At 32.1% G+C, this 257,027-nt stretch overlaps 9 protein-coding genes across 19 annotated transcripts; 4 read left to right on the plus strand and 5 right to left on the minus strand.

Moving 5' to 3' along the window:
* Nucleotides 1-3,518: 3,518 nt before the first annotated feature.
* Nucleotides 3,519-11,601, minus strand: Gpa2 (Glycoprotein hormone alpha 2). Its single transcript, XM_088235022.1, has 3 exons — nucleotides 11,423-11,601; nucleotides 7,222-7,385; nucleotides 3,519-5,480 (listed from the first exon to the last, which is right to left on the minus strand). The coding sequence occupies exons 1-3, from the start codon at nucleotides 11,574-11,576 to the stop codon at nucleotides 5,388-5,390; spliced, it is 411 nt and encodes a 136-aa protein (XP_088091148.1). The 5' UTR covers nucleotides 11,577-11,601; the 3' UTR covers nucleotides 3,519-5,387.
* Nucleotides 11,602-16,852: 5,251 nt separating this feature from the next.
* Nucleotides 16,853-21,331, minus strand: LOC148275926 (cytoplasmic dynein 2 light intermediate chain 1). The gene is made up of 3 exons (XM_088235029.1): nucleotides 21,071-21,331; nucleotides 18,828-19,263; nucleotides 16,853-17,515 (listed from the first exon to the last, which is right to left on the minus strand). Exons 1-3 carry the CDS (start codon nucleotides 21,194-21,196, stop codon nucleotides 17,118-17,120), a joined length of 960 nt encoding a protein of 319 aa, XP_088091155.1. The 5' UTR covers nucleotides 21,197-21,331; the 3' UTR covers nucleotides 16,853-17,117.
* Nucleotides 21,332-21,394: 63 nt separating this feature from the next.
* Nucleotides 21,395-24,552, plus strand: LOC148275927 (E3 SUMO-protein ligase RanBP2-like). Its single transcript, XM_088235028.1, has one exon. It carries the CDS (start codon nucleotides 21,530-21,532, stop codon nucleotides 22,652-22,654), a length of 1,125 nt encoding a protein of 374 aa, XP_088091154.1. The 5' UTR covers nucleotides 21,395-21,529; the 3' UTR covers nucleotides 22,655-24,552.
* On the minus strand, nucleotides 22,898-25,985 carry scat (VPS54 subunit of GARP complex scat). Its single transcript, XM_088235027.1, has 2 exons — nucleotides 25,620-25,985; nucleotides 22,898-25,544 (listed from the first exon to the last, which is right to left on the minus strand). Exons 1-2 carry the CDS (start codon nucleotides 25,715-25,717, stop codon nucleotides 22,994-22,996), a joined length of 2,649 nt encoding a protein of 882 aa, XP_088091153.1. The 5' UTR covers nucleotides 25,718-25,985; the 3' UTR covers nucleotides 22,898-22,993.
* A 3,757-nt stretch (nucleotides 25,986-29,742) lies between these two features.
* Nucleotides 29,743-94,870, plus strand: numb (NUMB endocytic adaptor protein). 4 transcript variants are annotated; one of them, XM_088234996.1, is made up of 7 exons: nucleotides 46,087-46,292; nucleotides 73,319-73,460; nucleotides 82,408-82,614; nucleotides 84,765-84,896; nucleotides 86,690-86,963; nucleotides 89,803-90,007; nucleotides 91,001-94,870. In XM_088234996.1, exons 2-7 carry the CDS (start codon nucleotides 73,392-73,394, stop codon nucleotides 91,428-91,430), a joined length of 1,317 nt encoding a protein of 438 aa, XP_088091122.1. In that variant the 5' UTR covers nucleotides 46,087-46,292; nucleotides 73,319-73,391; the 3' UTR covers nucleotides 91,431-94,870. The 4 variants fall into 4 exon arrangements, with proteins under 4 accessions (XP_088091125.1, XP_088091122.1, XP_088091123.1 ...); XM_088234997.1 differs by lacking the exon at nucleotides 46,087-46,292 and adding an exon at nucleotides 46,303-46,561; XM_088234999.1 differs by lacking the exons at nucleotides 46,087-46,292; nucleotides 73,319-73,460 and adding an exon at nucleotides 29,743-29,895.
* Nucleotides 94,871-95,773: 903 nt separating this feature from the next.
* On the minus strand, nucleotides 95,774-115,550 carry LOC148275930 (uncharacterized). Of its 4 annotated transcripts, none has more exons than XM_088235002.1 (24): nucleotides 115,347-115,550; nucleotides 115,125-115,263; nucleotides 114,298-114,479; nucleotides 112,919-113,097; nucleotides 111,679-111,893; nucleotides 111,089-111,209; nucleotides 110,559-110,646; nucleotides 108,984-109,086; nucleotides 108,408-108,679; nucleotides 107,268-107,478; nucleotides 107,080-107,156; nucleotides 106,760-106,951; nucleotides 106,496-106,665; nucleotides 105,943-106,101; nucleotides 105,230-105,433; nucleotides 104,521-105,065; nucleotides 104,294-104,431; nucleotides 102,764-104,206; nucleotides 101,688-101,879; nucleotides 100,889-100,949; nucleotides 100,358-100,473; nucleotides 99,213-99,329; nucleotides 97,367-97,484; nucleotides 95,774-96,019 (listed from the first exon to the last, which is right to left on the minus strand). In XM_088235002.1, exons 1-24 carry the CDS (start codon nucleotides 115,383-115,385, stop codon nucleotides 95,992-95,994), a joined length of 5,109 nt encoding a protein of 1,702 aa, XP_088091128.1. In that variant the 5' UTR covers nucleotides 115,386-115,550; the 3' UTR covers nucleotides 95,774-95,991. The 4 variants fall into 4 exon arrangements, with proteins under 4 accessions (XP_088091128.1, XP_088091127.1, XP_088091129.1 ...); XM_088235001.1 differs by having other exon boundaries at nucleotides 106,760-106,954; nucleotides 115,347-115,543; XM_088235003.1 differs by lacking the exon at nucleotides 99,213-99,329 and having other exon boundaries at nucleotides 106,760-106,954; nucleotides 115,347-115,543.
* A 122-nt stretch (nucleotides 115,551-115,672) lies between these two features.
* Nucleotides 115,673-119,945, plus strand: SWIP (strumpellin and WASH-interacting protein). The gene is made up of 5 exons (XM_088235005.1): nucleotides 115,673-116,106; nucleotides 116,405-116,592; nucleotides 116,794-117,281; nucleotides 117,373-119,514; nucleotides 119,605-119,945. Exons 1-5 carry the CDS (start codon nucleotides 115,778-115,780, stop codon nucleotides 119,809-119,811), a joined length of 3,354 nt encoding a protein of 1,117 aa, XP_088091131.1. The 5' UTR covers nucleotides 115,673-115,777; the 3' UTR covers nucleotides 119,812-119,945.
* Nucleotides 119,946-123,295: 3,350 nt separating this feature from the next.
* Nucleotides 123,296-168,575, minus strand: LOC148275932 (ethanolaminephosphotransferase 1). 5 transcript variants are annotated; one of them, XM_088235008.1, is made up of 9 exons: nucleotides 168,544-168,575; nucleotides 138,292-138,375; nucleotides 135,241-135,309; nucleotides 132,832-133,024; nucleotides 130,919-131,175; nucleotides 129,251-129,408; nucleotides 127,547-127,727; nucleotides 125,895-126,080; nucleotides 123,296-124,574 (listed from the first exon to the last, which is right to left on the minus strand). In XM_088235008.1, exons 2-9 carry the CDS (start codon nucleotides 138,343-138,345, stop codon nucleotides 124,506-124,508), a joined length of 1,167 nt encoding a protein of 388 aa, XP_088091134.1. In that variant the 5' UTR covers nucleotides 138,346-138,375; nucleotides 168,544-168,575; the 3' UTR covers nucleotides 123,296-124,505. The 5 variants fall into 5 exon arrangements, with proteins under 5 accessions (XP_088091134.1, XP_088091135.1, XP_088091133.1 ...); XM_088235009.1 differs by lacking the exon at nucleotides 168,544-168,575 and adding an exon at nucleotides 159,808-159,905; XM_088235007.1 differs by lacking the exon at nucleotides 168,544-168,575 and adding an exon at nucleotides 159,612-159,717.
* LOC148275933 (alpha-aminoadipic semialdehyde synthase, mitochondrial-like) lies at nucleotides 164,041-213,539 on the plus strand. Its single transcript, XM_088235011.1, has 8 exons — nucleotides 164,041-164,308; nucleotides 186,957-187,103; nucleotides 189,075-189,251; nucleotides 194,506-194,658; nucleotides 194,975-195,056; nucleotides 200,127-200,191; nucleotides 211,996-212,074; nucleotides 212,961-213,539. Exons 1-8 carry the CDS (start codon nucleotides 164,237-164,239, stop codon nucleotides 213,101-213,103), a joined length of 918 nt encoding a protein of 305 aa, XP_088091137.1. The 5' UTR covers nucleotides 164,041-164,236; the 3' UTR covers nucleotides 213,104-213,539.
* The last annotated feature ends 43,488 nt before the right edge of the window (nucleotides 213,540-257,027 follow it).

Consider the following 257,027-nt stretch of genomic DNA (forward strand, 5'->3'; position numbering starts at 1 on the left):
TATTGAAATAAAATGTACATAGAATATGAGCATATCTATGGGGAGGGAACAATCAGATAAATCAAAATGCCTTACTTTTCAGGAGACAGTTTTTTGTGTCTCTAACATTGCGGCAATCAAATCTAACATGAGAAAATGTCATTTTTCTCTCCGTAAGTACGGAGAGAAAAAATGACATTTAATTTATTTAATTAATTTAATTATTGTTAATACTTGGGAATAATGGGAATACATAGTTAGGTGACAACTCGTCAATGTTACGTTGTTTAAGACATAAAGTTAGAAAAGGTACTTTTTTTGTAGCCGATAACTAATACATTTATTTTGTGTACATTGATAATATTATCCTTAATAAGGATAACTTTGATTACGCACGTAGTTGCATACTAAAAGATGAGCAAATAACAAAAAATTAAAAAAGTTGACAGATGAGATTGTTCTTCCGCCCATAGATATTACAACAGATATAAACAACATTTTAGAGAAGGCAATACAGGGTGTTCTTTAAACCCTGTCACATCCGAAACCACGATGATCAGTATGGGCAAGAAGACAAATTAGCATATTTAAAACAATATTTAGAAGGCAGAAATTAAAATAAAATAAAAAATATTTTAAAAAACATATGGTTGCTTACTTCTGCAGGGAAGACGCGAAGGAGGCGTGGCCATGTGGTTAACGGTGTATCAGACTCCCCCCTCCCCTCTCTTCGCTTCGCCTTTGCAGAAGTAAGCAACCATTTGTTTTTTTTTTCTATATTTTATTTTTGTAAATTTTATTCGTTCTAAAAATTTATTTTAATGTGCCAATATGTCTTCTTGGTCATACTGATCATCGTGGTTTCGGATGTGACAGGGTTTAAAGAACACCCTGTATAACAGTATAGACATTTAAAAGGCGTATGACCTTTCATTGGTTGGTTTGAGCGGCCACATTACTAACTGTGAAACATTCCTTGTTTCGCCTATGTTTGAACTTCTATATTTCTTAAATTCCAAACTGATAGTTTTTCTAAAGTTTAAGAGCTGAAACCATTATTGACTTAGGTGAGTTTCATCTAAATATTTTATAACTTTTATACTTATTAGACCATATGGTTTATCCACAATGTTTTATGTTTGTAGACTTTTTATATTTATTTAATTATTTTAACATTAGGACTCGCAGCAAACTCCTGAGAATTACACCCACGTACATAACGAATAATACTTGATCGCATGAAATTTGTTTGATACTGAATTTAAATTTTGAAAATATTACCAATAAACATTTCTTATACTGCAACGTAATCAAATGCATTTTTATTTAATCACGTACAATAGATACAATTATAAATACGTAATACGTAATTATGTTGTTTGTATAAACAAAACTTTACATTCTTCGAAAAAAAAAATGTAATTACCACTTAAATCCTTTACCGTCCACCATCCATATCAAATTGTCTTGTTATATTGATAAACCTATTTGGTACCAACAATGATACCGTTTGGGACATTATATTTATCGAATCAATCTTTGATATTTTACAATACCACCTGAAGTATTTAAACTAAAGATTGTTTATTGTCAAAATCACGTATTTGTCTCAGTCAGTTGTCATTTCACATACAAAAGAAGTGAATTTGTTTCATGTTTCTTGGCTTTTGATCCAAGACATATTTAAAATAATATTCAACTGTTTTTACAGAAAATTCCATTTAAATTTATTGACAATCGAAGATAAACTTTCCGTTGTAATAAGGGCCCTAAAGATGGATTATACATAACAATATTTCGGAGTCCCTACGGTGCTATTTTTAACCACTCTCGCGGTCCCAGAAGACACTTTAATCTCGCGTATTTACTTCTACGGCCGCGAGAGCCTTTGGAATATCAAATGAAATATGAAATCTTTGTCTCTAAACGAGCTAAACCATGTTAGACGAAACGAACGTTCAAATGCTGTAGTATCATAAAGATTCCCAGGAAATTCATACAGGTGTGAGTATAAAATAAATTAATAAATAAATATAATAAATATAAAGTTTATATTTGAAGCACTAACTTTGTGGTTATTCATTATAATAAAATAAATAAAACAACTTATAGAAAATAATCATAACTTCAATAAAGACACTGAATTAAAAGTACTTCATGTTGAAAATAAAATATTAAAATTAGACAACTTAGAAATCTTAGAAATTAAAAAATCGATTCATAATAAGAAAACAATAATTAAAAACCAAATAAACAATATTTCTTTTAGTCCTCTCCTGGCTTACTTCGAAAATAAAGATATCAGATTACCACCCGTGTAAGAAAAAAACACTTGATTTATTGGGTCCACGTGTAGTATTTAGTGAACATGATAGAAATAAAATAAAAAGGAATCAATTCATTAGTTACGTAAACCCTGACAAAGAAGCTTGTTTGCTTTGAAACCGGTCGGTGCAAAATAAAAATTAGTGGTTAAAAACAAAGTTGTTTTATTTATTTTATTAAATATAATAAATTTTACCTTTTGTATAACGAATGATAATTTACGCCGCGTGTTATACCGACTCGGTGTTCAATGGATTAGGTGCGGGCTTTGCGTCTAATGCGTCTTTTTTTTGCTTATGTTGGTAGTCGGCTCTTGGTGGTTTGTTTTTGTTTTTGGAGCGAAATGCTGTCGTCATCCCAAATAATATTTAAGGCAAGTTTTAAATGCATTAACTAAAATTACAATGATTTGATTGAATAAACATAATATATGTATTGAATTTGATTGAATAAACATGTTTCATGAATGTTGTCGATTTATTATCCGTTTAAAACCCAGTATTGATTAAAAACGAACGTTGAATATTTTTTACCTTAAGTAGATACTGGATTAAAAAATATGTCAATAGGAATGAATTACGGTCTGAACTAGTTGATATATCACAAATTATATTGTATTACATAAGTACAGGAATGGCTTGCACGTCAGGACCTCGGGACGCCAGGATAAAATTGAAAAAATAAAAATAATCATGTCAATGTAAGTAGGTAAGCAATCAAAAATAAAACTGATATTTTTTATTTATTTCTAGTATAATTATTAAATGCCAATATCCTTAATTAATTTGTATGTCAAAGTACAATCTTTTGTTGACAAAACACATTATTTTTTACTGTAGAGTATTATTTTAAAAAATACATAATTTATTTTATTTATATTTATTTTCTTTTCTTTTATTTGGTATTTTTACAGCTATTACATAAACAAAATAAGTAGAAAAATCTTAACAATGCTAAAGCCAATTAAAAAAATCCACCGTAAATATAATGACACATAATATATAAAAAAAGAAGTTTAGTAATTGTATTTGTGTGACGTTTGCATTCATGTGTATGTGAATGTGTGTATGCGTGAATGAATGAGGGAGAGGATACATGTTCTTGTGGGAATGAATGAGGGAGAGGGTGCGTGTGTGTGGGTGCGTAAGTATAAAAAAAATTTGTTTAAAACTTGTAATTGCATTAAAAATGGTACAATAAAGAGCTTAGTAAAAAGTTAGAAACCTTTTTGTTAAAATTCAAATGAAGAAATGATATAAATTGTATTTTTTTAAAGTATGTTAGATTTCAAAACCGGATTCTGAAAAAAAAGCATTTTATTTTAAAATTTAACTGATACACATCGAATGAATAATGTGCGACTAGTCCTATACAATACGGTAGGTAACCATAAAATGCAGTAAATACGAAATAATGACAACAATAAAATAAGGTTTGACAATACGCGAACGTTGATTCAAAACGAACACACAAATGCATATTATATGCACCTACATAATATATAAATAAGAATAACATATAAGTTTGATAGATGGCTAGATGGCTAAATAATATGATGGTTCTACGTTGTATACAAAAAAGTAAGGTACCCGTTTAAGTAAATCAAATGAAAATGGGATTTTGAAAGCACATAATATATAATTAAACTATTAAATAAACTGAATGTGTAATGTATTTGAATACTTTAATTTGCACCTTTTATTAATTTTATTCAAGTGTCACACCTGCAATGTTCAAGTATAACCATTAATAAATCCTTTTTTAGAAGGAAATTATTTCAAATTTGAATAATAAAATAATCGACTTAAAGTTGGGAGTGACTCAATAAAAATCTATTTACATAATACAAATATTTATACCATAGAAATGTTATTGAGAAATGTCAAGAAAAAGATTATTTACACATTTTAGTAAGATGCTTAGGTATATCTCAAAGTTTAAAACAATTGATAAACTAGAAGCTTCAAAAGTGAAATAGCCTCAAAAAGTCGAAATTAAGTAAATTCTTTATAAATTAATATCAAAGGATTCAAAATGGGCGACATCTTAATAGCGTTTAATTACATTAATTTAGTTCTTATAAAGGTCCACAGGCAAAATTCCCTTTCCCAACACTACACAAATAAAGACATCCAGGAAATAAAATGATCTTGTGAAATATAAACTTTGTTCATTATGAGTAATTTTAATAATACTGTAACTTTCATGTAATAAAAATTAATCCTGTAATTTTACAATGAACTATTTATTATTTACAGTACTGTAGAGCATTTTACTTAAAGCTTCTAGTTTTTTATTAAATAGTGCTAGAAGTGCTTAATTATGTCAAAAAAGCTCATTGTTCGGGAGAAGGATATTGTTTGTTTCTGAAGCGATTTTCATATAAAATTTAAAATTATCAAATTCAACAAGGGCATTTCTTTTACTGCAGTAATATGACTTTTTGTGTTACAATTACCAATGCAATCTTGCACTTTTTGCATAAAAAATCTCATTCCTTTTATTGCTTATGTCAAAACAAACAGCATTTCTTGCTATAAAATGTACCAAAACACTATTTTGACATACTCGTGACAAGCATATTATTTTATGTCGAATTTCTTAAAGTGACGGTTATTGAGGAGTACTTTCTGTTGCCAGTGCTTTCTGTTGGAGTGCTTTCTCTACACCACGCGGCTGACTAATCTCCACCTTTTGCAGATTTTTTTACTCGAGATTAGCCACTAAATAAATTAAAAAAATAATACAATAAAAAACAATCAACGCTCATTTTAGGGTGTATTGTAAATGTGTATAACCAGACCGCGACCGGCTTAAAATCGGCCGTTTTGTCCGAAATCTGACAAAGGCACTTTTAGCACTAACCCCCAGATAATACCCTTAATATAATACTGTAAGGTATTCGCATATCGATCGAAGACAATAATATTATTTTAAATTTAACATATAATATTAAGTTTTCATTTATTCGTCTCAAGACAGAAGTCACTGAAGTTGGATCCCGAGGCCGTGGAACGATGCACCGTCGATTATAAGGTAGAAGTTGGCTGTGGAGGGTCAAACGAGGGTGCTGGAGCCATGTGTCAGTCTTTCCTGCAGTGGTAGCAGGAGCAGGAAGTAGCTGACCTGAATGTGATGTTTCTCTCACCTTCCAGGCACAAGATTTGCACCGTCACCTGAAGAAATTCGTTCAAGATAAGAAGATGGCCGAATGTTTATCATGGAGTATTCTTGTATGTGCAAAATCGTCAAATCACTTGACAACAGGTATAGCCAAGTACGAGTACCAGACATTATAACATAAATACGTATGTACAATTATTGTAAATGAACAATCAACAGATTGAAAAAAATATATTTAGGAGTTTGAAGAATAAAATAATCGAATGGATATACTAATCGAATGGCCACTTTACACACTGTGTGATATTCACATAATCAGCCAATGACATGTCATAAGTTCTATAAATGCCCAGATTTCCATATTCCCTTCTTAATTTTTTTTTCCTTCTGTTGCAACAAATTTAGATCTAAATAACTCTCTAGGGAGAAAATCCAGCCTGTCTACAAACATTTAGACACCCATAAAACATCGATCAAACAAATATGTAGTTACAAAAGAAAGAAGTTGAACATAGATAAGTATTTTATTAAAAAATGAATACCAACACATTAATATTTTTTTTGCCTAAAACTTTTATAATTTTTCAAAAACATTTAATTATGTACCTCCCTACTTTTGTGTGGTATTTTATATTTATTTATATATTATATAAATATATATAATACGTTACTTAAAAAAACTGTTTATTAGATACATTACATATTTATAAGACCTACATATTATTGTCTTGTCGAACCATGAAACGCTCGAATTTATATTTTGTACTTGTCATGTAAAAACTCCCTGGGCGTATATAATTTTAAAAAATAAAAAATAATAATGAATGTCGAAAAATGTGTTAATTTTTAAATACCCATCTGGAGTAATTAGATACCAACACGTACATATTTTTTTCTTATTTTCTTGTAAAAACCAATATAAATAAATTTGTTTAGAATATATATACAGTAACTGCATTTATCATGTTGATGTATTTGAGTCCTATAGAATCAAAAACAGCAATCTGACGATTTTATGCAAATCGTGTTTATAGGTGGGGCAACATTGTTCTATTTAAATAGTTGTTTCTTATTTAGTAACATCCTATTAAAAACATAAATTTGCAATGGAAAATCAGATTTTAAAAACCTTATTATTATCAAACGCAACAATCTGCGAACGTGCTTCGCGATCAATTTTTTGTTTTTTATTTAAAAGTAAAAATATGAGTCTTCTATTTTTTAAAACTGTAATAATAACTAAATAAAAGTAGCACAAAAATAAGTCATAAATATTTCGGAAGAATGTAACAAAAAAATTGATGTTTAAATTTATACAACCCTATTAAATTCGAACTTAGTAATAATAAAAAACAGCAATCTTTGAACATATTCAGCAAAGTTGGAAATTCAGTATCAATAATAGCAATCTGAAAAATTCATAATTAATTATTGTTTTAATTGAAACTGAATAAATTCGAGGATGAATATAATATATTTAGAAATCTCTAACTAATGTAATTCAATACAATTGCAAGAAATTTACTAACTGATTAAAGCGTAAAATATTTTTTCTTGTTTACCGCAAGTTAGTAAAAAGTCAGATTGCTGGTTTTGATTTTAAACAATTCATTTATGATCTGTGCGTTTATATTTCTTGAAATAATAAAATAAAACTACTATGTGTATTATCAAATTAATACCTATAGAGAATTCGAAATACTGTTAGCTGCACAATGAGGAAATCCACAGGAAACAATAAATTGAATGATCCATCAGAAGGGGATGATCCTTGGATTCTCCAATTAAACTCACCTGCTCAGCTTCCATGATGCTGCAGCACTGCGCGAGTGACGTCACGGGGCGGGGGGCCGAGGGGCGCAGTTCGGGGAAGGCCACAGAGGGGCAGAACCCCCGACAAGCGTTGGTGGTCACAGAAAACTGGGCGCAGTCGGGAATACTCACGCTGCGGCTGTGCCCTAGACACCAGTGTACAGGCATATCTCAACTGAGACTAATAAATTATTATTCGAGGGTAACGTATTATTTATTTATTATTATACTAAGTCCTGAGTTTGTATTCCTTGGGAATATTTATAATAACTTTCCTCTATGCGCAGCTGACAGAGAGTCCCCCAGGACTCTATAACAGCTGCGGGTGGATGGTGGGCTCAAGGGTCTCCCCTCAATATACTATACCTCAAAGTCCTAACTAGGATAACCTGTTCTAAGGAGAACTGTAGTGTTTTTTTTCACACATCTCTCCTAACAGTTTTTTTTGCTTCAGCTAGATTAGGATTTATTTTCTGAACGCTTCTTTGTTATCTGTGTAATTGCATAATTCTTTGGACAAGCTTTTTAAACAATTTGGCAGAGATATAATCCTTGTGACCAAGTACCTTTTACAAGAATTGACACTTATATTCAGTCAATTTGGTAGACCGGTTTTATTGCTTCCGCGACATCGTCTGTAAAGTAAACCTGGGGAAATACGCCGCGTTTGACAATATGCCGCACAGCCATAAATCTCACAAAAAATCCTTAGTTTATGCACTAATGGCGTTGCAAAAGCGCCCCACAAAAACAGTAGGGTCCAACAAATATATTGTTTTCAATGTTTAAAATATATATTTAAGAACCATATTTTTTTTACAAGTAATTCAAATAGATCAAGTCAAAGAAGGAATCGTGTGTTAGAAATAACACATTGTAAAAAGAGGCTCGCACAGAGACATGTATGGGCCCAAAAATGTTTAATTATTTTTTTACCGACAATATTTCATTGATTCCAAACTTTCAAAATTTTCCTACTTTTAAAAAACACGCACTATCCTGGATACAAACTAAAGATTTGAACTCTTTTTTTCCATGATAATTTTGTTGCCCTTTAATAATAGGGAATATTTTTGTGTTTTTAAAAATATATTTTTATTCCTTTTTTAATTACTATAAAAAAATACCATATAACCTTTTACAGAACTTTTTATTTTATCTTTCTTATGTTACACAAAAATATTATAACTGTCTATTTATTATAAAAACAAAAATTCATTGACATTTTCTTGCATACCCACGAACAGGCCATGCTTTTGTAGGATTTTTTGTTTACTATTGTTACTATTACTATGTATTTCATTGCTATGTAATTATCCTTTATTTTTTGAATACTCTGTTTTACCTGTTATGTTAATTGTAAAAAAAAACACCAAAAAAAAAAAAAAAATATAAAAAAAACGTGAAAATTTTGCCCAGTTTTACCAAACTTTTACAATATCAATTTTTTGTATAAGACTACTCATATCCATTTTGTTGAATAGTGATACTAATTATTCTGAGCATTTTTACAAGTACACAACGTTTGCTTTTCTTTTATTTATGCTATTTTCGAAGACAAAAGATACTGGGCAAAATTGTCTGCACTTGTTTACAATTTTGCCCACTTGCTCATTAACTGTTATTTTAGGTTTTATCATCCTTATCATGCGGTTTATTATTACTTTTTGGGCGAAAAATGCTGTTTATCAATAGCATCATCGAGGCATCACCATTATAAAATCAATGCAAAAAATAGGTGGCCAATATTGTCAACTATTTCCTCAATTTTTCTATACAATGCGGATTTGTGTGCCAGGGTTGGCACATAATTGGATTTTCAACAAAACCAAAGGAGTTTATCTCTAATCCTTTTAATTTGTTCGTGTTTGACTATGCATAAGCCAATAAATTATAAATCGCTTTTGAAATGTTTTTACAAACCATTTCAGTTCTGATGCGATTTTCGTAATTAAGAGAGCAAGCTCTCAAAACATTTTTCTTTAAATGTATGTAGAAAACAAAAAAAACTTTTTTTTTAATTTAGTACAGCAGTGCAATTATTTGCTAGATTACATATCTTTTGAAATCGTATTTTGTGTCAATATTTTCTGTTTTATTCTCTGTTTTTTGAAATCTGATTTTTGTCATGGATAATGTTTTTTCAAAGTAGTATGTAGCGACAACCTGAGACGTGGGCAAAATTGTCAAAACACTTGCTAAGAAATCTAAGGGAATTTCGCCCACTTAAATATCTATTGTGTTTGTTCAAATAGATATACAGAAATACTTTCTATAGCGTTGTTATTGTGTATGCAATGAAATATATAAAACTTCCTCGCCTTGTTTCAACACAAACTCCGCAACAACAAAAGTTTTGACACTTTTTATAGATATACAAAAACAGACTTTCAAGTTAGTTAAACTTATCAAATTTAAAGTTAAAGTTATCAAATTTCAAGTGAACGTAGTTATACAGAAAGCAGCCAGCCATATAAAAGAAACTGAGATAATAGCCATTTTGTGAAAAGAGTGAATTATAAAATCTACACAATAGTTGGAATGTTTTTGACTTTAACAAACGATAAACAATGAATGCATAAGTTTTTTTTAAATATGACAAACAAGAATTTTATTATGTATTTGAGCAGTTTAAAAGATTTTTAAAATACCATAAGATTTTTGTAGTTTTGTGGATGTTTTCTGCAAATTGAGAAATATCGTTTTTGTGATCGACACCTTTTTCCGAATGTGATTAATACAGTTTTTTGTATCAAAGCGGTCTGACTGTTTTTAGCAGAACATTGAATCGACCTTACTGCACCCGATAACATCAATATCTCATTTTTCCAAAATTGTGGACTGGCTGCTTTCTGCATAACTACGTTCAAGTGATCAAATGAAACTGGCGGTAAACTGAATATTTAGTTTTGCCACGGAACTATCAACATGTACTTACCAAATGTAATTCTAATGATACCCGTAGTTTTTCTTACTTTAATACATGATTTTGTTAAGGATTTCGGCAGTGGGCAAAATTGTCAGGTTTGACGGTAGTCTATTTGAACTCGGAATTATTGTTACATGTCTGCTATTTATATTTTATTTATTTATTTATATGCATCAACGGTTCAAAAAACCTTTTACAAAAAAATGATTTACAGAAATAATCACAGCAGTGTACAGTAATTATGTAGTACATAGTATGAAATAAAAGAATAATTAAAACTAAACAATTTAGTGAACATATAATTTAAAACAAAAAAGTAAAAAAGAAACATAACATCTCTAAATAAAAGATAACAAGAACCATGAGAAAATCTTATGCTCAAAATATAAATATAACACAGTAAAGTTGAGAATAACTAGATAATAATAATATAAAAAATAATAACGTAAACAATACAACATTACTACTTTATAAATTAAAGGTTTTTTAGAGCAATAAAACAAACAAAAAAAACTTAATTTTACTAAATAATACCTTTATTTGGTAAAATCATCATCATCAGTTGGTTGGAAAAAGTTGCCATTTGGCAATAAATCCACCAATGTACGATTTAAAGTATGTCGAACACGTTAAAATAAAGAAATAAAAAATCACGTATTCCAGGAAACAAAGTTAAATTTAATAATATATTTTTTTTTAAATCCATTACTTTTCCAAAAAATAATGAGTGAGAATACGTTTTAATTCATGGACAGAATTCGTATTAAAAATATAGAATATTTATTCATATTGATTTCCATACCTATGTATCCATTTTATTTTACCAAGTGAATGCCGATTCATTCCACAAATATGTACACTGAGTATGGGTACATTATTTGACGAACCAAAATGGTACATAGGGCACTGCATTGGTACACCAATTGAAGCGTATCTTGATATTTTTTGGTTACATTAAGGTAAGATGATTAGTCTTACGCTTCAGGTACCAGTAAAAGGGCTATTTTAGTTCAATTTTTTTTGCACTACAAAAGGCCAGGGGGCCCATTTACAGAGTGAATTACAACACAAAACACCCAGGCTTGGGATAAATCAAATTATTTTTTGTTTTCTCACCGGGAATCGAACCTGGAACCTTCCGTGCTTAAGTCAAGTGTCTTAACCATTACACCACATAGGCCTCCAGATCAAACTATAATTTTAAATTTAAAAAATATTATCCTACTAACAGTTAATGGCTCGCAGTGTTCTCACCTAGAAGGTGGCAGCCCGGCTTCTCCCACGCCCCCCGGGGGCCCGCGCCCCCCGGCTGCTCGGGCGCCCCCAGAGGCGTGTCCTCCTCGTCCTCCTCCCCCTCCAACTGCGCCCCCACCGCTCCCAGCAGCAGCACCAGCACGGCCAGCCTCATCTTCCGAGAGCCTCCCCTCTTCTGGCGGGTTGACACAAACATTTTAGCTGGGTTCACACGAGGACTATACAATAGACATGACAATATTGTTATGTCTCAGCTTTGGGACCAGCCGCACCGCGCAGGACAAGCAATGAGGAAATTTAGTGTTTTAGTTTTTTGTGTTGTTAAAAGATTATTAACTAAACCAATTTTTTTTTATGTAATACATTATCACCGCTATGATTTATTGAAGTTTTGTGTTTCTGAAATTACTCCGCGTGTGACGTTCGGCCAATGATGAAATTCAGTGTCTTTTTTTATTTGTTAAAAGACTATTAAACTAAGCCAAATCAATACTTTTTTACATATCGTTATATCAGCGCTACGATTCTTTAAAGTTTTGTATTTCTGAAATAACTCCGCGTGTGACGTCAGAGGTTGTTCACTGTTAGTTCTTCCCATTAGTCCGTTTACGGTAAGCTAACCGGATATCCTTTACAGCTGTCACATCATTGGTTGGTTTATATGGACCAGTGACGTCAATCAAAATAGTGCTTTGTATGAAAATGGTTATTATCTTTTTCGTCCATTTTCAATAAACTTTGCCGTACGATTTAATGCTTTTTTTTACCGTGCGCATGAAAACATTTTTTGTATCCCATTTCCCGTAGGGCTGAAGTTCCTCATTGGTCCGTTGACGGTAAGTAAACCAGAAATCTTCCACGACTCTCTTATCATTGGTTGATTCATATAAACTATAGTTGATCCATATAGCGATAAATATTATTTCTTTTATGGCAAGATATTTTGAAATTGTTAAAGGACGAATTAAATATTATGATTATGATAAAAAAACACATTTAAAACCCGGCATTTCCATAACAGCTACTATAGCGTTTTCTCTGCACGACAATTATTGAAAAATGTTTATTTTTAAACGACATTATTTATTTAAAAATGGGTTTCTACACAAAAATATTTCATAGTCCCGGGGCTGGCACCTGAAGCGTAAGACGCGCTGCGATTGGTGTACCAATACAGTGCCCTATGCACCATTAGGTGTGGAAAGGAAATTAGAAATCAAACACTGATTTGAGTCTACTGAACACTTTATTTTATTTTACAAATATAAAAACAATAATTTTGTGACATTTGTTTCGCCTTGTAAGGGTATTTTCAAACGAATGTGAAGATTAAATGGATTGAATGTCCTTAACTATTGGTTTTTCCCTCAATTATGATTAAAGCACAAGAGAAAAACATTATTATCACTAAGAGCTAGAACATTATTGCCAGGCTATTTCGACATAATAAATACATATTTTGTGAGACCCTTTTTTTTTATTCAACTTGAAATATCTCGTCAAAGCAATTTTCATTATAATGCGCGGCAGTATAAACTCATTTCCGTTTTTTTTATGAGCTTAAATTGTCCAAAATAATAATATAATAAATGATATGAAATCGATAATAGAATATTTTTGTCGTCGTCGTAAAAAAACGTAAAAAATACATTATAATAATCATGGTTAGGCCGTTTGATAATGTGTCACTGCGTAAAAAAAAACCTATCTTGCGTATGTCAATAAATACTTACTTTGTTATATTTTTTCCGAATTTCAACCATAAATACCTAAATTCCCCATAACATATTAAACACTTATGCCCGTATGCAGAGACAAACCTTAAGGTGAGGAAAGTACATTCTATTGTCTTCACCTTCGGGTTATTCTCTCCATTTGAAATTAGAATGTACTTTCCTCACCTTAAGTTTAGTCTCTGCATACGGGTATTAGCCTTGCCCTTAACTATTGGTTTTTCCCTCAATTATAATTAATGTACATGCTATAGGTCATAATATTATTTTTATTTTCTACTAAAGTACATTAACTACTTTGAATTATATAACTATATAAGGACATTCAATCCATCTAATCTTTACATTCGTTTGAAAACGCCCTAACAAGGCGAAACGAAATTTTTGTTTTAATATTTTTTTTATATGTGTAAAAATAAAATAAAGTGTTCAGTAGACTCAAATCAGTGTTTGACTTCTAATATTATAAGTTTGAATATGGAGTTCTACAAAATAAACACCAAATCAACCAATCAAAAAACCTGTCTTCTCTATACAATCGAAACCCTGCTCCCCGTTTACTAAATGAATTAAACCAAAAATGAAAATATGTAGATGAGTATCCACCCTCGCGAATTTTACGGGCCGGGTGTATTGAGAATTGGGACTATACGTGTAAATTGGGTATATGGCCAAACTCAAAATAAACCCACTTACCACTCAGGTTTTATTGATGAACTTAGCAAATAATACAATTATCTTCCAAATTTATACAATTGAATTGTTTTATGCTTCCATTGTTTCTAGTGACACGACAGGTATGAAGATCTAGAATCTCAAACTCAGACTACGCAGTAAGGGTCACTGAAAGCCCTTTTATCTGGAGAATTTAAATTTTACCCCCCTAGGGGTTTATTAGAATAAAATGGTAATATTATAGGGTCTTCAATGCTACTAACATTAGTTTAATCGACCGTTGCAAAGGTATGTAGTTGTGTACCTGCCTGACGATTCGCGTCATCCATTAATGAATTGAGAATTGCGCCGAGAATAGCTTATGTGATTATTATGCTTAGTAAAATAAAGGGTGGAAAACGGGTGTACGTCTAAAGGTAAAAAAATATTGAAAATAAACTCTACAACCAGAAAAAATGCTCTCCCAGCCGTCGAATCTTTTGTTTAATTTTTTATTTACGTTAAACCGGGGAATAATAAAGAACGCAATGTAAAGCTCATAACGAAAATATTAGCATATATTTATTTATAACTAAATAGGTACTTACATTGCTTTAATATTTTTTTCCATCTGATGTTTGTGAAGTTGCGTAGTAGTTAAGACTCTTAACTAACGCACGGAAGGTCCGATTTCGGTTTTTTTCTAGCCTGGGTGTTCTGTGCTGTAATTGGGCTTCCTGGCCAGTTGTGGTACAAAAAAGAAGTAAAAGGTTTATTGAAAACCTCTATGTAGCGGAAACTTTTGAACCTATTAGTTGTATCTTGGTCCTATTAATATTGTGAGCAATCTAGTGGCTTTAAAAAATGGTGATGGTGGTTTAGTTAGCCTTATAAAACGTAATTTGACCGTTGTTACCAGAGAAAATCAAAAGTATATCACCTCTAGGACCAAGGTACATTCTTTGTGTTTTACCTCGATCTTTAATGCACTTTTAAAAAAACAAACGTAAATCATTAAAACATCACATTTTTATGTTAAAGTGAAATCTCACAACTGAAAAGATAAAATACATTTGAAAATATGTGTTAGAAATGGCGAAGGAAAAACGTCAAATAGGACCAAGGTACTGCACCTTCGCCGACCTATTGATGTGGTGAATTCTACTGAATTATTTCACCTAGTTAAGTTTATTAAAATATGAATAATATTACATTTGCTTTATGTTTTTACCAAATGCCTCGCAACAGGAATTTTAGATAAGTATTCAAATAAAGTGCCAATTCACTATAGGTAGGTACACAGGCTCCTCAAGTACCTACCTAAAACTGACAGTTTATTACAGAACAATAATTACTTTTTTTAGAAAATCACGATTTAAAAATCAAATTATGCATTTTCTAGAGTCCTACGCTTTTTCATTGCTTAACCAGTTTGGTTCTCGATCTAATCTATTTGAATGATAGTGTATATAGTTCCAACTTAACACGGGTATATATTTAGCAAGTCGGGTCATGAAAATAATTATTAATTGTGTCTTGAACTTTTGTTTGTACATACATATAATTATTCATAAATCAATTATGGCACAGGAAATGCAATATTTAATTGAAATATTAATTCATTATTTAAATTTGTTTAGATTTTTTTTAATCATTCGTGAAAGCTTTCAATGGCTTCTTTATTTTTAATGTACAGCACATATATTTTTATCATTTTTAATAGATGAAAATGATTATGTTTTAATATTACCACCACTTGAAATTATTTAAATCTATTGTATTCTTCCAGTGGCCTTAAAAGTTTTTTTTTAAATGGTTCACACAGGCCATGCCTTTTGGAGATGTTTTTTTTTTGTTTGTTTAGCAATGTATTTTGTACATGTAACATTTATTGTAAAAAGCAAAAAAATATATATTAAATACCATAGAATTAAGAATAGTCCAGAAACCGCATACGCACATCAAACAAAAGGAGACTCAACTACTCATAAATGAGTAGGTTTACGTTTTGACATATTAGTTTCTTTGTAGACGTCGCTCAGAACGCAACTCCTGATTCGAATTTAACCACGCCATGCCGTGCTGTGTCCTTTTAAAGTGTAGAAATACTGCTAGGATCTTAAAGAAACAGGATGCAATCACATTTCATGTGTAATTATCAAATGAATGTGTTTGTCACAAATGCATTACTTAAAAATTGAATTATTTTTCCATCCGTCAGATTGTCAAAGAAACAAAATGGAAATTTCGTTAGTGTTGCCAGGGTACTAACATTTTTTACCGTACTTTGCTCATATAATAAGAGAAATAATGAAAATTGAACCTCATTCACATGATTAAACAACGCCGTGGTGGACATTTGGCCGAAATTATCTTTAAAACATAAAACATTATATAACATGATATAATGATATAAATGAGTTTGTTGTAACTCCTAGGAGTACAAAAAAAAAATTCGTATGATTTAATAAATAAATAAAAATATCCGTTTTATGTAAAATAAAATTTGTTTTATATTTTAAGTTCAAAGTTCATTAATTCAATTACTCTTATTAAATTATCATTTACTTATCTACTCTGTTGTGTCAATCAATGTTTCCCAGTGCACATCTGGCAATATTACTCGATGACTTCAAGTATGCGCGCGGCAAAAGTGTGTCTAAGTGGGGGAATTATTGGACACATGTATTCAAATATGATGTATTCAAATATGATTCTACGCTCTTTCTGGACTATTCTTAATTCTATGTTAAATACATATAAAACCCATACAATGACCTAAAATATAAAGAAAATAAAAGCAAAAGGTAGGTATATAAAAAATTATCTAAATCAGCAATAATAGCAAAACTCTCCTCTTGAAGACGTATATCAAGACTTCGAAAATATTAATGTTTCTCGCAGTATATCCCGTATTGGAGGAGATACGATTAACTCTGAATTTATCTGGATTCTGAATTATTGTTCAATATTTCGGCTCAACACAAGCAATTAAAAATGTTCTTAACTGGATATACAGAAAAATTAATAAATAAATAAAGAATTATAACTAATTTGTTTATTGAGCACCAAAGAACAAACATATCGGCGGTGGAAAGGCAAAAATTCCTAAGCGACATGTAGCCAACTTGACAGAAGAGCCAATTAAAGGTTTTTTTTAAAATTAATAATTAACCCCATATTTAAATTTTTTATTTAGATTATGTAGGAATCATGCCAAAATAATATATATGAGATTTAAAAAAAAAAAAACTTAAATTGGCGCTTCTGTAAAGTTGCTACATACATGGCACATTTCTTGTGTAATATTAAAAGTAGCTTTTCCCAGTTGATTCCAAAATAAACTGCAACTGTTGGTCTTTGTGCGTGCGCAAAGCATCGATAGATGGTTCTTTATATGCAGCCTCAAGTGACGGATCGCGAGGTAATGCCACCACATTATTAATGGAACTCCCCCCCTCCCAACGTATTGGTTGTTGACCTATTTTGACCCAAGATCTGTCCCATGGTTTTATGAACATCGGTTTGTCTGTATCCTGAACCAAAGTTTTCATGACATTTCTAAATCCTAGACCAACTGTGTTCAGAATTTCCTTAGACTTTTTTATTAAAGAGTGATCTTTGTTGGAGAAGAAAAATATCCCCGCTCCAAAATAAAAGGCAGCACTTTGTAAGGTTTTAAATGTCATTGCTTTATATGTAGGATCTGAAAATCAAACACATTATTGAATGATAAGATATTTGTGGGATTTTCAATCATATGCATACTTTTTAATGAGCTTTTATGCTAATCTTAAATAAGTATAGATTACACAGAGAACATCATCATCAGAATCTTAGCTTAAATTGGGTGTAAAATTCATACCTGCCCTATTTTAGCAATTATTCTGAAATTTCCAGCGAAAAAAGGTAAGCTACATTGTGAGTACTAATAAATAATCATAAGTAATAGAAATTAATAAGCAGATTAGAACTATTTTATTTTCACTGTAACAAAGTTTTTAAGGATGGGTCCAATGTCTTGAAAGCAAATTGCTTGCAAATTGCAGTTTTGACTGTGCAACACAGTAATCTATAAATGAGTCACCCATTTCCAAAGTTCACCTTGTTCATCTAGCTTTGTTTTGATAAATTCACGTGTATAGACCTCGGAATTATATATTGTTTAATCTAACTAGATTAAATTAAATATAACCTTAATGAGAAGCATAATATTTGATAAATAGTTTTAAAACAATTCATTTATTTATTTAAGATACATCATGGAAAAGGTTGGTTTTGTAAGTGTTTTATGGACATAATGACTTTTGTAAATGTTTTATGGCATTTTGTAAATGTTTTGAAGGGACAAGATGAATTATAGTAATAAGTTTTTAAGCAGTTTTAAGAGGAGAAAATATAACTTCATTTATTTTATTATAACAAAGAATAAGTACAAAAGTAATCAAAACACATAACGTCAAAATGGACAATATGATATTATTTGGAAGACGGAAAATATGTGTTTTGGAATTGGATGATCTTTATTAGATATTATACTGACTGTAAAACACTAGTTTTGGAAATTTTCTTTGAAAACTTATGTACTTCCTTTAATAATAATAACAATAATAATCATGGTTTATTAACAAAAAATTACAATTTCTTTATCTACTACATACATACTTAGGTAATAAGCCATAAAATGAGATACTCAATTCATTTTTGATTAAAAGTGGAGAAGATGAATTTTGGATGAATTGGCGACTCAAATATAAAAGTGCTACAAGTTCATGATATGATTCAGAACATAATATTAATTAACACTTATAAATAATTAAAAAACCTGCAAATAAGATTACTTAATCTGTTGACTGAGTTCAAAAAGCATTACCTACCAAAAGTTATCTAACAAGAAGTTTTGTAGTGTGTATTATTATGCACATTATATCATTCTAATTAAAATTTACGATCAATTGTTTATGTTTAGTTTTGCAATATAATGTACATAGGTATTTCTGTCACTCATAATATCTTACCTAGTTCCAAAAATTGGTCATATTTGCCCCCCACTATGTAAGTCGGTATTGTAAATATTTGATCGCTATCACTACTCATCATCAAGTCACTATTCTGTGAATTGAATTTTGCTTTTAAGAGTTGAGCATCTTTATGAATCTCGATGGCAGATTTCAGACATGTAACAGATTGGTTGATCAATGAACTGAGTAGATTTGGCTGAGACAAATCAACCATAATGATTATTGTCAGGTGCATAATACTGTAAGCTGTTAGAGGTATGCTCATTATATTAGGTGTGTTCAATATGTCACCACCCAATTCCCATATGTGGCATATGTTTTTGTCACCAAATTGTCCAACTAAATTTTTTCTTCCGAAGGTGTATTCCAATCCGAGTGTTTCCTTTGGCTTTTCGTTTTTATCCAGAAATACATTCATTAAACTGGTTTTACCCTGGAAAACATATCATTATTTTTTCAAAACCAATTGTATCATAATACATAAAAACTTATTAAAAGCAGACGTAAAAAACAATAACAGTGTTTGGTTTATTGATAAAATTTTTGGATTTTAAAGCTTTTGATGTACATTTTAAAGCGTTATGCGGTATAATAGTACACTGATGACATGTATTATTTTTTAAGAAATAAAGAAATCTCATCATGATAGTTGAGTCCAATTAAAGTTTTTCACCTAGCACTTTTTGTAAACATACTAAGGAACAAAAAATATATTTATGAACAAGTTACAAAATAATAATTACGTTCCCAAGCCATTAGAAAGGATGTAAAAGATTAGGATTAGGTTAAGATAGGAAGAAGAAGGAATTCTGTTGAGTAGTTAACCCATATAAATGCCTATACACTAAATTTTTTGTGACCTAAACTGGTACTTAGAGTAAATATTATTATGTTATAATAAAAGTTATACTGAGACAAATTTAATGTATATATTTCTACCGACATATTGTAACCATTATGTAAATTCCATAATGTGTTTTGTTTTTATGAGAAAAATAAAATAAATAAGAAAAGAGAATAATGTGACCGTGATACTGATTTTATTAGAGTAGTTCTAATATTTTATTTTTAAAATTAGAAAGTTTAGAAATATATCAAAGAAGGAACAAATCTTGTTATATTCTGTGCAGCTATGATTAAATTATAATTATCTAGATCATCCATGTTACATGGAAGATAAGGTGTTCGGTCTTACGCCTTAGGCACCAGTTCAGGCACAGTAAAATATTGCAGTGCAAAACCACCTTAATTACAAATATTTTAAGATCACTAATGAGGAAGTTCAGTGTTATAAGAAATTGGCGAAAGTATAACAAAGTTTCTCAAATACGTATGAATAAATTAACTTCTTTGAACCATGTCAAAAGTTCTTCCGAATCAACCAATGATATCAATATTATGTATCTTTTTTGGGTGATACCGTGTATGTTGGATTTGATCCGACGTTTCGGCTACCATTGCAGGAGCCATCTTCAGGGAAAAACTGTGCAATGGTAGCCGAAACGTCGGATCAAATCCAACATACACGGTATCACCCAAAAAAGATACATAATATTGATAACAGTGACCGTGAAAACCTTCGCACCTATTCAACCAATGATAGATTGTTGTATTAGATTTCCAATTTCCAGGAAGCATAATCACCGGTCAGGATAAATCACCAGTCAGGATAACTCACTAACGACAAGTAGTGACATCACGGGCGGAGTAATTTTAAAATTACAAAACTTAAGAAATAATACAATACATAAAAATGTTGATTTTAAATTTTGATAGTCTATTATAAAATTGAGAAAACCACTGCACTGAACTATTAACAAAGCAAATTTGTATTTTTATGTAAAAAATAAATATTTGCATAATATATCGACGCTGGAAAAGAAAGTTACCGAGTGACATGTAGCAACTTTACAGAAGAGCAAATTTAGTTTTTTTTTTAAATTTATGCAGAACCTCATATTTTAGATTTTTATTTAAATTATGTAGGAATCATGCCAAAATAATTTGAGATATTTTTATTAATAATAAAAATAAAAAAACAATTTTTATTGGCTCTTCCATAAAGTTGCTACATGTCGCCTGGTAACTTTATCCTTTCCATATGCAAAGTGTGGTGGTGATCTCATTCAAACCATTATTTTCCCTATCTTAGATAATATTGTCTAATTATAATAAAGTCAGATTAATCATTAATTAATTTAAATTAAGTAGAATCTAAGATATATGCATAAGAAACTCACACAACTTTTTTGTCCAAGTATGAAGATAGTCCGTGACGTACTTTCATTTGAGGATTCATTAGTCTTCATTTTATTTTCAAGCAATTTGATAGCAATATCACGAATCGTTTCAATATTTTCCTCCATGTAGATTTATTAAGTGAATGATGCCATTTAAAAAAAATCTTATTGAATGCGAAACTTTACTCTCCAATTATTATGTCTGACGCAGATTATGCCATTTTGGAACAAGTTGTTTGATGTTGTCAGATATGCGTATGAATTTGCAAATGTGATTGTTTTCATGTGGTTGCTGTGGTAACAACATGACAACAATACAAAAATGTTTGTTGATTTTTTAGTTTTTTTCAATGGTGGCATATTTCTTTTTTTTATTTGTAATAATCTTATAAATTTTAAATATTCTTAATAGTCGCAGAGCAAAATTAAGCTAAACAAAACATAAAAATTACTAGTATAATGGATTCTGAATCAGAGAAACGAAATCCCAGTGAAAAAGAAGATGACAAAAAACTTGCCGAAATAAAGAAACTGGTCCAATCTTCCGTTTTAAATAAAGCGCAACTAGCGGCATGGAAAGCCCACAGGGAACTTGTGAAAACTGCCACAGCTAGAGTTGATATAAAAGCTCCTAAATTAATTCCCGAACTATATATGAAATCACGTATTCTGGAAAAACAAAATAGAACCTCACAAAAAAACCTATTGGAATATCTTAAATTGTTGTTAAAGATTAATAGAATCAATAGATTTGGAGGATATACAGATTGTTGGCTATTGCCGAGGAATCATCGCACGCGCCAAAAACTCAGGAAAAAAAGAATCGAGGCAGCGGATAAACTCATATTGGATAATCGCGCATTTTATCATCGCCTCACTGCACAACAAGCAGTGGCATGTCGGGCTGAAGAACTGCGAGTAGAATGGAAACATACCTTGGATAAAATTAAATTAATGGGGAAATTTCCATTTTGCCTGGAAGCCACAAGGCCGATTGATAAAGGCATGGTTGACCCAGATTTTATAGACATATCGAGTCGCACAAAATACTGGATGGAGTTTGATGCCGATGGTGGGATTCATTTGGGAAGAATAGTTGTAGAATTATTTGACAAAGTCTGTCCTTTGACTTGTCAGCTCTTTCGAAAGCTGGTAAAGGGGATCCCTTCGGGAGAAGCTTACTCAGGAACTGGAGTATTCATGATAGTACCAGATATGTTTTGTTCCTCGGGTGATGTTACCAAGAATAATGGCTTTGGTGGGACCAATATCGATGACGATCAGTTAAGCCCGGAAAATTTTACACTTAACCATTCAGTTCCAGGAGTGTTATCCATGGATATTCACAAAAACAAAATAAATGGAATTTTCAATATAATATTCAGGCCTATGCCTTTCTTAAATGGAAGAGCTGTTGTATTTGGAAGAATTGTGTCTGGTAATTCTACAATATTAGAATGTCTTAGTGGAATGGGTACACCTTTAGGAATGACCCGTGGTAACCCCATTATTAGCAGTTGTGGATGGATTAATAGTCGACATAAATATCGCCAAGGAGCATTAAACACTGGTTTAGTTTCATAGTGTTATCGATAGTATATTTATAAACATTTAATGATGCATTACTTTTAATACGAAGAGAATTTATGAGTAACCTACTGTCACAGATGGTACTAGTTTGATTCAAACACTTACAGTAAGAATGTTACTGCATATACCAATTGTATAGAATATTTGATACAGTGATACAGTGCCCGTACACTACATCTCAAATATAAAACAAAATAAAATTGTGCTTATCATAATAAAGGATACCCATAGAAACACTTTTTCTTTCATTTAGTGGATTTAATAAATTTATAAGCCAACCACAGTTTTTGTCTATTAAATATACAAAATTTTATACAATAAAATAATAAAGGCTCACTTCAGCCAGATTTCATCCATATGGCGTAAAGAGAGTTGCTCTTCTGGTAGTACACGTAGTGTAATAAGAGTTTGCAGATAGAAAGTCAACTCTGATGTTACTACTCCATGTTGGGGGCCTCCGTCCCCAGCAACCTGCAGGCGTATCAGCTGTTCCCGTAGTTTATCTTTGAAGTTCCGGTGCACTGCTGCATACACGGCACTCAACTGTGCGGGAGGAAGGGCACCAGCGAGAGCTTCATGTAGCTTAAGAAGTTGGCGACTGATGAGACGAAACTGCTGCGAAGGTACGGGAGGTCGAGCTTCCCAAGCTGCCAATTGTGTTGCTAGTATTCCAGTAGCCAAAGAAGCTAACTTAGTCTCAATCTCCGTAATATGACCGCGTAAATCACGCTCCAGTGTAGACCAAGATGCAGTCATGGTTGGGAAGTGACCACGGATAGGTACTAATAATCGTAACAGAAGTTGAAGAGCTCGTGAAGCTAATCCCAAGTTAGTGGCCGTGATAGTTTTGAGTCCAGCGTTGCGCAGTGCACCTGCACCCAAAACTAATTGACAACTACGAGAGTTAAACAGTCGGAGTAATTCAACGAGCGCATTTCCAGCGGTACCTGCTGCTGATCCTGCCTCATCCCCTGCCCGGCAGTATTCTGCCACCATTCTCATGGCCATTAAAGCAACACCCACCACACTGTAGGGTTCCTTATCCACGACAAGGAACGAAGCAGGAGGTTTTTCACCATCTGTCTCAATACTTGCGATCCTTTCAAAAGATCCGTGTTCACAAAACTGATCAGCTAATGCTTGAAATTCAGCAGGTACTTCGGCCTTTTTCCATCGTTCGTTATCAAGAAGAAGCGTTAGTTTATTTCTTCTATCATTATGAAAACGTTGAATAAATCGTATTATTCTATTTTTATAAGCATTTCTTAAAATAGAACAGGTTTTACCAGATATTTTTTCACATTCAGATGTAAATTCTTCCACTATCGATGAAAGATTAGCAAATTTCTCACCTTCTGAATTATCTTTATCTCCATTTGACAGCAAACCAGCGCATCTTTCTAAGCAATAGTCACAAACTGAGTCTACTAAGTCTTGAAGTTTACTCTCTATAGCCTTCTGGTCTTCCACTGTAAAGAAGTCTTCCCCGTCATTAAGTGCCACATCTGGAGCTAACGAGGCCCGCAAAACAAGGCTACGCAGAACTAACACTCTCTGAAGTAATGGTAGAAGACGACGTGTAGTTCCTGCCAAAAGCCCTGCACCACCCCGCCAACCTCCACTCTCTCCCTGCCCGCGTACCCATACTTCCCCTTCTTGTCCGGAAGCTTCCTCGATCATCACTCGCTTGACAGTGGCTTGAATCGTAGCTACCGCTTCCTCTTTATATATTTCTAGAAATTCAAAACGCTTCCTACGCAAAAGACCAGAAATAACTGCGGTAAATTTGTCTTCATCTAAAGGACGGGACTCCTCATCTGGAGGTCTGTTTAGGTCTGCGGCTACAAAACGGCGAAACTCGGTAGTTAACATCTTATCTATAAGTCGCTCCATTTCGCTTAATTGGGAAGACAAGTGACGGAATGCATGGACTCCGGATAATTCCGTGGAGAGAATAGATTGCGTAGTGCCGATCAAATCCAACGCTGTTACGTAATCTGCTGTACCGAGCAGTAACTGAAGAGTAGGTTGAGTCTGATGTACAGTTGACATTAGTTTAAGTTTTTCGTGAACTTTGGAGGAATTGTTTTTAAAGGTTGCTAGCTTTACGAGTTTGAGAGGATTTTCTGTTAAACCAGATTTAGCCCGTCCAATATTACCTCGTAGGGACTTAACCACACTGATTGCTGAACTCATTTGTTCCATAATTGTATCGTGGGAAAGCATCGCGTGAAAAAATGCATCAGATTTCTGGGACACTTGACGGGCTATCTGAATTTCTACAATATCTAAAAAGTGCGAGAGGCGCTCCTGAAGGGCCCGGCATGGAGTTCGGCTGTCACGAGACCAGTCACCGAGACCTTTGAATACTGTATCAAATACGGTCGGGTTATTGAGAGGCAAATCAGGCTCGAAAAACTGAGTAGGAATCTCGGTTAGGTCATATTCGGCAGACAGAGTTCGACCAGCTTTTTGAGCTTCCCCATCAGCCTTGTACTGAGAAACTATGCGACTGTGTCTGCGATACTTCTTGCCGAGCTTTCTCATATAGTGGTCGAAATGGGCTAAAGTAACTTCCGGTAAGTGTGGACTGCTCCGAATATCAGCCTTCTCCACAAAACTATCGCCCCACTGTTCAGTGAAGAAAGTGAGACGTTTCGTACGTCCGGGATCGTTCAGCACGGCGGGCAAGTTTTGAGCTGCGGAGTACACACTCCACGCTTCTACAGGGGCCGCCGGTCGCAGAGCATGATGGCGCCGCACGTGATTCTCGTAATCTCCGTCGCTCACGCCGTCTAACGGTAGAGAGACACATACTCCATTGTATCCGTAACGGCAGACGAAAGAACCTCCTTCTTGGGAGCAATGTCTCTCACGAAGATGCCTAAAACAAAATATTTTAAATGAAGACATTTATTTTTTAACGCTGGCTAATAAATAAAACTGAAAAAAACTTTACTTTTCAAAATCTTGGGCCGATTTGAAGTTTTGAACTGGGCAGTAGTGGCAAGACTCCCAGGCCCTAATATCGCTCTGGGGTTTAATCGCGTTCGCCATGACATTGTAAGGAGAAAACGTTTATAATCGCGATATGTGCACCGCGATACGGAGCGTATCGTCGTAAAACATAGGCGAAAAATAGGTTAATTAATTAAGTCAAAAACATTATTTTAATGTAAATAAAACAACACTTCAATTTTGAAATGCAATTAACATCATCTGCTATACTAAATACGCATGTGCATATATTTGTAAAGATCACAAATGATATATTTTTTATTAACTAGTCAATTTGTGACAAATTGACAAATAGACGAATTGCAATGACGTTTAACGTTCTAAGTGCTGCCATAACTAAAAAAAAATTAAAACTTGGTTCTTACTTCATGTAGGTACCACCCAAAAACCAAAACAATATTATGGGGGTTCATCGATTTATTTTATGAAAGATTTTTGGACAACAAGTAATTTATGTTGGTAAATGGTGCAATAAAGTATACAGATAGAAATGAAAAAGAATAAAAAAATACAAACGAAGCAGGTTTCTAAAAAAAATTCAGATCGTGTTTAACATAGCCGGACCGAAGGAGGAGATTCGAATTCCACATTGACAGATTTTAATTTGACAATTCGAGTATTATTAAAGATATTTGCGCTATATTGTACATTAGGATTTAGCAAACTAACAAAAATGAATTAAATACACAAAATAATAAAATATGTGTAGGTGAAAACAAAAATAAATAATTGCACGATTATAAACATTTCCAACTTTTTATTCTCATGACGCTATATACAAGTAGGCACTGAGTCGTTCGGTCCCCCCGTTCAGATAAAGTGTTATTTTTGGATGCTTCGTGAGGAAAAGGTTAAAAAATGTAAAAAACTTAAATTGACAGAATTTTTTTTTTCATAAACAAACATTTTTAAAAAACACGTTACGCATTGCATATTGTTATTTAACATATATCTAATTTATTACAATTTTAAACAAAAAAGAAAAAAAATATGTAAACGCCTACAACATTAAGTTTGAATTATTGTTATCAAATTTACTGAAAAAAAAATAATGTGACGGAATATTAACGCAAAAAGATTTTTTAATGAAACGAAATTATTCAACCACGAAGTGCTGCTGCCAGTGGTGATTATGGGAAACTCTGAAAATGATCATTTAAACACGATCATGCACTGATTCGTTTTTGGGTGTAATCATAAAATATTGTTGTTCAAATGTGCAAAAAAAAACTAGTGACACCTAAAAAAATAACAATAAAAACATTTAATGTAATAAATTACCTGCAAGAGAAAAAGAATAAAGCAATATTGGCGTTTTAATGAACAATTCATAAAAGTTGTGCAATTGAGTAATTATTTCTCAATACAATAAATTGCGTAACTATCGAATCGAAATTGTAAATACCTCAATATTGAAAAACGACATTGAAAGTTGTCGAAGTAATATAACAAAAACCTTTATTGATGTATAATTTGCAGGTAAATGAGATTCATTCAAACAATTGTACCTCTTAGGTCTTATGATTTCACCTTTCTTGAATAGGTTTGAAATTGGTTTATTCTTTGAACCAGTTGGAAAAATCAGTCATATAATTTTGTCCAAACGTTTATATATAAAGATTTGGATTTAACCTACTGGATTTTGGTTTTAATATTTAAAAACTCAATTAGATAAATGTTTTCACATAAATTTGTTTCATATTTGAAAAAAAAAAATTCTACAATACGTAAAGTAACAAATTAATACACTGAATTTGTTTTAGAGGGAAAATTGCATGTAGCTAACTATTTGTATGCATTATAGAGATATTATTAAACATGTAGTATAAGCTTATATTATTTTCGAAGTATTATTGTGATTAGTAAAATCAGCTTACGCTATAAATAAAAAAGAGCCTGAAAGCTTTCAAATGAATTAAATTAATACGCCAATATTACATTATCCTTCGTAAACACATTTTTTGTACAAAAAGTCTTCTCCTTCTTCTTTGTTTAGTAGATCTGACGTTCTGTTCTACTCAGACTCAAGTTTCCCATGATAAGGTTCAACTATCCCTTTATCGCTTAGGGCTCCACCCGAGAGGCAATTATTTGGCGGCTGTGGACACCAGTCCACCGCTGCTCATTCTGCTTATGAAGTCTCTAAAAAATCTTCTACGGAATCTGCTACAGTAGATTATATCTTCGGATTCACTCGTTTTCCGTATAGTGTCATTTTTGACCTGGTCACGCAGAACGTTTCCGGTAATCGATCTGAGAATCCTTCTTTAAAGACTAGGAAAGGAATGTGTATTTGATCATACATTTTTATTGATTGTTGCGCGATGTGGTCGATAATTCTGTGACTATGATGAGCATTTGTTTGTATGTTCCTGATAATTGCCAAAGACAGCGTCAGCATGGATTGTTTCATATTCCAACATACAGGACCAACCTGCCGATGGTTATGCTCGTTCAAAGGGCTACCACTATGCCAAACAACATTGCTCTGGATGTTGATCTGTTCCGTATGTATCCGAAGGGGTTTTCCAGATCAGGATTCTCATACTATTTTAACAAGAGTGTTGTAGCTGACGCGCTACCGACGAGTTGGCGGGTCCACCATTCTTCAATAGGTCGTCCCTTCCGCTGTTTGTAAGGCAGCGGAAACCGAAGAACGAAGCACACACTTAATTTCACTGGCGGCGGGAACCAAAAGGCGAAGCACTGGCACCGGTTCACTGCAGCGAAAAGCCGATTTGACTAGTAGTCCTGAAAAGGACTTTTATTTTCAAGAGAGCGCCGCGGTCGGGATCCGTAAAGTGAGAAGTCCAGAAGTCGAATCCAAGGGCAGGCGAAGGTCTTGTAGCGTAGTCGGTATCGGCGGAGAGTAGAGCGGGAGATGATTCAAACACGAGTAAAAGGTTGACACTGATTTATTTTTTGCGCTGCTGCGTTTTATACATAACTAATCCGCGCGGCTGACATTGGCCGACCAATGGCAGGCGGGAGTAGGCCAACCAATCCTGTCGCGAGAGAGATGGCGCGCTGTCGCCCGCCCTGTCTATCTCTCTCTCGCCACGTGTAAGGCTACCTCCCCCCGCCACCCGCCCGCACTCGAGTGCCGACCACGCGGTAAGAAACATGTACAAAGAAAATATTATTATTAACTAAATAAGGGCAATGCAAAATATTTATAAATTTAATAATAAATCCTAATTCTATAGGCCTCGGTATAACGAAAGCCACCCCGAAGGTACCAAATTAAAGTCTTTATTGGTGAGGCAGCATTTCATATTTACATATACCGAGGCTTCTACACTAGCTATTCAAGAGGCCCCAGGAAGGGCTGCTGAGTCTACACGACGTCCGTAACAAGTGTTTTTATGTATTTTTTGTCTTTTTATAATTATGTTTTGAATTTTAGTTTTTAACGTATACGTTATTTTTGATAAATGAATTGAATTGAATCTCGTGTATTTTTGGCGGTTCTTTGTTTTTGTGGAGTCCGCTCATCTTTCTACAAAATATGTCAAGATATGGGTTTCACCTTAGAGTAGTAATTCGGTCGGCTTAAAAAAAACCCTTTTGCTCTGTTATATAGAACAAAAGCGTTACATATTTTTAGTTTGATTTTTAGTGTTACTTCAAACACGCAACGGACAGATTTGCTTTGCGTTTTCAATTCTCAATCTTAGTACCAACGGCCCGTTGTGTTGCTGTTAAATGTAGCTAACATCGTAGTTGATAATCAAAGAATGTTTTTGTCAATATGGGCGACTCTATTAGCCGATGGCGGTATTATTACTCTCACTCTAAAGGACTCACACGTATTATATATCTTACAATTACATATATATATTCTAACTTTGCTGTCATCTCGCATGTTTTTATTTTTCCATGTTATCTCTTTTAGGCATCCTGACACCTGAGATGATTTGTTGACTTGATATCGGACTTCGTTGTACAAATCATTATGAAAACAAAAACGGATATTATGGACATAAAGTTTCTACTTTTATAGTGGAAGTAAAATAATTTATTATTTTTTATTGCTGTTCAGGCAGTATGGCAACTCTGTTTTTATACGTCATATTTTCTTGTCGGGCGGTTCTGTTTCGCGTAATGTCAATTTGTTATCACTGATAAATCTAAATATTGAGTGCTTTTGTGAATTGTGTATCATGGGTGCAATTCTTCTGTGACTCATGTCATTCGCTTAATTTATCGGCACAAAGGTAAGTTAATTCATCCTATAAATATATTCCGCCAAAAATATCAAATGACCTCGCGTGTCTTCCTTCCTTAAGAATATTTTCCCGCAGTACGGAAATATTTCTTATTTACTGTGTCAATTGTCTTAAGTTTTTTATCAAATAAGGTTTAACTTTTGCGGACGTTGCTCGAAATGTTATGCAGTGTATTTTGTTTGGTGTTTCAGTAATTGGTTATGAAATTGGCGGCCGGAATACTTGGGTAATTTGTGAAAGTAAATTATTTCTTAAGCTGCATTGATTGCAATCGGTGGATCAAGTAAACAGTAAACCTATATTATTACGTACATCCTGTTAAACTTGTACACTTCTAGTATTTAATGATTATTCTCATGTGATTCAATAATTCACCGAGGTACGTACCGAAGGTAAATCAGATAGCAAGTAATCTGAAGATTGTGTGGTTTCAGTCCAAAGTACCCGCCCCCTCGGTGTTTCTGTGTTGCTTAACTTTAAATGAATAAAGTTTCAATTATTGTGTTTCTAAAACTTGTCAGTTTGAGAAATCAATATTTTTTCCCGCATTTTACGCAGTGTGTCTTGTCATCTGAAGACGACCTAACGAGAGAGTTCAATGCTGCGGAAAATTCGATACAAAAATGTTTTCAAACGCAGTAAAAAGAGGAAGTTCAGTTGTTTATTTGATTTTCTATTATTTGTTAATAGACTTCATAGAACTAAGAATATTCCAGAAACCGCATACGAGCACCAAACAGAAGGCGACTAAACTACTCATAAATGAGTAGTTTACGTTTTGACCCATTAGTTTCTTTGTAGACGTCGCTTAGCACGCAACTACTATTTGAATTCAACTATAAGTTATAATTAACTAAAGTGTAGAAATACTGCTAGGATCTTAAAGAAACAGGATGGGATTACATTTCAGTAATTAGCAAATGAATGTGTACGTAGCAAATACATTACCTAAAAATTGTCAGATTGTCAAAGAAATCAAAATGGACATTTAGCTAGTGTTGCCAGGGTAGTAATTTTTTTTACCCTACTTTGCTCATCTGATGAGAGAACTAATGAAAATTGGACTTCAGATTTAACAACTCTGTGGTGGACATTTGACCGACATTATCTTTCAAACATCAAATATTATTTTACATGATATAAAATTATCCGTTTTATGTAAAATAAAATTTGTTTTAAATTTACGTTCAAAGTTCATTAATTCAATTACTCTTATTAAATGACCCTTTATTTATCTACTCTGTTGTGTTAATCAATATTTTCGCGTGCACAGTAAAATTTTCGAAAAATTAACAGATTGCTTTTTTTAAACTTTACATTTGTGTTATGATTATATTTTTTCCCATCGTGCAACATTACGCGGCGACATCACGAATGCGCGCGGTGAAAGTGGGGCATAGTTGGGGGTTTTTTTTAAACAGTCCGATGTATTCAAATATGATTCTACGCTCCTTCTGGACTATTCTTAATTCTATGATGTACTATTTAGCTGAGCCAATTTTTATTATATTTTTATAGATTATATTATCACCGCTATAATTTTTTTAAGTTTTGTATTTCTGAAATTACTCAGCGTGTCACGTCTTTCGTTTCTTCTCGGTCATTTCTGCCGATTGGTCCGTTGACTGTAAGTAAACCGAAAATATTCTGTAACTCTTATCGTTGGTTGATTCATATGAACCAGTGACGTCGTTCAAAGTAGTTCGTTTTTATTGAAATATTTATTTTGTACATTTTCAAGAAACTTTGCTGTACAATTTAATGCTCTAATTTTTACCGCGCGAAGAAAAACATTTTGTATGTAATTTCCGGTAGGGCTGAAGTTCCTCATTGTACGGTGAAGTTTCTCGAAAATGTATGTAAAAAAAAGTTTTTTTTTTTTTTTTTTAAAAACATAACAACTTCACAAGTTCTTTCGAATCAACCAATGATAGAGTGTTGTGATAGATGTCGGTTTTCCGGGAAGCCATTCACCAATCAGCAGAACTTACCGACGAGAACTTGTGATGTCACGGGGGGAGTAATTTTCAAAATTTACTAATCTTATACTTATTAAAATCATAGAGATAATATGATACATAAAAATACATATATTTTGAAATTTGGCATAGTTTGATAGTCTATTAACAAATATATTATATAATTTTTAAAACCACCGAACTTCCTCATTACGTTAGGTAAGTACATTTGCCTAACCATGTTCTTATCAAATAATTATTTTGAATCACGAATGATAACTGAATTGGTTGGTTGGAAGAAATTGCCATTTTGCAATAAGCCCGCCAATGTACAAATAACATAATGTACAAAAAGTTAAATAAATAACTTAATATTATTATCTTCGTTTTGAAATCGAATATGTATAAAAAAAGTTTTTTTGTGCGTTCTTACGATTGTTTCATCATTATCAAACCCTTATCCGCACATAATAGTGCATATGGCACTACACTGTTGAATAAAATGCATCATATCTCGATCATCGGTGCTAGTTAGTGCAAGGACAATAAAATATTGATTACAGACGCTGTCAACATCTGTACATATTGAGAAGGTATAAATTAAAATCGTAATTTATTTACGAAAATTTGTATATTTGTATGAGAATTAAAAATATCTTCGTCGGTAACCTGTAATTGAACATGGTTAGAATGAAAAATGTATGCGTATTCTATTTTTCATGCAGGAAACTTGATTTTACTTTGTAGATTTGTTAGTAAAATTGAAGGTCTTACGGACTCTGTCAGCATAAAATAAAGTTAACTAAATTATTCCTAAGAATTATGCTGATTAATGAGGGGAGAGGATGATGCATGAAATGCCGTTTAAAATTAACCTTAAAAACAAACAAAAATATTTCGACCTTCCCGGGAATCGAACCCGGGACTTCAAGCACGGTAGGCGAAGGCGCCAACCGCTACACTACGAGGCGGACATTTTTCTCGATTTCGATTTTCAGGATTTTCACCTGATACCAGACATCAGAAAACAATCGTCAATGATTCTGGTTCTATTTAACATAAACTAAATTTGTTGCAACAGAGGGAAAACATTTTTGAGAAGGAATATGGAAGTCAAGGCATTTACAGGGCTCACGATCCGTCATTGGCTGCTTTAAGTTTATTTGTTCAAATTAATGTCTCTAAATTAATTCCAACATTGATCAATCTATAGGCGATGCTTAGATTTTTCCCCTTTACTGAAGCTTTTTACCAAAACATGACAATATTGGCTGAAAACAAGTGAGATAATTTACAAATTGCAATGAGCTTAGATACAACAAAACCAGAAAAGACAAAGGATAACAATACGTACACAAACATAAAAATAACATATGTACGAGTACAAGAATAATGTAGAATGTTAGTTGAGGTCGACACGAAATATTGATTAGAAATGTGGTATATTTTATGTTCCTGAACTGGCGCGTGAAGCGAAAGGCTGATCCGCTGATCACCATACCTTCTTGTTACGGACGATATGCGCTGAATTTGGTGTACTAATGCAGTGCCCTATGCATCATTGGGTGCGGACAGGCGTAAGACGAATAATAAACACATAACTAAACTGCGAGTATATACACGGCCTTAGACCGCGAAACTTCAGCAGCTCAATCACAAATAACTATCGACGTGATTACAATTTCTCACCATGCTTGTTTATTGTATTCGCGATTACAATGCAACATCCATAAACACCTAATATTAAATGTCAAAATATTTACGTTTCGCAACGTATAATCCTGCTGCGCAATCACATATTTGAATTTCACCGGTGTAAATATGGAAAATAATCCGTAACTGCTATTTTTATTAATTAATCAATTATTTATCATGCTATTTATTGCATTTAGCCGGCGCGGCGGTTGGCAAGCCAAATGTCAAGAAAGCAGTCGCCATAGTAATTGTAATTTAATTTTTACTTTTTTGTTTTAGATACTCCTTACTATTTTGCAAATGCAATATATTGTATTATTTTTTTATAGTAAACGTCGATTTTTCGTCAATTAACTGTATTTATTTACGAGGAAAACAGAAAACAAACCGACACGAGCGTTGACTTAGAGATTACACACGCGTTGACTTATGACTGCGATAACTTAAGCATGTTCATTATTGTTCATTGTGATCGCTCAAATGCTTAGTATTTTTTTAAGCACGTCGATAGTTATTTTTGATTAGGCCACAGAGGAACACTCCTCATGGTAAACTTAAAATAATTAAAAAATTTAATTCAAAATTTTTTTCAATTTTTTTTTAATGATTTTTTTTATTGTAAAAGGAGACAATCCATAATGTTACGGACTAAAATTATTTACACAAACCCCTACTCCTCCCCTACCCAGCCCTTCTCTAGTCCACAATCAGAACGTATTGCTTCGTTGGTCAAATACGTTTACTTTTAATTTCAATGAAAAAAGCGATTAAAAAAAATATATATCGAAATATTTTTCGAAGTAAATATTTTACTGTTCATTAATGGGCTGTCACCTGGAGTTTGATGTGTCCAGGTCTGGTATTCTGAACGGAATTGCGAGCGAAGAGATCACCCTGTTAGCGTGTATTTAGTATGTAAATACGCGTTAAAAATTAATACCACCCCAGTGTTGCCCATATACTTATTCTCCATACCTTTGTTTGAATTTATTGTCTTACTTTATTTATTGTATTACTTCTGTCTTTAGCTTAAGTATTATTTTCTATATTTATAAATTATTTTTTGTTAAAATAACATGTATGTAAACTGTGCAAATGAGCTTAGGCCGTTAGTAAATACAAAATAAAAAAAAGTACACCATGAAAAAAGTCCCCTGAAATTTCGCGGTATGGCCCTGAAAAACGTAAAAAATATTTGATCATATTTTTCTAAATTTATTCAACTATTATGTAACTACTAACTTAAATATTGATTTGAGAAGAGCTGGGAACAATTCAACCACCCGCGTTATACCCAAGTAAGTTAGTGGTGATTGCGTGATTATTACGTAAGTCATTTTAATCAATGGTGAATTTGGAAGATGTTGAGTAAAATCAGAAACGAGTACGTGAGTAGGTGAATTATTATAGGATTGATTTAAAGTCTCAATCTTGATGTAGACCGCACTTTAAAATTTTACTTTTCTTATTTTTTGCTTGTCGTAAGCTCCAAAATGAGTATTTATGCTATTCAATTCAATTAATTTATTTCTAAATAACATATACATAACTAACAAAAATTCAAGACGTACATATTATAAAAAGAAAGAAAAAAATACATGAAAGAAACTCTAATCAAAGTAGTAGGAGAATCCTGCTTCGGAAAACCACTTCGGATACCTGGAACAGATCAACATCCAGAGCGATGTTCTTCAGCATAGCGGTAGCCCTTCCAACAGGCATAACTATCGAAAGGTTGGTCCTGTACATCGGTATATGAAACAATCTGTGCTGACGCTGTTACGGCAATTATCAGGAACATACAAACCAATTCTCATCATAATCTCAGAATTTTCGATGAAAATGTGTAGTCAAACACACATTCCTTCTAGTCTCTAAACTGTTGTAGCTAAGCATACCCCGGAGAAACTCGGTCGGGTAGAGCCAAGGATAATACCCTGTTTATCTCAAAAATTTAAATACATAAATAATTTATGTGTATATCAAACTAATGCTATATTAACAATTTTAATTTCGTTTTTACCTAAAGTACACTTCAATCGCCAGCCATCAAATATGCATCAAATCTAAAATATGGATAGATGTAACACGGATTTTGTGGGAAATGAGGAAGTTCAGTGATACGGGAAATTGGATAGTAAAAATCGTCGGGATCGCAGAACAACGACGGATGTGCGAAAAATGCGACATTGACTTTCTTTTATATTTGATATTGAAAAAGTTATGAAGGCTTTTTTTCCAGTTTTGAAAAAAAACATATATATAACTAATTCAAGTATCAAATGGTTTACTTTTTTATTTATCAAGTTGTGACATAAAGTGTCAAAAACAATTTTAAACCGCTCTCACGTAAAGTTGATGAAAATTACATTCGTCGTTCTTCTACGATTACGACGAAATGTTTTCTTACACGCAGTAAAAAATAGAACATTCAATTGTACGGCGAAGTTTCTCGAAAATGTATAAAAAAATAACTATTTTGAACTAAGTTCTTCCTAATCGTTGTGTCGTATTGTAAACTCGAGACAAGATCTGGACTTTTTTGGTGTAAGTCTTTATAGATTAAAAAAATCACTAAGATAGACCGGATCTTGTCTTGAGGTAGTAATATTTTTTTTTGTCCTAGCATTAATTTTATTTAGTTGTATTTTATTTTATTAGTGCCTGTATTTATTATAAGAAATTGCATTTACCATCGTTAGAATGGACTGCATAAGTCAGTCAAATAAATAAATAAAAAAATGAATTTAAAAAAATATTTTTGAGGTTTTGATAGATTTCCTGTTTCCGGGTAGCCAACTCACCAGTCAGGGGCGTATTCTGTAACTGATTCGTTTCGTAAATTCATTCGTATTTTATGAGCGTAAACGAAATACGATTTTGCTTGCGTTATTTATTTATTATTTAAAACTTTATATACATATAAGGGTGGACATATTGCCTTAAGGCAATTTCTTCATACCCACCCAAACCGTTCCGTTTGAGAAAATTACAAGTACATGGACATATTGAATTTTACGATTTTATACAAAATTAAAAACAAAGATCAACAAAATAAAAAATATAAAAAAATAACACGATACTATGAAGAGAGGAGAGGGGATGGGAAAGAAAAAAGAAGGATAAAGGAGCGGTTTAAATATTTAGATAGTGACATTTCAATCTTGACTTAAATGTAAATAAAGAAGGGGGGTCTCTAACATAAGTGTGTAGATTATTCCACAACCGAGCAGCTACTAGTGTGAAAGAGGAGGCAAGAAAATAAGAATGATGAAAGGGTATTAAAAGGGTTCTCTCGTTACTAGAACGAAGAGATAGTCCGTGTTGTGACAGAGGTTGAAAGAGCTCTCTCAGATAAACATGCAAAGTGGGATTATTTAAAATATTGTGAAGTGATAGAATGTGAATGTTTCTTCTATGCCTGATACTGCGTTAGAGAGTGTGATCGATATATGAGAAACGAAATAGTGACCGAATACGGGCTCAGAACAACCCACCAACGATAACTACTGACGTCACAGGCGAAATAATATTTATTTATTTATTTACATACAATACATACAGTCGTTGGAACAATAGGCATAATCCCCCAGTCTACACACGTGCGTTTCCAGAAATTCTCCAGCAGCCTAGTGGACCACATGGTGACGATATCTACCTACTGTCTACAAAAGATTCTCTTCGGACATCTATCTTCCTTTGTTAACCATGGAGTTGATACAGTGCTTTATTTATTTAGTTTTTTATTGCTTAGTTCTTGGCATGAACACTTGACAAACTTACTACTATGCTCTATTTTTTATAAATTTATTGATATCATTCTAACTTTGCTAGAATTCCACTCGCCCATGCGCTTTGTAGCTGCACGATGATTGGTTATCTAGCTTTCATATACCAACCTAAATTTTATAAATGGGGTCTAGAATTCTAATCGTCTATGCGCTTAGTAGCTGCAAGACGTGTTGTAATCTTACTCCTTTTTATTATTCATATTATTTTTTTATTTTTTTAGTATCATTAATACACTAAATTTATTTGTCAATTTTAAAAATGTGTAAATGGGGGCTAAATTTCTAACTGTCTATGCGCTCTGTAGCTGCAAGACGTCCTGTAATCTAGCTCCTATCTGTTATAATTTTTTATTGATCTTAATTGAAAACGAGGAACTAGAATCCCAACCGTCCATGCGCTCTGTAGCTGCAAGACGTACTGGGATATTTATTAATTGTACAGCGCCCTTGAGGTGATTTTCACAAAAATGGCGCTATATAAATTATCCAACTATATATATATATATATAAGTTTATTGTACATTATTTGAGACAATAAGTCCCAACTCCATGGGACTAAAAGTCCTGTGTTGAGATGGGACGAGCAATTATATGACACAGACACATGAGTATATCACCACATATATAGGATTAGAAACATAAAAAATAATTATAAAAAATATTTAAAAATACATATATATGGCACATCAATATGGTAAACAGTACACTCAAGCATTCGGAAGAAAAATATCAAAATTTAAAAAAAATCATAGCGATTACAATTTACAATACGATATATAAATAAAAATAATATATTTTACTGAGTTTGATAGTCTATTACAAATAAAAAAAAATAAAAACCACTGAACTTTTCCCATTGGTCATTTGCTATTTTTTTTATTATTATTTGACTATTTCTTTGTGGTACAAAGGTATGTCTTAGACATCAAAAATAAATATTATTAATTGATTTATATATTTTTTTTCATTAAATTTTTCGTCAAACAATCTCGCGTTTTTTCCACTCGTGGTGTAATGGTCAGCGCGTATGCCTACCATGCGAGAGGTCTCGGGTTAAATTCCCGACATGGTTGATATGAAATATTTATTTAAAAGGTGTTTTCACACTAGAATATTTCATAGTCCCTGGACTGGCACCTGACGCATAAGACTGATCATCTTACCTTCATGTAACATATACATGCATAAGGTACATTTTTGGTCTTAGGAAATATGACCACATTTGAAATATGATTATCGTAGGTAACTGAAATGGCTCAAAATAGACAGCGGAGAGACTATCACTCCCTCTCACTTCTGTTCAATGTACTTTATAGTCCTAACGCTCCTATATACCTGCGTGAAAAATTTCAATGCTTACCAGTTCATGGTTTACCTCTTCGTTCTAATTCTTAAGGCACTCTCTTAATACCCATCCACAATTCTTCTTTCTTCTCTAACTCATATAGTGTCCATGCGGCTCGACTGTGGAATCATCTCCCATCCACCATCAAAGATGTTACTACATTATCTCTGTTTAAATCACGTCTGAAGAAACATCTCCCTCGTCTTCCTTAATCTCTCCTTTCCTTGTTCGTCTTTTTTCGTTTTTCCCATTGAGTAATAGTTTTGATTTAAGATAATTTATAAACAAATACGTTTATTTATATTTTTATATATTTTTAGCTTTTTTATCTTTATTTTCTATTGATTGGTTGGAAGAAATTGCCATTTGGCAATAAGCCCACCAATGTACATATAACATTATGTACAAAAAGTTAAATAAATAAAAAAAATAAATAAATAACAAAATGATCAAGATACGCTGCGATTGGTGTACCAATGCAGTGCCCTATGCACCATTAGGTGCGGAAAAGGAACAATGATGATGTATGTATGCTTAATGTACCTAAACGGTTACGATATGAAATTTCTATTTTTAATTACGATTTAATTTCAGATCTATGTACCTATTTGTTTGTTTGTCGAACACTCGCGCATACTAATAGATACTGGTTGTCTTTTGGGTAGTGTCGCAGACTCGGGATTAGTAAATTTATGACATTGTAGAATACCACGCGATATGTAGTAAAATTAAAACATAATTAGTTTTAAGGGGGTTCTCTGGTTTGACTGTTGGATTTTTAAGCATTTTTTGTGAGAACCAATGAAGAGATAGAACTTTGGAGTTTTAATAATTTATTTATAAGTGTTTTAAGAGTACCGTAAAACGGGGTTAAATTGCACCATCAAGGGTAACATTGCATCAAAAAAAAAAAGTTTTTAGAGACACCTGTTGTCATTGCTACTAACAATAACTCATTGTTTCTCCAAATATTCAATGGATGTCACTTTTCACTCTTACCTAAGGTTATTTTCCATTCAATATGGTACTTTAGTACTGAGCGATTAGCGGTTTGGGTTGGTTGTGCAGTTTTTATGAATAATTTCTATAGGTAATTCTTATCACATCTTCAACAGTGTGTATCATTCTAAGGTGAGTAAAGTGGTTTCGTATGTTGAATTTTGTCATGTATTTGATAATACCAGTATTTCTTACTAAATTTACCAAAACATATTAATATTAATATTTCCGTGTCCATGTGGAATCTATTAAGATACTGAAGGAGCCCTAGGGCTTACTTTGCATCATTTTTCAAAAAATTATAGCTTGTATATGAAACTACAAAATATACTTATAACCACAAAAAAGTAAAGGAAATATATTATATAACCATGACATTTATTGCCAAAAACACTACTCATCTCCTCGATGAAAAAAATCATTATAGCTGAAAAGTTATTAAAAAGTGATGCAATTTAACCCCGTTTTACGGTATACATAAAAACTTTTAGCTAAAAATATTCATAAGAATCAAAGTTATAGCGCTCTGAAGCCACCTCCCTTAAAAAAATGGACCTTCACTCCCTCAACAAAATCAGCTGATTGGCTTATTTGAAACAAAAAAATTGGTGGTGTTTTAATTTGTAAGCTTATATCCACGGAATGGACTATTATGAAAAGAAAATTTTGAAAATTGAATTTTTGACAAACTTCGGAACAAAAATATCGAATTTCATGTACTTTTTGTCAACTTTTTGTTAAAAAAAAATGAAATATTTTAAATTTTGGGGTGATAATAAATCATTCCGTGCGTCTATGTATGCTGAGTCTACCCTCTAAATTTTAAGTGAATCGGCCAAGTCGTTTTCAAGATATGATGGAGGAAAATTTGAAAAACATAGTATTGAGAAAAACACGTTTGGAGTTTCAAGTACAGTTACAACTTATACCAGCGATCCGAATACCTGCCTCTTCTAACTACTGTATCTTTATAATGGCTTCGAATTAAAAAAAATAACTCAACCAACATATTCTAGAAATATTAAGGAAACAATTTATGCATAAAACAAAAAACCGATTTTTTGAACCCATCAAACCAGAGAATTATTCTATTAAAAAATAGTGAACTGGGTTTTGTGTTGACATTATATGGTCGTTGACCGCCGACCGCCGCGAAAAAACTCCTATTTTTGTGTTGAAATAGAGCCAAGTTCGGCTCCGCAAATCACGTCGATTTTGAATTTGACTATTGTTCATTATGCATGCTCCAGAGCCAGACAACGCAGACTTTTGTTCTTCCTAATTGCAAAAACGATTTACCGTCGATGAAACCCCTGGAAATAATGATTGAACTACTTAAAGGTCTTCTATTCATTTGAAGTTAACCCTTTAAATGCTAGTTTTTCACTCAACAATTAACCAACTACCGTGCACACTCGCCAAAAAGACGAATTGGTGCGTTTGCAAATGAATACGCAAATGTAATATATATATTTTCACTTTAGAATTTTAAAAGCCAGTGTATCAATTCATTATCTTTAAATTTATACACCTAAATACTACTTAAGTTGGGCACCTATTATTATATATATATATATTTATCCAATACACAAATTGAGAAAAACTAACAAAGAACAAATCAACAAATTAATTTATTGAAGAAACTAAATAAATATGTAGAGAGATATAAGTAGGTACATAAAGATTTTTTGTATGTTTTTTAGAATTTTGATTATTTTTTAGAGATACAAATCAAAACTAATGAGAGAATAATTAATTAATGAAATTTAAAAAATAAATCATTTTAAACAAGCATTTCTTTTCAAATTTTAAAACCGTGATTTAAAAACGTGCTAAATAATGTTATTCATTATCATTCTATGTCCGCTCCCCGGTTTTGAATTTAGTTCCCTTAACATTTATTGGCAGATAGTGTGATACTTTAAATCCAATAAATATGAAAGATGACTTTTTGTAGGTTTAAGTGGTTTGACGAAATTGTGTCTTAAAAAGTTTATTGTGTGTTTTTAAAAGCCGAGCGGTGACATGAATGATTTATTTGTTACTCCGATGTTTTTATAATAAATTTACAATAATAACCATATTTTTAACCAATTTTATCAGATCCTGCCGTAGGCAACAAAAATAACTTTCTATATTGTGTTTTATGTCACCTTGTTCGCAACTCACCCCAGTATGCGTATGGTAAGATTGAGAAGGGTTGTTTGTTGGGTCGATAAAGAAACTCATCTCTATTAAGGCCAAAAGGAAGCCGCTGGGATCCAATCAACCCTTATAAGTTTAAATTAGATCTAGTATATATTATAATATCTCCAAAGACTTCAATGACAATGTCGCTGACAAGAATTGATAATATATAATATAAAATAAGCAATACTACTGGCGATGTTCATAAATTATAATTTTATATCCCCAGGGGTCTATTCGGTACGAGAAAACAGTTTTATTCGTGTATTTTGTATGTAAATACACGAGATAATACGGCCGCGAGAGCGTTTGGAATACCAGCCCAGGGGTGATATTCCAAACGCTCTCGCGGCCGTAGAAAACATTTTTATCTCTCGTATTTTATATGTAAATACACGAAGTGTTTTCTACGGCCGCGGGAGCGGTTCAGAATAGCACCGCAGGAATATACTGATTTTTATTCAATTTTTAAGTAGAATCGTTGAATGTTTTCTAAATTAACTTTGGGACTTCTAACCAAACACGAGAGCCCGACTTTTTTGGCAAGTCCAACATGAAAAAAGTTTGAAAAAATTGAAATAAAAACGATCTGTTTGTAAAATAATTTTTGTACTCTAAAAAGTATCTAAGATTTTAGTCAGGATACCAAAACCATGTTTTTTCTTCCAAATAGTATTTTGATTTTCTAACGCTAACGTCTAGTTTTTTCTTATTGTGGTACATATATTTTACTGTTGCATATTTGTGATATCGTATCAATCTGAATATAAAAAGCTTTCAATGTAAATAACTACATGTAATAAAATCCAAAAAAATATTACAACGAATTATGTTTAAGACAGAACTTTTCCAAATATATATTTATTTTGAATCGTGTAACAAACTATCCCGTTTTTTTTATCCCGAATTGTGAACATTATTTGAATTTATGTTAAATCTGGTGTACTTGAATTCTGGAGAGGTAAAATGAGGTAACTGGAAAAAAATATATAAGTGAAATCTGGGACCCGATTACAAAGGGAAGTTAATATAGTTATCTTTAATTCTCTAAAATGATTATGATAAAATTATAAATAAACTTATCAATGAAACTTCTCGGTTTAGTTTTACTTTTTATTATTTTTTGACCAACGAGCGCTTTCGCCTAAGTAGGCATCTTCAAGACTGGTGAATTGTTTACAACGTTTACAGCTTTTATACTATTTTTGACATATTTTGGTGATAAGATCAAATAAGTATTTTAACAGGGGACAGAAAACATTTACAGAACATATTGAATATGTTCTGTAACTTGAATTATAAAAATAAAACTTTTATTTTATTGGTTGGTTGGAAGAAATTGCCATTTGGCAATAAGCCCGCCAATGTACAAATAACATTATGTACAAAAAGTTAAATAAATAAATAAAAAACATACATATTTACAACTAGTTTGCTAAACAGTTCATTTTTGGGAGTTTTTGGACCGAAATTGGGATCAAGCTTTTATTATTTAAAAGGTGGGAAAAGAACACATGGCGAAATACAACAGAGTGGAAAATACACATTTTAACATATAAAGTTAGCACAATACTTTGAATTTTTGACAGGGAAGTTTACATACCTATGGACTAATGACGAAATATTTTAAGACACAAACATAGATAATGATATATTTAGTGTAGGGTATTGTTCCTATAGAACAAACCTTTTGAACTTTTTCAAAGATGGTGAATGGTAATTATATTTATTTATTCACGCATTTCATAATATATACAGTTTTGTGTTCACTTTGCCCAGCTGTATGAAACAGTACTTATGTTTTTATTGTTGTATTACTGTAGAATGTTTTATTATTTTTAATTTCTACTGAATATGCTGTTTAATTTTCAGGTTAATTTTTTTAATGTAAATCTTGTATAATTTTTAGGTTTATTTTTTTTTTATAAATCTTGGGTATAAGGAAATTTATGTTTAAAAAAAAAAAAATACTAAGCCAAATATGTTAGTATTATAAATGTTTGTAAAAGGCAGATTTGCCGTTTATGTTAGTCAAATAAAATACAACAAATACATCAAATACACAAATGCAACAATTTTCCTAGTTTTCCAAACTAGTTGTAAATATTTATGTTTTCTGTCCCCTGTTAAAATACTTATTTGATCTTATCTCCAAAATATGTTAAAAATAGTATAAAAGCTGTAAACGTTGTAAACAATTCACCAATCTTGAAGATGCCTACTTAGGCGAAAGCGCTCGTTAGTAAAAAAATAATAAAAAATAAAACTAAACCGAGAAGTTTCATTGATAAGTTTATTTATAATTTTATCATAATCATTAACTATGGAGTTTTATCAAAAAATATCAACAACAAAAAAATTAATATTAATTGTCTATAAAGCAAAATCGAAATTTCTGTACGAAAATGTGGGTATTTATACACATTCAAAATATCTTCGTCAATAACATATCGATGGTATTGGGTCAAAACATCTTATCTGCAAATCGGTTTTTTTCAGGGGAGCAAAATAAAGAATCTACTTTTTTTCATAAATCAGGGCTTCATAAGACTGTGATCATTTAGATCATCTTATTTACTTAATGGATGAGACACGTATTTATTTGTATTTTCCATTTTACACATAATTTGAAAAAAAACGTCGGTTAACAGGTATGTATATTATATATTTTTATCGGGACATAATCCAAAATTTAGTGTGCGAAAAAATTCATTCTTATTTCAAAAAAATATTCTTATTATTGACTTTTTAAAATTATTATCTATGCCTTAACGCTAAACATAAAATGAGATTTTTAAAAACGACCATAGTGTTTTACTCTCTGTACTAGTAAAACACGTTTAAATGTTCCACGTGACTTTGTTGTACTAGTGGCAGGTGTAAGGTACCATTGGTTTTTTGAAACATTAAAATTTTTAAGTTAATAAAAATAAATATTTTACAAAATATTATGTCAACATATTGTCCTGGTCATGCAGATCAATGTTGTTTTTTAATACAAAACGCGTACTAATAAGATTATATTTCTTTTGTGTATCAAATTTGAAAAGTTGCATATTCTGTTTATTAAAATGTAGTATAGTATATTGATACCACTGAAAGATAAATGATTTTTTTTTGGTTTTCAAGGACTTTTGGATAAACATTTAGTTTCTCGGGGTTATTTTGCCGTATGTTCGAGTTCACTGTCGACGATTGCATTTTAACTTTCATAATAAGGGGTTGATCGTTGGATTCTGCCATGCAATTCGAAACGTCGCGTCGGTAAAGAGTGCGAACGACACTCGTCACAATAATCTCGAAAAACTGAATTTTGGACAGAAAATTGTTTTCAAAATAAATGGTGCATGTATAGGATTTTATGCTTGTTGATTCAGGGAGTTTCTACCTCAGTTGGAGATGACGGAAGAAAACTAGGTTGATGCTATGATGTGTATTTTTAATATGTTGAATAATACAAAATAATGCAGAATCAGTAATCTAGGACTCTCTCTGGACTCTTCACACGCTGTTCGAACATTTGTGGGACTCATCCGGAAACCAATGACCACTGTCATGACCGTATCACAAATGTTGAACTGCGTGTGAAGTGATCACTTAATCCAGCCAATGATAGTAAGTATGTCAAATAAAATATTTGTACAATATAAACATAATGTATCATATATAACTACAACTACACAAATAACATCTCTGATTATGGGCGCTGTAATGCGATCCTTAGAAAATAAACCAAAATAGGACACAAAATGCCGAACGCTCTTTTTTTAGAACGGAAGACCTGTTGATGACTGTCAGCAGGCCGGCTTCTTTTGAAGAGTTTTAGCTGGTTTCGTCTTCACAAGAGCAAATGCTGAGAATTTCTTGGTTAGCCCGCAGTAGAATATCCCTTCTGCCCCAACACTGAAAGAGAAAATAGAAGTTTCTTAAAAGCGGAAAAAAATCAACTTTAAGAAATGTAAACCTCATACAAAATAAGTAAGGTAATATAAATGCAACTCCCAACCAAAAAAATGCGATCCAAAACGTCGGAAGAGTGCGAACAACCCGCGGCATAATAACCTAGAAATACTTATTGGCCCTTATTTGATCGTTCACCAGCAGTTCATGTCCCCTGGCGTGAAGTTGGAGTACGGTATCCCTTCGCCAGATGGCGCTGGCGTCCTCCTCCAGTAGTCCAGTGACGGTTGGCCGAGGCTCCTAGCGCAGAACAACTTTTAATTCCAGTTGTAGTTTTGCGTACGCGCGGAGCGCTCGTTCGCGTCCCGTCCCCACGCGTTCGACAGGAGCCGCCTCCTCGCCTGTTATCGGTTAAAAGTTCGTCCGACGCGTCTGTCAATATTCGGAAAAAAACTCCTAATATTTAAAATTCTAAAAAATAGTTGTGTGTTTGTGGCGATCGTAGAAAAAGTAATTAGTTTTTACTGTGGTGTTTTTTGTGTTTCGCCAAATTCCTCAAGTGCAGCGACCGTTGTTGTCTCCCCTCTCGCTCTCAGTACCTGCCTCCTCCTCACACCCTTTCCGCTCGTTTCGTTTCTGTGGGAAAAAATAACGTACATACCCCCTTCTTTCCCCGTCCCCTCGTCCCCATCCTGACCAGGTGCTCCGCCACATGTCCTCTTTGTCCCCTGTAAATCTGTCTTCCGACTACTCGAGGAAAAAATGATCCGCTGTAATTGGTATTTAACTAAATATTTAGCAGTAATGTTGATCTTATTTCTAATGTTTATTCGATAATTTACTCTTCAGCTAAAGAAGTCGCGATAAATGCGAATATTATTTTTAAATAAATTTTATACGCCGTAATAATAGGCTAGCTGCAAGATCAGAGATGTCTACAAAACATGTATTCGAAGCTAAAGGAGTGAATAATAAGGAAATATGCTAAAATTTTAACTTATCAACTTATACATATTTTCAAATATCTTCATCATTAGTTCTGAGAAAAATACGGTAAATGTATGCATAAGTTATTGGCAAAAATGAGTCATTGCATTTTGTCATTATTCAAATTTCGCATTCTATCATGATATAATTTTCCTTTAAAATAGCCTCAAATAAGATGAATCATAATATTCTAACATGCTTAAATGATAAATCATTTCCTGCCTCCCAAACCTATTTGTTATGGACGAGTGAAATTTATACCCACACATTTGGAATGACCAGTGGCCGGTTTCGCGACCGGTATCTTTACGAAAACTCTGATGATAAAGAATCATATTTTATCATTTTTGTTTGAATGACCCTTTTTTACATTGTTATTTTGTGGATAAGCATCACTTGTCTTTTATTTCTATGATAAATTACGAAGAACTTCCACCAATGTTTTTCACCAACAAACTTAAAACATAAATGGGTTATTCTTAAAATTCGAATAATGTATCTAATTTATCTGGTTCACACTTTTTCTCATTTCTAGCAATCAAGATAGCAATTCTAATTATGGCTATCAAATAGTACACACTTTAAATGCTATTTGGTAGCAATGATAAATAGAATTGATATCCCAATGAGGAACTTTAGCCCTACGGGAAATTGGAAAATAGAGTATTGATTTATATTGCTTTTTTTTTTATATGTACAAAAAAATATTTTCAAATATTTTGATAAAACATAATTACTTCGAACCCCTTTACTAGTTCATATGAATCAACCAATGTTAAGAGAGTTGTGAAAGATTTCCGGTTTATTTTTCGTCAACATAGCATGGATTGATGAATTTTTTAAATGAAAATATTCGGTGGTTTTAAAAAAAAAAATATATTTGTTAATAAACCATCAAACTATGCCAATTTTTAAAAATATATGTATATTTATGTATCGCATTATCGCTATGATTGTTAAAAGTATAAGATTAGTAATTTTGAAATTTACTCCGCCCGTGACATCACAAGTTCTCGTCAGTGAATTCTGCTGATTGGTGAGGTGGCTTCACGGAAACCCGAAATCTATTACAAAACTCTGTCATTGGTTGATTCGAAAGAACTTGTGACGTAATTTATGTTTTTAATTTTAAAAAAAATTACGTTTTCGAGAAACTTCACCGTGAAATGAGGAACTTGAGCCTTACGGGAAATTACCTACAAAAAATGATTTCCTGCGCGCGGTACAAATTAAAGCATTAAATTGTAAAGCAAAGTTTCTTGAAAATGTACAAAGAATATATTTTTATAACAACGAACGCTTTGAACGACGTCACTAGTTCATACAAATCAACCAATAATAAGAGTTGCAGAAGATTTCTGGTTTACTCACCGCTAACGGACCAATCGGCAGAAATGACCGAGAAGAAGCGGAAGAGAACTTGAGACGTCACACGCGGAGTAATTTCAGAATTACAAAATTTAAAAAAATCATAGCGCTGATAATACGATACATTAAAATTTAAAAAAAAACATTTTTTTGGCTTACTTTAATAGTCTATTAACATTTTTTTTAAATCGCCAAACTTCCTCATTACTAAAAATATGAGAAAAAAATATGAAACAGCTAAAATAAATTAAATTAAATATAAATTTTGAGACCGAAATAATAGTATGAATTTTGAAATAAAGGCGCCGTGGCGCAGTTGGTTAGACGGCCAACTGTGAAACTGGCGTCGCGGGTTCGATTCCTGCCAGTTGCAAGAAAAAGATCCAAGAAAGATTTTTTTCTCAATTTGTCTGGGTGTTGTGGTGTATTTTTCATTACCTCCTTCCATATCCCCTCTATCCCACCTGCTGACAAGCCTCAAAATAGAGGCTTAGCGAGTTTTTCCTTTTGAAAAAAAAACCGTCAGTCGTAGAATATATGAATAAATAAATAATTAAAATTGAAATTTATAGACTCAGAATTGCAAGGTATGTGTTTTTAACAACATTGTAAATATAATGTAATGTGCTGTCGTTTGAAATAATATTTAATTGAGGGATAATAATTGCGAGGTTAGTCAGCATATTAATAACGTTAATCTGATTAATAATAAGACACGAAGGTTGAAATAAATGTTCCCATGGGGTTTGTTTAATGCTTTAATTATATAATTATAAACACTACTATTTGTTATATTTTGATGTTTGTCTGAACTCTGCGCTCTTAAGGCGTAATATAATTACATATTTATTTATTTCTGGAGATAGACCTCCTGTGACTTCTCCAATATAGACTTCGTGTGAGTGCAATTATTGTAGATGCTACAAAATTAATTTTAGAGTATACATACATTATACGTGCATTATTTTGCAAGTGAGTGTAATTATACTATTAATCTGTATTTTTGTACCGTCCAACACGTTTAAGTGCTCTTGTCTTATCGTTTAATAATGTATAATATATATATTTCATTATTGCATATTATGCTATTGATATGCATATTATAACTCAAAAACTGAAATCTGTATTTTTTTAAAAGAAAACTTTGCTTTAAAAATCAATAAAATTAAAACCTTGTCTGAATTATGAAGGTGGTTTGCTGAAGTGAGAGCATTAATTGGTCAAAATAAATGATTAGAAACATGAAACAGCATTTTTCATCAATATTATTTTGAGTACATCCAAATAAATAAGTACTCATATTTATAATAAAATAAATTTTAAATCAACTTTGTTTTCTACCACTTATTTTTGTTTTTTCTACCGACCGGTTTCAAAGCTACACAAGCTTCTTTATCAAGGTATACTTAACTTCTTCTTCTCTTAGTGCCCTGTCAGGTATTCCCAACGTTGGCAATCACTCTAGCAAAAGTCTCTCTGTCCTGTGCGGCCCGGAAAATCTGCTCCAGAGTCCTGAAGCCAGTCCAGTCTCGTATATTTCGCAGCCAGGACATCTGTCTTCTTCCAGCCCCTCTGTGACCCTCAATCTTGCCTTTCAAAATTGAATGAAGCAATTCGTATTTTTCTCCACGCATTATATGCCGCAGATATGAAATTTTACGAACTTTTATGGTGGTTAAGAGTTCTCTGTTCGTTCTAGCTCGACTTAAGACTCTGAGTTCGTTATCAGGTCTGTCCAAGATATCTTCAGCATTCTGCGATGCAACCACATCTCAAAAGCCTCTAGCCTATTCATAGTGTTCACTTTCAGAGTCCAAGTCTTACAGCCATACAACAAAACAGACCACACATAACATTTACATACATACTAATGAATCTTTTATTTTATTTTAACAGTGATTATTTAATATTATCGAATAAATGTACATCGAAACATATTGAGCTAATAAGTCAAGTCTTTTTGTCATGTTGCTCTTGTAAAGATGGGAATCGTAAAATGAGATGGGCACGATCTTTTTCGTATTAATGTTTGTAAAAGTTTTTGTTTAAATTGTGTTTATCTGCTTCATTGCAACCACAGATTAAGAAATTGCAACCATTATAGGTTTTGGTTAAAATGCTTGAATTCAGTATATTTTGACAAAATCGTAGTAACAAAAGACTGGCAGCAATGTTTCTTCGGTCATTTCGCTCGATGCTGGGAGCTGAGACTCTGCAAGTCTTACAAAATGCGTGAGCTGTGAGAGGTTTTTATCCGCCTCGCGGTGGAATGCTCGAGGATCGAAGACTGGATTATCGATGTTGAAGATGGTACTTTATCATCTGCCTGCAATACTGCCGTGCACGTGCGCGATAGAGAGAGGAATGCCCCCCGGGGTGCGCTGTTCAGGTTGTGCGACAGGGACGAGTATCCTGCAGTACGAAGTCATAGCGCATTCCTGCACACATCGACGTCATCACAAATATATTCCGAACAGCTTACATCGATACCGAGAATTATCATAACTATGGATCCTCCGGTGTAACGGCGCATCAGCCATTTTGTTGATTACCTGTCACCTCCATTCACGGATTGCATAAGCCGTTAGAAATGTCACTGACGTTAGCTGTAAGATGTAATCAAGGCCATTCACTAAAGCGTTGATTTAATTTTTGGTTTTGCATTTTAATCGCGTCATTTTTAGTATTTACTATTCAAAACTATTTTAAGTATTTACTATACGAGAGCCATTTGATTTATTTCGCGCAGCAATTGCGCTTTATGAATTATCAACATATGTATTTTTTTAACTCCTTTTTAATAATATGTATGCACTGTCGGTTAAGAAACAATAAAGGTGTGCTAAAAATAATCGAATTACTTTATTGGTGTAACCGTGTCCTTCAATTTCTAATCGTCATGGTTGATAAATGACCTTTTACGAATTGATGTGAATAAAATTTAATTACGTAAAACGCAAGAGTTATGTCACCTTCCAACTCATTATTGAAAAAGTCTCAGTCAGCCGTGTTATCATTTCGTAACAAGTGACCATAAAAAACAAAGTTTCTCTGCTGAACCAAATCCTTTATGATTTATCGCTCTAGTTAATTCTGTATTCCTAAATAAATTAATATAATGTCCATAATATTCATGATTTAAAAAAGGTATAATGTCGACCATTTTGACGATGCAATTAGTTTATTTTAATGGTAGTAATTGTATAAATGTATGATAGATTCAATTATAGAAAAAAACTAGCATAAATCATAAATTTAGGATGGAAAATAAATATATATATAAATATCTTTCCGCACCTTATCTTGATCATTTTTCGTTACAAGAAGGTGAGATGATCAGTCTTACGCTTCTGGTGCCAGTCCAGGGACTATAAAATATTATATTGTAAAAACACAATTTTTTAAATCAATATTTCATGTCACCCATGTCGAGAATCGAATCCGAGACCTTTTGCATGGTCGGCAATCGCGCTGGCCACTACACCACGACGTCGAAAAAAACTACACTGGTTGAAAATATAACTTCAATAGAAAGCTCAAACATTCATTTTTTTAATTATTTGAAATGTCGTGTGCCGAACGAAAGAAATGGTTCGCTACCGCTGTTATTGAGTACACAGGGTGTTCTTTAAACCCTGTCACATACCAAACCACGATGATCAGTATGAGCAAGAAGACATATTGGCACATAAAAATAAATTTTTAGGACAACTTAAATCTTAAAAAATAAAAAATAGAAAAAAAACTAATGGTTGCTTACTTCTGCGGGGGAGAAACGAGGAGGAGGGAGTCTGATACACTGTCAACCGCACGGCCGCGCCCTCCCACTTCTCCCCCGCAGAAGTAAGCAACCATTTGTTTTTTTAAATATTTTATTTAAAAGTAAAATAAATTCGTTCTAAATATTTTTTAAAATATGCTTATATGTCTTCTTGCTCATACTGATCATCGTGGTTTTGTATGTGACAGGGTTTAAAGAACACCCTGTATATAAAATAGCCGAATTGTTTTTCTTCATTGGACGTTGTTGTTTATGCATATCAATTAATTTGAATTAAAATCGCACGTGATACCCCAAATTTTAAAAAGTAATAAAACGTTTTAAACTTCAAAGCATTGTTCTATACTGTGGGAGTTATGGCTGACAGGTCAGCCAGATACGTGACGTCCCGTGCAAAGGAATGTGATTGGTCCCCCTTCAGCCAGTGGTGGCCGCTCGTTACGATCCTACGTATAATGATATTATTATTGCCATCCATTTGCCTCTGTTCTCCTCACCTACCACCTCTCCACGCACCTCCACCTCTGGTAGTCACCGGACTGGGGGACTGGTGAGGTCACCCGAGACGAGATGTGGAGATGACCGCCGGATTTGACGGAACGTGACGTCATTGTCCAACGTATATCCTTATGGGAAAAGGATTATTTTTCACGAAAAAAGGTGTCATTAATTTTTGGATTAATCTATGTGTAGGTGTCGTAATTGCGTTTTTTTACGCATGCCGAACGAACATCTTGAATTTAAAAAAGCTGAGTGGAAGACTTGTCCATCAGCGTACGCATACTGTTACGATACTTTTCTGACATAATACTTTTCACGAATATGAAATATTATTTATTTATTTATTAGAAAAAAACAACAGCCATTATAACAAAAAAATATATTTACAAATAAACCAAAATTATCGGCCAATTATAGTTTTGTATACATTACTAAATACAATGTCAAAAAAAAGAAAAAAAAGCGTACCTTTAAAAAGCCACTCCGCATCATTCCACACGTAAAAAAAATAAATATATATTACAATAATAATGAAATAATAAAAAAAAAAGATTTTTTTTGTTTACTCGGACTTAAAAATCTTTTCGCCGGCGGATCCATACGGAGTAAACCCAGATCAGCCTTCTCCCTCCTTTCTTCTTTCACACAAGAGAAAATAATTAAAATATTAAAGTGTACGAAAAAATAAAATATCAGGTAGGTAAAAATTAAAGCCACAAAAATACGGCCAAAGGTTCAAGGTTCAAATCCCACTCTATCACAACTCGATTTCCATTGTTCCAGCAGTTTTTTACGACCATTATAATAAGAACTCTAGTATTTATCTTTTTCTAAAGAAATATTTTAAAAATACCTCAATTCTGGTGGTACATTTATGTACCACTTTGTTCTATGTAGGTGTCCTATAAAGGTTTTATGAGATTACGGGAATTAAAAAAAATATTATTAGGTGTCAATCTCTATAATTATTTATTAAGTTCAATTATAAAAAATGCACATAAATAAAAATGAACAAATTGGTACGTTTACAGGAAATCTTTTTTCATCTAACCATTATTTATTCTTCTCATATTTATTTACACTTAATGGCGCATAGGGCAAAGCATTGGTACGAAATACAGCATTTTAAATGAAGGCAAGATGCATTAAAAAGTATTATTTATTTATTTATACTTTTACATTGTTTGTATTCTTTTTTTAATACAGAATAATGTTCCCTCACTGGGGTGTTCCGTGCCGAGGGAAACATTTTACAAAATGTGAAACATGACTTAAATTAGCTATTTAACAAAGTTAACATAATAATTACAATAAAAAAATGTAATTATCCAATTAACCTAATTATCATTAACATAATAAACGATATAAACTAAAACAATCATAAAAAACATAACCAATTTATACAGACCAATAGAACAAATTTCATAAACAGTACACACATTTTACCTATTTGGCTTGATCCACTCATCGATCCGTGTGCAACCTACCTCCACTATCCATTTCTTAATAGCAATTTTTTATTGTGAGAACTTACTAATTGTCCTTATAGATAATGAAAGTAGATTGTACTTTTTAACCGAGTAGTAAGCCAATCCTCTTTGATCGAAGGTTGTATTTTTTTTTATGTAACAGTGATGTCAAAATAAACTGCAGTTCTTTTCAACGTCCTCTTTTTTCCCTTCAACATGGCAAAAACGCCCCTATTTCGCAATGTAGCTACAATATGTTATGTCTCCACTCGAGTCGGCTCTCGGGTCGTGGGTCGTGGCTCGAAACCTTACAAGATCCGTAGTCTGGTCTTATGAGTACAATAAAAGGCAAAAGACTTACCGATATTTATCGATACAGTCAATTAGAATTTCCTGTTCCAGTATCGAACTTTTTAAATAGTTACATTAGTTTCCTTCCTTTTTACACGTTGAAGACAAAGTAAAGCCAAATTGAGGAACACGAATTAAGTAAAAATAACAGTTTGTATTCCCTCTTCAAAATAGGTTGTCCTAGTCAGGAAGACTTAAATCAAATATAATGTTAACGGTATTAAAAGATTTATTTTATAAAAACTTCGATTAGCCATCAAAATAAAAACTCTCGTCCAGAATTCTAGTCTTATTTTACAAACGATGTTAATTTGCAAACAAAGTTTTTATATAATATTTTTTACATTTTATCATTTTTTTTACTCGAATTAAGTATTTGTGTCTATATTTTCCACTTAGTGTTCAGCATCTTCTTTCCCTGAACTGTCATATGGTCGATAGTGCGATAGTTAAACATTTGAAAAAATATAGAAAAAATGTTTAAGACCCAAAGTATATATTCTTAAAACTAAATTAATTACGAAATTATAATTGATTTATTTCACATAAAACTTTATGTTTTTTCATTTCTATATGAACACCTCACTGGGCATAACCCGTGTCGATGCATTCATTTGCATTATTTTTATATTATGTTCTAGTAAAATGTACAATAAATGTGTGTTAACATTAAATATAAATAACTTTTTTTTGTTAAAAATAACTATTGCAACAATAACTTTGGTAAACTAAGACATTTGTATCACTCAAATTTGGGTTCTTTGCTGAGAAAAAAAAAATATCCAACAGTTAAATTTAATATATTTTATCTTCTTATTGTAATACAAAGTGGAACAATTTAAAAGGATTTTGACTGGTTTGATATTCTTGCACAAATTAATATCTAACTGTATAGATGCCCATGATATTCTTGCTCAGATAAACCTTAATGTACCTCGCCGTAACTTGCGTACCAATCCTGTCTTTGCTGTGGGAAATTATAAAACTAACATCGGATTATTTTCCCTTCTGCCAAGGACCTTAGAATAGTGAACGAAATCTCACTAAACGGTACTGTCGATGTGTTCCTACAGCAGAGGCATGCATTTAAGAAGCAAGCTGTGTTATATCTCCTGACTCGCGATGTCACACTTGCCATTTCCGCCTAGATTATTCCATATTTATACCCTTTGTTAATTATACGTTTTGTAAATTTAAGTAGATTTTAAGAATGTTTAAATTAAGTATTACTCATTAATGCCAATATATTAGGGCTGACTTAAGCCTGTTGATTGGATTTTTAAAAAAAGCGAATTTTATGGATGAAAAATTAAAAATTCATGTACCTAATTTTTTTTGGAGCATCTTTAATCACAAGTCACTAATTTTATTTTATTTTATTAGGTAATTCAACAAAGATACTTACTAGAAATCATACAATTTGAAAGCATTCGTCGATAGAATTTTACATGCATATATCTTCAATTATAGAATTACACAAAACAGATTTATATATTAAAATGTAATACATATTTTTTTTATATATACAGGATACAATGCAATAAAAAATAAGTTGTACGTGTGTACTTATTGAATAATACTTATTCTTAAGAGATTATTCGCAAAAGCTAAGAGAGTATCGTGAAAAATTACAATTTTATTGTTTCGGCAGTTTATATTATATTCTCGACACATTCGGGCCATAGGTGTGTGGTATGTAGCATTACTTGAAAACAAAGGCAGTTTAAATATTTCCCGCTGTCTGAGTGATCCCAATCCCGCATTTATTTGTATTTTGTTTAGGGGGTTAGTATCTACTTTATAGTTTAATATTTTATACAGAAATTTTATATCGAAAACAACGTGGCGTTTTATCAGATAATCAAAATGAAAAAGAGTTAGATGATAAAAATGCTTTAAAATTTTATACGAATAAGTAAATTTTCGTACGTAAAATTCGATTTTATTTTATACACAGTTAAATATAACTCCTAACTTTCCATTGTAATCGGGGCCCTGGTCCCGAAGTCTACCATTATTGGCATTCTGCTTCTACCTACCTCTGCGCTCTCTGTCTAGCGCTCAGCTTCCGTTCTACTCTAGCGCACGGCGAGCTTCCTCTCCGCTTGCACATTGCGCATAATGTGCACATCTGCCCCATGTGCTGTGTTACGTCGGAAAAAAAACGTATTTTCATAATAAATACATATTTCATAAATTTACAAAAAATGGGCCACAGAACTAAAATCTTGATTAAAAACTGATGACTTGTTTTTCAAAACGTAATTTACCACTGTAATTGGGCCTCAAGGTCTGTTGTGGTGAAAAAAAAAGTAAAAACTAACGTTGATATTTTGATTGATACTTTGTAACGAAATTATTAACTATGGAGAAAAAATATAGTAAAACTCTAATTATCCGGATTGTCAAACATTAAACCTGCATTCTACCCTACTAATAACATAGGAACATTGTTGAATAATTACAAATACAAAGTCCCTAATTATTATAAATCTGGCAGATACCAATTAAATTGTAATGATTGAGATTCAATCTAAATTAGAAAAACTACAAGAAACTTTAATATTAGAGTAAAAAACACTTACGGTGCCTAAATAATAATATTTTTTCTGAATTCGAAAACCGTCTTATAGAAAATAATAATAATTTCAATGAAGACACTGGATCAAAAGTTCTTAAATAAAAAAATACAATTAGACAACTTGGAAATCTTAGAAATTAAAAAAGCGATTCATAATAAGAAAAAAATAATAATTAATCAAATAAACATCATTTCCTTTCGTCCATTCCTGTGTAGTTTTGAACGTATCCATCTCAAATTACGCTTCCCATCCTTACAAGACAAAGAGACTTGATTTATTAGTTCCACACGAAGCAGACTATCGATAGAATAAAATATAATATAATTCATCACATAAGTATTTCTTGATAAAGAAGCTTGTATAGATTTAAAACCAGTCAGTAGAAAGAAAAAAAGTGGTTAAAAAACAAAGTTGTTTTATTTATTTTACTATAATGAATAACCACAAAGTTAGTGCTTTAAATATAACATATTTATAAATATAATTCCTCTGTACGCGTGATATCACTAAACTCCTCCTAAACGACTTAACCGATTTACGTGCGGTTTTCAGAGAAATATAGATCTTAGCGTTGTGCGTGTTCGTAGATATTAAAATCTTCAATTTAATTTGTAAAAAAGAAGTAAGGAGAATTTATGTTTTATTCATCGATCTGCCAGGGTTGCATTTGAGGAGAATGGAAAGAACAAAAAAATGGGAAGATGTTGTTTTTTGTGTATAAAAAAAGTTTGTTTTTGAATGATTACAAACAGTATTTTTTTGTAGATGTCAATAAGATTCTTTCCTTAAATTCCTTACAATTTCCACCCATTTATTTCTTTTTACTAGATTTTTGGTAATACTAAAATAATATTAAATTCAACACATTTTTATAAATCGTTTTCCTACATAAGTACACCCTTCTGTTGGTGAGAAGACCGGAGTTTGACGTTTGCAAAAATAACGCCATATTTGAAATAAATATTTATTTTATGTTATGGAATTCAACCACAAACAAGTACCTTCTTAAATTCAATATTTTAATACGAACAATTTTACGTTTTGGAATTTAATCACAAACAAGTACTTAGGTACCTACTTATCAATAAAAAGTCTTTTTCCAAGGCAAGCCGACGTTCGGGCAGGACAACGTCTGTCGTGTCAGCTTGTTTATAATATATTTGTACTGATTTGTATTGCGAGACAAATTTATTATTATACTACTAGCATCATGAGTTTTCTTCACCGTCTTCCTCAATGCAGAGCGTCTTGGCCTGGTGGGATGCCAGACACTCGGTGTATGATACGCCCCCATTCCTCCCGGCCTTGGGCCAAGTTAAATGCAGTTTTTATTGAGGACTGGATGAGTTCCTTCCTTTGTAGGAGACCGCATTTTGTTCTCGCACCCTCAACTGTCTCTGTTACACCAGTTTTTCGAGACTTTCGTCATTTTTTACAATGTGTCCGAAATAGGATAAAATATTTTTTATGCATGTCGTTGCGAGTCTTTCGGTTATTGATAGTTCCTAGAGGATGGAGTTGTTTGTGTTTTGCAGTCCAAGTAATGCGTAGCATCCGTCTCCAGCACCACACTATAAATACCTTTTTAAAACATCGATGTATTTATTTATTTATTTTACAGAAACAAACATTCGACAATGATATAATAACATAAAAAAAGACACGGTTTAAAGACAAATCAGCGAAGTTTTTAAATAAAAATCATACATATTAAATTGTGGTACAACATGAGGGTGTGTTTGTGTGTATTTGTATGAGAGTAAGCGTAGAGGTGTGCTTGTGTGTATTTGTGTGGGAGTAAGTGTTCAGGTGTGTGTAAGCGTGAGCATCATTAAATAGCAAGCGGGAGCGTATCGCACCCAGAAAGAATGAATCTTAATTTATTTTTAAGTAAATTAAGGGGCATGTTAAATATATCAATAGATGAAAATAAGCATTATAGTTTGAGCAAGAACGATAGAGGAAAGAGTGTTGTGCATAGTTAGTGCTACAGACTGGCAGATGGAATAAATAGTTATTTTATGTCACGCGAAAGGGAACATAATAATAATAATTTTGGAAAGTAGGTTAAAAGAGTCTACTTTATTATTTTATAATTTATATAAATAGCATAATTAAGATTTAGTGCGTCTATTTCCAAGGGTAAAAAATTAATTTTGTTTAGCAGATTGGCTGTTAGTGCAAAGCGTTTTATTGTTTTAATCTAGGTATAAAATTTTTTTTTTTTTTTCGTAAAAAATTGTTTATGCATTCCTAATATTTCTGCGTGTATTCCATTTTTCATGGACAATGCTCTCTTAAACGCCTAATGGATTTATCCGAATAAATTATAGTAGTAGTTAATTATATCAGTTTAATGTAAATCTAGTGTTACTCTCGAATATAATATACACTACTTTCTCAGCAAGCCATGATATTTTAATTTTGTAATTTATTTAATTTAGTTGTTACTTTCTACCATCTACCAGTTGCGTGCAGTATTTGACCAGTGTAGGCAGTAGGAAAAATATCGCACTATATTTTATATGTAAATGATAAATCTTGTGTATTATACGACAAAATATTCATTGGGTCAAATCTTGCGCAATGTCTTTTTTTTAAATTTTTTATTAAAATTAAAAACAAAATTTTCTAACTCGCGTAATACGAGATTTAAGGAAAATGTTAGAAACAATATATAATTTGTACATTTGTCTTTTTCAATGCAGGCTTGGCTGGCGAATCACACCACGTCTGGCTAACTTGCAAAACTCTCTGTATATGTAAAAGCCCTTTAGAAAAAAAGCCTAAATAAATGAATAAATTTGAAAAACAGTGAAATATACTCGTAACAAGTTTTTTTATTTCAAAATAAAATTCAACAACAACAACAAACCATCACGCCGTTTCTCCGTAGGGGTAGGCAGAGAGGATAGAACGCCATAACACTCTATTATGGCATACAGACCTCGCTTCCTCTACATTCATACATCTTCTCATGCACGCACGCCGATTATTCCTACTTTTGACATGTCCATCTTCAAGTATTTGATGGATTTGATCGTGCCATGTCTTTCTCGGTCTTCCCTGTTTTCTGCATCCATCAACATTTGCATCGTAGATCCTTTTAGCCGTTCTTTCGCTGTCCATTCGCTCTACATGTCCAAACCAACGCAGCACCCCTTTCTTGATTCTGTCAATAATGCATGTCTCAGCCTTACACACTTCACGGATCTCGACATTTGTGTACCTATCATACATCGTTTTACCACACATTCGCCCGAGGGATCGCATTTCGACAGCATTCAGCCTACTTTCATCATTATAAATTTTAAAAATAATTATTAGCAACCTTTTACCGAATTTTTTGGGTCGACATATTTTCAAACGTTCCTTGTATTCAATCCTTTATAATTCGACTGGCGTTTTTTACGTATCGGAGAATTCCTTTACTAGATTTATGTAATCTAATACCTATTTATTATATTTAACTTACTTAATAATATTTATAATTACACACGTGTACGTAAATCCTAACCCTATTAAAATGTTAGGAGTTCAAATCCATATTCAGTAGCGTAGATAAAACATATTTATATTGCGCCATGAAATATTTAATGTACATACGCTTTAACATTTGTATCCGATCGAGTAATAATTACTAGCTGTACTTAAAAAAAAAACAATGAAATGTTTTGTGTATGAAACATTTTATTATACGCGTTTTCAATTAAAGCTGACTGCAAAATAATAATTTAAATAAATAGTTTCTGTTTACTGGTTCGTAAGAGAAAAAGGTTCACGAATCTCGTTCACGTCTGATAGATTAAACGCAGTGAGTAATTTCGTGTGTGGATAAATTTATTTATTTATATATACGCCCAATGGGCATTTTTAAGGACATATGTATACATAGAAAATGATTACAAAAGAAAATAGAAAGACACAATGGTATATAGTAGACTTGGTGGGAGTGGAAACGGGAGAGAGGTGTTTATAAATGAATTTGATTCAGTGATTGTATGAAAGAAGACGACTTGTTATCAATAATATCAATACAACTTGAAATCGAGACTGGTTTGTTTATTGGCAGACCTAAGAGTTCTGATGATGTGAAATAATGAAATCATTATCATATGACATGGACACTTTATTTATTTGTTTGTGTAAGAAACATGCAATGTTGGACGCTGTACACCTAAAATACCTACCCTCTGGTTATCGGCCACCGCTTTCGTCATCTAGTTAACTATGTTAATACCCGTATGCAGAGACAAAACTTAAGGTGAGGAAAGTACATTCTAATCTCAAATGCGGAGAATAACCCGAAGGTGAAAACAATAGAATGTACTTTCCTCACTTTAAGTGTTGTCTCTGCATACGGGTATAAGAAACATATTTGTTTAGTTTTTACCGTTTACTTTTTGTGCCGTTTCATAGTGTACACTTGTCAAACTTACTAGTACTTTGCTCAATGTATTATTATTGTATTTCTTTCTTGTAAACTTTTAAAAATAATTTTGTAGTTGGTTAGTTAGAATTCCACCCGTCGATGCGCTTTGTAGCTGCAAGACTTTAGGTGATATTAGCTTCCATATTATGTCTAAATTAAACATCAACTGTCAATAGAGTCAAGATTTTTAATCGCCTATGGACTCTGTAGCTGCAGGACATATAATCTAGATTCTATCTGTAAACGGTTATTTATAAATTAAAAACATTTACTATTTTTTCTGTGCAGTGGGGTAAATGGGGCTAAATTTCTAAACGTCCGTGCACTATGTATCTGCAAGACGTGTTGTAATCAAGCTCTTATATAATGATTCAAATGTGACCTTATTGAAAATGGGGACTGAGGAACTTCAGCCCTACGGGAAATTGGATACAAAAAATGTTTTCTTGCGCGCGGTAAAAATTAGAACATTAAATTGTACTGCATAGTTTCTTGAAAATGTACAAAAAAATAATAAAAAATATTTTTATAAAAACGCACTACTTTGATTGACGTCACTGGTTCATATGAACCAACCAATGATGCGAGAGTTCGGAAGGATATCCGGTTGGTTTACCGTAAACGAACCAATGGGAAGAACTAACAGGGAACAACCTCTGACGTCTCACGCGGAGTTGTTTCAGAAATACAAAACTTTAAAAAATCATAGCGCTGATAATACGATAAGTAAAAAAATTTTTTTTTTTTGGTTTAGTTTAATAGTCTAACAAATACAAAAATAAAAAAAAGATACTGAACTTCCTCATTAGAATCCTAACCGCCAATGCCCTCATGTGATTTTCACAAAAATGGCGCTATATATAATATCATATATTATCATAATTAAAAATAAATAAACGTATTCCATCTGAATAAACCAGTTGAATTCGCACACATCAAACTTTAAAAAAAAAAGTTGATTTCTGAAAATTCAATAATATAAACACTATTACATAATTTGTTTTTAATATGTATTTTTATGAAAGCCAATCGATAGGTTTACATAAGCCCTTATGGGTCGGAATTAATGATTTGCAATACGTTGTCTGAACTTAACAATGCCGTAGCGCAGTTGGTTAAACGGCTTACGCCGCCAGTTGCAAGAACAATTCCAACAAAAAAAAATTCTCAATTGGTCATGGTGTTGTGGTGTATAATTTATAACTTCCTTCCATATCCTTTCTTTCCCAATGCTGACAAGCCTCTAAAATAGAGGCTTAGCGGGTTATTCTTTCTATTAAAATAAAAACAAATCTCAGCATTTAAAAAAAAAAATGGTAATAGCATAATCTAGGCATGGCAATAACATGACAAGTGTGTCATATTTTAGCCAGGAGTGATACCATCGCTCGTTTATATTAATGCTCGCATTTGCTGTAGGGGACACATCTGCTGCTTCGAAAGATTTGTTATAAATGTTCCGAGGACCTCGGCAGAGATTTCGATTTGATTCTAAAATTTCCTTCAGCTAAGACACATTGTTACGCAAACTATGGTTGGGTGTATCAAATAAACCTGAGCGAGGATATCGTGTATTGATGGAAATTCATCGTGATCGTTCGATTAAATATTTCATATCACCTACAATCTAGAGTGGTTTTTTTAAAACATGGTTCTCAACCTCAATTTTAAGTTCATTATTTTTTACGTTCGCCACTGGAACTGGCGTCCTCGAAGTTATGTACGAACTAAAAGTTAATCCCATTTTACATACAGCTACTCTATATTATACATTTCAGGTCGGAATACGGCGAGAAATTGAAAGGGTTTCTCCAGACATTTCTCTGTAGAATATTTAAGTAAATCTTTTCCAATATCTTATATCGTTTTAAAGCAACTAAATACAGTAGACCCGTTGGATCTCTATCTGTGTGTCTCTCTCGCCAAATTGAGTAAACATTATTTTTGGTAAAACATTCAAAATAATTTATGAAATTTCTTTGTGCGAGAATTAAAAAAAATAAAAAACCATTTGAATAAATGCCAGGTTCACACATGATATTATTAACAATTAAAATGAATTCCTTAAAATTCACACGGAAAAACCTTTTAACCACTTACACAAATAATCCCTAACACACATATATGAATTTCACAACCTACTTGTATATACATGTTTTAGTGTAAACTTCTTGAAAACTAACCAGTTTCGCAATGTCGCTATAGCGGTGAAATCGGTTATTAATCCATCAGACTAAATGGATTAAAATGTCAACATGTCATTATTATATATCCCCAGAATCCTTAACTCTTCGAGTTTCTACTGCTTTTTATTTTTTCTTAAATAAATATTTTTATCCCTTTTTCTTTCCTCGGTTCCTCTTTCTCTTTCCGAACTCATTATCTGATCCCACATTCCTCATAATTTAATATCTATAACATAACGTACTTTTTATTAATTTATTAATTTTAATATGTGCAAGCCCTATCTCCCAATTAAAAAAACAGCTGTTATTTTTAATTAATTAGGTTTTTTCTTATTTTAACATACATTTTTATGGTTTTGATCTTTTGATATACATATATGGTTTTTAAGTACGAAATTTTGAAAGTCTGTTTTTTGGTTGGCTGGAAGATATTGCTTTTAGCAATAAGTCCGCTAAAATACTTTTTCTTTTTACTTGAAGTTTTAAATAAATAAAAATAATACTATTTTAACAAATCGGGAATAGCATTATATTGGAAAATTCGGGTATCAATAAAGATTTTAACAATATTTTCCTTTCTTAACACTTTCCGGGAAATCCGGCAACATAGAAGGAAAAAGTAATATAAATACTATTAATTTTTTTATTATAACTTAAGTTTATACAAATTTTATTTAAAAAATATCATATACAACCTTTTAAAACGAGAAAAGGACAATCGAGACTAATAAACCATGGACTGAAATTATACAATAAACTACCAGACCAAACTAAACAAAAGACTCAGACAACCTTTACAAAAGATGTTAAAAATATTATCATTAACAGTAGAATGTGAATTTTAAAAGTAAAAATATTTTGTTAAATGTATGTAACCCGTAAGGGTTTATCAATGAAATTTAAATTATTATTTTTTTTTTTAAAAAGACTGACAAAAAATATTAAACTGTAGGTCTGAGCTTTAGAATATTCCGTCTTTTGCTTGTGGTAACACGATGTTACATCACCGCGCGCAAAGGAATTATTTACCACAGTCTTTTTAGCAGTTAAATTTATAAAATATAAGTGCCGCGAAAAAAACGCACAGCGAAATTAGATTTAGAATCGCTGACCCCATTTTTTTTAGTAAATCACGGGGTAGACAGACACTAGGCAATTGCGGTAGCAAAAGGCACGACGCACGACATACGACATACTTTCTTCGCTTCTTTAAAAGCCACGCTGGTTGCCTAGGTACATAAATACTACTCATAAAGTGTAGAAAACGTGTTATTATTTATCTCTGTACATATTGTATGTATTGTTTTAAACCGGTAATAATTTTTAATTTCAATAAATTTCGCACTTAACCGCGTTAAGGCGGGGTGAACGGTCTGCGATTTCTCTTTGGGAAAATTCACAATGGCTAATGTCGTTTTTGTTTGTCTATTATTTTAATATTGTAATCAGCAAACTGGCTCTGTTTCGCATTAACATATTCCAATAACTGTCCATTCCAAATGCCAATCCAAGGACAAGCCGAGACGCCCGAGACTAAACGTATAATACGAGTAAAAATATTGCTGGCCAGTTTTATTCAACATGAAAAATCGTATGGGCTTGGCGTGCGTTTTGTTGTTTAAACGAGGTATAAATTTACGAATATTGAGCTCGTTATTAGCACGTGTATTTGGAACCGTGATGAATACTTAGTTCAGTTTACAAACATAAAACGTACTTTCACTAGTCCAAGTTTATGTACGTTAGGTGTTCTTTCACGTAACTTTGGGTTTCGGAACGATGGTTATTAGTTCTACAGGACTCATATTGACCATATCGAGTCTGTCCAACACCGTTTTCTAAGAAAAGTGTCACGGTTGTATGGAATTATTTGGTCGGCCTCGTGGTGTAAAAGATGTTTTTACAATATAATATTTCATAGTCCCTGGACTGGCACCTGAGGCGGAAGACTGATCATCTTACCTTCATGTAAAAAAATGATCAAGATACGCTGTGATTTCGGCACCAATGCAGTGCCCTATGCACCATTAGGTGCGGCAAGGGAATGATGATGATGAATTTTTCCTATGTTGAAATAGAGCAATCTCTTTATCTGTCTTCATTGGAGAAACGTAGAACTGAGATGGACCTTATATGCATTTTCAAAATACCTAATGCTATCGGAGATGTCCCATCTATGTTGCAATCAATTTCTTTTCATGTTTCATTTTTCATTTTTTTAATTTTTTAATTTTCATTTTATTTTTGCACCACAACAGGCCCGGAGGCCCAATTACAGTGGTGAATTGCATCACAGAACACCCAGGCTTGAGAAAAATCACATTTATTTTTTTTTGTGTTCTCACCGGGAATCGAACCCGGAACCTTCCGTCTGTGAGTCAAGCGTCTTGACCACTACACTACGGAGGCCCCCAACCATGTCACAAGAAGTCAACATCTGATATTTATTCAATCTTCCAAGAGCAACTTTTGTTTTTATGCCCCAATGTCCGGGAATGTGTAGATTAGTCAATTCGGCACATAACTTGGAATTCTTTGGGATAGATCTTCCGGCTTTTCGTAGATCTCTTCGCCACTAAAACAGTGTGAGATGAAGATGGATTGGCATGGTTTAGCTTGAAGTCTTATATGTTTATCGTGTTTATGAATATATTGTATATAGTGGGAGGGTCCGATGTCTTGCAGGGTACCCGCTGGCACAGGGCGGGTTTAAACTGTGCAACTCGGTTATAAGCTTAGACTATAATCTAACGTCTGTCTGCGTAACTAAAAGTGTGAAAGCACTACAATTAATGATATAAATCAAACACGTATACCATTATTTTTTTTACATTTGTTTGTCTTTGCTATATAGTTTTATGTTATTTTTGTTCAATTTCTTCTACACAGGATGTTCATTAAACCCTGTCACATCCGAAACCACGATGATCAGTATAAGCGAAAAGACATATTGGCATATTAAAATATTTTTTTAGAACGAATAACATTTAAAAAAATAAAATATCAAAAAAAGCAAATGGTTGTTTACTTCTGCAGGGGAGAAACGAGGAGGGGGGGAGTCTGATACCGCGCCGCGCTCCCCTCACTTCTCCCCTGCAGAAGTAAGCAACCATTTGTTTTTTCAAATGTTTTATCATTGAAAATTTTCTTTCTTCTAAATTTTTTTAAATATGCTAATTTGTCTTCTTGCCCATACTGATCATTGTGGTTTCGGATGTGACAGGGTTTAAATAACACCCTGTATATGTTTCTTCATGTATCCCTTGTTATTGGCTTAAGACATATATAATAATAAATCAATGAACTATGGCGAAAAATCTTCTGCATTTAATGTGTTCTGGGGAAATATTATATGATTATTATAAATATATACAGCGCTATTTACGTAGTATAATATGTGAAGGACGCTTTACGAAAGTGATTCTTAGCAGTATTGAATTTAATTTTAATTAATATTCAAGTTAAGTAATTGTGTCATTACTTGCAAAGGAATAAAACGAAATATTGATCTCGTATTTATTGAATGTTTAAAGAAGGAGAATATTTTAATGTGCTTAATTTCCGTTTTTTATTTATTTATCGGATGTAACAAAAGGTGTTGAGCACTGGCCAAAAAAATGGCTACTCGTTAGGGGATCACAATAGTCAATTACGTCATTTTCTCAAGCCTCATGGGCCATAATCATTATATTGATAAATTACTTTTTTTAAAAGTAATCGGGTCTCTTGACCTGTAGTGCGAAAAATAAACTGGCGATATTTTGTAATTAATTAGGTGATCGTTTGTAATATCGAAATTATTTACGGAATCAAGTAATTTAACGGTAAAATGTTGAATCGGTGAAAAATTTTGCACGAATATTTTTTACTACTATTACCATCACGCCATTTCACCATAGAGGTAGGCAGATAGGATGGAACGTCACACGTTTATCCTGACTTATTCCTAGCTTTTTTCACGTTCATGCATCCTGCCCTTCTATTGTGCCAGCTTTCTACATGACCAGACAGATATTTTGGTTTATCTGATCATGCCACGTCTTTCTTGGCCACCCTCATCCTATATAACTATTGATTCCCATAATATATCTGTTTTACTATTATTTTATTCGTCGGTTCAACGTGGTCACACCATCTTACTGCGCGCCAATCTGATCATCGTTTTACCGTAATTCGGCTCATAATATTTTACTCTCGGAGATCTATCATAGGTATTTAAGATTATTTTTTATAACGTTTCCTAGACAATGAGGAACTTCAGCCCTACGGAAAATTGGATACAAAAAATGTTTTCTTACGCGGGGTAAAAATAAGAGCATTAAATTGTACCGCAAAGTTTCTTGAAAATGTACAGAAAAAATAATAAAAAATATTTTGATAAAAACGCGCTACTTTAAATGACGTCACTGGTTCATGTGAATCAACCTATGATCTGAGAGCTATGGAAGATTTCCGGTCTGCTTGTCGCTTCTGGACCAATAGGAAGAACCGAATTAGAATAAGCGGAAATGAACCTCTGACGTCACACGCGGAGTTGTTTCAGAAATACAAAACTTAAAAAAATCGTAGCGCTGATAATACTATATGTAAAAATTAAAAAAAAAAAAATTGATTTAGTTTAACAGTCTATTAACAAATAAAAAAATTGAAAAAAACCACTGAACTTCCTCATTGGCAACGTAACAATAGAAAAGTTCTGATTCAAATGCCGTAAAACATTTTAAAGGCGATTATCTCAATTCGAGCTTTTTTGGGATGCATCGTTTTGCCATAAGACAGGCGTGTAAATCTTATCAATTTTACTTATCTGTTTCCGATTTACGTTTTAGCCAGATTTCATCATTCGTGACCCTGTCATACGATTTTCCACGGATTCGTCTAAGAGATTGCATTTCAACCGCGTTCATTCATTTCATCCTTCTTTCAGGACCTAACAAAAACTTAATTTTATTTATTAGTTTTCCTTAAGTTGGTAGGTGCTAACAAGGTTTTTAAAATATGACCTAGACATAAGTATATACTGACCACACCGAATTAAAATATTTAATATGTATATTTATTTTAAAGTCGTTTTTATGATTTACACAAATATTAAAATTTTGGAGCCATTTTCATTTAGTCGTAAGAAATCGTGCTAAAAAAAATAGGAAACAGGTTGTAGTAGAGCGGGGTTTGAACTTATGAACTCCCGATCCGTAGTCTGCAACATTTTCCCTTTTTTGTTTAACACTATTTTTGTTTAATTTATTTCAAATCATTTATACAATGTAAACCATGATACACATATATCACAAAGAGAAAAATATACAACGGGCTATTGAAATATGATATGAAGATACGAAGGGACGACTCATGCCTGTGTACTTGCTCCGACTCGCTAGAAAATCCGGGTCGAGTCAGCGAATGGGTTCTGTACAATATTTGTCGATGGTTTTTGAATCGCATCATGAGAATATAATATTTTCTGGTGTTGATACAAAGTTTCTCACTGCCTCTTGGTGAGATGACCGAGGAACCGGTTCTCAAGGACGGGTCCGCAAGTTTCTCCTCCCCCGCTCTACCCCCCTTAACTGCACGACCACCGCTAGCGAGGCGCTTAACCGATTTATTAAATAATCGGTCATGAGAATAACATATCGATCTGTTGATAATCGGTTATGGACAAAATAGCTGTCAAAATACTATTGTTTACGATAGAAATTATCGAATAATTCGTATAATTTTCAGGTTATGAATAATATAAAATAGTCGGTTATCAAGGGACGGTGGTTAAGTAATTTTTCGGGTTTTAAGTAATATCTTCCAAAGACGAATTAAGTGCTGTTTCATTTCGGCAAGTATTTTTAAAGTCCCGATTTTTCTAATTATCTGTCTTTTTAAGGATCATTCAAACTATTTTATGTCCAGTATTGTTTTGAGTTTGTCCAAATATTTGTAGAAAAGAACTGGATTCAATCCCCCAGGGAGCTGTTCATAGAAGTTTAGGCATCTACAGGGCGGTTACGACCTATATAAAAATGTTTTTAAGCGTAGCCCAGTATGCGGGTGAAATAATTCAATCAGATGAATCTCACCCCCATCAATAAAGGTTTCAGCTCTTCAGCTTCACAGACATCAACATATGGAAGAATTGAAGGAATATGGGTGTTTAAATATAGGCAGAATGGTGAATGTTACCTAGTGTGTAAAGATGACTAATAAATGACAAGTCATAAGCCCTGCGGATGCCTAGCCTTCTATATTCTCTTCTCTAAAATGTTTTCCGTCTCTGTTGTAATATGTTATTTTATGTCACTAGGCCGATTGCATACCGGTCGCACAAATCCACAAGCCATGTGAAAATATGGGTGGATTGTTTTTTATTATATTATTTTTATTTATTTAGGGCTACTCTCGGATATGAATCTCGCAAAAAGAAATCGAGTGAAGACACGTCTTCCTCGTGGTGTACTAGCCTGTTACTAAACAAATAAGTAAAATAAAAAAACAAACCACCGATCCACCCTATGTCATTTTTATTGTGCCTTGTCCACAAGGTATAAAATCCATTTTAGCAGCGTCTTTGAATTATAATCGCTTATTTTTCATTCGTTTTTTGTTGACAGACTGTTTCTTATTTACGTTTAAAATTATTCAATCTTTGAATGATGATTTCTTAATCGGCCATACGATTACTGATGTAGTTAAGATTCGGTTATTATAACTGGTTATGCTACTCACTACCCACCACCCACCCTCCGGTCGGCTGCGGTCTCGTAGACCGCCGCGTTGTTTTTATTTATTTTCCTGTATTATTTCTAGTTTTATAACGAGGTTCTTTGTCTGCTCGAATCTATTGGCAATTGTATTCAACAGTCGGTTTTTGTATTTCAGTTTTTGTAAAGAAGGTTTATTTTCTGGCTTTATCCAACATTTATATAATTAGTAAGATTTTAATAATGGATTTTGAATTACGTGAAGCAACTGGTTTCCATTAAACGATATAAACATATTTGCTACTTTAAATATAAGAATATATCATGCAATATAATATATTCACGAAACAAAAATAAGTCAGGTTCATTTTATCAATGATGATTATGTAAAATTTGTATTCATTTATAAAGTAAAAATAATAATGATTGTAGGTAATGCGTTAACTAGTTTTACAACACTGTACTTAATGGATCTTTGATTCCTCGAATAAAGAACACTGCTTTGCGTTTTTTTATTTGAAATTTATTTATTTATGATCCTCTATAGATTACATTGATTTAACAAAATATTTTTCTTTTTTAAATTCATATTCTAGTGTTACTGATAGCATTTTTAACATCTTTTGTAAAGGTTGTCCGAGTCTTTTGTTTAGTTTTGTCTGGTAGTTTATTGTATAATTTCAGTACCTCGTTTATTCGTCTCGACTGTCCTTGTCTCGTTTTAGAATGTTGTGTATGATATTGTTCTGATATTCTCGTGTTGTGTCCATGTTTACTATATTTTTTAAAGTTTTGGTTCTTCGTCTACAATTACATCAGTGGCTAATTTATGAATACATTTTAAGGATTCTAGTTAAAATCGTTCAGTTATATTTAATTGTTTAGTTTGTTTAAATAGTTTATTTTGCTGTCTTTGTAGTCAATATATGTCATTTTGATTTCTTGTTTCCCATAGTAGTTTCATATAGCTTATTTTAGTTTTTACATAGGCTTCATACATTAGAATTTTTTCCGTTTTTGGAACAAAGATTTTGATTTTGAAAAAAAAATATTCGATAATGTTGTGATTTACTAATTAAATTATCGATATGTATTGTCTATGCCAATTTTTTGTCTATTGTTAGTCCTATCTATTTATCATGTTGGCTTTCAATTCGCCGTTCACCATTTATGTAAGCATCTATTTTATGATATTTTTTTCTAGATTCAAAATTGATATTATTTTTTTTTTATCAAGTGCAAGTAAGTTTGTGTTTGTCCATTTAGTCAATATAGTTACGTCTTTGTTTATGTCATTGTCTGTTAGTACGTCAGTTTCATTTTTATAGAATAGTCCAATGTCGTCAGCATACATAATAATTTTTCCTTTAATATTATAGTTATAAGTCATAAATAAATAAAGTACGAGTATATAATAGTGAACCTAAAATAGATCCTTGTGGTACTCCAAAATGAACCGTTTGTATTTAACTTTGTTTTTCATTTATGTAAGTATATAGCTTCCGATTTGTTAGGTATGATTTCAGTAGTTTATATTCTTGAAATTTTGCTCCGATCTTTTATTTTTTAAATTTTATATTATGTTTCTGATACGAGCATTTAACATGACTTACTTTGCGTTTCGGTTTGACTTATAGTTACCTTCAAATCGTTGCTGAATGATAAATCTATTTTTTTCTTCGTGTGCAATACTTAATTTATATAACAAAAAACTCTTCCGAACAAGTTGTGTTTATTTTTAATCTCTTGAAAGTGCATAATTTAAATGCTATCTGTCAACTGCAATACGAAGTAGGTGTGCACCGTTTGTCGATGTACGCCTATAAAAGCCACTTGGGCGTGTATAAAAAAGATATGATTACAAACAAGGAAAAAAGCAGAGTCTTGAGACTCAGTGTACAAGGGTTTAAAAGTGTACAATGAGTTACCCGAAGATAAAAAAAAAATTTAAAACTTCGAAATATTTCAAATCAATTTAAAAAAATACGTTCTTCGTATTTTTTTGTATAAAATTAAATGTTATTATAAGTTCGTATTATGGATGTAACGAATTATTATTATTATTATGGATAACTTGTATAGCGCTTTACAAAGTGATTGTATAAATCTGCGGTTTGAATATTAAAGGGCCAATGCCGTAAATCGTAACGGGAGTATTTATTCAACCTCGTAGCGCAATGTTCGGCGTGTTTGCCTACCATGTAAGAGGTCTCAGGTTTGGTTCCCGGCATGGTTGATTAGAAATATTTATTGAAAATGGTGTTTTTACACTAGAATATTTAATAATACCTTGACTGGTACCTGAAGCGTAAGTCTGATCATCCTACAATAAAGCTCAAGATACGCTGCGATTGGTGTACCAATGCAGTGCCCTATGCACCATTAGGTGCGGATAGGGAATGATGATGATTTATTTAACGATTTTTTTATAGCTTATTTTAATAGAAAACTTTACCACATATGTATGTATAGGTAATTATATACTATGTATATATTTATTAAAAAATAAATAAATATATATTTTATTCAGAAAACATAGTCATACATGAAAAGTATTAAAAACAACGATTTTCTAATATAAAAAGACCAATTAAGTATTCATACATTTTGCAAAAAAAATAAACATTAAATGTGACAAAAAAATAAATACATAAGAAACTCAAGTGAGAAAAGAATAATTTATAACATTTGCTTTTTCCACGGAGGTTATCGTTGGTAATAAATAATAAATAAATAAAAATATTTATGTTTTAATTGATATCGACCCCTCTACATAATGTATGTAAGAAAAATATCAAGTCTGACATTGGCACAAGCCACAGAGATATTAATTATTAACTTTACAAAGTTTAATTTTTTTTGAACAAATCATCAAGTACCTACATTTAAAAATTAAAAATACACAATATTATGCTTAATAATATTGTGAACAATTTCATACAACGTAATTATATTTTTTAATTTTATTTTATTGTTCAATTTACTAATTGAACACCTACTACGACGTAATTAAAACCAATTCGACACCGTTTCTTTTTCCTATTTTTCTTTAATGTGGCACCACCTCGATTTCGCGAAGCCTTCCTCTTTCCGAAAGCACATTCTCCCAACTCCCTTTCCCCTGTGACTTGCGAAAGCGCCTCCCCAGCTTTCGCGGTCGCTAAATAAATCGCTTCCATTTCAGTCGCGAGTGATTGTGTTAAGTGCAATAATAGTTATGGCTAGCTGACGAGGGGCAGATCAGGAGAAGAAGAAGAATGGGGAATCATCCCTCGGCTCCGCATGAGCCCCTCCAGGGGCGCGTGGGGCCTGCCGCCTTCCAGAGGGTACTTACTACTTATACTAGAATGTTTGGAGGGTAGTTCGCAGTTCCGTTTAGTTCTCACGGATGCGGTGTTAGCCGTGGGAACTGAGGCCATTGTCCTTTATCCCAGTGGGGGACTCGGAACTCGGAAGCCCTTTCCGAAGCGGAGAACTTTGTGCTAACCCCGAGTGTTAATTTGATCAAGATTCAAATAAATTAATCAGTAATCAAAGTATACAAGGATGACTGTTTATTTTACATTTTTTCGATTTTATTATCTCGTAAACTCAATTATTTTGAAAACGGTATTTCTACACAAAATGCAAACGCTATTTGTACAATTCTACAATAATTATATTATTTATATTACGCAGTACAATAAATAATATATGGATTGTTTTTGGAACTATAACTATGTATTTATTTTATTGGGTGAACAAACAGTATGTACATAAATATTGATGTACATAAATATTCAGAAAAGTTTACAATGTTAAACAGTATTTATATATAAAAAAAGAAATACTACATCTGTAACAAATATAAATATTTACATATATAAAAGAAAGGTAAATTAAAGAAAATGGCAGTTTTAAAAAACAGGAAGCGAAGAAAAAAAAGAGAAAAAAAGAAAAAGAAAGTGCTTTAAACGGAAAGTTAAAAAGTCTACATCATGGTTTATATAAATATTAATACTAAACAACAATAAATTTAAAAAAATATTATACACACAAGAGTAAAGAGTTTAAAAAAAAGTGAAGAGCTAACCATTATTATTTGAATTTTTAAATGTTAATTCTTTTTCAAAACACAGGGCTTTATCATCAGCGGCGTGGTATAAAATAAATCTAAATCATCATTGTATCGATTTGTAAGGCGCTGCATGCGAATAATTGGTGAATTCAATGAATAATTAGTACAATGATGATGACTGTAAAACAAAAAATGTAGTCTTGTTGGTCTATGGGGAATACGAAAGTTTATTAAAGTTAACAGTTCTGGACAATCTATTTTACAATTCAATAATTTATACATAAATAAGAGGTCATTTATTTTCCCGCTTGTTAGTAATGGTACGTTTAAATTAGTCATCAGGGATTAAAATTTATTTCTTACACAAGTAGACCTAATTTAAATTGAATGTATCTTAAAAACTTTCTTTGTACTCGTTCAAGATCATATGAGTTGCAGTAATAAGCGGGACTGCAAACTGCAGATGCATACTTTAGCTGTGATCGTGAATATATAAATATATTGGACGCTTATGAAAGTTTACTTGAAAAGTTTTTACTGTTTTTTAGGATTATTCACACGTTCTTAAAAGCCCCTAGAAACTTGTTTGCTTGATAATCAATTTTATTTGCTGGATCATTTATTTTAGGTGCTCTACTTTTAACACTTCAAATGTATCGAATTTGATTTTTACTTTTAAATGGTTTTGTGATTATTTTGTGTTTCAAACTCGAGTCGCTTCGCGATATTCTCCTTTTGGGGTATCCGTAATACCTTATACCCCAAATATAGCGCTGTCATAAATGCTATTAACATAAAACAAATAAAACAACTTTGTTTTTAACCACTAATTTTTTGTTATTTTTTTTCCACCGACCGGTTTCAAAGCAAACAAGCTTCTTCGTCAAGGTTTACGCAACTAGTGAATTGATTCCTTTTTTTATTTTTATCATGTTCACTAAATACTACACGTGGACCCAATAAATCAAGTCGTTTTTTCCTTACACGGGTGGTAATTTGATATCATTATTTTCGAAGTTAGACAGGAGAGGACTAAAAGAAATATTGTTTATTTGGTTATTAATTATTGTTTTCTTATTATATTAAATATTAATATTAAAGTTCCTTTTAGTTTTTCCCATGTAGATCGAATCGCAATCATTACAATTTAATTGGTATATTGGAAGACGAAGTCCATAAATATATAAATCTGGGGATTTATTATATTTATGGACTTCGTCTTTGTGATTTTTTAACAATGTTCCTATATTATTAGTTGTGTAGAAAGCCGGTTTAATGTTTGATGGTAGGGAATTAGATAATTGTTTTGAAAAAATGTCATTTATAAAAATAATCTATTAACGTATTTATTTTTTGTGTAATACGAGTAGCTTCTCAACTTTTGTGCTAGCTTTGCGGTCATTTTGAACAAACTTATAAAATTAAATAATACCTAATATTCTGATTATATTACCCAAATGATCGATTATACGCAAAACAATATTTTTTATGAATAAGCGTTTATAGAGTATGTTAAAAAAACTCGGCCCGGTTGCGTAATAGTTTAAAAATCTGAACTGAATGAAGTCCCATTTTCATAAAAAAATAAATGTTTAAAAATCTTGTTATTTTTATCAACCAACTGAGCCCGAGTAAATTCCAAAAACACTATACTCATCAATAATGATTGGCGATTTGATCGGTTTTTTATTTGACAACGGTAAACCCACGCGTTGATGTCTATCGCCAATAGTAAATACAAATACTGACTTTTGGACGTCGGAGCTTACAGTAAACCTGTTACTTGTTCATATTGCTATGTTCATTCGCCGTGACGCTTTTGCGCAATTTTAATACGTGAATATTATGCGGAGGTTTGGAAATAATCAACTACAAAAATACACTGTTTACTCAGATTTCTATGGTATTAAGACAGGGTCGGCTGTAGATATTCAATATTTATCGTGTAAAATGCCACTCCTTTCGCACAAGTCGATATTTTTGTCGAATACTATTCAAAATAATTAAATAAATAAAAATAATAAAACCTAAAAAACGATGATAGGACTCTGCGTGCTTGGCCATAGTGGCGGCGTTTGCGGCGCGACGCTTTGCCGCGCCCGCGCGCTCACTATGGGCACTACACTTGTTTACGTTTGAGTTTGCAGCGCGCGCGCCGCGCCGCAAACGCTCGCTACCATGGCCAAGCACTGAGACAAAACTTAATGAAAGCATTAAAAATAAATGTATTGAACAGCAAATTATATCAGTAGAGCTGAATTCATTGCTAAGTTTTCTCTGCATAGGCGATTGAATATAATAATTACTACTAGATGTGTTAATATAAAGTAGCGTTGCCTGAGTTGGTCGCATACGAGTTTTGAGAACAGTAAAAGTTCTGAGATTCCTTGAATGTAAGACGTCCAACAAGCCTACAAAACTATTAAGTAATAAAATTTTACGTTCTTATCTAAGATTATTATAATACTCTTCACGTGGACAAAAATGTCGAATACGCCCTCAGTAAAAATGTTTATTACAAAAATTAAACGTCGTTAAAGTGAGGTTATGTAGGCAATGCACGTCTTTTCTAATTATTTGATTTAAAAATAAATTACATTAAAAAAAAAAGATTTTTTAATATTTATTTTTATAAGTACATATTTACGTAAATAAAAAAAAGAATGAAGGGGATCTAATTACTATCTCGTATTTAAAAATGTTTTAAAATAAGTAGGAATTTTTTACAATAACTGTAAATTCATTAAATTCTTAAATTGTAATATTTAAGTAAACGTTTTTTGAAGCAAAATGATAAGTGAAATTAATGTATTCGCAAATGTACCTAAAATGTATTAAGTGATCAAATATTCGTATTTAAACAGTTTAAATTATTAAGGCTTTATTTTTTATCTTATCGCTAGTACTTAATAAATTTACTTGCGCCTCTTCAGTTAAATCTGTAGAAGAAAAAAATTAATCTATGCCTTTGACAGTGTTTTATTTAATGTGTTTAAATAAAATATTATTAATAAATCACTTCATATGCAAACGACATATTTTTACGAATATGTCGAAACAGATTTTTCACAGCGGCTAAAATCAGAAACATAACTCCTATAAATGATCTAGTTAGGTCCTGGATTATGGGGCAAATAACATTGAATTGATCGCGTAAATATTTACGAAAATTACGAATTCCTACTACATTCGTGACCTTGTAACATATGAAATAAAATATAGTTTTTCTCATATGAGACAGTAACTATTTTTCCTTATAAAATTATTTATATTATATTTGTTGGGTAAGTAATTTGATATATTATTCCAAACGTAAATGTTCTTTATCTTAATATATATAATTCTTCTGTACATGTGATGTCACTGAACTCCTCCTAAACGGCTTAACCGATTTACGTGTGGTTTTCAGCGAAATGTAGATCTTTGCGCTGCGCGTGTTTGTAGATTAAAGTTTTCAATCGAATCTGTAAAAAAAAAGTTAGAAGCATAAACCGTTTTTTCATCGACCTACCCGGCTTGCATTCGACGAGAATGCATATACAAAAATTGGAAGGATGTTGTTTTTTTGTGTTTATAAAAAGTTTGTTTTTGAATTTTAACAAACAACATTCGCTTTTTATGGATCCTAATCAGATTCTTTCCTTAAAATTCCTTATAATTTTTTCCCATTAACGTCTTTTTACTGGATTATTTGGTAATACTAAAATACTATTAACTGACATTCAATACTTCTTTGAAAATCGCATTCATGAATAAAGTGCACCCCTGTTGGTGAGAAGAGCCGTTTTTGACATTTGCAAAAATAATTCCGTATTTGAAAATTAATTATTTCATGTTTTGGAATTCAACCATAAACTCGTACCTAGGTACCTACTTAAATTTAATATTTGAATATAAATAATTTTTAGTTACGGAATTCAACCATAAACAACTACCTAGGTACCTATTTATCAGTGAAAAGTCTTTTTCCAAGGTAATAGCAGGCGAGCCAACGTTCGGGCAGTACAACGTCTGTCGGGTCCGCTAGTATAAAATGTTTTTAATTTAATTTGCTTTTGCTGGACATGTTTAAGTAAGTTTTTAATGTATTTCCAATTCATTGTATTATTTCAAAATAAATAAAATCTGGCATTCATTGATCCGTATAAATAGAAATTTACTGTATTTATGTCAAAATTAAAAATATTTTTTAATAAATAATGGAAGGAGTTATGGAAATCTACGAATTTACAGGGCTTATGACCTGTCATTGGCTGGTTTATGTGGCTACTTTACACACTGTAACATTCACCATTCTGCCTATTTAAACATCCACATTTCCTTAACTCTTCCATCTGTTGACTTTTGTGAAGCAAAAGAGTTGAAACCTTTATCCACGTGGGTGAGATTCATCTGGCTGAATTATTCAATCTATTAGGCAGTGTCTGAAAACAATTTATCAATTTTTATAGTTCTTATACACAAACAAACCATAGAGGATAGAGCGCCATATCACTCTGTCTTTGCATACAGATCTCGCTTCCTCCTATATTCATACATCTTCTCATGCACGCGGGTTGATTATTTCGACTTTTGACATGTCCATCTTCAAATATTTGTTGGATTTGGTCATACTATGTCTTACTCGGTCTTCCTCTATTTCTGCATCCATCGACATTCACATCGTAAATCTTTTTAGCCGTCCTTTAACTGTCCATTTCCTACATATCCTAACATATCCAAACCAACGAAGAGCTACTTTTTAGATTTTGTCCATAACTCCACAATTGAAAAAAAGAAATAGCAAATTCCCTTATTGCATGCAAATATTGATGTGAGAGAGATGTAAGGAAGGAAACTACCTACAAATTGAAATGCCATCTATTATGCCCCTGTAATGTGTCTATTCAATTATATGCCATTGATGTCAATGGATTTCTGTATAACATCATATTTTTTTTAGACAAATGTAAATACATAGTAATATAAATTTTCTTACATATTTTTTCTGCGAATGTCAAATAAATGAGAAATGTTTTTAAAATGTGCGATAATGTCTTAGATAATTATAACTCTGAGTAAACTAAACAGGTTTATGCGACAGTGCCACGAGGAATTGCCGCGTGTCGCATTGCCGAGGATTAGGCTTGTATGTCGAGGATTATATAGGACTCAGTCGTGCTTACGCGAGATGTGTATTTACTCTGATAAGATAAAGAAAGAAACTTCAGCGCGTAAACTGTGCAGATGTGATATCATAAGCATAAAGATGTACAGCTATTTTTGCAATAAATACACATGTTTTATTTATTAATCCCGAAATGAAAATATTACATAATTTTTTATTAGAACTACATTCAAACGCATAATATTTCATTAACCTTTTCCTCACTGAGTATACAAAAATTACACATGATCCGAAAGGGGGACCAAACGACCCCAGCGCCTACTGGTATATGGCGTCACGAGAATAAAAAGTTGGAAGTGTTTATGATCATGCAATAATTTATTACACATATTTTTACTCATTCGTGTATTTTATACATTTTTGTTAGTTTGCCGAATGCTAATGTACATAAAGTGAAATTGACACTTGTATTATTTACGTATTTTTTTGTTTTAATATTAAACAATTTAAAAACAAAAACAGGAAAATGCTTCTTTCTGTTATTTTACGATCTCAAAAAATATAGGGCAAATAGCTTAAATAATACTCGAGTTATTGAATTAAAATCGGTCTATGGGGGATTCGAATCTCCCCCTTCGGTCCGGCTAGCTTAAGTTAAAAAAATATTAAATGTTTTTTTACATTACAGGTCAAGTAGACCTAAATTACTGCTCAAAAAGCCAAGGCTTTAAATTCTCATTTTGTTGTGGTTCCGTGGTAGTATTGTAGACTCACGGATCAGAGGTTCGAGGTTCGAACCCCATTCTACCACTGCTTGTTTCCCATATTCTAATTCAGTTATTTACGACTAACAGAAGATGGCACCAAAATTAAATTATCTCACAAGAAATGAATTGAACCTGGATTATCCGTGTATGAAACTAGCGTTTTAACTATTACGTTTAGATTATGGGCATTTTATTGCATTATACTTGAGTATTTTCTAAAATGCATTTAGTTTTTATTTTTTAAAGGACCCACAAAGGATTTTTTTTAGAGGCTTGTTAGCAGGTGGGAAAGAGAGGATATGGAAGGAAGTTATGAAAAATACACCACAGCACTCAGACCAATTGAGAAAAAAATCTTTAATTTCTTGCGAGTGGCGGGAATCGAAACCGCGACGCCAATTTTACAGTTGGCCGTCTAACCAACTGCACCACGGCGCATGGCGCCATTAAAAAATAAGATTATTCATTATTCTTCTCAAAAGAAATGTTGTATTAGGACAATGATTCTGAGGGCAGTGTGTGATTTACGCAACATTTTTTAATAATAAGGAATAATGCCATTGTATTGATATCTGTAATTTATTATAATTAAGAAACACCTTTAACTACTTAAGAGCGGAGAGTTTTTCTAATTTTTAGAAAGGTGCTATGAATTAAATTCTTAAGATTTGTTTTTCCTCTGTAGGGTAGGTTCCAGTGCATTGGATGCATATTTTGGTTTATATGTGGAGCTACCCACAGAGGGTATATAAGACAATGGAATAGGCTCTCTCCTTCTCTTTTGCTACTGCCTTGCTTGCTTAGCCCCTGAAACAACAGTTGTGTTCGTCAGTCCCCGTTTTTGTGTGTGCCCGCCGTACGATAGCCCTCTTGATTTAAAATTGAATCTTCCGAAAATAAATCTCTACAGAGAAGCAACACCTTTCAATACAGTCCACAGCTACAGAAATATAAGAAGAAACCTTTACAAAAACATTATTTGTAAATTTAAGAATTGATTGTAAAAATACATTCAATGTGTAGTCAATAAATATATAATGTTAAAAGTTTTTTGCCAAAGAATTTGATTTAGATTTTTATTTACAAAATATCAATATCTGCTGTTCTTAAGACAGTAGTCTTAATGTAAATAATTCACTATCATTGATCCACTCCGTACTTTTTACAAACACAGGTATTCTTAGATTATATCATACAACCTTGCCCTGAATTCCACATATGTCTAATATAGGAATTACCTCAGTAACACTGTTGTTTACGGGTAAGCATATCTTGTTTCTTGCAGACTCATATCAAACTGCCCTTTAAGCTTTCTCTGTTACTCACACTCGTTGTCAGTTTTTGGAAGTAATGTTCAAGTTTTATATTATCTAGGTATTAACATAACTATTCAAATAAGTATATACATGTAACATAATTAAACAAAAACGAAGCCATTTGAGATGTAGAGTTGCAAAACCCGCTCTGACTTTTTTTACTCAGAAAATCACAAAAAACGTATGAGTCAGAATGGGTTTTGCGATACACCTGAATATTTTTTTAAAAAGCCTGTAAAAAGAGTACACTAATGGTGGATAGGTAAAATATATTACAAGGTACGAAGATATATTGTGTCTATAAATAACATTCAGAAAAAAAAGTGTCCCAGGCCATCACGCATTATTGCTCTGAGGTAAAATCAGATTTACTTTAAACCTTCATCTATGGTCAAATCAGATGTGAAATATTGAACAAAATCATATTTTTATGATATTTGTCCTTGCAAGTAGATCCTGCGAGAAAAAAGTATCTGAACTTGTTAAATTAATGTTCAAATTAAAAAAAATTTTTTTTTGAAGAAATCAAAGCGAGGTATATTCAAAAAGTAATTATAGAAATCAACACATGTAAATCTTGATAAATAATTGTGCTCTAATTTTTTTTCCCCATAATTTTACTCCATAAAAAACACTTGTTTCCTTAATGCGAAGAACATTCAACCAGTCCACATTCATCAACAGATCTGTGAGGTGTACGGAGCACATCTGATAAGTGATCTAATGAGATGGTTTCGGTAGTTCAATGAAGGTTGTGATAATGTGCATGACGATGAACGAAGTATGCTTCCCATTTTCTGAAGAGGGCACCACCCTTTTATGAAGAGGGGATACAAAAACTTAGGCTGCGCTGTGACAAGTGCCAACATAATGGTGGGAGTTATGTAGAAAAATAGTTTAAGGTCAGCAAACAGCTTAAAATAAATAAGAACCTCAAATTTCTGTTTGTATCCGGTATATACATAGCGGGAGTCCGGTGTTGCGATATTTTTCCTGGTAGCTAAAACATCGCCTCGTTCCTTCCAGGGCGCTTCCTTCAGGCGGTCGCACGGGCGCGGCATGGACCGTCTGCGGCGCTCCTTCCGCGACTCCTTCCGGCGCCGCAAGGGCGAGGGCGGCGGCGGTGGCGGCGGCCCCGTGGAGAGTGCGCGCCCCCACCAGTGGCACGCCGATGAGGCCGCCGTGCGCGCCGCCACCTCCGCCTTCCCCGTCAAATACCTGGGCTGCGTAGAGGTAAGCTCGTTGTTCAAGAACATGTTAACTAACATTCAAATTATTTTGAGATATTTGCATATTCTTCCCATGTGAAATCAATTAAGACTAATATATCTATATATTTGATTAGTATATTAAGGTTATTAACGATTTATTATTATTTTTATTCATCAGAATGATTTTGATGTATTGCCGGTGATATTTCAATATCACGTAACCTCAATTTTTTACAAAAATGGTTTAACTGCATAAATTCGTTCCAACGAGCCATTGGTTTTAAATTATTAATATTTTTACTCTAAATAATTATAATTGTTCTAATACTTGGTACTCAGTCATTGGAAGAACGACGGAAGAGAGGGGACTTAATAGAAACTTATAAGATACTATATGATTATGACTGCCCCCTGAATGAGATGTATGTGTGAGACAAGCGCCATGGCGCAGTTATTTAGACATCTGACTGTGAAACTGGCGTCACAGGTTCAACACCCGCCAGTAGCAGGAAGAAAATCCAAGAAAGGTTTTTTTCTCAATCGGTCTGTTGGTGTCTCTCGTTCCCACTTGTTGACAAACATCTTAAATATAAGCTTAGAAAAAATACAATTCGATCCCAACACCAATTTACGGGGTCATAACTGGAAGCTGTATCGTCCCCAATTCCCCCTCAATCAATAAATTTCCAAGCCTAGTTGTCCATTCCATTTCAGTCAACCAGTTCGAAAACCGTTATATTCAGATTCTTTTTCGAAAAAAGAAGAACGCTGATGGCGCAATGGCGAAAGTTGCTTGCCGATAACGAATAATAATAATTGTATTTTTTGTTGATTAAAATCATAAGTAATATATTAACAGAAGAGTTTTTAGGTTCCCCAGTAGTTGATTTGAAAGAACTCATGAGATGTAGTTCGTTTTTATTAAATTCATTTTTATTAATTTTTTAATTAATTTTTGAGAAACATCGTGGTACAATTAAATACTCTAATTTTTACCCAGCGCAAGAAAACATTTTTTATATCCAATTTCCTGTAGCACTGAACTTTCTCATTATTTCTTGAAACAAGTCTCACTACTTTACGTAAAATTTCTTACAACAGAGAGGGAAAACATTTTTGAGAAGGGTCTAGCGATTTACAGGGCTTGTGATCCGTCATTGGCTGGTTTAAGTGGCCACTTGACATGTGTCACATTCACCATTCCGCCTATGTTTAAATATCCACATTTCCTCTACTCGTCTGCCTGTTGACTTTTTATTTATATAATTGATATATTATTTTACTAAAGTGAAATTTATTTAATGCATTAAAAATGAAAATGGAATGATTTGCTTTCTATCATTACTTTCACACTCTTTTACCTAATGCGAACAAGCTCACTAGAGCATATAAATTCTATTAGCGAAAATCAAAAGCAATAAGGAAGTTTAGTGCTATGGGAGATTGGATAGAAAATAATGTTTTCCTACATGCTGTAAAAATTAGAACATTTAATTGTACAGCAAAGTTTTTTGAAAATGTATGAATAAATCTACTCAAATGGTTTTAATAAAAATGAAGTATGAAGTGTGATAAATTTTCGGTTTCTGTTGATATCCCAAATAAATAAAATAAAACTGAAGTTTCTCCATCTCAGTTTAAATATTAATTAATCTTTGATACTCCATGTTTTTTTGTTTTATCAAATTTTAATATTCCCGATAAATCCAATACTTGACTTTGTATGCAGGTATTAAAAATGTTATATTATTTATTGTTTCAGCATTTACTTTGTGGAAAAACATTATGAATTTATTAAATATAATTAGTTAATTCAGAATACCTGAAACTAGTTGTGTTATAATATATTAAACTCTTAAGTGGTAAAAGTTACAAAGTGTTTCATTTTAAATAAATTAAAAAGGTTTTTAAATTTATTTTTTTTATTAATGAGAAATAGGAGGAATAATTAATTACCTTAATAAATGTCCAGATAACAGTATACCTAAATAAATTATTTTTATGCTTGTAATATTCCCCAAGCGAAAATATTTATAATGTATATTTACTAGATCTGAATTTTAATTTAAATAAATTTCTTCATTATAGTAACCTAATAAGTCAGCGTTTCAGTCTGTTAATTTTACTTCATATTGAATGATTATATAAGTAAAAGTGTTGCTTATCTTCCAGGTTTTCGAATCTCGGGGCATGCAAGTATGTGAGGAGGCGCTCAAGGTGTTGAGAGGATCGCGACGTCGTGCGGTTCGTGCCTCACTTCAAGTCAGTGGTGATGGACTGCGCGTAATAGAAGAAGATACTAAGGTACATCAAATAAGTACTTCTTAATCTATAATCAACGATACATTTAAGCATGGTAAACTACACATTAAAATATTACTTTAAAATGTAGATATTCTTGTTTGAAGCTGTGGAAAAATCATATCTACATATGAGTTGATAAATATTAAACGCCAGTATGCCCACTCAATTTAAAAAAAATTGTTCTACAAAATGCAGAGAAAAAAAATATTATCATTTCAGTACTGTTCAAATTAAAACATGTCCTCATTATTACAAGAAAAAACTTTTAAAAATCTCTGTTTTTAGTCAGAAACTAGTAGGTCCACGTGGACACTGGTGGATCGTTGTGGACATACCTGCGTTTGATATTTATCAACTCATTTAGATATAATAAAAGCACCCTTCTCTTTTCCAAAACTGTTTGTAAAGACTTGTGCCTTGCTTCATTCACTATCAATTTTTGAAAACTAATTAAGTGAAAATTTAATATTTCTTTACAATCAAACCGTGCAAATAACAAAATATAAAAACTTTAATTGTACGGCTTACTACACTATTGTCAATTTGTGGTCAATCAAATACGCATGGTCAGTACAATCACGGAATACAGTGTTATAAGTAAGACCTATAATTCAATCAATCAAGTTAAAATTTTATTACCAACAAGTGTTGGCTCCTCAACAATTTATGTTGGAATATTCAAGAATATACCTTGAACTAAATGGTTATTTTGTTACATAATATATTAACATGCATAGTGAAGATTCCGTTCCATGCCCTAACTGCCCACACAATAACATTTCTTTTAGGTAATATTTATTCGCAATATAAAAGGTGTTTCGATATTATCGCTATTTTCCGAGAAAGGGGAATCATATTATAATATTGTAGTGCTAACATATTTTCATGATTCCAAATTGAGACCGTGACCATTCGCTCCAAATTCCGCTTTGAAAAGGAAGAAGAACGTATTAATACAAACATAGATAGATACAGACATATAAAATACTAAACAGTCCTTATAGCTGCCCAAATTTGGATTCCATGTTCAAACTAAAACACGATGCTTAATTTTGAGGGCACAGTCTCAGGCTTGAGAAAACCAAATTCAACCTAAACCCGCGAAAGCATTTTAACAAAAAGTTGCCAAGTCAAATTTGGAAATCTTTTAGACCAAGTTCATGGTGAACCTACTGAAGTGCTTGATGGTATCTTCTACTGAAAAAAAAAACCTACTTATATCTCAAATTTTTTTACAAAATTGACAATTTTATATTGATCAAGTCAGTCTATGAACGTCTGCTACAGGAAATATTGACAAAATCAAACCACTACCATACTAACACAATACATTGCTAATGCTTTGTACCATATAATGCAAAAGAAACATAAACTCAAAAGTGTAACAAATAATAAAACTATGAGTTTGTGTCTATGTAAAAACTCCAATCTCGATTTGCCAACAAACAAAAATTCTGAATTAGTAAATTTTTGTTTTTAAATTTATATTTAAAGCTATATTTCAAAATCTCATCTTTTGTTTAATGTGACACGACGTTTTTTACCATCATACCAGAGTTAAAAATGCCCATATCAACAAAAGTGCTTACAAAATATAATACATAAAATAAACTAAACCAAAAAGATTGATTTAAATTATATACCAAAGAATTCTTATTTCAGAATGTTAAAAAAAAACATCAATATTACTAAAAATTCGCCAATTTTCCGCTTGAAACCATTCATTTATAACCGCTTTTGCGTTCAGAATACCACTCCGGGCGTAAGTTCAAATGCATTATTAAACATTTCAGGGTCTCATTGTGGATCAGACAATTGAGAAGGTGTCGTTCTGTGCCCCTGACCGCAACCACGAGAGGGGTTTCAGCTACATCTGCCGCGATGGCACGACGCGACGCTGGATGTGCCATGGCTTTCTAGCCTCGCGCGACCCCGGGGAGCGCCTGTCGCACGCCGTGGGCTGCGCCTTCTCCGCCTGCCTCGAGCGGAAGCAGCGCCGCGACCGCGACACGACCGTTGCCGCGGAGATCAACAAAGTGCAGCGGACCAAGATACTGCATGTCAATGGTGAGACAAGTTAATTTATTTATTGCTTCAAGGGCTTATGCCTTAAAAACAAAATACAAAGCGCTCGTGTTTTTAAACAAAATTAACAAAAAAATTCAGTGTTGACACTACGTTTGAACGTAGAAAAAAAAACATTAGTCATTTAAACCCCTAACTCAGAGTACACAACAAAATAACTGCAGACAAAAGAAAAATCAACATTTATGCAGGAATATGTGTACACGAGAGTTGCCTTTTAGAGTTGCGTTTTTACAAAAAGTGAAACAGAAACGAACAAGTTGGAAACAAAGGTTTTTTTATTGCTTTTCTAAAGATTCGCCTTTAAGGTCTATTTTTGCATACGTTCAAACCAATTCTGGAAACATTTTCTCCACTCTGAAGCTGATATCGTAGAAACATGGTTTTGAAAGTCTTCAACAGCTACTTGAGGTGATGAAAATCGCTGTCCACGCATCTTTTGTTTCACAGTGGGGAACAAGAAAAAGTCGTTTGGCGTTAAATAGGATGAATACGGGCAATAAAACATTAATTCAATGTTTTTCTCTTTCGAATATTCATCTGTTTGATGTGCTTTATGGGAGCTGGCATTGTCATGAAGAATGATGCCACGCTTTTTGTTGTTTTTCCCTATTTCATCGAAGACCGTTTTCAAAAAAAATGTTGTATACTATTCAGCATTAACAGTTCTTTAATCCTCAAAGATTGGACATGTCCAGTTCAACCGAAGAAACAAGCGATCATTTTCTTGGAAGTGCTCCGTGAACGAACAACTTTAGTGGTATTGGGTTCATCGTCAAACATCCAAACAGACACTGTTGTTTGCTTTCAGGTTCATACGAATATATCCAAGTTTCGTCTCCTGTAACAATGTTGTACACGGGTTTTGAACGTCCTCGAACACGAGTCTTTTTTCGAGAGACCCGTCACGATAGATTTAGATAGGTCACAGGACATCAAGAGCTTATATAGCACTGTCCCCCATTTTCCAGAAGAACAGTAAGAATCAGTTGCCCTCGACAACTTTAAAAAAAACTTTTTATTTAGAAACCTCGCTTAACGAAATCATGTTGAATGTGTCTTTTTATTATTTATGTCAGTGTTTCAAGTAAGTTTGGGTAAGTCCCAAAATGGTATTATCTTTTCAAATGCCTTTTTTTTTGTACACTTGACTTCCGTTTTAAATAGGGGATAATAAGCTCATGTTGGTCCACTGCATGACAGAGGCCTCCACCTGTCTTCGCCTCTTCTCCTGGTTCTGATCCCGCAAAAAAAAATTTAGTGGATATAAATTCACCTCGTACGTCTAACCTGCTTGAGGGCCCAGATTCGATTTCTGACAGGGTCGATGTTAAACATTTCTATTAGAAGTGGTTTTACACTGCAGTATTTCATTGTCTCTAAACTGGTACCTGATCACCTTTCCTTCATGTTGATTGAACAGATGATCGAAATTCGCTTTATTTAATTTACCAATACAATGCCTTATGCACTATCGGTCGCATATTGGGTTGGGTGTATGATGATGACGTATTTTAAACGTAATAAATAGGAATTTCAATTATTTGTGTCCTAATTAAGTAAATTTACATATGAATACAGCGCTATTGAATGTATTGGTATTTCATAATACCTGATGCACTGCACAATCAGGCAGATATTTCTTAATGCACACATTTTATTCTGTAACTCGTACTAACATGTGCTAGAGGAAACACTCATTGTTTCAACTGACATAATATGTATGCAATATTCTCATGTGAAAAGTGTAGTAAATTATTCTTTGATCAGGTGTAATTTAGTATGTTCCTATACGGCGTGAGTCTTATATATATCTTATATTACATTAAACTTTGTTGTGAATGTTATTATTTTTAAAACAATCTGTTGTTTTACCCAAATATAAAATCGCAATTTTGCAAATAAATACAATCGAATTATTGTCAAAAAATACAAATGTGAATTTTATATGTATACCTGTACCTGCATACTTATAAAGTTACTAGCTTTTACCCGCAGCTTCGCTCACGTGGCATTAGGAAGAAATTATTTAGGTAAATTAATTAATTGCGTCGTTTATCGATGGGAGTTTTCGTTTATCAATAAGAATTTTCCCGATGGAATGAAATATTATAGGAATTGAAAGTAGCTTGGTCTTCCAACTATCGTTATGAAAGGAATACAATAATCCATTAGTCTATGGTTACATACCATCGTTATTCTGTTCACAAATCCAAAATTCCGTTACAAAACCAAAAGCAAACCAAACTTACCATAGATGAAGCAAGTCAACTATAGAAAGGAAGGAATCATAAACAAACACACTTTAGCATTTTTCTAATATTAGTACGGATTGTTTATTACGTACATTTATTGCCCAATTGGATTGTTTTGTATATTTTTTATAGTGACAATTTTTTAGACGCACAATTTCTATTTATATCACAGATTGAGTTCCTCGCAAGGGCTCAAGTCTTTCCGTGTCAATCTTTTTACATTCTGCACAGCATTATAATGTTGGCTTATGTAAAAGTCGCTGCACAATACTGCTCCGGAATATCTAAAAGAACTATGCATTGATGAACTAGCTGACAGACGTCTTACACCTAGACCAGCTACATTTTCGACGATAGGAAAAGTCATTATACCTGTATGCAACCAGCGCATTAAGTTCGATGAATGTGCATTGTGCAAGTGCGAAACTGTGAGGGATAAGTGTTAAAAATTTTCATAAAAGTATTGTGGAACGGTAGAACTGTGGAGTACAGTGAACAGAAGTGTGAGGGAGTGGTAATATCTTGATTATTTATCTAGACTGATCAAATTTTGATGTTGATTTCAGGTGGAACAAAAGGAAGTAGCGACATATCCATAGAAAGCCGCTCGTTGTCCAATATGACTGCGTCCCCCGCAGCCCCCTCCCCCGGCCCCCCTCTACCTGTGCCCGCGGCCCCGCCCAACCCCTTCGCTATAGAGAGGCCCCACGCTGCCCCCCACATGCTGGAGCGACAGGGCTCTTTCCGAGGGTTCTCACATCTCAATAACAAGTGAGTCGTTTTTTGCTGACGTATACAATGGCCGATGGTATACAATAACTTATGATTTACATTTATAAAGCAGTAAATAGCTTAGGTTATGTTGGTCCAAACCAAAAGCCTCGGCAGGATCAGTAAAGATCGTGATAACGAAAACAGTTAGTGTAAATTCACAGTTTGATGTCAACAGTTAGTTGCGGACTCCACAGATCAGAGGTCCGAGGTTTACCAAAACTTGTTTCTCAATTCCCAACACAGTTTTGGCCCCAAAATCGTTAAGGAAATTGAAATATTTGGTTGAATCATAAAAACACAAATATATATTTTTTTTGACAAACACATTTACTATAATATTGTACCCTTTTAAAACTTGTGTATCCCACTGATAAAATTTTTAGGGATAATCTTAGCACCTAATATATTCTCAATTAATTTAAAATTTAAATCGTGGTGTAAATAATTTATACACTCAAAAAAACTGTATTCAACATTCTTCCCATATTTGGTTAAAATAGTTTTAGCTGTTAACGATTTAGCTGATATAAACCCTTGAGGATTAAATCTAGTATTTCATTGTTATGCCGGTAATATCTGTTAAGTAAACTCTTTTTTTTTTAAGTGTTGTTGATTTCTCATTCAGTTTATATAATTTTATTTTGAAAAATATAGGTACAGTAAACCTCCAGTTATTCGGATTAATGAATGCCAGATTTTATTGCATTTGAAATAATACAGCGAATTGGAATCATGTTAAAAACTAACTAAAACAAGTCCAGCAAAGTCAATTGCACAATTAAATTTTAATTAAAAACATCTTTTTTGGATATTTGGAAATTCGGACGACTGTAGTTCGGATAAACGGAGTTTTACTGTATGTATATTATCATCGAAAAAGAAATATTATTATTAAAAGATACATTTTTAAAACTGTTACTTAACAAAAATTACCTGCGAAAAGACAACTTGTGTATAAACATTTGAACAAATCCAAAATTTTTATTTCAGTTCACCATTCAAGCGTCAAATGTCGCTCCGGATAAGTGACCTTCCCAGCAACTTGGAGAGGCTGCGGCCTACTCCCGCCCTGCCTCCCCTACCCTCGCAGTCCGCTCTCCAGGGCAACTCAGCCCCCAGCAGCGACGCCCTGGATCTGCTGTCCGACCCTTCACTCCAGGTGGCCGCCATGTGCCAGCAGCTGTCCCGGGGGCTGCAGCTGCTGTCCGAGGGCCCTGCGGAGCCTCCGGCGGTGCTGCCCGTGGAGGGGCGAGAGCTCCCGGCCCCCGAGCAGTGGCTGGGGCGCCTCACAAGCCCCGCACCGCGCCCCCCGCCGCTCGCCACCACGCAGCGTGCACGTTCCCTCGGCGGGGACCCCTTCGACGCGGAGTGGGCCATCCCGCCGCGCCCCACCAACCCCTTCTTGCAACGCGCAATATAGCTCTAAAAATCCGCACCAATATTTTTTCTTCGTAGTGGATAATCGACACTTACCTACCTATTATAATTAAATATATCTCGTTAAGGAAGTTATTTAAGAGGGGGTTAAAAGCAAAAATGCCAATGTCCACGATCACTGTTTTTGGGAAGACAAACAAAAGTAGCGAAAATACTATTTCTTTTAACTTTAATGTGCCCAATTTGAACTTGAAATGAAAAGTCTTTTCGCTACCCGTTATACCACGCATAAGTTGTACGTTGAACTTAAAAAAAAAAGTCTTTTCGCTATTAGTTTTGTTCGTTTTCCCAAAAACAGTGATAATGGACGGTGGTGTTTTTGCTTTTAATTCCTTTTATATAAGGTGTTTGGGTGTAAATAATTCAATGTGACATCTTTAAGTAAAATCTTAAAAGAAATTTTCTAGTTATGCTAGTTTTCAAACTTTTTTGATTGCACAACATTTTTTTATATGGGAGTTGCATTATTTTTTACCTTATACATTTATAAGGTTTATATTTACTGCCAAGGGATAGTTATTTATTTTTAAAAATATATACTTCTAAATTTATAATACATAATAACCGGGTGGGATGTTTCGGTTGTAGCCTGTTTTATGAGCTTCTCCGCATTAGTTTTATAATGTAGCAGACAACATTAATTCGAAGTTTTAGATTTTGTTTAGTTTAACGACCCAACATTCTTTTGACGCAACTACTTAAATAAAATGTCACATGGTTATAATTATTTACACCCTGGCCCTTAGTTTAGTTTGCTTCGCAGGAGAGTCTATTGTCGTAATTGGAATGGAAAGAAATGAGAATTAAAATAAACGAGTGAGATATTCGGCGTAGATACACCCGAAATTGTTGCGTGAATTTTGATCGATACTTATCACTAAAGACAATTTTTCAGCTTGTCAGAATTGATAGATTGATCAAATAATTGGAAACAGTAACGAGAGTTGTTACTATTCAACATTGCAAAAAACTAATATTGGTCCAACTTTATCTTAGAATAATATTGAATTAATAAGTCAAGCAACCCAACAAATATACAAAATTTGTAGCCGCTTCTTAGTGGACAGTACCGCGCAATGTGCTTCGTACCGAATGTGTTTTTATTTCCACTTTTTAACGCTCGAGTGACCTTATACAACATCCGAACATAACCAGAAAATTAATCTGTTCTTTAGAAACAGCAAAACCTATATATAGAAAACACTATCAGACACTGATGTACAATCACCATAATCTCTAATCTAATACAGTTGCAGATTGCGCTGCAGTGCACGATTTTTGCGCTTTATCAAAAGAAATCAACGAAATTTCGAGTGATAACTCTTGTCATGTTATGTGCCGTCAGTACCACAAATATAAACTACTAAAAGAGTTGTATTTATATTTTACCCTTGATCGCGAAAGAGTCTTCGATACTTTTGATGATGTAAATGTTTTTGCTTTTTAAAATAAAAGGAATTGTTCGTTTTCATTGTAACAATGGCCAACCGACTTAACAGACGAATACCCGGGTAACTGTTGGTTTTTATTAAGTATTCGTAAAATATGTGATATATTTTTTATGGTTTACCCTCGGGTCATTTTAAACTTGAAACAATAGAAAAATGATTTATTATTAGTATTGTATATGTTATGTAACCACTATTGGCTTTTAAGAAAATATATTTCCAACTGTCATTCCTTCGTATCGAGAAATACATTTTTAGGCATCTATATTTATTTTATTAGAATGAAAAATTAACTATTCATTAAAACAAAACTAACAGAAAGACATCTCCTTACTACTTGATATGTATTACGTTTCCCACTATGGCTGTCAGAAGGGGTAACCTTCCCTCCAAGACATATCTCTTATAAGGATTTGTGTTGCAGACTTGCGACACATAAGTATTAGTTTGTGAGTAGAACATAATGTTGTAACTTTAATGTCTATTAATATATTGTTACTTTAAGTGAAAATGCAATTCACTATCCTGTGAAGTTACAGATTTGAGTTGACATTGAGCACAGCCTTGCACATTAAACTTAATAATTAGGAAACGTAGGCTAGTGCTTTAATAGCCATATATGTACGCTGCCAGTTCCGGCTACACCGACACATGCCTCAAATATTTACAAATCTCCAAAAGTTTTCACTCGGGATTTTCCTATTTATAAACTAGTATTCGTGTTTAATTCAGAACGGCTTTCTTATTTTTATAATTACGTAACATTTTATACATATGTTACATTAAAATACATATATATTTTTTACTTCACTGCATAAAAATGTGTTTTTAAGTATCAGTTTTGATAAAGAGTTTCCGATGGAAATCCAAATATATAAATATCATTTTTACAAATCTACTGGTGTCGTCTTTTATGATATGTGCGCCAGGGTATTTGCACTTGTGATTAATTTGTAAATATGTATCTGTAAAAATATATATTGTTGACTTCTTCATAAAGTCTATATTATGTTTTGTTATAAATTTTTAGATTAAGAATATATTGTACTTAATTAGGACAGTGCACGGCTTGCTTCCGCGGCACGTCTTGACGCGTATAAACCTATACAGGTAGATTAATAGCATCGGCTTGTCTCTGTGATTTCACTTCACAAGGGTCTAGTCCTTCTTGCGCATCTCAGTATTAGTGAGTGACGTCAACCTTCGTAATATAATGTACTTAATATCTACCGCATGGCGTGTCCAGCGCCGGTGCGAAGATCTCACATTCAGAGACAATGCGATACGGTTGTCTACCGAATACTTGTACTTAATAACAGTATTAATATTACTGGAATTTTCCAAGATGTATTGGGTGATCAAATTTACTTTGACAGACTGTTTAATTTTTATTGTAATATCAGTTTATTTACTGATTTTAATAAGCAGTCATTGCATAGTGGTAAAATCACGGATTTTTTGTTTCTAAAAAACATGTATTTCTCTTCTGAAAATGATTATCTTTTTCATGATTGTGTTATTTAAGTATAAATAAAAATGATTTTTAGAGTCAATAAATTCATAAATAATGCCACTTTGAAGCCGTTAGTTTGCATGCGGTGAGTGACCACAGTCCCTTTTTACAATGAATTAGTTTTTACTACAATTTGAATATATTTAATTATTTATGAACTTGTAAACTAGAGATGTTTTGACACAGGACAACCCGCAACTCCCAAATATGCAATATGTAAATGCACAAGAAAATACATAATTATGGACATGTATGAGATAAGTGTTTATTTTCTGTTGTATGTTTTATGCACCCGATATAATAGTTGTAGCCAGTTAGTGGGAATGTGTGTGGGTGATGATGATGCGGAGTGTCGGAGGAAGAGGCGATGTAAATCCATGTAAAAATGTGTACTTAATAGATGTATTTTCCACATGTATATATACATAATATTATTCTGAAATTATATCAACTGTTTATTTACTTTGCTTTTCATTTTTCCCTTTTATATTTGGCTAATTTGAAGATTTCTCTTTTTTTTTGTAAAAATTAATACTTACTAATACTAAAAATTAGTAAAGAAATTGAAAGTATTGCCCCAATGCTTGCAATTTACTTTCTCCCATCTTTCTGGCAGTGTATCGAAATCCATCTCGAAAGAACGGTTCATTTTTTGAGGTTATCCACGAATCGAGACATATTTTGGCATCATTACTTATGGATGGAAAATGGAAATGCCGGTCAGCTGGGCCATGGGGTCATCGTTCGGAACAAGTGGATTACCACTTACACCACTCCTTCCGATTACGGAAGGAGTGGTGTCTTCTTGCTTCTTGTAGGACTTTCCATTTAAGTGTTTTCGAGCATGTTTCGACTGGCCTTGCAGCATGTGACCGAGCGATGTTCTGCTGCAAAATTACTTTGTCGTGTCTCTCTTTAATTTATTATTGCGGACGATTTTCCTTCAATGCTCGGCTTAAACGCATAAATCGTATTCAATAGCGATCTCCCGTAATGGTTTCGTTGGGCTTGGTTGGTTCCGACAGAGCGTGGTTGCCGTAAGTGCACAAGAATTCTATGTGCTTCAGTTACAGATTAGAAAAAAAAAGTAATGCAGTAAAATTCCCCGTAAATACTATTTTTTTGGCACGAAATTAGGCATGTCTGACGCTGCAAAAAAAATGTTTTTTACACTTCAGCGGAATAATGGCGGATTTTGCGAGAGTTAAAGAGCAAAAACAAAGCTTGATAATTTTGAAGGCGTAAATACCTGTAACTGATTTACACCATTATGTTTGTCAAACATGACACGCAAGAAGAATTGAAGATGCCAGCCATAATTGAATTACAAGTTGCCAAAATAAAATACTGTCTACTTTATTTATTAAAAAAATAACTTTATTAAAATTAATGGACAAAAACATAAATCAAACTTAATTCAGTAATATACAAGCTAAAGAAAATGCTTATTGTATTAAGGTATGTATTCTTATAATGACAACAATAATAATAAATATTCACAATTATTTTCTTTCACTGAAATTTGTTTGGTCACATGATAGAAAGCACGGTACATTGTGTGTAAGATGTAGTCGCGATTTTCTTTATCTCCACATTGAGAAGGACGGGTTTCTGAAAAACAAAAACAAAATAAAATAGCTGAGGAATTCCACAAACATAACGTGTTTATTATTTTAAGTTAACAATAAATCATTCTATTAATTCAACAATGAAATGATTGATGTTCAAATTAATTTAATACTCCGAATGAAATCATTGATAATATTAGTCGCATTAGTTAACAAATCATACTGTATCTCTATCATATTTCTTACATGAAGTCAAGAAGATCAGTCTTATGCTTATAAATTATGAGGAAGTTCAGTGCTATGAGAAATTATATATAAAAACTGTTTTCTTATACGTGGTAAAAATTAGAGCATTTAATTGTACTGATAACTCAAAAAGATGTATAAAAAAAAATTATAATAATGAACTACGTCGCAAGTTCTTCCGACTCGACCAAAGATACAGTGTTGTGATAGATTTCCGGTTTCCGGGAAGCTAACTCACCAATCAGCAGAACTTATCGACTAGAACTTGTGATGTCATGCGTGGAGTAATTTTAAACAAACCATCACGTCGCTTCCCGTAACGGTAGGCAGAGAGGATAGAACACCATATCACTCTGTTCTTGCATGCAGTTCTCGCTTCCTCTACATTCATACAGTTTCTTTGGCTGTCTGTTCGCTCAACATATCCAAGCCAACGAAGTTTCAAAATTATAAAACTTTAAAAAATCATAGTGTTGATAATATGATACAAAAAATATTTTTTTATAATTATGATTTTATCAAAAGATATGTAAATAATACCAGTTTTTTTTTTAAGTTTACATAAACAGAAATTTGAACAATATAACCTCAGAAAAGTAAGATTATGTTAAATTTTTTTTTTTTTTAAATTTATTTACAATTTTAAAAAACCCGTTAGGGTTACATTAGAAATTGAATATTGTCTAGTCATTTTATGTCTCGTCTAGTCTAGTTAGTTCAGTCATCATGTGCTTTTTCAGATTGATTTTAAATTTGTCTCCAGTAAAAGTTTTCAAGTAGTAAGGTAGGTCGTTGTAGTGTTTAAGTCCATTATGTAGTATTTTTGACTGTCCTGTGTTTGTCTTTGCTTTTTCAATATGATAGTGTTGTTGTTGTCTGGTGTTAAATAAGTGGAAACCAACGGACAAAAGGTGAGGTGAGCTAAAATTAAAATGATTAATTTAACCTCCTTATGTTGCTTCCATTTATGCACCATAGTTATATAAATTAAAAGTTTTAAAAAGAAATTAGCCTTTTGGGAGAATTCTTAGCTAAAGGTCTTGTTTCTGGTTCGAACTCATTCTGACCGGATAAATGTTTAACAAAGATTTATGGTTCTATTCTACCAAAGATTTAAAAAAAAAGATAATAAAGTGAAGCTAACCCTTGGAAAGCGGGAGCAGCTTGTTGAGCAGGAGGTGATTGCTGTGCCAGGTTACCGAAGGTGATTGTACTTTGTACGGCCAGATTCTCAAATGTCGATGATTGGGAGTTGCCAAAAGCTGTAAAAAAAATCAATTCCTCATTTCTCTGAAACAATTACGGATAAAAATAAGACAATTATAAAATACATAAAAATATCAAAAACCTACTCTACTTAAAATCATAGAATTATAAACTAGATTAGAAGTGCAAGCGTCTTAAATAAATATGATTAACCACTCGAATGCCAGAGTGCAGATCTCATCTCTCAATTTCAGTACCCGTCGAGTGCCGGAGCTGAGATCTGCGCTTTAAAATCTTTAAGCAGGATTCGCCTTATTTTTCTTGTTATTGTGGACTTTACGGCCTAAAATGGATTTTTCGTACTACTCTTTGAATAAACAAATTAATATCAGTCCTCAAACAACGTCATTGGCATCGAAACCGTGCCGAAATCCGCATTCATCAGATCGTGATTTTAACATTTAGTATTTTTCGATCTTGAGAAATAAAAGTTTATTTTTCAGTAAGATAACGATAAATGTAAGTATATGTTCATTATTAATTGTATTTAGGGATATATTCAAATAATAAAATAGCCAGCATTGTCAGTATTTTGATGGTTTTATGTAAAAAGTATTGTTTCTGCCGGTTTATAGCAAATTTTATAAAGATTTTAAAAATAATAGTACTTGATGTTTATGATGGAAAAAAATTACTATTTTTGCAAACAAATTAGCACAGTGAGCGAGCAGATTGGTTTGAAAATTAATGCCATAGACTAAAGAAGGTGCCCATTTTACCCAGTATTTGTATAAATACCGTACCAGTTTCCTACTTCTTTGATAGCCTGTATATACTACGCGCCCTTGAGGTATTTTATAACGAAAATGGCGCTATATGAATTATCCATAATAATGGTTTTTCTTGTTTTACTAGTTTTTTCTAAGACAAAGTACAAAACTTTAGTTATCACTCTAAGAATGTCGTGCTATAATCATATGTAGACATTACTGCAGAGTTAAAAGCACATAAATATACAGTTTATAGAGGCCAACCAAGAATTGCAATACATCGGCGATTATGTTCCGTTTTCAAGTAAAAATTACGATGCCAAAATAGGCTCAAAAATCAGTTACATTTTAAGTCCCGCTAGTTTGGCATTCGAGCGTTTAAGCTGTTAAAAATAGTGATAATGAATCAACTCATTAGGTGTATATAAAAATATTTTTAAAAACCGAGGAAACATCAAAACAAAAGCTTTATCCGTAATACATTTATTGAAAAGATAGCTGATTGAAAATCAAGTACATTTCTCGAAAGTATTAGAATAGGTAAACTACATAATATATTAAGGTTAAAGATTCCTATTTTCTGGTCAACCTTTTATGAGACTACTAACTTTTAAATAAATGTAGTATGTTAGGAACAATCCGCGCAACTAAATGTATTATTTTATATAAATATTTTCAATAAATGTATTGTTACATAGTTCCTCCTTTACCGTAGCAATGTAAATATATTTTTATGTCGATGTGAATATATTTTTATTATATAAAATTGAATCGATAAACATTTTTTTTACAAAATCATACAGAAATTTTCATTGAAATAATAGTAAAATCTTAGAGAATGAATCGATGTTTTCAATTGTAAGGTATGATAGAATCCTTGTATAAATAGTTTTTTATGCTATATGGAATAAAATGAATACAATAAATAAACATAGAAAAACAATCAGTTGAAATAGGTAATTTATTAACAAGAGATAACAACTTTAAGATGCGTTATCAAAAATGGTGTCACACCTGACTCAGTTCCCGGGGAACCGAAGGACTTTACAGGTGAGTCAAACGACGAAGGGAAACTGGGAGTGGCCCCGAACCCACCTGTGCTACCAAACGTTGGACTTCCGCCGAATGTTCCTGCAAATAGGATTACCAACATACTCACATATTTAATACTATTCGCGCACTGATCAATTCATCATTGTTATCATTGCGCCTATTTCCTTCATTATTCATTTTTATCAAGCGAGCGTGTGAGATGAGACTTAGTATATAATAAAAATAGTATAAAATAAAAATTGAAATCTGGGCACATTTTCTATACATGAAGGTCACAGATCAATATTATGGCGAGCTAATAAAAAAATAATGACACATTTGTTAAAAACTTGATAATCCAACATTAATCGTGAAATGGGAGTAAGTTTAGTTAAGTATTAATATAATATGATAATCTGTGTAGCCTATAGTTATTATGCCAGATTGAAATTAATAAGTAAATTGAAGGGTACATGGTTAAAATGGGCTCGGAATGTTTAGATTTTCAAGATACTAAATGCTCTCCTGAATAATTGAAATAAAATAGAATGTTTAAAACTAACAAAATGTGGCTATCAGTCTTATAAATTGTAGGAAATAAATACGGGTGGTAGCTGGGAAAAAACAGTCAAAATAAGATAGTTGCTGTAACAAGTTCATTTTTGTCAGTTCAAGAAAGTTTAAATAACTAATTAAAATAGATATTTTTGATACTTTTTCTGTGATTGTATGTAAAATATATTTTACATTAACTGAAAACATATTTTATTAAAAACATGAACCCAGTATCCCACAAATAAGGTATTTATTCTTCTTCTTGCTCTCCTGTTAAATGAGTTATTTGTTAATGAACCCATTTCTGCCGCGTACCTTTCATTTACCTCACATAATGTCAGCTTAAAAAACATGATTGTTTTGTAAATACATATTTGAGAAGCTGCGAAAAACTTGGTATGATCAGATTTAAAATCATTGTCATTGACAAAATTCTACACAATAGAATAACATTCACAAGATGTACGAAGGTCGAAAAGCTAAAATTGTTTGCCAAAATAGATGCTAGAGGCATTCCACCTTCCAGCGTACGATATGATGTGATGTTAGTAGAAAATTTTGGTGAAATATACCTGGAGGTTTGCTAAAGGCACTAGGAGAACCGAATCCAGCCGTGGCAACATTTTGTTGATCTCCGGTTCCAGTGAAAGAACCGAATCCCCCTCCTCCGGTTGGTGAAGAACCAAAGCTAGAAAATACTTGGAAAATATAAAATATGCCTCCTTGGAATGTTTATCTCGATACTTAATTGTCCTATAGACAGTAAAACTGTATAAAAATGCATACCTATTTAACTAAGAAAGAAACTTCTTTATTCTCTTATTTATTCAAATACGAGGTATATACAGAAAGCAATCTCCGTTTGATAGGTTAAAAATAAATGGTAGTGTGAAAAAATCTTAAGATATAAAACTATTTTTCTACATGACTCCCACCATTTTGTAAGCATTTGTCATAGTGCTGCTCAAGTAAAAAATCGACTTAAAGAAGTATTATTTACAATTAATTTCATTAAGTTGGCTTGACATGAAAACAATTAAGTCAAAGTTTATTCCCCTTTAGATTTCTATTTAAGGTAAGTCAATGCACATTCATTAATTTACCTGGTTGATTGTCCAAACACGGGTTTAGCTCCAAAAGTGGCTGCACCACCAAACACAGAAGCTGTAAAATAAAAAAATAAGGTAAAAATAATAAGAAAAACACATTTAAATAAAAATAACATTTGAAGCACTAACATTGTGATATTACAACTATATGCTAACTTTGTGAAAAATTACTAAAACAAATTTGATATGCCAACCAGTTTCAGAACATGAGTGTTCCTTTGTCAAAGGTTAAAAATAAATTTACATGAAGTATTTTAAATCTTACTCCAAATACATCAAGTGCTAACGTGTACTCAATGTTTTACGTCCTGGCTGCAATATTATAAAATATATTATATTTAAATTAATTGCAACAGAGAGGGAAAAAAATATTGAGAAGGGATATGGAAGTCTAGGCATTTACAGGGCTTATGACCTGTCATTGGCTGGTTTAAGTGGCCACTTTACACACTGTGTAACATTCACCACCCTGCCCATGTTTGAGCATCCACATTTCCTCAACTCTTCCATCTGCTGACTTTTGTGAAGTAAAAGAGCTGAAACCTTTATTATGTGGGTGAGATTCATCCGGCTGAACCAAATCACCTACTAGGCAACGCCTGAAAACAATTTTCCAATTTTTATACTTCTTCTTTTACCAGGTAGTTCATTCAACAATGTTTGAGTGTGTCTAAATGCCCAAATGTCCAAATACAATTAATTTAAATATAAATAACTCCCTAGGGAGGAAATACAGCCAGTCTGCAAGCATTTGAACATACTCAAACATTGTTGAATATTCTATTTAGCTTACATTGACCTGAAGGAGAACCAAAAATAGAGGCACCCTGAGGAGAACCAGCGGCGGTTGCCGGAGAACCAAACAAACTCCCCCCGCCTCCGAACAGATTCCCCGGATTAGTGGGGCTGGGTGGGGAGCCGAACATGTTCCCCGGTTGGCTGGGGGACTGTCCGAACACGTTGCTTGCCGGAGGTGACGTGGACCCTGAAAAATATATTCAGTTAAGTACATTAACACCTAAAGAAGAATACATTCTATTGTCTTCACCTTCGAGTTATTCTCTGGATATGAGATTAGAATGTACTTTCCTCACCTTAAGTATTGTCTCTGAATACGGGTACAAGACTCCGAGCATTGAACAATAATTAATTATACACATTATTTGATTTTTACAATAAACGTTACAAATACAAAATACAGCATCACATAAAATAAAAAAATCTCACAAAGGCATGGCCATTTTGGAAGAATATGATAGATATTTAAAAAATGAAAAGTGCTACTATTAAAACATAAATGTTCTAAAACATATTTAAAAAAATAAAAATATTTCTAAAATTTATATTTGAAGCATCTTATGACTTTATAGCTCCATACATTGACATATTAATACATAGATGCGCCATATCGAATAAGATATTTTTAAAAGTAGTAACATGAAAACGTACTCAGAGTTAATGAGTTTGTTTATATATACCAGGGCTGCATTCAACGATCATGCATATGTTACCAAAAATTGGAGGATACTAATTTTTGGTAAATATTTTTTTTTTACATTTGAATGTTAACCAATCAACATTCGTTATCGATAGATTCCAGTCAGATTCTTTCCTAAAATTCCTAATAATTTCGACCCATTTATTTCTTTTCACTGGATTTTGGGGAATGCAAAAATAATATTCACTCACATTAATTATATTTAAAAATCAAAGCACCCCTGTACTAAGAATAACTTTGCGATTGCGCCGCTAGGCGTAGTTTGATGTTTGCAAAAAATAATATTTATATTTGAATATGAATCGTTTTAAGCTTTTTTAATATGTTATTAACTTGATTAAGTGTAAAAAGAAATAAAAAAATGTAATTACCAAATCCACCAAATTTAGAAACTCCACCGAATACATTGGATTGTGGTTGTCCAAATGCTGAATTTCCACCACCGAAGACTGAACTTCCCGACTGTCCAAAAGCTGATGGAGCTCCAAATGTGGATCCACCGCCGAACATCGACCCACCAGTGTTAGTGGGACTGCCAAAAGGTGAGCTCGTTGTAGATATGCTCGAACTCCCAAACATAGAGGTTACGGTTGACGGCACCGAAGCATTGGCCGCTCCGAATAAGGAAGCCGCGCACGTGGTAACGGGTGAACCAAATAAGCTACTTTGCCCAGACGTCGTAGTTACAGTAAGAGAATCAAACATAGATCCTGTAGAGTTGATATTTGCATTAGCCGAAGCAAACAGTGAATTAGCAGACGGCGCACCAAATGGTGGCGCCACAGTTGAAGGAGTAGACACGGCCCCGAATATTGAGCTGGGTGTTGTAGTTGTGGACGAAACGCTAAATACAGAAGTGGCAGGAGAACTTACTCCCCCAAAGACTGAGGGAGTAGAGGCAGGAGTAAATAAAGAGGTTGTAGTAGATGCGGTACCAAATACCGAGGTAGTAGTAGATGCGGTACCAAATACTGAGGTCGTAGTAGATGCAGTACTGAATACCGAAGCTGTTGACGCAGCAGTGAAAGCTGAGGTAGAAGTAGTTGGAGCAGGAAGGCTAAATGTTGAAGCAGCGGTACTGACAACAGCAGTATCTGGAGATGTTTGTGATATCAGAGTACTACTATCAGTGCTTGCAATAGTTGCGGCTGATGTAGAAACACTAGTTCCACCAAATACTTCTAAAGGGCTAGTAGAACTCGGGGTTCCGAATACTGAAGTAGTTGATGGCTTAATTTGTGTTCCAAACGATATTGTTGTATTTGATCCCGAAAATAATGGTTTGGCATCATCTGTGGTAGCTGTATTAGATGGTGGAACAGTTACGGATACATTAGGTGATGAAGAAAGAGTGGGAGCTTTAAATATATTACTAGCAGACATGGAGCTAGTTGTTGAAGGAGTTATAGAAGATACTTGTGAAGGTACTGCACCAAAAATAGTCTTTGTATTTGTCCCCGGAGGAATTGACGATGTGGTCACGGTTCCAAGAGGCGGGCTAGGAACTTTAGAAATAGAAAGAGAACCAAACGTTATAGTGGAGGCCTGACTTTCTATACTGGAAAGTGGAGATTTAACAACATTCTGGCTATCAACAGGAGTAGGTTTAGTTTGAGGTTTTGGAGATGAGAATATTGAAGATTCGGTTGCAACTGCTTGTGGAGCAAATGATAAAGATTTGAATACAGATTCAGTAGAAGATGGAGTTGCAGTTGTTGATTTTGGTAAAGATGATATAACATTTTTCATATCTCCAAAACCATTAGATGAAGATCCAAATGCTATTTGTGAAGGGTTGCTGCCAAATACAGAGTCTGAAAGAAAAGAAAATATAAGAAGGCTTTATTAAAAAGAGAAATATATTCCAGTAAAAAAAAAAAAAAACATAAAATAAAACAAACTTGGAGTAGATCTTGGTGTCGGAGAGCATATTGGTTGCCCCATAAAAGTAGTGATCTTCGCAGAGTTGTTGGCAGCAGCGGGTGCAATACTTGGATTAATATTTTGGGTTGCAGTTGATTTTATGTTTTGTTGAGCAGCTAAAAATATATAATATAATTACAGATTTATAAAATTCAGGAAACTTATATTTATAATATATATATACAAAAATAATCTTACTACTTACATTTATTTTGCTGTTCATTAGACTTAGAAGCAGGTATAGGAGCCGAAGGAGGAGTTGCATTGGCATTAGAAACAGGTTTCTGGCTTTTGTCATTATCGCCAACCATATTGGACACAAATTTATTAAGATTTGATAAAGGCTGGTTGTCTGGAAACTGGGGAGTTGGTCTTAAAATAGCTTCCATCATTTTAGAATTCAAAGCTGACATCTTTCCAGTGTTTGATTCCGAAACTATGGATTTAACTGGTTCGCTGGATAAAGGTTTGGTAGCCGGAATAGTGTCGTTGTCCTTGGCAGACTGTTGGACTTGGAAGGAACTTAGAGGATTACGCTCTAAAAATGATTGTAGCCTATTAGATGGTTCTACTTTAGTTGGTTTTATTCTAACGGTGTGATGGTTGGCTAAAAGTTCTCGTAATGCATTTTGTTTTTTGAGAGTATATTTAGCATCCCTTTCACTAACATCTCTGTATTTTGCATCCAGAATATCATTTGGCTGTATATTTAAATTTAACAGATTCTTGGTCAATGTTGATAGAGGTTGGCTGAAAAATCACAAGATTTTTGAAACAAGACATATTTTTTTTAAATTTACAACTAAAATTTCCCATATTTCCAATCACAAATTAATGAAAGGGTAAATTTGAATATACTATACGATAATCCTTCGTAAAATAGATTGATAAAAAATAATCTTGTAAATACTGACCTATCTTTAAGTCCTTTAGTAAGTGGTTGTCCAATTTTGGTACTTAAAATTTGCGGTCTCAGGGATTCTGCCAGTTTTAATAGAGTTTTAATTGTTCCCTGTTGTCGTATCAATATATCATGTTGCCTTACTAGAGGCTGGTAAACTTTGTCCAGTGTTGGCATTTTCATAATATCTCCGTCATTACCCAAACCTTTAAAAGCCCTATTGAAGAAATACAGTTTGATTATTAAAAATAAAATAAAATATATTAGTACTTTTAATTAATTTAACATTGACTTAATCCTCTTGTATCTGTTTTTTTTCTCAGGATTATTCTTAGAACTTTGTTTTGTAATACGGCGAATTAGTTTAAAATTTGTTGTGGTTTGATAGGATAATGTGCTGCTGTGGTGGTTGGTGTGTGGTTCAGTGATCGTGTTGTAGGTGATTTTGCATGAACCCATTTTAACAAATCTTCTGGTTCTTCCAAAAATTGATAATGTTTTGTTCTTTTTAATCTTTTTCGTTACCACCTTAGTGTTGTGATTAAATGTAAGTTTCAAGTTTTTATGGTTTAGAAATATCGATAATTAAGATAAAGTTTAATGATAATTAGATTTAAGTTAATATTAGGACATTCATATATTATAATGGTTGTACAATTTTAAAGCGAAATATATATTTTTTTAAATAATTAGGTATTAATAAACTATTTTTTTTATGCAACTCACGTTATTCTCTTCTTACAATCACCCTGGAATGTTTCCCATTGTTCATCTAGTACATTGTTTACTTGCTTGATTTGTGACTCGATGTAATACATACTTTGTTTAATGGATGCTAACTTTTCGGAAGACACTGGATCCAACTGACCTAACTGCTCCAGAGCTCTGTAATTTGAAAAGAAATTTTACACGAAGTACATAAATTTATATGTGCACATTAATTTTATTTTATATGGAAAAAAAAACCCTACTATTTAAAGAGAAATAGAAAAATGTAGAACAGATACATAAATCGTCCCATAGTAAAAATAATAAGAGCAACTGGATTACATTTTTTTAAGGGAACGTTTAAATAAATAACTTTATGACTTATTGTGACTAAAAATGACATGCCGAGAAACAACTTTTCGGTTGCACCCAAAAGAAAGAAAAGAAACGCAGGAAATATTCAATTTAAAGCTTTCCTGCGCATTTGTCGGTCTTCAAAAAGCGATTGATAGAGTTGAAAGCGATACATTGTTCTTTGTTTTAGTTTATTAATTTAAAGTTGTCAACTCACTCAGGCTGCATTTGAGCTTTAACTAACACAGAGCACATTTTGATCAAACATTGATTTAAGGCCGATATCTGATGCTTCACGTCTTGGTTAGAATACATTTTCTCCGGAGGTTCACGGTCATACTGTTCTAGAGCTGAAATAATCTCTTTCATTTCACTCGGAGTACCAACCTGCAATTAACCAAAACAGTTGTTTATATAAGAATACAGAAACAAATAGAGTTTTGATGGACACATATTTAAAAGAAATTGTGAATATACTAACTTGGGTGTTGACGGATTTACACTTTTTTAATAATTCATATAATTCTGTTTGAAATTCATTCATTTCCTTCAACAACATGGCTTTAATAGTTTCATTTGACGTTGTTTTAAGTATCGCTTCGTAAGATTTGGTTTGTTTATCATCTAGTTGGTTTATAGAACCTTTATTGGACTGATTAATTTGATTTTCCACCTGCTGGTAAATAATTAAGTAATATAAAAAAATGATAGTCAGTCATTATATAGATTCCAGACATCAAGAACACATTATTTAAATAAGTTAATATGAAAAGCGAGACATATTTAAAAAAAGGGTTTTACCTGTTGAGGTTCAGAATATTTTTCAGGCTGAACCGTTGGTTTATTGGGAACACTGACTGGTTTTGGGGTAGCGATGGCTAAAAATAGAATATTATTTTATTACTAGCGGAATAAGTTATGTTTTTAGAATATACCAACATAAAATGGACCATATTCATATTAGTGAGATTAATTTGAATAATGCATACCTTGAGGCTGTTGAACTGCGATAGGAGCTGCGGGTGGTGGTTTGAACGCTGCACTTTCTTGTGCTTTGGTCTCGGCGGTGAAGGGTTTTGAAAATATTTCCACTGCCGGCTTTGGGGCATCTTGCGCCATCTGCTCTTTGGTGATTCCAAATAGATTAGTCGCCGGTTTGTTGACACCACCGATGTTAAATGGACTTGCAGCCTTTGGAATCTAAAAATATTGAATGAAATATTTTCTACCATGGTAAAAGTACAACTGTTTATTATTTGGGTGGGAAGGAGTGCCCCATATTAACGAATCTGGTTACACGGTTCCAGTTACAGTAAAACTCCCCTTTTACGTTTTTCAATGGAGCAAGGAAAAAAAGTATAAAACTGACGAAAACGCTTGAGCGTTTTTTCGCATCGCAAAAATGTATGGAAAAAATAGGAATAACATTTTTAAAAAAATGATTTGCTACACTATAGTGTACATATATTTCCAGAAAAATTGAAAAATGGTGATAAGTGGAAATTGACATTATTTAAAAAAAAATGGCGCTATATAAATTATCCAAACATTATTATTATTATTATCTCGGTTTCACTTTTTTATGGCTGGCTGCTTTCTGCATAACTACGTTCAATTACACTGCACCTGCTTTGAATTTATGTTAAGACAATAATTTATCCTTTATTAGTTGTTTACCTGTTTTTATTCTTCATTCGCGTGGCACACGCGGTGGCGCGCGGGCCGCAGCATCATTATTACGACATAATTTTGGCTTTTTTGACACATCAAATGAATTCCGTTTTTTTTAAGCGTAAAACCTACAAATGCTATGCTACAAATAGCCAAGTCACGCGTTCAAATCATCATAATGTGATTTTAATGAATCATGACTTGCCTCTTTGTAGCATTTATGGAGGGAGATAAAATATGTGTTTTTAGTGGTTAGCTAAAAAACACTGATTTTGAAGTAACCTAGTTGTAGTAATTACCACACGATATGGTCCTGTTCATAAATTCAATTTTCTGGTAAGCAAAACATCGAATTCATGCAAAGGACCAGTCGTATAAAAATTGATGCTTCCCATGGAAGTGGTAATACATACATCACGAGTGCAAAAAGAAATGTAAAAAGGTGAGGTAATACATACCGTTGGTGTAGAAGTAATTATATTTTGAGGCATTACAAATGAAATGTCAGGCAATTGCTGAGTAGAAGTTTCTGCCACAGTTTTTAGTGTATCATGTCCGTGTTTTGATGGAATATCGGTAATCATCAAATGGTGAGGAATATTAAGTTCTTCCGGAGGGTTGCATATTGGAATAGATCCTTGTGTTAGGTTGATGGCGTAGAATGATACAAGGACTCCCGTGTGGCTCAAAATATGGATCATGGGCATGTGGGGTAGTACTTCATTTTCTCCTATGGAAAAAAAAAAATTTTTTTAGTTTATTGTAAAAAGTTTAGATTTTCAGTAGAAAAAAAATGTTTGTATATTTCCAACACATTAAACACTACATTGAAATGATAAGATGATATTATAAATGGGAGTTTGATATAAACTTTGCAGTTTGAATATTTTAAGAGATATGTGTTACAATGTTTGCTGTTATTTTGTTTGATACTCTCGGCTTAAACAATATTATGAGAGAGAATTAGTCAATGCTAATTTGTAAATCACACGAAGACTATGCTATTTGAAAATTTTATCAGTTAATATATTTACCCCAAGGAAGTTGATATATGGCAGCATCATCAAATGCAAAGCCAATTGGGTAGTTTTCTTGTTTATCTTCTGTCAAGGGCAGTTCTGCTCTTGCTTCATCCATCTTTAAGCAAAATCAAACGTACATACCCACATTAGTACACAAATAATAAAAATAAATTCAGTTCAGAATTTAAGATACATAGGCAGAAACAATATTTTTAAATAATAGGACTATAAAGAAATCAAGTATGTTGAGCCAAATTCTCATTATATTTTTTTCCTGACACATTGTAATTGCACAATTGACCATTGACATTTGAGTGTGCAATAACTCACTCGACCGAAGATTTAAAAATGACATAATCAAATTTTGTAGGCTGTAAAGATTTAGGTGAATCTTTTATATTTCTATAGCCCGATTTCAAGCAAAACCAAAACTGACATTTGCGTACGTACTGCTTTTATCTCAAAAATCTTTAATGGCATTAGTGGCTTGCTGGCATTCAAGCCCTTAAGGATAAAAAAAAAAAAACACAATGCTTGATGTGTCTTGCGTCAATTTCTGAATTGGACATTTTAACTTGAACAATAATAGACATTTTATTACTCGTAAATGATTCCAAACAATAGTTTAAAATAGAAAAAAAATTGGAGACATGTTTACTTCACCGTGTCAGAGTTTCAAATATCCGGGAGTATATGGAAAAGGCCACTTTGAAAAAGACCTGGGAGTGCAGCTAGGAATAGCAGGCTACAAATTCAACAGTATGAAGGTTGCCTGGAGATCAGATATTTACTCGGTTAAAACCAACTGTCGCCAATAAAACGCCTGCATAACACCTATTCTCCTCTATGGATACGAATCGTGGCACCTCACTAGGGGGCTCAAAACAGAAAAATTCTTAGTTTCGAGAATAGATGTCTCAGAACAATTTGGATGTGCGGTGGTTTGGATCTGTAAGGAATGAAGCAATAAGAGAACAGACGGAACAAACTCCGGTGACAACTGTCATCAAGCGGAGGCGATACAGTTGGCTTGGCCATCTACTACAGATGCCTCTTGAGGGGCATCCGTATTCATCATATTCAACAGGTTCTCGACGTCCCTGATGTCCGCTGCTGACTGTTCGTTGGCAGTTCATGTAAGAACTATGGGACACAAACCTGACTTGGTACTTGCAGCCGACAGAGGTCCTGGAGGCTCTTTGTGGACACCATACGCTCCAATTAGGAAGCAGACATGGAATAACGATTATGATGAGGATGTCTGGATAGAAACTGCGCTTTAACGCCAGGTAGTAAAATATGTGATTTCTTTATGGTTCCCCTCATACAATTATTTGTCAATAAAGTAGTTTGTTATATCGTATATTAAGAGTGATATTTTTATGAAAATGCATGATGTTATGATAAAACACTAAGATAGGTTAGATTCGGTAATATCGCTATGAAAATAAGTGAATTAATAAAAAAGTCACAGTTGTAAATGAAGGCAGGTTTTGTATCTCATGTAGGATATGAAGTATTGTTTATCGTAAGCTATTTATATTTTACCAATTTGTAAAATATTATAAGTAAACAACAAAAAAATACCTGAATCCATTGTTCCCAATTATTTTGGTCAGCAGTACCGAGTACACCAACTTCCATACTATTTGCTGATGAAGCAAACAGTATCCCCCTAAAACATTTTATTCAATAAATAATTTGTATAACAATCATTTAGCACAAACACATCGTGAAAATACCTCAGAGTAATAATAGGCTACCCGCTTATAGAGCTACCCATACGGACAAAAACCGTCCAATGATTATCAATCACGAAGTTAGTTATAGTTAACAGAAATACAACGGGCTGTGGGTACTCAGGTCGAGAATTACAAGCGCAAATCGAAACCGTCCGTTACACTTTTGTTGTCAATCCGGCACAAATACCCTTCAAATGGAGTACTAATGCAGTGTCCCATGATGATGAACAGTAGGATATTAAAAAGATAGTTAATTGTACCGAGCCAAGATGGTCTTAAGTGAACTATGAAATATTACACAGTAAAATAAGTGAAGAATAAAGTGAGGACAATGAGAGAATTAATGTAGTTATTGTTTTAAATCATCGTACTTACCAGGAAGGCAAATGAGTAAGGTAGTAATGTATTGGCATTATATTTCCCATACTGTAACAAATATCTTCATAGTTGACACAGTTTGGAGTTCCCACTTTAGGAGTATTTACAATTGTGACACCTAAAAGGCAATAACAATTATACATAAAGATTCTCGAGTATTCTAAGCAAATGTGAAACATGAGTATTATGACGTATGGTTAAATAGACACATCACAAGCGCGTTATTAATGGCATTTAAATTGGTGGGTATTGGCCTTCCTTGCCTTTATTTTTTATCATTGTTATCAGAAGTGAAATGTGACGCTACGCAGAAAAATGCCTTCACGTGTGAAGTGAAAAACGAAAAAAAAAAAATATAGTTTTATTTGTAAATATAATCCAATTTTTTAAATTAGTAGACGGAGGTCCGGACCTGTTGATTGAGTTGATAAAAATGTCTGAGTTCAGTCGGATATGGATTTACGGTCTCTTCAATTGCTGATGGGAAAGAAATATTTGCAAAATCTGAGATGAAGCTAGTAAAGGGATAACGTGTCTATTTATTATACATCAGAACATGTGCATTAAAATTCATGTTATTTTCTTACATGGTCTGTTATCGGAATCTACTGAATCCTTGAAAACTACACTGAATTGATAGGTAGAAATCCAATGTATGGCGATAGCTTCCAGTTGATTGTTGTCAAATAGTTTAGGTGCGGGAAAGTTTTTGACCGGAGTCAAATCAGGCTTGTACTGGCTCAAACTGCCATCTGCATTTCCGGTCACGATTTGTTTACCTTTAGGACTCCACGATAAACACCTAGAATTCAGATTAAAAAATAAATTAAATCATGGAAGTTTTCTCATTCTATTTACAACATTATTTATTTGTTCTTTCAATTTGATAAATTACTATGCCTAAATATTTTTTGCTCCTTTTTTCAGTTCTTTGCAGGCAACTATGTATTATTATGATTCTGATATCCTTCATTGTATTTTGTAGTTTATACACATTTTATTTTACATAAATAGATTTTAATTATAAGATATGAGTCTTGAATATGTTGCAAAAGCGATTAAACTTTGTGGATTTAAGTTTAATTCTTCTTTTATTTCTATAACAAATTACAATAAACTTCTTCCAAGAATTTTCACTTAAATGTTTTAAATACATTTTACCCTTAACAATAATATAGATTGTATTACTCGTAAATAACGCCAAACAATAGTAAAAATAAAATAAAAACTCAAGGACGAGTTTATTTCACCGTGTCTGGACACAAACTGCACTCAAACAGCAGGTCATAAAATACGTTACATCTTTACATCGATTTTCCCAATTTTTTAAATGAATAAACGAGACTGAAATATATCTCTAAATTCATCAATATTGATAAATGTTTCAATACAAATGGAGAAACTTTTTGAGAAGGTAATATGGATTTTAAGTCATTTATAGGGCTAGGGAAGACCGTCGATGATGATCTTTCGGCTATATTTGGCGAAACTAAAGGGATGTGGGATTAACGTGGGGGGAAACGAGAGTGCTGGATAGCGATAGGGTCTCCTGGAGGTGTCTGGTGATGCCCACATGCTCCACTCAGGAGCGGATGTGGAAAATAAAGATAGGGCTTATGATTTATGATCTGTTGGATTGATTATTTAAAGTATACACTGTAACCTTCATTATTCTATCCATATTTCTTCAATGTATGTTGATCGTTAAGATAACTTATATCGGGATTCTGGCATTGTTCTCAGAAGAATTGAGATAAAATTTAATCGAGACAGTAAATAACAAAACACCAATTGATAAGTAAAATAAGACTTGAGATTTCTCCTTACCTGGCATTAGCCGCAATAGTCTGCACATCCAGGGAGCTTTGTTTACACTGGTAGACGGAAACAGAGCCATCGGATGTGCAGATGGACAGCATATCTGCCTGGCAAGGGTTCCATAGCAGCCGACACAAACTAACACCCGGTGAAGGCCTCAGTCTAATGTGTTGGGAGAGTGACAAATTCTGAAATGAAAATATGGGTTAATTCAATGACATATTTTAAAGTGGACACATAATTTCTTGCTTCTTTTCTCCAATGAACTTTCGTTGCGATGCGACGTGACGGTAGTGCATGATGAGAAAATGAAAATTACATTACAGCTGTGAAAGAACGTTACTAGTGTATAGTGTTAAGAATAAATATAAATAAATAAAAAAAACATTTCGTTATCCAAGTGACTTGCTCTTCAAAGAATTCAGAGTACTGAATATTATTCAACAGTATATATTGAGAACGGTAGTGGTTACACACATAAATAGAGACAGTTACCCAAGCGTCAATCACAACCATAATACAAGATACTCTAATAGGGATCTGATACTAAGTGAAGGGGTCAACACTGTTCTGGCATCGAGACAACACTATTACGTAGGCAAAAAGGTCCATAACCTTTTGCCAGAATCATGGAAAGACGGGAGTGTTGTCAAGTTACGGAAGGTGTTGACTTCGCTCTTTCATGACATTGGTCGTAGGGAGTCAGAAAAGTTGATGCATGCCACGGATTGGAGATTCTTACTGGATGTCGAAAATAAAATATAAAAAATAAGGAATAATTAAAAAAATATATATTTATAGATGACAACCATGAAGTTTCGCATAAATAAATTGACTATGTTTTTATGAATGTATGTATGTGTATGCGCATGGGTGTATGTACGTGTGTGTGTATGTACATGTGTATATATGTGTATATATATATGTGTGTATATATGTGTATGTCTGTATGTATATGAATCAAAATGTGTATCCGAATAAATTTATATTTTGTTTGTCTGTGCTCTATATTAATTTGTTAACTATAATAATATATTAAAATGTAATTGCCTAGCTTGGAACGGGGTATGTACCCTTGTTAGCTGGGCAAAGTGAACATGGAATTGTGTTTTGATAAAGAGTGTGAATAAATAAATAAATACATTTGTGGAATAAGTAGATAATTATATAAGCTATGTCACTAGCTATTTTTCTACCCATAAGGACGTTGTGTATTCAAAAAGGTTGAAAAATACTGGTCCACACAATAAAAAGTGAGCGCAGTGCTTACATTCAGTGCTACAATTGTGTGGTGTAATCGCTAATGCACTTAGTATAGGATTAACGTGTTTATTTTTAATATGTCATTAGTAAACAAAATGAAATTATAATAAATATTATGTTCATACCTCATTGATGCAACTTTTTGTGTGGTAAATATTAGCGGCAAGACAGTTGTTGTTTTTGACAACAATGCAAAGTAGATCCTGCGAGCAGTTTACAGAAAGATTGACAGGAGTATCTTCCAGAGGGAACACTCTTCGTGGACATTGTAAACCCTCCTCAGCGACTAAAGTCTTTACCTGGAATACTAAACCAGAATATAACTATTGAGTAATTTCTTTGTTCATAAAACAATTGATTTTTAATAAAAACACATTTTTTCCAAGCAAAGTACATAATACACAGCTACTGTTCAAGTAAAAACTATTTAAACCGACTAACTTATACAGTTTTATTAGTTTGGTGCAAAAAATGACAGTTTTATTAGTTTGGTGCAAAAACTTCATTTGTTTTAGTGACAGTTCTTTTTTTGAAATTCACATAAGAAAAAAAACAAAACGAAAATTGAGTCAGTGTTTAAGTAGATACTTATGATTATTTGTTGACTACAAAAAAAATCGAGTCATTTACACTTAATTGTCATTCATTCCGATTCCGGTCAAAGGGCCTGAGGGTTGGAACATAGTGTTATAAAAAGGCATATACTTAAGTTATAAAATGAGTTGATAAATATTTTTTTAAATTAGCGCAGAAGGGTTTTGCAGGTACTGTTTTACCGCAAATGAGGCCATATAAGCGCCACTGTGGTGTTCGAAATTGGGGATTCATGAGTTATCCACAAGAAGTTAATAACAAGAGTAATTAATATAATTAAAATAAAACCATAAGTGCAGCAACGTCTAAAGTAACGTGTAGAACGTCTAAAGCAATAATTATTCAACATATTACGAACCATGTAAATTGTTGTTAGGTGATCCAACGAAGAGTAATCCAAACCGGCTTGCAACAGCGACAAGGTTAAGTGAACTAGATGGATCAGGACCGGTGGAATCAAAAGCTTTGATCCGTCGATGTAGTTTAAATTGAAACGACTAAAAACACACCATACATAATTATATATTAATTGATGATTTATTTAAAAAAATAAACTATCGTCAAGTTTTAGGGTTAGTACCTGAACATCAACAGAGTCTGGTGCAGCAATTATATCCATAGCGGTGTAGAAAGAATTGAAAGCGTGAATTGAGAATTATTTTCTTCAATCGTCTAAATCAGAATTCGAAATAGAAAGCATCTAGCCTAATTTTAAAAAAACACAAGCTGAAGAAGTTTTAGCGCCTCGCACAAAACTTGAGAATTCTGACAAGTCATAGAGAATGACAGTTATTTAGTTTATTGACTTATCTATTGGTTTTAGGGATGCGCGACTGTGAATAGGTCAGGTAAAATAATGAAGCCATATAGCAACATTTCTTTTGAAAAGCATTTCAATATCAAACGTCAAAGTCAAATTGACACTGACAACTGACAGGAAAAGAAACTTTGTTGTGGTGTGTTTGCGAAATCGTGTTTTGTAATGCTTATTTATTTATTTATTCTTTCAAAATGACGTCAAAACGAAAAGTTTCATCTAAAAATATGATAGATTCGGATGGCCACCGAGAGGCTGGCGCTATTATTTTGAGAAAATATGGAAACTTTTTGAAATACCAAGACAAGACTTTTGATGAACTGCAAAGAGACTTTTTCAGTTTATCTCGTGTACATCGAGGGAATCAACATTTTTATCCAATTGCTATTGATGTATCACCCCACGAAGACATACACCTACTTGATATAATTGAATCTGATAACAAAATATTAAATAAGATTTTGGCAGTATTTTCGGCATTGTGTAAAGAGATACACACTCTCAAAAAGGATGCAAATGAAAGGTAAACAAAACAATTAACATGCTTATTTTTAATAAATAATTAGAATTTGTTATTTTATAATATGGTATTAAATCAAAAGTAAAAGAGTTGCAATGCCTTAAATTTTAATTTGACAATATCAGGTAAATGATACAGTATAGGGTACACCCCAGTCCTACGCCCCCTGAAGTGATCACTCACGAAAACAACGCTGTAAAAATTGTCAAAATGTATTATTATTATTTACAGTAAGGCTTCAATTGAACAATTATATTATGTTTCTGCCCATTTGTTTAAAAATGTTTTTTTGAATTTTCAGGCATTTTTATTTCCTCGCATTTTATGCGGATAATTTTAGAGAAAAAAACATATCTCCCGAGGAATATATCGGCAGTCTAATTGAGAATCTTCAGTTATTGACTTCTTTTGTGAAAAGGTGTCACGATGTAGTTGTCAACCTCTGCAATCAAATTTATGAACACTTCATCTGTGACCTCGTTAGTCTGAGTAAGATTAGTTTATTTTATCATTATAATTATTTTGTTTTAAAAATATATACAATATAAAAAAATTCTTAACTAATTTGACGGTGGTATGTGTCATCTAGTACATACAATCATTTTTTCTCAACTAAAATAGAAAAATGATTTGTTTAGCCCTGTTGTTAAAATATTTATATACCTACCTGATTTATTTTTTATTTTCCAGAAGGTGTGAAACTTAGTTATATAATCTCTTATCTCGGTGATATGCTTTTGGTTTTGGTTACTCTCGATCTTCTAGTCTGCAGTTCACCTTTGCAAAGTCATTGGATGGCATTTAGAAAATGTAAAAAAAGTCTTCATCAAAATCCTAGTAAATATAATCAAAGCATAGAAACCCTGAATTCTATCGATACTGTGTTAAATAACATAGATGACAAAATATTATCTGACAGGATTTTCCAAAATTGTCTCGATGCCTTGACTTCTGTTAAATCTAAACTGACAGCTAAGTACAATGGTCAGTTTGGTGATGAATTTGCAAACTATCTGAAAGTATCTATAAACGACTTAGAAAAATCTTCTATCGATGTATATGAATCTAGTTGTGTCGTTGATTGGGTGAAAGTAAATGCCTTATTTGTATTTCATTTCCACGTTTTTGGAAATACAGATAAAAGGATATTTAGAACTCTGCTTGATGTAAATGTAAAGGTAATTTTTTTAAAAAGTTCATATAATATTATTATTTTGGTAATACCGATATAAAAGCAATTATAAAATGTAATTATCAATTTCCTTCTAGGCACACAGTGTACCTCTCTTTGGACTGGCGATTTGGCATCCTGAACAATTTTTATTTCGATATGCAAATGCTCTGTGCTCCAACAATAACAAACTATCTCAATCTATGGTCAAATCACGGCATGTGTATATAACCAACAAAAAACAGAATTTGTCGAGAGATGCTTACAACGCTCAACTGCAAAGTTGCAGATGGTCTTTAGAAATGATTCAAACTTTTGGAACTGGAGAAGCGCATTTAAGTGCTGTTCAAATGAGCCACAGGTTGCAATTATTAAACCAAGGAGTAAAATTTGCTTCTCAAATAAATTTTATCGTAACTTGCTTCACAAGTATACATATATCACAAGGATTGCCTATTACGAAAAATTCTTTAATGATGATCTGTAAGCTCGTTGAAGTTTTGAAAGGACTCCATATGGTTTTTCAAAATAACTATGCCTCGATCTCCGCTTCAGTAAATTTAATTATACAGCATCTAGCATTCCAAATAATATCTAAGCTAATTACTGCAAAAAAAAGTTTGATGGCTGACAAGAACTATGCTAAGCAGCGTTTAGACGAGTTGACCGCCATTGTGATAGCAGAGAGAGTTCTTCGCGGACCAATAACTCTTCAGAGACGAATTGTTGTTAATGTTGCAATGTCTTTAATACCTGTTCAAGTTTTTGTCGATGACGGTTTTTCCAAAATTGTTTCTTTATTGGACAACATTGAAGATGTGATGAATATACAAGCCAAAATGAAAAACCTCTGCGATTGCATGTTTTTGTATTGGAATAAATCTATTGTTCCAATTTACTTACAAAATATTTTGACATTGAAAAAGGATATGTCAAGGGTGAGCATTTTTTTTGAAGCTCTTAATGATTGCTCTCAAGCATTTAATGTATTCAAAAAGGGCATCTTGGGTCAAGATATTCCCAACAACTTTCGCATAGAAGTTGAGGATTTTCTTCATGAAAATATTCTTAAGCCGTTGGGACAACAAGTGGAGACAAACCTGCGTCTACACACACATTCCCATTTGCAACTTGATTCGATGAACCCCTTTACAGTTCCCGTCGAAGATTACACTTCCATTCTAAAATTAGACCTATTTAAATTCGACAGCAATTATATATCTCTTTGTAGTGGCATAGAGACTTACTTATCCTCCATGTTTTACAATTTGACAACGGTTGTTCTTCACGATTGGAAGACCTACGGAGAAATGCGCCAGTTGGCTCAGTTTAAATTTGAGCTGACTACGGTTGAAGATAATTTGCCGACACAAACGTTAGAACAGGGATTAGATGCTTTAGATATTATGAGAAACATTCATGTTTTTGTCTCCAAATATTTGTATAACCTCAATAATCAAATGTTTATAGAACAAAGTAGTACTAAGAAGAGCTTAAATACTATAAATATCACACATATCGCTAATTCTATCCGCACTCATGGTGCGGGTATTATGAATACAACTGTCAATTTTACGTATCAGTTTTTAAGAAAAAAATTCTACACATTCTCTCAATTCATGTACGATGAACAAATCAAATCTAGACTTATTAAAGATATGAGACATTTTAGAGAATCTGGCACAGATTCTGATCAAATGTACAGTTATAAACGAGCAGAAAAGTTTAACAAAGGGATTCGAAATTTAGGTTTAAACGAAGAAGGTCAAAGTTACTTGGATCTGTTTAGAATATTAATTAGCCATATTGGAAATGCAATGGGATATGTTCGGATGGTGCGTTCTGGTGGTCTTCACTGTTGTGCAAATGCAAGTGCGTTCTTACCTTCATTAGAAGAAGATTTGTCGTACGAGGAACAAGCGAGTCAACAAAATATAGATCCTACCATGAAAGAAGCTTTAAAAAACCTAGAACACACAATCAATAATTTAACAATGAATTTCTCACACGGAACCGAATATTTTAAGTTGCTAGTTGATGTGTTTGCACCTGTATTTAGAAATCCAGATAATGTTCATTTAAAAACATTTTTCATGATAATTCCCCCACTGACGCTAAATTTTGTTGAAAATATTCTTCTTTGTAAGGATAAAATGGGAAAAAAGAATACAACTGGAGCATCTTTCACGGATGACGGTTTTGCTATGGGGCTGGCATATATACTCAGATTACTTGATCAGGTATGTACAGCAATGACTTGAGTATTGATAGTTCAATACTTAGATAAACCTGGTTTCAATGACTAATTTTGTACATGGTTTTTCTTACAGGACCATGGAATGGACTCTCTCCATTGGTTCGAGTCAGTGAACAAGCACATTTCCCAAGAGAGAAAGAATGTAGAAGACCAACTAACCAAAGGTTCTGCACAAATACACCAAGCTTTAGCACTAACACAGAAGAAATTGAATGTATTAGAACAAGAATTTCAGTTATTGTACTTCAGCTTTAGTAGTGCTAGAATTTTTTTCCAGTAAACATTTTTTAAATTTATTTATTGTGATGTGAAGATATTGAATATCAGCCTTAAGAGAATTTATAATTATGTGTTAAACATGTTAAAAAAGATGGGTTGGTCTAAAACAAAAGACTGCATTATTGCTTTTCTATATAGTTTTCTGATTTTTTTTTCTCCCTTTGAGATTAACGTGAACCAATTTTTTACAAGTATTTAAAATGACAATCTGTTATATATTTATGTTTTAAATCAATATCATTTAAAGTTTTATGTTATTTAATTTTTTTACACTATGCAAGATTCAGACTGGAGTCCTGTCGATAGGTACATTTACATTTTCTAAAACAGTATGCCTTGTGTTGTTTAAAAATTATGGAGATTCTAAGAGCACGAACATGTATTTTTACACATTTGAGAAAAAGAAAGATTAATGATTTCTGCTTTTTCCTAGAGATTGTGTTCACTATTACGCATGGTAAACTTATTAAGTCAAATAAAACGCCAAATATGTTACACATATTATTATTTCATTCAATTAACAGTTTTTTAAAAATTACAATAGGAATACGAATATGTACACATTTTTTGATATTATTTTATCCAAGAGAAATTAAGAAGATATGTATTTTTATATAATTCTATTAAATTTGTTAAAAATGTGAATAAATATAATTTGATTTTCTTTAAAAATATGATACAAAAGATATATTATAGTAAACATTGAACATTCCATACCTGGAAGCATGGTTTCACTAGGAAGCTTTCTATGTTTATAATAACAGTAAGTTTGAAAATATATTTATTACTTTTTGCCTAAATACAAACTACTCACAAGTACTTTTATAAGTTGTTATAAGTCATTGGTATTCATATAAATTTTTGTGTAAAATGTTGTAATTGACATTTACTGATTATATTTTTGAAATACATTTAGTTTTCTAAACATTTACACCTTTTATTTATACATTTTTCTCTCAATATTTTTAGTTTACGGGTAATAAAAAATGAATAACTAGATGGATGGCCAAAATTGAGTTACGTAAATCACATATCTCAGAATTTTAAGCTGCGTCATGTACGCTGACACCCAAGGATTTCAGAAATAAATTTTGGCATTTTAATAAAAAAAAACCTCTTGTACAACATTCATAAAATGAATAGATTTATATCACAAGATTGGACCTATTTTTAAGAATTGTCTTTTTTTAGAATTAGGTTCATTAAAATCCATTTAAGGTATTCATTCTTCTTTTCCACATCGTTCCTAAGTGGAGGATGTGAACCTCAGAGTAAAAATACACCACCTGCTTATAGAGTCGCCCATACGGATAAAAAGCATTCTATGATTATCAATCACAAAGTTAGTTACAGTTTACAGCTATACAACGGGTCGTAGGTACTCGGGTCGAGAATAGCAAGCGCAAACTGAAACCGTCCGTTACACATTTGTTAAAACAAAAACTTAAAGCACTATTGTTTTATGTAATAAAGCGAAAGGGCATCTCTATAAGCGAGAACGAATTGTTACCCTGATATGTGGATATTAGCAAATGTCTCCAGGAGCCCATATCACCAGCCAGTACTCTCTCCCCAAAAATCATCATTGATGGCTTTCCAGGTCAGTAGGACCGGCAAGTGTGAAGAAGGAGCAACTTAGGTCTCTCCTGAGACATCCGTAGTGAGTGAGGCTGATGCATCTGTTCTTGGACTTTGATGTTGGTAATAAAATCGAACCACCTTATAACTAATATCTTGTTCAAGCACTTACTCTTAAGACTAAGAAGTTTTGGTAAGGTGCCAGGATTCACACCCATAAGGGAGTACTGGCAATATACAACAGTTGAATAATCGACATTTTTTAAAGTTGCTCCAGCAATTCCTAGGCGGGTTGCGAGCTCTTCGTGTATGCCACCATCTTCAGTTATATGAACTCCCAAATATTTAAAGCTGCCAATTTTCACGATCCTTTACCCATTATTATAGAGAGGGCGATCAGGGTCAGGAAGGATTTTATCCTAGAGGTATCTTATACAGTCCTAATAGTGTTACATACATACAAGGGATTTAAAATAAAAATGCAATGCTAACCTTTCATTAAAAAAATCATTAATTGACTGCCAAAGTCACTTTATGGTGCATCAGTCGCCTAGCTATTTTACCATCAATGTGTTCTAATAAATACAGATTAAAGTTTATAAAAATATTTCCAAATTTATTTTTTCACAACATAATTACCTATTTAATTCACAGTCGTTTATTTTGACACATCCTTCTTCTAGCACTTATCCACACCTGATGGTGCATAGGGCACTGGATTGGTACACCAATTACATAATATAATCTTTGATCACATGAAGGCAAGACAATCAGTCTCACACTTCAGATACGAGTGAATTAATATGAAATAGGCATTTAAATATTTATTTTATGTCAAAAATTAAACCTTAGACCTCATAATTCTCATATTTTATTTGAATGAAATAATGTCAGAAAACATAAGGGAATAATTTTTTATGTATATACGCGCTTTTTAATTTTAATAAGCCAATCACATGTCAGATTCTGTCAAATAACATTAAATTATTTTTACATATAAAAATGCGCAATGCTTATTCTAATATGATTATGGTGAAGCGTCGGGTGCAAGAAATGCAAAACACAGGTCCCGTTTTATGACAGTAGGTGCTGTCAAGTTATTTTCAGGCTGATATAATTTTACTAGTGACAAATTAATTAATACTTTATTATTTGGAGTAACCAATTTTTATTAAATACTTGTAAGGAAAACAAATTACCAGTCTTTGTTAAAAATAGTGTTTTTAACAATAACAATTGTCTGACAGGTATTTTGAAATGTTTGATGTGTTTTTTATTTGTAAAAAATGCGGAAGTTCAGAGCTACGGTAAATTGGACGCAAACAATGTTTTCTTACATGTGGTAAATTTTGCACGGCGAAGGTTCTCAAAAATGTATGAAAAAATTAATAAAAATGAACTACTTTGAAACGTCGCAGGTTCATGTGAACACGTGTTTTCAATAACCAATCAATTATAGCATTGTTATGTAATTGTGGTAACAGATTAACGGTTTTCCGGGGTGGCCATGTTTTTCAAAGTTTAGCGTGTTTTGATGTTTAGCGGGTAAAAATAATTGGTTTTTGAAATTGTACAGGGTTCTACTTTTAAACCATAAATTGTGTGGCATTCAGGTCAAGAGATACATGTCACTATTAACCAAGTGTACAGGGGAGCCATTTAAAGTTTCTTACAGGTTAATTTCTTTGACATACAATTTTGGGTGTTATCTAAGAATACATTTTAAATCCGTAAACTTAAGAAAAAAATAGGTAGAGCGATACAAGTCACATAGTGTTTTATCTTATATTTGGGTTTTCTATGTAGTTAAAGGCAATTTTTACTTTTTTTACCTAATAATGTCTTCGGATTATACGATGTTAACCAATTTTTTTATGAACATATTTCAATTTATAATTTTTTCCTAATTTTTATCTCCTCACCCAACTTCCATAGACTTTACATATTAGAATTGCATACATAACTCATTTCTCAATTTTAGTGACATGTACTTCTATACCTAAATGCCACAGAATGAGGAAGTTCGGTGTCTTTTTTTAATTTGTTTTTGATGATTTATTAAAGTTTTGTTTTCTGAAATAACTCCGCGTGCGACGTCAGAGGTTGTTCTATGACAGTTCTTCCAATTGGTTCGTTTACGGTGACCAAATCGGATATCCTTCAATGCTCTCATATCATTGAATGGTTCATATGAACCAGTGACGTCATTCAAAGTAGTGCGTTTTTATTAAAATACATATATATTTTTTTCGTACATTTTTAAGAAATTTCACAGTACAATTTAATGCTCTAATTTTTACCATGCGCAAGAAAACACTTTTTGTATCCAATTTCCCGTAGGGTTGAAGTTCCTCATTGTTTAAGAGAGGGAAAAGAAAATGTGTCATTTTTTAGTTTATTACAATTTATACCGAAAAAGTGATTGTATTGAAAAAAACCAGTATGATTTTCACGCTTTAACTTTTTTTACCTCTCTCAAACAGTTTACACTTTGTCCCTTAGAGGATTTCAAATTTTCACTGACAATATTTGTTTTTTGATATTCTTTCAATTAATTTGTTAAATTGTTTGATGCATTTTAATAAACTAACCCATCTTAAGCCCGTTCATGGCAATTATAAAATTTATCTTCAAGATTTTGAAAGGAAACCTAACATATAAACCTTTTATAGAACAATATTTTGTGTTGATTTACTTCTTGAAAACCAAATAAAATATGTTATTTTTAAAGATACACATATTCCGTTTGAAAAAAAATGAGTGGAAGACTTCTACAAATATATGTTATTAAGATACTCTTGTGACATAAGACTTATCAATAATATGAAATGTTAAAAAAGAAATACCTCAATTCTGGTGGCACATATACATACCACTTTGTTCTAGGAGTCCTATAAAGGGTTGAACAATACAGGTAATACCAAGATAACTATTACTAATGACATACTTACAAAAAAGTAATAAAAGTAATAAAAGTAATAAAAGTAATAAAAGTAATTATTGTAAAACATTACAAAACAAGATACAACCTAAATAAAAGAATTGAACTAGAGTCTTGTTATATTATATTAGTGACTTCTTTGGAAAGCATTGACTATTCTGTAGTAAAATGGGGGTTTATGACTCGTCTTTTTCACTTTTTATATGGAAGCACCGTATATTAAAATGTCTGCACATTTCACGCACCTGAAAAACAGAATTATCAGATAATAAATTAAATTTTATTACAAGCATTACAAAAATATTTTTATATTAATAGTACAATTTGGGACTAAGAAAATATACAGTAAAGTAGTGAGTTAGACAATTTATTTAAAACTATTTTACATTTAAAACAAAAGCTTTACGAGGCCGTGTTTGAATTTTATGATTCAGGCCTATAATAATTAGAGGTGGTAAAAAAAGATGTAACTGCTGTGTTAAAACAGTTACCCTTCTGAAACACCTAAAACAGTTTTAAAAAATAAATTAAATCGTTTAAAGAAACGACCATGGAGCTAGAAATAATCTCAGAGTAATAATGCGCCAAGCTATAGAGGAGCCCAAACGTAGGATAACCATTCTATGACTATTGGGTATTAAGTTAGCTACAGTTTGCAGCAAAACAATGGGCCGTACTCAGGTCGAGATTTGCCTAGTGGATATTAATTTGCATTGTCAATACTTGTAAATATGAACCTGTGTATTTATTATTGCAGGGTTATTCCAATGTATTTTTTTATAATTCGCCTATATTTATTTTATGAAAATGAAAATACATGTGAGTTTATTTTTTATTTATTCATTCATTTTATTTACAATATACTTATGTTACATTTATTGAGACATAAATCCCAACTCCATGGAATCAAAGTCCTGTGTTGAGTTTGTTCATTCATTTTATATGCGATTTCAAGGTTAACATTGTTATTTTCGAGTAAAATTTGAATCGACCTCTACTCGATAAAAATTCAAACTTTATATGGATGCCTAGTACGGCCCCGATATATTTCCCGTAATCAACTGTCATTATCAACAGTAAACATACTTTAATTCACAAATTTATCCCGTAAATTGAGATAAAACCGTAGCTGAAGTAAATATGTTGATATAAGGAAAGTTTTTAAGCAACATAATACACGTGTCGGGACAATAAATGCCAAAAATCAATGTAAATCATGAGAAAATATTCGAAATCAATTATCTGTGAAAACTGACTCCTTTAACACCTTTGACGCTCCTACTCCTGCAACCAAACATACTGCAATTAACCATTGTCGATTTTTATTTATTATAATGTAAATAGCCAAGTTATTTACAAACAAAGCCAAGCATAGCGACAAAAGCATCCGATAGAACCGTTATGCGTAAGTTATCAAACAAAACAAAATGGTCGCCAATTTGTTGCTAACCAACATCGCTTGCGTTCTATGAAACATGTTGATAGGGCTTCTCTATGGGTTGACACATTATTACTCTGAGGAAATAATAGTTTATTTTTACTGTTTTGTGACTGTTTTTACTTACCACACTAGATCCATAGTGTATGTGTGCAAGGGTTGCGAGGACAGTAACCGAGTACAGTAGGAAAAGTTCGGCAAAAGAAGGAACTTGTACCATTAGCACAAAAAATGTTACAAAACAAAATGGGTAGAGAAGTGGGTTGAATATTTCACATCTTGTATTGCTCATTTGTGACACAATCAGGCGACACTGAAAAGACAAAATGATTTTAAAATGTCAAATAATAATCGGATTACGTTTTTTAATAATTATTGTTTTTAAATAAGTAAAAAATTATGATGGTGATGGTATAATTTTTTTTTTTTTTATCAATATATTTCAAAAATGGTACATGCTTTTTTCAATCTATGGAAATCTACTTTTATACATCTAGTAAATGTTATAACTGTAACTCACTAAAAAAGAAACTAACTCTTGTACTTGGAGAGTGACTTACACTGTTATAGTTATTTATTTATTAGAATTTATATAATCTTGAAAACACGAGTAAATGAGAAAAAAAACTCATAGGATATAAAAGGAAAAACAGAAAATAATAATACATTCATACTAATTAAAATTGAAAGCAATTTTTACACTTGTTCAAAAAAATTCTTTAAATTTACTTTGAATTTATTTATTTATTTATTCACACTCTTTATCAAAATACAATTCCATGTTCACTTGATATATTAGTTTTAATAGTTTTTATTCATTGGGGAGATTATTGTAATTTTTGACACCTTTGAAGGCAAAGCTATTTTGACCATGACTTGTGTGGAATTTAGGGATTTTAATATTATTTTGGTATCTGAGTGACTTATTCATCTCAAATTCTTTTATTTTTTCTTCTTTATAAATGTGTATAATGGAATTTATTTCATAAATAGTTTCTAATGTGTGAACTTTAAATAATAGAATTTCCGTATTGAATGTTGAGTTACTTTAAAATTTATGAATACATTATAAACAAACTTACTTTGTTCGTAACAGTGAAATACTAATTAAATATTGAGTGTTAACATAAGTTGTGGCCGTTATTTTCTAAATGAAGAGAACAAGAGGACACAATAAAAATATAAAAAAACAATAAATTAGTCAATAATGTGTTTTCCATCGATATTTCATAACCAATTAGTGAACTATTCATAGCATCATCACCATACCCTGGGCAAATATCAATGCAAACAGAAGGAAGTGTTGGAAATGCTAAATTTCGTTTACTTGACATTCCATTTTGAAGGCTTGTAATCAAATAAAATAATATATCTAATGTAAAAGGAAACACAATATCTTTTTAAGAAAGTAAATTTTCTTTGAAATGAGCTTTACCATTTTATTTGACTTTTGTTGCTCATTTTTAAATTCTAAAAAAAACAGACACAACTTATGTTAACTCCTAATATAATAAAAATAAATGCTATAAAATGGAATGACTTTTTATTAATTGTAAAAGTGCTCCTAAACAAGATGGCTAAAAGTGTACATAAATATTTTGTCAAATTACATATTCTATTATTAAAATCCAAAAACAATTTCACATAAATGTAATAAAAACATACAATAATCGACTTTGCTGTAAAGTTTTGGATTCACTATGGAGTTTTATCAAGAAATACGTATCAAGAACATCAATATTTTTATTACTTACGAATAAATAATTATTAAAAACTTACATTTATATTAGAAAATATGGTTCCTGTAAGAACATAGAACGTTCTCGGGTCATTGTGGATGATGTTGTTGGGCGAGTATGTAACCCACAAGGTACTAACTATAAAGAATATTGCGAGAGGGAACAGAGGTCGTATTGCTTCTGTAAAACTTCTCATTTTTCCAGTTTTGTCCCGATATGACCTAAAATGAAACAATTCAAAATATACATTTAAATTTGGATTGGAAAAATATTTATCTGAATGGAATTGGAAATGGTAAAGACATATTGAAGAAATAAAACTATTTTTGTAACCAATCAAAAAACCAATAACCCACATTTGTGCAAGCAAAAAGGTTGTATCGTTGGTTGGTGTGCAATTACTGCTAATCCATTAAATCAACTTTTTCGAGGAGATAGAAACAGTTCTTAAAATCAAATCCAACACATTATCTATACCGATCCGCGGTACTGTTCATCTTGGTGCCATGCATATCTTATGATAAGTGAGCATCCAATAAAAGTTATAAATCCCCCAATATGAAAAAAAAAATATTTTGTCAAAATTGTAGTGTGGTAATGCACACGGACCGACGATATGATAGTGTTTGGGGTACTGCTCTGGTCCACCAATTGAATTAAATCTTAATATTTTTTAATCACATGATGGTAAAATGATCGATCTAATATTCGATGTCAATCCAAGCGGATTATAAATTTTATCTAATGAAAGTGAAAAATATATTGTGTTAACATTGTGAGAGATTAAACCCAAAACCACAGGTAAAACAAAAAAAACATTAAAAACGACATAAGAGGTAGAAAGAAAGTATATAATCATAATTTTCCTATCCAAACCCAGTGGTGCATAGGGAACTGAATTGGTACTTCAATAACGAAGTTCAGTGACCTTTTTATTTGTTTATAGACTATCAAACTAAGCCAATTTTAAAAAAATATTTCATATTATCAGCGCTATGATTTTTTAAAGTTTTGTATTTCTGAAATAACTCCGCGTGTGACGTCAGAGGTTGTTCTCTGTTAGTTCTTCCGATTGGTTTGTTTACGGTTAGCCAACCAGATATCCTTCACAGCTCCCATATCATTGGTTGGTTCGTATGAACCAGTGACGTCGATCAAAGTAGTGAGTTTTTATGAAAATATTTTTTATTACTTTTTGTACATTTTCAAGAAATTTTGCAGTACAATTTAATGTTCTAATTTTTACCACGTGCAAGAAAACATTTTTTGTATCCAATTTCCAGTAGGACTGAAGTTCCTTATTGCAAGACATCTGGATCATTTTTGTTATTTAGAAGGTAAGGTGATCAGTCTTATCGCTCAGTTGCCAGTCCAGGAATGATGAAATACTGCAGTGTAAAACGACCTTTAAAACCAATATTTCACATGTATTCTGCCAGGAATCTAACCCAGGACCTCAAGCACGGTAGGTGAATGCGCCAACCACAACGCTACGAGGCGGACATATTTCCGTTCGATTTCCGGGTAATAATATGGTGCACACATAGTGATGGGTGTTCAGATGGTGATATGAAATTGATATTTGTGTCAAAATTTTAATTTTGGAATTTTCAATATGTATTGCTTCCACTTTCCATTATGTTGTATCCCAACTTAAAAAAGGGCTTTTAGTCTCATGGAGTTTGCGATTCGTCACTATTTCACGTAATGTATGTAATTTTGAAATAAATAAATGTGTACGTACTTGTAAATATTCCACAGTATCACAGTTTGACTAGAGATCACAGCTGAAACATAGAGGGTGAACTCAAACAGCAACCCGGGGGTGATTCCTCCAGGAAGTTGTATATCCCAAGCTTTGGGACCCGTTATCGCTGTCACCAGAAGAACTAACACCACGCCCTGAAATTTATAATATAAGGAGAAAAACAAAATACGTATTCCTTCTTCATCTTCATTCCCTCTCCGCATCTAATGGTGCATAGGACACTGCATCAGTACACCGATCGCAGATTCTTGATCATTTTTGTAATATGAAGGAAAGAAGATCAGTCTTACGCTTCAAGTGCGAGTTCAGGGACAATGAAATGTCCTAGAGTTAAAACACTGTTTTAAATCAATATAACTGAAAATATTTACTTAGGAGAAAAATCAGATTCATTTTGATAAGTGAGCTTTTTTGGAGTGGATACTGAGAATCACATTTGTTTAATTTTTTGAATGCTTTTTTTTTTCATTTATTTATAAAAAAGCATACAAAAATTAACATATAAATTATCAAGATCTACTGAACTACATAAAATGCACTTTGTCAGCAGGTGCTTATATTTAAGTTCTAATATATATACATAATCTTATCTCTTAAATTCTAAAAACATATAAAAACTCTAATTACTATGGAAAAAAAGAAAATTTGTACATCGAAAATAAAAAAAAATTGTCAAAATAAAACAGAAACACACAAAAAAATTTCAATATAAAAAACCACGATGTAAAAGCCAGATTTTCAGCAGACGTCTTTCTCTTGAGCCAGATAAGTTATTTTGATTTTTTATATTTAATGGGAGCATATTTTACAATTTTCGTATATTGTACTCTAGTGTAAAAATAAGTTGTGTCCGTTTTTTTCCAAATAATAGAGGACACAAAAAAAATAATTAAAACAAATAAGTTAATAATGTATTCCCCTTCATTATTTTACAGCAAATTAGTCAATAATTCATAGCATTTTACACTGCATTATACATTGTAGCATTTTACATTGTACACCGCACAAATATCATAAGCAGCTTTATTCCCTCGATTGAATGCGAATAAAAGGAGGTGTCGATAATACTCACTTTCGTTTACTTGACATTGCATTTTGAAGGCTTGTAATCAAATAAAATAATCCATGTAACTATAATAATATAATTGCCAATCATTCCAGCCAATCAAAAAAATAAAAGGTGTTATTTATCTCATTTTAGTTTTAAAACGTATGCGAGGAAAAAAAAGAATACAATAATAGAACTAGAAATATGATTAAACATATAAATTAATTGACATTGATACTGGTCTTCTAGAAAACAAAGAGGAAAAGAAGAGAGATTAAGGAAGAGGAAGAAGATGTTTCTTGCGTCTATGCGTGATTTAAACAGGGCTGCTGTAGAAACAACTTTTATAGTGAATGGGAGATGATTCCACAGTCGAGCTGCATGGACATTATATGAATTAAAAGAGAAAAATTACATGGTTTAAAGATAGCTTGTTTATTTAGTTTCTAGGCTCTCCTGGAAATTCGCGATGTGTTAAATAATTTAAAAAATAATCATTCTGTAACTATTAGAAAATATGTAGCATTATAATCCTACTATTTAATAGATTAAATTGTTTTTAAATATGTTAGTTAAAATAAAATAAATAAATTTACTATCATGGTGAAGTCGTATCCCCACGGCAAGAACATGACTCCCGTGTTGTATTTCTCCCAGTGTGTGAGGTAGAAGTTGAAGCAGATATTCCAGATGACAAAGTACATCCTTAGTGGGGTGATGGCGTTCCTCCCGAAGATGCTGTACATGCAGGTGGGAATCAGGACAGCGGTGTAAGAGTCCAACCCGTGGTCGAACAGTTCTCCCAAGGGACCACTAGTCTTTGTTCTTCTCGCCTGCTTCCCATCCATGCCATCTGGAATTGAAAAAGTAAATACGCCTTTTAAATATCATATTTTCGAGTTCAGTTGATCAACTACATGGTACAATTTAACTAAAAAAAAGATTTACGTTTTATAAGTATATTTTTGAATACTGCTACGTAGATGTCATGGATGCATGATACAAAGGAAGCTTTTTTGATTTCATTATTAGTTTTACCATAATATTAACTGACCAAAACATTTTTGATTTATTTAATAACTTTGAAGCTATTGTAAGCGTTAAATTTTTTAAGTATTTAAAGAAAGGGTGGGCGCCGTGGCGCACTTGGTTAGACGGCCAACTGTGAAACTGGCGTCGCAGGTTCGATTCCCGCCAGTTGCAAGAAAAAAAATTCAAGAAAGATTTTTTTTCTCAATTGGTCTGGGTGTTATGGTATATCTCCTCTTTCCAGCCTGCTGACAAGCCTCTAAATAAAGGCTTAGCGGGTTATTCCTTTATTAAAAAAAAAATGTGTTTCTTTTTATTTTTTTAAAAAGTTGAATTGACAAGTTTCGGTACACATTTTTTTCTTTATCGAGTTAAATAAACTAAAAGTAAAGATTATATTTGAAGCACTAACTTTGTCATAAAAGCATTATTTTTTAATAACTTATTTTGAAAACAGTGTAATAAGTGGTTAAAAACAAAGTTGTTTTATTTTAGTTATTTATTACTAAAAGTAAAATAATAATAGATTAGTAATAAATTAAAAGCGTAGAATTAAACACTCTAGTGAGTTTCTTAAGAGTGATTAATGTTGCAACAGAGATTGATAGCATTTTTGAAAAATTCCCATCGAAGGTTATGCACTTACAGGGCTTAAGACCTGTCATTGCCTGGTTTCAGTTTTTTTTATTTTATAATATTTATTATATGAACCGAATTATATGAACTTAAGCTCACATAATACTAGATACATTATCATCATTCCCTTTCCGCACCTGATGAGACATAGGGCACATCATTGGTATGCTGATTGCGGCGTATGTAGACAATTTCTTGTTATTTGAAGGTAATATGATTGGTCTTGCGTTTTGGGTGGCAGGCCGATACTATGAAGTATTCCAGACCCTAATAACACCCTTTGAAATAAATATTTAATGTTGGCAATCGAACCCGAGACCTCTTAAGTAGTATCCAAATGCGCTAACCAGGAGACGGACAAAAATTAAATAATATATATTTTTTAATAAACTTTTTTTTTGTTCATATGATTTATGCATATATTAAAATTTTATGTACGCATATTTGAACTACTATTAGAAAATAGAGATCAAGTTGTGGTAGCGCGGGGTTTGAACCTCGGAATTCTGATTTGTGAGGCTGCAACGCTAGCTATGGGACCACAACCGGGTTTGATTAATTTTTGGGCAAGGTAATGTGTAGGTACTTTACTTCTGAAGCGTAAGACCGATCCTCTTGTTTTTATGTAACAAAAAATGTTTAAGATTGTATCAGTGCAGTGCTTTATGTCCAATCAGGTGCAGGAAAAGGAGTTTAATATTAGTTTCAGTGAAGAACTGAATTTCAGTGCGTAAAAAATATCATATGTTTCCAATTTTAAAACACTTTGAAAATATGGTTATGTTTTTTAAAAAAGGAATGTTTTACGCATAAGAAATATAAAGAAATTAATGTACTTACTTACCCAAAGTGTAAGCCAAAAACAGGCTTAAAGAAGTCAGGGCCCATGCCCAACACGGCACATAATCGTCTGGCGAGTTACTGTCGCTATTGCCATAAAACCCATAGTCATACCAGGAGAATATCATAAAGTTCATCACAGTCAAAAGGAAGCCCGTGAATGTCAATACGTTTGCTGCTACCCATTTTGGACAAAACTGTAGATCAACACAATCATTATTTTTTAGTAAAATTTATATTTGAAGCATTAACTTTGGGGTTAATTTTTATTTAATTTAATTTATTTATACTTTTACAATGTCTGTACTCTTTTTTTTATACATAATAGTGTTCCGTCACTGGGGTGTCCCGTGCCGAGGGAAACATTTTACAAAAAGTAAAACATGCCTTAAATTAGTTATTTAACAAAGTTAACATAATAATTAAATAAAAACATAATTAATCTAATTAACCTAATTATAATTAACATAATAAGCAATATAAACTAAAATAATTATAAAAAACATAACCAATTTATATGGACCTGCAGACCAAATTTCATAAACAGTACACACATTTTTACCTATTTGGCTTGATCCATGCACTCATCGATCCGTGCGCAACCCACCTTAATTTTCCATTTCTTAATAGCAATTATATATTGTGAGTACTTATTAATTAAGGCTCTCAGTATCAAAGATGGCCGCCAATAAGATTCCATACATATTTTCGAGAAAATTCGAAAAAATATTTTTTATTTGATAATATTTGGTGCCATTAACACTTCGAACAATTAACCTCGAGGTTAACATAACAAGAAACGCTATTTTTATTAAGTATTAAATATGAAGTTATCCACTTTTGATACTATTTTTAGCGTTTGGCCATCTTTGATACTGAGGGCCTCAATTATTATAATTACAATAAAATAGCTTTGTTTTATTTAAATTTAATCTTAATTATAATGAAATAAAATTTAAATACTTATCTTTTAACCGATCGGTCCTTTCCTTTCCAATCCAAGCCTTTATTTATAAAACTGAATTTAAAAAAAAAACATGTTTAGAGGTTTTAAACTAATTTTGTCATAAGTTGTGGTTATTATTTATGCCTATTTCGTAAAAACAAACTTTAATGCTCTATTTTTGCAGATTTAAGTTTTGGTCTGTTGATTAAAAACGAACTGAGGACGAAACTGCGAACAATATATTATCATAACACAAATATAAGATAATATTGTGTTATGTTTGTTACATTTTACCACAAAAAACATTTGACTAATTCGACTATAAAAAAAAACAGGTACTTTTATCAGACAAACGCAAAAAAAAAAAACATAATCATCATCAAGTAGGTTTGAGGTCTTGGATTAGCATGGAAGGAACAGATTAACATTCTTTAAAAAAAATGCATACTGCAAATAAATCTTTATTTATGTTCCTTTTCTTTTCTTTTCATGGTCATGTCATACCATATTTATATGCTATAAACTTTTTAATAATTAAAAAAGGAATGGCCCACGCTCAGACGCTGAAGTCTTTGTGGGCATTTTTTCCAATTTATGTTATAGCCTAATTTTAAGATGTATTTTTCTAACGTGTAATTTTGTAATTATATTTCTATGTTAATAATATATGTATGGAAAAATAAACAATTTTTTTTTGTAATCAAGTAAAATTGATACAGTTTAATATTTTACTAAGGCTTATTAATAGAAAGTCAGGTAAAAAATTCGACTAACCTGGCAATACTAACAAAATGTTCGCCTTGTTTTATTTAACTGTCTGAGAAACGATAAATAATCGAATTCTTAAATAATTTATTTGTGAATTCGCTACTTACACATGAAATGTGATCCCACCCTATTCCCTTATATCCCAGCAGTATTTTGACACTTAAAAACGGCACAACACAGCGTGATTGAATTTAAATCGGCAGTTGCGTACTAAGCGACGTCTTCAGAGTAACTAATGGTCAAAACGTAAAAGTACTCATTTACGAGTAATTTTGTCGGCTTCAGTTTGATGTGCGTACGCGGTTTTTGGGCTATTATAATTCCATGTTGTGAAGCTTCAAAACCAGTCGAAAAATGGTTTAATTTGAATTATTTTTTAGTATTAAATATGACATGTATAGGTTTTATTGGATGTAGTAACAAAACATGCATAATCTAAATAGAATTTGTAAAAACGTAAATTTTTTTTTTTACTAAAAATGACTAGAAGACATTTTGTAATTTTATGAATCGAATGTGGAAAAAACAAAAGAACTAGATAAATTAATTTGAATTTGTTTAGTTTTTTGTTAAAAAATGGATACCATGGGTAGGCACCCGCTTGGAAATGATTAAGTTCTTAATCATAAGTTAATTAGGTTAGAAAGATACTATTTTTTAAAAAAGGTACTGGATACCTAAATCTCATAATGCACTTACTTGAACACACCAATTCCAAAATGGGTGCATAACATACACACTTAGGATAGATGTGTCTACTGAGTTATACTGAAAACAAAGAAAAATAAACATTAACATTAAAACGTTATTAATCATTCTACAATGTGCCCCCAAACATGTACGACAGTAAAACAGTCTAATGATATAAATTACCTTGGTATTATCCTAGATAGTAATATGAAATGGAAATTAAAAATAAATGCTATAGTAAAAAGTGTTAGAAGACTTATTTACATATTTGTTGGATTGATAAATATTCTCTCTCCAAAAAATATAAAAAAACTGTCAACTACGCAATTGTACAGTCTGTCTGCAGTGTGGAATCATAGGCCGGGGAGGAGCTTACAAGACAAATTTACGTCCACTTTTGACTGCCCAAAAAATCATCGCTAAAATTATATTGATAAAGCCTAGAACTTACCCTTCAAATTTATTTTTTAAAGAACGAGATATGCCCTCAATTGATGACATCTTGAAAAAAAAATTTGTTCTACAAACTTTCAAAGGAAAAAAAAAACTAACTAATTTACAAAATTCTAGAAACTCAGATTTCCAAACAATTTAACTTTACAATATATAATATATACAATACAACTGCAACTTTGAATCATCGTTCATATGTTGGGGGAAAAAAATCTTTTATAATTTACTATGGTCTTAATATTAATACAAAAAAGACTCAGATTATGTGCATCAAATCCTGTCCTGACCCTGATCAGCCTCTCTATAATATTGGACAGAGGATTGAGAAAGTTGACAGCTTTAAATACTTGGAAGTACACATAACTGAGGATGGAAGCACGCATAAAGAGCTCGCAACCCGCCATGGAATTGCTGGAGCAACTTTTAACATGATGCGTGTTGTCTGGAACTCTAGTCTATACTCGATCAAAACGAAATGCCGATAATTCAACTCTTGTATAATGCCAGTTCTCCTATATGGGTGCGAATTTTGGCACCTTATCAAAGCTCAAAACACCAAACTTCTGAGTATTGAGAGTAAGTGCTTGAGAAGAATATTAGGTATAAGGTGGTTCGATTTTATAACTAAAATTGAAGTCCGAGAACGGACGCAACAGCCTCCTATAATGATCGTCTTGAGGATGCGGCGAGGGACCTGACTTGGACACGTGCTGCGCATGCCTCAGGAGAACCTAAACCCAAGTTGCCTCTTCTTTAAGCCTGCGGGATCACGCCGTCCTGGAAGGCCGTCAATGGCGATCTTTGGACTTTATTCGGCGGTATTAAGGGGCGCTGGATTGACATGGGAAGAAGCGAGAGTGCTGGCTGGAGATAGTGTCTCCGGAAGCAACTGGTGATGTCCACATGCCCCACTTAAGAGCGGATGGGGAAAAGAAGAGGAAGAAATAAAAAAATACACATAAGACCCACCCTATCCTGAACTCCACAAATTAGAAAATTAGAATATATCTAAATTTAAGGACTTTATACTTATTTAGTCAATATTTTTTTCAGTAAAAAAAAAACGGAAGTGTTACTTTTAACGTCAGATAATTTTTTAATTCACAAAAATAAAATATTTACATACTTTTTCTTATTAACATATTACAACAGAGATGAAGAACATTTAAGAGAAGGTAATATAGAAGTCTAGGCATCTACAGGGCTTATGACCTGTCAATGGCTGGTTTAAATGGTTACACAGTTTGTAAAGTGGTTACACAGTGTGTAAAGTGGTTACACAGTGTGCCAAGTGGTTACACAGGGTGTAAAGTGGTTACACAGTGTGTAAAGTGGTTACACAGTGTGTAAAGTGGTTACGCAGTGTGTAAAGTGGTTACGCAGTGTGTAAAGTGGTTACACAGTGTGTAAAGTGGTTACACAGTGTGTAAAGTGGTTACACAGTGTGTAAAGTGGTTACACAGTGTGTAAAGTGGTTACACAGTGTGTAAAGTGGTTACACAGTGTGTAAAGTGGCCACTTAAACCAGCCATTGACAGGTCATAAGCCCTGTAGATGCCTAGACTTCTATATTACCTTCTCTTAAATGTTCTTCATCTCTGTTGTAATATGTTGATATGAACAGCTCCCTAGTTGAATCCAGTCCTTGTCTACAAAAATTTGGACAAACTCAAAATATTATTACTTTTTATTATTTCTCAATAGGAAAATATCACACACTACGAATAGCGATAAAAATGTGAAATGGATTTGGAAAATATAACTGCATTTTCAAAATCAATATAAAAACTGTGGAGAAATGTTTTCATGCACAGTTTTAAAAATGAAATTGTTTAAAAAATTTACAAAAACGCGACATGTTTGGCCTTTGCAATTGTCAAGATTCGTGACTATGTTCTATTTAAGTTTAAACGGTCATACAGTTCAAAATATAATTAAATCGTGACGTATAACGAGAGTGGCCAATGCAATGTATAATTTCGGGGGAATTGGAAATGATAAATTAAAAAATATTTTTAAAATTACTAATAAGTATAAAAATTTCATTTTTTCTCGACAGTATTTCATAGACCCTTATTAATTTAAAATTGCAATAAAAAACGTGATATTTGCAAGGGAAACTACCTAAAACCAATAAAATTATTCAATTAATTAACTTATAAACCATATTGATAAGAAACTCATTGATCGATAAAATATTTTAACAGCTTTTTATTCTATGCACATTAAAAATCTTGTTTTCAACTATGAGAGAAATTCGGGTACCGGGGATTTTGTATTATTTTATAAGACAATGCTCTGGATATCCGGCTAAGGGGCTTGTCGGATATCCGGTATCCGGCCAAACCACTATCCGTTTTACCACTACTAGATACTCTGAAGTTGGAGTGCCAATGCAGTGCCCTGTGCACCACTAGGTGCTGATAGGGAAAGGATGAAGATTTGCTATTGATCCTTTATTTGTGTTTACAGATGATATTGTGCTGCACTTAGTTGACCAATAAATAACCGGTTTTTAAAATTATAAATATATATTTTTTAAACTGCCCATTATAATATTATACATTATAAAGTCTGAAAAATACATAAAACTTTAAAAAATATTACCTTGTATGTTTCGAATCCTGCCAATTTTTCTTTTGACAAATATCCGGTATCCATTGTGGAGATTCATGAACAAATAGCTAGAATCTGAAAAAAGAGAAACAAAGAAGATTTAATAAATATAAGTGGCTAGCGGACCCTACAGACTTTGTCCTGCCCGAACGTTGGCTTGCCTGCTATTAGCTTGGAAAAATACTTTTCATTGATAAGTAGGTACCTAGGTACTTGTTTACGATTGTATCCCAAAAATTAAAATTATTACTATTCAAATATTAAATTTAAGTAGGTAACTAGGTAGGTACTTTTTTTATGGTTGAGTTCCAAAAAATAAAATAAACATTTTTTAAATACAGAATAGTTTTTGCAAATGTCAAACTCTGCTATTCTAACAAAAGAGGCGCGCTTTATTTAGGATTGCGATTTTCAAAAATGCATTAAATGTCAGTTAAACATTCAAATTCAAACTTTTTTATACGAAATAAAAAATATCTTCCCAATATTTTAGTATACGCATTCTTGTTGAATGCAACCCTGGAAGGTCGATGAATAAAACATTTATGCTCCTAACTTTTTTTTAAAGATTAAATTGAAGATTTAAATACCCACAAACACGCGCAATGCAAAGATCTACATCTCGCTGAAAACCGCACGTAAATCGGTTAAGGCGTTTAGAAGGAGTTCAGTGACAACACACGTACATAAGAATTACATATATTAAGATTATGCAAAATAAAAACTGTCTCCTAAGAAATTCTGAAATGGATTAATTTTTTGAGGTCAAATTAGTGTTCGCCAGAGTCCATTATTTTCGTTATTAGAAATATTGTCTAGACAAGTAGTTCATAAACAACACGCGGCAAAAATATCCATAAAATTAAAATAATTTAAATTTTAAAATTAAATTTTTGTAATTTCAAAAAACTAAATTGTTAAGTGTCCTCGGCTCGGGAAACCCCAGTGAGGTCACATTATTTTTATTATTAATTATAGTTTGTAAGCGAAAAATAGGAATAAATAAATAAAAACACCATCATTGGCGTTATCAAAATCGATTTATTTGAATTTTTCGAAAAACTATTTTCGTCAATACACAACTTACAATTTATCTTGCAAATACTCACGAGCATCATAAAAATAATATTATATTCTAGGCCATAACTGTTTGGTTTTCCAATAGAAGATAATCACATAAAAGCATAAAAAAGGATCTAAATATTTTATCTGTTTGGTCCGATAAAAGTTTCTCGTTACTTTGATGTTAGCGAAATGGGGCAGAGTGAGCGAGCCGTGTGCTAATTTCCATTTTAGAACACAATAAACAACAAGTTTTAGAGGAACTGGTACATTATTATTGAATGGGCACAAGGCACAAGTTACGTTACTCTTTACCCCCTTTACTTCCTCCTCTCTTCATAGTACAGTGTAGATATTTAGTTATTTTCATTTCGTAAAAATAAACATGTTTAGCAATATTTTGTATAACAATGAAATTATTATAATATACCTACAAGATGTTCATATGCCGACGGTTAACAAGCCTTATATGTAACAAAAATGATTAATATGCGTTGGAATTGGAGGACCAATTTAGTGCTCCATGCACCACTGGGTGTAGAGATGGAAATAATTAAGATATAATATTGTTCTATGACATTAAATTAAAAGATTTCGTAAGTTTGTTCTCGTAGTGAATAATAATGATACCATAAATACTACTGCAAATCGCACATTGTATGATACACTAGTCTGCAGCATACTAGAATACTGTTCCATCATTTGGGAGCCTTCTGAATTAAACCACACCCTTGAAATAGAAAAGGTTCTAAAGCAATTTTTGCGATACTTATATATAAAGAAAATAATAATTATACATTCTTGTATCCATCATTATTTCTAGCAGGGATGCTGGATTATAACACCCTTGAATCTCGTCATCAAAAATTTTTTGGGAAACATTTCTACAAGCTGATTTTTCTATGGATATATATAATCCAAATATACTGTAAGAGATTAGTTTGTATGTTCCCAATATAATTATTAGAGCGAGATTTCATGCACTTTTTTACACACCCAGAAGCCGTACAAATTAATGCAAGTCAGAATTCACCCATTAATAGGGCAATTCGCTTGATAAATACGGCTTCTGCGGATAATATGCCCTTTAATTTATTTAAAAATAAATGAAGACTCATTTTTTCTGGCTCCGATACGATCCCACTTACTATTTAATGATGCTCACACTTACACACACTGAACACTTACTCCTACACTGATACACATAAACACACATCTACACTTACTCTCGTACAAATACACATAAACACACCCTTTTGTTGTAACACAATTTAATAATATATATGATTCTTATTTAGAAACTTTGCTGGTCTTTCTTTAAACTGTATTTTTAAAATGTTACTATATCATTGTCGACTGTTTGTTTCTTTAAAATAATATGAATATATTTTTCTGTACATATCGGGAGTTAAGCAGCTATTTTCTTTATATTCCTTAACTTCAAACTTATATTTACAGTCTGCATCACGTAATAACAGCCCATGAAGTAATGCAGACTACAATTTGTCAAACAAATAAATAAATAAAGCACATTTCCAGTGTAAACACTGTGATTGGTACATCTTCCAATGAGGAACATCAGTGTTTTTTGAAATAAATAAATAAAAACAATATTTATCGTTTTAATATCGCTACGATTTTTAAGTTTCAAAATTTTGAAATTACACCGCTCGTGACGTCGCGAATTCAATTCGGCGAGTTTTCCTGACATTTAAAATGAGAAACTCGTACCGGTCGAAACACGTTAAACGTTGAAAAACATGGCTACCCGGAAACCGGAAATCTGTCACAACACATAACAACGCTATAACTGATTGGTTATTGTTCACCTAAACCTGGAACGACTCAAAGTAGTTCATTTTTATTATTTTTTTCATACAAGACAACATTTGTTATATTCGATTTTCCGTAGCACTGAACTTCGGCATTCAATGTTCTTTGCATATTAGGCGTGAATATGAGCATGGTTATCATTAGCATACTCTATTATTGTATTATAAAAATATTTTTAGAGGTTATGTCACCCACATTATTTTTAAATGTTGTGTACTCAGTTGTTTGATTAATATTTAAATTAGTACATAACGGCTGTTTAAAATAGTGTCACATTAAATTATAAACAAAAAAAAGTCTGTATGGGATTCTTAGATCACAATATCAGTCTGAAAATGTAGTGAGATAATCAATCCGCAAGTTTTAGATAATTCTGAAATAATACTACAATGTTTAAATAAAGCTCGTCTTTATTTTTGTAAGTTGGAAAGAAATGAAGCCTCACATTTCTCCATTTCAAAAGTAAGAGTATAATAATTTTGCGTAACGAGAAAAAATTCGCGTCTCTTTGTCCCTAAAATACGCACCCTAATTACGTAATTTAAAATGATTAAAAGAAATCTACCCGTAAAAAACTAAATAAATTTTCATTTAATGCACTCAAAACATTAGGGTAATTCCTTACCCCTAATTCCTTACCCCCCAACGTGAAGAGCTTTTCCCGGGAAATATAAAGTGTACTCACTTAAAAAGGATTATATTACGTAGAAAAAAGCATGATGAAAATATGTGACAAAAAATCATATTTATTTCATGTTTACGAAAGTTTTCACGTAAACGTTTTGTTTTTCAATAAATTCAATAGTTTTTTATTGTTATGTCAAAATACTTCTTTAAAAACATGCATGCTTTTAAAAGCATGCTCAAAATATTGTGAATTAAAATAGTTAGCCCAAAATTAAGTATTTCTGACGGTATATAATAATATGTCAATCGAAGCTAAACTGGCAGTGCACAACAACACTTATGTATGGAAGTGAAACATGGAACTGGCAGAGGAAGGATGAAAGCCGAGTGAACGCGGTTGAAATGCGATCTCTTAGACGAATGGGAAATCAATGTATGACAGGGTGATGAAATCAGGCGAGAGTGTAAATCTGAGACAAGTATAATTGATAAGATTAAGAAAGGGTCACTGAGATGGTTTGGTCACGTAGAACGAATGGACGACGAGAGAATGGTAAAACAAGTATATATGGCAAAAATGAACGGCAACGTTAGACGAGGACGACCAGGGAAGACGTGGCATGATCAGATAAACCAAAATCTTAAGTCTGGTCATGTCAAAAGCAGACAGAACCGAAGGGCATGTATGACAAGATGTATGAATGTGGAAGAGGCTAGGATTGTATGCCAGGATAGACGTGTGTGGCGGTCAATTCTCTCTGCCTACCCCTACGGGGAAATGGCGTGATGGTAGTAGTGGTAGTAGTAGGTTTTGCCGAAAACTCCTTGGGAGTATTAATTACATTTTGTGTTGTATGTTCGTTAAAAATAATGAAAAAATATTTTAAGGCGTTTTAAATGTTTTTTTTAAACCTGCTAAGCTTTTATAGAGGCTTGTCAGCAGGTGGAAAAGAGACGACGTGGAAAGAAATTTTTAAAAATTCATCACAACATCAAAACCAATTGAGAAAAAATCTTTCTTGGATTTTTTCTTGAAACTTCTTAGGACCAGATGCACCACAAAAAATGAGTTTTAAGTTTTTCAATAAAAATTGTAGCATTTTTGTCAAAATCGATAAAATGGGTTGTTAATATTTTTTTTCAAACACATTTGTCTTTTTTGACAAGAACGCAACAACGGGTCTTTTAACGTTTTTCAAACTATCATTTTTAAATAAGGAAGAAAAAAAAACGATTTTACCGGTATTATTATTATTTTTCCGTGAGACATCAGATAAAGTTTCTAAAATGGTTTACAATACGCATATTTTAAATTATCCGAAAAAGACACGTTTCGCGCTCTGTGGGACAAATGACACGTATTACGTTAAAACGCCATACTTAAACGCAATGTTTATTAGAAGCGCACTCGGCGGGCATGACGTGTGACGTCAAAGTGATGCCAACTGCGAGCAATTTTGTATGTGCTCGTTTTTATAATGAAAATAGGGAAATATCACATACTACGAATATCGATTAAAATACAAGAAATGGGTATAGAATAATTAATTGTACTTTCAAATCAATATGGATATTATAGAGAAATATTTTCATACATAAATGTAAAAAAGAAATTCAATAAAAATACGTTCATAGAAAAACGCGACGTGTTTGGCCATGGTTGTTGTGACGTCAAGATTTGTGATAGTATTCGAAACAAAATTCAATGGAGAGGAACAAACAAACATGAATCGTGACGTATTAGGGGCGTGGCCGAAGGAATTACCGTTTTTGCGGGAATTCAAAATTATTAATTAAAAAAAAAAATAATTAGCAAAAAATTTGTATTTTACTGGATAGTATTTCATAGACCTTTATTACTTTAAAAAATGTAAAAAAATGTCTATTATAAATGAAAACTTATACATTGATAGATATACAGGGTGTTTATTAAACCCCGTCACATCCGAAACCACGATGATCAGCATATGAGCAAGAAGACATTTTGGCAAATTAAAATAAATTTTTAGAACGAATACAATTAAAAAAAAAAAAACAAAAAAAGCAAATGGTTGCTTACTTCTGCAGGGGAGAAACGAGGAGGGGGAGGTGGGAGTCTGATACACCGCTGATCACGTGGCCATGCCCCTCTCGCTTCTCCCCCGCAGAAGTAAGCAACCATTTGTTTTTTTAAATATTTTATTTAAAAATAAATATTGGTTCTTAATATTTTTTTTAATATGCTAATATGTCTTCTTGCCAATACTGCTCTTCGTGATTTCGGATGTGACGGGGTTTAAAGAACACCCTGGCATGGTAAAAAACTGATATAAATATTAAATGCATTTTTCAATACAATTGGCGATTTGTGAAAAAAACTCCCTTGAATTTTTTTTTTGGTGCAACTGGGTCTAAGCGGTTACACAATTTCATGGTATGCATTGGCAGCTTGCATTGTAGTCATTTTCACCTCACATGGTAATCTATTTTCGAATCAACTTACTCGTCAAAATAATGAATAGAGAAAATTAGTGGATCTGGATTGTAGACATTGTTGAATCGTGTTGCATACTATTATGTATTGTGCATTTCAGGAAATGAATTGATAATCTTGTTGAATAACCTGACATAATGGTTCCGATTCGCTTCAAGACTCCTAACTTTGTTTCACTCAAATAGTTTCTAATAAATATTGTTCAACAATACTTAATATTACAGACGTTACGTTGATTTATTTTGATCCATTTATGTTTTAAGCATAATTTGTAAAGGTAATCGAATGTGGAAGATTTTTGCGATCGAATAATAGTAATTTAATTTTTATGGCGCCTTTTATTTTATTAATATAACATATAAAGTACATGTTATACTCCCAGGAGTTATTAAAAAAAACTCATTTGGGACCGTACATAAAAAGAAAACATTTTTGTGACAATACATAATATCATACACAGTTAATACATCTGAAATAGTAAGAAAACATAATATAAGAAAGATAAAATAAAGCACTTTACACCATCTATATAAATAACATTAATAACTATCACTATAAAAAAAATCAAGTATAATTTTTTAATTGTGACACTTTTGAATTTGCTATTCGATTTTTCGTGTTTTAGCTCATCGAGCAGTTATTAATTATTGAGTTCGGAGTGGTCAGTATTTTCCAGAGACCTTTTGACAAACTTCGTTGAGCGAAACTTGGATACATGAAGATTCCCTGAGTAACGCGGATTGTAGTTGTGAATATCATGACCAAATGTGTATTTTAAATTTGTGTGAGCAGAAAAGTTTATGATATTCAAAATAGTATTGGTTATGTCATGCAGTGGCAACACATTAAAAGGAAGTATTTTTGTCTGTCGGTAGATATCATTCACATAGGGATCCCATTTCAGTCCAAGAATGACAGTAACTTATTGTGTTTGTACTATTTTAAGAGTAAATAAAAAATAAAATTTAAAAAAAGAGCTCCGTTCTGAAAAACTTGTATTTCAGAGATCTGTTTTTTGCTGGCGAAACCCCATTTACACGATAGATAGGATAGGTGGGAATGTATCATAGCGTAGTAGACAGCAAAAAAAACGGAATGAGGAAGCAAGCCACGAAGTCTATGCAATACGCCAGTTACGGGTGCTATTTTTGATTTTACATGCTCAAATTGATAGATCCATGAAAGTTTGGAGACAATAAATAGTCCTAAGTATTAAGATACATAGGTCTTTTCAATATAGCCAGTTCCGAGAGAAATATTGATAGTTAAGTCCTGTTTGTTCCCAAAAATCATAAACGATGTTTCCTTAACATTCAGTCTTAATTGGTTTAATTTATATATTGACTATCTGTCTCCATTATGTTTTCGAGTTGTTTCAGGTTACGATTATGGTAGAAACACAATTTCGACTATATTAAAATATGTCGTAAATGTATTTTTTAACTATTCTTTGGATAATTTAAGTACAAAATTTTCTACAAGCAAAATATGGTTGCCACGCGATATTAATAATTACATGTTTTATAATATTTTTTACTGTTACAACTTATGACGTACGAAACCTGTCTAAAAAAATAGTTTAAGAATATCTCACACTTTCCTCAACAATCAACATCAAAAGCGTAATAATATTCGACTAAAGAGATAGCTGGTAATTATTCCATAAGCCACAAAATAACTTAAGTACCTATACCAAAGTTAAAATCGTGATTTCAACTTTTTTGAAGAGGCGATAAAATTTATTATAAAAAGAATACCTTATGTAAATTAGTTTACCAATAATAATAGTATTACATATGCACAAACACAGCGGCGCACCCAGAAAAGCTCGTTTTCAAATTATTACAAAGAAGTTGAGGCATATTATTTTGAACACCGGTCTTTTTTCAGTCTAGCAATTGCTCCGTAGCAAAATTTAAGATCCACTTTCAGAGTATCACTTAACTCTCCCTTCCCGGTGATGTGTAGCTAGTACACATTGCATATAATAACTTGAATATCCTCATAAATATAATAAATTATGGATTGAGATTTTCGGTATTCCTTTGTTATACATTTACGTATCGGTAAAAATGATTTTTTAATTAAATAATTAATGCTTATTGCGAACATAAAAATCGTTTTTTTTTAAATTGGAGATATCACCAATACAATAGAAAGTTTACCAATGCGTCGCATGTTGCGTTCGTAGTAAGAAGAAATCCTAATATATAATTATCTTGCACACTCTTTACGTCTCACTCTCGATAATACGGGTATATTTGGGAGCGAGAGAGACTTGTACTTATCTTAGACGCCCGTTAGCTGCGTTAGTCGCTTCCCGGCTTTCGTTGGGGGCGGTTCTTTTGCGCGCACTGAGAGCATGAATTGATGTTTTTTTTCATGTTTTTAGCAATTATATTAAAAATATTATCACTTTTGACTTCAACTATAAATAATTGATGCAATTGCCGATGAATCTTACACTTTTACGATTAAAAATCTCTATTTTTTTGCATGTGTAGTGACTACACACCACCGTAACGCGCGGATGTTTTTAGGACAATAAGGGAAAAGTTAAGTCACTTCAGAAAAGTTAAGTCACCTCCAAAACTACCCCCCTGAGTGCGCCACTGGACCAACATACTAAGTTTAATAGAAACATCTGTAATTACGAGAATTAAATTAGTATTTTCCTTGTATATTATGTAAAGTTGGATTCGTACATTTATATTATTATATTTAAAAAAAGGTTTGTTTGACCTCCAAATACGTCTTAGGTTTTGATTGACAACATTATCATTCGTATTTTTTACAAGTATATTATAAATAGTATCAAATTGACATAATAAATATTTTCATGTGTTTGTATGAATAATTTGGTCTCCTAGTCTTGCTATAACTATTGACTCGAACCTAAATGGTGTATAGGGCAGCGAATCGGTACACCAAATACTAGCGGTAATTTGTAAAAGATCTTAGAGGAAAAAACACATAATTTTTTTTTGTAAGTCGATAGTGTCTGGGTTCGCATTACAAAAGGAATCAATTTTATTTATAAAGCACAATTTTCATTCCATCTGTTCAATGTACTTCATAGTCCTAACGCTCCTATATACATCCATGGAAAATTTTAACGCTTATCAGTTCATGGTTTACCTCTTTGTTCTAATTCTCAAAGCACTCTCTTAATACACCTCCACAATGAGGAACTTCAGCCCTACGGGAAATTGGATTCAAAAAATGTTTTCTTACGCGGGGTAAAAATAAGAGCATTTAATTGTACGGCAAAGTTTCTTGAAAATGTACAGAAAAAATAATAATAAATATTTTGATAAAAACGCACTACTTCATGTGAATCAACCTATAATCTAAGAGCTATGGAAGATTTCCGGTATGCTTGTCGCTTCTGGACCAATGGGAAGAACTGAATGAGAATAAGCGGAAATGAACCTCTGACGTTACACGCGGAGTTATTTCAGAAATACAAAACTTTGAAAAATCGTAGCGCCGATAATGCGATATATAAAAATTTAAAAAAAAATAATTGACTTAGTTTAACAGTCTATTAAAAAATTTATTTTTTTTAAAAACCACTGAACTTCCTCATTCCTCTTTCTTCTCTGACTCATATAGTGTCCATGCGGCTCGACTGTGGAATCATCTCTCATCCACCATCAAAGATGTTACTACAGTATCTCTGTTTAAATAACTTCTGAAGAAACATCTCCTTTCTCTTCCTCAATCTCTCTTCCTATCCTCTTTCCTCTTTTTCCCATTTCCCATTGAGTAATAGTATTGATTTAAGCTAATTTATATGCAAATACAGTTATTTCTATTTTTATATATCTTTAGCTTTTTTATTTTCTATTGAATATGTTTTGTAACTTGAATTATAATAATGAAACTTTTATTTTATTGGTTGGTTAAAAAAATTGCCATTTGGCAATAAGCTCGCCAATGTACAATCAACATTATGTAAAAAAAGTTGAATAAAGAAAAATAGACTATGCTTACAATTTTTTTTCAATAATAATAAGACATATACGATCATCATATTATGATGTAGTGTGCTATGCATAACCGCGTGCGAGTTTATATTTTATATTCATAAATTTGAAATATTTTTTAAAATTTATTTTTCATTATTAATAAAACATATAATACAAAAAGTACATATTATACTCCCAGAAGTAATTAAAGAAACTCATTTGGGACAGTACATAAAAAAAAAACATTTTTGTGACAATACATAATACCTTACATAGTTAATACATCCGAAGTAGTAAGAAAACATTATTGTATAAATTACATTAATAACTATCACTATCAAAAAGGTTTAAGTAATATTTTTTAATTGCGACGCTTCTGGATTTTTTATTCGATTTTTCGTGTTTTAGCTCATCGGGCAGTTTATTACATTCGGAATGGCCAATATTTTTCAAAGATCTACTGCCGAACTTAGACACATGAATATCCTGAGTAACACGTATTGTAATTGTGAATATCATGACCAAATGTGTATTTTTAATTTGTGTGAGCAGAAAAGTTTATAATATTCAAAATAGTATTGGTTATGTCATGCAGTGACGGAAGGAAGTATCTTTGTTTGTCCGTAGATATCCTTGACACGGGAATCCCACTTAAGTCCAAGAATATTTCTTAGAGCTCTGTTATGAAGAACTTGTAGTTCTGAGATCTGATTTTTGCTGGCAAACCCCCATATACATGATAGATATGATGGTGGGAATGAATCATAGCGTAGTAGACGGCAAATAAAACGGAATGAGGAAGCAAGTCTCGAAGTCTATGCAATACGCCAGTTACGGGTGCTATTTTTGATTTTACATGCTCAAATTGGTAGCACTATGAAAGTTTGGAGTCAATAAATAGTCCCAAGTATTAAGCTACATTGGTCTTTTCAATATAGCCAGTTCCGAGAGAAATATTGATATTTAAGTCCTGTTCGTACCCAAAAATCATATAACATGTTTTTTTAACATTTAAACTTAATTTATTGAATCTCATCCAGTCAGCCAGACTATTGAAATCTGTCTCCATTATGTTTTCGAGTTCTTTCAATTGATTCGTCTATATTCGATGAATAATTGGCATTCGATATACGTAGGAGCCAAATATTTTTACTGATTGATGTAATACGCTATGCAAATTACAATTTATTCAACCTAGTTTCGTGGGAATTTATTGAGCGGTAATGTTATTGTTCAACAATAATGTATGGGTGAATAATCGAGAAAGAACATGAATGTTAATTTATGAAAAACTTTCTAATAATCAAGTGCTTAACTATCCAGAAAATAATTTTTAATAATGTTTATTGATAAAAGGATCACAGATTATTTGCTATTCTTCTTGAAAAAAATTATAAAAAAACAGCAAAAATTTGGCAAATCCCCATGCAAATATTCTAAGACTATCTCTGGATAGTAAAAAAACAAAAATCCATAGAAACGTTTGATGATACAAAAAGATAATTAAACATCTTACAAAAGAAAAATATGTATGCATTACGATGCACAGTAAATTAAAATAGTTAAAAACCGAAAAGGACAAACTTTATGGCCCATTTCACACCAATCAATGTAAAAATCCACACGGCATGATAAGGGTGGATTGATATTTAAAGTATTCTTATATTTTCTATCTAATCTTTAAAAAAAAGTTAGGAGCGTAAATGGTTTATTTATCGACCTACCAGGGTTGCATTCGACGAGAATGCACATACTAAAAAATTGGACAGATGTTATTTTTTTGCAAAAAAAAGTTTGTATTTGAATGTTTACTAACAGCTTTCGTTTTATGTGGATCTCAGATCTCAGATCTCCTTAAATTCCTTATAATTTCTACAGATTTATTTCTTTTTACTGGATTTTTGGCAAAAATATTAACTGACATTTAATACATTTTTGAAAATTGCATTCCTAAATAAAGTGCACCGCTGTTAGAAGAGCAGAGTTTGACATTTGCAAAAACAATTCTATATTTCAAAAACGTTTATGTTATGTTTTGGAATTCAACCATGAAAAAGTACCAAGGTACCTATTTAAATTCTTGGCCCCCTGAGACTGTTTCCTGATCCCAAAAGAGGACTACGAAAGCACGACGTTTCGCGACCATAGATGAGATAAAGACTGAACTGTGGGAGGATTGGAAAAAAACGCTAGGATAAGTGTATTAATTTAAAAATGATTTCTTTGAAGGGGGCAATATTAATGATGAGGAATATATAAAGATTTTTCAAGTGTACACAAATTCCGTGTATTTTTTATCAAATTAAGTAAAGGTACTGCACTAAATACATATTTTTTTCAACATAGGTATGAAAATCGCAGGCACATAAAATATATGTTATTGTAATAGTTATAAAACTTGTCATTAATAACAAAAGATTAAGTGTGTATTTACAATGATTAGGAACACGCAACAGACGTTTTATTATCTCAATAACGGATATAATTGGAGGATAGAACGTCATTCATGGGAACATTCCTATATATCCGAAGCCAGTGGACATATGTACATCATTAACACAATCATTAATATTATTCTCATAAGGCTGATTAAAGTGTTGTGCAATTTATGCACTCTTACGGTGGTATTTGAATAATTGGGCAATAATAATTTTGTATTCGAGATTGACAGATATTTTAGCGAAAGATGAAGGAACTCTTCGGGCCATACTTGTAAATCTGGTATAAAGTTAAGCCAAGGCATAAAGGATGGTAAAACCATCCTTATTAAAGGCGCATTCATAAAAATATAATGAATATTTAGCTTGGCTGTTAAGGTAAATATATAAAAAGTACTTAATAGAACAAAAAAGGTGATAATTTTTTTGTATTTATTTTGATTTGAAATAAAGAAGAAATATTAGCGTTCTTATAATTTACCCAAATATTTCAATTTTGATGGCCTTTTTCAACGAGTTGTAAGTAACCCACTATTAGAAAATGGGAATCAAGTTGGGGTAGATTGGGGTTCGAACCTCGGACCTCTGATCCGTGAGTCCGCAACACGGGACCAAAACCAGATTTAAACATTTTTTAAATATTGAACTCATTTTTATCTAGTATATTTTTTTAATATAAAAATTCAACAAAAAAGTAGGATAGCACATTTTTACAGAACCCCTTAAAACAACATTTGGAATACTTATATCGCAGAAATGTTTTTAACAATGTAGCTTCCAAAAAAAAGCAAAATTAACAATATCGGGTTGTGGTCGCGTAGCTAGTGTCTAGGACTCACGGCTCAAAGGTCCGTGGTTCGGATTCCAATTTGATCTCGTTTTCAAATAGTGAGTTATTTACAACTTGTTGAAAATGGCACTCAAAATTAAATATTTGGGTAAATAATACGAACGCAAATATTCATTTTTATAAAAAAAAGTTGAGTTAAAAAATAAATAAAATTGAAATCAAAGCTTGACGTTTTTAACCAGACGTTAAAAACACTTTAGGATTTACTTCCAATATGAATCCCCAAATTACAAAAAGTTAGTTTGCGTTTGTAAAAAACAAAACTTGTCGGCAATTTTGGAAAAAAAGCGTATTTTGCGGGGTTAACACATTTGGAATGTTGTTATCATGTTAGCCACGTATTGACCTTAATTCGCAACAATACGTTAAGCATCTTAAAACAGTGATACATTGTTTTTAGTCCAGTTGCATTGTTTTTGGTTAACACGTCGAGGTATTACAGAGAATTTTTAAGTTTGAATTCATCAAACTTTTTTTTTAAATTTCATTTCTGGATAATGATTCTGCCACTAATGGTTTTTTTCGGCTTTCTGTCAAGAAGAGTTGATCAATTTGACGAAATACTTTTACTTATAGTTTTACAAGCCTATTTATAAGTTTGCATTTTTTTAACCACAAAAACATATTACACCGTCCCTCTCCGGACGACGAACTCTCTTTTATTTGGTATTTTATTTGTTAACTTTGACTAGGTCCATACGGGCTCTTACAATAATTTGTTTTGATAGATTAATATGTGTTATCCGCCGCAAAGTTTGGACCAATCAAGCGAAAGGACGTCATGGTATGCTACTCTTAGTCATATTATTTACTTATTTACATTAATATGTTATTTTGCGAGTATTTACTGTGAGATAAAGTAAGTAAAACTAAGATATGATTTATTGAGAAGAGAAAAACATTAAAAAGCAAATACTTGTCTATTTTGGGCACGTCCAAAATATTGTTTATCATAAGTCACTAAAAATATTACAGTAATTACAGTAGAACTCCGTCCATCCGAACTACAACCATCAGGATTGCCAAATATCAGGAAATAAAAAACAAAGGAGAAGTTTGTAGGCAATTAAAATTTAATTGTGCAATTAACTTCGCTAGATATATTTAAGTAATATGTATCTTTTATGGGTGATATTCGTTCCAAAGTTTCGGCTACCATTGCAGGGGCCATCTTCAAGGTAAACTGTGTGTTTAAAAAAATGTGTTTATGTACTAGTAGTTTGTACTGTGTTGCAGTCGGCAGTAGGCACATCAATGCACTCGTATGCACAATTGTATATGTATAATACAGTACAATATAGTAACATTTACAGTTTTTTTACGATTTAGGTCGTAGTTCCGATATGAATTATAATCTAATAATTAGATTTATTATTAATGGTCCGAATTTATATTTACAATTCCAACCTATAATAGGAGATTATTGTTTTCCAGATTTCACTCAAATCAGATGCGCTACGTTGAGGTTGATATTATGTATGTTCTCATTGAGTACTCTAATTTTTTCTCAAGAAAATGTCTCTTCTCTAAGGGAAAATAATTACCTTTTTATTGTTTATAGTTTAATGTTCTTTTGAATATATTTTGCAAGTATTATTAATGAATTATACGGTGGATCAAGTGAGTATACACAAGAAATACTAGAATTTTCTTATTTCTTATTTAAAAAAATTGCCAGTTATTTATGTAATAGGCAGCAGTTTGTATAATACGCGAGATTAAAATCGGAGACCTTTTTAACTCGGTTAGGAGTACAGCAGGGCTCAAATTTAGGGCCGCTACTTTTTTGTTCATTTATAAATGATGTGTAAATGCATCAGATTTTCTGAATTTTTGCTGTTTGCTGATGATTTTAAATTATATTCTTTCCGTAGCCGGCTGTGCAATGATGCAACAAGATATGAATGAAATCCTTAACTAGAGTGAGAATACTGAATTAGATTTTAATATTGGTAAGTGCCTTGCTCACGGTAAAGCAGCAAATTAAATATAATTTAGCAATTTTTATACGTAAAACAATTAAGGGGATGAATAAAATAAAAACAATAATAAAATTTAACCAACAATGTCATACATATGAAACAAGGGATAAAAAAAGATAAGATTACCAATGAGGAGAAAAACAGAATCTCAAAACTCATTGTACAAGGGATTGAAGCAGTACAATGAGTTACCTGAAGAAATAAAGGAGATAAAAAATGTAATGTTATTAAAAGTTTATATTAGTTCTTAAGATGTTATGAACTAACTTAATAAAGCATAAATAAATTAAGTGCATGGTGATGTTTCACTAGAAATGATCATACTTTTTACTATAACTAGAAGATAGCTAGTTTTTATTTGAACAATAGCTAGGAAACCAAGGATTTGGGAGTGATCTTTGATACCTCATTAACGTTTCATAGTCACATTGTCAATGTGAGTCGTTCTGCTGCCAAAATGTCGGGATTTATAACAGGTAGATAGTTTTAAACACTTGTAGAATTTAACACCATCAAAATTTTGTACACAACTTTAGTGTGTAGTATTCTGGAGAGTGGTGCGGTGGTGTAGGGGCCTGAAGAAGCCACTTACTCATGGCAGAGAGAAGTTTCTTCGTTACCTGTACATGAGAAAGTATGGATACTATCCGTTGTAGTACACATCATTGTTACTTTTAGATATGATTGGCATCACACGTTTGCGGGCCAGAAGGAGCATAGCCTTGCTCATGGATGGTATTCTGTTTAAACTTCTGAATGGGTTAATTAATCCCAACATTTTGGAGCGCAAAAACTTATACGCACCGAGCAACTACTTAAGAGCTAGGCAACACATACCATTTCGTCGCTATCGTAGAACAACGACAGATGTGCGAAAAATGCGACGTAGACTTTTTTATATTTGAACATGAAAACGTTTTAAAAATGCTATATATTCCAGGTTTAAAATATATATATAACCAACCAAAGTATCAAAGGCTGTTCTTAAGTACTTTCCGAGTTGTGATATAAAGTGTAAAAAAAAAATAAACCGCTCTCATATGAAGTTGATGAAAATCACATCCGTCGTTGTTCTACGATTATGGCGATTTGTTCTTCCTAAATGCAGGACCAATTTACCATTGATGATGCCTGTGGGGAGGATGATTGGTAAGTTGAACATCCCACCGAGAGAGGTGGATCTTTTTCATACTGGGATAACTAGTTCTAGATTCTTCCTCTCTAATTATGTATCATAATGTGTTTTAGTGATTAGTTGTCTTTTTTTATGAACTACATCCCCTAAGATCTATTGTGCATTTTTTAAAACATGTTTTTGCGAATATGTACATTGTTTATTGCTATTGGCATTTATATGTACATTGCATTTGTGCTGTATTGTACATTTAAATAAATACATAAAAATAATGAATTAATTACTATTAAGGTGTATACATATCCCATTTGGGTTAATTCTACAAACGTGTCGATTGATTAGAAATAAAATATTTAAAAAAGATATAGGTACAACATATTTATTAGGTAAATCATCCGTATATCATTTTTGTCGGCCTCGTGGTGTAGTGGCCAGCGCGTTTGCCTACCGTGCAAGGGGTTTTGGGTTTGATTCCCGACGTGGTTAAAATGAAACATTATATACACTAGAATATTTCATAGTCCCTGGACTGGCACCTGAAGCATCAGACTGATCATCTTACCTTCATGTAACAAAAATGATCAAGTTACGCTGCGATTGGTGTACCAATGCAATGCCCTATGCACCATTAGGTGCGAAAAGGGAATGATGAATGATGATGTCATTCGTAAAAAATGAAATACGCGGTGTGAAATTCTTTCGAAGACTGAAAAGTATCCCGTTATTTATCTGGCATTATGCCAAGCGCCAAATTCATTCACTGAAAATATATTTTGTTGTAAATTGTTTTCTCTGGATGGGCGTGCGCAGGCGCCGTGAAACTTTTTCTTAAAAGGTCAGAGGTTATTTCGTATCTCTATCTCAAAACTGCTTGATTTAATATATCGTTATTCTGTTGCTTCCGAAATATTTGTATTTACAAAACATTAACTGTGTTATCTTTACATCCTGGATGGTAATACCCTTGAAAGAAAATCATAAATATTCAACGTGCTTAGCTTTGTATGCGCCCGACTTTTACGAATAAATTATTCGCAATTCAAATGAGTAAAGAAACAAATGAATGCACAAGGAAATAATGGAGAAAAAGAAACAATTGAATACACAAGAAAATAAATTTAAATGGTTAAATTCTCGTTACATTTCTACAAAAGTAAGAATAAATAAAACATTTCAATTTTCAAAAGTTTTACCTCTAAATTATTCATAATCTTTTGTAAAAAAACTAATCAAAAACACGAAAGAAAAACAGATATTTGAGCCATTTTTAGGTGTGATAAAATCACGTAATACCATGGAATTTAATTAATAAATCTAAGAAACACATTAATCTACTTTCCAAAATTAATATTGAAAATTGTTTTAAATTAACTTTTTGCGATGTTTTTAATTTTTCTAGAACAATATTATTTATTAAAGTTAATTGAGTTTTTTTGTAGAATAGTAGTAAAACACATATTTACGTTTATACAGAATACGATAAAAATTATACTTACGTTTAAAAACTTCCAAAATATGTCTCTAAAATAACACTGAATAAAAATTGAGATTTAAGGTTATATTCTCGAATCTGTCTGTCATAATGAATGAAAATTAACCTAACGCTGAGTAAAACATGTATTAGATACAATTTATTTGATTATCATGGCGTGTTAATGAAGTTTACACATTTTTACAATGCCACATTTAAGTTAAAATAGCGTAAACTAATCGCAAAACAGACGCACTACAAGCGAGGCCGATTGATAGGAAGTTATTGTTTTGTATGTCAGATTTAGCGCGCACCATTGAGCGCACGATGGCCTGCCATTGGTCGAAAGTTTGTAAAGCAGAGAGCTCTGGCGAGTAAACTTAGAATTATTTTGTAAGGAAACATTTTTTGTGCTCAGTTGATACGAGACGTACCTGCCTACGAAAATGAAAACGAAACAAAATATTGGGCGTAAAATAATTAACATCAGTTTTCTCGCTAAATAGTGGGAGTACTGTTGTTTTTAAAATTTATGAACGGATCTAAGCAATGAGAATATAGCTAGAATCTAACAAGAATCCAGGTAATAATAGGATGTATTGTAATTATTTATGATGGAGAAACGCTTTCTTTAAAAAAATATTTTACTTTTCAGAATATATGATAATTATATGCTTTGAATTTACATAACACCACAGCTGAGAAATAACTAGAAGCATAAATATTATATTAATGACTACAAACGCACACAACGTATTAAAAATGATTTCTAAGAACTTTAACAGATGGCAATGATGTATCCGAAAACGAAAATATATTTTGTTAATTGCACACTGCAAACTTGTCAGTAATTAATGTTATGTTTAATTCGTTAAATTGTGTTGTGAAATATGTTTTTCATACATCTCTCTGTCCAGACGAATAAAGAATACAGTTATGTCAAGATGTTTATTGAAATATATGTTTATGTTGTATTTTTTATTTTTGGTATTATTTCATAATGAACATGCTTCTACTTTTTATTATGTTGAATCCCAACTTAACCAGGGCTCTTGGCCTGACAGAATTAAGGACACGTTATTATTATTTTTTGAAATATAATATATATCTATACAAAACGATGTATGATAGGTGCACAAATGTCGAGATCCGTGAAGTGTGTAAGGCTGAGACATGCATTATTGACAGAATCAAGAAAGGGGTGCTGCGTTGGTTTGGACATGTAGAGCGAATGGACAGTGAAAGAACGGCTAAAAGGATCTACGATGCAAATGTTGATGGATGCAGAAAACGAGGAAGACCGAGAAAGACATGGCGCGATCAAGTCCATCAAATACTTATAGATGGACATGTCAAAAGTAGGAATAATCGGCGTGCGTGCATGAGAAGACGTATGAATGTAGAGGAAGCGAGGTTTGTATGCCAAGATAGAGTGTTATGGCGTTCTATCCTCTCTGCCTACTCCTACGGGGAAACGGCGTGATGGTTTGTTTGTTTGTTTCTATATGTATGTATATTTCTATTGTATGAATAAATAAATAAACCAAAAAAATGTGTGTGAAATAAAAGCAGAATCATTGACGACTGTTTTTGATTTGATGGCTGCTCTCAGATAAAAGATAAACATTGCATGGAGATAATTAGACTCGTTGTGTAGTGAATTAAAACAGACTGACGAAAAGATTATTGATTAGGTAATGTAATGTCTATTTTTATTTCTCTTATTATAATATTATGGATACGTAGAAAATATTACTTGGTTTAGGCTACGTAAGTAACCCAGTTCAAAGATAGTCAAAAACAGCCAAAAACTCAATGGGCCTTACTTATAAACCTTGTACCAAGTTTAGCCTAGGCGTAGTGGTAGAATAAAGATGGAAATACCATTCTTATTCTACTACTATAGTAAGGAAGATATTCCCATCCGTATTCTACCACTATGCCTAGGCGTAACTATATACGCAGTTTATAGGTAAGGCCAAATATTTAGTAAATATATTCACGAGTATAATATATATTATGTTATATGAGAAACAATAAAAACAATATTTAAAAAAAAAGTGGTATATGATAAAAATAAAAAAGAACTTAAAAATCAATTAACAAATAAATAACAATGATAAAGTTCAGTGCTACGAGAAATTGGATACGAAAACATGTTTTCTTATACGCGGTAAAAATTAGAGCATTTAATTATACGGTGAAGTTTCTATAAAATGTACGAAAAAAATAATAAAAATGAACTTCTTTAAATGATGTCACAAGTTCTTCTAATCAACTTATGATAGCGTGTTGTGATAGATTTCCGGTTTTCGGAAAGTCTGCTCACCAATCAACAACGCACCGAAGATAACTAGTGACGTCACATGCGGAGTAGTAAAAAAAAAGAAACTTTAAAAATCATAGCGATGATAATTAATATGAAAAATATTATTTTTATGATACATAAAATATTTTTTTTTTGGCTTAGTTTGAAAGTCTACTAACAAATAATATTTTAAAAAACCACTGAACTTCCTCATAAATAATATGTGTTGGCCATCTATCAGCTATCATCCCTGAGAGGTTGATGATAGCTGATAGATGGCTGTAGATAGCTGATAGAAGGAAAGCGATCAATAATAACCTTTTCAGCTCGAGGCTCTTACAACGACCAATATTCGTGATATAATTAATAATGTTCCGAACAACAGGGTGCGTTTTATGTTTCAGGCCGATGTTTTTTTTCAATAACTTTTAAATGAAATACAATCTCTTAATTTGTATTTTATTGATTGATTAAGCATATGTTTTTTTAAAACTATGTTTGATATATTATGTTGTCGGTCAAGTGTCCGATTTTTTCCGTGGCGCAAATGCTAGCTTTTTAAGCATATTTTTCATGACATTTTTGCAGACTTCCGGTGTTATTTCGGCAATTTTTTTTCGAGTGTTGTCCTTTGTTGTTGCATTGCTGGTATTAACTTTTCCCATAGGAATAAAATGGGGGTGGTCAAATCAGGGGATCGTGTGGCTCATTCGATACTATCCGCGTTTGACATTATTCGGTCGGTAAAAGTTTCTCTCAAAACTTGCATCGCAGCATGAGCTGTGTGTGACTTGGCACAATCCCAATGGAACCGCAAAGGCTCAATTGATCCAACTCGCGCACAAAAAATATTTCCAATATGTCACGACAGTTTTTCAGCATCCTAATTCCTGTGCACGGCGTCGATAAGATGCGCCCGGACGTTCACTAACACTCTGCCACACCGCATCAATATTTTCTTGTGTGGGTTGGTTACGTTGTCACCCAGACCTTTTTTTTATCTTCCGGTGTATGAAAATTTTCAAAATAATTGATGATGGGCTTAAAAGATAATTTTCTTAACACATGGTTAACGCTGAAAAAATCGCTTAATTTTCTTCGACTGTCAACAATTTAACGATTATTTAAATATAAGGTTTTTTAAAAATAATTTTAACTCACTGTTACGGCGCTAAATGATCCAAAATGAATTGCTGTTGACCACTCTCCACAACTGTCAAATAGTATAAGCCGACAAAAGAAAACCAGACCAAAATCAGCCTAGAACATAAAACGCATCCTGCATGAAATATCATCCACGAAGAAAAATCTCTCAATTGTTTTTCCTAGATAACGAAGTTTCTGAACTGCTGAATACCATTTTTATTTCATAGTTCTTTTATTGACCGCAATGGCGCAATGTATTCGGGTGCGTGTTCTTGTGTCTTATCACGAGATGGTTGAGGCTATCAGCTCAGCTTCACATCGACTTGTTACAGCTGTTGGAACTTATCTTAACAAAACACTTTCAATGGGTCGGCACAATCTTAACCTACGCGTGATAAAATTTTCTCATTCAGTAGCGGTGACGGTAGAGAGAAATAATCCAGTAAGCACACATTTAAATGCGTATTTTTGTAAACTTCAATACCCAGAATAAGGGAGGCATAAAAAAACAATAATTATACAAATTTCTGTATATATTCATATACTGAATACTGTATCCGTATACTGAAAATTCTTTTTCACTCACGAGTGATGATACCATTTAAGATAGTGGAGAATTTTCAATAGAAATGTACTTTTTTAATATTAGCGCATGTTAAAACGTTAGTGCTTGTTGGTGAACAAAGAAAACTTCAAAATGTTTCTGTCTATGCAAACACATTTGAATGATTTTTGAAAACTTCTTGTTATGCACATTTCAACAAACTTTATTAAAGATTTGAATGGACTTTAGACTGTGTCATTCTAGAAAAGACACATTGAAAAAAGTTTTTAAGCATTTTAAATAAATGAATAAAATAACGAAAAATGTTTTTTTATAATACTTATTTAATTTCATTTATTTATTCAGATATTTAGAACATTACATAAAAAAGACCCAATTAATTCTAAATACAATAATAGATCACAAATTACAGTAGATAGTTATGTTATTAAAATAATATAACAAAATGTAAAAAGAAAAATTAAAAGTTAGAAAGTGCTTTCCTAAGGGAAGGCCCACTGTCGTGAAATATATCGACATCCGAGGCGATGCGATTAAGTAGCAAGATTGCTCTACCAACCGGCATAACCATTGGCAGGTTGGTTCTGCATCGCGGTAGGTAAAACAATCGATGCTGTCTTTGTCGAAGATAGTTATCAGGTACGAACAGACCTACATCCATCAGAATTTCTGAGTTATGTATGCGACCACCGATCACCTGGGAAAGGTGAACACCCAAATGAACGTCCCTCCTCCTCCATAATGACTGATACCCTAGCATTCCCAGTAAAAAGTCGGTTGGGAAGAGCCAAGGATAATATCCACACTCTTTTAGGTACAGATAGCGCAGAAATTTTTTCTGCACTCTCTCCACCATCAAAGAGTATCGAGTCTCATATGGCGACCAAATAATGGAACTAAACTCCAAACGACTTCTTACCAAGGAATTATACAATGTCCTCATAATCTGAGTGTTAGAAAAGATCTTGGCATTTCTGAGAACAAAACCAAGCATTTTAAGGGAGTCATTACATAGATTAACCATATGAAGATTAAAAGATAACTGAGCATCAAACAACACCCCGAGATCTCTGGACGTTGAAGCCCTTTCAAGCCTCACTCCGTCCATGAGATAACGATAGTATATTGTTTTGGATGCTCTTGTGTATGCCATTACAAAACATTTGGAAACATTGAAGAATAATTTGTTTTGTTTGCTCCATTGAATTATATTTTGAATGTCACACTGAAGTTTAATACAATCTGAAGAAGTCAGTATTTCACAAAAAATTTAAGGTAGTCAGCAAATAAGAGAAAATTATAAAATTTAATGACTTTACCAATATCATTTATAAAGATTAAAAATAACATTGGTCCCAAATTAGATCCTTGAGGAACCCCTGAAGAGGTATTAAATGTTTCAGATTGATACAGTCCATATGACACATATTGCTTACGATCTGTAAGATAATTTGTGAATAGCTTCAGAAGAATGTCACTAAAGCCAATCCTCTGAAGTTTAAGAAGCAAAAGTTGGTGATCTACCTTATCAAACGCTTTGGAAAAATCGTTGTACGAACAGTCTACTTGAGCACCTTTGCCGAGTGACTTAGTGACAAAATTCGTAAACACCATTATTGTATGTAAAATGTTTTTTTAAAACACAAAAAATACACTCATAAAGTATGTACATAATATTTTTATCTACTGAACATTACAATTAGGAAGGTAAGGCTACCACTTAAGAAAAAAACAAAATCACAAAATAGCTTAATGGGTAAAGTGTTAAAATTGTATGATCAGATGCCTGAAAGTATGAAAGAAAACTTATTTATTTAAAGTAAGATGTTACATTTATTGCAATAATATAAATTTATAAATGAATAAGTATGCAGTAACCAAAATAATAGAGAATATGAGTTGATATACAAATGTAATATTAATTAACTAGAAATGTATGCCAGGATGGACGTGTGTGGCGGTCCATTCTCTCTGCGTACCCTTACGGGGAAATGGCGTGATGGCAGTGTTAGTAGTAGTAGTAAATAACTAATAAAAATTAACAAAATAAAATAATATGAATAAATAAATGAGTGTTATTTTAGTTGGAAAAGCGGATGTAATCTAATAAATAATGCACCATCTTGGGTCGGAAAATTCTAGAAATAGGCGAGACGAATATCATCAATTATTTAAACATCAATCTCAATGGCATAATATTCCTTAACACGCATCATTTAAATTGAAAAATAAAATATTTTAATACGTAGAAGGCTTTAAGGTCTAAAAAATATTGAGACAGTGACGATAAAAAAACAAATGATCTAAGAAAACATCGTAGAAAAATGTAATAATTTGTTTACATTTGTTTTCGCACTTTATTTGCATCCTGCAAATTTTATTAATGTTCATTTAATTTAACTTTTGTTATAATTATTATGTTTCGATATAATATGAATATTTTTTTATTAATGGCACTCTGCAAATTTTATCATCGTTAATTGAATTTGATTACTGGGAAGGTATATAAATTGTAGTTGATGAATAATTTTAAACCATTCATTGTAGAAAATTTATAAAGATGATAATTTATTTTACAATTATTTTTGTTTTCCATCTGCATTTCATGTACATTTGTTAGTTTCCTAAAATAAATTGAACGATTAAAAACACGAGATGACTCGTAACATTGAAGAAGAATATACTGTATCTGTAAATTAAGAGAAATAACTATTTTTTTATTGAACTTTTAAAAACAAATATTTGCAATCTTATGATTTAACAAAAAAATTCTAGTTTGGGTGATATTTTCAACGAGTTATAAATACACACTACAAGAAACTGGGAATTAAGTTGTGGTAGAGTGGGGGTAACAACCTCAGATTTCAGATTCGTGAGTCCGCAAAATTAGCCCTGGACCACAACCCGGTTATATTAACAAAAGATGTTAATTAAATGTTACGTACTCAGGTGGCGGTGGTTGTTAAGATATAGAAATAGTAACTCTGCAGTGACTTATATTGTTATTATAATAGTGTTAAGTTAGCTCTAAGGAAGAGACTGGAGAGACAAATCTAGAATGACTGTCCCAGGATATGTGCGTACTGGATATGCAGACAAATGTAGATATGTTTTGTCACACATAGCATACCTACATTCCTTACATTAAATGAAGGAAATGATTATGATGAAATTATAATTAAACTTGTCAATGAAACTTCTTGGTTTACTTTTACTTTTTATTATTTTGACCAACGAGCACTTTCGCCAAAGTAGGCATCTTCAAGACTGGTGATTTGTTTACAACATTTACAGTTTTTATACTATTCTTAACATATTTTGGAGATAAGACCAAATTATTTTTATATAAATCTTGGGTATAAGGAAATTTATGTTTAAAAAAAATATATTAAGCCAAATATGTTAGTAAAAGGCAGATTTGCCGTTTATGTTAGTCAAATAAAATACAATAAATACATTGCTGCAATTTTCCTAGTTTTCCAAACTAGTTGTAAATATTTATGTTTTCTTTCTCCTGTTAAAATACTTATTTGATCTTATCTCCAAAATATGTTTAAAATAGTATAAAAGCTGTAAACGTTGTAAACAATTCGCCAATATTGAAGATGCCCAATTAGGCGAAAGCGCTCGTTGGTAAAAAAATAATAAAAAGTAAAACTAAACCGAGAAGGTTCATAAATAATTTTATTTATAATTTTATCATAATCATTAACTATGGAGTTTTATCAAGAAATATTAACAAAAAACATCAATATTAAATGAAGGAGATAAAATGATAAAAGACTTGCAGTGAAATTTTCCCCGTCTCTGGCTCGTTTTTAAGGTTATTTTTTTGTTTACCAATTTTACGTAAACGAGAGAGATAATAATATTTTCCGTCACATGTCGACGAGCATTATTCATTGATGTAATACTTTTATTGTTTGTTCTCGGCAGTAAATTAGGCGTTACGAACCGTTAGGTCTCCGCTTTTTGTTTCGGCCATAAAGTGTCAAATGTGAGCTGCCCCCGCGTATTTCCCCCCCAGTTTTGATATATTTTCCCGCCGCGGCAGTGAGAAAAACAGGGTGATATTATGCTTTCCCTATTAAAATGTTTGAGGAACACGTCAGGGAGAATGAAGTATATATGGTCTCGCTCAAAACACGTAAGTCACTAAGAAATTTCAATATAAAAAAACATATTTCCAAATGTTCGTAGAAAATTATATAATTTAACCGGGCGGCTGGCTTTTCAAAACACAAAATTTAAACAGTGTGTAAATTGATATTTAAAATTGAGGACCGTTTTCACAAAGTAAAATTTCTACAAAAAATTCAAATGAGTTTTTTTTTTGAAATGGGTTTTTCCATGAAAGCTTTATCGATTGGTGAAATAAAACTTTAACAAAACGATATTTATACGAAGTTGTAGCGGTTCAATTATCGTGATTTTTTCTACATGGAGTTTTCACAAAACGAAATATCTACATATTTTTTGTGGGTGTGAAGTTTTTTAAAATCGAAAAAAAATCACAAAATAAACATGATTTCAGCCAAGAAAAAAGAAGTATAATAATAATAAATTAATATAAATTGAAATAATTTTTTTTATCACTTTATTTGTGCTATTATGTATGTAAAAAATATATAGGAGGTAAATACCTTTTACATAGGTACTTAGATATGTCAGTAGACATATAATTTTACAAAAAATCAGTTTAAAATGAAATTTTTCAGTTTTAAATAAAAGAAAATTCGTGAGTTATAACATTTTTATAAATAATTTTACTGATTCTACATTGTTGATTTTTAGTACACGTGTAAATATTTTATCTATAAAATGTAATTTTTATTTTATTTAAAATCGTAATAGTTTTATTTTTAACATGAAAAAACCTTCTCCCGAAAAATTTACATTTTGTAGATATTTCGCTTTGTTACAACTTATAACTAAAATTATAAATTGACCGCACAGTAAGGTATTAATTTAACGTAAAACGTCTAGTCTGTCCCGGCGGACGAAGAATACATTTCTGTGTGTAAAATAAGTGTTTTTTACTGGATAGCTACTTTCAGGTAAAAAAGGATAGAGTGGAGAAAATACAGTCTCTTAGTGTTGCGGTTGGCGCGTTCGCCTACCACGACTGAGTTCTGGGTTCGATTCCCGGGAGGGTAGACACGAAATATTTGTTTATAAGGAGGTTTTACACAACAAAACTTTACTGTCCCTGAACTGGTACCTGGGGCGTAAGACTGATCACCTTGCCTTCATGTAACTGATGATCGAAATACACTGCATTTACTGTTACAATACTGTGTCCTATGCACCACTGGGTGCGAAGAGGGAAATAATAGTAAAAATAAAAAGTAAAACTTAATTAACAAAATAAAAATCCGTAAATAACAGTTTACACGCCCATAATACCTGTGTATTTCCTCTTGAAATATTATATCGATTTTGATAAACTTCACATAAAATTGTCTTATGGTTTTAGTATGCCCCAGGGTAACTATGAATGTATTATACAGCCATCGAGAGGGTGAGTCGTAAAGCTAGAATAATGTTTTTTTTTGTAGGTATATGAGAGTTAAAAATAATCAATTCTGTTTTAAAAATATTAGCTGACGATATATTTTATTTATTTATTATCATTATATTACATACACAAAATTATAATTTATGTAAAGTTGCTTTGACTGTCTAACTAGGGCTATTTACCCCGTTCTAAAACAGTCAAAAAAATATAAAAAACAGTAATCAATTTATAGAAACAGTTATAAAGATACAGGACAAAGTGAAAAACAAAGTAAAAAATGGAGTAAAAACATGGTAAAAAATGTAGTAAAAACATAGTAAAATTGTAGTAAAAACATAGTAAAATTGTAGTAAAAACATAGTAAAATTATAATAAAAACATAGTAAAAATGTAGTAAAAACATAGTAAAAAATGTAGTAAAAAAAACGTAGCAAAAAAAAAAAAATTATTAAAACAAAGTAATAAATGCAGTAAAAACATAAAAACAGAATACATAGTAAGAAACATATTTAAAGTCATAATAAAAAAATGAATGTATGTTGTATAGCAAAAAGCATATTTAAAGAAAGAAAAAAAAAAAAAAAACAGCACATTAAAAAATAAATATTATATTAAATATTTAGATAAATACTTGTGTACTTGAGAATTTTTCCAACACCAATCAAATCAAACGAGACCTAATGTCTGCTGGGAAATGATTGATGCGCTTTGTTAATCATAAAAAGGGCATCCATACATCCGAGTCCTTGCGAGAAGCGAAAAGGGAGACGTTAGAAGAAGAAGATGCCGTATCACGATGCAGGTGATTTATTGTCTGGTGACTTGAGTCACCATACACCGGTGCAATGATTGATTATGATGAAGGTGGTTACCCAACTCCTGCTGCATAGAATCCAGAAATTGAAAAATGTGATATACATAAATACATTCATGTTTATTAGGGAAAAGTAAAGATTTCAGAGAGAAAATCAATTAATTTAAAATACTGTTTTATTGAGCTAACACTTACATGTTAAAATAATATTACAACTATAGAAAACGTTTTGGATTTATTTAATATTTGAATGTTAACTTATCAACAATATTTTGAGTTTGTCCAAATTTTTGTAGACAAGGACTGGATTCAACTCCCCGGGGAGCTGTTTATATTAACATATTACAACAGAGATGAAGAACATTTAAGAGAAGGTGATATAGAAGTCCAGGCATCTACAGGGCTTATGACCTGTCAATGGCTGGTTTAAGTGGCCACTTTACATTTATATTTGAACATCTATATTTCTTTCAATTCTTTTATCTGTTGATGTTTGTGAAGTTAAAGAGCTGAAACCTTTATTTATGCGGGTGAGATTCATCTAATTGAATTATAACACCTACATACTAGGCAACGCCTGAAAATATTATTTTTTCAATTTCTATACTTCTTCATGGTCATAAGCCCTGTAGATGCCTGGACTTCTATATTACCTTCTCTTAAATGTTCTTCATCTCTGTTGTAATATGTTAATGTTAACTTATTGTTTGAATTATTTCTTTTAAGCGTTTAGGGGTGTTAAATATAAGTTTTTAATAATTTCTTGCGGTATTTTCCCCCATTCTTCACGTAGCACCTTCTTCTTTTTCAAATATTCACAAGTCTTCTTCATTTTTTAACACCTTTCAGATTTTTTCATATCAAGATGTTCCCACAAATGATCTATAAGATTTAAGTCTGGGCTTTGAGGTGGCTAATCAAATAATCGAAATCAAATAATAAAACAGTTACTAATATAATTTCAATTTTTTATTACTTTCGTTTTAAAACGTTCGCATTGATAAATGCGCGTGCCTTATCAGCACCTAATTCTGCAAAGCAATTGTAGCGTATCTTGACCATTTCAAATATATATTTAAAAACCATAAGAATGATATAATGTACTTTTCCAGGCTTTTGACCAATCGTTGGTTGGTTTCACTGAATATCATTTATTTTTTAAAGTAATTTTTCTTTACCTGAACAGTTTAACCGATTGACTTGCGGTTTTCAGCGAAATGTAGATCTTTACGCTGCGCGTTCTCGTAGATATTAAAACTTTCAATCGAATCAGTAAACAAAAGTGAGAAGCATAAACCTTATTTTCATCGACCTACCAGGGTTGCAAAATGGAAGGATGTTGTTTTTTGTGTTTATTTTTTAATGTTTACAAACAACATTCCTTATAATTTCTTCCCATTTATTTCGTTTCACTGGATGTTCGGTGATAGTCAAATAATATTTTCTGACATTGAATACATTTTTGAAAATCATATTCATGAATAAAGTGCACCCCTGTTGGTGAGAAGAGCCGAGTTTGACATTTTTAATGAGATTCTATATTTGAAAATTAATTATTTTATGTTTTGGAACTCAAGCATAAACAAGTACTTAGGTACCTACTTATCAATTAAGTCTTTTTCCAAGCTAATAGCTGGCAAGCTAACGTTCGGGTAGGACAACGTCTGTCGGGTCCGCTAGTAAATTATAAATTATTTACTTTTTATCATTTTGAATACTCTAATTGAATACACTATTCGTTTACGTTATAATTTACCTGAAGTAAAAGTTAAAACACATATATGAATCTTTGATAAATTTTCTAATACGTTGGATCTAAACCTTGTGTATAAAGATCTGGATATACTGAAAATTTCATACCTCTCTTTGTTAAATACCACGATACGTTTAAGCTATTTAGTGATTAAACATGAGGAAATATAAAATCACTTTAAAATCTGTCTTCCTCACATATTCCGTTAAATTAACTTGAGTGTTCCTGCCATCTCTTTACATACGCCTACCTGTCACCTCTTTATATGCTTCTCATTTAAATGGTTCTACCTCTTACCTTCCACTCAATTTACATTAATGTCTCTCTACCTCTGCTTTTCACTGTGTGATCGTGTACCTGTCATATTTAAAGCGCCTACTTTATTACTGGCATTTTGTCCCAGGTATGCGATGATGAAATAGATACACAGCGTACATTTTGATATCATATTTAACTCTTTCTGCCCAGACATTTATTCAAATATACAAGTAATAAGAAATTTAAGATTTATTTAAAAAATCATTCCCTTCTATCTCCCGAGGTATATTATGCATACAGAGCCGTTCAAACATACCTCACTTTTTTATGTAAAGAAGGAGAAATTAAAAATATACAAATTCTTCAAAATAAGGCGATGAGGATTATACTGAAAAGAAATATCTATTCTAATGTAGAAAGAATGCACAAAGAAATTGGCTTGCTCACAGTAAAGCAACAAATAAAATATAATGTAGCAGTTTTTATTCATAAAATAATTAAGGGTATGAATAAAATAAAAACAATAATAAAATTTAACCAACAATGTCATACATATGAAACAAGGGGTAAAAAAAATAAGATTATCTATGAGGAGAAAAACAGAATCTCAAAACTCATTGTACAAGGAATTGAAGCTGTACAATGAGTTACCTGAAGAAATTAAGGAAATAAAAAAAATCAAAATATTTCAAAATTAATTTGAAAAAACTTGTTTTTGAGAAATTTTGATAAAAAAATTGTATTTTTAAAAGTTTATATTAGTTCTTAAGATGTTATGAACTAAATTATTATTAATTATTATAAAAATAAAACTTTGTTATTAGTGTTACAGAATTTTATTATTTTACAAGAACACTACTACTCCCATCGACGGGTGATATAAAACTAATTTAGTAAACACAGAATATTGTTCACAATGTCAAAGAATTTAAACAAAAAATAAAATTAAAAAATAATAAAATTGTGTAACACTAATAACAAAGTTTTATTTTCATAATAATTTATAATGAAGTGTTACGAAGTGAATGCCGATTCAATTAAGAAAAATAATTTATGAACTAACTTAATAAGGCATAAATAAATAAATAAAAATAAAATAAATAAATGACGGTATCACACGCTTTCTTAACACAAAAATTACCGATAACATTCTAATGCTACAATAACATTTTCCAACTCAAATGCCGTTCATATAAGTTTGACTCAAATGAAAAAATATATAAAACCCTCACTAAACATTGTCTAACGTCTCTAGATAGTAAAGTCTTCATAAACAAATTACAGGAATTTATTACAGATACTGTTTTTTGGGAAACATTGATTTTTCATTTGTTATTTTAGGTTTATTTTTGTATCTTGCATTAAAATATTTATACTGTGTATTTTTATTGCGTACGTGCTGTGGCGTAAAACTGATAAAATCATGTATATCCACGCACAGGCTATGCCTATGTGGGTTTTTGAAAATTATTATTTTATTATGTTTTATGTTATGTTTGCGTGCTATGTAATGTAAGAAAAATATTAAAATAAATATTTAAAAAATATTATTCACTCCCTTACTTACCGAAACTAAAAAAAACGTAGTTAAAAAAATAAATTATTGCCACAGAGAAAGAAAACGTTTTTGAAAAAAGACGATGGAAGTCTAGGCATTCACAAGGTTTATGATCTGTCATTCGCTCGTTTAAGTGGCCCTTTTACACGCTGTGTAACATTCACCATTCTCAGCGCCATTGGCGGCCTCCGCGGTGTAGTGGTCAAGACGTTTGACTCACCCACGGAAGGTTCCGGGTTCGATTCCCGGTGAGAACACAAAAATTTTATGTGATTTTTCTCAAGCCTGGGCTATTGTGATGTAATTCACCACTGTAATTGAGGCTTCTGGCATGTTGTGGTGCAAAATAAATAAATAAAAGTGGAAATAGAAAAGTGGACATGGAAAAGGTGAGGAAATATATATGTTCAAACATAGGCAGAATGGTGAATCTTCACAAGTGCTTTAAATGTCTACGCTTCCATATTCTCTTCTCAAAAATGTTTTCCCTCTCTGCTGCGATAAATTTCAACTTTAATAACTCTTGTAACTCTTAAGTCCACAAATATTTGGACATAGTCAATAAACTCTCGATTCAATTTTAAATTACTGGTGTACTTAAGCTAATATATATATAATTAAAAAAAATAAATGAACTTCAACCCAAAAAATAAGTAAAATAAACTCTGAAACATGTGTAAAAGTTTAAGAAATAAAATTACCTATACGGAAACTTTTTAAGTAACTCCTATAATTCATATAATATTAATAATAATAATTTCCTAATGGCGTATATGGCACTACATTGGTACATATTATTTATATTTTTTATTTCAAGAAGGTGATGAACAAGATGATCTGTCTAACGCTTTAGTTGCCCGTCCAGGGATAATAAAATATGCCAATGTAAAAACACGTTTTCAAATCATTATTTTATGTAAATCATGTCGGGAATCGAACCCGAGACCTTCTGCTTGGTAGGCAAATGCACCGATCATTGGACCGTGTGGCGGTCAACTCTAGTAAATACTGAGTTTTTGATACGCCCAGGAATTACTTCTTCTTCTTTTTCAGCCTTATTTTCTTCACTGATGGATAAAGGCCACACTTTTATTATCCATGACATATCAGCTTGGCTTGACAGCCTCCGTGGTGTAGTGGTCAAGACGCTTGACTCACGCACGGAAGGTTCCGGGTTCGATTCCCAGTGAGAACACAAAAAAATAAAATGTGATTTTTTTCAAGCCTGGGTGCTCTGTGATGTAATTCACCACTGAAATTAGGCCTCCTGGCCTGTTGTGGTGCAAAAAAAATGTAATGGCTACGTATCGAGGCATTGTAATCGATCCATATTTATTGTGGTTTTCCACCATTTCTTTTGTTTGCTCATGGTCTCCACTTTATTATATTCTACCTGCCGTCATTTTGCTTCGTCAAGTGTCCTGCCCATTGCCATTTCAATTTTGGTGCACGATCTATGATATCTACGCCTCCGGTTCGGCGCCTTATTGCTTAATTTCATGTTCTGTCTCTTAGACATAAACCGAGCATCTGTCTTACCACGGGTTGTTGCGTGCATTACAAGAATCACTGTCATTTTTTAATATTTTTTTTTTATATGGGAGTTGCTGTATTATTTACCTTGCTTATAATATACAAGGTTTATATTTCAAAAAGTGGATTTTTCTGCAACATCTTAAAATTTATCTAAACTATTGGGATCAGGAGGGATATATTAATCATTTTTTTCAAATTCAGGATTATCGATATTCGAGCGTTTACAGGGTACAAAATAAAAGTATAAATAAATTGCAGAATCATCTGCAGGCGATAACTAGTACTTAATTTAACTCGGAAGAGTCTTAAATACATAACATAAAGTAATATGCTAATTAAAAATACTTAACTTCAATATCAATACATAGATGGTGCTCCAACACGCTAGTGAATGGTTTCTCATTTAATAAGATATATACAAGAATCAAAATGTTACCTGTGTCGATATTCACTAATAAGCGGAATGGGGAATGTTGTAAAACGTAAAGTAGCCACTCAACCCAGCCAATGACAGGTCATAAGCCCTGTAAACGCTCGAATATCGATAATCCTGAATTTGAAAAAATTCTACCTCATCTCTGTAGGAATATTGATAAAAAAAATATAAAAAAAGGGATATATTAATGTGGGCTAATCAGGAACTTCTCAGCATTTGCTCATGTGGAGAGGAAACCACTTAAAACTCTTCAGGAGAAGCCGGCCTGTTGGCAGCAGTCAACGGACCTTCCGTTCCACTAGAGGAGTGTTCGGCATTTTGTTCCCCACTTTGGTTTATTTTACCAATTTCCTGCGCTATATTTATCATGTATGATACTACCTCTCGTGTGAGTTCTTTAAGAATCACTGTCTGACTCACGCTTGACTAATCAATTATGTCTGTGGGGGGACGAATAATACCGTTCTGTGTGACATAAAACCAGAGTCCTGGACGAGTGTTTTCGACTCGATGGATGCTCTCAGGTAAAAATTATGAAATCAGAAATCGAGTGCGAAAATTTCCGCCTCGTAGGATAGAAGTTGATACGTTCGCCTACCATACTTAAAGTACAGGGTTAGATTCCTGGGAGGGTCAACATTAAATATGTTTAATAAACTACAACAGAGATGGCGAATATTTTAGAGAAGGGAATATGGAAGTCAAGGAATTTACTGGGCTTATGATCTATCGTTGGCTGGTTTAAGTGGCCACTTTACAATTAACACATTGTGTAACATTCACCATTTGGCCTATGTTTGAACATCCATATTTCTTCAATTCTTCCATCTGTTGATTTTAGTGAAGTTAAAGAGCCAAAACATTTATTGTTGTGATTAATCAAACTATTTTACATACTAAGCAACGCCTGAAAAGTTTATTTTTATTTTTTATGGTTCTTATTAGACCAGTTGGTTTTATTTCAATATTTTGAGCTTGTCCAAATGCTTGTAGACAAAATACTGGATTTCACCCCCCAGAGAGTCATTAAGATTAACAAATTATAAAAGAGATGGAGAACATTTTATAAAAAGTAATATGAAAGTCTGGGCATTTACAGGAAGAAGTTGAAAAAAAAGAAAATCGTTTTGAAAATCGGAATGGAAGGTCTGCTGATGCCTGTCAAAAGTCCGGCTTCTCCTGAATAAATTTTGTGTGGTTTCCTCTTCTTAAAGCAAACACGGAGTTCCTTAACAAAACCACAGCCGATTATCCCACCAGATCCTCACACTATAGTAAAAGTAATTAGAAGGAACAGTTAGTATAAGCCTTGTACATAATAAGCAAGGCCAAAAATAAGCAACTCACATACAAAAATATAAAAAAAACTACTATATTTCACTGTTCCTGTATTTTAAAAAAAAAAATTTAATATGGGAGTTGCTTTATTATTTACCTTGCTTATAATATACAAGGTTTATATTTCAAAAACTGTTCCTGTATTGGCACTTGAAGCGAAAGACTGATCACCTTAACTTCTTATAACAGATTATCAATAAACGCTACATTTGGTAAGTCAATGGAGGGCTTACACCACAGGATCCAGATATAGGCTTGATGACGATGATATATCTTTGATGGGCGGACATAAGATTATAATTGCAAAAGTACAACTTTTCAGGAGAGCAAAAAAACGTTATTATGAACTCAAATATTTAGCTACAGAACTCATATTGCGCAAAATGGGTTATTATTTACAAATAATTTAATTTGTGTAACAATTTTTAAGTAACTTTTACAAATAACAGAAATATTCCAGATATACTACTGGAACTATTAAAGATGGGACAGAAATGAATCATATTTATTATGTATGCAGACAATTGGTAGAATTCCATATTTAATTTGGTAATGTGTCCAAAATAAAACAACTTTATTGGATTGTAATTCTACTTTATTTTTTATAAAATATACAAAGGGTACATTGTGAGTTTGTTTGAAAATGTCCTACTAAGACGAAATGCGTCACAATATGCCCTTTATAAATTTTATAAAAAATAAAGTAGAATTACAATCCAATTAACTTGTTTTATTTTGGATACATTACCAAAAGAAATGAATCAACTTATACTACAAGAAATAACTTATACTATTTGTACCACTCCATGAATGATATAAATGAGTCTACTTATATTACTGAGACCATCTTGTACTATTTGTTCCACTGAAAATATGACACATGTGTATACTTATTTTATTAAAACCAAAGTTTAATAAGCACAAAGTTGTTGAATTATGTTTCGAGTAGTCATAGAAATGTACTGTTAATCCATTGATGCAGGCATGAAGAAGGAACATTTTTGCATATAAATCACAAAATGAACAAAAATGCAGTTATACGAGCACTTTTAAGTTCGCCCATCAAAGATATATTACAAAATGTTTTTTATAATATCCTCAGAAATAACATAATTCAGGTTTGAAAGGGTTTATACGTTCCGTGTCTTTTTTGTATGTAAGATAAAACTTGTTTGTCCTCGTGAAAATTGCGTACAATTGTTGGACGCTTTCCTTATTTTTCTTATCTTTTAGCAAGACCTTATATAAATTTAAGTAAATAAGATTTTATTGTATGGAAATTATATAATATTAAACATGACATGTCTTCGTTTTCATATTATAGAAGTAAATTTAATTTTTTATTATAGTTTCATGTCCGCTCTCTAGGGAGCAACTAGTTGAGCACATGATGTTCACAAAGATTCTCCAGGCATCTTTGTCAGCTGTCAGCTCCTGTGCACTCTTCCAAGTTAGGTTCCCGTCCCGTAGTTCTGACATGAACTGCTGACTGCTGCTGAGAACCTGATGCCATGTAAAATAGGCAATCGTGATTTTGCCTCTCAGGAGGCATCTGTAGTAAATGGCCAAGCCAACCGTATTGCCTCCGCTTGATGACAGTTGTCATAGGAGTTTGCTGCGTCCGTTTTTTTATTACTTCATTCCGCACAAAGTCAAATCACCGCCCACCCAAGATATCTATTCTCAAAACTCAGTATTTTGCTGTTTTGGGCCCTATTGAGGTGCCACGATTTGCATCCATTTGGCGTTATATACGCGGCATTTGGTTTTCTTTGAGTAAATATTCAATCTGCAGACAGCTTTTATACTGTTGAATGTGGCGCTTGCTATTCCTAGCCGCACTTCTAGTTATTTTTGAGAGCTGTCATTTTCCTTAACATATGCTCTCAGGTATTTGAAACTCTCGAATCTTCCGACGACTTGGTTAGACAGAGTCAGGGAATTTCGGGCATTAAGGCATGAAGTGTAACAGAGTACATGGGTTTTCGCAATATTGATTTTTAAATCTATGCATGCGGAGTATACCTATTTAGGTTATCTACAGTGGCCTCCGAAGATCCGTGGCTGAATCGTCAATTATAACCGCATCATCGGCATACTCTAGGTCGCAGAGTTTTTGGGAGGAGGAGATGGGTATTCCTCAAAACAGTAGAATTAACTTCTTTCGGATGTAGTTCATGAGAATTATAAAAAAGAACGGTGCAAGGTCGCAACCTTGACGAACTCCGGTAGTGACCTCAAACCAATCTGGGACAACAAATAAATTTACATACTTCAAAATATCTAAACGACAATGGTTGACAATGGTTATAAGTAACACAACAAATTTAAATACAGGTTAAAGATTGTAGAAACAATAATAAAACATAATAAGTGCGTAGGTTTTCACGGTCACTGTTATCAATATGTATTTTTTTTGGGTGATCCCGTGTAACCGAAACACCCAAATAACAAAAAAAAGACGACGAGCTAAAATTCAACTCGTCATGGTTTTCGGCACTACACACTACAAATAATTGAATTGCGCCTCGTGCTGACTGCGACACGGCAATGATTACTACATATATCCTACCATGCAAGAGGTCTCGGGTTCGATTTCCGACATGGTTGATATGAAACATTATTTAAAAAGGTGTTTTTACACTAGAATATTTCATAGTGTCTGGACTGGTACCTAAAGCGTAAGACTTATCACCTTACCTTCATGTAACAAAATGATCAAGATACGCTGCGATTGGTGTACCAATGCATTGCCCTATGTACCATTAGGTACGGAAAGGGAATAATGATGATGATGGACACACATATTTTTTTCTACAAAACACAAAATTTACCCTAAAGATTGATCCGGCAATAGTAGCCGAAACGTCGGAATGAATCGGGGAATACACGGGATCACCCAAAAAAGTTATTTATCATTATTCCCTTTCCGCATCTAATGATGCATAGGGCACTGCATTGGTACACCAATCACAGCTTTTCTGGATCTTTTTTGTTACATGAAGGTAAGATATTCAGTCTTACCCTCCAGGTACCAGTCAAGGGACTACGAAATATTATATTATAAAAACACATTTTAAAATAAATATTCCATCTAAACCACGCCGGGAATCGATCCCAAGACCTTTTGCATGGCGGGCAAACGCATAATAATATTTTTATGATTTTCATACTTCTTCTTTTCCAAGGTAGTTAATTCAACAATGTTTTGAGTATGTCCAAATAGGTGCAGCAAATTCTTTTGTCAAATGTCCTCTGTTGCAACAAATTTGAATATGAATAACTCCCCAGGGAGGAAATCCAGCCAGTCTGCAAACATTTGGACATATTCAAAACATTGTTGCTTTAATTTTTACATATTATATCAAATTTCGGTAGTACTGAACATCCATGGTGTATTGTATAGCCAAATCCATACTAATCCCTATAGAAAATTGGTTTTTTCACTGTACAGTCCATTAAAATCTTTCGTAGCTTTTCCTTTGTTTGTCCTTAACAACAAGTTTTCATGTAAATCATTCGAATGTGCGAGTTAACACAAATGGATTGTTTAATTGTTTTAGCGCCGGTTACTAACACGCCAAAAAAGGCTAATTAAACATTTGAAAGCTCTGCAAAATGCAAACTTAGCAGTTCACTTTGGAGTCCTGGTCCCGACCCTGATGTATGGGAGCGAAGCATGGACTTTGAAAAACAGGGATGAAAGTAGGCTGAATGCTGTGGAAATGCAATTTCTCAGGCAAATGTGTGGTAAAATTATGCGCGATTGATGCACAAATGTTGAGATCCGTACATTATGTAAGACTGAGATAAGCATTATCGACAAAATCAAGGAAAAAGCTCTGCGTTGTTTGAACATGTAGAGCGAATGAACAACGAAAGAACGGCTAAAAATATTTACAATTCGAATGTTAATAGATACAGAAATAGAGGAAGACCGAGAAAGACATGGTATGACCAAATCCAAGAAATACTTGAAGATGGACATGTTGAAAGTCGAAATAATCGTTGCGCGCGCATGAATGTAGAGAAAGCGAGATTTGTATGCAAAGATAGAGTAACGGCGTGATGGTTTGTTTGTTTGTTGTTTGTTGAAAGCATATAGGACATGTTTCTGGAGCATATAGGCAGGCTCGACGGATGCACTCCCGGTTTTAACGGGCTTGTTTCCTTTGGATCTTGAGGTTCAGCGACGATCTGCGAATTTTCACCTAAAAAGAAGGCGTTCCTCTGTTATTGGTGGCGTCCGTCTACTTCCAACTGAAGGAATGTCTCAATTGAATATTAAAAAAAAGACTTTAAATGCTCTTCTTAATGCTTGGCAATCGCGATGGGAATCTTCCCCTTCAGGAAGGGTTACCATTCTTTTTTTTTCCTTCAACCCGTCAGCGTTTAGAATCTTTTTGGGTTATTCCCGATCACTGGACTACGCAGTTTTTATCAGGTCATGGTAAATTTAATCCAAATTTTTTTGTTTTTAATATTGTTGACTCCCCTTCGTGCTTCTGCGGATATCTTAACCAATCTTCTGAACACATCCTGTGGTCTTGTCCCTTTCCCCTTTTCTATGATTACCGGCTGGAGCTTCTCGCTACTATCCGTGGCCCTGTTATAAGCCCTGTCAGATATACAGATCTGGTGGCTTCCAAAAAGAATTTCAAGGAATTTAAAAAGTTTTGTAATCATTTTGGCGAATGGATCATGTCCAACCAATTAAATCTCAGTCAGTGAAGAATTCACTTCCCTCTCTTCTCAATCCAATGAAGTACTTATTAGGTACTTCTGGATTACCTACTTTCTTTCAGCACAAAGATGTTTAGGCTACCAGATTTCAGAGAGCTCCTTCGAGCAGCTTTTCTCGTTTGACAACGAGCAAATTTTCCGTGTATGTGGGCATCGCCAAGGAGACTTTGTCCTCAGATGCGGTGTGCGGTATGTGGTGGGCAAGTTGTTTGTTGAAAGCACTGCACTTAGTTTTATTTTTATTTTCATACATAAGATAAAATAGTTATAATTTTTAAACTGCAATTTTAAATTATTTGATTAACTAACCGTATAATCTGTCCCCCTTAGGTCAATATCTACGTTTGTAGAACGTTTGATTGCCTGTAATTGATTTACTTAATATGAAGTAGGGTTAAGCAATTTCTGCTGCAACTATCTATGTAGGTACCCCTAACCAGTGACCGTGCACCGACTGATTGATCAATATAATTATAATCCCCTAATTAGTGGCTACTCGTTGGTCGATTATCTATGGTCTATATACTAAAATAGTAATAGACAGGAGAATTATATCTGCGCTAAATAAAAATAAAACTGCTGTAAAAGCATATGGAAATGACAAAAGGAAGCCTAAATAAGACAGGGAGTCAGACAGGGATGCTCGCTGTCTCCAATACTCTTTAGTGGATACATACTTTTTGCAATAAATGAAGTCAGCGAAAAAATAAATTATTGAGATGGTGTTAAAATACACACAAAAAAGATATACATGATTAGGTTTGTCGATGATATCGTTCTGATTGCTAAAAGTGAAGAAACACTTACTGAAGCTCTGACATTCATAGATAATGTACTAAAAAATAAATATAATATGAAACTAAACAGGATCAGAATTAAAGTAATACAAAATAGAGCTATAAGAAACGTATTCGGCATACCAATGGAAACGCATGTCAAAGACATTTACAAACTTACTGACATTCTCCCATTTTTGGTCATACCGTATTTATATAGATTACAAAAACGGTGCTTCAAGGTGTAAATAAAGACTCTCTTACTAATATTGGCTATACCTTTAATCGTGATGTCCATCAGTATAATACGCGACAGAGTCAAAATATTCACGTACCTGGATTACGCACGACAAGGTATGGTCTAAGGTCTCTCTCTACCTTGCTTGAGTGAGTACAACAGGCTACTGGAGTCCTATAGAACGTCAAAAAATGATTGTATTCATTGAAAAAATTACTATTTGAGGAGGTACGTGGAAGGCGAACTTTGGTTTTGAGTTCTTCTTTTTCCTCGGATATTTCTTTCTTACCATATGTAAATGTTTAATATTAATTTTTATTATGAATTGTTTTACTTTTTTTGTATTATATACTTGCTTGCTATCTTTTTTCAGTTATAAAACTGTATAATATGTACGTAAGTACATATTATTACTTGTTACTTTATTATTATTATTATCATACCTTTATGTAAATATTGTTCTGTCCCAAAATGAATTTGTTGCCTACTCCTGGGAGTACAAAAATTTTTTTTTTTTGTATGATTTAATAAATAAAAAAGTTATGAATGTGGCCCATAATGAGCAAAAAATAGATTGAAAGCAAATTGATCTTTACCTTTAAACTTTGACTATGAATATACTACTTTTTGCCTTTGAAAATTTGCTCTGAGGCATCGTCAGGGCGGAGATCTTTTACTTGCAATAGTGTCCGGGGAATTTTCCTCTATTCCTTACTTAAACTTTCCTTTATTGAAGCTACTAAAGAAAAGCCTTGGGGTAATTTACATATTTATAATAATGTTATTCATTGTTGTATAAGCAACAAAATACCGAAGCCCAAGTTTGACTAAATAAGATCATTTTTTTTGTTTTATTTTTGTGTATTGAGAACTTCTATCGAAACATGATCCAATCTGCTGAAAACAAGATACTAACTTATTTACAAATAACAGTAAAATGACAGAAACAAAATGAAAATGAATAACAATAACAATAACAATGTACACAAACATACAAATAATGCATGTGTCGCCGCCAGATAGTTTAATCAGCCAATCCACTGAGCGGTTAGGCTGTTCATTAAATGCATCTGAATGCCGGCATGCATCTGAATAGCTACGCCGTTCGTTGAAAAAACGTTTAACAAAAGGGTTGAACGTCGCTTCATCATCATCATCGTTCCCTTTCTGCACCTAATGGTGCATGGGGCACTGCATTGGTACACCAATCGCAGCATATCTTGATATTTTTTGTTACATGAAGGTAAGATGATCAGTCTTACGCTTCAGGTACCAATCCAGGGACTATGAAATATTCTAGTGTGAAAACACCCATTTAAATAAATATTTCACATCAACCATGTCGGGAATCGAACCCGAGACCTCTTGCATGGCAGGCTAACGCGCTGACCATTACACCACGAACGTCGCTTAGCCTCTTTAATTTGAATACAATATTAATGATTGTTTTATTTATGAATTTATTTTGTCATGTGAAGTTAGATTTGGTTAAAATAGGTTGGGTTAAGTTAGTAAATAATTATCGTTTTTTTCAATTACCTTAATCCAAAATTTAATTGAATAATTAATACTTAACTTAACATAAATTAAAAAAGAAAAAAAATATTTTTAAACTTAACCCAACCTATACTAACCTAACCCAGTGGCTTTTGATTCAGCCGTTCCCAAAGGGCTAGCTTGTAACCAGCCAACACGTTGAACGATGAGTTATCTAAATTCATTTAACGAACGGCCTAGCCATTTGGTTGAATGTTTACATTTAATGAGTAACATTTTGCGAGTGACACAGTTTTAAACAGTGTATTTGTTGCACAAAAATCCTTAGTTAAAATAATACTAAGAGTCCCGATACAGACATCTACCGAAGAAATATTCCACAAATCACAACTTATGACACCAAAGCAATTATACGCTAAAACAATACTCGCTTACAGATTCAAAAAGTACTCTCACCCAAATGAAAGACATAACCCCAGCAATACAACACAAACAAATACACAATACAATCACTAGATCCTCAACACAAAGACAACCTAAACAAATACAAACTAATACCACTTTCGGACAAAGGGATTTTAGAATTATTCAATCAAAATCTATAACCTTCTACTGTCCATTAAAACAATTAGAAATGAGAAAATGATCAAAAAGGCCATAAAAAAGTGGATAGTGAAGCTGGGTAGAAGTAAAATGAATTGTCTCATTCGCCCAAACCAATATTGAATCTCCTGTTCCATAAACGTATAGGTTATGTTTTGTTTTTGTTCTTTTATTGTGCGTTTATAATTAAAAAAATACGAGTATAAATACGTAGTGTTTAAAACTGTCCTAAAATTTTGTAATTTCTCTCTGTATATTAAGTATTGTTTGTATATTCTCGCATGTAAAAAATAAATATCTTTAAGTGTCATACTGTCTCATTCGCCCAAACCAATGTTAAATATAAACTGATCTACAAATGTAATGTTTATGTTATGTACACAATGTTTGAGTATGTCCAAATGCTTGCAGACTGGCTGGATTTCCTCCCTAGCGAGTTGCTCATATTTAAATTTATTGCAACAGAGAGAGAAAACATTATTGAGAAGGGAATATGGAAGTCTAGGCATTTACAGGCAAGCCATAAGTCATAAGCCCTGTAAATGCCTAGACTTCCATATTCCCTTCTCAATATTGTTTTCCCTCTCTGTTGCAATAAATTAAATACACACCTCCCAGCCCTACTCGTTAGTGTATAAGTAGATAAACCCTCTTCCCTTTTACGGAAATATACAAAACATGACTTGAGTTCGGTTCTGCATTGCCGCCATGAAGATCATTCTTTTCAAAATCCCGTTAGAGCAAAAAAAAAAACAAATTAAAAAAAAAACAATCCGCATTTAGATTCCCCAAAGAGCATCCCATTTTTCTACCCATGCGCTAGCAAATTTCGCAAGTTTACTAAAATTGTTCGGATTGCAGAAGAAATCGCAATTCCATGTCGGTCTCATTACATCCGTCAAGCCATCAAGCGTTGTTTCTCTATCCACGTCAAGAATAGGACATCTCCAAAGGATGTGTTCAGCTGTCTGCACGTCCAACCTGCACACGCAGTCTAGATTTTCAGCAAGGGCGAATTTACCGAGTTTGACTCATGTTAAGGTACTTAAACTCCAATCTGCTATGAATGCTCGGATAAAAACTGTGAGTTCATCTCACTATGGGCGCTGAGTCCAATCTGATTTGCCATTCATCTAGTGTCTTCTTCCTGACAGCAGCAATTGGGAGAGCCAGTTTGTCATTTTCACGCAGCTGCAAGGTTAAGCCAAAATAATCTACTTCAACGTACAATTAAAAATTAATTGAAACTAGCATATGTACGTACATAACACGAGAAAAAATTCATAAAAAACACGATAGTGTGCCAATGATAAGGCCATGACGTTTTATTTCAGTGTGATTTTGTATTTAATATCCTGTGTTACCAGTAAGTGGAAAAATATAATAAAACTAGTGCGTTCTTAATTACCATTGCTTTCTGCTCTTTTTTGTGACAGAGTATGCAGTACGAGATACATTCTATTGCACATAGGTTATGTTAACTTTATTGGCCCAGGCCAGTATCGGATTTGTGATTGGCAAATTGATTAATTGGAGGCTATTAGCAGAGGTAACCATAACTGGCAGATGGATGATGGGAAGTGATTAATACCCCCCTCCAACCGACCCTATTATCACCCTAACGGGAAACGAAAATAAATCACGTTATGGCGTCAACTTGTTAAAGGTAGAAATTTGTTTTTGTCAAGTTTTTATAATGCCATTAAATGTACGATTATTTTTGTATTTTTAAAAATAAATTTAAATAAATTATGTAAATTTGTTGCAACAGAGGGAGAACATTTTTAAGAAAGGTCTATGGAAGTCTAGGTATTAATAGGTGTTACTTGGCCAGATCATAAGCCCTGTAAATGCCTAGACTTCCATATCGCTTTCTCAAAGATGTTTTCCCACTCTGTTGCAAAAAAATTATAACTGAATTCTTTCAACTAGAATCTTTAAAATTTATTCATAAATTAGCCACTGATGTAATTGACGAAGAACTAAAACTTTGAGTAGAAAAAATATTGTAGTAAGCATGGAAATAAAACGATAATGTAAGAACAATATACTATGCAACAATTTAAAACGAGACAAGGATAAATAAGACTTATAAGCCGGGGACTGAAATTTTACAATAAACTAACAGATATAACTAAACAAAAGACCCAGACAACCTTTACAAAAGAAGTTAAAAATATTATCATTAAAAATATGAATTTAAAAAAAATAAAAGCAATTAGAAAAATTAACGAAATCCATAAGGGTTTATTAATAAATAAATATATACGAGTATAGAAAGCGCTAAGAACACACCAATAAAGCAAAAAAAGAATGTACAAAACATGTATCAGACTCAAAATGACTTATGGTATTGAAAGAAGAGCAGACTCTGTAAGAATGAAATATCTCCTTATAACACCAGAAATCAAAACGTTGCCACCTATCGTAGGTAGAACCCTAGTGCTTGGCCATAGTGGCGAGCGTTTTACAGCGCGGCCCAGGCGCTATCATTATGAACGCTACATTTGTTATCATATGTTTGAGTTCACTGCGCCCGTGTTTTGCGCAAAACACTCGCTACTGTGGCCATCACTTGGATATTGGCTACCTAACGAAGAGACTCGTGGAACCAGCTATATAGAAGACGTTGTGAGATGCGGTAGGTAGAGAAGTCGATACTGGAAAGACCACGTTGAGAAGATGGAATCAAATATATGGAGAAGTAAGACGTCTGCATCACAGGACAAAGATTTGTTACCAGCCTAAACAGATAGGAAGATATATAGAAAGAAGAAGAAGAAGAAAGTGCGTAACTTTTAGTCCCCTAAAAATTTGTTTTAAAATAAACAGCAGTAACCCCATTTTTCCAATGACGTCGGCACTTCCACATATTTTTCTTAGCCCTTTCTTTAAGTGATGCCAATTATTTGAAATACACAAACGTTACGCCCTTTATTTATACGTTAGCAGTATTTAGAATATATTAAAACATTAACGCAACATATAGTTACTAATAGCTACTAACAGCTATCTTCTAAAAATAGAGTATAATATTTTTGTAGGTAGCAACTGCGAGCATGTTATGCCAGCATTTGCTATCTGAAAGCAAATATTTAGCATAACATTATCCGTAGTCTACCTACCGTATTTTTTTATCTTCAACTTAAAATAATAATAATTTCTCACTTTTACACCCTGAATCCAAGAGCTCCATTTTAACCAAAGCATAACATTTAGATGTTTTTGTATTAATTTTTATTACTCACAATTTGTAAATTTTTTACCCATACCACTTTTTTCATATTTTTAACACATTGAATTATATTTTAATATTTAATAGTAGTTGTGGGTTTTTTGGGTGGATGAAGTACACACATCTGCTTGAGAAATAAAACCAGAATCCTGGACGGGAGTTTTGACTCTATGGCTACACTCAAATAAACATATTGAAAAAAGAAATCGAGTAGAGACAAGTCCACCTTGTAGCCTACTATGCTTAAGGTCTTGAGTTCGGTTCCTGATAGGGTAGACGCAAAACATTGATTTAAAGGAGTTTTTCTACTACGACATTTCATTGTTTCTTGACTGGCACTTGAAGTAATAGTGTAAATGGATTACCAATACAGTTCTCTATGCACCACTAGGTGCTGATATAAATAAGCTTAAAATTTGCATTTTTTTATATGGACGACCGAACTTTTCCTAAAGTGATCACAGAATAACAAAAATTATTTAAAATTTTTAATTCTTATAATAATTATTTTTTTGCATATTTTATAATTGCATGACATGACTTGCGCGTATTTGATATTATTTAAATTGAAAAAAAAACAAGAAGTATGAAAATTGTATTCAATTTCTAGACAAGGTTACATTTATTTCCGATAAAAACACATAACAAAGAAAGTCCTGACATTTAAAATGAATGTAGAAAGAATTGTATTTGATTTTAAAGGTTGAAAGCATAATCAATTTACACACAACGCCATAAATTTAAACTGAAACTTTATTTGAAAATTGTCTGATACAATTGAGTAACATTTTATGAATCTGTCAGTTTGACGTTTTGATTCAATTTGTCACAACATTGTACTGCGTAGCTCTATCTTCATAATAATATTCTAATAACTCGTTTCATTTTGATTCCCTGACAAAACGCCGGGTTGTTTTCAATATAATTCTTTTAAATACAATATTAAACTTTAACTGACCAATCTCCTCAATAAAATACAAACAATGCGAGATTGAGAACACTCACACATCGGGACATACTCAAACTGCCTTTGTTCTCAAGCAATGCAACATACCACTTACCTTTGTCCCGCATGCGTTGGGAATATAACGTATGTATACTGCCGAAATAACCAAATCGACATATTTCACGGTACTTCCCAACTTTTGCGAATAATTTCATGGGAATAAACATTAATTAACAAGTTCATATGCAGAGATTTTGTATTGTTCTGTATATTGTCGGTACATGAAATTTAAAAATAAGAAAAGCAACATAAAAATTGAAAACCATCCATATTGTGTAATTTTTTAATGAGGAAGTTCAGTAGTTAAAAAAAAACTATTTTAGCGCTACGACTTTTTAATGTTTTGTATTTCTGAAATTAATCCGCGTGTGACGTCTCAAGTTCTCTTCCGCTTCTTTTCGGTTAGTTCTGGCGATTGGTAAGTTGACGATCAGTAAACTGGAAAACTTCCACAACTGCCTTATCATTGGTTGATTTATATAAACTAGTGACGTCGTTCAAAGTAGTTCGTTTGTATTAAAAAAATATTTAACTTTTTTTCGTACATTTTCAAGAAACTCTGCCGCATAATTTAATGCCTTAATTTTCACCGCGTCTAAGAAAAAAAATTTTGTGTCCAATTTCCCGTAGGGCTGAAGTTCAGCATTGATGACATTAAACGATTACATGCATAAGCATAAATTGCGGGTGTTTTAAAAATCTTTATTTATATGATTCCTCTGTACGTGTGATGTCACCGTACTCCTCCTAAACGGCTTAACCGATTAACGTGTGGTTTTCAGAGAAATATAGATCTTTGCGCTGTGCGTGTTCGTAGGTATTAAAATTTTCAATCGAATATATAAAAAATAAGTTAGGAGCATAAATGTTTTATTCATCGATCTACTAGGGTTGCATTCGAGGAGAATGTATTTGCAAAAAAATGGAAAGGTGTTGTTTTTTTTGCGTATAAAGAAAGTTTGTTTTTGAATGTTTACAAACAGCATTTGTTTTTTGTGGATCTCAATCAGATTCTTTCCTTAAATTCCTTTTAATTTTGACCCGTTTATTTTATTTTATTGGATTTTTGGTAACACTAAAATAAAATAAAATTCAATACATTTGAAAAAACGTATTCCTACACACCTCTTTGTTGGTGAGACGACCGGAGTTTGACGTTTGCAAAAAGAATTCCATATTTGAAAAAAAAAAAATTTTATGTTTTGGAATTCAACCATAAACAAGGTACCTACTTGAATTCAATATAAACAATTTTTAGTTTTGGAATGTAATCACAAACAAGTACCTAGGTACCTACATATCAATGAAAAGTATTTTGCCAACGTCCAGGCAGGACAACGTCTGTCGGGTCCGCTAGTATAAAATAATTTTTCAGAATATGTTTAAAAAACATTAATAACAAAATTCTACATTTCTTTCTTGAAAACGTTCATCAACTTTTTTAATGTCAATTTAAATAAATTTCACATTACACTTTTTGTTTCAGGCAAAAAAAGTCATAGCGATTAGAAGAGAGGACCAATCGGTATGGGAGCGACGGGCACCATTTAATCCTACCAATGTCATGAAAATGTGCAGACAAAACATCAAAGTGATAGTCCAACCGTCCAATAGGAGAGCTTATCCTATGCAGGTCAGTGATTAACGATAATGAGCTTTTTTTCCTTCTTTGTTCTTCGACTTTTTAAAATGCCTGAATAATAATGGCTATAAGTGCGGTGTAGTGAGTAGATTTATCGATATATGGAAGGATCGAAGCATGCTGCTAAGCTAAGCCAAAAATGCTAAGGTTTATCTTGTCAAAACTCTGATTGTCTCGTTAATACTATATGGGCCTGCCACACACTCAACGAGTGGCATGGAAAGTAGCAAGAAAAGGAGGCAGAGACGTAGTGTGGCAACATTACTCGTTATGCCGCACGTCATGCTCCTCGTCATGCCCACCGCTTCCTATTTTGACAGTTTTTTGAGCGCGAGTCAAAGGACCGGCAATATGAGCGCGAGTGGCTGGCCACATAATCGCGCGGTCGCAGTACGCATCGGGCGCTCACACAAGACGCACGCGTCATTTTTGAATGAAGTTTATTTCTTTGTATGACATTGATATTAATAGCTATATTAAAAATACATTTCGCGCACGCTGCCACAGTTTTATCGTCCATTGTATAGCAAAGACAAATGATAAGTGCGGAGCGTCGCGATTAATTGCGCGAGTAGAGCAGTGTGTGGACAGAGAGGGCAATATCAGGCGAGAGGGTGGCAGCGCGAAGAGCATAGTGATGAGCAGCGCAAGGAGCGTGTGGTGGGGCTGTATGGCGTAGAAACATAGACATTGAGAGAGTCAGAGAGAAAAAAGATGCCTTCGAAATATGGTGTTGAAATATAATGCTCCGGATTTCATGGATGGCGATGCGTTCATATTGAATAAGTTAAATATTGGGGATCAGATGTGAACTATGTTACAGGCGGATCAAATAATATTTTTTGGATATATCGCCAGGAGAGAACCAGAAAGCTTCAAAAACTTGCTGTGATGGGCGGAGTGGAGGGAAGAAGATCCAGAGGTCGCTCACCTACATGATGAAGCGACTTAATTTAATCTACCCTGGGGTCTTCATTGACTGATGCTCTTCGCTCTGCCCCGAAAAGACTATCTGGAGGCAGACCACAAAAATAATGATGGACTGCAGTCATGACGGAAAGAACGAAATTAAAAAAAAATAAATTAATCAAATATTTTTGGACCAATAGACGCAACAAAAGTGCCACAAAAATCTCCTTCCCAAGAAAACAAGTTCTACTAGTTTAATAACACATTTACAAGGCTTATGATCTTGTCGTTGGTTGATTTACTTTGCACTCTGTGTAACATTTCAAATTTGAGAATGGCAGTGTTTATGTTTTAGTGTAAATGTGTAATAAAGCCACTAAGCAGTGAAATTGGGAAGTTCAGTGCTACGGGAAATTAGAAAATTTAATTTTAGGGTGGAGTTTCTCGAAAATGCATGAAAAACTAATAATAAGTAATTGCGTTACAAGTTCATCCGAATCAACAAACTATAGAGTGTTGTGATAGAATTTCGGTCAGCAGAACTCACGGACTAGAAATTGTGACGTCGCTCGCGGAGTAATTAAAAAAAAAACTTTAAAAATCAGCGCTGATAAATAATACGATACATAAAAATATATTTTAAGAAATTAACTTAGTTTGATCGTCTTTTAACAAATAATAAAACAACACTGAGCTTCTTCACTGTAATGCTAGCATTATATGAATTTTTAGCATATGCATGTTTATTATTAATTTAGTATTGAGTTATCATAATTATTATACTTTATTGAGTTTATTTATTTATTTGATCCAATATAATATACAAATATATAGTTCACAAAAAAAATGTTTATACAATAGGTACATTCAATATAATTTTATTTTTATTTATGGATGTAGCTACTCCACTGGCCCACCGGCACGTTCCGGAGTGTCAGTGTATCATTTATTTTATACATAATTAGGTTAATGAATAAGTTAGGATTTAATTTTATCGAAGGTGCGGAATATGCATATGAAAGTATTTTAATAACTATTTTTTATACTTTGCAGTCATATATAAATGCTGGAGCAGTAATACAAGAAGATATTAGTGAAGCATCTGTGATATTTGGTGTCAAGCAGACTCCTGTTGACCTCCTAATTCCAAACAAGACTTATTGTTTTTTCTCACACACTATCAAGGCCCAGGAATCCAATATGCCGCTATTGGACGCCATTTTGGAAAAGGTAAAATGCCGATGACATAACTTTACAAAATTTAATTTACTTTTCACTAACAGTACCGTATTTTTACAATTTAAAACTTATTTGTGTCATAATATTGATGCATAAGGGCCAATTGGGAATAATGTTAATATTTTATGACAATTGCATTCTTATTGATCAGACTTTCCAGTAACAAACTGTCACAATAGGGCTTAACGTAATTGACAAAAATGGAGCCTTAACATTTTAAAATAAATTTTAAACACTGTAACAGGGCAGGAAGCTCAATTACAGTGGTGAATTACAGCACAGCACATTCAGGCGTAAATAAAAAACACTTTAATTTTTTGTGTTCACACTGGAAATAGAACCCGGAACCTTCTGTATGTAAGTCATTACACCACGGAGGCTCCCAATTTTTCCAGAAAAATAATTGTATTTATAAATACAGAAATAAAATTACTATTGAAAATTATCACAATTGTTATTTGAAATACACAAAAAATTAAAAAAAGCAATTAGATAATTATGAAAAAACGCTATTATTTTTATATGGGTATCTACATATTCTCTTTTTTATGTAGATATATTTAAATTCATTAAATAAGATTCTCCTGAATGAATATAAATTTAAGGTAATTAAAATATTAAATTTAATTTTAACTACAACATACATAAAATAAATACAATAGCATCGTATAATTTCACTTGCGAACAACCTAGGACCAACAGAAAAAGAAACATACAGCAATAAATTTTTGTATACAGCAATAAATTTTTACAATTCACTTTTTAATGATCTAAAAAATACACAAAACATGTACGTACTTAAAAAACACCCGCATAAAACAGTTCTTACAGCCCGTGTGACGAGTGATATGTGATGTTATTTTATTGAATTTTTATTTAAACTTTTGTGTTATTACATATAATATCCCCTCATACCAGCACTTTTGCTGATTGTGAATATTTCGTACAAATAAAATATGTAATAAAATGTAATATGTAAAGTTTTTTTGTTAAAACTTGTATTTTGTCATAAATAAATAAATTAAAAAAAACCAATGGAAAGTTTGAGATATTGTAGATAAGATAAAAGATTCACAAATAATATGGAATACTAGGTACGTGGGTAAACATTACAATGGAAATATTATGACATGCATAGAATCAAGGTAGCAAGTAAGGTATTTCTGAATCTCATTGACGATGTTAAATAATGTAAATAAATATTATTATAATGTATGACATGGTTCACATATTATCGATATTATTTTAAAAACCTAGAAAAGATGGCGAACCGTCTGAAAACATAATAACTATGCGCATTATTTTTAATGTGCATGAAGAATTCTCAACAAGCATTCCCTTGAGAAATTTGATGTTACGGAACCATGGATATAACGTTTATGATAATATTAATACACTAAAAATAGTCTTCTTAATATTGTCGACATTACACGAGTAACTTCAGTGTCGTCATATTATTTTTATTATTAATCATTGTTTATAATGTGAAAAAAAAAAGATTCAATAAATAATGAAATCCTATTAATTCATTTGTGGGCTCGATTTCCTCTAAAGATTAAAAAAAATAACGTCTCTGCAAGAAAAATCTAATGTTAGATTTTTTTTAGCAAATGAAATAATATTACTTGACGTAAATTGCTATTAGCGAACAGAAGAAGACAGTGAAAGTAGTATTAAAGTAATTAGAGTGTGATCAATACATCAAAATTAAATTCTCACTTGGTGATTTAAATGTTCTAGAAATAAAAAAAAACTAATTTCGTCAGTATTCTGACTTTCATTTACAATTTACAATTTGGAATATCCAGTGACCGGTTTCATCGCTTTCGTGACATCTTTGAGACTCGCTAGTATCACTCGTCGTTAATTTAAAAAATAAATTACAATGAACTTCCATCAATAATTTTCATTTACAAGTTAAAAATCGGACTGCTTCCTGGATACATGCTGGGAGGTATTGAATTCATATAATAAGGATTTACACAAGTATGGAATAACTGGAGGCGATTTCAGGCTTCCTAAAATGAGACTGACTGGAACTCAAAACAAACAATAGTTACTTTAGTGGTTTGAAAATGTTTTAGTTGCCAGAATGTCGCAGGAAAGCTGGTAGTGGTAATAATTGTTATAATGAACAGTGGCAGTAGGTTATAGATTTGAACAGCATATTACTCAAAATCCTTTTGTTCGAAAATGGTATTTGTTTGAGTTGTCTTTGTTGGGGTTATGTCTTCATTTGAGTAAGAATAGTTTTTGAATCTATAAGTAAGTATTGTTTTAGCGTATAATTGCTTAAATGTCATAAGTTGTGATTTGTGGAGTATTTTTTCATTAGATGTCTGACTCGAAGTATTATTTTAATTTTGATTATTTATTTAGTGTTATTTTTTTAATTTAATTTTATTCAGAAAACATACAGTCACATATAATAAGTATTAAAAAAAACACTTTTTTTACATAAAAAGACCAATTAAGTTTTCAAAAATTATGCAAAAGATATTAACATTAAATGTGACAAAAAAATAAATAAATAAGAATTTTAAGAGAGAAAAGAATAATTGTTTACATTTGCGTTTTCCATAGAGGTAATAAATAAAAATACCGAATTTACACTCCGAGCCATCCACGCACACACATGAACGCACATATAAAACATACACAATCATATCGCATGTAGCATAAACCACTCAAGATGCACATTCAGCAACTATCCCAAATAATCGACCCCATGAAGAAATTTTCTGTACAAATGCAAAATAAAAAAAAGTTAATATTGTTGATTTACAAGCAAAATAAATAAATACCAATATGCATATAAAGATCTGCATAATTTGCCTTTTTCGATATTAATGATTCATTATTCTCAAATTTGTAATTGAAATACAATTCATAAAGATTAGCGAAATTTAAGGGTTGGTTGTTCGTCACAAAACATGTATAAACAAAATAGTTATAGCTCAAGGCATATGGCATTTGACTTTTCAACGTCTTCCTTCAGAGGAACTCCGAAATAGTATTTTAAATATCACAGAACGAGCTCAGTAATTTCCCTGACATTACGCACAGCGCTGTTCCAGTATCAAATTATGTATTTACGTAATAATATAACATTCAAAACATTCACCTACTAAATTAAACCGGAAGAAAGTAGAACCTTAGCAGAGAAGGCCGAGTGGGCCGGTTTTATTTCGCGGAAAATTCAATTAGGAGCTTCTATCTTATTAATATTTCAGCTGGTTTCGGGAAATCGCTAGAATTTACAAACGTGTGGTTGTTAACAAACTTTAGCGCCCTTATTTGCTTGTTTACTTAACAAAATAATACAATATTACAACCAGCTGAAAGATTCTACCTTATATTTATTCAGGAAATGTTCAGACGAAAGAACATCTTTTCTCCACTTTCTTAGGGAAATTTCTTCGGCAGGCAAGCTTTTTCCTTAAAGTAACATTTAACCGCCTTTCAAATTATTTGACTTAATCATAATGATGCAGCAAAAAGTAAGGTACTCTCACAATAATTAATATTGTACTAAAATTGTTTTGCGTTTATTAATGAATTGAGACGCGTTACTCTCATCTCAAGACTTTTTGGCTAAATACCATTTTAAATTCTTATTATTTTATTTAAACATACTAATTACTTACTATTATAGTAGTAATTTATTTGAAATATTATGGAAACTATTTTATGCAGTCGTATTTATTTCGTCAATCAATTATTTCTTTTATTTTTAAAAGTATATCAATATTCTTTTAAAAAAAACGGTAATTTAACTAGGAGAAAGATAAAATAAGGTAAATTGAAAAGTTAAAACTGTTTGAGTAATATGAAAATTAGTGTTTCTAATGGTCATACCTTAAAGAATCGAAAAACATTTGATATTGACATTTTTGCACAAGACGTTTTAAAAATTTATACAAAATGCGTTTTTATATCGATAAATGAAGCTTTGTAATAATTTTATGTTAATCATTTACATTCCTAGTTTTATTTCTGTATTTTATTAGTGTTTATATGTGTAAACTATATGTGTTTTATACTAATAAAACAATTCTTAATTTTTTTCATGTACATTGCTAGTTTTTATTAAATGTGTATTTCATCCGTGTTACATGTGTATGTAAGATGTGTTTTATATTAATGATTATTTTTTTTACAATAATTTTACTTAAATAATTTACATTGTTAATTTGATTTAAGTGTGTATTTTATTAGTGCTAACATTTAATTGATAAAAAGATGAAAGATAATATGAATCTAGTGTTCTAATCAAACAATAACTAATAATTTTAGCTCATCAAAAAAAAACTCAAGAGTATCTGACGGTTAGGTTCAACCAGGTGGATTTTTTTCATGATTCCTTTTTTTAAAACACAAAACTTTTATCGATATGTATCTTCTTTTTTGGGTGATCCCGTGTAAGATGGATTAATTCCGACATTTCGATTTGTAGAAAAAATTAAGTTTTATGTATTATTAATTTGTACCGTGTCGCAGTCGACAGTAGCAACATTTCGTGTAATTTTTGTGGTGTGTAGTATCAGGAATCACGTTTCAATTTCAATGGCGTCTTCTATTATTTGTGCACTGTAGTTTCTTGGGTTATGCAAAATCATTAGGTCAAAGGCAAAAATATGTCTTGAATCAATAAAGTGTTCGTCTATAGCTGATTTTTTAGGGGGCCCAGTTTACGCACTCTTTTGTGTTAGTCGATCATTTAAAAATAAATAAATGTGACTACTGCCAACTACGATATGGTACGTATTAAAATCTGTTTAACATATTTTATCTACGAAATTCATAGTTTAAAACCCCCTAAACGCCTGACTCTCTCAGTGCCACAAAGACGACGAAGTCCAGGAAGGCCCAAAACGCGATGGATGGACTGCATCGATTCGGGTACGACAATGCTGGAAGTTATGAACTGGAAAGGAAGGGCAGCAGACCAGCAAAAGTGAAGAGACTCCTTGATTCAGCCGAGGCCCACCCAGGGCTGTCGAGCTTGTGATGGTGAAGATGGCTCCTCCGATGGTAACCGAAAGAATCCAACTTACACGCGATCACCCAAAAAAAGAAGATACGTATTTATAGGAGTGACCGCGAAAATTTCCGTACCGACTAGACTTTTACTGTTGAAAAAAAACACACAAAACCAAGTTGTAGACATCATAAAATTGAGTACCAAATCGCAATTTTTTATCTCTAAATATCTCTCATTGACGTTGTATCTCGTGTATTCTAGAATATTCGACTTATTGACTACGAGAAGTTGGTGGATGCGTCAGGGAATCGCGTGGTTGCCTTCGGAAAATACGCCGGAGTGGCAGGGATGGTTAATATACTCCATGGAATTGGTCTACGGCTTTTGGCTTTGGGCCACCACACTCCATTCATGGTATAAATTATTTTATCTTTTACTTTTAATACCCGATGTTTGCATTATATTTATTTATTTCAATAATCAAACAAACAATAAATACCAACACAAGCAAGGTTACAAAGTTCACATTTTTAAATAATATGATTAACTTTTTGTGAATATAGCCACTCCACTGACTGACCAATGTATGCAATATTGACATTTATAATATGTATAAATTTCATACCAATTCAAACTAATTTATTTTACCAAAATAACAAGGCAAAAAAAAAAAAAATATCCTGACAGACACGTATATAATATGGTCAATTTCATTCTTTTTATTTTTAAGCACATTGGTCCTGCACACAACTATAGAAACTCAATGATGGCTCGCCAGGCAATACGAGATGCTGGTTACGAAATTTCATTAGGTACGTAATTTTATTTAACGATATTTACACTGATTTGTCTACTGGGTTTTACGGTTTTATTTTAATTTCTTGATAGTTTGAATGGATTCAACAAAATGACTGGGTTCAACTTGAATTATTTATACTAAAATTGTTCGAACTGTCAGTAAGGTCGCAGTGAGTCACATCTTGTTGGAGGATGCGATTCTATAAAATGCTGCAAACGCCCAGTTGCATTCCATCTGCAGCACTACTGACTATTCCAACTCGTTAGAGTCCACGTCGCGAACCCTGGGCAATGGGATCACACTCGTAACGGTGTGATCACAGCAGATAAAGAGAGCATGAAAGGCGAGTTTTTGGCGCCTCAAAACCAAAACCAACCAGCAAAGGAAAGGTAACTCCGACAGAAAAATCCACCAGAGAAGGCAACGGAAAACCACTCTGGTCATCTTTTCACAGGAATCACTACGGCAAGTACATCAATAAGCAGTCATCCTGGCTGCGAAACATAAAAGTGGCGCAGGACAGATAAATATGCTTTCGCTGTAGTGATCGCCAACGTCGGAGAGACCCGGTGAGGCACTAAAAGAAGAAGAAGAAAATTGGAACATTTAGAAACTTATTACTTAATAATACTAGCCATCTTTGTCGATGAAATGTTAATAAATTTTAAACCGGTATATTTTTATGAAATATTGAATTCATGTTTTTTTATTGAGAAAATGTGTGCGTGGAATAATTCAGAAACAAAATTGTAAAATATTTTCCCTCGCAATCAAAAAGATCTGCATTAAAAAATGTTGATATATTCAATTTGTTTTCCAAATTTCCAATAAGCAATTGATACAATAAAAGTGCTTTTTGTTCCTTTATACGCTCTAGTTTGAATATAAGAAATATATTATGAATTGTGGTAAACAATATTCAAATAGATTGGATTGAGAGAAGAGGGAAGTGAATTCTTGACTGACTAGGATTAAATTAATTGGACTCGATCAATTCGTCGAAATGACAACAAAACTTTTTAAATGCCTTTAAATTTTTTTTGGAAGCCACTAGATTTATTTATCCGACAGGACCTATAACAGGGCCACATATAGTAGTGTAAAACTCCATTCGGTAATCATAGAACGGAAGAAAAAGACAAGACCACAAAATGTGTTCAGAAGATTGATTAGGATATCCGCAGCAGCACGAAGGGCAATGAACAATATTGAAAACAAATAATTTCTGATTTATTTTTACCATGACCCGATAAAAACTGCGTTGTCTAGTGATCAGGAATAACCCAAGAAGATTTTAAAGCATTGACGGATTGAAGGAAAAAAAAGAAAGGTAACCCTCTCTGAAGGGTAAGATTCCCATCGCGATTGCCAAGCATCAAGAAGAGCATTTAGAGATTTTTTTATATTAGATTGAGACATTGATTCAGTTGGGAGTAGACGGACGCCACCAATAACAGAAGAATCGTCGCTGGCTGGTTGTGAAAGAGAGGGGCTAGGAGATTGAAATTTACACGATTTTTTTTTTTTTTTAAAAAGAAATATTTGCGTTCTTATGATTAACCCAAATATTTAATTTTGAGGGCCATTTTCAACGAGTTGTAAATAACTCACTATTAGAAAATGGAATCAAGTTGGGGTAGAGTGGGATTCGAACCACGGACCTTTGGTCTGTGAGTCCGAGACACTAGCCACGGGACCACAACCCGATTGGTTCAATTATACATCAAAAAGTGGGCTAAATTGAAATTTTTTTGATTTTTTACTAGGAGAATATTATTTTAAATTTTTTTTAGTTTAAAATAAGCATCCTGGTTTTATTTTAAATAAATTTTAAAAATTTTATTAGGTGTATTGTGGGTTTTGCATGTTAGTTTAATTGGTGTCCTTCCAAAGAGACGGGTACGTCTCGAATCCGGTAGACATAAAAAGTCGGTAGGTTTTTATCGGTAAATATTTGCTAACATTAGTTAAAATGTTTAATTACAAAGTTAATGCTTTAAACATACAGAATATGTAATAATTTAGTTTATATAACCTTTTTAGTGAGTTGCGTATGAGGTATAAATAATTATTTTAAAATTTCCGAAAAATTGTTATCCTCGCGCAAATATTCTAAGAATGTTGACCATGCCGCAAAATATAAAAATAAAATAGAGGAATCCGGGATATTTTAGGAAACTATGGGTTCAAACGAACCAAGAACTAAAGGTTGATTTTATTCTCACACAAGATGATTTTACGTAGGTATGTGGTCAATTTAAAGGAGAAGAGATATTTTGTTTATAGGATTGAAACATTTTACTAAAGAAAAAATACGTATTATTTCAACCTATTTTACACTAATGAGAATCAAGTATTTAATAACAGGTGGCTAAAAACTATTGTTACTTTCCTCGTTAACCAACTACAGAATAGAGAAAGTTTTATTTTCACAGATAACAGCACTTATTAAATATTCATATATCTATTCTTTTAGAAATTGTGAAAATAACAGGTTGATAAAAAAAAACAAAAACTAAGTAGTTGGACGAAACAATGTAATTTTTAACACATTCTGATATAAAGTAAGTGAGATTAGAACTTTAAAAATATTTTTTAGAAACTATTATTAATGAGAAAGTTCAGTACTGCGGGAAATTGTGTATAAAAAATGTTTTCCCTCTCTGTTGCAACAAATTTTAATTGTTTAAAAACATTAGAATATTCCACAAATCATAACTTATGACACCAAAGCAATTATACGCTACAACAATACTCGCTTACAGATTCAAAAACTATTCTTACTCAAATGAAAGACATTGCCTCAACAATACAACAAATACAATTAATACAATCACTAGATCCTCAACACAAAGACAACCTTAACAAATACATACTCATACCACTTTCGAACAAAAGGATTTTGAGTATTATGCAATCAAAATCTATAACCTACTTTCACTGTCTATTAAAATAATTAGAAATGAGAAAATGTTCAAAAAGGCTATAAAAAATGGATAGTTGAGCTGGGTAAAAGTAAAATGGACTGTCTCATTCGTCCAAAACAATATTTAATAAACTTCTTCACAAATGTATAGTTTACATTATGTTTTTGTTATTTTTTTGTACGTTTTATAGTAATAATAATAAAGATGTACATAACTTCAATAAAAACTTTCATACGTAGAGTTTAAAACTGTCTGAATATTTTGTTAATTATCTCTGTAAATTGATTGTACGTTTTATTATATAAATAATATTTGTGTACATAATTTAAATAAAAAACTTAAATACGTAGTGATTTAAACGTTAAGTATCTCTATTAAATTAAGTTTTATTTGTTTTTTCACAGATGTAAAAATTGCCCCAGTGAAGTCACAATATTTTTATAATCAATCTTTGTGTATTATCCAAAAAAAATCTGCGTCTCAGAAATACTGCCCTATTTTATTTGACCATTTATATTAGTTACCAATGTAAACATGTCGGTAAAAGTTTTTTCAGAATAATGTAACAATTGATTATTCCATGAATCTTTTCAGAGTTTAATATTATTATGATGGGTAGTGCCGTAGCGTCATTACATTCATCCAATATTTCATGAATAAGAATTCTTCGTATATTTTCATCCCTCGGTGTAACGTAAACTGACTTACGTGTTTGCTTAATTTCAAACCTCCCCAAACTGATTTTATATATCTTCATTATCGCTCTCGAGAGCACGTGGAAATGCGTGGTCGTTTTTACAAGAAAACTCGATCGATTTTCCGCTTAAATAGAAGATGAAGACTTGCAAGAGTATTGTGAAAAACAGTGTGATAAATTTATTTAATACAATTTTGTGGGAAAAATAAACAACGCGATAAAAACAAAACGCCCCGTTATTTTTCTAACCCAATTTATTTTTTTTAACAAAATTCAATAGCCAAAAATGTTTTGAATTTGTACAAATTTTTATAGACAGGCTGTATTTCCTCCCTAGGGAGTTTTTTAGATCTAAATTTGTTGCAACAGAAAGAGAAAATATTTTTGCGAAGTAAATATGGAAGTCCAGGCATTTGCAGGGCTTATGACCTGCCATTGTCTGGTTTAAGTAGCCACTTTACACACTGTGTAACATTTATTATTATTGTCATATTTGATTTTTTTGCAAACGGTATTATACAGATGGCTTTTCACGGGTACGCTTTTTTCTTTTTTTTTGTATTGTATCTTGACATGGGCAGAATGGTGAATTTATTTTTATTTATTTATTAAAAGAAAGCAACAGCCATTGTCACAAAAAAATTACCTGTATATATTTGTAAAATTACCTGTATATATTATGACAGTAATTGTACTTATATATAAAAAAATTTAACAGGCCGATAATTTTGGTTTTTTTATACATATTTATACATACAGGTAATTTTTTTGTGACAATGGCAATGAAAAAAATCACCATTCTGCCCATGTCAAGATTTAAATTACTCCCTAGGGAGGAAATCTATCGAAAATAGAATCGGGTTGTGATCTTGTGGTTATTGTTTCGGACTCACGGATCAAAGGTCCGTTCTTTGAATCCCACTCAGCCCCAACTTAATTCTCATGTTCTTATAGGGTGTTATTTATTTGAGAAAATAACCCCCAGCATTAAATATTTGGGTAAATCATAAGAGCGCAAATATTTATTTTTATTATTTTTTTATTATTATATTTTTAAATGCACAATTAACTTTACGCAAATTAAAATAAAATTTAGGAGAAGCATATAATTTCTCTACGTTTTTAAGGTCTTGTGTTTGTTTAAAAATGAAATTAAAAGGTTCTAGTCAAATACGTTACAATAGAGAGCGTGTATTAAGGGGTTTATGGTATATAGTTCAGCGCTCCGGAAAACGTTCAATGGAACAGCCTGTTATGAAAATGCAGCTCCACACATTTTATATTTGATGAAAAAACTCATATGCCGTAGTAAATAAATACAGAATCGCGGGATAATATTCGTTATTATGGCCGTAAGCAAGTGAAATATTTGACGTTGAGCCTTTTAACAAGCGTAAATATTACGCTGTCGGGTTAGATACGCGAAATATTAATAAACCTTTATTACTTTTGGTTGCAGGGATGATGCCGAAGTCCATTGGTCCGATGACTTTCATTTTTACTGGTTCTGGCAACGTATCGCAGGTCAGTTGGTTGTTATGGATTTGGAGATTGTTATGGCTTAGAGGGATTTACAGCGATTGGCGGCCGCCATTTTGTCTATTAGTGTTAACTCGATGCGACAGGTGGCGTTGACTGTCCAGTAAAGACAAAAACTATCTCGATAGTAGAATAAGCTTAGTAAAATTTTCAACGAAAAATAATTTTTATTACTTAAACGATATTGTTATTGGAACTTTGTCGTTCTGAAAATTGCTCAGTAATAATTGTCCAATGTTTTAATATCTATTTTTTTCAAAATGAAACAATGACACAATGGCAAACACAATCATTTGTAGTTGTAATATAAAGTACCTAAAGTACAAAAAATTTGGCCACTCAGGCGATTTAACGATTTTATACTTTCTTTGCTGCAATGAAAATATTATATAAGGTCTAGAAGACAAAGTTTTTTGTTTTTTAAATGGCAAAAGTCCATTTAAGTGTTCTTGCAAATGTCAAGTTAAATGTTTAGTACATGGGTATCATATCAACAAGTTTATTTATTTTATTTTCTGTGGGATTTTTACAGTTATTACATAAACAAAATAAGTAGAAATATATTAACAATACTAGAGCCAATAAAAAAAACCACTGTAAATCTAATAATACATTATATATAAGAAAAAAGTTTACGTAATTGTATGTGTGTGACGTTTGTATTCATGTGTATGTGAATGTGTGTATGCGTAAATGAATGAGGGGGAGGGCACATGTGCGTGTGGGAATGAACGAGGGAAAGGGGAAAGTTATCATGATAACCAAATAAATATTATTTTATTTATTTTATTTTATTAACATACACGGCAAATCCGCCTTTAACAAACATTTATCATATTTGGCTTAATATTTATATATATATTTTTTAAAACATCAATTTCCTTATACCTAAGATTTATAAAAAAAATAAACCTAAAAATTATACAAGATTTATATTTAAAAAAAAAACTAAAAATTATACAGCATATTTATTTATTTATTTATGAACATACATACCAAGCCGTGCCTTTTACCTTAAAAAGATTCATTTAAAAAAAAATATAAACATTTCAATATAATGTGAAAAACTTAAAAATTTAATATAAAAGTATTATTTTACATAAATACTATATATATATATAACACAGCAGTTTTGTATAAAAAACATATTTAGATATAAAAAATAATTAAACAATGTGTGCAAAAAATTTTAAAAGGAAAATAATTTAGGTATATTTTTCTTTAAAACGTACAAAATATAAGTATATAAAATCCAATAAAATTCTTTTGCCTCAAATTTTTTTTAAATTAAAATAATAATAATAATAATGACAATTAAAGTAATTTAAAAAATAAATACACTCGTAAATATGATACATAATAGTACCCATACAAAAGTAAACATAGAAAACACTATAATCTAAAAAATGTCAATTACCGTTCATCATCTTTGAAATGATAAAATAGAGAATTCAGTAGGAAGTTTAAATAAAAAAATATTTTACAGTAATACAACAAGATAATCATAAGTACCGTTTCATACAGCTGGGAAAATTAAACAAAAAACTGGATATATTATGAAATGCATGAATAAATAAATATAATTACCATTCACCATCTTTGAAAAAGTTCAAAAGGTTTGTTCTATAGAAACAATACCCTACACTAAATATATCAGATACGTGGGAATAACTATTGCCGAGTTCATGAAGTCTATTATAAGTTTAATACTAATACGGCCATACAAGTATACACTGTCCGTGAATTGTTGCTACAAAACGGTAGCACTTGTCTAGTTAATAAAGTCGGTTATTATATTTTAAAATAAGTAATTGACAACATTTTGAAATAATTAAAAAACAATTTTGTGGTTGGGATCAGAAACAAGGGTAGACAATGTAGAGATAGGGGAACTTTTTAGTTTGATCGAACATTCTTAGAATTTGTCTTTATCTTCAGTGGATATTGGGAGAAAACATGATTTGGTTTAGCGATGTCCTGACCACATTCAGAAACTGGAGAGGTTACACATATCATATAATTGTTAGAATTTTCATAAAACAAATTGAAAATTAGTCAGATCGCAAAACTACCAGGTATTCAACTTTCAAAAATACTGTTATACCGTATAACTACCATTATATTTTGGTATCGGTTGTAATCCGTGATATGCAGCTTATTTATCCATTTCAGTTTTGGTAATAGTTTTGAATGAGTTGTTGAAAGAAATATGAAATTTTAACAAAGAAGCAAGACATCGGAGATAAAAGGAAAACATATTTCGAAGAAAATTTCATACAAGCTTTACTTACGCTTTCAGTCAAATTGATACTCCGTTTTTTCAATTAGCTAATTCGTCACCATCGCATCGGACATTTTGAAAGTTTGCGCAAGAAAATCCTCCGCAAACTTTCAATTTAACACGAGAGTTTCAGAATATGGAAATTTTCCTTGATTATGCGAGAATTAATTGGACAATCTTAACTTGACTTCTGAAACAAGGTAATTAAATTGGAAAACTGTTGTAAAAAGTCACGCAATAAGGCTTCAAATTCGTTGGACATTTTTCAATTAATTTCGTCATATCTGTGTCGCATTTTTTATAAAGAAGATGATTTATAGGACGTAGAAAACTGTATGGAGAAAAAGCTTTCCGTGTATGAGATTTTCGTCTTTCTTACATCAATGATAAATAATCCTGAAGATACATTCATCTTAACGCATGACAGTCTCCTTTATCGAATTTCTGAGTCTTTTTTAGGGCTTTTGTACTTATTATGTTCAGCTTCCTAAAACAACTATCAAAGACTACGATGCTTATATAAAATATAGAAACAAGGAATCACTTTAAAAAAGAGGTTAAAAAAAATATTCATTAATCTCAATCATAATCAAACCACATATATGGGAGTTCCTCAACATTACACCATGAAGTAAAAAAAAATCAAAATATAAGACTACTGTGTTTTGAAAACTACCTTTTAACATGTATCTTTGATGGATGATCCTGTTTTATTGGATTCGTTCCGACGTTTTGGTTACCTTTGCAGGAGCCTTGTCTAGGGTAAATTAAAATTACGGGATCGCCCAAAAAGATACATATTGATAACAGCAACCGTGAAAACCTACGCATCTATTTAATACGTTTTAACTTATAAGTTTAGCATCAATCCACAAAACATTATTTTTAAAAACCTTCAGAAATATTAACATGTATTAAATGATTTGTGTTGTTTCGACTTGATTACTTTAATAAAAATGATTTTTTTTTAAATCCAAATTTTTGGACTGAATGAGTACATGGAAGAAAGCAGTATATGAAACTGACAATATTTTTTTATTGGTCTAAATTTAAATTTTTTTATTAATCAATATATTTTCATAAGTGGTAAATGTTTTTTATTTTAATACAAATCTACTTTTATACATCTAGCAAATGTCGTAGCTGAAACTAGCAATTAATTTGATTGTTTTTAGAATGTGTATTTATTTATTAAAACTTAAATATTTATTTGTGTTGTTTTGTTTATTCATGTATGTATATATTGATTTTAAATAAGCGTGTTAAGTATACTAACATTAAAAAAAAAAAAAAAAAAACTAAACTGAAACTAAAAGCAATAAGGCGAAGAGCCCTGTGTTGAGTTGGGATACAACATAATGGAAAGTGGAAGTATGCATATTATAAAACAATTTCAAGAAAGACAATTAAAATTTATTACATGATCATCATTCCCTTTCCGCACCTAATGATGCATAAAGCGTATTGGTACACCAATCGCAGCGTATCTTAATATTTTTTGTTGTATGAATGTAAGATGATCAGTCTTACGTTTCAGGTACCAGTCCAGGGACTGGGAAATATTTTAGTGTGTAAAACACGCTAATAAATAAATATTTCATTTTAACCATGTCGGGAATCGTACCAGAGACTTCTTGCATGGTAGGGAAACGCGCTGACCATTACACCACGAGGCCGTACAATTACATAAACATATATTTATACAATAGTATAGTATCTACGTAATGTTTCGCAGCAGTCTCCTGAAATGATTTATTTCCTCTTGTCATAATTAGTAAGGTGCATTCGTAAACATTGATCAGTTAAAAAATATGTATCATAAGTCTAAAAAAAGTTTGAATATATAAAAATGATTCCCCTAATCTACTTGAAAGACTTCCATTCCCGGGCCATCTAGACTGACAAGACAAAATCTTTTGTGTTACACAGACAACGCGTCAACAAACTATTTAAAACAATCTACAACACCTAGAATATACGAGCAATATAACAATGGATTTACCGAGGCTGATATTTTATATGACTAAATTTAAGCAAAAAGTCATAGAAATATTGAGAGAAGCAGATATTTCATTAATTTCATCATTATACATTATATTACAAACGTGTACACTTCTCCTGAAAATAGCTTTCGTCACGAAGAACTTAATATGTTCATCCAGGACATTGAACTCTTCCTCTTTCTCCCAACGAAGAGACGGGTACGTCTCAAAACCGGTAGATATAGAAAAGTCAGTAGGTGGTTATTTACAAATATTTTATAACATTTAGAAAAGTATTTTCTGATTAAAGACGAATACCTATATAATAATACATTTAATAGCCTCTTAGATTTAAATCAATACGGTTAATACATAATATTATCATAAGTGTAATCCTAAAAAGCAAATAGATACCCATTCTAGGATCTCAGAAACTTAACAAAACTATTTTTTTATTTATTGTATAAGGTTTTGTATTTTTTTTTACATACATGCATTAATTAAAATAACGATTACCCGTTTTGTTAGGGAGCAAACGTTTTTTCTGTAAGTTGCTAAGTAATTTATTAAATAAAAGCAGAAATCGATATCTCAAAGGTTGATCAAAGCAAAAAGATTTTGAATATACTTTTAGTAAGCTTTAGTTTTTCATGGTGATGTTTGAGCTATACGTTATACCTACGTTTATGATATTGAAGTGTATTTGTTTAGAACTATTCCCAAACTAATGGAAAATGTATATTTTTTGAAATTTTTATGTTTTCTGTCTGCCGAACTCATAAAACTATTATTGCAGATTGTAGAGCAAATATGCGTTATTTAAACTACATGAAAATCATTTTTCAAAGTTTGAAACAAAAGCGTAACGTCGCGCGTCGGTAAAATAACACCAGTATACTCAGAATATGTCAAAAGTCACCCTTTTATCCAGTTCGAAAAGTTGGTGGTTTTTTTTATTTGGCTAAATCGAATCGAAATTTGAATCGGGTTGTGGTCCTGTGGCTAGTGTCTCGGACTCACGGACCAAAGGTCCGAGGTTCGAATCCTACTCTACCCCTACTTGATTCCCATTTTCTACTAGTGAGTTATTTACAACTCGTTGAAAATGCCCCTCAAAACGAAATATTTTAGTCAATCATAAGAATGCAAACCTTTCTTTTTTTTTAAATAAAAAACTGATTCAGAAAAAAACTTTTTTTTAGCAAAAATACTAGCGGTCTCATTTCCAAGCATACCAATTACAAAATAAATTGACCTTATTTGTATTTCTATACTGTAATGTTTCACTTTCCCTGGACTAGCCCCTGAAGCGTAAGACGGATTAGTTTTCCTTCGTATATAAGATGATCAAGATTTGCTGCAATTGGTTAACCAATACAGTGCCCTATGTACCATCGGGTGCAGATAGGGGGTACGATGATCATATGGGTATAAATAAAACTTTACGTTCATATTATTGGTCTGTTTTAATTTGAATTCCATCTTGTAGGTATTTATCTATCAACCTAATTTAATCTAGCTTTACATAATTTTTGAAATATTTTTTAATACGTATTAATTTATGATAAAAAAATATTATTATGAGTATTGATTTGATTTTTTAACACCATCAAAAGAAAAAATAAACGTTACGAAAATGTCTTAAACAGAGGAAATTCTAGCTAGTCGTTACCTGAAACAACAAATCAATGTTATGGTAAAAACGGTGCAATAAATAAAATAAACAAAATTAATAAATAATAATAAAAAAAAGCAAAAAACACATATAAAAAGTTCATATACCATAATCCGTAATCTTTATCCATAATGCTACCAATAAGACTTAAGAATTTGAAACAATGTCGTTATAATGATACCTAGGTACCATGCGCGGTCCGTTCACAGAACGCATGGAACCATTGGTTACCCTACATTTTGGCAAATAATGTTTATAAAATAGCGTATTTCATAAATTAATTATCAGTCACACTACCCAACATTTAAATTACTGTTAATAAATTAAGTAATAATAGTTTGATTAATAATCGAGATAAATTGTGAAGGAATTTTACTATCGCCTTATCTTATATGTTAAAAAGCAACGTAATCTCCCATACATCCAGTTACCAGCGCTGTCATGCGCGTACTGATCGCCTGATCGGCGCGTACTTGCTACCGGCTGGCTGGGTATCGGTTTAAAAAACGATCGCGGTGGAAGCAAATTCGAAATTCCGTTCCAGCGCCGTACTGAACGCGCAGTCCGGGCGCAGGCGCAGTCTAAAATTCTCACTACGCAACGGAAGCAATCGAAACATAGCAATACTCTATTTTAAAAATCAGTGATCGAACATCCCATTTCCAAGACAAACAAAAACTTTTTTTTCCGAGTACCTTAGCCTTGTACATGACACGTAAGGCTACTAAATACAGGGGTCCAAAAATATAAATAAAAAAAAAACTCTATTTTCCATGTAGTTTACATACGACGCGAACGCAACCCCGCGCCGCGCCGCGCAGCACAGAGATGCGATTTTGATATTTTAGCGCTGGACATAATAGTTTAACTGTTATTTAGTAGTAGAGCAGAAATACAAGTTAAAATCTAAAATTTAATTCAAACATTAGATCAATATAATGTTGATTTGTTATAAAAAAACGTTTATAATCCACTACATATGTTGATTTCTTGGGTTCAAATAATAACCAATTCTTTTTCGTTAAAAAGTCATGTTTTTTAACAAGATAATATTTATTTTGGTTTCACTGCATTTTAGTCGAATAAATCATAATGCCACAAAGTACTTCGCAGGTTTTATTATAGTATATATAGTAAAGATGGTTGATTTGTCATAACAATTTATTACTAGATATTTAAAATTATTGTTTTTATTTCTAATCATATGTATAAAGTTAGTTTGTCTTTAATTTCTTAAGGGCTGTATATATTATTATGTACCAATTACCTTTATATTAATTGCTTCCCTAGTCGAAAACCCTACCGCTTGCCCCTGCTAGGTACTGTAATTGAAATAAAAATCAGTACTTTTAAATGTATTTATTTTTCCTTTTGTCTTTTTTTTATTTTTATTTGCTTTTCACATAATAATAAAACATTAGCTCTTGATATGATTTAATTTTAAATCATTTCCATTTTATACACGTAATGACTAATGTCTAAGCCCCTAATAACAAACTGTTTATATAGCAGCTAAGAAAATACATTTAAAAAAACTACAATACGTAAAAACGTTTTTCTAAAAAAACTCTATGCAGTTAGGGTAAATGTCTTTTTTAAAATGACTCGGCACTTAAGTAAATGAACATATATGATGTAATACTTTAATTTTCAAAATGTACAAATCGAACCAGAAGCCAATAGCCTCGCTTGCAGTCGTAAACATTAATTTTGTCACGGCGTGGCGTTACGTCAACGCATTTCACACATTCCCTTGACATTCCTGTATATTATGCTAAATGTGATGTAAGGTTATACGGCGTCATTGTTTTGGGTCCAGGAACTAAATCATTATCCATTCCAGGCACGTTGTAAGGAACGCCGCGCCACGCGGGAAAAACGTCCAAATGATTAATTTTTATGCGGTCTAAATACTCGCAGAATAAATTTTAATATTTTGAAAGCAACAGTGAAAGAAATTATAAAACTCGAGTGGCGGTGGCTACCATCAAACTGCGCTGTATCATGTAGATTAGGGAAGGGCGTTTTCATACGAAGGGTAGATTTTTTCAGTGATATCCGGAAGCGTATTGCCAAAATGTATACTGACAAAGAACAGAATTGTTCTAAAATTGATCGTACATTGCTTAGTTAATAAAGAACGCACTGTATACGAATCTATGTATCAAAAATATTTTAAGTTTGTCCAAATTTTTGTAGACAAGGACTGGATTCAACTTTCTGGGGAGCTGTTTATATTAACATATTACAACAGAGATGAAGAACATTTAAAAGAAGGTAATATAGAAGTCTAGGCATCTACAGGGCTTGCGACCTGTCAAAAGCGGGTTTAAACGGCCAATTTACACACATTTGAAATTCGGAAAATTACATATTAGGCAACGCCTGAAAATATAAGATTTTCAGGCGTTGCCAAGTATGTAGGTGAAATAATTCAATTAGATGAAGATCACCCGCATAAATAAAGGTTTAAGCTCTTTAACTTTACAAACATCAACAGATGAAAGAAAAAGAAGAAATATGAATGTTAAAATATGGGCAGAATGGTAAATGTTACACAGTGTGTAAAATGGCCACTCAAACCAGCCATTGACAGGTCATGAGCCATGTAGATGACAAGATTTCTATATAACTTTCTCTTAACTGTTCTTCATCTCTGTTGTAATATGTGAATTAATGTATAATTTTGAAACTAAGTTACGGGATGCATAATTCATGAACTTACTATGGATTTTTGGTCGTGCCCGTGATAAGCTTTAATAGTTAACAGGGAAAAAATACAGTAAATTTAAAAAAAAACATATTATACAATAACAATCATAAGAAAAAGGATAAAAAAATAACATTGAATCACTAGAAAGAATCTTCATGTTAAAATACCATATGTTTACCATATTGATGAGCCCTAATATATTTATTTAAAAAAACTAATATTATGTTCTTGATGATAATATAATATTTGTAGTGATGTATTCGTATGTCTGTGTCAACTAATTATTCGTACCAACTTAACACAGGACTTTTAGTTCCATATAGTTGGGACTTATGTCTCAAAAAATGTAAAATATACTACTTATTAGTAAGTAAATAAATAAATAAAAATACAAATAACTCCAGAACGTTTTATAAAAAGACAAACGAGTACGGACCTCAATATTAGAAAATGGGAATCAAGTTGGGGTAGAGTGGAACTCGAACCACGGACCTTTGAGCCATGAGTTTGAGATACTAGCCACGGGACTACAACCCGATTCGAATATATCATTGCAATTTAATATTTACGTGAAATTGATTAATATCTGCTATAACTACAATAAAATTACTGAAATTATATTATATACCTGCAAGTATACTAAATTATGTTATTCATTAATAAAAAAAACGACACACAAGATTGTTTTAATTAGCTCATTTTAAATTCACCAGTTTTTAAAAACTATTTTTTTTTAATATTTTTTTTTTACTACCAATATTATAGCTATAGTTTGCTTATCATACGGTATTCAATGAATGATTTTAATAGCTTTTTGATTAATATTAATGTAAGGAAAACATGCAGTTTATTATGAAGAAATAAAAAATAATATTATCTTATAGTACCAAAACTAAAGACAATCAAATGGATCCACTAAGTAAATGATTAATTTACCGTCGTAGTTTGTGAAAATGGATGTGTGATTTAGTATATCTACGTGTGATTGAGTGTGAGAGGAAGGGTGCGTGTGGAAATGTGTTTATGTGTGCCTCTACATATATTATATGCACATACATACATAATATTTATATTTTCGCAATAACATTTTCAATAATGAACTTAAATATTATATAAGATTTTTTTTCTAACAATTGGCGGCCTCCGTGGTGTAGTGGTCAAGACGCTTGACTCACAGACGGAAGGTTCTGGGTTCGATTCCCGGTGAGAACACTAAAATTAAATGTGATTTTTCTCAAGCCTAGGTGTTCTGTGATGTAATTCACCGCTGTAATTGGGCCTCCTGGCCTGTTGTGGTGCAAAAATAAAATAAAAAAATATATAATTTTATAACCAATAAGTACAATTTACCAGGGGTAAACCGTGTATAGAAGCGATTATGCGCAGCTTACCATTATATTTTACTATCCATATTGATGTTTTACGGTAACTTTATTTACGGTAAAACAAAAAAATAATGATTTTTTTTTTATAAATCTTCTCAAAATATAAATAAAAATAATAAAGCACTAGCAATGAGTCAAGGAACTAGCCGATTTTTTCGTACAAATGAGTTTACTATATTTTGAATATCTTAAATCCAGTGGCGGGATTTTTCTCATATAGTAAACTTGCAGATTACACAAATTCTTTGAAGATTCTCGATTTAGAAAACAATATCTCAAGCATACTTTCTCAAGGACTATTTTTCATTGAGATGATACTTTTGACATATGACTCGCAACACATGTATAGCTCGATGCGGCCGTTTTTAGCATTATTCATTTCTAAAAAAAATCAACCAGTCGACATTTCAATCGTAATGAGAATACCTAATACTGGCTGAATTCGTTGTGCTATTTTTTATAAACTATTATGCAAGTTATGTTTTAAATTAATGAATTATATATCTACACAATATAATACATCACGAAGTTACGGATTTCAGAGATGAGAATTATTGTATCACACAGAACCACAAATAAAATTCAATTTTCCACTGCAATACACCTATGGTTGGTTTTACATACATTCGTGCAAACTACCACATTTTGAGAACGATAAGACGCACCCTAAAACGTATCTTTAAATTTTTAGAAAAAAAGGTTTTGGATGATAAGACGCACTGGACCATAAGACGCACCCCAATTCAGTTGAATTTTTAGAGTAAAAAAGTGCGTGCTATGGTCCGAAAAATACGGTCTATGCAAATACAGATTGTTATGCAATCGTGTGTCGCTTCATTGCATGATGCATTTGAAAGAGCACAAAGTGGTCCCGCGCTAATTAAGGACTCCTGTGTTAGAACATAGTTTAGCAATACGCTATCCGGAGGCCGTTATCCATTTTTTTGTGTAATGCAATAAAAATTCTGTCAGATTCAATGACAGGCGTCATTTTGATGTTTAGGAAAAAAAACTGAATAAAACATTTTTATATTATAGGTTTTAGCGATATGCTGATTCAATCGTTTTCAATTCAATTTATAATTTTTTGTATGAAATATTATAAAAATAAATGAATATGCTTTCCATTTTAAAAACTATGAAATTATTTTTTTTGATTAAAATCGTAATAAAACCTTTATTCATTTATGTACTAGTAATTGTTTGTGTCCATGGGGAGGGGGAGGGAGGTAAAAGAAGCTAACAGATATACCTTCAATTTCCTATAAGGTTAATCGAAATAGAATTTTCAGTACGAAAATGAATAAATATTTGTAAGATTTAATAAATTATGAAGTTTCACACATCATCAGATCAAAACAAACATCAACAAATGAAAGAATTGAAGGAATATAAATGTTTAAATATAGGCAGAATGGTGAATGTTATAAAGTGTGTAAAGTGGCCACTTAAACCAGCCAATGATAGGTCATAAGCCCTGTAGATGCCTGGACTTCTATAATACCTTTTCTAAAATGTTCCTTATCTCTGTTCTAATATGTATATGCTAACAGTTCTCTAGAAAGTTGTATCCAGTCCTTGTCTACAAAAATTTGGACATACTCAGAAAATTCTTTATTTTAAAATATATGATTATTTCATCTTCACAAATATACAAATTTTATACAAATTTTTTAAAGGATTTCATATTTTTTGAAAAGTTTTCCGTAAATTTGGCCAATAAAAAAATAATAGTTGATTTCCTTTATTACAGGGAGGACAGGAAGTGTTTCAAGAGCTTCCTCATGAATACGTTCCGCCGGAAATGCTGCGAAAAGTCGCTGAACACGGAAGTAAGCTATATTGAATTAAAGTTTTTGTGTAAAAACCCTTGACTGCTTATTTTTGTGATGAAATACATTTAAAAATCTAAATACATTTTTTCATTAAAACAGAAATATTTGCGTTTTTATGATTTAACGAAATTTATAAAAATGTAGGAGCCATTTTCAACGAGTTATGAATTTTTCGAATAAGAAAATGGCGTCTGGTGTTGTCTATATGCTCAACTTAAGAACGGACGTAGAAAAATATTAAAATGGAAATCTAGTTGTGGCAGAGTGGGGTTCGTACCTGAGACCTCTTCTTATTGCTGTTTTAAATAATTTTTTTTGGTATTATTATAACTCATGTTTCCTTTTTAAAAATGTTTTTAAAAAATAAATTATCTGTTTCTGTATATTATTTTTCATTTTAGTAAATAACGCAATAACGGGACGAGATCTTATAATTTTTTATATCAGAACGGCTTGGTTGTCTGTCATTATTGATAAAATAAATTAGCAATACTGTCGTATTTCGTATGGTGTTTTCTGCAAATTGAAAATGCTGTTTTTAAAATAAACACTATTTTTAGAAAGTGATTATTCCAGTTATTTAGGTGAAAGCAGTCTGGCTGTTTTCAGCAAAACAATGAATTGACCTTACTACAGCCGATAAAACCAAAAACTTATTTTTTCAAAATTGTGGACTGACTGTTTTTTGCATAACTACGTTCAATTACTCACAAACGAGTGGAGACGTATGAAGAAAAAAAGATTAGAACATCTTAAGTTTTGTGTCCGAATTAGGGCATGAGTCTTTTCTGGTTATCCCAATCTGAATTGTACGCATTTTTGTTTGTTTGCGTTTATGTGATTTTTTGTTAAATAGTTTTAAAAAAAACGAATTTTCTTTCAGATCCTAGCAAGATCTACGGGTGTGAGGTTGGAAGGCGTCATCATCTTGAAAGAAAAGAGGGAGGGGGTTATGACCATCTCGAGTACGAAGAACACCCAGAAAGATACATTTCTACATTTAGTAAAAAGGTAAGATTTTTCTAATAATAATTTTGAAATTTACTGCAATAGAAAGGTTAAATATTTTTTAGAAAATCCTTAAGTGATTTATTGTCATTTTACAAACCTTGTAAATTTTACCATTCAGCCTATGTCACTTTTATATGTTTTCATTAATAACTTTTAATCATCTCTCATATAATAATTAATAATTTTAAGATTTAAAGATGAGTACATACAAAACGGCTTGAATTAGGCGTCACGTCACATTGACAGCACACATCATGTCCGCCAAGTGCGTTTCTAATAAACATTGCTTATAAGTATAGTGCGGTAACGTAATACGAGCCGTTTGTCCCAAAGAGCACGAAACGTATCTTTTTTAGGTAATACAAAATATGCGAATTAAAAACCATTTTAGAAAATTTATTTATTTACTATCCAAACATTTATTTCATATAAGACGAAATGACACAAAAAATACTCTGAAAAATTTTATTTGTAGGTACTATGCAGGATTCGGCAATCCAGAAAAATTAGTATGTCTAATGTTGCGATCGGTTCCTATATGGGCGAATACCTGTTTTATGAAACCGATTTCTTGCGGTTAATTTGGTTATCGTATATGTTTATCTTAAATAAAAATAATATCAAAGAAACAGGAAAGCATTCAAAGCACATAAGAGAAAAAAAACACTTTCAGTTAACATATAAAAAAAAATGATTTATAAATAATTCAATTGAATTGCATAATATTAAAATTACTTTCCTTATCCGACGTGGCACTGAAAAAAATATAAAACTTTTACCTTGGTAATTTTTTGTTTATTTAAAATTTTTCAGCTACCCCATAATTTTTTTTATTTTAACATAATCGTTTTTTTTAAATTCATCAAAATGTATAGATAAAAGTGAATAATATCTCGCGCCAAACTTATAATAACAAGTTTATCAGCACGTTTCTAATACAAATATGAAAATTATCACAAAAAATCAAGTAAAAACGAAATAAAACTTTACTGAGAATTTTAAAACAATAGAACAAATTAAATAAATAAATGTTCAAACATTAAAATCTTGGTTTTTGATTAGATAACTTCTTCTTGTTTGTCTCCGGCCTTATTCTCTTCACTACTGGGTAAAGGCCTCTTCCAAACGTCTCCATTCCTTCCTATCACCAACTTTCATCATCCACGTTTAACCGGCAATATAGTCGACCCATTTTTTCTGCGGCCTTCCAACATTTTTTTGTTTGCTCATGGTGTCCACTTCATTATTCTGAGTGTCCACATGCCATCATTTTGTCTCGCCAAGTGTCCTGCCCACTGCTATTTTAATTTTTCTGCACGATCCATGATATCCACAACTCAGGTGCGGCGCCTTTTCTCTTCATTTCTTACTCTGTCTCTTAGACTTACACCGAGCATCTGTCTTTCCATGGATCGTTGGGTGCATTTTAATTTCTGACAACTTTTTTGAGTTACAGACATGGTTTCTAGTCCGTATGTTGTTACCGGCAATATGCACGATTCATATACTTGTCTTTTTAAGCATATAGGGACTTCTTTATTTTCAAAAATATATTTTAGCTTGCCGAAAGCAGCCCAACTTAGCCTTATTCTTCTTGGTAACTCCGCTGTTTGGTTATCTTTACCAAGTTTGACTTTGTGTCCTAGATATATGTATTCATCTACCACTTTGATTTTATAATTGGTAATGAAAATGTCTCGTCCCGTTGGACTCATAATCCTTGTTTTATGAATACTCTTTTCCAAACCAATCCTTTTTGAAGGCTTCAAAAAGGATTAGATAACTTGTGATGCACATGATTTTATTTTCCTTCTCACCTGATGAATATACGACCGATTCTATTTCGATCAAAAAAGTGTTTTGGTTCTTGTTAGGAGGTCCATAAATAATGAGTATATTAGTAATTTATTCCTCTTTGAGATTTAATTTTATTTGCATAATTTCCATCAAAGATAACCGAGCTTTCAATTATTTTAAATACATTTGTTTAATATACAACATGACTCCTCCCCTACTTTGGGTTTTTTGTCATTGATAAAAGGAATCGTATTTAAAAAAAAAATTAAGAAATTCGTCTCTTTCTCTTTTATATTCAAGTTATTTACTAAATGCCACAGTTCACAAAAAATATTTTTAAAAATGTCAAATTTCCTCAACCGTCTATATATTTTTGATAAAAACAAGAATACTTATACATTTACTTATTTTTGACATAAACGGCAAATCTGCCTTTTACAAAAATTTTATTGACATAGTTTTTTTTTTTTTTTTTAAAAACGTGAATTTCCTTTTGCCCAAGATTTATAAAAAAAATAAACCTAAAAATAAGAGAAGATTAAAAAAAAAAATAACCTTGAAATTATACAAAATATTAAGTAGACAGTTTAAGCAATTCAATAATAAATGTAAAAAACAAATTAAATAATAAAATATTTTAAACAAAGCTGGGCAAAGTAAACAAAAAATTGTATATATTATGAAATGTAACAATAAATAAATATGATTACCATTCACCATCTTCGAAGAAGTGCAAAAGGTTTGTTCTATAGAAACAATACCCTACACTAAACATATCCAAAATATACATCTATATGAAATCGTTTTATAAATTAAATGCTTTCATTTTGCCAAAAAAAAAAAAAAATTATAGTTTTTTCAGATACCTTAAAAATATTTCTCTTGACTTGAATGTGGTTTCTGAATATTACGATGAAATAATTTTTTTTACAAGGCATTTACTTACTGAAAATGGATGTCAATTTTTACATGTCTTCTACGAGAAAGGTGAATGAAATTTTCAATAATTTATTTTTATGATTTTTCAAAACTAGATACTTAATTTACGATTTGTATAGGTAACACGATAACAAGTTATTATAATGCATCAAATACAAACAGAGATAGTTACTGAATAAATGAATTCAAACGAGGAAATTTAAGTTTCAAAAGTTCACAAATAATCTGGTTTATTCAGTATTCTGAGAATCTTGAATTTAGCTCTTCAAGAAAACCTCGGTTGTGAATAATTTCAAAAGGATTAAAAACTTAACTCAGTAAAGGATTAAATAATGGATGAGCGCTAAGGATTCATTTGCATTAATATCTTTCACTGAGATGTTTCCTCACATTTGTTTACTCTAAATAAACTTTCAACAATAATAATGAAATGAATATAATAAAGCAAATTACGAACCGTTGGATTTTTTCGGTAACATTTGTATGAAATTAGTGGTGAGTATAACAAATTGACGAAAAACAAAATTGAAGTTGTCAGTGAATAATTATTTAAAGTTTCACTTAAAAAGGAAAAATAGTAATGAGAAGGTTATTAAAATATATTGCAACAGATATCAATAAAAAAATATAAAAGGGAATGAGGAAGTCTGGACATTTACAGGTCTTATGACCTGTCATTTGTTGCTTTTCGGTTTCAGGGCTGCAGAACAGCGTTTATTTGGTATTTTTAGTAACTTTCTAATTTATTACCGTCAAATTATATTGACTTTTTGGTGGGACACAATTTTTTAGGACAGGTTAATTTCAGACACTTTTTAAGTGGCACCTTTACACACTGTGTAACATTCACTATTCTGCCTATGTTTAAACCTCTATATTCTATCAATTCTTCCATCGGTTGATGAGTTTAGAGAGTCTTGAGGTTAGAGAGCTAAAACCTTTATTTACATATTTTATTTTTAAAAATAAATATTTGTGTTCTTATGATTTGCGCAAATATTTAATTTTGAGGGCCATTTTAAACGAGTTGGAAATAACTCACTATAAAAAAGAAAATCAAGTTGGAGTAGAGTAATATTTAAACCAAGGACCCTCGAGTCGTGCGTCCGAGACACTAGCCACGAACCCACAACCCGATTCAAATAAATTATTATTAATTATTGATGTGGGAGAGATTCTGATTCAATTATTTCACCTACGCACTAGGCAACACCTGAATATATATTTCAATTTTCGTACTTCTTCTTAGGCCAGCTGGTTTTATCAAGGCTATTTTAAGTCTGTCCAAATTTTGTGGACAGGAACTGGATTAAACCTACCTTGGGAGTCATAAACAGCATGAATATTTGTTCAACCATGGGCAGAATGGAAAATGTTACGCTATGCGTAAAACGGCCGCTTAACCCAGCCATAGGTAGGTCATGAGACCTGTAAATGCCAAGACTTCTATATTCCCATCGTTAAAATATTATTCATCTCTGTTATCTATCTATCATATGATTAATTGTAAAGGATCTTTACCGACAAGCCATTGGCTTGGTGAGTCCTGTAAAAAAAAAAAAACAAAAATGTCTTAAAATAACTAAAATGTAATATTGTATGTAAATAATAAATAAATAAATGTTGTTGTATATTGGCATTGATGACTCCTGAGAGGGTTAAATCAAGTTCTTTTTTACACTTTGGACTGACTCGTAATATTGTTGAGAAATACATTCAGCTAATAAATATTTTTTTCTCAACCCTTATTTTTATAAGCGTCTATTGGATTTCGCCATTGCTTTTCAGCAATTTTAGATTTTTTAAATCTACCCTCTATAAAAATATTAATCCAATTAAAATTTGGATTCATTTCTTTGGGAAAAAAACAAATTATACCGCGTTGCCCTTTCCTTAAAATATTTTTTTTCGTATTGGTTTTAAAAAACCGTTGCCGTTGTATTTGTCACTCTTGAAATATTAGTAGAACTGTCGTATAAAACATTCCATTCTTTTTATTTATTTTTACATTTACTTTTTTACGAAGCATTCTTAAAATGTCCTTCAAAAATAAACTTTATAAAGCGACGGCAGTAAAATCTTAATTTTCTGTTTTTGATAAAAAATACAAGCATTTTAACTCACATTCATTTTTGTGACTCTTTCTTTTATATCTACGTAAAATTATGCCTTCGGTAATACTTTAAACAAATACATTTATTGAAATGTTTTAGTTGAAACCCCCTTTCAAAGAATTTTATTTATTTTAGTAATATTCAATTTATAACAATATCTTATTATCGTTTTTATGACCTTCATACCTGCCCTTACCGCTACCAATAAGGCTAAATAATTAAGTCTAAATTTGAAATGGCGTAATCTGCCGGTTTAAAAGTAAGTATATTTTAGCTACATAAAACTTTTAAGTATATTTTAAATACCTTTAAAAATTATTGTTTTTATCTAATTTATGGTTTTTTATTATTGCGCGATTAAAAAAAACATTCGTTTTAAAATAGCAAAATCGTATGATTTCCTAATTTTGTGCGCGTTTAACCACGCTTATAGCCTTAAAATGCATCGTTCAAATGCGATTATCTTCACATCTTAAACGGATGAAATCGGTTGTTCTGATATTATTTTCATTAATTTACATGAACACAAAGATCGATCTGGAAATGAATTAAGACAAAACTAAGATTTTGAGTTCGATACCTAGTAACATTAATTTGTACCGGAAGTGAAACTATTGGTGCTGTTGACGAGTACATTTACCTTGGGCACGAAATCAAATTGGGAAAATTTAATCAAACTGCGGAACTGCCTAGACGAAGTTTAAGGTTAAGTTGGGATGCGTTTGGAAAGCTGAAACATGTTTTCAGAAAAAAGGAAATCCCAAGTAATCTGAAGGCCAAAATCTACAACTCTTGTGTTCTGCCAGTGGCAACATATGGTCTTGAAACCATATCTCTCACTACTAGGAATGTTCACAAAATTAAGTGCACTAAGCGGTCTATGGAAACACAAATGCTGGGTGTCCTTAAGAGACCGAATAAGAAATGAGAAGATAAGACGCCGTACAAAGGTGACTGATATCGCAGAAAGAGTGGGAAGACAAAAATGACAGTGGGCAGGTCATGTGGGGAAACAAGAAGTCGAAAGGTGGACCCCCGGAATACTAAACTGGAGACCCTACGAAAGTAGAAGGAAAGTAGGGAGACCACAGAGGAGATGGATTGACAACTCGTGGGCCATGGATGCAAACAGAGTGCCCAGGACAAAAAAACAGGGAAGAATTAGGAAGAGGCCTATATCAAGCAGTGGAGAGAAACGAGCTGATACGAAGAAGAAGAAGACATGAACACCCTTCTGTTTTAAGCAATAAAAGATTTTAAATCACTTTTCATTTTTGTGTTTATTTTAACGTTAAAACCGTCGGATCAGTTCACCGCTCCCGCAGTGTGCGGTATGAGTTGGGCAGGTGCCAACCATGAAAAAAATTACAAGGAGCAGATCAGTAATAAAGCGAGTTGGGAAAACTTAGCGGTTCTTTCCCCTCGTGACATAATTGAAATAATACATCACTCCCGATGGTAATTAATAGACAAATGAACATAATAATATCTGTAGCGCTCGGATATGGAGCTATAATATGTCTCAGCAACAATGGATCCTATTATTACGAGACAAACAAAAGAAAGTTGATTAAGCGTGAATTTGCTTTGTGTTCCCCGTTCTCTCTTTGATGCGCCTCTGGATGTGTTATTTGTTCCCCAAACTACGCGATAATTTGTCCGAATGTGCCTCGCGATATGAGAAAGAGCGGCTGTGACATATCCGTTCAAAATCAACCAAGTCCAATAACACTGATTGACAAAATTAAACTTTTTTAATGTTACAAGAACTAAAAAAGGTCGTTCTCAAAAACATAATTTTTCCTGCGAATTCCGAATCCGCTTTCCAAATTTTTCCAGTACATAAGATTTTAGAGTAACACGCGTCCAGGTAAGGTAAGGTTAGGTAAGGTCCAATAACACCGATTGACAAAATGAAACTTTTTGAATGTTACAAGAACTAAATAAGGTGTAATTTTTCCCGTTAATTCCGAATATGCTGCTGGCACGAATAAAAATGTCTGCCTTAAAACAGGTTGTACCTAGTTGGGTAGACTAGACATAGTCCTGAAAAATCTATTACCCGACTGCGTATGTAGTAGATAAAGTAATTGTTATTTTTGTTAATAAACCATAATTATTATTATTATAAACTAAGACTCATTCTTTCTGACTGCAATACTCTCCCACTTGCTATTTAATGATGCACACGCTTATACACATCTGAACACTTACTTCTACACAGATACAAACCCTCACAACTCCACACTTACTCTCATACAAATACACATAAACATACCCTTTTGTTGTACCAAAATTTTATATGCATGATTTTTATTTAGAAACTTCGCTAGTCTGTCTTTAAACCTAATCTTTATTTCATTATTTAATAATTGTTGACTGTTTGTTTCTGTAAAATAAATAAATAACAAAATGTGAAAACTACTGAACTTTCTCGTTGAAAAAAAAACAGATTATTTTTACTGCTTTTGAAAGTATAAATTATTTTTGCATAAATAATGATGGTTTGTATTAATATATTTTTTTTATTTATTTTTTTATCAAAATCTTAGAAATGAAAAAAAGCGATTAATTTTTTTATTTAATAACCAAATAAATAATATTTCCCATGGTCCAATCAAGTCTAGTTTTAAAGATCGTATCCATTTTATTTAACACTTTCCATCTTAAGAACAACATGACTCAAAGACTCGACTTATTAGCTTCATATGAATCGATGTAATGGTTAAGAAATCACGGTGAAAAAAATAATCTTAATATAGGAAAGAATTCATTAGTTAAGTATACCTTGATAATGAAGCTTGTGTAACTTTAAAGCCGGTCGGCAGGAAAAATAAAAACAAAGTTGTTTTATGTTTATTTTATTAAAAGTTTCATTCAATCCATTGCGTCATGTCAACATGAAATTCTCATGATATTCTGATCGGTATCTGCCAATTGTGAAATAACACAATACGCAATGTCTGCATTACCAAATTTGGACTTATCCGATTATGAAATCTAACGAGACAAGAAGCGTGAATGGGTTCAGGGAATAGTAACATCCCTTCCCGTGATTTACGGTAGCGATTCGTGGCCCATTATGCAATAAAGAACCATGTAGTATGTATAATTCACTCACCATTGTAGTACTGGGCCGCAAATGGTTGCGGTCTGAATTATCCGATTAGGGCATGTCTTGTACTCGTAGGTGTAACGCGTTCTCTGATTGTACTATACATACATTTTACAATATTGTTTATTACGGCACAGCCGATTTCTAGCCTTATTTATACTTGATTGTTGCTAGGTTCAAACACGTACTCCCCGGGACATAATATAATACATTCATTAATACTTAATAATTATATATATATATATATATATATATATGTGTATTTTTTTATACATGTAACAAAAATATAACAAATAAAATATACAGAGAATAAAACCAATGACAGATATCCACAGAAATACATTAAATACGCGTACAATACATACTAGTTAGTTTGTGTGAGTGTAAGTGAGTGAGAGGGTGGATGTTTTATTGGAATGAGGGTGGACATGTGTGTAAATATTGCACAAGTGTCAAGTGTTGAAAATATAAACATATATAAAATATTAAGAATTAGAGATAAAATATAATAACATAAGATAAAATAAGACTTTATTATTGAAACTAAGTATAAGGCAAAAAAGTATGTTTTAAGACGCGCATTTTAAATGTTAATTTGTTACAATCAAAATAATTAATAAAGGGAAAGTTCAAATTATACCCACGAGCTAAACGTATAAGTAGATAATTCTGGGCATAGATCGTACGAACTGCTGACACATGAAATAGAGAGCTCGACGTGTGACGGGTGCGGTAGCCGGGGACATTTAGTGATAACTCCGACAAAAGAGCCGGACTATCAAGGCGTCCACTAAGTATGTCATGATGGACCCCCATGTCTAATAGTAGACGGCAATCTTCTAAAGTAAGCAAGTGGTGCTTTTTGCAGTAAGACATATAATTGAGATCGGTATTCCTGCATCTCCAGTAAGGATGTCTAAGAAATGTCCATTGAATTTTCTCAAACTTTTCTTTATGTGTGACATATTGTGGAGACCAAACAGAAGAGGCATACTCGAGCAAACTGCGAACATAAGCAAAGTAGACCATTTTAATACACGCGATATCTTTAAATACCTGACATGTGCGAAGTACAAAACCAAGGTTCCTATGTGCACGGGTCAGTATGTCATCGAAATGATTCTCAAATGTAAGTTTGCTATTAAGAATAACACCCAGATCGCGTACGGTATCAACTCTCTGAACAGGTTGGTTTTCTAATATATAATGATATGGGATTGGATGTCGACCTCGCGAAAAAGAAATAAGCAAAGACTTTGATACATTGACGTTAATACGATTTTTCAAATAATATTCTGTCAAACGGTTTAGATCATCTTGAAGTTTAAGACAGTCAAGGGGATACTAATATTAGAATTAACATTCTTAAAAATCGAAGAATAATGTTAGACCAGTTATTTTTATTCAAATTAATAAATAATAAAATTGATTCTCCTAACCTACTTGAAAGACTTCCATTCCTTGTGCCATCTAGACCGACAAGACAAAATCTTCTATTTTACACAGAAAACGCGTCAACAAACTATTTTAAACAATCTACAATACCTAGAATATGCGACCAATATAACAATATATTTACCGAGGCTGATATTTTTTTGTGACAATGTATGTAAATTTAGGTAAAAAATTATAGAAATTTTGAGAGAAGCAGATATTTAACTTTATTATTATATACGTATTTTTTCATTTCGTTTCTTTAACATTTAATATCTTAACATAATTTAAATTATTTAGAAAAAAGTTCCCTAAATACGAATAATTTATTTCTTACTATTTGATCTTATATTATTTTATACTAAAACAAAAAAAAAAATTAATTCATTTTTTTTAAATAACAGTTCATTTATAATCACAACATTATAAAAAAATATTCTTTATATTTCTCTTTTATCCAATTCTTATAGTTTGCATTGTCCAAATTATAAACAAAAAAAGTCACTTAATCAAATTTTGCCACCTTGCCTCATAAAAAAACCTTTCAGATATTTTTTAACGTATCAAAAGGAAAAAGTTACCAATGTAATTGAATAAAAAGACACGAATGAATTATATTGTATACATAAAACCTCAAAAAACATCTGTTTTTTTTTATACTCAAAAATATGATTTTTAAGTTATTGACTTTTGATTAAACGGCAACGATATGATAAACCAAATAAAAATGAAGTTAAAAAAAATAAAATCAGTTGAAATACATTCAAATAGTGTAAAGATCTCGAGTAACGGTTAACTCTGAAATGAGGGAGTAAACCAATAAAGCTTCCGTCACATCTAAAAGTTTTTGTATTATAATTTGGACCAATAAACACATGCGTATATAAAGCAAAGAAGATTATATAATTAAGACAGATGTCAGACCAATTATGAATCATGACATATCGGATAGAAATAGGAGCTGACAACACCAGGATAAATAATCTGCTTGGAACATTGGAAATGAAAACTTTAAGGCAATAACAGAAAGAACACTGAGAGATCGGAGCCGCAATTTAGAAACAAAATGGACGTGTAGAACCGAAGATGTTGTGCAGTAGAGCAGAGGAAGAAGAAGATTCTGAAGAAACCATTTAAACGCAATGGATAACTTTGTGATCGGGTTGTAGACCCGTGGCTAGTGTCTCGGACTCACGGCTCAAAGGTCCGTGGTTAGGATTCCACTGTACCCCAACTCCCATTTTCTAAAAGTGAGTTATTTACAACACATTTAAAATAGCCCTCAAAATTAAATATTTATCCTCCTAAGAACGCAAATATTAGTAAAAAAATATACAGAATCCATTATACTGCAGCTAAAGAAATTCCATCTTGTCATCGTCTTCCTGATAGACCGCCTAAAAACGGAGGGACAGTTGAATCTCAACGTCTCAAGAGTAGCAGCCTTCTGCCAGAACAGATAAGAAAATCTAGACGAAGAAAAAGAAGAATAAGAATAAAACTGGTCAAATGCATAATTAAATTATTTTTTGTATTATAAAAAAAGTAAGTGCGTGCATTTTTTATCATTCTATAAAGTAAATAACACTCTGACTGTTGATTAGATTTAATTATTCACTCTTTTCACAAAAGTGTTATTATCTCAGTTTCACTTATCTATGGATGGCTGCATTCTTTATAAATACGTTAAATTATTTATTTATTTAAATTTTTGTACATAATGTTATTTGTACATTAGCGGGCTTATTGCCAAATGGCAATTTCTTCCAACCAACAAACGCTATTACATAATAATATATTAAAAGTCGATCAGAACTCCAAGTGCCTATGACTGTATTTTCTTATACCGATATGATTAAAATAGCTCAAGGACTATAAATTTAATTGGTTGAAGTAATAAAAAACTCCAGATCGTAACTTAATAATGTTTTCGGGAAATGTTCTAGAAGCGTTATGACTTTGCGAGTTTCGAGTCATTATACAAGTATCTAATTATGTGAGCTAGGAAAAAAATTCATGAACTTTCCAAATCTCGTTTCGCGTAGAGAAAGTTGTGCGTCTCATAATCGTGACGGGATCGAAACAGATTTAACGTAACATTTTTATGTTTGAGATTTTTGAGAAATAATTTTAACATCTGAAACGCAGTGCCACAAAAACGACATGCTCGAAAAATCTATTGCTCACAAAAATGCTCGATTGATGATCCGATCAATTGCAAAAAAGTTTTATAAAGATAATACTAGAAAATCTCTTCAAGATGGATACAAAATATATGTGATAGACAACAAAAAAACAAGCATAATAATATTTATTCAACCTTTCGTACATAATTTAAATTGTATATTGGCGTAGTGATTATATGTACCGCAGAACAATGCTCCAGATTTTATGTGCAATACTGTTAGAGTTGTATTATATGTTGTATTGGATTCTATTGAAAATGATGACGTTGTTTTTTTCGGTCAATGCACTGTTTCAGGTGAAATATTTGAGCACGTGTGTGTCATCGATTATAGAATTTGAACCTCAAACTAGTACTCAATGAGAAACAGAAATAAATAGAAAAGACAAAAGAAGGATAGATTAAGAAAGAGAAATGAGATCTTTCTTCAGACGTGATTCAAGTAGAGATACTGTAAAGACACCTTCAACCTCGTGTCTTCTCTGTCAATCTCTAACTGGGGTAGGAACTCAAACCAAACATTTACTTACTTTAATTCCTACAAATCCATGTCATTGGATGGCAGGCCCTACTACTTTTATATAAATATTTTTTGTAGTTTTTATTTATAATTATTTAAACTGCACATCTATTTGTATTCCAAATAAATAAAATAAAATTTAAGTAAAGGAATATTTATGTGCCCAGGCGGATCGAAAATAAATTTCGGAGTGTGAAAAAGAATAAGAACAAATGACGAGTGCTTTAGAAGCAATGGCTATTCTTATGTAAAAATCTTAAAAAATGAAATCGAGTGAAGATAAGTCCGCCACAAAAATGGCATATTTTTTTTTAGTTTCATTCCTGGCGGCGTGAACGTGAATTATTAGCCTTAAAGGTGGTTCCACACTGCAATGTTTCATAATTCTTGGATGGGCACCTGAATCCACATTACCTTCTATGTAACAAAAATGATCATAGTGCGCCACTTGGTGCGGATAGCGAAATGATTAAGATGTACATAAAGGACGGTAGTTATCATGATAAGAAGCTCTTCTTTTAACTCACCGAATAAATAGCCCTTGTACGGTTCTAAATCTCAAACTTTTAGGACGTAATGCGCTCCGCACAATTCTTCCATATGAATTTTGGTTCCTTGATACTTTTTGTCTCACAGACTTGTTTAACTGAGCTATCGACATAGATAAATCAGCGGAATAATCCTAGTTTAATCAAAGGTTTTAAAAAATTATTCAACTTGTATAGAACGCATAAATCATTTTATTGTTTGGCACCAAGCATTCGATGCAAGATGTTTCTCTCAAATATAGCTTTTCTTAGAGCGATTTTCAAATAAAAAACAGTATGAAGCGAGTGAAGCTGCGCAATTATATTCAATAAAAAAATACTGATCGCTTTATTACAACCGTAAAGAAACCAATTTGAATTTCAGCCCGGAAATTTTCGTTTTATTTAACCGAGGCAAAAAAATGAAATTCATAACGACTGTAATTAACGTTCATTATACTTAAATTTCGTGGCAGACAGAAATATTAATCATATTATTATACTTGTATGGAAGTAAAACGTTCAGTAATTGTTATGAGAAAACCCTGCGACTGTTAATCCTAATAAACGTACCCGAAAGATTAAGTCTTTACCGCGGCAAATGGCGGATACAGTAAGCTTTTAGTAAATTCAGTTTCTGCAAAGCGAATTTGTAAAAACAATGGGGTTAATTTGCATATTCAGGCGGAGAAATGAGAAAATGATGGAGATGCCTCGGAATGAGAAGTTTTACTGGTTTTGAAAAAAATAATATTTGGTAAAAAAAATAAAAAAAATGCGCGTGATGTCCCTAGTTCTCTTCAGTGCGTTGTCCTAATTGGTGTGTTAGCTTCCCGATAACCGAAAATTTCTGAGAACGCTATAAAACTGGTTGATTTAAAAAAACTTGTGACGTCATTTAAAATAGTAAATTTTTATCACAATATTTTTTTTCATTGGTTTTAGAGAAATTTCGCGTTACAATTAAATACTCTAATTTTTACCGCGTGGAGGAAAAAAAAACCAATTTCCCGTACCACTGAACTTCTTCATTAGATGTTTATTAAAAACGTCAATTATTTTCATAATTAATTCTGATTTATTTAATCTAATAACCTTTTTCTTCATATTCCTCTTGTTTTATGTAATAATTGGTAAAATTCATACTTATGTAATAGAAAAATCATCAAACATTTATTTATTTGCGAATAATCATAATGACGTGCGGCGTTTGCTTTCGAAACAATTCGCAGCATTTTTTTTTCATTTGCATTTAGATTACCTAGAGCTTATTTTATATTTGAGAATAAATATAAACTTACTTTAGTGCATCTTGTGAAAATCTGTAATCGGGTTATTTGTTTTGTTTTTTATGTATGATAAATGTAGCTGTTGGTTATCCAAATAAATAATTTCTAAAAAATATTTAGAAAAATATGTACGGTAGGGTCCGATCGTTTAGTATAAAATGGCATTTATCGATTTTATTTCTGGTCGATTAACTTTCTTTCCCACCCTTCCTTCGACCCATCCTTATGGTACCTACCTTGCATTAAGAAGAAGATAGAAATTAAAGATTTGGATTTCAAACAAAATAAACAAAGTTTTGACATTACATTTGGTAAGAGTTTCGGAATCGTAGCGTATCATTGTGAAAGTTGTTATCATAAATCGTAAAATAATTCATACTGAACTTTCATCATTCAGCGCACAGTATTGAAGAACATTCTCATGGCATCTGAGGTAGGTCCATTCTCGTGCTCCTTTCCTTCATTCAAATACTCCAAATTTGTGCAAAATTGAATGATATTCGTTAACTTAACTTTATACAGTCCGCTTATCGTTAACACCGATGTCTTGCAGAACCGCTTACACAGCGCGTGATCTATTGTTTATTTATTTATACTTTATGTTAATTCATCACATCCTGAGAACTAATATAAACTTTCATATTTTTTTATCAAAATTTCATAAGAAAATATTTCTTCAAATTAATTTGAAATATTTTAATGATTTTTGTTTCTTTTATTTCTTCAGGTAACTCATTGTACAGCTTCAATCCCTTGTACAAAGGGTTTTACGACTCAGTGTTTCTCCTCCAAAGTGTGAAAGCGCTACAATTAATGATATGAATCATAAACGGGGGACGTTTTGACACAATTTTTATTTGAAATACTCGTTTTATTGGTGCAACTTTTAATGAGGCAAGTTTGTGCAAAATATAAATCTAACTGAGGTTTTTTAAAGAAAAAATAAGGTACGATCCTATTTGCATGTGAGATTAAAACAAAGTTTGCGCAGTGCCCGCCAGAGGTGGACTCGCCGAGGGGCAATCTGTATTAAGTGAGCACTTTATTATGCGCAGAGTCCCGACCGAGGCGGGATAAACTTCCCCGCTGTTTCGGGTTAAATGCATTCCGGCCCTGGAATTACTACGGGACTAGGTGCATTCTGCATTCCTCTACGGAGACGCTCCCAACTTTATCAATAACGCGGAGATCTTAACATAATGTCGGGGCTAAATGGGTTACCGACAAACCGTTGAGGTAATCTTATAAACCAGCGAGTACAATGATCGCCAATTGAATTTAATTACGAAGACAAAATTTATAACTGTATTTAACATCGGTATCTTTAAGGATAAACCGCGGGAGTCACATTTATTCAATTAAATTATTAATATAAAGATACGAGAACTTATTATAAAAGCAAAAAAAATAACGTATCTCTAATTCTATGAGGCCAAGAGCCCTGTGTTAAGTTGGGACACAACAAAATAAAAAAGTGGAAGTAAACAAAATGTTCAGATTTTTCAACGATTTTTTTTTTGTATTATACGCAGGTGGCACCAAGGAGACGTGGCTTTTCTGTAGATGATTACATTTTGAGCAACAATAAATGTCAAATGTTTTTTGACAGGTCATGATAGGTAATAAGCCCCCTAGATGTCTTGACTTATATATTTCCTTCTCTGAAATGTTCTCCATCTCTGTTGTAATATGTAAAAAAAAAAAATATTCCATTTTATTTTATTTATTCATATATATTATGTACATTACAAAATGGAATATCTTAATTCATACATATAGAAATAATTAAAATAATAAGTTAAAATTAAGTATAAATAAAAGTAACACATAATTATACATAATATCCATGGAATAATTTGTTAAAAAATTGAGAAAATCTTGTAACGAAAAACTCCCTCAGAGACGTCAAAAATGTCAACGTCCAAAGAAATATTGTTTAACATAGAGATGGAGATTAACAGCTCCCTAGGGGGTTAAATCCAGTTCTAGTTTACAAAAATTTAGACAAACTCATAACATTGTTGATGAATCCACCTGGCCCAAAAAGAAGTATAAAATTTCAAAAATGTTTTCAGGGGTTGCCTAATATGTGAGTGAAATAATTCAATCAAATGAATCTCAAACACATCAATCCATTGCGATATTGCGTATTGTATCTTTTTCAACTTATTTTTAAATGTACCTACACTTAAGATAATATTTATTTTATATAAATTATCATTACACTGTATAATATTCACCAGTCTGAAGATGTCCATTAGAGAGTGAAAGCGCTAATTCTTCAAAGTTAATAAGTGGAAGTGCACCAAGTATTTTTTAAATTAATAACTTATACGTAAACATAAGTAATTACATCATTACAATGGAACTCCATCAAGAATTGTCAATAAATAATTTAAACGAAACATCAATAAAGGTTTCAGCTCTTCAACTTCACAAACATCAGCAGATGGAAGACTTTAAGGAATACATCTGTTCAAATATAAGCAGAATTGTGAATGTTACAGAGTGTGTAAAGTGGCCACTTAAACCAGCCAATGACAGGTCATAAGCCCTGTCGACGCCTAGACTTCTATATTCCTTTCTCTAAAATGTTCTATACCTCTGTTGTAATATGTAAATAATAACATTGATACTTAAAAATCATGGATATTATTCAGGATTACTTGTACTGTTCTGTACAGTAGGTAAGTATGTACAGACATCCAAAAAAATAAATTATTTCAAAACGATTGCCATTTATTTTTGCTCAAAATATGATACAGAAAAGCTACGTCTCATTAGTGCCACATGCAGGATTAATCTTATTTCGACTTTAAAAAAAAGTATTTATCAGTTGGTAATGAACAACCTTGTTCTAAAAACACCAAATGCCCAAAATTTTCCATAACGATATTATTGGATTTTATCATTATTTGTCTATGCGTCCATACAAGTTCTTTCTGAATAGTTCTAAAAAATCGTAGGTACCTCAAAATAACTGTTAAAAATCATTGAGATATAATATATGGAGATAATACTCCATACAAATCCGAGCTAAAAAGTTGTCCCCAAAGATGCCTAGACTTCAATATTATCTTCTCTAAAATGTTCTTTATCTTTGTTGTAATATGTTCATAATATTTTCAATAAAGCTGGGTTAGATTTAAAAATAAACATAAATGTAAACTTCAGGAAAACATTATAAAGACTTTGGTATTGACAAAGGGTAGGTGAGCTGGTGAAAGGAGCATCCAATATTTTGTCGCGTCAGTTGCGCTATATATAGATTTCATCTAGATGTGTAGAAATATTGTAAACGCTCATTGCCTAACAAGAAAAGCTACTCAAAGATGCTCTCTGTAATATGATAGCTTTAAAGTAAAAATAGTACGAGCTTACTTTATTCGATTACGGTATGGTGATGTGAATACTTCATCAAATACTATTTAAATTATTTAATATACCCAATTCACAGGATAAATTCACGTAAGACATCATTACGTTATAAAGATCTAGAATTGAGATCATCTCATTATAAACGGAGTGGTTTAGGACTGGATTTTTCTTGAGGGAAGGGATTTGAGTTGGAAACTCCTTGATGAATATTTAAAAAAAAATAAATTAAATGATATTTTTTATATTTTTTTTGTTTGTCTTATTTTGTTCTTTCTGTATTGATGTGGTTGTCTTATTTTTTATTGATGTTCTTGTTCGACTATATTATCATAAGAACTTTAGTTAAATGGAGTTAGGACTTGTGTCTTAACTCTTGTGTGGCTGTGATGTTAGCCGACATAGGACACAAGACTTGATATAACTCTCTTATTTAAAAAAATGATAAATTCGTATTTTTTGTAATCCTCAAATGGACATTTTCACACCCGATTTGGAAAGTAACATTTGTATAACTATACTAAATGTTAATACAAAAATTATTTATCCTTGCCACGCGAAGAATGTATGTCCGCTAATTCAGCAACACATCTATACAGATACCTTATACAAGAGATAATACGAAGATACAAGTCATAACAAGGAAAACAGAGACGCTGTTCTGCGGCAAGTGTCGTCTAAAACCGATTTAGTCTTCCGTCGGTTGATGACAGTGATGAGGAACGCACGCGCGTAACATGGGCGGCGTATTTGTGATTTTTAATTTGTTTTGCTATAACAGGGCTAAATTGTATGTTTTTTTGCATAAATTATGGAAAAATAAATATTAAATAGTATGTCTCCATGTTTTATTTTTTTTTCAAATGTTTGAATTTAAGAATGTTCCATCTTTTAATAGTGGTAACACGATGTTACATCACCGCACGCAAATATATTATTGACCACAGTCTTTTAAAAGTTAATAAATAATATATATCAACAAATAATAAACACTTTTTATTAAATGAACACAATTCATTAATTCTGAATAAAAATACGTTTTTAAATTTTCCTCTGATGCAATTATAAAAGCTATTTAAAAAACGAAAAAAAATGAGTACAGTTTGGTCAATTCAATCTAATTAAGTGTTTTGATTAATGTTTAAGGTCGCAATAACAAATAAATAAAACTCATGTTTGATTTCACGCGTTCATATTCATTTGAAGTTTAATCATAAGTGTGTCTATATATGAAGCAAAGTGTATTCGTATACGAAAAATAAAAATCCCCAAACTTCTTTTATTTCTATCCCCGCGATGAGATCCATAATTGCACTCCTGAGATTGTCTATCAAGTGATTAAATACTTTCAAGTCTTTATAAACATGATTGTTTTATGTTCTAGTCAGTCTTACCTTCGAAAGTTAGAAATCGTTTCCACTTCTAATTTTATTTTAAAAAGCGAGTAAAGAAGTGAAATATTATGCTTCTCATATGAAAAAATAAATTTTGATTCTAATGTCATTATACGTTCGTGTTATGCAACAAAAATTCTATAAGGGGATCTTAGCAAGTCCAATAATTTCAGTTCGCCATGTTCATTAACACTTGTGTGGCTATGATGGCATATGAACTCCACATGGAATACAAGTCTTGATATCGTCGCCGTTCAGGCAAAAGTTATTTAAAGGTCGTTTACACGTAGACGATACAATATTGTTTTGTCCCAAGATACGACCATTGTCCACGCGTAAACAGTAATTTGTTGGACAAAACATTGTCCCGAGGTATCGCCACCGGGAAAGACGGGCAGGCTATCTCCGCGGAACAATGATCAACCCCACCATCGCGCATGGCCAATATATCGCTCCCAAAAATAAATTTCTGCTGAAAATGTCAGCAGAAAACAATCCTTTTTATTATTCAGTTTATCCTTTAACGATTGCAGTACTTATAGGTATAAAATTAATAATATTTTTAGCAAATTTGCTCGTAATGAACGGCGTCGTGTATTTATTTTCGCAGCGCTCACATGTGAGCTGCGGCCGAATTAGGAAGTTCATTGTTTTTTGTAAATTTTTTTATTTGTCAATAAAACAGGCGACATATTTATAGGCGTCGTGTCGCCGTTGGTTAGACGGCCGACTGTGAAACTGGCGTCGCGGGTTCAATTCCCGCCAGTTGCATGAAAAAAATCCATGTAAGATTTTCTTCTCAATTGGTCTGGGTGTTGTGGTGAATTTTTCACTACCTCCTTCCATATCCCCTCTTTCCTACCTGCTGACAAGCCTCTTAAATAGAGGCTTAGCGGGTTATTCCTTAAAAAAAAAAAAACATTAAACTAGGCCAAATTATTTTTTTTCAATTTTTATGTAAGTTCTGTTCGCCCACTTCTAGAATATGCCTCCGTGGTCTGGTCTCCATTCTATGTGAATCGCATAAATCTCATTAAATCAGTCCAACATTAGTATTATTATTTAACTTTTTGTACATAATGTTATTTGTACATTGGCGGGCTTATTGCCAAATGGCAATTTCTTCCACCCAACCAATAAAATAAAAGTTTTATTTTTATAATTCAAGTTACAGAACATATTCAATAGAAAAAAAAAAAAAAGATTAAAAAGTGAAAAATATATAAAAATAGAAATAAACGTATTTGTTTATAAATTACCTTAAATCAAAACTATAACTCAATGGGAAAAAGAAACATCTCTTGTTTCAAAAAGTAGCGTGGATGCTTGGACTAGAGTGAGGTAACTATTCATGTGTTGATAAAGAGTCAATGTTAAATATTTCAAGTCTACAAAAATTTAGAACTAACATTGAATCCATATTTATTTTTGGCACTACAATGACTTACCTTACTACTTGAAAACTTTTACTGGAGAAAAATTTTAAATCAATCTGAAAAAGCACATGATGACTGAACTAACTAGACTAGACGAGACATAAAATGACTAGACAATATAAAATTTCTAATGTAACCCTGACGGGTTTTTAAAAATTATAAATAAATAAAAAAAAAAAATATTATGCTTTGAATGGCATATTTAACTCAAAACTTTTTAGGGTTTGTGACTTTTGTTTGAACAGTGACAATAGTATATCTTTCTTATTTTTTAAACTTTTGTGTGGTTGTGATTGCACACTACTCGACATAGGATACAAGACTTGATATAATAACTATCTTATTTAAAAAAATGATAAACTCGTATTTTTTATGATCTTTAAATGGACATTTTCGCACCGGATTTAAAAAATAAAATTTGTAGACCTATGCTAGATGTTAATACAAAAAATATTTATCTTTGCTACGCGAATAATGAACGTCCGCTAATTCAGCAACATTTCTGTATAAGAGAGAACACAAAGATAGAACTTATAACAAGGAGGACAGAGACGCAGTTCTGTGGTGGGTGTTGTGTAAAACAGATTCAGTCGGTTGATGACTGAATTTGTTTACAGCTGTTTATATTTGTTTTAATATGTTATTTCAGTGATGGGGGACGCACGCGCGTAATATGATCGAAGTATTCATGATTTTTCATTAATTTTGCTATAACAGGGATAAATTATATGTCTATTTGCATAAATTATGGAAAAGAAATTAAAAACAGTATGTTTTCATGTTTTCTTATTTTTTAAAATATCTTAAGAATATTCCGTCTTTTAATAATGGTAACACGATGTTACATCACCGCGCGCAAAGGGATTATTTATCACAGTATTTAAAGGTTAAATAGTGAAATTTTGCTATAACAGGCGTTAACGGAATGTTTTTTTTGTAAATTATGGAAAATAGATTGTTAAAAAGTACATATTTTTTTGTTGAATTATGCACCTGTATTTCAAAATATCACGACGCACAGTGTTTCGTTTCATACAAGCTAGAAACTAAAAATTCTGAATGTACTTTTAACTCACATATGCGATTCATTTAATCCTAAAAAGAGGTTTTTTTTATTAAATATGTAATAATAATTCGTTTTATAAAAAATATGTCACATTTTGTTGTTTAATAAACGAAATAAATTTTCTGGAAATTGATATCTGCATCCAATAATGTATTATTGGATGCAGATATCAATTATGGGTCATAAATAATTGAAACTATTACTTTTATTCTATTGACTGATACATCGGTCAACCTATAAAATAAATCATTGAAAATTATATTAGATACTTAGGCATAAACTAAAGATTTCACCCGAGAGAACTAATCTGCCTTCACTTGTTTTGTCAGAATAACCATTTTACAGCTGATTTTATTATGTTAAACGTGAAAACTCAAAGGGTTTAAATAAACTTAAAAGTTTGACATTGTAAGGAACACAGAAGTGAGGCAACGGACACAGCAACCCTTGGTATCTACTGTCATCCAAGGCGTTTTGGCTGGCAAGGCCATGTACTACGTTATATGATTATTAATTTAATTTACTATAACAGGGCTAAATTATATGTTTATTTGCACAAATAATGGAAAAGGGATTATTAAACAGTATGTCTCCATGTTTTTTTTTTTTTTTCAATTTTTGAACTTTAAATTATTCCGTCTTTTACTAGTGGTAACACGATGTTACATCACCGCGCGCAAAGGGATTATTTATCACAGTCTTTTAAGAGTTAAAACAAATTATTATCATAAAACAGAATTTTGTAGAAATAATTGTTTTTAAATCGTCAATCGAGTTGTGGTCCTGTGGCTAGTGTCTCGGACTCACGGACCAAAGGTCCGTGGTTCGAATCCCACTCTACCCCAACTCGATTCCATTTTCTAATAGTGAGTTATTTACAACTCGTTGAAAATGGCCCTCAAAATTAAATATTTGGGTAAATCATAAGAACGCAAATATTTCTTTTTATTAAAAAAAAAAAAAAATTAAATGTGTGTTTACTATGGTTAAATATATCTAAGCTATTAAAAAAATACACTATAATTACGCGCCAAGCGACTCAAAGAAGAGTTCTGTGCATAGTTGGTGCAAACTGTTGGTACATGGAAAAGAGATACATTTGTGTGACGGGTGCGGTAGCCAGGTATATTAAGGACCATCTCAGAAACCAGAACAGGACTATCAAGATACCCACTAAGAATGTCATGTAAAATCCCTATATCTTATACAAAACGACAATCCTCAAGACTAAGAATATGATGTTTGTGACAAGAAGTTTTATGGTTTAGGTCTGTAAATCTGTATCTTCAATCAAAATGTCTCAAAAAAAATTCCTGAATAGTTTCAAGCCCTAATTTGTGTATGGAATACTGAGAAAAGAGGAATATGCCTCCACACAGACGAGGCATATTCAAGGAGACTGCGAACATAAGCAAAAAAATTCAATTTAATACTACCAATATCATTAGAAACTTGACAAGTGCGGATAACAAAACCGAAGTTTCTGTATGCCCGGTTCACTATACAGTAAACCCTCCTATAAGGTACACTCGTATAAGGTTTTTTCCTAAAACGTTTGCGGTATTTTTCCTATGACGGTGGTCTCCCGTATAACGTAGTAGGTCCGTGTTCCTTGACCTTGATAGACACGTTCAGTGAAACCAACATTGACGACTCATCGGCACATTGCTGCTTTGTTCCGTGGGATTTTTACATGATACAGTTAGTAAACATGTTCTACTTGGTAAATAAAAAATAAATTATCGTCAAGTAAATCGATGCATACTTTTTTTAAAATTGAAACTAAACATATAAAAAAATATTAACAGTTTGTGCCATTGCTTGACAAGTATTTCGTTCCCATCACTTTATTTGACGAGCGAGCTTTTATTATTATTAGTGCTAACTATCACCAACTAAGTATCAACTTCTTGAAGTGGTCGTAAACTGTGATGTAAAATAATGCATATTTTGCGAAGAAAAAAACAACTGCCTAGTATATATGTATGATCCTAGTGCTGTACTATGATAGTTTTGGGGTGTGGTCAACTTTACTCACTTTTAAGTACGTAAGGTAAATACATAATTTTAACTTTTCATATAACATTTTTTTATGTTTTTTTATTTATTAATAGCAAATTAAAATACATAATTACAACTAAATACATTTTTTTACAATAGTCAAATACATATATTTACATTAACGTTTCCCATTACGTAAAAGAAATAAACAATTCTTCTGTACATAATGGGGAGTAACGTCTTACAATGGATTATTTTATTTTAATTAATAATATGTTAAAAATAACATACATAAATTACATAAAAGATATTAACGATGTTTTCAATCAGTGTTACATAAAGAAGAATTATAGATGTATTTTTTTACTTCTTTCTTAAATATATTGTATTCCTGACTGTACTTTTTATTGTCTTTAACAAAGACAATAAAAATTTCATTAAAGAAAAATATTCCTCCGTAAGTATAATGATGTTGTGCAGTAGTTGTTTTTAATTTAGGAATTAAGATATATCAACCTCATTACACTGAAGTATCCGGACCCAGTCCAACGTTCGCGCGGTAGATGTCATACGCATTATCTCTCGATGTAGATAATACTTATTTACAAAAAAAAGTTAAATTGTCACGTTTTACTACCCTGGCCGCAAGTTTTGGGAAAATTACGCCATCCCACGCGAATCAAATCGCCCCTATAACGTTCCCCCCGATAACGCGGTACCTATTATTATAAGAGGGTTAACTGTATTATCGATGTGGTTTTCAAACCTAAGTTCTTTTATCTAGTATTACACCAAGATCACTAACTCTTTCAACTCGTTGTAAAGCTTAGTAACTTTTATCTAACAGCAACTAAATAACTTTTGAAACAAACTAAGCAATTAAATGTAACTGAAGTCTTTAAACTAGAACTCTTAAAATTTATTCATAAACTAGCCACTAATGTAATTGTAGACAAAAAACTTAAACTTGAAAAATATTGTACTAAACATGGACACAATATGAGAATATCAGAAACATATCATATTCAACTATCTAAAACGAGGCAAGGACAGTAGAGACTAATAAACTATGGACTGAAATTATACCATAAACTACCAGACAAAACTGAGCAAAAGACACAGACAACCTTTACAAAAGACGTTAAAAATATTATCATTAACAGTAGAATGTGAATTTTAAAAGTAAAAATATTTAGTTAAATGTATGTAACCCGTAAGGGTTTATCAATGAACTTTTAAAGTTAAATAATGATATGATAAAGGTTTTAAACTACGTGAAAAAGAAATGAGTAAACATATGGAGATATTTATGAATGTTTTCGTCATAAAGGCGTCATTTTAATTAAGACATTTTCTCACTGCGACAGTTATTCTGATGCATTTGGTCACCAGGGATGAAGCGTATATATGTAGCCAGACCAGCTAGAGTGCTTATCTTCATCTCGGATGTCGCCTGGATTCCCAGAGGAATAGTGTTCCCATTAACCATTTATATTGCAGATAACACTGGATGTTCTGCCCCGCAGTATTAACTTCCTTTATGAGAACATATCTCCCTGCATTATTAACTCAAAGAAGAGCGTACATATTTAATGACTAATGTAAGCTGTTCGTCTAAATTATTATTGTTTTAGAAAATTATTACAACGGTGGACCAAAATCAATATTCGAACGCCTTTAAATCGACTGCCTTAATCTGAAAATTCAGGTTCAGTCAACAAACTGACATACACTGTTTCGACTTCATATGACTACAAAATAGACAAAAAAGTACATAAGCTAGAGATATGCGTTTCGGCTACATACAAAGAGTAGCAGTAACAGTTACTGTTTTACAAATTAAACTGTTTTATGAAGCAGTTTTTTAATATCAGTTAAGAGCCGCGTAGGCCAAAAATCTAGTACATGGAACTGCTGAAACGGTTTCACAAAATATAATAACACTTTTTCTTTTACATCATCATCATCGTTTCCGCGCCTAATGGTGCATAGGGCCCTGCATTGATACATCAATCACAGCATATCTTGATCATTTTTGTTACATGAAGGCTAGATGGTGTTGACCGCATTTATAATCTATATTTTTATTTATTTAACTTTTTGCGCATAAAGTTATTTGTACATTGGCGGGCTTATTGCCAAATGGCAATTTCTTCCAACCAACCAATTGGTCAAATATATTGTTCGGAGGGAGTCGAATTTACTGCCTAGAACGGGGAAGCTATCCCTAGTAAGGCAGTTTAGATGAACCACCAGCAAAAATAAAAATATGTATGTTTGCTTTTACTACTTAATTAATTTGTTGTATAAATATTTCATTGTAAATTGCAAAACAAAAAAAAATATGATCAGTCTTACGCTTCAGGTACCAGTCCAGGACGTAAGAAATATTTGAGTGTAAAAATACTCTTTTAAATAAATATTTCATATTAACCCGACTAGTTAGTAGGGGGAGGGCGTACACAGTTTTCCCATACTGATCTAAAAACTTTTTTTCGCTTTGGTTTTTGTTGTTTTTTTTTATTGGGGAGGCATCGTAAGACTGTGACAAGAAAACAATGTTCGAATACCTATTTATCAATATTCTCTGTCCTTCCAATATATGTAAACCGAAACATGACACCAAAACAATTATACGCTAAAACAACACTCACTTATAGATTCAAAAACTACTCTTACTCAAATGAAAGACATAACCCCCACAATACATCACATACAAATAATATAATCACTAGATCCTCAACACATAAACAACTAAAACAAATACAAACTAATACCACTTTCGGACAAAGGGATTTTGAGTATTATTCTATTAAAATCTATAACCTACTTCTACTATCTATTAAAGCAATTAGTAATGAGAAAATGTTAAAAAAGGCTATAAAAAAATGGATAGTGGAGCTAGGTAGAAGTAAAATGGATTGTCTCATTCGCCCATACCAATGCTGAATCAACTGCTCCACAACTGTATAGCTTATGTTAGGTTTTTGTTGTTCTCATTGTTTGTTTTGTAATATAAATAATAAAGATGTACATAAATACCTTGTTTTTAAATCTGTCTGAATATTTGTTAATTATGTTTGTTTTTTAAGTTAGTCTTCTTTGTTTATTCTCAAATGTAATTTAAAAAAACTAAATTGTTAAGTGTCCTCGGCACGGGAAACCCCAGTGAGGTCACATTATTTTTATTATTAATTATAGTTTGTAAGCGAAAAATATGAATAAATTTAAAAAAAAAAAAAAAAAAATGTATACCAATATATTTAATTAGGTCGAAACACAATAATTGATATTAAACTTTCGATTGTGTTAATTTAATATTTATGTACGAGAATGTTCTCAAATTTAGCAATAACAAAGCGTAGTCGGGTTCAGCTCGTATTATATATAAATAGTTCAAATGAATACGTGTCATGGCGTGGAGAAAACCACTAAATATAATGCTATCAAAATATATACGTTTTCCACAATGTTTAGCATATTCCTGTGTAGTTATAAATTGTAAATTCCTTCATATTATCCAAGTGGCATTTCGAATAACTGGAATTCTAAATAAACCTGGAATATACTAAGCCTTCCAGGATAATGATAAGTACGATATAATAATAAGCCGTATTACGATTTCCATAAGAGTTGGGTGTTTAATTTCCTAAATGGCTTTATTTATGTACAAATGCGCGCTGTAAATGCGTTCGGAATACCAGCCATGGACTTTTTTGGTGTAAGTCTTTCTAGATAAACAATTCCTAAGATTGATCGGATCTTGTCTTTTTTTTATTTTTTTTTTATTTTGTCTTGAAATAGTACAAACATAATAAATGAATGTCCTAATATTAACTTATATCTAATGATTATTAAAACATATACTAATTATTAACATTTTTCAAACGATATACGTACACTTAAAAAGAAAACTTTTATAAAGCTAACACAAATAAGATTACTTTTTAAAATTTATCTGCTAAACACATGTTTTTTTAATTGACATTTAAATGAAATTATATTTTTTTGCTCTCTTATTTCCAATGGTATTTCCTTATAATATAACTGTACAGCTCGGTGTATCAATGAGTTCTGAGTAAGCAATTATTATTAAATTTTTTGTCCTAGCTTTAATTTTCTTTAGTTGTATTTTATTATTACTGTACCTGTATATAATATAAATAAATGTATTTACCATTGTTAAATGGACTTAATACGTGCAAAAATAATGAAATGAATAATAAATAAAAATAAATTGTGTAAGAGGATTTATTCGTATAAATAAATAAAAAACTTACTTTAAAAATAAGAAAAAAAAAATATGGGTCAGAAAAACATAAGTGAGTACTAATTGTAATATTTTTTTTTAAGATTTGTGACAATATTCTATTCTAATTTAAACGGTCACAAACAAAGTTCCGAAATTTAATCAAATCGTGACGTATTAAGGGCGCGGCCAATGCAATGGACCGTTTTCGCGGGAATTGAATATTGCAAATTTAAAAATATTTTTATGCTACTAATAGGTACAAAAAAATATTTATTCTTATTACTAGTGTTTTATATACCCGAATTAATTTTAAAATGTAAAAAAAAGTGATATTTCTCTATTAGTAAGTACTCAGACTATTCAATATTTGAGGGGGGAGGGGGGGGGGGTTGCGCACAAATTAAGGGGTGAATTAGGCTAAATAGATAAAAATATGTTTTATTTTTAGTGTTACTTATGTAATAAATATAAAAGTCTATTAAATAAATTCTTCTTCTTCCAAGTCGGTCCCTCAATGCTGAGGACCGTGATCTTCATGAACACTTCTGATTAGTCTGTTCCACTACAGTCTGTCCTCAGCCCGACGAACTGACTCGTCAAATTTTAGCCCCGTAGCCACCTTTATTTGGTCTGTCCATCTATCTGGTATTTTACCCCGGCATCTCCTACCTTTTCTAGATTGTCTGGCTCACGTCTAGCAATATGTCCAAAGAAAGACAGTATCCTTCTCAAACACACCACTGATAGACGAGTTGTAATATGGAGCTCTTCCATTATCGATGCAATCGTCCTTCTGGCTGTCCAAAGCACACGCAGCAGCCTTCTCCAACACCACATCTCGAATGCATCGATCCTCTTCCTCTCATAGGCACGCATTGTTTACGTTTCAGTCCCATATAGGAAAACGGAGAATACCAGGGCTTCCATAAACCGTATTTTTGTGTTTATTGATATACCTCGATCTCGCCAAATCTTCTTTAAACGGTTCATTGCTTCTTTGGCCATTTGAATCCTGCGACCAATCTCAGGTCTGCAGCTGCCGTTGTTGGAGATAAGCGAGCCGAGGTACACAAAGTCATCTATCAGTTCAACGTCTTGCATCTGTCTTGTCCGTAGGAGACTGTCAACTCTATCTACAATCATTAGCTTTGTCTTACTTTTATTTATTTTAAATAATTTATTTTAAATAAAATAAATATAAGTATCTATTTCGGACATGTTTCAAAATTATGTATAAGTATTCTAAAAAATTCTAAAAAAAATAATACGTAAATATGAACGTAAATATTTACTTTCTCTAAATAATGTTAGATAATTTAAACAGCATAAAATCGGTGTCAACCTAGGAAAATTCAAGTAAAATAATAAAGTTTTAGTGCTCAATGTAATAGAACGACAGAAAAGCTTTAAACCCAACGATGCGACGCCTCGACGACATTTTTGCAATGTAGAACAGGTTGTATTCGAGATTGCTCTTACTACAAGAGTTCGTTGAACTAGTAATACCAATACAAATGCAAGGTACACAACATAGAATTATAAAAGTCCAGAAATTACGTACGTGTATCAAACTGAAGCCGATTTAACTACTCATAAATGAGTAGTTTTACGTTTTGGCCAATAGTTACTCTGTAGACGTCGTAGGGTGAGATCGCATTTCATGTGTAAGTGGCGATTTCACAAATAATTTTATTTAAGAATTCGATTATTTTACCGTCTGTCAGATTGTTCAATAAAACAAGGTAGACATTTTGTAAGTATTGCCAGGGTAGTCGATTTTTTTACCTGGTTTTCTGTTAACAAACCAAAATATAATATTAAATGGTATCAATTAACTTAATTACAAAATTATTAACTTATGATTTTTTACAATATATTTATTTTTTGGGTGATAACGTGTGTGTTGGATTTGTTCTGACGTTTCGGATACAATTGCAGGACCCATCTTCAGAGTATACTGAGTGACCCAGTTTACCCAGTCACTCAGTTTATCCTGAAGATGGCTCCTGCAATGGTAGCCGAAAAGTCGGAACAAATCCAACACACACGGTATCACCCAAAAAAGAAACAAATAGATAACAGTAACCGTGAAAACCTTCGCACCGATTTTTTTTTCTTTTGCCTAATGAAAGTATCTTTTTTTTTATAGTCCAGTCAGAAAAATATTTTTTGCAGTAAAACATAACACAACATTTCACAAAACTATTATATTCGGGCGTTATTATTATAATTTTTCTCTGTCTGGTAACATTACGCGGCCACTTAACGCATGCGCGCAGACGGGATGTCAGACTTTTGGACACAGTGCAATGTATGTAATCTTGATTCTACGCGCTTTCTGGCATATTATAATTCCATGGTACACAACAGGGGCAAACCGTGTATAGAAGCGACTATGCGCAGCTTACCCATAACATTGTACTTTCCATAAGAAGCCAAAGAACTAGCCGATTATTTCAGCTTATTTCTTCAGAAAAATAAGTGTACTATATACCGTGGTGGGATTTTTCTCCTTGAGTAAACTTGCAGATTACGCAAATTCTTTGAAGATTCTCGATTTAGAAAACCGTATTTCAAACATCATTTCTTAAGGACTATTTTTCTTTGAGATGATACTTTTGACATATGACTCACACATGTGGGGCTCGATGCGGCCGTTTTTGGTATTATTCATTTCTCGAACAAATCGGCCAGTTGACATTTCAATCGTATTGAAAATACCTTATACTGACTGAATTGATTGTGCTATTTTTTATAAACTTTTATATAAGTTATATGTTAAATTATAACAAAACAATATAATATATCACGAAGTTACGTCATTTGAGTTGGTTTCATAGATGAGAGTTGTTGTATCACACAGAACCACAAAAAGCAATTTATAGTATATTTAACTTACGTTATATAATGTACCTACTATAAAGGTATAAATTAATGATATTTTTTAATAGCTTACCTGTAAATAAAATCACAATTCACCACTGGTACTCAACCATCTAGCCGCCAGAATCCTTACTACGAGCCAGGTAAAAAAGACTAAAATATGTGCGATCTTCAGTATAACGGATCGTATTTATTATTCATGTGAAATTTTACAGATTCGTTTTCGTGTAACCGAACGAAACTACTATGAGCGTATAATGTATCCGTGGTTAAACGAATAATGGTTTGCAACACAACAAAAAGTTGGTGGAATGTGTGGAGTTTAAAATACTTCCCTTTGAAATGCAGTGAATTCAAAAATATTATAAGTTTGTCTAAATTTTTGCAAAAAACAGTTGCTGGGTTTAACCTTATAGGAGTTATTGATGCCAAAATAAACTATATGTAACACCTACGTACTACGTACCTAAATAATAGCGTAATTCAAAACCATCTTTAAATCTTACAAAACAGATTTCAATCATTGTACTATTTGAGAAGCATAATTAGAAACCTCACATTCCTTTTTTTTGCAAATATCTCAGTAACTTTTTCAATTGAAATTTCTCAATTTGCATCTCACACCCTCATATCTTAAAAGAAATGGAGTTTAATCAGACTTCCGTAAGTGTATTTCTATTTCAACGAGATTTTCCATCTCTGCTTCGATATTAATTTTGTAGCGAATCTGTTTTCGTGTAAATGAATAATGATTTAATTTCAACTAACCGAAGTTTTGTAACAACTCGGATGTATTAAATAAAAGATTTTACTTAGATATTAGCAAAAACAAGTGTTTTGACACTTGTGTAATAAAATACACTCACATGCCCACTTACCTTCACATTTAATGTCTAAATCATAACACACGCAATCAAACCGATTTACGTATATTTCATGTATTTCTGTGGATTTCTGTCCTTGATTTTGTTCTCTGAATATTTTCTTTTGTTATATTTTTTCACATTTATTACTGTTAATATCCCCAATAAATAAAAAATAAAAAATTTAGACACGCCAGTGGTTTATATATAGTGTAAAAAAAATCACTGCTATGGTACCATAATCCAGGGAGAAAATACTGGCATACGATTGTATGAAGAAAAGATAGACCGCGCTTCCTCTTAACCCACCAGTTCCTTTAATGTAACCGCCGCGGCGTTGTAAATTGCAAACAAACAAACAAACCATCACGCCGCTTTTCCGTAGGGGTATGCAGAGAGGATAGAACGCCACATCACTCTGTCTTTGCATACATACCTCGTTTCCTCTATATTAATACATCTTCTCATGCACGCATGATTATTCCTACTCTTGACATGTCCATCTTCAAGTATTTGATGAACTTGGTCGTGCAATGTCTTTCTCGGTCTTCCTCGTTTTCTGCATCCATCAAAATTCGCATCGTAGATTCTTTAAGCCGTTCTTTCGCTTTCCATTCGCTCTACATGTCCAAATCATCGGAGCACCCCTTTCTTGATTATGTCGATAATGCATGTCTCAGCCTTGAGTAGTTCATGTATCTCGACATTTCTGCACCTACCATGCATCGTTTTACCACACATTTGCCTGAGGGATCGCATTTCGACAGCAGTTAACCTAATTTCATATTTATTTTTCCAATTCCACATTTCGCTCCCATACATTATTTTTTTTGCCAATCGCACTTACTCAATTAATATCTCGGCAACTATTATGAATATTCAACCTTAACACATAAGAGAAAAATAATGAACTTAGTATATTAGATAATTCAAAATTAAGTGTTTTGTCCGTCAGGAACCCCCACAAATAACAAAATATTGAGTATCCTGAGACAAAGAATGTAAAATATTCATTTGAGAGAAAGATATGTAATTTAATTAGATCACTTAGTAAAACACGCATATAATTTTAATAAGATAAAAAGAGATAGTGACTATCAAGCGATCATTTCCTAACCTCAGGTTATCTAATACCCGTATGCAGAGATAAACCTTAAGGTGAGGAAAGTACATTCTACTATCTTCACCTTCGGGTTATTCTCTGCATTTGAAATTAGAATGTACTTTCCTCACCTTAAGTTTTGTCTTTGCATACGGGTATAAGTCTCACCTAAGGTACTCGTAACATCGGAAAATGATCGTGTATGCATGTTCCGCATTTAAAGATAATTGTACAAGACACGAAATATTCGACTTTCGCGAAACAATAATCGATATGCTTGACATTTGTATTCCCATTCGTCTCAATACTAATGAGGAACTTCAGTTCTACGGGAAATTGGATACAATTAATGTTTTCTTGCGCGCGGTAAAAATTGAAGCGTTAAATTGTACGGCAAAGTTTCCTGAAAATGTATGCAAAATATTTTAATGAAAACGAACTACTTTTCGTAATCTGGTTCATACGAATCAACCAATGAAAAGAGAGTTATGGAAGATTTCCGGTTTGCTTGCCGTGAATGGACCAACGGGCAGAACTGATCGATAATAAGCGGAAGAGAACCTTTGACATTACACGCGGAGTTATTTTAGAAATACAAAACTTTGAAAAATTGTAACGCTGATAATACGATATTTAAAAATTAAAATTTTTTGGCTTATAATCCTTAAAATATAGCTTGATTAGAATGACAGCTGTCAAACTAAAATCATTAGTGATGGGAAATTATTGATTACTGATCAAATCCATTTTATCAGTTATTTCATGCAATCATGAAACTCTGTTTCCAAAAATTAATATAATAAACGCAAAAACAAGCCTGTTGTAGCGTGTTTAACACAATTATTCACCACAAAATGAGACATTTATACTTTTTTCATGAACAACATCAAATTAATAATTTTTTTATTTGATCAGTTTACATTAATCAATTTGTCCCATCTCTAACGTTTTTGCGAAATGATGTAACCTTGTAAGAACGTCGTCAATAATTAGGTTTATTTTAGTTTTCTTTTAGTTATAACGCTGAGTTTATATATTTATGTTGATTTATGTTTCAAGCATTGTATTAAAAAAAATAATTAACACGCCAGATACAAATGATTTTTCGTGTGTCAATATAAATAACTCCTTTGACATTACTACAAAGTTATGTCGTCACCTTTTCTGACAGCTGTCATTCTAATCATGTTAAATTTTAAGAATTATAGTTAAATAATCTATTAACAATAACAAACAAAACAATATTTAAAAAAATCTGAACTTCCCCATTATATTAAAAAATCTCTTTGTTAAGACAGAAGCAGTGGGGTGAAATGTAACTTTGGATTATTTCCTCTGCAAATGGCTGCGGGAATCTGGTTAGTGACAAGTGTACAATTGCGGTGGTGGGCGTAAAAAATATGTGACACGTTCTGTAAAGTCTCGGCTGTGGTTGGTGTGAGCGCGGGATAAAGCGGACATTTTTTGAACGGCCCGCAGACCTCAGGCTCTCAAACTTTCACTGACGCCTTCGACATTCCAGAAAACTCGCACTTATAATAATATATGAAGCCATTGCCGATCAAGTTTGCAGATTGATATTTTAAAAGTGAAGTAAACTCATTGCTTGTTATACGTTTTTATGATCTAAATAATTTTAAAAACCTTTTTTCCTGGTTCTTTATAAAAGGTTCGACAATTTTATCTGTTGATTCACTTCACGTACAGGCTCATTTTTTACTTTTCCAACAATGTTTTTAACATTTCTTCTGAAAAAAGTTAATTTATTAAAGGAGTTTGCGGCAAATCACTTCTCAAGATTGTTGTCAGAAGATGACTTAATTATTTCTGCAATAAAGAAAGTCTAAAACTTAAATACTTCTGCGACAAAACGCTTGTAACTAAAGTATTTAGGTATGCACAGAAAAGGTTTATGTTTAAATTATTAAGTTTGTTTTAAAAAATTTTGATAAATGTTAGTAAATATTTGTGTATAACTTTACTACTTACCTCCATTTTTAAGACGATCGCCCATTCAACTTGGTTGAACCGATTTTGTTTTGACGAATTTTATGTTGATGTTTTGATGCATTTTAGCAAAAAAAAAAACACATTGAAGTAGATGCTGGCTAATTTTGGTTTTGTGAGGTTTCTACGCCTGATTGGACATTTTTGGAATTGACTACACTGTTTGGCTCGCGCGCTCTTCGCTTCGCTTTTTAGACGGATTATGTACGCACCCTTATAAATTGTCAAAAGTGTTTTCGCTTTTTCCCCGTTTAAGTTTTATAACTTCACCTTAGCTCGCACAACGCCGTAAATTTATCATCATCCATCGCCGTTCATCATCATCCTTGGCCCCCTGACAAAATTGTGCGTGCAGTATTCATAAACACCAATTTCCCTGATAGCTGCATTTGCATGCTGGGTGCATCCACTAGCTCACATTGACAGTTTGGAAAATTAATTAATTAACCGCTAATGCATAAGGTGAATTCTATTTACATGAATCACCACAGCTAAAAATGATTAATATTTTTGCTACCTGTTATACCACGCACGAGTTGCACATTAATTTTATACAAAATAGTTTTTCTCCTGCTGGTTCCTCTTAAAAACAGTGAGCATGTACAACGGCGGTTTTGCATTTAACCCCCTTAAGTGTAAGCGAGTATAAGCTTCATTTAACGTGATTTCGAAATAAAAATCTTTCAGCCTTTAAATCTTTACATATTACAGTTTAACATTTACTGATCACCATAATAAACAACTTTGTATGCATGGCTTACTTCTCAGAGCCTGGAATAAATACTGACCTATAAGTTTGGCTAAACAGTTCTCGAGGATGATATTTGTTTTATTTTCCTATTTTTGTTATTAGGACCTCGTTTCTGGATTGTCAATTTCAGTAAGTCGCAGACGTTTGGAAGTAAAAAAATACATTGGTATTAAAACCGTTTTTTCTTTATTATAAATTAATTGAAAATAAAACAGATTTATAAAGCACAGTTAGTGTTTTAAACTCAAACTCTTATAATGCCTATAACTAACACAACATCATGTCAATTAAGTAGGGAAGACATGTCGGGTGAATGAAAAATACATTTTTGTATGTAAAATAAAACCAGAACCACCCTGGACAAACCTTTTTAATTCGATGGGTACTCTCTCTCTCTCTTAGGTAAATTCAGTCCGTGTCTATAAACATTTGTAAAAACTAAAAATAATGTTGTAAAACAATACAATAGGAATGTAACACATGTATTAATTGTTGATAATATACAGTTATTGCAAACCCGGCTAACAAAGGTTTCTCTTCTGAAAAAAACTTCGGTTCCCTAGTTCGCCCGCACCTAGAGTATTCCTCTGTTATCTGGTCTCCATATTATGATGTGCACATCAAAAATATCATATAATTTCAACATCGATTTTTAAGAAAGATAGGCTGGAGGTTGGACTTGTCCAGAGAACAATATACGTATAATGTGTTCCTTCTTTCTATTCCTATTTAAAATTCTTAACTTACTCTTTGATGCGCCTGAACTGCTGAGCTCAATAAAATTAAATATCCCAACCAGAAACCTTAGATAAAACTTACTCTTTCATACCGATAACCATAGAACTAACTATGGTTTTCATTCTCTTATGCCCAAAATTCTTAGGTCTGCCAACAAACATACCAGTCTTGATTTTTTTTATAACAAGTTGTCTTCTTTCATACGATCACTGAATCAAATTCAATTATAAACACCTCTCACCCGCTTTCACTCACACCAAGTCTACTATATACCATTGTGTCTTTCTACTTTCTTTTATAATAATTTTCTTTGTATGAATATATCCTTAGAAAGACCCATTTGGCGTATATATAAATTGATTAATTAATCAAAAGTCACGTTGCTAATAACTGTGCCCCTGTCAGCAACTGTTTCATTTTATCATAGTCTAAAGTGGTTTTCTATCCTCTCTGCCTAACCCCACAGAGAAAATGTACAATGGTTTGTTTGTTTGTTTTTGTTCCATATTTAAGAAGTCTCATACAATTATTTCCATAATATAAACCGAAAAAGCGTTTTATAAAAAAATATGTTTGTTTATGAGTCATGAAAATGAACGCAGAAAACAACCTCACATATTCCTTGATATTTAATATTCCAATGAAATGAGAGTTTTAGAGCCGAAATTTTGTTCAGTTTAAAGGTTTTTGTCACGATGAAACAAAGTAACAGTTGCAAGAGCAGTTTAACTTTGGATATTATTACTTTGCGGTTAAACTAATGAACAAACTTATTTTAAATGTCTAACAATTTTACGGCTGACTGACAGAAAAGGATATTGGCATTGTAACGTATGGGGCACAATTCAGCTCATTCATTATTTATTTTTTAAAGACGTTATTACGTTCTTAATTTTTAATCAACTATTTTGATTTCTCAAATTTAAAAAAAAAATCTTTTTTGGGACCATTTTCAAAAAGTCTAATATAACTGGACCAGTCGGAGGCCTAACTTAAAATGTTATTTTTTTGCTCTTTGAAACCCACTTAAACCGCATTGTTACAAGATTGTAAACTCAAACTCACAGCAAAAGGAACAACAGTACAATAATATTTTTTTATCAAATTAAATTGTGGTTTATGGTACCGAAAATAAAAAAGTAGGTACCCCTTTGTTAAATTAGATAAGACCAGAGATTTCTTCGCCCCTAGATTATACTTCTTCTTCTTCTCTCTCTCCACTGCTGGATAAAGACCTCTTCCAAACGTCTCCATTTCTTCCTATAACCCGCTTTCATTATCCACATTTTACTGGCAATAGAGGCAATGTCGTCGATCCATCTTTTCTGTGGCATTCCAAAACTTATGGTCTCCACTTTATTATTCTGGGTGTCCACCTGCCATCATTTTGTCTCGCCAAGTGTCCTGCCTACTATCATTTCAATTCCGCTGCACGATCCATGATATCCACGGCTCTGTTTCTGCGCCTTATTTCTTCATTTCTTACTCTGTCTGACATACAACGAGCATCTGTCTTTTCGTGGATCGTTGCGTGCATTTTAATTTCTGGCTACTTTTTTGCGTTACAGATATGTTTTCTAGTCTGTATGTTGTCACCGGTAATATGCACGATTCATATACTTGTCTTTTTAAGCATAAAGGGACTTCTTTTTATTCAAAAATATATTTTAGTTTGCCGAAAGAAGCCCAACTTAGCCCTATTCTTCTTGGTAACTCCGCTATCTGGTTATCTTTACCAAGTTTGACTTTGTGTCCTAGATATATGTATTCATCAACCATTTCGGTTTTATTGTTGTTAATGAAAATGTCTCGTCTTGTTGGACTCATAATCTTTGTTTTATGCTCATTCATTTCCAAACCAATCCTTTTTGAAGCCTCATGTAGTTCCACAATCATTTCGCCTAGTTCGTCTATGTCTTTACTTATGACCACTATATCATCTGCGAATCTGACGTGACTCAGGTACATGCCATCGATTTTTACACCGTTTTTTTCCCAATAAAGGGTTTTAAATACATCCTCTAAGGCTAGCGTAAAGAGTTTTGGTGATATTGTGTCCCCTTGTCTGACTCCTTTCTCTATTTTGATTTTATCAGTTTTTGTGTCCTCACCAATACTCACATCCATAGCGGCGTTGTCATAAATGAATTTGATTAATCTAATTAATTTAATGTATCTATAATCAACTCAGGCATTTTGGAGTGGAGCAGTCTACTGTCACACCTCTATTAATTATTACCAACAATTCTAACCAACCGATTATCACAAAAACTTGATTCTTATCTACCTGTAGAATAAGCAGGCTTTTGCAAAGGCTTTGGAACTAGAGACTACATCCAATCAATTGGACTGTTCATCGAAAAGTCAACTGAATACAACATAACACTACATTTAGCTTTTATCGACTATCGAAAAGAAGCGTTTCACTCAGTTGAAAAATGGGCTGTTATTGAAGCACTCTAAAATGCCCTAGATTTTACAATGTATAGTATTTACTGATAATACGAAACACGCGAAAAGTTCAATTAACTTTAAAAAACATTTAAAAAATGGGATCATGAAAAGAGATGACATTTTACTTTAACTAAATTGCTAGATTAGTAAGTTACTTTTTTGTTTCTTACACTAAAATATTCATGTTATGTATTTTTATATATGTGTGTTTGCATGTATTTCTTAGATATAAAGACTTATAAAGACTTCTTATTACTACTATACTTACTACTATATAATATAAAATTAAACAAAACAAACAAACCATCCTATCTTTTCTCTGTAGAGGTAGGCAGAGAGGATGATAACCACTTTAGGCTGTGATAGAATGATACAGTTGCTGACAGGGGCACAGTTATTAGCAACGTGACTTTTGATTAATTAATTTATTTATATATACGCCCAATGGGCCTTTTTAAGAACATATTTGTACAAAGAAAAAAATGTATATATATCCATTATCTATATATATAAATACTTATATATATATATGTGTAAATTTGTAAATACAATCATGCCACGCGAAAGCGATTAAATCAGTATACTTAAAAAGTTTTCTTGACTTATAATTTTATCCTATTTTTTTTTAATCCTATTTGGGTACTGTCAATCTTTTACAAAAATACATATAAAACTGTGTTGGAAAGTGTGAATGGTACTACAAACATCTGATTCACGAGTCCGCGACATAACCACAAAGCTATTACAAATTTAGTATGTAATGAATTTACTTAAATCGACAATTAAAAGATCACAAGCCGTATAAATGCTTTGATTACCATATCCGTTTTCAAAAAGGTTCCAAACTCTTTCCGTTTTGTAGAAGGTCTAGTTTAAATGTTTTTTGTTCAAGTATGCAACAGTGATGTTTTTTTTTTCATGTTTTACTTCAATGAATATAATAAGATGACAAAAATAGTTTAAAATATTGCATCCAAATAAAAAAAAAAACAAAAAAAACAAAGGAACTGTAAAATTATCAAAAACTTTTAGAAAACAATAAAATTCTTCCTAACTACGACATCTCGCTGTATTTTACAAAAAATGATATAAGCGATTTATATAAATGGAACATTATATTTTTTGGGATTTATAAAAAATACGAAGGCATTCAAAAGCACATAGTAATTTGTCGTTATGTACTTTTGTTTTTCAAGTTTTTCAAAAAAATTAAGTGGACATACTGGCGCACCAGTATGGGTGCTGTATGTGTGCTGTGGGTGTCTTAGTCTCCAAATCATAAGAAAGCGATTCATAAATCACGTTTTTATTTTTTTACGATTTTGAATGAGAAATGTGAATTCATGAAATGTGAAACTATCATACAAAAATGACTTTTTAAATTGTTTTTGATAAATATAAGAAGTTTCAATTGATTTAACTTAGTATTTTTATAATTATGACACTTTCAAGAAGCGTGAAATTTCACAAAAATGGGCCGGGCACGGGGGTAAATTCTTTGTGTATTCGGACGGTGCTCAAAGTCTTATACAAAGAGAAAATGATAAAATATCAAAACAGTACTAACCACAGTTTTAAAATACCATAAATATATTAACTTCTCTTTGAGTACCATCATATAATTTATAAGACATAGTAATGTAGTGGAGTGCGAGATTAGAGGTATAGGATTAGAGGTCATTAACGGCAAATCCACCTTTTACAGAAATTTATAATACTAACAAATTTAAATTAATATTTTTTTTTTAAACACAAATTTCCTTTTACCCAAGATTTATAAAAAAAAATTAAACCTAAAAATTATACAACACATTCATTAGAAAGTTTAAAAAATTTAAGAATTAATGTAAAAAACAAAATTAAATAATAAAATATTTTAAAGTAATATAACAAGAAAATCATAAGTACTGTTTCATACAGCTGGGCAAAGTGAACAAAAACTGTATATTTTATGAAATGCATGAATAAATAAATATAATTACCATTCACCATCTTTGAAAAAGTTCAAAAGGTTTGTTCTATAGGAACAATACCCTACACTTTTTTTTTAAAGGAATAACCCGCTAAGCCTCTATTTTGAGGCTTGTCAGCAGGTGGGATAGAGGAGATATGGAAGAAGGTAATGAAAAATACAATACAACACCCAGACCAATTGAGAAAAAAATCTTTCTTGGATTTTTTTCTTGCAACTGGCGGGAATCGAACCCGCGACGCCAGTTTCACAGATAGCCGTCTAACCAACTGCGCCACGGCGCCTGCCTGAATGATAAAATAATACATTTTTAGTCTTTTTAGCTATCCTTTAAGAATACAGATAATTGTTCTTCATTTTGCTTACCGATATCTCGATATATAAATAATTGTAAAGTTTAGGTGTCAGAAAATTGCAATGTCTGTGTCCACAATTAGTTTTTGTTTTTGGTAGCAGGGCCGCGATTACAAACGCCATCTTCATCGGTACATATCGAGACGGTTTAAAAAATGCTTATAATCGTTTGAAAAATTTAAAGTATTTTCGTCTGCAACCTGTAATTGAACATGTTCAGAAAAAAAACTGCAGGCATATCCTAGTTTTCGTACAGAATACTAAAAATAATAATTTTAACGCAGACACAAATTTTACGCTATAATTGTTATGTTATTCTTTAAAGAATACTGTTGTGTACTGTTGGATTTTAACTTTTTTAACAAAATGTTGTTAAATATTTATATATATCCACTTTCAAACTTTTCTATGTCAACTGGTTTCGAGACGTACCCGTTTCTTCTTCAGGACACCAATTAGACCAACATACAAAACCCACTATACACCTTCACCATATTTGTATATTTTTGTGCAATAACTATGGTGAATGTGTATAGAGGGTTTTACATGTTGGTTTAATTGGTGCCCTGACGAAGAGACGGACACGTCTCGAAACCGATAGACATAGAAAGTCAGCAAGTAGTTATATACAAATATTAAATAACATTTAGTAAAATGTTTAACTACAAAGTTAATAATTTAAAAATTTATTACTTTTATTTACATATAAGTTATGCAATCAAAAAAGGAAAAATAAAAAAGAAAAAAAATAACAAGCAAAATTGATTGGCATTATAATAAATATATATACAGTTGTCGCATCTTTTGAAAAAGTGATATTAAAACGAATAATTAAGTATTACTTGTCTTTTACACGCATTTGTCAAATAAAGTACAACTGTCTCTACTCACTCAGAATTTTCAGTAACAACTTGAAACATGGTACAATATTCCTTGAATATTAATGAATATTTGACTAATAAACGCTATCACCATCTGGTGGGTATCTTTAGACCGGTGAATAATTATTTTAATGTAGTATAATATTCTATAGTATAAACATGCCTGAAAGTAAAAGGGTTGATTAGTGAAAAGCAAACAGAAGTGTAAGGATTGATCATTTAAATTTAAATGGTAATAAAAGCTGATACTAAAAAGTCAATTGACATGGAAAATTCATATGAGCAATTGAATTAGAAAAGTGGTGACGTTATAGTCTTTTTTTTAAATCAAAAATTTTGTTCCAAAAACGGAAAAAATTATAATGTATGAAGCCTATATAAAATTTAAAATATATAATATACAACTACTAAAATAGACTACAAAGACGACAAAATAAAATATTAAAGTAAGTATACTTGTATGACCTTCCCTATCTAACAGCAAGTAGAGAAATTCTTTAAAAAACAAAGAAAATTAAATATAACTGAACTCTTTATATTTGAAGCACTTACTTTGTAATTATCCATCATAATAAAATAAATAAAACATCTTTGTTTTTAACGACTGATTTTTTTTTCTTCACCTATCGGTTTCAAAGCAAACAAGCTTCTTCATCAAGATTTACGTTACAAGGTTTAATAGTTACGTAAACCTTGACAAAAAAGCTTGTTTGCTTTGAACCGGTCGGTGGGAAAAAAAATAATTGAAAAATAAGGGGTTAAAAACAATTTTTTATTTTTTTATTTTATTAAAACTGAACTCTTTCAACTAGAACCATTATAACTTATCCATAAAATAGCCACTGTCGTAATTGTAGATGAATAACTTAAACTTGTAAAAAAATGTAGTTAACATGGACATAATACGAGAATATCAGAAAAATATCATACACAATTTTCTAAAACAAGACAAGGACAGTCGAGACTAATAAACCAAGGCATGAAATTATACAATAAACTACCAAACAAAACTAAACAAAAGACTAAGACAAACTTTTTGAAAGATGTCAAAAATATTATTTAGAGCAACAGAGTATGAATGAAAAAATTACATATTATTTTTTTAAAATGGATGTAATAATCCGTAAATAAATTTTCAAACATAAAAAAAAATAAAATATTTTATAACTTGAGATAAAAAATGCAATTAAACCTAAAATATGTCAAATTTACGTATGTTTACAAAAAAAATACTTATTTTATTAATTTTATTCGTAGAAAAGGGAAATAAAAATCAAAAAACTAACATAATAAAATTTATATTTGAAACACTGACATAGTGGTTATTCATTAGGTGTTATTCAAGTAAAAATTAAACAGATTTGTTTTTAACTATAAGTTTTAAACGACTTTTTTTGTCACTGACCAGTTTTGAAGCTACACAAGCTTGCTTGTCAATTAGTGCTTGACTAAATTATACCTTGGTAAGGAAGCTTGTGTAATTTCAAAACCGGTCGGTAATAAAAGATAAAATAAGGGTTAAAAAACAATGCTGTTTTATTTTTATTTCAATAAAACTTTTTATTAATGTTGCATTTAAATCACAGGTACCTAAATATAAAAAAAATATCAGCATAAAGTATCCTAATGAAGGTGTTTCGTTTAATATGGATATCGAATTTGTATTAAATTATTCAAGTACAATTATCTTAATATACTAATAACTCTCTTTTTCCCTTTCCTAAACACGATAAAAATTAAAATATTCACCAAATTAAAAATAATAATTAAATTAATTACCAAGCAATTTGGTTCAAATATTTCATTATCAAGAACCCCTTGAATTTAATATTACTTTGAGAGAAAAAGTTTTTGACTTTGACCTTTATATTCCAAAGTCGCTGTATTTTTACCTGTTTTCAAATATTAATTATCTGAAGATAAATTAGATTGTAATTACCTTTCAGTATCTACAAAATTGATTGAATTTCTAAGGTAACCCATTACAGCTAGTGATGTTTAGAACCGATTTATGTAAAATGACAAATTCATTGAAGCCAAAGACTTAAGTTATTTATCTTTTCGTTTTTTAATATAATTGAAGACATGAGTGGGTAAAAGTGTTAGGACGCAAATTTTGCGTCAAAAAATGTTTTTTTTTTACATAAGATAAGATTTTATATATAGCCCTTTCACATAAAGCCAAATACACCACCAAATACACCATTAAAAAGCAGCATGAACCCGATTCTAAGAGCGAATGCATGTGTTATTTTATCAATAACTAACGGACCTGACATACGTTGTCCTGCCCAAGCGTTAACTTGCCTGCTATAAGCTGGTTTACCAAACGTATTTTTGATATTCAAATTTTCGGTAAACTATAGATAAATTTGACATTGAATTCGACATATCAATCTTTTCGTTTCGTCATTGGGTAATTTGCTGTTGCCTAAAACAAAATAAAAAAGTGCAATATCACCAGCTGTATACATAATTTTTGTGTACGTG

This window comes from Micrasema longulum, unplaced genomic scaffold (genome assembly GCF_059751315.1).
Source record: "Micrasema longulum isolate JH-2025_06_02 unplaced genomic scaffold, ASM5975131v1 h1tg001317l, whole genome shotgun sequence".
In the NCBI taxonomy this organism is placed as follows: Eukaryota; Metazoa; Arthropoda; class Insecta; order Trichoptera; family Brachycentridae; genus Micrasema; species Micrasema longulum.

Bases quoted from the DNA above. Each gene is read 5' to 3' on its own strand.
- LOC148275926 (XM_088235029.1), bottom strand. From the start codon at position 21,196: ATGGAGGAAAATATTGAAACGATTCGTGATATTGCTATCAAATTGCTT. The intron at 19,264-21,070 runs GTGAGTTTCTTA...TATGTTTTCCAG, and splicing joins TACTTGGACAAAAAAGTTGT to GGTAAAACCAGTTTAATGAA. The intron at 17,516-18,827 runs GTAAGATATTAT...TTTGATTTTCAG, and splicing joins TGACCAATTTTTGGAACTAG to ATCCTACATATAAAGCAATG.
- LOC148275933 (XM_088235011.1), top strand. From the start codon at position 164,237: ATGCTTTCCCTATTAAAATGTTTGAGGAACACGTCAGGGAGAATGAAG. The intron at 195,057-200,126 runs GTACGTAATTTT...TTTTGGTTGCAG, and splicing joins TGGTTACGAAATTTCATTAG to GGATGATGCCGAAGTCCATT. The intron at 212,075-212,960 runs GTAAGCTATATT...ATTTTCTTTCAG, and splicing joins AAAAGTCGCTGAACACGGAA to ATCCTAGCAAGATCTACGGG.
- Gpa2 (XM_088235022.1), bottom strand. From the start codon at position 11,576: ATGAGGCTGGCCGTGCTGGTGCTGCTGCTGGGAGCGGTGGGGGCGCAG. The intron at 7,386-11,422 runs GTGAGAACACTG...ACTGGTGTCTAG, and splicing joins GCCGGGCTGCCACCTTCTAG to GGCACAGCCGCAGCGTGAGT. The intron at 5,481-7,221 runs GTGAGTTTAATT...GAATTTCTTCAG, and splicing joins GCATCATGGAAGCTGAGCAG to GTGACGGTGCAAATCTTGTG.
- LOC148275927 (XM_088235028.1), top strand. From the start codon at position 21,530: ATGGATTCTGAATCAGAGAAACGAAATCCCAGTGAAAAAGAAGATGAC.
- numb (XM_088234996.1), top strand. From the start codon at position 73,392: ATGGGGAATCATCCCTCGGCTCCGCATGAGCCCCTCCAGGGGCGCGTG. The intron at 86,964-89,802 runs GTGAGACAAGTT...TGTTGATTTCAG, and splicing joins CAAGATACTGCATGTCAATG to GTGGAACAAAAGGAAGTAGC. The intron at 90,008-91,000 runs GTGAGTCGTTTT...TTTTTATTTCAG, and splicing joins TTCTCACATCTCAATAACAA to TTCACCATTCAAGCGTCAAA.
- LOC148275932 (XM_088235008.1), bottom strand. From the start codon at position 138,345: ATGGATACCGGATATTTGTCAAAAGAAAAATTGGCAGGATTCGAAACA. The intron at 131,176-132,831 runs GTAAGTAAGTAC...TTTCAATTCCAG, and splicing joins GTTTTTGGCTTACACTTTGG to ATGGCATGGATGGGAAGCAG. The intron at 124,575-125,894 runs GTAAGTAAAAAC...TCTGTTTTTCAG, and splicing joins TACACTATGGATCTAGTGTG to GTGCGTGAAATGTGCAGACA.
- LOC148275930 (XM_088235001.1), bottom strand. From the start codon at position 115,385: ATGGATATAATTGCTGCACCAGACTCTGTTGATGTTCAG. The intron at 111,894-112,918 runs GTAAGGAGAAAT...TCTGAATTCTAG, and splicing joins ACTATTGCGGCTAATGCCAG to GTGTTTATCGTGGAGTCCTA. The intron at 101,880-102,763 runs GTAATTACATTT...TATATTTTTCAG, and splicing joins TTCTAAATTTGGTGGATTTG to GGTCCACGTCACCTCCGGCA.
- SWIP (XM_088235005.1), top strand. From the start codon at position 115,778: ATGACGTCAAAACGAAAAGTTTCATCTAAAAATATGATAGATTCGGAT. The intron at 116,107-116,404 runs GTAAACAAAACA...TTGAATTTTCAG, and splicing joins AAAAAGGATGCAAATGAAAG to GCATTTTTATTTCCTCGCAT. The intron at 119,515-119,604 runs GTATGTACAGCA...TTTTTCTTACAG, and splicing joins TACTCAGATTACTTGATCAG to GACCATGGAATGGACTCTCT.
- scat (XM_088235027.1), bottom strand. From the start codon at position 25,717: ATGGCGAACGCGATTAAACCCCAGAGCGATATTAGGGCCTGGGAGTCT. The intron at 25,545-25,619 runs GTAAAGTTTTTT...ATTTTGTTTTAG, and splicing joins TCGGCCCAAGATTTTGAAAA to GCATCTTCGTGAGAGACATT.